The following is a 205,000-nucleotide window of genomic DNA, read 5'->3' on the forward strand; positions in this document are numbered from 1 at the left end:
AACCATTAATATCTTATAATCATCAGTAATAGATCTATAATCGTGTGTAAGGATTAAATGTAGATGTTTGTAATCATCAACTGCTTGCAATGATAACCTGAATGATGTATAACATGTAACCCTTTTTCTTATGCTTAAAAGTCTGTGAATAAGCTGTAACCAGACAACCTGAGGTGAGAAAGAGATTGCCACGGGCGAATAGACTGCAGTTAGCCTGGGAACCAAGGATAGGCGCAGTTACCTTTGTGCTAGAATGTTAGAACATCCGCAGTGAATGAAAACAAAGACCAACAGCAGGGGCCGTATCTCAACCTGTTGTGTATGTACCTTTTAAGAGAATAACTGGTCTCAGACTGCAGTACCGGCAGTGACCACCCATGTATAAAAGGCGCTAGTGAGCCTCGGTTGTTTCAGTTTCACTATTGACTTCCATCAGTAAAGACTTATTTTGTTCCACTCCTGCTGTCCGTGTCTCAATTATTCACGGACGTAATACTGGCGACGAGCAGATACGAACCTACCTACAGTCTGCACCACCTTCTGGGATCCATTCCTACAGCAAAGTTAGCAGAGGTCGAGGCCAGAAAGAAAAGAAAGTAAGCAGTAGAAACGGGCGTCGACCGTGGGCATCCGCCCTGTGTTGCAGAGTTGAAGATTGCTGGAGAAGCTGTCGGAAGCGGGCCTGGTTGCTGTCGACGGTGCTTCAGCTAATCGGGCTGGTGGCAGGTAGTGCACTGATCCTTCCTGGGCTGTGGTGGTCGCGAACTCGAGCGGGTGGTTTGCAACGGGGCCGAGCAGCGTTGTCAGGAAGAAGAGAGAGAGAGGGTGGAGCACACAGGGCCGGTGCTACGAAGCCGGGCTGCGTATAGACCCGCGAAGAGGGAGGCAAGAGTCCCACAGGGTTGTTCCACGACGGGAAAATAATAAAAAAAAATATATATTAAACACAAGAAACCGCGGAAAGCAGCACTAACAACAGCGGGGAAGAAGGCAAAGCGCGGGAGGCGCCATTTTAGATTTGCAAGATGCCGAAGACTGGCTGTATCACTGCTTTTGATAATACAATAGAGGACTGGACCACGTATGTGGAAAGAGTCGAGGTATATTTCGAGGCAAACAAAATAGCGGAGGAGAAAAAGTCATCGATATTGCTAAACTTAATGGGCGCTAGAACGTACGGCCTATTGTGGGACCTGATTACTCCAGCCAAACCGAAGGCGAAGAGTTTTAACGAAATTGTTGCTGTCCTACAGGAACACCTAAACCCTGCACCGCTGTTGATAGCAGAAAGATTTAAATTCCACAGGAGAACTCAGCATAAAGATGAGAGCAATGCTGAGTACCTTACGGAACTACGCAAGCTATCAAACACTGCCAGTTCAGAGCAGGACTGGCAGATACCCTACGGGACAAATTTGTCTGTGGACTCCTGAGTGAAGGAACACAGAAGAAGTTACTCACAGAAAAAGAGCTGACGCTAGATAAGGCTTTCAGCATGGCAGTATCGTATGAAGCAGCAGCCAGGGGAGCTGCAGAAATTCAACAAAAACCACAGGAATACGGCACCCACGAAATGACACGGGGATTTGCTAAATGTTATCGCTGCGGCAGAACTAACCATGACCAGAAGGACTGGTCCAAAGACAAAATATGCAGGCAATGCGGGAAGATGGGACACATTGCATGAGTTTGCAGGTCTGGGAAGAAGACCAGCGACAACAAAAAGGCTACTAAGGAACCGTACAAGAAAGTACAAAAGATGACGGACAGTAGTTCCGAAGACCAGATGAGCGATAGTAAATCCGGGAACAGGAGACTAAGCTGTCTCAAACTTCACAATGTAATCGCAAAAGAGGATCACCGAACCATTTGGGTCACCCTCACGATAGCAGGGTCCCAAGTTAAAATGGAATTGGATACAGGATCAGCGTTAACCGTCATGAATCGACGAGACTACGAGCGGCTATTTTCACACATACCCTTGAGAGAGACATCCATCGTCTTGACGACTTATACGGGGCAAAAAGTATACCCCAGAGGAAAAATAAGGGTGCCTGTCGAATACAACGGCAAGAAAATACGGAAATTGTATCTCTACATACTGCCAAATGGTGGACCACCGTTATTGGGATGGGAATGGATCAGGAAGATAAACTTAGATTGGCACTCCATTCATGCAATGACGGTGGATGGTAAAAAAGATGAAGACGTCACTCCTGGACGATTGTCAACAATCTTAGCTAACGCCAAAGAGGTATTTCAACAAGAACTGGGCACGCTTAAAGGCGTAACCGCCTCGATAAAAATAGAAGAGAATGCAGTTCCCAAGTTTTTCAAAGCAAGACCGGTACCATATGCAATTCGCCCAGCCGTCGAGGCAGAGCTGGAGAATCTGGAGAAGGCAGGCGTGTTGTCTAAGGTCGACTGGAGCGAGTGGGCGACACCCATCGTTCCTGTCATGAAGAAAACGTTAAGCAATGAGTCCGGGGAGCCAAGGAAGATTCGCATCTGTGGGGATTTCAAGGTGACTGTGAACCCAGTCCTTCACACAGTACAATATCCTCTTCCAAGGATAGAAGACATCTTCGCCTCACTGTCTGGAGGGAAGCGTTTTACAAAAATTGACCTGGCACAAGCATATTTGCAGATGGAGGTTGAAGAGTCCTCTAGGAAGTATCTCACGATAAACACTCACAAAGGTCTTTACCAGTATCATCGATTGGTATTCGGAGTAGCATCGGCTCCGGCGATATGGCAAAGAGCGATGGAACAAGTCCTGCAAGGGATTTCAGGGACTCAGTGTTACTTGGACGACATCCTTGTGACCGGTGAAGATGACCGTGAACACCTTAACAACCTAGAACAGGTGCTAACTAGACTACGGGAACATGGGCTGCGAGCCAACCGCCCCAAGTGCGAATTTTTAAAGAAACAGATATCGTATTGTGGCCACGTGATTGATGAAGAGGGGTTACATAAGTCCCCTGACAAAATTGAAGCGGTTGTTAAGGCCCCAGCGCCTGAAAATGTGTCGCAACTGAGGTCATTCCTCGGATTGGTGCATTACTATCCTAAGTTTTTGCCGAATTTGTCGACAATTCTGCACCCACTGAACGCCCTGCTACGAACGTGGGTAGCATGGAAATGGAGCGATGATTGTAAGCGTGCCTTTCAGAAGAGTAAGGACTTAATCACTTCAAGGGAAGTATTGGCTCATTACAACCCAGCACTGCCGATCACACTGGCGTGTGATGCGTCTCCCTACGGCATTGGGGCGGTACTGTCACATAAATTCCTTGATGGTTTAGAGAGGCCGATAGCTTTTGCGTCATGCTCGTTAACTTCTGCCGAGCGTAACTACGCCCAGATTGACAGAGAGGCCCTCGGCCTAGTGTGGGGGGTGAAGAAGTTCAATTACTATCTGCACGGTCAAAAATTTACTCTACTAACCGATCATCAACCTCTTGTCTCCATTTTCAACCCTCAGAAGGGCGTACCGATAATGACAGCACAACGGCTGCAGAGATGGTCCCTTTTCCGAGGGGCACACCAATATGACCGAGTACAAAGGAACTAAACAGCATGGAAATGCTGATGGATTGTCACGCCTACCGTTGCCGACAGTGGAAGAAGACCTTGCAGTGGATCCAATGGCGTTATTCCACTCGACCATAGTCGAATGTCTCCCTGTGACGAATGCAAACATAGAAAAGGAAACACGGAATGACCCGACACTATCACGGGTCTATGATTTAACGGTGAAGGGATGGCCAGCACATGGCGAACCACTGCTGCCAGCATTCTCGCCGAGAAGAGAACAGCTGTCAGTGTGCAGAGGAACCTTGATGTGTGGATCCAGAGTAGTAATTCCACCTAAGTTGACGGATAGAGTGCTCAATGAGCTTCATGAGGGTCATCTGGGTGGGGTAAAAATGAAGAGCTTAGCCAGAGCGTTTGTGTGGTGGCCGGGAATCGATAGAGAAATCGAAGAGATGACCAAGAGCTGTGCAGGATGCCAGAAGGTCCAAAACGCCCCACCACAAGCTCCTCTGCATCCATGGGAGTGGCCCTCATCTCCATGGCAAAGGGTGCACATTGATTTTGCTGGTCCCTTCATGGACTCGATGTTTTTAATTGCGGTGGATGCACATTCAAAGTGGCCAGAGGTAATAAAAATGTCCTCAACCACCACGGAAAAAACTCACAGTTTTACGAACCATATTCGCCAGGAATGGGCTGCCTGAACAGATTTGCTCTGACAATGGACCACAGTTTGTGTCTGAAGAGTTCCGGAGGTTCTTAAAGAACAATGGTGTTAAGCATTACACATCTGCCCCATATCATCCAGCCACTAATGGATTGGCCGAGAGGTTTGTCCAGACATTCAAGAAGGCTATTAAGGCAATGTGTAATGAAGATATACCCCTACAACACAAGGTGGACAACTTCTTGTTTGCCTACCGGAATGCGACATATGCGGTTACCAACCAAACTCCAGCCATGATCTTCAATCGAAGACTACGATGCCCCTTGGATCTGGTTAAGCCAAACGTCCGAAGAGATGTGGAGAACAGGCAGTTTTAGAATATGAATGAAAGGCCGACCAGGAGTTTTAAGATAGGGCAACCAGTTTTGGCCCGGGACTACCGCACTGAGAAATGGCAGCCAGGAACGATTTGTACACGACAAGGACCTCTCATGTATACCGTGGATGTTGGGGAGAGCATTGTAAGACGCCATGCTGACCAGATTCTAGAGTCACTGGAAAACGTCAACTCCACACCATGATCTGATACACCTGGTAATGAAATCGACGTTCCAATTGCAGCTACCGCAGAACCGGTAATATTGGAAGCAGATGAATCAAACAACGACATTGATTCCGACTCAACATTGCCAGAAGAACCTGATACCCCAAAGAGGTGTTATCCAGACAGAATCAGGAAGCCTCCTCAAAGACTGAACTTATAATTGCTTAAACTTAACCAATGTATCTAGTAACTGTAATTGTGATTGTAATTAGTTATCATTTAGTTGTTAAATGAATGTTATGTACTGTTTATCTAAAAGGGGAGGAATTGTTGTGGATGTACCTTTTTAAGAGAATAACTGGTCTCAGACTGCAGTACCGGCAGTGACCACCCCAGTATAAAAGGCGCTAGTGAGCCTCGGTTGTTTCAGTTTCACTATTGACTTCCATCAGTAAAGACTTATTTTGTTCCACTCCTGTTGTCCGTGTCTCAATTATTCACGGACGTAATACAACCTATGGAGACATATTCCTTTCGTGTTGCCATAACTACCCCAGATATGAGTCTTGATGGTCAAAACAGATGATGTAAGAGTGTCATGATGCGCTATCAATAACTCAAAAGACTGAGATTAAGCGAGTAATTAACAGGCTTTTATTAACAAGAGAATGAAGGTGTGCCTCGAGTGGTCGACCGGTCCAGAATACAAAGGGGCTGTGGAGCAGTCACCTTTATACCTGGATTCGTGGGAGGAGTCAGCCGAGGCATGTACACAGTGAAATACAAACAGTCGTTTACCACATTCACCCCTTGTTTAAAATTGAGTCCGGCGGGGTGAAGTGTATTAAAAGTTAGTGTATTGGAGTCTCTCCGGAGGTCTTGTCTGCCGCTGTGATCGACGTGGCGATGGCAGGGGTAGTGAAGCTTCCGGCGTCGAGTCCCGCGTAGGCTGGGGCACTGGTGTGTAGTCCTCGTAGATGTCGAGCGGGTCGCGGGGCCCAGGCCTGCTGTCTGCTGGGGCTGGATATCGGATCGGGGGAGGGGGTGGTAGTGGGTTACTGCGGCCCCCGAGGGTGCGAGGTCTCTTATGGAGACTGTGTCCTCCCGCCTGTCCGGGTACGCAATGTAAGCATACTGGGGGTTGGCGTGGAGGAGGTCGACCCTCTCGACCAGGGGGTCCATTTTATGGGTCCTCGCGTGTCTTCTCAGTAGGACCGGCCCTGGGGACGTCTGCCATGGCGGTAGCGATGTCCCCGATGTGGACTTCCTTGGGAAGACAAACATTTTCTCATGAGGGGTGGCGTTAGTGGCAGTGCAGAGCAGTGACCGAATAGAGTGGAGTGCATCGGGGAGCACATCCTGCTAGCGGGAGGTCGGAAGGCCCCTAGACGTTGGAAGGCCGCCCTGCTAGCCTTAAACTGTCGCATTCTCTCTTTCCACCTGTCCGTTCCCCCGGGGGTTGTAACTGGTGGTCCTGCTTGTGGCAATACCCCTAGCTAGCAGGTACTGACGGAGTTCGTCGCTCATAAAGGATGAGCCCCGGTCGCTATGGATATAGCTGGGGAAACCGAACAGGGTGAAGAGGTCGTTCAGACATTTAATGACTGTGGCACTGGCCGTGTCCGGGCAGGGGATGGCGAACGGGAAACGGGAGTACTCATCAATAATATTGAGGAAGTACACATTGCGGTCGGAGGAGGGGAGAGGCCCTTTAAAATCAACGCTCAGGCGCTCGAAGGGGCGAGTGGCTTTTATCAGGTGAGCCCTGTCTGGTCTATAAAAGTGCGGTTTGCACTCAGCGCAGACTTGGCAGTTCCTGGTCATGGTCCTGACCTCCTCAATGGAGTAAGGCAGGTTGCGGGCCTTGATGAAGTGGAAGAACCTGGTGACCCCCGGGTGGCAGAGGTCATTGTGGAGGGCCCGCAGTCTATCGATCTGCACACTGGCGCAGGTGCCACGCGATAGAGCATCCGGGGGTTCATTGAGCTTCCCGGGCCGGTACAAGATCTCATAATTGTAGGTGGAAAGTTCGATTCTCCACCTCAAGATCTTGTCGTTTTTGATTTTGCCCCTCTGCTTGTTGTTAAACATGGAAGCAACTGAACGCTGGTCAGTGAGCAGGGTAAATCGTTTTCCGGCCAGGTAGTGCCTCCAATGACGCACAGCCTCCACAATAGCCTGGGCCTCCTTCTCAACAGCGGAGTGTCTGGTCTCCGGGCCCTGGAGGGTGCGTGAAAAGAAGGCCATGGGTCTCCCCAGCTATATCCATAGCGACCGGGGCTCATCATATCAGCTATGCGGGGGAGTGGGTAAGCGTCCAGCAGGGTGTAGCGATTTATTGTCTGGCTGTAGTCGATGACCAGGCGCTGCTTCTCGCCGGTCTTAACGACCACAACCTGGGCTCGCCAGGGGCTGGTGCTGCCCTCAATAATCCCTTCCTTCAGGAGCCGCTCCACTTCGGTTTTAATGAAAACCCTGTCCCCGGCACTGTATCGCCTGCTCTTTGTGGCGATGGGCTTACAGTCGGGGGTGAGGTTAGCAAACAGTGGGGGGGGTGACTCTGAGTGTGGAGAGGTTGCACCTGGTGCGCGGCGGGCAATTTGGAAGCTGCTGGCTGCGGACTGTGAGTGGGGGGAGGGGTCCACCGTACGCCATCGTAACACTTTTAAGGTGGCACTGAAAATCTAACCCCAGTAGAGCGGCAGCGCAGAGGTCGGGCAGGACCAGAAGTTTAAAATTATCGTACACAGTCCCGTCTACTACGAGTGTCACCACGCAGTAGCCGCCAATGTCCGCCGACTGGGACTCGGAGGCCATAGAAATCCACTGGTGCGCAGGCAGGACTGGGAGAGAGCAACGCCGCACCGTGTCGGGGTGGATGAAGCTCTCCGTGCTCCCAGAGTCAAAAAGGCAGATTGTTTCGTGACCATTTACCTTAATGTCCATTGTGGAACTGGCCAGCTGGTGCGGTCTCGCTTGGTCCAGTGTAACGGAGGCCAACGTAGGGGTCGGTGTGTTGCTGCAGGTATCAGATGAGGCGGTGTTGGGGGCCTGCTGCGTCCCGGCTCTCGTCCAAGATGGCGGCGTCCATGATCCCCATGTGGCTGGAGGCGTCCAAAATGGCTGCTGTTCCGGTGGTTCGCACATGGCTGGGGAGGCCCAAGATGGCGGCCCGCACGGCCCACACGCGGCGCTGCTGGGGTTCGGGGTGTCTTTGGCCCTGCAGACGCTGGCGTAGTGTCCCTTCTTCCCGCAGCCCGAGCAGATCGCATTTTTCGCAGGGCAGCGCGCTCTGGGGTGTTTGGCCTGGCCACAGAAGTAGCATTTCTGGCCTTGGGGCACTGCTGCCTGGCCTTGGGACACTGCTGCGGTAGTTGGGCCGTTGCTGGGATGTGGCTGGGGTGGCACGGCGCTATGAGACGGTCCTACCGTGTCCCAGGCTGTCGTTCCCCGCGGTGTCCACGGTGCAGAGGAGTAGGCATCCATGCTCCGGTAGGCTGCGTCCAATGATAGTGCGAGTTCAGAGGCCTTGTTGAGGTCGAGGTCACTCTGCTCCAACAGTCGCTGTAAGGCGTAATTGGACCTGTGGCCCGCTACAAAAGCGTCCCGGATAAGTTCCTCTGTGTACACGGCGGCCTTTACATCCTTACAACCACAGGCCCGGCCAAGCACAGACAGTGCCTGAAGGTATTCCTCGGTCGATTCCCCAGGTTGTTGTTTACGACTCCCCAGAAGGTGCCTGGCGTACACTTCGTTCACTGGGCGCGTGTACCGGTCCTTGAGGAGCTTGATAGCATCCGTGTACGAGGTCGCGTCTTGGATGACCGAGTACACTCGGTGGTTCACTTTGGAGGTCAGGACATCCAGTTTGTCCTCGTCCGATTTGATCGTTTCAGCGGAGGCGATCAGGAATTTTTCAAAGCACCTCAGCCAGTGAGTAAACTTGGTGGATGCGTCCGCCTCCCGATGGTCTAAGTCTAGGCATGCTGGTGTGAGGATCTTCTCCATTATAAAATCTTGTTAATAAAATTGATGCGCTATCAATAACTCAAAAGACTGAGATTAAGCGAGTAATTAACAGGCTTTTATTAACAAGAGAATGAAGGTGTGCCTCGAGTGGTCGACCGGTCCAGAATACAAAGGGACTGTGGAGCAGTCACCTTTATACCTGGATTCGTGGGAGGAGTCAGCCGAGGCATGTACAGGCATGTACACAGTGGAATACAAACAATGGTTTACCACATGTCATAAGACTAAAAGCCTGGGTAAGTCAGCGTGTTACGAACGTGGCATCTTTATGATTGGATTTTGGGTTTGGGTGTCAGTCAGTGATTGGTTCAGGAGGACTCCATTGGTTTTCAATGAGAGTAAGGGTATAAGAAGGGGGTCTTAACAGCCACAAAGTGTAGAAGATTTCAGGAGTAGAAGATTTTAGAGAAGAATCAAACAGACACCTGGGAGACAAGGAGAGCTGAGAGACAAGAGACACAGGGGGAAAAATTCAGTTCCTTAGTGCCTCCTGTTAGCGCCAGTAGCTGGCGCTAATGGGGCGCTGATCCAGTAGAGCGGGGCGAGGTGAATTCAATGACGCACGGCAAATCCGCCCCCCCCCCCCGTTGCGCCACCGGTACGAGGTACCGCTGGAGACTACAACGCCAGGCAGATCATAACGTCAGTGTGCGTGCAACGTTCACTGGCCGCCCGATCGGTGAAATTGATTATCGCCACCTACCTTAGTGCCTTGACCAAACAGCAACAGGGAGAGCTGGTGTAAAACAGGCAGAAGCCGGCTCTAGGGATGTTATTTAAAGGGATCATGAGTAATGAGTCGCAGCTGTCAGGTTCGTGGAGTTTCAGTGCTTTCTTGTCAGAAGATATTGTGCAACAGTTTAATTTAGTAATTTAAAGGTTATTTGTATCAGGAGTGTTGTGGTAATTAAAAAGTAGTTACATTTATTCTTTAAAAAACAAACCGCTACATTAATGGGGACTGTACTGGCAGTCGACCTCACCCTCCAGGATCTACAGCGGAGGGAGCGAGAAAGAGTGGAACATGTGGCCAGAGGAAGGAGGAGGGCCATCAGGGCTCTAACAGGAGGCCTTACCCTCCAAGTCTATTCCAGCAGCACTCCTCCTACCTCCAATTAAACAAGGAGCAGTGTATTAGAAGGCTCCACTCCACCAAGGAGGTGGTCACAGAACTCTGTCACCTCCTGCAACCAGATCTCCAGCCTCAGATCAGGGCGACCGTAGCTCTCTCAGTGGCATTCAAGGTCACCATCGCCTTTAATTTCTTTGCCAGCGGATCCTTCCAGTCTGCAACAGGAGCCACAGCTAACATTTTGCAGTTCGCCATCCATCGCTGCATCCGGGAGGTCACAGAAGCTCTCTACAGTAGGACAAGGAACTACATCTCCTTCCCCATCACCAGAGAGAAGCAGGACGAGCGTGCATGTGGCTTTGCCAGGATAGCGGGATTCCCCATGGTGAAGGGCGCCATTGACTGCACCCACATGGCTTTGTGGGCACCGCATAACAACTCTGACATCTTCCGTAACTGCAAAGGCTACCACTCACTTATTGTGCAGTTGCTATGTGACCACAGACAGTGGATCCTCAATGTGAATGCCCGCTATACTGGCAGCAGCCACATGCACGCTTGTCCTACTTCTCTCTGGTGATGGGGAAGGAAATGTGGTCCCTTCTCCTACCCTTCCAGCTACCACGTCAAGCTCATGGCTGGCTGCTCGACTGTCCCCTCTGCAACCCCAACACTCCTGCCCAGCACTCATATAACGAGAGCCATGCTGCGACCAGGAACATCATTGAGCAGATCATCGGGGTGCTCAAGGAATGGTTCCGCTGCCTTGAGCGCTTGGGAGGAGCCCTCCAGTACTCGGCTGAGCGGGTGTCCCATTTCATCGTGGTGTGCTGCATGCTCCACAACTTGGCCATCATGAGGGCCCAGCCCTTACCACCAGAGATTGTGGGACCACCTCAGGAGGAGGAAGAGGGAGAGGAGGAGGAGGAAGAGGAAGAGGAAGATAAAGAGGATGACGATGAAGACGAGGAGGCGGTGGAACAGGAGCAAGGGAGGAGGCAGTCACTCAATCGGCCTTCCGGAAGGGCGGTCTGTGATTCCCTCATCAGACTGTGGTTCCAATAAATTAAACCCCAGATCCCCGCTGCTCACCACATCCTCATCATTGCATCCCTATTACAGGCCATATCACAGCACAAAGCTGAAATGAGACACACCACAAAAGAATCCAAACTAAATTAATACATTTATCAATAATCAGTGAACACATATTTACACCAAAAATATTAACTATTCACCCTTGTGCGATCCCTTAGTGCCTGTCTTTACTGTGCCTTTGCCTAGTGCTCCTATGAAGTGTTGGTTCAGTGGCTGCAGCAGGACTGGTGGAAGGCTGCTGAGTGCCCATGCGGAAGACTTCAGATGGCCTTGCAGGACGTCCTCGACCAGCTCTGGACCTGGAAAGCCCGGCTGTAGACTGCACCACCTCAGCATGGGTGGCAGACTCTAAGCTGGCTGGATGACAGGCAGTAACAAGGGCAATGGCGGAGTGGCAGTGGTGGGAGCAGGAACCTGCTGTCATCCTGAGAGAGGACAGCAGGTTCCTGCTCCACTGACCGGATCCCTGAAAGTCCCTCTCCCTGGGTCCCTGAAAGTCTCTCCCTAGATTACTGAAAGTCCCTCTCCCTGGGTCCCTGAAAGTCTCTCTCCCTAGATTACTGAAAGTCCCTCTCCCTGGGTCCCTGAAAGTCTCTCTCCCTAGATTACTGAAAGTCCCTCTCCCTGGGTCACTGAAAGTCTCTCTCCCCAGATTACTGAAAGTCCCTCTCCCTGGGTCCCTGAAAGTCTCTCCCCCCAGATTACTGAAAGTCCCTCTCCCTGGGTCACTGAAAGTCTCTCTCCCCAGATTACTGAAAGTCCCTCTCCCTGGGTCACTGAAAGTCTCTCTCCCCAGATTACTGAAAGTCTCTCTCCCTGGGTCACTGAAAGTCTCTCTCCCTAGATTACTGAAAGTCTCTCTCCCTGGGTCACTGAAAGTCTCTCTCCCTAGATTACTGAAAGTCTCTCTCCCTGGGTCACTGAAAGTCTCTCTCCCTAGATTACTGAAAGTCCCTCTCCCTGGGTCACTGAAAGTCTCTCTCCCTAGATTACTGAAAGTCTCTCTCCCTGGGTCACTGAAAGTCTCTCTCCCTAGATTACTGAAAGTCTCTCTCCCTGGGTCACTGAAAGTCTCTCTCCCCAGATTACTGAAAGTCTCTCTCCCTGGGTCACTGAAAGTCCCTCTCCCTGGGTCACTGAAAGTCTCTCTCCCTGGGTCACTGAAAGTCTCTCTCCCTAGATTACTGAAAGTCCCTCTCCCTGGGTCACTGAAAGTCTCTCTCCCTAGATTACTGAAAGTCTCTCTCCCTGGGTCCCTGAAAGTCTCTCTCCCTGGATCCCTGAAAGTCTCTCTCCCTGGATCCCTGAAAGTCTCTCTCCCTGGATCCCTGAAAATCCCCTCTCCCTTGGTCCCTGAAAGTCTCTCTTCCCGGATTCCTGAAAGACCCTCTCCCTTAGTCCCTGAAAGTCCTTTTCCCTGGGTCCCTGAAAGCCCTCCCTACCTTTCTCCTTTAGAGTCTTGTTTTCTGACTAATTGAGACCCTTCCTCATCTTCCCCATGCGGCTCCGACCTATTATATGTCAGTGTATCCTAGGCTTTAAAAAATAAAGATTAAATAAGTAAAGTGAGTGTGAGTAAAATGAACATGTAATCATAAAGTCAGCTTATTTATGGTTTTCCTGGAATTCAATCCCCAAAATACCGGTAAGTACCTCATAACACCATGTATTAAAGAAATGATTTGACTTGTTCAGTCACAATAAATAACAGTGCAATACATGATATACTACATAGAATTACATTACATAGAATTTACAGCAAAGGAACAGGCCATCAGCTCAACTGGTCCATGCCATTGTTCGTGCTCCACACAAGCCTCCTCCCACTCTACTTCATCTAACCCTATCAACATATCCTTCTCTTCCTTTCTCCCTCATGTACTTATCTAGCTTCCCCTTGAATGCATCTATGCTATTCGCCTCAACTCTATGTGGTAGCAGGTTCCACATTCTAACCACTCTCTGGGTAAAGAAGCTTCTCCTGAATTCCTTATTGGAGTTATAGTGACTCTCTTATATTTACAACCCCTAGTTTTGGGTTCTGCTACAAGTGGAAGCATCTTCTCTACGTCTACCCAATCAAACCCTGTCATAATTTTACAGACCTCTACTCGGTCGCCCCTCAGCCCTCTCTTTTCTAGAGAAAAGAGCCCCAGCCTGTTCAGCCTTTCCGGATAGTTATAACCACTAAATCTGGCATCATCCTTGTTAATCTTTTATGCACCCTCTCCAGTGCCTCTATATCATTTTTGTAATATGGAGACCAGAATATTTCACAGTACTGTACTCTAAGTGTGGTCTAACCAAGGTTCTATACAAGTTTAGAATAACTTCCCTGCTTTTCAATTCTATCCCTTAGAAATGACCCCCGTGCTTTGTTTGCATTTTTAATGGCCTTGTTAACTTGCATTGCTACTTTTAATGGTTTGTGAATCTCTACCACTAGATCTCTTTGCTTCTCTACTCCATTTAAATTAAAATTTTCCAAGCAGTATGTGGCCTCTTTATTTCTCCTACAAAAATGCACCACATCACACTTATCTATATTGAAGTGCATTTGCCAATTACACACCCATTCTGCAAGTTTATTAACATCTTCTTGCATTTTGTTACATTCTTCCTCAGTATTAACTATAAGCCCCCAATTTGACGTCATCGCAAATTTTGAAATTGTAGTTCTGATTCCCGAGTGCAAATCATTTATATAAATGGTGAACAGCAGTGGTCCCAGTGATTGGGAGGGGTAGCCAAGTGGGAGCCCGCATTAGTATGAAGATGCAGATAGGAGCACTTCTGCTCCTCTCGGAGCCGCATTAAGGTAATTAAAGTATTTTACAGGGCTAAAAATAAACTTACCTTTTAAAAAAATATTTTTAAATGATAAATCAGTGAAATTTTTAAAATTTTTAAATCTTTTTTCTACTCTTATCCTGGTAAAAGCAGGCCTTATGCCTGCTTTTACCAGGCGTAAGAATTGTAAGGGTTTTCTGCGGGCAGAGAGTCTCCAAAAAGTGGAACTAGAGGACTCTTGACAGATCAGAAATGCCGGTTTTCAGCACATGCACTGTGCATGCCTGAAACTGGCATTTCCGATGTCCCTATGGGTGGGTGCACAGTGTGTACCCACCTGTAGGGTTCGGAATATCCAGCCCAATGTTTTTGGAGACTGTTGACAGGGATATAGTTCACATTTTGGATTTGCTATCTTTCAGTTGTCCTTGACAACAGTAGCTATGTGGCACAGCAGTAGACTCTGTTGGGAGAGAATTGGAAAATGTGCTGGCTTTATACTTTTTTTGGATGCGCTTTAATCGATCGTGTTCCCGTTGTTAGCTCTGCATGGGGATTTTTGTGACTTTTCTGTGCACACGTCTAACACAAGCATTTTAATGTTGCAGATTGGTGCTACAGTTACTAATTGGACCTGGTCTTTTATCCTTCTTGTTGGAATTTTTTAATGTCCTTTTAAGTGTATATATCTCTGGGAATTCTGTCTCTATGTGAAGCTGATTTGTGAATGTGAGGGTGTATGAGAAAGGCCCCATTGGATGGCTGTTTCAGATGGTTTGGAAGAGATCCACTAACTTCTTTTCAGAACGCATTGATGCATTGGCATCTTATTTTTAATTAATTTGATGTTTGGTGACCTGGGCTTGTATTTGTGATGTGGAAGCCATGTAGCCTATTGATGTGCACCGCATGTGCATGTTCATTTAGGCTGATGCCTGTTACTACTGTGTTGAACGCCTCACACTCTGCATGCGATATGATGTAGCACAAAAGCCTTTTGGCGAGACTGTCTTTTGAGTAGCAAGACAGACAGTTTCAGTTTGCACAAGATGAGAATGGTCTAAGATAATTCTACTGAAATGTTCTGGCTCTTATAAACTACATCTGAAGGACTAGAAATGTGACTGTATTAACAAGCTTTAATTAGTAATACGCTTAATTCTTTTATGACCTGGATATTGCAGTCGGAGGCTTGCCGGCCTCGTACACCTCCGAAACGAAAGAAAACTATGTACTTACCTTGTGTCTCTGGAGCTTTGGACTCTTGCAGTCCTGGGCCTGCAGGCGTACGCCTGCCTAAAGGCCAACGGATCCCAGGGGTGCACGCGGTTCGCAAGCGCCCCTGCGATCACATGGGCCAGGCCAACCAATGACAAAGGGGGATTCGGAATCCCCATAAGCATAATAGAAATCATAAAATTTCACACCACTTAAATAAAAATAAATGATCACTGGTTCAAAATGAATTAAAATACCCTTTAATTAAACATTTAAAATAAAAATTAAATGTTTTGAAAAATAAATTTAAACATTTTTAAATGGGACAAAATTTACCTAAACTAATTTTAAATGTAAGTGAATGTTTAAATTATTTTAAAAATTATATTTTAACATTTATTTTAACTCTTATATGCTGATAAAAGAAGGCCTTACACCTGCTTTTTACCAGGCATATGGGTTTGGTGGGTATTCGCTGGGCAATAGTCCCTGCACCAGCGGAAGTGGATTTACAGCGGATATGGATGATCTGTCAAGGAGAAACTTGACAGATCGCAAGCTCTGGGTTTTCGCGCATGCGCATCGCGTGTGGAAACCTGGAACTTGCAGGGCCATTCACAGCACTTACGGCGGCGTACACCTTGCGTACACTATCATAGGCCCCATAAATTATGGGCCTATATATTTAAACTGAAGTATAATGTATTGTTCTGGAAAGTGCTGTTTTTCAAAATCATTTTTTGTTAATTTGTTTTTTTAACATGTTGTTCCAGCTTACCCAGCTGATTCGATGAAGTGATCGAAGTGATAATTTCTTTCACCTCTCCATATTCCATGTGCTTCATGGGAAAATGGGTCAGGCTTCAGTTTGGTACTAATGCCCAGCTATAGTTTCCTCAGTTTGCCCACGTTTAAAATGGCAGCCCTAAGTTTGCAAGAGCGAACATAACAGTCAATTAACATGTCTAAATAGATTTTATGCCTATTGATTTAGTTTGTTTAGTCCAGTTGTACTTCTTAACCCACAGCATAAATTGTTTTCTCTCACTGCCTTTACTATTTCCAACATCTTTATCTAAACCTTAACAATTAAATACTCAGAGAATTTTGATCTGGCAAGGCAATGTCATCCATGACTACCAGTGTTAATAAACTCAACATGCCAAATTCGTAGCCAAAGGGCAACCATTACAGCTTAATATTAAATACCCAATTATTTATATTGTTCAATCGACACTTTCAATTCCAAATGTGACTATTCCAGTTAATTCCAATTGTTTTAAGTGTTCCTTATGGTGTTGGACCTAGAATCAGTGTCACCAATCTCTTTCTACAAAATGCCTGTTTCTTGTTCTTCCGTCTCCCTTTCCTAAATCAGGTCCGTATGCTTATTGAAATGGTCAGAAATTGAATAACTGATTCATTGGAAACATGTGGAAAAGTCAAGCTAATTGGCTTCCTCTGCTACACACATTTAGCTCAGACAAGTCAAATAGATTTGAAGTGCTAATGAAGATTAATACCATAATTCCAATTTGTTGTGACTCCATCTATACTTTTTCTACTTAATTTTAACTAACTGCTCGTAACACTCCTGAATTCGCCTTCGGACGATTTACTACATTAAAGGCGCTATATATATGCAAGTGATTTTGTAACCCTCAACACAGGGTCATCATGGTAATGGAACTTTCTTGCCTTTATTACCCAATGGGATGAATTTTCACTTTCACCGACAAGTGGTAAATGTGCAATTTTCGTTTCTATTGAAATTATTGAAGAAATGAAAGTCAGGCGGGGTGTGAATCGGGCAGAGTGTAAATCAGACAATATATAAATTGGTCGCCAATCCGCTACTGCACATTTTCTGCCCAGCAGTAAATATGAAAATTCACCCCAACACTTGGAAATGGCAGCACTCACAATCTGAAGTCAACCTTGAAGTGAGCACTGGAGAAATTAAACAAAGACTAAAAAAGGGGAGCCTGCAGTAGTTCAGCATTAAAAGTGTTAGTCCGATGCTACGCACCAAGTAACCACAGACCAAGTGGATGTTCGTGACTAAGTGTGTGATGGAGATATCTAATCTTGTGGACTTACGGAACTATGATTCAACCAGAGGGTGATTCCTTGGATGGAAAATAAGCTCCATATCCTGTGATGGTGTCATTCCCCTAAAATAAGTTTTGTATTACATGGTGATTAATGGAATGATTATGCAAAAAGTGAATAAATGTTGTTATCTTCAATGACCACAAGACAAAGTCAACAACTGTTCAAACAAAACAGATTTACTGTGTTGTTACCCATCTCTTTCTATTCTATAAGCTCTCTCAGTTACACAAGTTGTGCCTGTTGGTCTGCGGTTCACCTCTGACGTAATAAAACGCATTTGGTTTGAGTATAAAGCAAGGCTTTAATCAACTTGTTTCAGTACATGGAGGTCTAGTTGTACTTCACTAGTTCCTGTCTTACAAAATGTCCCTGGAAAGCTGGGCCCACGCCCGAGTATTTATACTCCTTGGACGGTGCCACCAGCTGGCCGTCCAGTGTTATTTCATGAGTAGTTTCTTGATGATGATGAGATTTATAACAACCTCCATGATAGACAAACAAGTGGCAAGCCTGGAAAAGCTGGGAGAATCGTTTGAAGAAAGTCTGGCCCCACTTATCGCTATTGGCAACTTCTATCAAGTCTTCTTCTGCTCAGTGTTGGCAATTCTGTTTGCCTCTGCTCTGCTGTTGCTGCCTACTACTCTTCTACTTCCTCCTCTTCCTCCACACAGCACAATGCAGCAAGAGCGGCTCTCATAAGCGCTCACTGCTTATTCAGGGTGAGTAAGCAGAAGAAAGTACCACTAACCAAATATTTTCCATCTTACTTTCTCCAGTGCTGGAGGTTTCCATTCCCTTGGAGAGAAATTTTCTAGCTTTTTTCCCCCTAATTGGCCTGGGGTTTTATCTCACCACTCCCAGGAGATTCCAAGGCTCAGGATAGATGAGGAGTGTTTGTATAATGATACATAAGGCATCACAACTGTATGGAACAGGCTGGATGGACCAGTTGGTCTTTTCCTATCTGCATTTTCATATGTTCGTATTATCCCCTGTCATAGGAACATAGGAACAGGAGTAGGCTATTTAGCCCGTCGAGCCTGTTCCACCATTCAATGAGATCATGGCTGATCTGTGACCTAACTCCATATACCTGCCTTTGGCCCATATCCCTTAATACCTTTGGTTAACTAAAATCTATCAATTTCAGCTTTAAAATTAACAATTGACCCAGCATCAATTGCCATTTGTGGAAGAGAGTTCCAAACTTCTACCACCCTTTGCGTGTAGAAGTGTTTCCTAACTTCACTCCTGAAAGGCCTGGCTCTAATTTTTAGACTGTGCCCCCTAGTCCTAGACTCCCCCAACTAGTGGAAATAGTTTCTCTCTATCTACCCTATCAGTTCCTCTTAATATCTTGAAAACTTCGATCAAAGCCCACCTTAACCTTCTAAATTCCAGGGAATACAACCCTAGTTTGTGTAATCTCTCCTCGTAATTTAACCCTAGGAGTCCGGGTATCTTTCTGGTAAACCTACGCTGCATTCCCTCCAAGGCCAGAACTGCTCACAGTACTCCAGGTGTGGTCTAAACAGAGTTTTGTACAGCTGCAGCATAACTTCTACCTCCTTGTATTCTAGTCCTCTAGATAAAAAGGCCAGTATTCCATTAGCCTTTTTGATTATTTTCTGTACCTGTCCATGACATTTTAATGATCTATGTACCTGGACCCCCACTGTTTCTAGCTTTTCACCATTTAGAAAGTACCCTGTTCTATCCTTTTTAGGTTCAAAGTGGATGACTTCACATTTGTTTATATTGAAATCCATTTGCCACAAGATTGCCTATTCACTTAATCTCTTAATGGCCCGTATTTTCCGATTGCAGGCCTCTCCAAACTTGAAGTGTGCAGGGCCCACGTATCCCAGAGGCGCAGGTAGTTCGCAGCGTCCCTGGGATCACTTGTGCCATGGGGAGCCAATCACAGAGGGGATCTCCCTTCATACATTTGACAGGAAGACCTGTCAAATATATGAATGGAGATCACCCCCAAAACATAGTAAAACTTTAAATACATTTTTTTAAAGATCTCATTTTTAAAATGACTTGAAATTACAATAAATTAAGTATTTTAAACAAAAATTTTACGGGGCTAGAAATAAACTTACCTTTTTTTAAAGTATTTTTAAATGATAAATCAATGAAAAACATTAAAAAAAAAACCTTTTTGAACTGTTATCCTGGTAAAAGCAGGCCTTACGCCTGCTTTTACCAGGCGTAAGAATTGTAAGGGTTTTCTGCGGGCGGAGGGTCTCCAAAAAGCGGAACTATCCGCCCGCAGAGGCCCTTCTCCAGGGCAGCCGGAGGGTCTGTCAAGACCATTCTTGACAGATCGGAAATGCCGGTTTTCAGCGCATGCACTGTGCATACCTAAAACCGGCATTTCCGATGTCCCTGCAGGTGGGTACACAGCTCGTACCCACCCGTAGGGATCAGAATATCTGGGCCATTATCTTTTTGTAATTTTATGCTTCCATCTACACTGCTTACAATGCCGCCTATCTTTATGTCATTGGCAAACTTGGATATGTGGTTTTCTATCCCATCATCTAAGTCGTTAATAAATACGGTAAATAGTTGAGGCCCCAGTACATATTCTTGCCATTAGATACCTACCCATTATCCTTGCTCTCTGTTTCCTGCCACTGAGCCAATTTCTTAACCAGGTCAATAATTTGCCCTCAATTCCATGAGCTTCAACTTTAGCTAACAGACTCGTATGAGGGACTTTATCAAATGCCTCCTGGAAGTCCATATAAATAACATCCATAGACATTACCCTGTCTACTACTTTAGTCACATTCTCAAAATATTCTATCAGGTTTGTCAGGCATGTCTTACCCATTCCAAATCCATGCTGGCTCACTCTGATCAACTGAAAATTTTCAAGGTGTTCAGTCACTCTAGCCTTAATTATAGACTCTAGGCCTAAAAATTCAGTTGCTTTGCCCCTCCTGTTAGCGCCCTAATGGGCGCCAAGCAACTAGCGCCCGGGCGTGGCGCCGCCAACCCCTCCTGCGAAATTCAGCGGGAGTTTAGCGGCGACAGATAACCGTTAGGGCCCCACGCCCCGCTCGTGCCCCGGCCACGATCTTCGGTAGCCCCCCCGACTTACCGCCGGACGCTATGTCTGACGGGGACATGGGGGCCTACCTGCGGTCGGGGCGGCGCTAATTAAGGGGAAGGTGCCGGGCGGCCATTTTTGTTGCTGGCCGCCTGCCAGCACCTGCCAGCATCTGCCAGCACCTGCCCCCTCTGCTGTCCCCGGCCTCCTCTGATGCCCTCCCCCTGCGGAGTGCCGGCTGCACTCCGTGAGCCCGGCACTTCTCTTCAGTGCCGGGCTCTTTTGCCGGCACTCTGATCCTTGGTGGCCCAGCTGGGCCCCGGGTTGCGCTGCGTAAGGCCCCTCCCATTTAAGAAGGTGAGGAAGGCCTGCAATACCTTCGTGCGCGCTGCGGCACATTGCGCCGCGATATTCACTCGCAGCACCCCAAGAGGGAGGCGGGGCACTTCCAGTAGCACTCTGCTTCCCTCTTGGGATGCTACCGATGAATTTTGGCCGCGGGGGTTCTAATTTTCTCAGGGCGCTAAAAGTAGCGCCCCAGCGAAGTTAGTGCCCCAAAGGGGTCACGACTCAATTTTTCCCCCTAGTAATTTCCCAACAACAGGCTAACTGGTATATAATTCATTGGTTTCCCTCTCTCACCTTTCTTAAATAGCGGAGTGACATGCACTAATTTCCAATCTAAAGGAACCATTCCCGAATCGAGAGAACTTTGGAAGATTATAATTAGGGCATCTGCAATGTTCTCACCTGCTTCCTTTAAAACCCTGGGATGGAAACCATCTGGTCCTAGGGATTAGTGCCATTATTTTCTTCATTACTGTTATTTTGCTTAACTTAATTTTGGTGAGCCCCTGTCCCTGATTCAATATGAGTTTCCTTGGGATTTCTGGCATGTTATCCTATTCCTCTACTGTAAATACTGACGCAAAGTAATTATTCAACAGATCAGAATATCTGGGCCATTATCTTTTTGTAATTTTATGCTTCCATCTACACTGCTTACAATGCCGCCTATCTTTATGTCATTGGCAAACTTGGATATGTGGTTTTCTATCCCATCATCTAAGTCGTTAATAAATACGGTAAATAGTTGAGGCCCCAGTACATATTCTTGCCATTAGATACCTACCCATTATCCTTGCTCTCTGTTTCCTGCCACTGCCATTTCCTTATATATCACTGTCATCAGTTTTCAAGGGGCCCACATTGCTTCTAACCACTAGTACGATAGCAAAATACTGCAGATGTTGGAAATCCGAAATAACAACAGAAAATGCTGGAAAAACTCAGCAAGTCAGGCAACATCCGTGGAGAGAAATTTGAGTTGACGTTTCGGGCTTGACCCTTCTTCAAAACTGGAGAGAAAAGGAACTAGATCGAAGGCAGGGCTGCGATCGGACAAAAGAATAAAAGAACCAAGAGAAGTAAAAGAGATTAGAAGCTAGACGAGATGGTAATAGGCTGTGATTAGGTGTAAAGTGTGCTGGCAGGGCAAAAGATAGCTGCCAGGTGTGAGAGAGAAACAAAAGGAAAGGGGGGGGGGGGGGGAAAGGAAAGGAGTGGAAAAATATAAGTGAAAATGAAATAGGGGCCGAGGTTATGATCTGAAATTGTTGAACTCGATATTGAGACCGGAAGGCTGCAGACTGCCTAATCGGAAGATGAGGTGCTGTTCCTCGAGTTTACGTTGAGCTTCCGTGGAACAGTACAAGAGGCCAAGGACGGTGAGGTCCGAGTGGGAATGGAGCGGTGAATTGAAATGACAGGCGACCGGAAGCTCGGGGTCACCCTTACGGACTGAACGGAGGTGTTCCGCAAAGCGGTCACCCAATCTGCGTTTGGTCTCCCCAATGTAGAGGAGACCGCATCGTGAGCAGCGAATACAGTATACTAGATTGCGAGAAGTACAAGTAAATCGCTGTTTCACCTGGAAGGGGTGTTTGGGGCCCTGGACAGTGGGGAGGGGGGAGGTATAGGGGCAGGTGTTACATCTCCTCCGCTTGCACGGGAAGGTGCCAGGCGAAGGGGAAGGGCTGTTTGGGGTGATAGAGGAGTGGACTAGGGTGTCTCGGAGAGAGCGGTCCCTGCGGAATGCTGAAAGGGGAGGGGAGGGGAAGATACGTTTGGTGGTGGGATCACTTTGGAGGTAGCGGAAATGCCGGAGGATGATCCGTTGAATGTGGAGGCTGGTGGGGTGAAAGGTGAGGACAAGGGGAACCCTATCGTGGTTCCGGGAGGGAGGGGCAGGGGTGAGGGCAGAGGTGCGGGAGATAGAACTGACACGGTCGAGGGCAGTGTCAACCACGGTAGAGGGGAATCCTCGGTTGCGGAAAAAGGAAGACATGTCTGAAGCACTGGTGTGGAAGGTGGCATCGTCGGAGCAGATACGGCGGAGGCGGAGAAACTGGGAGAATGGAATAGAGTCCTTACAGGAAGCGGGGTGGGAGGAAGTGTAGTCCAGGTAGCTGTGGGAGTCAGTGGGCTTGGTAGTAAATATTGGTCGATAACCTATCCCCAGAGATGGAGACGGAGAAGTCGAGGAAGGGAAGGGAAGAGTCAGAGATGGACCATGTGAAGGTGAGGGAAGGGTGGAAATTGGAGGCAAAGTGAATGAAATTGTCAAGTTCGGGGCGAGAGCAGGAAACGGCACCGATACAGTCATCAATGTATCGGAAAAAGAGGTGAGGGAGGGGACCCGAGTAGGACTGGAACAAAGATTGTTCCACATAGCCCACGAAAAGGCAGGCATAGCTGTCCACAACCACCCTCCTCCGCCTGGCTGAACTTGTTCTCACATTGAACAACTTCTCCTTTGACTCCACTCATTTCCTCCAAATCAAAGGTGTTGCTATGGGTACCCGCATGGGTCCTAGCTATGCCTGCCTTTTCGTGGGCTATGTGGAACAATCTTTGTTCCAGTCCTACTCGGGTCCCCTCCCTCACCTCTTTTTCCGATACATTGATGACTGTATCGGTGCCGTTTCCTGCTCTCGCCCCGAACTTGACAATTTCATTCACTTTGCCTCCAATTTCCACCCTTCCCTCACCTTCACATGGTCCATCTCTGACTCTTCCCTTCCCTTCCTCGACTTCTCCGTCTCCATCTCTGGGGATAGGTTATCGACCAATATTTACTACAAGCCCACTGACTCCCACAGCTACCTGGACTACACTTCCTCCCACCCCGCTTCCTGTAAGGACTCTATTCCATTCTCCCAGTTTCTCCGCCTCCGCCGTATCTGCTCCGACGATGCCACCTTCCACACCAGTGCTTCAGACATGTCTTCCTTTTTCCGCAACCGAGGATTCCCCTCTACCGTGGTTGACACTGCCCTCGACCGTGTCAGTTCTATCTCCCGCACCTCTGCCCTCACCCCTGCCCCTCCCTCCCGGAACCACGATAGGGTTCCCCTTGTCCTCACCTTTCACCCCACCAGCCTCCACATTCAACGGATCATCCTCCGGCATTTCCGCTACCTCCAAAGTGATCCCACCACCAAACGTATCTTCCCCTCCCCTCCCCTTTCAGCATTCCGCAGGGACCGCTCTCTCCGAGACACCCTAGTCCACTCCTCTATCACCCCAAACAGCCCTTCCCCTTCGCCTGGCACCTTCCCGTGCAAGCGGAGGAGATGTAACACCTGCCCCTATACCTCCCCCCTCCCCACTGTCCAGGGCCCCAAACACCCCTTCCAGGTGAAACAGCGATTTACTTGTACTTCTCGCAATCTAGTATACTGTATTCGCTGCTCACGATGCGGTCTCCTCTACATTGGGGAGACCAAACGCAGATTGGGTGACCGCTTTGCGGAACACCTCCGTTCAGTCCGTAAGGGTGACCCCGAGCTTCCGGTCGCCTGTCATTTCAATTCACCGCTCCATTCCCACTCGGACCTCACCGTCCTTGGCCTCTTGTACTGTTCCACGGAAGCTCAACGTAAACTCGAGGAACAGCACCTCATCTTCCGATTAGGCAGTCTGCAGCCTTCCGGTCTCAATATCGAGTTCAACAATTTCAGATCATAACCTCGGCCCCTATTTCATTTTCACTTATATTTTTCCACTCCTTTCCTTTCCCCCCCCCCCCCCCTCTTTCCTTTTGTTTCTCTCTCACACCTGGCAGCTATCTTTTGCCCTGCCAGCACACTTTACACCTAATCACAGCCTATTACCATCTCGTCTAGCTTCTAATCTCTTTTACTTCTCTTGGTTCTTTTATTCTTTTGTCCGATCGCAGCCCTGCCTTCGATCTAGTTCCTTTTCTCTCCAGTTTTGAAGAAGGGTCAAGCCCGAAACGTCAACTCAAATTTCTCTCCACGGATGTTGCCTGACTTGCTGAGTTTTTCCAGCATTTTCTGTTGTTATTTTGCTTCTAACCACCCTCTTTTTCCTAATATAATTGTAAAAAAAATTTGTGTTGATTTTGATATCCCTTGCAAGTTTCATTTCATATTTGCATTTTGTAGCTCTTACTATCTGTTTTGTCACCTTTTGCTGTTCTTTGTATCTCTCCCATTCGCCAGGATCTGTGCTAGTTTTTGCATTTTTGTATGCTTTTACTTTTAGTTTTATGTTGACCCTTACTTCTTTAGTCATCCATGGCTGTTTTTTTTGGCAAGTAGTGCTCTTGCCCCTTAGGGGTATAAACTGGTTGTGTATCACATTAAATTCTTTTTTAAACACCTCCCACTGATCTTCTGTTGTTTTATCCATTAACAGATTTGCCCAGTTTATGGTGGACAGTCTCTGTCTCATCACATTGAAGTCAGCCTTACTTAAATCTAGGGGGGAGAAATTTGTTTCAGCCAGTAAAATTGCCGGTGTCACCAGCAACTGGAGTTAACGACCGCTAAAAATGCCTGCAACGCTAATGGAGCAAAATTCATCTGGGGGGATGGAGATTGCTGGCGCAGCGCTTACCTGCCATGTAACACCGTCCTGGTGGCGTTACTGGAGGCATCCGAGGTGAAGCTCATGTGCAGGAGCAGCCAGTGGAAGGCTGTGGAGCTTGCAAGGAATTGGGGGTAATGAAGAGATCTGAGAATTAAAGGGGCCATGCACGCTAAAGCAACACAAATTAAAATGAAGTGAAACAATGCAGTTTTCAGCCCTTTCTGCCTTTAAAAAAATATTTATCATTAAAAAGAAGCCCCAAATGTGAATATTCAGCTCTGAAAGCTGAATTCCCTTCCTAACCTTAAAAAATGGGAAAAATGCCTCCGCACTAACTCAAATGGCTCAGCAAGCTAGGGAAGGGGCAACCAGGGTCTTGCACGCAGCCCTCCAGCTTTGTGCAGGGGGTCAACACTGCAATGTTCTTATGTTCTTATGACAGGCCCTCTACCCACAGGGGCTAGAAGGCGCTCCAGAAAGAACGATGGACATCACCGATGCTGTCACTGCCAGCAGTGTCGCCCCCCTAGGACCTGGCTCCAGTGCCCAAAGAAGCTTCAGGACCTCAGACCACTGGTCAGGGACAGTGAATGTATCTTCAAAAGCCGTCTCCTAATAACTGCACCACCAGCCTCACACATTGCTCAGTGCATGACCCCCACTCCCATTCACTCACCTACCAATAATCTGCACCAATGACGAGATACATCTCCCATTCCTAGCCTCACCTCACCTCACCTCCTTGGAGGAGATGGTGCAGGCCATTCTTGGCAGGAGCATGGCTGAGCCCTTGGCCAGCGGTGGGGCTGAAAAGATAAAAGATGCTGGTATCTGTTAAGCCTGTGTGTTCCAGTTGTATTAAGATTAATTACTGACACAGACTACAAGAATAAAGTTCAACAGGTCTTTACTAGTTGGAGGTCAGGACTATACTAAATACAATATCACTACACAGTACTTATATACCGGTGGTCACCACCGGTATTACGTATACAGCAGCCAGAGAAAGTAGTACATCTCTTAAGGTGGAACAGGCTTAAGTTCTCTTAAGGTGGAACAGGTTACATACACCACAATCCTCCCTTTTTAGCTTAACAGTCATATCCCCATTTAACATAACATAATAACATATATACATATAAAACTTCAGGTATAAACAGTTCAAAGGTTCAGTCTCTCAGGAGGCCTTCTGATTCGGTTTGGATAACGCCTTTCAGTGGTCTCTGATTCTTGTTGCTGAGGTGACTCTTCTTGTTGGTTTCCTATGTATTGGACGTCATCATCAGGTACAGTCCCTGCCGAGGTAGATGCTTCAGGTTCATTAACGTCTTCCACAGTTGTCTCTGTCGCAACCATGGGTTCGACCCTTGCTCTTGATTCTACCAGTTGATCCGCATGACGCCTTATCACATTGTTACCAATATCTACTGTGTACATCAGAGGTCCTTGTCTGGCCCGAATTGTTCCGGACTGCCATTTTTCGTTTCCATAGCCCCTTGCCAACACTGGTTGTCCTACGTCGAAACTTCGAGTGGACTTGTTATTAATATGCCGGAACTGTTTGTTTTCCACTTTCCTCCGCACATTTGGTTTTAACAAGTCCAACCTGGACCGCAACCTCCTGTTATAAAACATCATGGCAGGACTTTGGTTAGTCACTGCATGAGCGGCGTTTCGATATGCCATTAGGAAATTGTCCACCTTGTGTTGTAACGGAATCTGATCATCGTTCATGGCCTTTATTGCCTTTTTGAATGTTTGGACAAATCTCTCGGCCAACCCGTTTGTCGCCGGATGATATGGGGCAGAGGTATAATGTTTCACCCCATTCTTCTTTAAGAATTTTTGGAATTCTTCCGACACGAACTGTGGTCCGTTGTCCGAACATATCTGTTCTGGCAATCCGTTCCTTGCGAATATTGTTCTTAACACCGCAATTGTCTTTTCTGAAGTAGTGGTATTCATCTTGATCACTTCTGGCCATTTGGAATGTGCGTCCACCGCAATTAGGAACATGGAGTCCATGAATGGACCAGCAAAGTCAATATGTATGCGTTGCCATGGGGCTGAAGGCCATTCCCATGGGTGTAGCGGTGCGATCGAAGGTGCATTTTGCACTTTTTGGCACCCAGCGCAGCTTTTTGTCAACTCCTCTATCTGTTGGTCAATGCCCGGCCACCATACATAAGCCCTAGCAAGACTTTTCATCTTAACTCCCCCCAGATGACCTTCATGCAGTTCCTTTAGAACTCTTTCCTGTAACTTGGGAGGAATAATCACTCTTGTCCCGTACATCAAAGTACCATGGCAGACGGACAGCTGGTCTCGCCTTGCCAAGAATGCCGGTAACAGAGGATCACCATGTGTTGGCCATCCCTTCACTGTCACCTCATAAACTCGGGACAGTGTCGGGTCGTTCCTGGTTTCTCTTTCAATACTTGCATTGGTGACTGGTAAACACTCGATGATGGTCGAATGAAATAACTCAACAGGGTCAACTTTCGTCGTCTCTTCTGCTTCAGGTAGTGGCAGGCGCGACAGCCCATCAGCATTGCCATGCTGCTTTGTACCTTTGAATTCTATTTGATATTGATGTGCCCCTTGGAAAAGGGACCATCTCTGGAGTCGCTGTGCTGTCATCACCGAAACACCCTTCTTATGGTTAAAAATGGATACCAACGGCTGATGGTCTGTCAGAAGTGTGAATTTTTGGCCCTGCAGGTAATGATTAAACTTCTTCACTCCCCATACAAGGCTGAGAGCCTCCCTATCGATCTGCGCATAGTTGCGCTCAGCGGAGGTCAATGATCTGGATGCAAACGCGACTGGCCTTTCCGTGCCATTTGGCAACTTGTGTGAGAGTGCTGCCCCAATACCATATGGAGAAGCATCACAAGCCAACCGAATAGGCAGTGTCGGGTTGAAGTGAGCCAACACTTCCTCTGAGGTGATCAATTCTTTGCTTTTGCGAAATGCCTTCTTACAGTTTTCGCTCCATTCCCATGGTACCCCCTTCTGTAAAAGAGCGTTCAGCGGGTGCAGTACCGTGGATAGATTCGGTAGAAACTTATGGTAATAGTTAATCAATCCCAGAAACGACCTCAACTGAGAGACATTATCCAGAGCGGGAGCCTTTACAACTGCCTCTATCTTGTCAGGAGACTTATGAAGCCCCTCCCGGTCAATGACATGACCACAGTACGAGATCCGCTTCTGAAAGAACTCACATTTCTGCCGATTAACTCTAAGTCCATACTCTTTCAGTCTGTTGAGCACCAGTTCCAAGTTTGCGAGGTGTTCTTCATCACCATCACCTGTAATCAGAATATCGTCCAGGTAACATTGTGTGCCTGGAATTCCCTGTAATACCTGCTCCATGGCCCTCTGCCAAATTGCCGGAGCCGATGCCACTCCAAAAACCAGCCTATTATACCGGTACAAACCTGTATGTGTGTTGATCGTGAGGTACTGGCGTGACTCTTCTTCAACCTCCATCTGCAAGTATGCCTGTGCCAGGTCTATCTTGGTGAAGTGTTTCCCACCAGACAACGAAGCAAAAATATCCTCAATCCGCGGAAGCGGATACTGCACCGTGTGAAGCACCGGATTAACGGTGATCTTGAAATCTCCACAGATGCGAACCTTCCCTGGTTCTCCTGGCTTGTTGCTCGAAGGACGTTTCATAACGGGAACAATGGGCATAGCCCACTCACTCCAATCTACCTTAGACAGTACACCTGAACGTTCTAGCGCTTCCAGTTCTGCTTCTACAGTCGGTCGTATTGCATAGGGTACCGGTCTGGCTTTGAAAAATTTTGGATGTGCATGTTCATCAATCTTGATGTTTGCCGTAATTCCTTTCAGTGTTCCCAGTCCTTGCTGGAACACCTCTTTAGCATCATCCAATATTTTGGACAATCGTTTAGGTTTGACATCTGTTTCCCCGGAATCTACCGTTAGTGCTTTTAAGGAGTGCCAGTCCATATTCATTTTCCTAATCCACTCCCATCCCAGTAGTGGTGGACCTCCTTCAGGTAGCACATATAAGTCCATTACTTGGCTTTCTTTGCCCTTGTGGACCACTTTACCACTATCTTTCCAATGGGGTACACTCTTTGCCCCGTGTATGTTTTCAATATAATCTCCGTATCCCGTAGGGGAATATGTTGGAATAACCTTTTGTAATCTTTCTTATTCATGACCGTCAATGCCGATCCAGTGTCCAATTCCATCTTTACTTGGACTCCTGCCATCTGAAGAGTGACCCAAATTGTCTGGAGATCTGCATCCTTACCAACGTTGTATACTCTTAAGCTACCCAGTTCATTACTGCTAGCGTCTGAATCTGACTTCTGTTCGTTCGAACTGGTCTTTGTCACCTTGTGCACCTTTATGTATTTTCCTTGCGGTGACTTTTTGTTGCTGGTCTTCTTTCCTGACCGGCATACTTTAGCTATGTGGCCAAGCCTGCCACACGTTCTGCATTCTTGGTTTTTAAACCAACACTGGTTCTGATCGTGTGTTGTCTTTCCACAACGATAACATTTTACAGTACTCAAACCCAATTTATTTGTACTGAGTTCCGGTGACCGTAGCTGCATTACTGCCGTGCCTCTCGCTGCGGCTTTGTGTGCTGCTGCCATAGTGACCGCTTTCTCAAGCGTCAGCTCATTCTCCTCGAGCAGTCGCTTTTGTGTATCTTCTTTTAATAATCCACACACAAATTTATCTCTTAGCGCTTCTGTTAGTCCCGTTCCAAACTGACAGTACTTTGCTAGCTTACGCAATTCCATTAAATATTCAGCATTGCTTTCATCCTTCAGCTGCCTTCTGCTGTAAAATTTAAATCGTTCCGCTAGCGTCAGCGGCGTGGGGTTTAGATAATTTTTCAGGACAGTAACAATCTCCTCGAACGTCTTATCCGCCGGTTCATCTGGTGATAAAAGGTGTTTCAATTGCCCGTATGTCTTCGCACCCATTAAGTTTAATAAAGTTAGTGCTTTCTCTGCATCTGGGATTTTATTTGCTTTACAATAATTTTGTATGCGTTCTACATACATGGCCCAATCTTCGATGTTGCTATCAAAGGTATTAATGTTCCCATGTTTAGGCATCGTTGCAATTTATTTTATCCCAAGATGGCGGCTTCCCGCTCTTGTCTTCGTCCTCCGCCTACAAAATGGCGGTTTTCCCGCGCTTGGCGGTCTTCACCCACTGGCTGCAATGGCGTTTGGCGTGCCGCTGCTGCTCCCCTTTCCCAGCGGTTAGTAACTCCCCCGATGCTGTCTCCGCTTCACCGCGGCTCCCTCAGGCATTCGCGCTTCCCCGATGTCGCGCCTCGCAGCCCTTCTTGCAGCCCGGTTATTAGCACCGGCTGTGTTCACCTTCACTGCGGCTCTCGCGCCTTCAGTCGCCCCAGACGCTGCGCCTTTTTGGCCCGAAAGCAGCCCGGCCCTTATCACCAGCCGCGATCGATGTCCCCGCGCTGCGCCTTTCGGCCTGAATGCGGCCCGGCCCTTATCTCCGGTCGCGATCGATCTCACCGCCCTTATTCCTCCGTCTTCCTCCCCCCATCTGTACAGCCAATGCGGCCGACTTTCTGCTCGCGTCGCTGACCGGCTTACCCACCACCGAGGTAGAAAGAAGATAGCTGACTGCCGCTGATGGAGGCTTCAAGTTCAGGATGTCTTCTGCACTCCGGGTTCTCGATGCCTGCCGCGCGACGTGTCTTCCAGCAGGGTGATGAGGGTGGATGCCTCTCTTCGACGCCCGTTCTGTGGACGAAGCCGCCGTGGATATAAACTGCCGCAGGGTAAGAATCGGACTCGTCGCCACTGTTAAGTCTGTGTGTTCCAGTTGTATTAAGATTAATTACTGACACAGACTACAAGAATAAAGTTCAACAGGTCTTTACTAGTTGGAGGTCAGGACTATACTAACTACAATATCACTACACAGTACTTATATACCGGTGGTCACCACCGGTATTACGTATACAGCAGCCAGAGAAAGTAGTACATCTCTTAAGGTGGAACAGGCTTAAGTTCTCTTAAGGTGGAACAGGTTACATACACCACAGTATCCTCATATGTTATCCTCCTTCTGGCATGCATATTATGCTTTCCCACCCTCCCATCACCACAACTCCACCCTAGTGCCTTCCTCATTTCACACACCCAAGAAATGCAGCCTGCGCAGCCCGTGGATGACCAACAAGAGGGAGAGGAGAGTGAAGAAGAACAAGAAGAAGATGATTGATTTGATGCTCCCAGCTTCCAGCTCCTCAAGGTCAATCAGCAAGGCCATCTGCAGTGTCCGCCACTGAAAGTCAGCAGCCTTCCACCAGCCATGCTGCAGCCACTTGTGACATCAGTAGGATAGGCAAAGACACTCACTAGGAGAATGCATACGGGTGATGAGTTGATTTCTTGATGTCATATTGGATGGATAGATGGATATAGGTGGATTGGAAAGTTTATTTTGTGGTGGCTTTTTATTTCAACATCATGGCCAAGAGGATGTTGTGATGGTCAGTAACAGAGGGAGGGTAAGGTGTGGGACTAATGTTGAAAGGGGAATTGGGTTTGTGGTCACTGGGACCAGAGGCGGATGATTCGATCCCGGCCACAAAGGGGCTGTCTGGGATGCATCCTTCTGTCTGATTCCTCCTCTTCTGATTCCTCCTCTTCTGATTCCTCCTCTTTTGATTCCTCCTCTTCTGCGTCTTCCTCTTCCCTCTGCAAGCAGATGCTGTAAATGTGAAATTACCGCATAAAATGCTGGAAATAATCAGTTGCTCAGGCAGCATCATGACCCGAGACATGAACTCTATTTCTCTTTCCAGGGATGTTGCATGACCTACTGAGTATTTGCAGCATGTTCTGTCTTCTCAAAGGCCTTCAGTTACCATTCGAGCCCTTGCAAGCATCCATCAGCACTCCCTACACACTTAAAAAAACTTTTCACATCTATTGCAGAAATCCACCACTTCAATAAAATCAAAATAACAGTCCGTACCCTTAAATTCAAACTTACCTGAATGATGTGTGTGTCCCTTTAAGAGGTCCAGACATCGCCACTGTCAGCCTGCTGGCACGCCAAGTTAACCAGGTTAACCTGGCGTGCTTAGGACTCAGCTAGGGTCGAAGTTCGTGCTTGTGATGTAAAGTCGGCGTTCCATGATGATTTACATCACAATGCCGTCATTTTGTCCAGCATGGTGCTGCCAGTTACCGGTGGTGCAAAGGTAAGGATGGAAATGGCAGCCGCTGTAGGAACCGGCAGCAGCTGGCGAAGGAGCGGCGACCACCGTTTTAGCACGATTTAATGGCTCTATGGAATGGCGCTAAGGCCACGAATTTCTAGCCCCTTCAAATACTTGGTTGAACTCGATCATATTATGAACGCTATTAAATAAATGTTCATGCACCATTAGACTGTTAACTAAATCTGGCTCATTACTCATTACTAAATCTGCTATGGCATGCTCCCTTGTTGGTGCTAGGACATATTGTTGCAGAAAACTATCCTGAACACACTCAAGAAATTCGCTACCTTTCTGACATGAGCTAGTCTGTTTATCCCAATCTATATGAAAGCTAAAATCTCCCATTAAAACATAGAAAACATAGAAAACATAGAAGATAGGAGCAGGAGTAGGCCATTCAGCCCATTGAAACTGCTCCGCCTTTTAATGAGATCATGGCTGATTATCCAAATTCAGTACCCTGTTCCTGCCTTCTCTCCATATCCCTTGATCCCTTTAGCCTTTAGAAATATATCCAACTCCTTCTTGAATATATTTAATGAATTGGCCTCTACTGCCTTCTTTGCTAGAGAATTCCACAGGCTCACCACTCTCTGGGTGAAGAAATTCCTCCTCATCTCTGTCCTAAATGGCTTACCCCTTATCCTTAGACTGTGGCCCCTGGTTCTGGACTCCCCGACCATCGGGAACATCCTTACAGCATCTAGTCTGTCTAGTACTGTTAGAATTTTATAAGTTTCGATGAGATCCCCTCTCATTCTTCTAAACTCCAGTGAGTACAAGCCCAATTGACCCAATCTCTCCTGTAAGGGGTCGTTTTAACGAGCTTGTGGTGTGCGAGATCGGTTTTTGATTTCACACTGCTCATGAGCGGTTCCGAAGCGCTCCCCCCTCACCGGTTCTAGACACTGGGCTTATTGCCAGACCACCTTGATGTGTTGGCCCAACTTGTGGCTCGGAAGACAAATGGATCAGGTGAGACAAGGTAAGTTTTAAATCAAAGGTATCTTTATTTTTAAGGAGAATAAAACATAGAGAATGAAGAAACAATGCAGACAAAAATCATGAACACGCCTCTCAATGGGAACTAAAACTTAACACACAAGAGTTACTTTGACTATCATAATACATCAATTCTAGATCAGCGATATAATAAAACGGGGGTGGAGAAAGCGCACGGCACAACGAAGGATGAATAACACTCCCGAATTATAAAGCCCTTAATATTAAAAACCCTCCCGTCTCTACAGTATACCTCAACTAGATCAGCTAGGTGGAGTTGGGCCTCTATGCTCACCAGGGTTTTTAAAACTGTCCTTGACCTTGGTGCTCCTGTATCGTCCGGGATCTCCAATCTTCCTAATGGGACCGGCTCCTGAACCTGCTCTCCTGCTCGAACTTGTAGGCCCTCCATGCTCCTCGAACCATAATCGAACCTCTCCACTCGCTCTGCCTTTGACCTCGGGTCTGTGTGAAACTGTTTTTTTTTAATCTCTCTTTTCCCCCAACAGTTATACTGTTTTCTTGCCCTTATCTTGGCGCCAAATCAGGGGTTTTCTTTTATTAAAGTAATGGGCAGGCTGCTTTGACAAAAGCAGGTACTTTATTTTAATGTCTTGTAAATTAAACTAATGGGATCTGTCCTGTGTCCCTCTGAGTTTGGTACAGATAATAGGTTTTGTCTGTGCTCTGCGATTTCAGAGATGGGTTTGCGTTTTGCTAGCAATTAACACACCTTGAGGTGTAAATACTTTTGTTTTGACTTCGTTACTACTGTAACCATTTTACCATATCAATTGCAGTCAGTTCTGGAATCTTCTAATCGGTGGTGATTCAGGTTTCTTTAAGATACTGCAGTGGTATGTCCTTCTGAAATGAGTCATGTGATCTGCCAACTCCATCTTGTGTTCATAAAATGTGGCCATTTCAGGGGTTTTACAATGTAGACTGTATTTTCCTGGATTTTTGCAAAACCTACAGTCCTCCCTGTGATACAATGGACATCTCAAATCGTCTTTTGTATCATGAATGTTTTAGGGTGAGCATAAATCCGTTCCCCCCCCCTCAACTGACCTTCCCCGTAGTTTACCTGACTATGGAGTGTACCTCGCACACGCACTTTCCTCATCCCAAAAACGGAGTTGAGTAGATATCCCCTACCGGAGAAACATTTATGCTATGTACAGACTCACCTTAGAGTCATAACCCGACGCAACACAATCTTTGTTATAATACACCAAAAACAGATGGAATAAAAACATTTAGCTACACGGGCGAGTCCCCGTTTATGCTGACATAGTGGCCCCGCCAATTCCGCTGACTAGGGAACTCCCTGTCGTGTCCCTTCCTCTTACACTGGACACAGACCAGGTACAGAATGATCCCTACCTGGCACACCACTAAGACGTGGGAAGCCAGTCTGACCCATGATGGGATCTCTATATTATCAAAAAGGTCCCACCATGGTGGAACCGCTATGTCTTGGATTTTTGCCCCTATGTCGGTGGTTTTCTGCTCTAAAGTAAAGAAGTGCTTCTGAGAGACAGTAACTGCTTTCAGCAGTTCGGTTAAATGTTCTGGGAGAGGGGGAGTTGTGAAACCAAAGTGGTCCACGTACTTCTGGAGATCGATGAAGTTCTCCTTGACAGTGAGGTGAACAGTGGATGGTTCAGGGATCGGGATAATCCACAGCTGTGCCACTTGAACTACTGCCTCGGGTTTGAAACAGAAGCTGCTTTCATTGACCGTGCACCAGCCGTGCTGTCCGTGCCGGTAGTGAGACGCTGCGGTGGCGACACAATATGTCCCACCTCCTATGTATGCCACCTGTGGGGGAACATGGTCCTGTGCCATGGCTTCCATGGTGCAATTGATAGGCTTAGCGTCAGCAGAACTGAACCCGCACTGTGGTGTTGAATAGGCATTCAAGTGCTGGGGACACAGGATTATGTGTGCTCCCCGGCTACGGCACCCCGAGAGGTCAGTCCCCGTCATAGCATGCTCCCACTTAATGACGTAGGGTGGGACCTCTGCGAAACGGACGTGTGCTCCCCCCCGAATGACTCCAATGTTCACCACCCTATACACCGGCGCAGGTCGGGCCGCCCTACTCATTACTGGGATCCGCACGACGACCCCCATGATGGTGTGGTTGGAGCGACCACAGTCCACCGGGACTGGGTAGGCCTCAGAAGCGAGCCGGAGCTGGCACGGACTCAACGCGTTCTCAAAGGGGTGGAGGGCTGCGAGGTGTTTGTTACTGATCCAGGAGGGGACCAAACCCTGTTTTAAGTCCTCCAGTTTGCTGCGGCCCTCGCCCAGCAACCATGCTCCATATAGTACGCACACCTCATTCTGGGCAGCCTGATCTGAGGCGTTCCTGTCCTCCCTAATGAGAGTGTTGACCGTCCGAGCCTGCTTCTCCAGCTCTGCTATGATTTCTTTTAAATGGAGAGTCATAGCCTGGTCCTCATGGAGCTCCGAACCCACCACCCAATTTTCGTCCATGAGGATCCCCCTCAACTGGGTCTTTAACCCGTTAACCTGCCGTTGCAATTCGATGTCGTCCATACTATTTATGATGGACGACCCAGTGTTAAACCCTGTGAACCAATCGTTCACGGCGCCCCTTCTTTGTCTCCCCAATTGCTCCCATTCCTTGTGGCCCTCGGTGTAGAGTTCGGTTCTATTGACCCCCGCGAAGTCAAACTCGTAAAACTTCTGCAGGGTCTCTTTCAGCAGGGCCTGATACAGCCTTGCCGTCTCTACGGGGCACCATTCCGGCAGGTGCACCTCGGTCAGGTTGAGGATGACCGAGGCCACCGCGTAATGGACCCCCTGATAGGCCATTTGGTCAGTGGGAACTAATACTAACCCGTTCCCTGGTCCCTTGGTGGTGGTGGGGCATCCCTCTGCTACCGTCCGTGGTGTCTGGGTCGTGGGCAGGGGCTGTCGGGGGCGGGTCACTAGCTCAGTGGCATTAACTGCGATTGGGGAGTAGGGGACCGCGCATGCGTCCAAGCGCGATTCCCAGTCTATCCCCCTCCCGTTATCTTGCCACTGGCTGTGGAAAATGATGGAAACACCTGTGGGGCAGACTTTCTCTGAACCCCACATACACACATAAATCCCCTGATCGGGTTCCCACCATTTATCCCAGCACACTGTCAACCCTCCCTGGGTCCCTGTGATAGTCCGGTGAGTGTTGTTCCCTAACCTTTCCCACTTTCCTCTGGGGTTCCCCATGTCCCTGCTCAGTTTCCTGAGCCACCACCACCTATCCAGGGGGACGTACCCCCTGCAGGTTAGGCAAATACGTTTCCCCACAGTCACACTGATCCGCGTGGCCTGGATCTTGATCCGAGGACACGACAAAGTGACCTCCCCATATGTGAAGCCAGTTTTGCTTGAATATTTCGTGGCGTTCGAGCCCAGCCATCCGGGCCAGTTGCCCTCGTGGGTGTACCCAGCGACTTCCTCTGCTTCGCGCAGGCCCTGCCCGTCGTGGGCCAGAGGCGCAGTTTCCCCGGAGCATCCAAAGATACGGTGATCCTCCGTTTCTCCTCTCCAGGTGATGTTGAGGCCCACCAGGGCCGCGAGGATGATGCCTCCGACTGCATCATCTTGTTATGATCTGGCGGAGAGATAAAAAAAGGTTTCGAGCCGGGCTCCCTGGGCTCCTCGGCTTGGGTGCGGGGTGAGTGGGTCCCGGGACCCTAGCTCACTTAAAACTTGCCACATTCTACCGCTCCAAAGTGCTACCATACGTCCAGAAGACCACATTACTTATTTTCTAAAATTACAATAAACTAAATCTTATTACCCAAAACTATATAAATATATACATCTGCCGCCCGTCTCCGGGCGGCCAGCTTATAATCTGCGGGGACCGTCACAGGCCTCCCCCTGCTGCGTTCCCACATCGGTCTCAGCTGCTGGTCCCTGGCAGCCCGTGGCTGCTGGCTGTGGACCGTTTAAACTTCTCGCAGCTTTCTTCCGGGGGGTCCCTCTTGTGAAAACCGGCGACCAAACCTTCTTCGGTTGCGGTTTTCTATTTGACCGTCTAAGGGTCACCACATATGAGGCTTCCTCGTAGGTCGGACCCTTGGCTGGAGTTTTGGCCCTGGCTGCAGTCCGTGGCTTCCCCACGACTGCCGGCTGTGGGCTTCCTCCCGTAGGCTCCGCCTCCCTAGGCTCTGGGTCAGCGGCAGGCACCTCCCCGCTACCTGGGACTCCAGGTTGAGAGTCTCCACCCCCAGACGCCACCTCTCTAATGCTGCACTCAGGGGCAAGACCTAAGACCTCCGGCTCCTCCACTTCACCGCAGTCGGGGGCGGGACCTTCGTCCTCCGACTCGGCTTCCTTGTGACCAGGGACAGGACCTAGGACCTCCGGCTCCTCCCCTTCTGGGTGACCAGGGACAGGACCTAGGACCTCCGGCTCCTCCCCTTCTGGGTCCCAGAACAATGGGGGAGTCTCCCGTGTGGACGGGACAACTCCTCCCCTCACGCAGGCTGCTCGTCCAGCCTGTGTGACCTGCGGCTGCAGCTCCCCTGCAGTTTTTAATTCTTTGCTGCCTTTTTCAGCCCCCGCTGCCTGCTTCCCTGCCTCCGGCTTAAACAGCTTACATTGATTGATGTCAAACCATTTTGTGCGCCGGGGCAGTTTCACAGCATACACCATGGGGCTGGCCTGATCTACGATGCTGTAGGAACCCATGTAAAGTGGCTCAAAACTCCCCACACGGGCGAAGTTCCTTACCATCACTAGATCCCCTACCTCCCAGCGATGGGTTTTACTGGGCTCGAGCAGCATCCTATTTCCCTGGTGCTGCCTCCCCATGTTACCTGCGGCCCCCTCATAGATCCTTTGGAGGCGTTCAAGGAGCGTGCGGGCAAATTTGTCCCGATTCACCTCCCTTAGCTGCCCCTCCGTTAGGACTGGGGCCAGGACATGGGTGGGGGTTCTCATGACCCTCCCGGTCATGAGCTCATGCGGAGAGTACCCCGTGCTCTTCGACTGGCTGGAGCGGATCCCCATGAGGACAAGAGGCAGGACTTCTGCCCACCTTTGGGGCGAACCCATTATCTCTTTCCTCATTTTTTCTTTTAAGCTGCGGTTCATCCGCTCCACAATCCCCGATGACTGTGGATTGTAGGCTACGTGCCATTTCCCCTGAATGCCCAGCAGCATCAGGGTGTTCTGCATTACTTGGCCGGTAAACTGGCTTCCCTGATCGCATTCCACGAACTGGGGCAGTCCCCATCTCGAGAACACCTCCCGCACCAAGATTCTCACAGTCCCTAACGCTGTGGCTGTTCGGCAGGGGAAGGCTTCAACCCATTTAGAGAACACATCCACCAGAACGAGGCAGTACTTATAGCCTCCCTGGGTGGCGGGTAAGGGCCCGATATAGTCAATTTGGATTGACTGCCATGGTCCCTCTACCCTCCTAACGTGTCCCATCGGCACCTTCCTCCTGTGAGGATCGGGGTTATTTGCCGTGCACACAAGACAGTTCGCGCAAAACTCCCGGACGTCCTCCCGGAGTCCTGGCCACCATCCTGCTTGTTCCACCCGCTGCCAGGTGACCTCAGGCCCGGGGTGCCCTGCTCCTGGTCCCTCATGGGCCAGTTGAAGGAATTCCCTCCGGTGCTGCTGAGGCACCACCCACTGCTCTTCTTTAAACAGCATTCCCTCTCTTATGGACAGGGATGCTGCACCATACGGGCCTTCCATTTTCTTCCCCTCGCTAACCGCGTTAAATACCCCTCTCAGGGCAGGGTCCTGAGGTTGGACCGATTTGAGGTCCGGGGCTAGCGCTACCCCTACACTCTTCTGGATCCCATCCCTGCCTTTTACAGCTGCCACTGGTCCGGACCCGTAGGGGTCCCAGAAAATGCCGGTCTGGGCACCCTCTCTCGCCAGTGCGTCAGCTCGCTGGTTCCCCTGACCGCGAGGTTCTGTGGAGGAGTGAGCCTTCACCTTGTGGATGAAGACCTCACCCTTCTCCCCCACGGCTGCCAGGATCTTCTCCAGCAGGGGCTTTACCACCAAGGGTCTCCCATCCGCGGAAGTGAATCCGCGACGGGACCAGATGGCCAGGTATTCGGTACACGAATTGCATGTAAACATGCTGTCTGTGCAAATCGTGTACAGGGTAGGGAAAACTTCGGGATGGGTAACCACATACGCCACAGCAGACAGTTCTGCCTGCTGGGCGCTCATGGTACTGGGGAGTTTAATCGCCAACGCAATGTCAGCCGTTGGGTCATACACTCCGAACCCCGTAAGCCGCTTTCCAGCGGATACTGTGCTGGAACCATCCACGTAAATCTCACGGCTGGTGGGATGTATCCCAGCCCGGAGACCAACGTTGACCTCCCATACCCCTTCAACGGAACATTGATGGGCTGTCCCAGGGTAAGCCAGGTTGGCGGCTAATCTGGGCTCGCACAGGCCTCGTACCCGCAGATCCATTTGTGAGAGGAGTAGGGTCCAGTGCGCAATGCGGGCACTGCTTACTGTCCCATCCTTAATCCTCCCATCCAAAAGCATCTTGGTGGGCATGTGGTGTGTGAGGAGGGTGATGGGGGAGGTGCCTGTGAAGATGGCGGATCTTTTCACAGCCCAGTGTGTGGCCAAGAGGTGCCGCTCACAGACCGAGTAGCTCCTCTCCACGTCGGTGAGCACCCTGGAGGAGTAAACCACGGGTCTCAGCTTGCCATGTCGCTCCTGGAGCAACACAGCACTCAGACTGTCCCCGCTGGCCGCCACCTCCAGGAAGAACTCCCTTCCCCCATCTATCGCTCCCAGGGCCGGTGCGGTCTGCAGCTTCCTTTTTAGGAGCTCGAACGCGGCCTGGCATCCTTCATCCCATGACCACTCCACTCCCTTGTGCAGGAGTCGGAGTAGTGGGGCTGCCATGGCCGCATAGTCCTCCGTGAAGTCTCGGCAGTACCCGGTTAGCCCTAGAAACGACCTCACACCCTTTATGGTGACGGGGACCGGTAACTCCTGTACCGCCTCCCTCCTAGCCCTATCGATGGCCCTTTCTCCGGCACGGATGGTCAGCCCCAGGAACTTGACTTCCTTTTGACCGATCTGCGCTTTCTTTGGGTTGACTTTGAACCCCCTTCTGGTCAGTAGTTTCAACAGTTCAGCCAGCAGTTGGCCATGCTCCCCGACCGTGTCGGTAAACAGGAGCAGGTCGTCCACGTACTGTACTAACTGAAGGGGCTGACTGAACTCCTTCAGGCTGTCCGCCATGCATTGGTGGAAAATGCTGGGACTATTGTGGAAGCCTTGTGGCAAGCAATTCCAGGTATACTGTTGCCCTCTGAAAGTAAAGGCAAATTTATACTGGTCCTCCCTCCGCACAGGGATCGACCAGAACCCATTGGAAATATCCAGCACCGTGAACGTAGTCGCGGATGCGGGAATACTCCCAATGAGGTTGGCCACTGCTGCCACTGTGGGGGCACATGCGGGGATGTTGCTGTTCAACACCCGATAGTCCACCGTGGCTCTCCAGGAATTGCCCGGTTTCTTAACCGGCCAAAGCGGAGAGTTCACACGGGTGGCTATAGGCCTCAGCATCCCCTGCTGTACCAGCGCTGATATGGCCACCTCCATATCAGCCTCTGCTTCCTTTGGGAAGTTGTACTGCTTTTGGGGACGGGCCATGGGATCCCCATCTACCCTAACCTCAAAGCCAGCAACCCTCCCACAGTCGTGTTTGTGCGTGGCGAACGCACCTAACTGAGCCTGCACCTCGGCTCTAAATACTTCTGGGATACCCTCCATCATTTCACCGAGGTCGCAACTCCCTTTCGGCTTCATGGTACACAGGGCTCCCTTCCCATCCTTTCCCGGGATTACTACCACTCCACTTTCCTTTCCGGTGTTGGCCCCCCAAAGGCAATGGTTCCTGAGGTCCACGAGGATCCCATGGCCCACGATGAAGTCGTCCCCTAGGATCCCCTTCCCTCCCTCCGCATCCCATCTCGCCAGGACACATGTCCACTTTGTCTGGAGTGTGCCCAGGCGGATCGAGAGCGGCCTGGAGAATGCACCCGTCTGCTCCGCCCCTGTGAACCCCGATAGGACGTATGGAACCCCGTTAGACAGAGGTGAGGTGGTGGGATTTTCCGTATGGATCACAGTGCATGAAGCTCCCGTATCCAACAGATAAGTCCCCGTTTCCTTCTCTACCTCCATCTGCACGAGCGGTCTCTTCCATTCGTCGTACCGGAGCGCACATAGATAGACGGGCTGCGCAGGCTCCAGTCATTGCGGGCCACCTTGAGAAGGGGTTGGGGGAACCACTGGACCGGTGGTGGCTGCTATCTTTCCCTTAGTGAGGACCAATGACCTCACTGAAGCCAGCAGCACGTCCAGCAGCTCTGGAGGGACAGTTGGCTCCGTCTCTCTCTCTGGGGCAGAGGTCGGAGGTGTGGCCGGGGCTTGAGCTGGGGCTGTGGGGACCTTTTCCCTTGTGTCCTTCCAGGGATTCTTACAGTCCCTGCGCCAATGCCCCTCCTTCCCGCAGCCGTAGCACATTTGTCGGCTTTGGTTGGGACGGCTCCCTTCCTGGCGCCACTCTTTACGGGGCTGGTCACCAGGCCTGACCTCACAAACCTTCCCGTTTTGCTGGGGTGTCTCACTATCCCTCCCATTTCTAAAGGTGACGGTGAGTTGGCGGATCACCGTCGCCTCCGTGGTCAGAGGGTTTCGGGGGTCGAACCAGGCCATTGCTTGCATTTGAACGCGGGGCAGGGAGTTATTCATCAGGCACCTGAGCCAGTGGACTAACTGGTCCCCGTCCAGGTTCGCTCGCGCCGGCATTCCCGGGCACGCACCCTGGTAGACTGGCCACAGCCTGTCCGTGAACGCCTGCGGGAATTCCCCGGGGAGCTGGACTGTTTCCTCCACCCGGGTGAACGGACTCCCCTCGTTCATCCCCATGTCCTCCAGGATCTCATCCTTCAGCCTGCCATAATTTTCCTGACCCCTCTTACACCCATCGGGTAGCGTCTGGAGGAGATCGCTACCCAGGGAGAACAACATCATCTTGGCCTTCTCTGCCTCGTCGCAGTCGTTAACACAGGCCGCCTGCTCTATCCCCCTAAAGTGAAGAGAAGGGTCCCCCTTCATGGTGAGCTTGGGGATGTAGCTCACCATGGAGCGCAATTGTTGCGCACCGTGTGGCACCAGGAATTGGTTCTGGAGGTCCCCAGGTACCCCGTCGTCACCGGGTGGTCCGTACCTCCGTTGTGTCACGGGGTACACCGGTCCCGGTCCCTGATTCTCTCTCGGGCTACTCTGGTCTACCTTGGATTCTTCATCCTCCACCCCCTCCTGATCCCAGACCTCTGGAAAACTAGGGGCTAGGGGTGGTGGCTGTGAAATCTAGGGTTCCCTAACCCGTTTTGTTCTGGGGGCTGCCTGCGGGACTTCCCTGCTTGGGTTACCATTGAACTCAGCCTGGCCGACCTTGGGGCTAATGAGGCATATCATCCCCTTTGCCCTGGCCAATGCCAGATTCAGGCTTTCTATTTCCTGCCTACAGGGGCCGTGGTCTGCCTCCTCAAACCCTTGAGCGCAGGCCAGCTTATAGGCTGCTTTTACTTCGCCTACCTTTTCCTCCTGTGCCTTCAGTTCCCCTGTAAGGTGGCTAATCTCTGTTTTTAATCTCCTCTCTTTCTCCCTGGATTCTCTTGCCTGATACTCTACGTGTTCTACCCTGAATCTAGCGCTCCCCTCCAGCTCAGCTATCTTGCCCTCCAGCCTTTCTACCTTCCCCCGATGGTCCCGGACCATCGCTGCCCTCTCTTGGCTTATGGCCTCCAGAGCCACTAGCACCTTCCCTTACGCTGCAACCTTTTCCTGCAGCTCCCGGGACAAATGCTTAATTTTGGTTTCCTTACTGGCCACCGCGTGGTCCAGTACCAGAACCTGCTTTTTATAGCACATAAGCCACACCGCTTTTTCAATGCCCTTGCAGTGCTCTTTACTAGCCGTCCACTGGGTGGTTGCCTTTAGGGGACGCTCGGCTCCTAACAGGTCATATACCCATTTTTTTGCTACATTTACTTTGCCACACACGTAGGAGGATAACCTGTCCTCCATAACATCTGTCTCACCCGAGTCTTTGTCCACCACACAAGGGTTCTGTAGCCAGTGTCCCATCTGGGTCGCCATTCTGTAAGGGGTCGTTTTAACGAGCTTGTGGTGTGCGAGATCGGTTTTTGATTTCACACTGCTCGTGAGCAGTTCCGAAGCGCTCCCCCCTCACCGGTTCTAGACACTGGGCTTATTGCCAGACCACCTTGATGTGTTGGCCCAACTTGTGACTCGGAAGACAAATGGATCAGGTGAGACAAGGTAAGTTTTAAATCAAAGGTATCTTTATTTTTAAGGAGAATAAAACATAGAGAATGAAGAAACAATGCAGACAAAAATCATGAACACGCCTCTCAATGGGAACTAAAATTTAACACACAAGAGTTACTTTGACTATCATAATACATCAATTCTAGATCAGCGATATAATAAAACGGGGGTGGAGAAAGCGCACGGCACAACGAAGGATGAATAACACTCCCGAATTACAAAGCCCTTAATATTAAAAACCCTCCCGTCTCTACGGTATACCTCAACTAGATCAGTTAGGTGGAGTTGGGCCTCTATGCTCACCAGGGTTTTTAAAACTGTCCTTGACCTTGGTGCTCCTGTATCGTTCGGGATCTCCAATCTTCCTTATGGGACCGGCTCCTGAACCTGCTCTCCTGCTCGAACTTGTAGGCCCTCCGTGCTCCTCGAACCGTAATTGAACCTCTCCACTCGCTCTGCCTTTGACCTCGTGTCTGTGTGAAACTGTGTTTTTTTTAATGTCTCTTTTCCCCCAACAGTTATACTGTTTTCTTGCCCTTATCTTGGCGCCAAATCAGGGGTTTTCTTTTGTTAAAGTAATGGGCAGGCTGCTTTGACAAAAGCAGGTACTTTATTTTAATGTCTTGTAAATTAAACTAATGGGATCTGTCCTGTGTCCCTCTCAGTTTGGTACAGATAATAGGTTTTGTCTGTGCTCTGCGATTTCAGAGATGGGTTTGCGTTTTGCTAGCAATTAACACACCTTGAGGTGTAAATACTTTTGTTTTGACTTCGTTACTACTGTAACCATTTTACCATATCAATTGCAGTCAGTTCTGGAATCTTCTAATCAGTGGTGACTCAGGTTTCTTTAAGATACTGCAGTGGTATGTCCTTCTGAAATGAGTCATGTGATCTGCCAACTCCATCTTGTGTTCATAAAATGTGGCCATTTCAGGGGTTTTACAATGTAGACTGTATTTTCCTGGATTTTTGCAAAACCTACAGTCCTCCCTGTGATACAATGGACATCTCAAATCGTCTTTTGTATCATGAATGTTTTAGGGTGAGCATAAATCCGTTCCCCCCCCCTCAACTGACCTTCCCCGTAGTTTACCTGACTATGGAGTGTACCTCGCACACGCACTTTCCTCATCCCAAAAACGGAGTTGAGTAGATATCCCAATCTATATGAAAGCTAAAATCTCCCATTAAAACATAGAAAACATAGAAAACATAGAAGATAGGAGCAGGAGTAGGCCATTCAGCCCATTGAAACTGCTCCGCCTTTTAATGAGATCATGGCTGATTATCCAAATTCAGTACCCTGTTCCTGCCTTCTCCCCATATCCCTTGATCCCTTTAGCCTTAAGAAATATATCCAACTCCTTCTTGAATATATTTAATGAATTGGCCTCCACTGCCTTCTGTGGTAGAGAATTCCACAGGTTCATCACTCTCTGGGTGAAGAAATTCCTCCTCATCTCTGTCCTAAATGGCTTATCCCTTATCCTTAGACTGTGCCCCCTGGTTCTGGACTCCCCGGCCATCGGGAACATCCTTCTTGCATCCAGTCTGTCCAGTCCTGTTAGAATTTTATAAGTTTCAATGAGATCCCCTCTCATTCTTCTAAACTCCAGCGAGTATAAGCCCAATCGACCCAACCTCTCCTCATACGTCATTCCTGCTATCCCAGGTATCAGCCTGGTGATTCTTCGTTGCACTCCTTCCATGGCAAGAACATCCTCCCTCAGATAAGGTGACCAAAACTGCACACAATACTTAAGATGTGGTCTCACCAAGGCCCTGTACAACTGCATCAAGACATCCTTGTTCCTATACTCAAACCATCTCGCTACGAAGGCCAACATACCATTTGCCTTCTTAACCGCCTGCTGCACCTGCATGCTTACTTTCAGTGACTGGTGCACAAGGACACCCAGGTCTCGTTGCACTTCCCCTTCTTCCAATCTATTGCCATTCAGATAATAATCTGCCTTCCTGTTTTTGACACCAAAGTGGATAACCTCGCATTTATCCATGTTATATTGCATCTGCCATGCTTCTGCCCAATCACCCAACCTGTCCAAATCATATTGGAGTTTCTCAGCATCCCCCTCACAGCACACACGCCCACCCAGCTTTGTGTCATCGGCAAACTTGGAGATATTACATCTAGTTCCCTCGTCCAGATCATTAATATATATTGTGAATAGCTGGGGTCCAAGGACCAATCCCTGCGGTACCCCACTAGTCACTGCCTGCCACTCGGAAAAAGAGCCGTTTATTCCAGCTCTTTGCTTTCTGTCTGCCAACCAGTTCTCTATCCAAGTCAATACCTTGCCCCCAATCCCATGTGCCTTAATTTTACACGCTAATCTCTTATGCGGGACCTTATCGAAAGCCTTTTGAAAGTCCAAATACACCACAACCACTGGTTCTCCCTTATCTATTTTACCAGTTACATCCTCAAAAATTCCAGTAGATTAGTCAAGCATGATTTACCTTTTGTAAATCCATGTTGACTTTGTCCGATCCGGTCACTTTTTTCCAAGTGCTCTGCTATTACATCCTTTATAATGGACTCTAGCATTTTCCCCACTACCACTCTGCCTTTACTACATGCTTGTCTAACCTCTGCATTTATACATTCTACCACTTCATAGCTGCTTCCAGGGTGCCTATAGAAGACTCCCACAACAGTTTTAAATCCTTTCCTATTTTTTAATTCTACCCATGAAGTCTCCACTGCCTGCTTACCTCTTCTTACATCAAATAGATATTTAGATTAGCTGCCCCCGCTATGACCTCAAGGCAAGCAAATGCTCTGCTGTGCTCTGCCTCAGTTCTGGAATGTGGTGCGCCATTGAAATTTTATGCCTTCTATTTTTTGGGGAGGTTGGGGGTGTGGTAATAGGCCATAGAGTTCAACACCTAATGAAGTTATTACTGCACTTGTCGATCCCAGGACAACTACCTTCCTTTTAATGGATCTTTTTATTACTGTGTATGCAGCTTGTGTTCACTAACATATAGTACTCTTGCAGCCTAATTGCTGTCACCATTTCCCAGTCTTTCACACCGAGACTGCTGAAAGCTAGGCTCATTTATAAAGGATCACTGGCTGATTTTCAGTTGTTGAGGGATACATTTCAGCACACTTTGGATGACTTTTAATGTACTGCTGTGGGAAATTTAAATGTTGTAAATGAACTCATTTACTGCCGAAAGCATCTTGAGGCCCAATGATCTGAATGAGGCAGGATAGTGCGCAGGGCAGGGTGGTGGAATCATGTCTTGAATTTGGGTGTTTACTTTGCTGTGGCTGAAAACCTTACTGGCTGTTAAAAAGAACGCCTCCACATTATAAAACGCAGAAGTAGAATCATGGTGGAATCATACAGCTCAGCAGGAGACCATTTGGCCCACCGTGTTTGTGCCGGCTCTTGAAAGAGCTATACAATTAGTTACACGCACCCCCCCCATTCTTTCCCTATAGCCCTGCAAATCTTCCCCAAAGTAAATGGAGCGATGGATTTGTGCAGCTAAAAAAAAAAAATCAGGAGCCATTTTTTTCTTTTGGCTCTTTCATCCCAGGGCACCGTACAGCTGGAGTGTGCTCCCCCTGTCCAGGAATCTGTGCGGCTACATTTGGTAGGCCAGATCATTAACATGGCCCAGTCATTCTCCCCATGCAGGCCTGCCCCCTGGCATGATCTTGCTCTTTGAATCGGGGTTGGAAACGGAAGTGGATCTGCAGGACTGAAAGGCCTCTTGCCAGGTGACCATCTGCTGGCCTCGGCGTCAGCAGATGGTCACCTGAACAGCTGTTGATGAACAGCTGCAGCCACCAGGTCCCCAGGCCTGAAGATCCAAGGGGTCCCTGTAACCAAATGCCCCCTTATCTTTTGGGTCTACTTTGCCTTGCTGCCTGACCTTCTGAGACTCTCCAAAACTCAGGGGGAGTTGCAGGCAGAAGGACCAATGCCAGCATATCCAGGTGGCCCTGTATCTGGGTGTGCTTCCAGGGCAATGACAGGAAAGTAAGCCAGGAATGCCCCCTCCTGCCTCATTTCTATGGCAACGGCTATCCTGCACCTATTGCAGGTGTGGGCCCTGCTCCACCTCTTGGGGAAAATGCAAAATTTACCCGCCTCCCCGGACCCTCTCCCACCTGTCTTGGGGGTGGGGGGGGGGGGGGTTGGGGCAGTGGGGCGGTAATATCGACCCTTTGTGTCTGGATTTCCAGATGCACCACCCAAAACTGGATGGATGCCAACTCTAAGCTACAAAGAAACCCTTCTCATCGTCTATGTACCTCATTTAAATATCTTGTATTGCATTTAGAGCTGGTTTAAAATGTAAAAAATTATTGTTAGATGCTTCATTAACAAATTAAACTGATTATTTTCATACTTAATTTAAATTCACCCTTTTTTCAGGAAAATCTGGCCCCCACAAAAATATGCTTGTCATGATTCTATGGAGTGTACGGATGGTAGAGTTTGAATTGTGAGTTCAAATTCACAACTTCCAAAAATAAAATGGCTTTCCATTGGTTTTAATTTAAAGGCCCTTTTCCCCAACTATTTACAAGCCCTAAGTTGCAAGGCTGGTCTGACCAATCACAGTTGTCACCAGGTCAATCTTTTGATGCATGAAAATATTAAAGAGCTCTGGTGAACAAGTCCACTCTTCAGTGTTCCTTGGAGATGAGGAGGGTGCGGAGAGGTACAGTTGTCTATGGGACTCTAAAAGATTGCCTTAATTCTCTTCAACAATAAGGTAAATGATAGTGGGGAAAAAAACACAAAACTGTTCTTGCACATTTGTTACAAACTTTTTATTAAGCCATGCAATGTTACACTATTACATTTTTGAGATAACTAGAAGCAGGTACAGTTAAAAACATCCTTGTAATACCATATAGTGTAATCAGTTTGTCTCCACCCCAAGTAATGTGTACTGTGAAATGACTTAAATGTATTGACGTTGTTAAATGAGAAGACTGTGAATTAAAGTCACAGACCTATCCATCATGCCAACTCAATTCCCTCGGTTGGATATGTGTTTATCGTAAGCCTTTAAAAGTTGAATGCAGCAAGGACCCTAATGAGCGTAGTCGAGTACAGGCGAGTATTAGACCCTTGCGATATAATGCTAGGTGCTCCAGCTGTGGTTAGGAGGAGAACATACGTTAATCTAAGGTGGGAAATAAGGGGAATGCAGCCAAACAAAGCAGACCCAAATGTGACATGGACGTCTGTGGGACTGAACACCACAATTCCAGGAATTTCTATCGGAATGCAAAAAATTTAGAATTCAGCTAGGCCAAGCTGCAATAAATTGCAATCACTTTGATTTCAGCTGGGTGTTCAATGGATGGTACTGGTGCTGAGCAAGAGAAAGACGTGTACTTTGCTGCTTGTTCGAGATGCTAACTTCTAGACACTGGAAAAATTGTATATATGTTTGCTATAAACAGCCCTGATTTTACATGGAACCAATTCAATTATGTTCTTAACTCAATCAGGCTTGGAATTCTTGCGTCCTGTCAAAAGTGACCCATCTGTGGATTTGAACCTCTCGGGCACCCATACCACCTTTCATATGGGCTGGTCACAAATGCAAGCTCAATAATATCTATTTCTAACAAAGTCAACAATGACAGTGCTTTATAAATCAGGGTGGCTTATCCGGTTTTAATCCAATTCCCATTGCTAGTATATTCTACAGTAGAAATATAATGGCCCAGAAATTCGGGTCGGGGGCTTCCCGCGGGTGCAAGTCTCTGACCTGCACTTACCTTGCGCACCGGCCGTTGAGCTGTGGGCCCCCATGGGATTCCGATCCTGGGCCTCCTCCAACTGCCGGCGCGCAGTGCTTGCGTATCCCAGGGGTGCAGTTAGTTCGATGCGTCCCCTGGGATCACGTGGGCCATGGCGAGCCAATGGTAGCAGGGAATGCTTCATTCATATGTTTGACAGGAAGACATCATCAATAAGGAGAGCTGAACTGATTGCAAGTTCAAACTCTGTCACAAGCCATAACACACTGCAACTCGCAACATCCCACACTGCATATAAACCATGCTTGTATTGTGAAGGTGGACCTTTGGCCAACATAATCTGACTTCTTTCAGCTCAATCTCTGGACTGTGCCAAATGTTACTGGGCTTCTACAGAAGTTGCTACAAGGGTCTAATTAAATTATTAATCACGTATTAAAAAAGTGGGACTGTTAGTTATCCCCAAAGTGTTACACTATAAAAGTGCTGAGAAAGAGTAAGTAGCATACTTGCTTGGTATCTGTGCATCACTGGTCTTTCGCTATCGGTGACTTGTTTTGCCTTATTTTTTGCTAATTTAAAAAAAAATTCAGTTTGCTTACCTGCAGTGAACATGAATATATTGCTGTGCACATTCTAGGTATTTAATTGGATTTGTGGGCAATCGGGGTTAGTTAGAATTGATTGCTGGCCTAGCCGTTTCTTGTCCCCATTTAATCCTGTATGGCAGGTGGTTTTAAGTATGATAGAGAGACTGTAAATCTAAATAATAAGCTCAGGTAATATATTTTTAAAAAACCTAGTTATTTTAAGAAAACCTGCTTTTTTTGGTAATTACTAGTAGCTCTCCTCTGGGGCTTCTCACGGTAGGTTTACTTTCCACGGATAGTAAAATCAGGCGAGGTGTAGAACGGGCGGCCGATCCGATCCCGTCAGTTTCCCGTTATGTGGTGCGAATGCAGAACTCGCTACCACAGGGAGTGGTTGAAGCGAGTAGTATAGATGCATTTAAGGGCCGGTTAGACAAGCCTATGAGGGTAAAGGGAATGGAGGGTTATGCTGATCGAGTTAGATGAGGAAAGATGGGAGGAGGCGCGTGTGGAGCATAAACACCAACGTGGACTGGTTGGGCCGAGGGGCCTGTTTCAGTGCCGTATATCCTAATTAATCCTATGTTAAAATTAACCCCAGGTAACACAAAATGTAATATTCTGCTGCTAAAGCACAGATGTGTGCAGCTTAGTGTGTCCCGTTACGGCCTTAAAATGTAATTGCAGTGCCTTCCTGGGTCAATTAGAGGTCAGAGGAAGGATGATTCTCTGTACGTTGGAAATGACTGACTTTCCTTCTCTCTCGTCAAAGAACAGAAATATATGTGTGTGACATGTGAAGTGTGACATACAGGCCTTGAAATACACGAGAGGTTGAAAGAAATTAAATTCTGTCTTGTTTCTTATGACAAGATATACTTACTAATTTTGTGGAAACAAAAATACCCCAGTCTAAATACAATACATTCCTACAATAATGCATATATATATATAATGTGTATGGAACATAATAACGGATTAAAAGGTTTGCAGTATGAAATTCCAGATTAGGCATGCAACACATTTACAATGAAGATGGTGCTATTCTCTTACCCAGGGCAGTGAGGTACTAAAATCAGTACCACGAGTGGCAGAAGAGATCATTTTACATTTGCAAATTATGATTACGTACATATATTTTTTATAACTTGTGCCCTGCTGAATAAACAGGACCTTTATGTGGGCATCATGAAAAATTCCATGATTACAAAGTTTAATTTAAAAGAAAATGTACTTGATTTTGATTTTTTTGTGTGGGTGTAGTTGTTTATAATATCTATGTTGAGCCCATGATTCTCCACAGGACTGAATGGCTTTCTGTATTTGAGAAATAAGCTTTTGTTTGTCATGTTGTTTAATGTATTCCCTTATTTGAATATTTTGGCAACTGTCCAGAAAGTTTACGTTAAAACCGAAATTCTAAAATAAAGAACTGTCATTCTTCTGGATCAGAATGTCTGGTGTTTGATAGTGATATCAAAGGCACAAGCTTGGGGTTCACCGAGGAACACTGGCTGTCAACCATAAACTAAACATACCCCGACATAATGAATGAAATGTTAAGTCTTACAGAAGATGACTAGAATGAAGTTCCAAAGATGCAGTGTGTGATCTTACTTACAATGCGCTTAGAGGAAAGTGGAATGTTTGAATTCCTTGTTTTAATGGGACCATTAACTGATAATTTTAAAATTGTTGATGAATGGATACAAAGGTCTGAGCATTTTGGAGGAGGGAGAAACAAAGAGGCTGGAAGAGACACTCCAGTCTGCAGGTGCACTTATTGCAGAGAACTCTTTTTATACCCTCCCGAGCATGCGTGCAACCCACCAATTGCATGGCATGATAATCCGACATATAACACGGCACCCTTGGTAATAGTAAGGATATGGCATATAGCCACCAAGGGGTTCACAGACTCGCTGGCAGTGCCGGTGTCCACGACGACAGGCGGCACAGCAGAATCCAAGGTCGTCAAGCATAGGATCAAAGTGAATCCCGACCTCCCGCTGTAAAAATATAAAAACATATTCTTCTCAGCTTTTGGGTGAATAAAAGCATTTTTTTGGCTTTAGACATTCCGTACATAGAGAAAGAAAATATCAACATGATATATTAAAAAACATATGGCCGTGTGCAGTTTGTGTCAATTTTTCCCATTATAAATTCTTATGTCCACATTTATAATGGGAACTGCCTATGTAAACATGTCACACTGTAATTACACCCTCCTGTCAGTGGTAGCACTGTAGCACCTCAGTTTTGTGCCTCCCAGTTCCTGAACCTACACCGCAGAGAAACTCCCACCCTGCAACCAAATTTACTTTGTTGCATTCCAAATTGCTGTATGTGCTGTGAAAGTACATAAAAATAAAGACAGAGGCTTAGAATCTCCTCAGAGCTGCTACTGCTCTGTCGCCGGACGTGCAGTGGAGGGGGAGCAGGTCCGAGCAAATATGGGGCCAGAATGACATATGACTTTAAAATGGGGATTGAATTACATCTGTATGCCCTGAGCCCATTATTCCCTGCCCTCTAACTCTGCTGAAGACTATACTTTATCTTCACTCCCCATCTCCTATGCCATGCGAGATATATACACAGGAAACTTTGTGTTATCCGGCACCGACGGGACCGAGCTGTTGCCGTTCCCTCAAAACTGCCGGACACACCAGCGTTAATGTTGAAGCATACGGAGCTTTTCATCTCCGTATCTGACAACAAACACTGTTGCTTAGCAACAGCTTCTAAACAGTCGGCCCGTACCTTGGAAGCATCTCTGTAGCTTAGCAACAGCTTCAGAGAGACTTTCCAGAGCCTGACTGTTGGAAAAAAAAAGCCACGATAAGAAAAAAAACCTAACAAAACGGCTCCTGATTTTTGCCGGTGGCTCGAGCTTGCCGGACACTTAGTCTCCGGATAACACAAAGTTTCCTGTATATATATTATTGGGTAGTACCTAGAGTCTAGAAATTACTGTCATATTAGCATATGAATACTTAACCGGCTTGTTTGGCCTGCCTCTGTCCGCTATTTTATGGAAGTATTAACCTGTTGGATAAGTACCCATGCGTTAATATCGTCAACAGTAATTCCTAGTCTTAGATGATGTATGACTGTCTTTAGGTTTATCTGTGTAAGGCATTAGTCATAGTGGAACTGGGCAATGTGGTGAGAGGCTAGAGCAGAACAATCTCAAAGGGGCAAAGCTTATCTAATCATCCTCATTTTTCCTTCAATTTGTATTGTCCGCACACACAATAACATAGCACAAGCCAATCTAATTTATATCTAATGAGACAGTCCAGTGTCCCTTTATCTATTTTGAAAATGATAGAAAATAGCATTATCTTCTGTAAGAATTCATCCATTACTTCCTACGGGTGATTTTTCTTTTTAAAAATAAGCTTAAATGTTATTTCAGTGATCTTTTGACTGATGCATTACTAAAAAAAGCTGAAGTTGCTGATCGGTTTGATTTGCTCTTGACTTGAAAGTCAAAAATTAATGAAACCTGTGCTGAAAAAAGCCAAATATGATTGAGTCAGGTTTTGCTCTGATGCCAGTGAAATATATTTGTCAAACCACAGTGCTTATCTTTCCCAGCTTACATCAAAATAGCTGTAAATAATGGTTTTATTTAGTGCACAGCATTTGTGAAAGAGAAGTTTTCTTTCAAGAGTGAATTCTGTATCTAGACTCCAATCTCTCTGCTGTAAGTAATCTTGTCATTATTTCATCAATATTACTGTGGTCAGTAGTCTCCTGAATGTTCCTCTCTTATTCCTTCAAATGTACTGTTTGACCGTCTTCCTCCTCCCTACACCATTACTGAGTTGAAATCAAGCTCCCACTCTAGCAACATAGGAACAGGAGAAGGCCATTCACCCCTCCAGCTTGTTCTGCCATTAAATTAGATCATGGCTGATCTGTATCTGTAAACTCCACTTACCCGCCTTAGTTCCAGATCCCTCAATACCCCTATCTATCAAAAATCTATCAATCTCAGTTTTGAAATTTTCAATTGACTTAGCTTCAGCAGCTTATTGGGGTAGAGAGTTCCAGATTTCCACTACCCCTTGTGTTACTCATCAAGGACAGGGAGGCAGTCAGTGCCCGCTGGAAGGAGCACTTCGAAGATCTCCTTAACCGAGTTTCTGTCTTCGACGCGAGTGTCCTCAACTCCATCCCGCAGCATGCTACCTGCCACCACCCGGCATGAGGTTGAAAAGGCCATCCGACAACTGAAGAACAACAAGGCCTCAGGAGCAGATGGAATCCCCGCTGAGGCACTAAAGCATGGCGGAGAATCACTAGGCGTGAATTCATGAACTCATTTCTCTTATCTGGAAGGAGAAGAGCGTACCAGGGGATCTCAGAGATGCCGTAATTGTGACCATTTTCAAGAAAGGTGACAAGTCCGATTGCAGTAATTACAGAGGAGTTTCCCTGCTGTCTGCCACAGGGAAAGTCATCGCAAGAATCCTCCTCAATCGCCTTCTCCCACTGGCTGAAGAGCTCCTCCCAGAGTCACAATGCGGATTCCACCTACTAAGGGGCACAATGGACATGATCTTCGCCGCACGTCAATTACAAGAGAAATGCAGGGAACAGCACCAATCGCTGTACATGGCCTTCTTTAACCTCACAAAGGCCTTCGACACTGTCAACCATGAGGGATTATGGAGTGTCCTCCTCAAATTCGGCTGCCCTCAAAAGTTTGTCACCATCCTCCGCCTGCTTCATGACAACATGCAAGCCATGATCCTGACCAACATTTCCACCACAGACCCAATTCACGTATGGACTGGGGTCAAGCAAGGCTGTGTCATCGCACCAAGACTCTTCTCGATCTTCCTTGCTGCAATGATCCATCTCACCCTCAATAAGCTCCCCACTGGAGTGGAGCTAATTTGCAGAACAAACAGGAAACTGTTCATCCTCCGTCGCCTCCAGTCCAGATCCAAGGTCGTCCCATCCTCTGTCATCGAATTACAGTATGCAGACGACACTTGCGTCTGTGCACACTTGGAGGTCGAACTCCAAACCATCATCAACACCTTCACCGAAGCATACGAGAGCATGGTCCTTAAAATAAACATCCATAAGACAAAGGTCCTCTACCAACCTGCCCCCGCCACATAGTACTACCCCCCAATTATCAAAATCTATGACGAGGCCTTGGACAACGTGGACCACTTTCCATATCTTGGGAGCCTGCTGTCAACAAGGGCAGACGTTGATGACGAAGTCCAACACCGCCTTCAGTGTGTCAATGTAGCCTTCGGTTGCCTGAGGAAGAGAATGTTTGAAGACCAGGACCTCAAACCCGGCAGCAAGGTCATGGTCAACAGAGCAGTAGTGATACCCGCCCACCTGTATGCCTCAGAGACATGGACCATGTACAGCAGGCACCTCAAAGTACTGGAGAGGTACCACCAACGCTGCCTCCACAAGATCCTGCAAATCCATTGGCAGGATAGGCGCACCAACATCCCCAGCATTGAAGCTTTGACCACGTTCGATCAGCTCCGATGGATGGGTCACATCGTCCGCATGCCCGATACGAGATTCCCAAAACAAGCGCTCTACTCAGAGCTCCAACATGGCAAGAGAGCCCCAGGTGGGCAGAGGAAATGCTTCAAGGACACCCTCAAAGCCTCCTTGAAAAAGTGCAACATCTCCACTGACACATGGGAATCCCTGGCCCAAGACTGCACAAAGTGGAGGAGAAGCATCCGGGAAGGCGCCGAACACCTCGAGTCTCTTTGCTGGGAGCAAGCGGAAGCCAAACGCAAGCAGCACAAGGAGCGCACGTCAACCGAAGCACCCCACCCACCCGCCCCTTCAATCACTGTCTGCCCCACCTGTGGCAGAGACTGTAGGTCCCACATTGGACTGATCAGTCACCTGAGAACTCATTTTTAATGTGGAAGCATGTCATCCTCGGTTCCGAGGGACTGTCTATGAAGAAGACCCTTTGTGTGAAGAGGTGCTTGCTGACTTCACCCCTGAACGGCCTAGCTCTAATTTTAAGTTTACGCCCCCTTGTGCTGGACTCCACCACCAGAGGAAATAGTTTCTCTCTATCTACCCAATTAACTCCTTAATCCTCTTAAACACTTCAATTAGATCACCCTTTAATCTTCTATGCTCAAGAGAATACAAGCCTAGTCCTCATAATGTAACCCTTTAGCCTGGTATAATTCTGGTGAATTTGTGCTGCTCGGTGAATTTCGCTCTTTCCAGAACCCGAAATCTGGAGCTCCTTACTTCCCTTGAGATACCCCTACAGGCTACAGGCTCTTAAAACCTAGAGCTTGGCATCACCTAGTCATGACTTCTAGTCACATCTTCTCCCCTACTGTTTACCTTGCAGTATGGACCTTTATCTTTGCTTTCTCAACAAAAAAAGTGCCTTTCCAAATATCAAACCATCACAGAGAATTCAAATTCACATAAATGGATGTTTATTTTTGGCTGTGTATTTTTGTTCAATTTCTTTGAGTACCATTGTTTCAATAATGAGTCTTGATGCCATCATTGGGTGTACTGACTTGGGAGGATTTGCTGATTCTGACAGAATGAGGGAGCTGAATTTGCATTAACTGACATCATTATTAACCCAAGCTACTAAGCAATACATCTGGCTCCTGAGGTTTATCAACATATTGCTGTGTGTGCAAAATAGTCTTGCGCAGTGTAAAAGGTGAACCACAGTTAAAGAAAGTAATGAATAATTGTGACCGTGATAGTATTTCGTTAAATTGAAAACAAATTCTTGTAATATCCCTGCCAGTTATGAGATTGTTAAGCTCTGTAACCATTAGTTTAAGGGAAATGCAACAAAAGTCACATGGACAGTTCATATGAAATGGAGATTTTGATGTTATTGTAATGCAGGGCATAGTCCTCCATTTATAGTCATCCTTTGCCAAAATGGGACCCAGATCCACCAAGGGAAGCACATTTCCAAATTTTGGTGTATATTCATATAGTGGATATGCTTTATCTTTACTGCATTCAACATCTACTCATATTGCATGATTTTTGACATGAATTCAAATCCCACCATGGCAGTTTGAGAATTTGAATTAAGCTCAACAAAAAAATCTGAAAATGATGAGCTGGTATCAGTAAAAGTTACCATAAAGGCGTTGGATTGTCATAAAAACCCAACCGGTTCACTAATATCATTTAAGGAAGGAAACCTGCCGTCCTTACCTGGTCTGGCCTATATGTGACCCCAGTCCTCCATCAAATGTGGTTGACTCTTAACTGCCCTTGAAGTAGCCTAGCAAACCATTCAGTTGTATGAAACCCCTCAGTAGTTCAAGACGAAGGCTCACCACCAGCTTCTTAGGGCAATAAATGCCAGCCTTGCCAGCCATGCCCACGTCCCGAGATTGAAAAAAAAAATTGCTTATGATTCGCCCACTATGTCACTACCGAGGCCTTTCATAAACACCCGGAAATTCTATGGGGGGCCTCTTTGACCAAGCTTTTGGTCACCAGTCCTAATATCTGCTTATGTGGCTTGGTGTTAAATTTAGTTTGATAACGCTCCTGTGAAGCGCCTTGGGATGTTTTACGACGTTAAAGGTGCTATATAAATGCAAGTTGTTGTTGTTTACGCCATTTTATCTGGGGGTTCAGCTGGTCTCATGCAAGAGAACCCTGTGGCATTTCAGGGCTCATTAGTCTAAAAGACTGACTTTTCAATGGAATTGCTGAGACAAACTATATAATGCATAATTAGAACATTATTCTCCTTCCTGCCTCGATGGTTGGCGAGCAGTACATTGGCGTGGCCCTCCTTAAGGATAAAATAAGGTGCTACTTTTTGTGGCAGGGGAAATTATTTTTACTGAAGTGCTTCTGAGTCTTATTTTTAACTGCTATTGCAAAATAGAAATAGGATTGACTCTGAGGTAATTTTAAAAAGATAGTTGTTCAGAAAAAGAATAAAAAACAATAAACAAGAATCAGTTCCTCAGGAGAAGGTTTTAGCAACATTCATCAGTGAGTGTTCTTGCTTCTCAACTGAGTTTATTAATCAAAAATGCAAGTAAACCTCATTCTTATGCTAAATCCAAGGCTTTTTCAAAATAACATCTGATTTGAGGTGTGGAGAGACTTTTGCCTAGAATAGATTCGTACAGATAGGATTGTGATGGAATGAAAATAAGATCACTAGAAGCACACAAGTGTCGTGTAACATCTCACAAGGAAAGTTATATAGGAAGAGCTAATCGCCAGAGATGGGTCTCAGCTCTTCTAAAGCCAGGTGGCTCCATTTTAAATAAAACGTAGCATATCAGAAAAATGGAACATGATGGAAAGTTGCCCTTAAAAATAATCTGAAATCTTAAGTTAAACCAAAGCACCTAGAAATAGAAACTCACTGTGCCATCAGGTGAGCCTATGGGTAACTCCAAAACACATGCGAATAAAAAGGATTGACTGGCCTGGACTGAGCAATGGGAGGAATTAAAAATGAACTCGGAATTCATTTCACACAAAATGATAACCAATAAAGCCTCCAAATAACTATTATAGGAGTGTAGAAGGATTTGATTCCACTTAGATTGATTCCATTTAATTAAAGAGACACTGTCTTCATAAAAAAAGTACTAGACAAACATTCTTTTACATAGAGGGAGAAGAGCTGTTCATTGTCTTTCAAATATTAATATTGAAATGAAAACAATGAAATTATTGTATTGTATGTGGGTACAAATAAATGACAAATAACACGTCACACTTCTCATGAAGGCAGTGCGCCTTTAATCTCCAGCCTAAATACAAGGTAAGGCCTGAATATAGGAGAGTGAATTGGTGTTGTTTTTGGAAGGGGAAGACCATTACTTAGCTATCCAGTAATAAGCAGTCTCTGAATACTATTGCCCACCTGAAAACCATTAGGAAGGTCAAAATTTAAAATTGAAGCTTGCAAGAAAGACTGATAGCTGGCTGATGATGTCACTGGCTTATCATTCCAAAGGCCTTTTAAAAAAATGTTCATTCATGTATATATTTCCATGAACCCTTTATATGTTTAGGTGTACATTCACATTTCATGAAGTTATTGTGCATTTTGATTGCATAGTGTTTGCGGAAAGAGTGCATTACTACATCCAGGCCTCTTGGTATGACTCTGGAGCAATGGAGTCATGGGTTGAGGTAGCTTCTTTGACCTTGGTTTCTAGGGGTTAGTTAGGCCTGGGGATGGGAGGGAGGCGAGGCACGGCACACATATCAGTTGGGGTCGTTGTCCTTCCTGGCTGGTGGCTGCAATTTGTCTTGAGCGAGTCAGCAAGAATGGACCCTGGACTGACTGCTTGGTATTTCTCCAGTTCCAGACCGAGGCTGAACATCACTCATTCGGAGTGGCATGTTCTACATGTTTCTTGTGGGGAGGGCTGCACTTCACCATAAAGTGGGATGCACCTTCTTGCAGCTTAGTAGTGAGAGTTGTGCTGACATGAATGTTGTTTGAACCTTCCTTCTCCAGTGGGCAGGTCTAGCCAGCACTGAGGTGGGTCCTCTGGGATTGCAAGGCTGGTCATGGTCCCAGTGGTCTCTAAATTGCTATACAGAATGGCTGGATGTGGGGGTATAACCTGAACATTATATATAGGAGGGTGCCCCTCTGGCCAAGCCCATCTGGCAGTCATGTGCCATTTGGTATGGAGGGCTGAAGTGTGTGGAACTTATGTGTGATGTGGTATGTGTGATGTATGACGTCAAGTGGACCATTGTGTATTTTGCTACAGATTGTACTGTTCAGACCCTCCATACCTTTGGGCACCCCTCTTCCCTTAATGTATGTCCTAGGCCTTATTTCCCAGGCTTCCCTTTGACTTTTCCATCTCCTTGGCCATGGAGATGAGTGCAGTGCACAGGATGGAGATGTCTCCACAGGAGGCTATTGGGGAGTGGATGAAGAATTTCCAAGGGGTTTGGCTCATGCAAACTATTACAGGGTTATAGAGATAGTGCTATAAGGGGACATTTTCAAAACAGAGGGCAAAGTTCACATTTGCCCAGTGGTTTGTCACCTCAGAGGTACATACTTGTTGCAAGTATCAATAGAAGTAGAGGAAAACACCCAATGAATGTCATTTGATTAAATACCAGTGACTCTCCCATGGCATTGTTCAAGTCGGAGGATAGGCTTTTTTATGCCATGTAACATACAATGCAGTATTTAGTTGTTAAGATGGTGCTGTGTCCCTTTAAGGTCACAAGATATAATTGCTGTAAATAAGCAAATCCTGAAGTCAATTAAAAGTCCTTTTAGGCACATCTGAGGTAAACTTGCATATAATTGTTTCTCTATAGATTGGAGCTGGTTGTAAATTGCAGGTCTCTCCTCAGCTCAGAAAACCAACAGGAAATAACTGGTATTTCTCACTCTGTTCTTTATAAAGATTTTTTTTGCATTTTTAACAATATGATGGGCCTATAATATACATTCCAGATAGAAGCTTACACAAGTTGACTAACTCAATTTAGATGGATAAATCCAAGAAAATCATTTACAATTTCTCTTCTTCCCTTCAAGACAGTCATTTATTCTGGCTTACAGTTCAATGGGCACCAGCAGTCTTCCCGTGTACCTTGTCCTCAATTGGTGTCCACTCTCCCAAGTATGGGCTTTTGGGAAAGGGGTAAAACCTGTCAAGTCTGATCCTTTCTTCATCTCCAGTAGGGGTCACTACATAGAGATTGTGAGTAAGCACTCCACTCCAGTCCAGGAGTGCTCAGGTCAGTTGAACTGCCTCCAATACTACATTAGTTGAGATCCTCAGAATAGAGTATGAGGGCAGGTTACATAAACTAGGCTTGTGTTGCCTTGAGTATTGAAGGATAATCTAACTGAGGTGTTTAAAAATGATAAAAGGATTCAATAGAGTAAAGAACTATTTCTTACAATTAAAGCCAGGCCATTTAGGTGTGAAATCAGAAAGCATTTTTTTTCACAAAAGGAAATCTAGAACTCTCTCCCCAAAAGGCTGTGGATGCTGGGACAATTGCAAATTTTCAAGACTGAGATTGATAGATTTTTGTTAGATAAGGGTATCAAGGGCTATGCAGCAAAGGCTAGGGTTGAGGTACAGATCAGCCATGATCTAATTGAATGGCGGAACAGGCTTGGGGCTGAATGGCCTACTCCTGTTCCTGTGTGTAGGATGTGGGATCTTTCTCGTCTGCATAATTTAATGCCACATTACTCGGTGCATCTACCCAATGGGCCACTGGGGAAATCTGAGATTTACAGTTAAGTTAAATATTTTCTTCCCCAAAGTTGGCAAAAATTTGTAAAATGAAGAATAAATCCTCCCAAGAAAACTAAATTAAAAAAAAAATTAAACGTTGTTATGTCTGTGTATCTTAATGTTGTGTCCTTCAATAATCAGACAACAGACTGCAGGGAACGATTCAACAGGTGTTTACTGAATGAGGGTTACTCTAGAACTAACTGTACAGATCACTACTCAGGGTTTATATACAGGTGTGGTCACTGCCGGTACTACAGTATACAGGAGCTGTAAAAAGTAGTTCTCTCCCTTAAGGTATATATATATTACATACATTACAATTCCTCCCCTTTTAGATTAACAGTACCATAATACTCATTTAACAATTAACATTTTTAATATACAATGTTATATGAAAATAGTCCATTCATATATTCAGTCTCTGGGGAGGCTTCCTGATTCTTTCTGGATAACGCCTTTCCCGAGTGTCTCTCTCTTGGTGCGGGGGCGATTCTAGCACCCTGTCATCAGTTGATTCATCAGCTTCCAATGCTATTCTTTCTGAGGTAGATGCGACCTGTACGTCGGGTTCCTCACCAGGTACGTATGGCCGAGACATGGGGTTGACTCGTTCCTGTGACTCTAGGATCTGGTCAACATGGCGTCTCACAATGTTCTCCCCAACATCCACTGTGTACATTAGTGGCCCCTGCCATGTGCATATCGTTCCGGGTTGCCATTTCTCTGTTCGATAGTCACGGGCCAAGACTGGTTGCCCTAAATTGAAGCTCCTTGTCGGCTTCTCATTGATGTGCTGGAATTGCTTACTCTCAACATCTCTTCGTACATTTGGTCTGAGCAAATCCAGACGAGATCTCAACCTTCGGTTAAAGAACATCATGGCTGGGGCCTGGTTGGTGACTGCATGTGTCGCATTTCTGTAGGCCAACAGGAAATTGTCCACCTTATGCTGCAGTGGAATGTCGTCATCGTACATGGACCTTACTGCTTTTTTAAAGGTTTGTACGAAGCTCTCAGCCAATCCATTTGTGGCTGGATGATACGGGGCGGATGTGTAATGCCTTACCCCATTCCTTTTCATAAATCTTCGAAACTCTTTGGACACAAACTGTGGTCCGTTATCAGAGCAAATCTGCTCTGGCAAGCCGTTCCTGGCAAAAATGGTCCGTAGGACTGCAATAGTTTTCTGCGTGGTGGTGGAGGACATTTTGATCACCTCAGGTCATTTCGAGTGCGCATCCACGGCTATTAAAAACATTGAATCCATGAATGGACCAGCAAAATCAATATGCATCCGTTGCCATGGAGATGAGGGCCACTCCCATGGGTGTAGAGGGGCATGTGGTGGTGCATTTTGGACCTTCTGGCATCCTGAGCAGCTCTTTGTCAGGTCCTCGATTTGCTGATCGATCCCCGGCCACCAGACATAAGCCCTAGCAAGGCTTTTCATTTTCACCCCTCCCAGATGACCTTCGTGAAGCTCATTGAGCACTCTCTCCCTTAACTTGGGTGGAATTACCACTCGGGATCCACACATCAAGGTCCCCTGGCATACGGACAGCTGTTCTCTTCTGGATGAGAATGCTGGCAACAGTGAGTCGCCATGTGCTGGCCATCCCTTCACCGTCAAATCATATACCCGAGACAGTGTCGGGTCATTTCGGGTCTCCTTCTCTATACCAGCGTTAGTTACTGGCAAGCATTCAATTATAGTCGAATGAAATATTTCGACAGGATCCACTGCTGGTGCTTCCTCCGCAGTAGGCAGTGGCAGGCGTGATAGCCCATCAGCGTTTCTATGCTGTTTCGTGCCCTTATACTCGATTTCATATTGGTGCGCCCCTAGAAAAAGGGACCATCTCTGTAGCCGTTGCGCAGTCATCACCGGAACGCCCTTCTTTGGATTAAAGATGGAGACAAGTGGTTGGTGGTCAGTCAGCAAGGTGAACTTCTGCCCGTGCAGATAGTGGTTGAACTTTTTCACTCCCCACACTAGGCTGAGGGCCTCCCTGTCAATCTGGGCGTAGTTACGCTCGGCTGAGGTTAGTGACCGAGACGCAAAGGCTACTGGCCTCTCCGAGCCGTCCGGGAATTTGTGCGACAGCACCGCTCCAATGCCATAGGGTGATGCATCACACGCCAACCGAATTGGTAAACATAAGCACATAAGAAATAGGAGACTTGTTGTGTCGGTACCTTTCTACCGAGACACAATTTAGGACTCAGAACTCAGAGATTCAAACATGAAGTGCTTTATTGGAAGGAAAGGAAGTTCTGGAAAGTTCCGAACAAAGAGAGCTAAAACTTAACAGAGAACACCCAACCATTTATCTCCTGTGACAGCGCCACCACAGGTGGGAGGAGAACACACAATACATAACATTTCCTCCCCTCTTAAATGGAAGGTCCACATTATTCCTCAACAGGTAAGTTACTTTCAATGCACTCAACGAACCTAGGGTAGAGGTAGACTGCCTCAAACCCTAACTTTACCCTGGGGTTTATTCTGCCCCAGTCTTGTGGGTAAGTCACGAAGCCTACAGATCCAAGCGTCTTGGAGGCCGCCGCTCTCTGACAGGATATCGGCGGTCATCGCTGGCTTCCACAGCAGTAGGCATCGACACAGGCCTGGATGGAGAAGGTGCCTGTGTCAGTTGAAAGTCAGGAGTTTGCACAGGTGGAACAGTCTCTTTGACTTCCTGTGTTGGAGAAGAGCACTGTGGCAAAGGATGCTGGTTTGCGGTATCATCCGGAAACAGTTCAGGCCAACCAGCCGTTGGAGCCTCTGTGGCTGTCTCTGCTCCGAGCAACAGTTGATCTGTGTGTCTTCTCCAGATGACATCATCAGCAGTCTCAACCATGTAAGACACAGGGCCCGTCTGCGCGATCACCGTAGCAGGAACCCATTTCGGTCCAGTGCTGTAGTTTCGAGCTAGGGTGTTGTCTCCCGGATGAAACCGCCTCTCCTTGGCTCTTTTCTCTCTCTTTTCAACTTGAGCTTGTTGTTGACGATGGACAACCTGTTCTGCCCTTGGAGGTTTGAGTAAGTCAAAACTTGTCCGCAACTGCCTCTTCATCATGAGCGAAGCGGGGGAAGTTTTGGTTGTGGCATGTGGCTCGTTCTTGTAGGACAACAGGAAGCTGTTCAGACGTTGGTGGATTGAGCCCTGACCTTGCGATGCCTTCAAGGCGTGCTTCAAAGTTTGCACAAACCTTTCTGCCTGGCCATTAGTAGAGGGATGCTAGGGCGCAGACCTGATGTGTTGGACACCATTCACATGCAGGAAGGTTGCAAACTCCTGTGATACAAATTGTGGACCGTTGTCACTTACGAGTTGTTCTGGTGAGCCATAACGGCTGAACATCTCACCAAGTTTCTCAATTGTTTTCTCTGCCGTGGTAGACCTCATCACAGCGACCTCCGGCCACTTGCTACGAGCGTCCACAACCACCATAAACATCTTCCCTTCGAAAGGACCGGCGAAGTCCACATGTACTCGCTGCCACACTTCTGCAGGCCAATCCCAGGGGTGTAGGGTTGCCAGCTGTGGAACATTCCGGACCCTTTGACATGGGGAACATGTTTTGGCTTTCTCCTCAATATTCCCATCGAGACCTGGCCACCAGAAGTAGCTTCTTGCCATTTCCTTCATCCGAACCATCCCACTGTGGCCTGTATGAAGTTGTTGCAGTATAGGTTCCCTCAGAGGTGGCGGAATGATGACACGGCGTCCCCAAAGAAGACAACCTGCCTGGACGGAGAGCTCATTTCTTTTTGAAATGTAAGGTTTCAAACTAGGAGAATCTCCTATTGCTCTCCCTCGAATGACATCGTCCATTATCTCAGACAGGACTGGATCGTTGCGGGTGTACCTTCGCACCTGAACTGCAGTGACAGGTGCTCCCTCCACTTGTCTAAAGTAGAAGATGTCTATCTGACGAGGCTCTGGGGGAGTAACAGGCAAGGGTAGCCTCGAGAGACCGTCTGCGTTGCCGTGCAAGTCTGATTTGCGATATTTGATGTCGTATGTGTGTCCTGACAACAGTAAAGCCCACCTTTGCATCCTGCTTGCAGCGAGAGACGGAATTCCGTTGTGGGGCCTGAAGATTGAAGTCAATGGACGGTGGTCTGTCAGGAGTGTGAACCTTCTCCCAAACAGGTACTGATGAAATTTTCAAATTCCAAAAACGATTCCCAAGGCCTTGCGCTCGATCTGCGCATAGTTACTCTCGGCCTTGTTCAAGGTGCGTGATGCGAAGGCGATAGGTTTCTCTTCACCCGAAGGCATGATGTGGGATATGACTGCTCCCACACCATATGGTGATGCATCACATGCTAGCTGCATGGGTAGCTTTGGGTCGAAGTGTGTCAGGACCTCTGAATTCAGCAATGCTTTCTTTGCTTGGGCGAAAGCTTCATTGCACAGTTCAGTCCATTTCCATGTTTTGCCTTGACATAGCAACTGATGTAACGGCTTCAGCAATGTTGCTAAGTCTGGAATAAACTTCCCATAGTAGTTAAGTAGCCCCAGAAATGAACGTAACTGGCTCACATTCTGGGGTGCTGGGGCCTCCACGATCGCCTTGACCTTTGGCAGCGCCTTATGCAGGCCAGTAGCGTCAATCACATGCCCCAGGTACTCAACTGAAGACTGAAAGAATTCACATTTGTCTTTACGAACTCTGAGTCCGTACTCTTTCAGTCGTTGTAGTGTCGCATCCAAGTTCAGAAGGTGATCCTCCTCCTTTGTCCCAGTGACAAGGATGTCATCCAGGTAGCACTGGACTCCTGGCAGTCCACTCAAAATCTGATCCATTGCCCTTTGGAATAGAGCAGGGGCTGACGTAATTCCAAACGGAAGGCGGCAGTACCTGTATAACCCCTTGTGTGTCACAATTGTCAGCAGCTCCTTTGATTTGTCATCGACATGCATTTGTAGATAAGCCTGGCATAAGTCTATTTTGCTGAACTTTTGCCCTCCGGCCAGGCCCGTAAAAAGATCAATGAGGGGAAGAGGGTACTGTTCCACAGACAGCACTGGGTTAATAGTCACTTTAAAATCCCCGCAGATTCGAACAGATCCATCCTTTTTCAGGACAGGAACAATGGGTGTGGCCCATTTGCTCATGCTCACAGGCTCCAGGACTCCATTCTCGACTAAGGCCTCCAAGTTAGCCTCAACTTTTGGCCTAATTGCATAGGATACAGGTCGGGCTTTGTGAAACTTCGGCTTGCTGTCAGGTTTAATGTCCAGTCTCGCTAATCTTTTTCATGCTCCCAAGTTCCCCATTGAAGAGTTCTGCATGTTTGTTTAACACTGCAGTCAGACCTGACTCCCTTTTTGACATCATGCGGACTGCAGGCCAGTCCAGCGTGATTTTCTCTAGCCACGCACGTCCCAGTAGCGATGGGTAATTTCTCTTTACCACATATAGTGGCAGTTTTGCAGTCTGTCCGTTCAATTTAACTGTCACCTCAATGACGCCTCTCATGGCCACAGGTTCGCCGGTATACGTCTTTAGCACAATGTTTGTTGGCTGAAGGGTAAGATGCTTTAGCATTTTGTTGTAGACAGTGTCTGAAACAAGGGACACAGCCGCGCCTTTGTCCACCTCCATCCGCACTGATTGTCCCTCCGCCAGTGGTGACACCCAGTAGCCATTTGAACCACCTGCAACCGTCAGTATATGCACCTCTTCCTCCTCAGAGGTGTCGCTCCCCTCTGTTTTGCTTGTTCCATCATACTGCACTGAATGAACACTCTTTTTCCTCTCTTGTCCAAATACAGACATTTTGCTTCCATGCTTCCCAGCTCTGTCTGTTCTTTTTTTACCTCTACAGGCGCGTTCAATGTGACCCTTTTTGCCACAATTTCGGCATTCCAGCTCCGTACACCAGCCGTCATTAGCGTGATGGCCCGCTTTCCCACAACGGTAACATGTGCCGTTCCGCGCATCTTTAGGCTCAGACGACACCTTGTGAACTCTCCCTGTTGAACTCAACTGGTGAGCCTCCTTTTCCGCCATCTCCATGGAGACACTAACTTCAATGGCCTTTTCAAGAGTAAGGTTGTCCTCAGTAAGAAGGCGCTTCAGTGTGGCTGCATTTTGCAGACCACACACAAGTCTGTCTCTAATGGTGTCATTCAGCACCTCCTTGAACTGGCAGTGTTCCGACAACCTTTTTAAAGCAGCAATAAACATCATCACTGATTCCCCCTCCTCTTGATTCCGTTTGTGAAATCTAAATCTCTCAGCAATAACCAGAGGTTTTGGTGAAAAATGTGCTCCAAGAATTTCCACTAGTTGCTTATATGTTTTAGTTCCTGGCTTATCTGGCTGCATGAGGCTGTGAAGTAAATTGAAAGTCTTCGGCCCGATTACACTCAAAAAGGTAGGCACGACCTTTTCATTTGCCACCGCATTCGCCAATACAAAATAGTCAAAACGTTCCATATATGCACTCCATTGCTCCACATTTTCATCAAAATCACCAATGTTTCCTAATATAGTAGCCATCTCACGTTTCAAATTAAATTTTCTGTTTACTCACTGCACCCGTAACGTACGCAGATTCATCCCATCCTCGTCGCCACTCGTTGTGTCGGTACCTTTCTACCTAGACACAATTTAGGACTCAGAACTCAGAGATTCAAACATGAAGTGCTTTATTGGAAGGAAAGGAAGTTCTGGAAAGTTCCGAACAAAGAGAGCTAAAACTTAACAGAGAACACCCAACCATTTATCTCCTGTGACAGTGCCACCACAGGTGGGAGGAGAACACACAATACATAACAATAAGAACACAAGAAATAGGAGCAGGAGTAGGCCAATCGGCCCCTCGAGCCTGCTCCGCCATTCAATAAGATCATGGCTGATCTGATCCTAACCGCCAATCTACTATCACAGAACCATCTCCTGAATCTAACCGAATTAGACACACGAAATAGGAGCAGGATCAGGCTACACGGCCCCTGGGCCCGCTCCGCTACCCACAGGGCCATGACTGATCCGAACCTAGACTCATGTCCAAATTCCTGCCCGCTCCCCGTAACCCTTTATTCCCTTTACTTCTAGGAAACTGTCTATTTCTGTTTTAAATTCATGTAATGATATAGCTTCTACAGCTTTTTGGGGCAGCATATTCCATGGACCTACCACCCTCTGAGTGAAGTAGTTCCTCCTCATCTCAGTTTTGAAAGAGCAGCCCCTTATTCTAAGACTATGCCCCCTAGTTCTAGTTTCACCCATCATCGGGAACATCCTCCCCGCATCCACCCAATCCAACCCCTTCACAATCTTATATGTTTCAATAAGATCGCCTCTCATTCTTCTGAACTCCAATGAGTAGAGTCCCAATCTACTCAACCTTTCCTCATATGTCCATCCCCTCATCCCCGGGATTAACCGAGTGAACCTTCTTTGTACTGACTCGAGAGCAAGTATGTCCTTTCTTAAGTATGGACACCAAAACTGTACGCAGTATTCAAGATGCGGTCTCACCAATACCTGTTACAACTGAAGCAATACCTCCCTATTTTTATATTCTATCCCCCTAGCAATGAAAGCCAACATTCCATTGGCCTTCTTAATCACTTGCTGCACCTGCATACTAACCTTTTGAGTTTCGTGCACCAGGACCCCCAGATCCCTTTGTACTTCAGTACTTTCCAGTTTATTGCCATTAAGATAATAACTTGCTCTATGATTTTTCCTGCCAAAGTGCATAACCTCACACTTTCCAGTATTGTATTCCATCTGCCAAATCTCTGCCCACTTACTTAGCCTGTCTATGTCCCCTTGCAGGTTTTTTATGTCCTCCTCACTCACTACTTTCCCTCCCATCTTAGTATCATCTGCAAACTTTGATATGTTACACTCGGTCCCCTCCTCCAAATCGTTAATATAGATTGTAAAGAGTTGGGGACCCAGCACTGACCCCTGCGGAACACCACTTGCTACTGATTGCCAGTCTGAGAATGAACCATTTATCCCAACTCTCTGCCTTCTGTTAGATAGCCAATCCTCTATCCATGCCAGAATATTACCCCCAATCCCGTGATTTTTTATCGTAAGCAATAATCTTTTGGGTGGCACCTTGTCAAATGCCTTTTGGAAGTCTAAATACACTACGTCTACTGGTTCCCCTTTATCCACCCTATATGTTACTTCCTCAAAGAACTCCAGCAAATTTGTCAAACATGACTTCCCCTTCATAAAACCATGCTGACTTTGTCCTATTAAATTATGATTATCCAAATGTCCTGTTACTGTCTCCTTAATAATGGACTCCAAAATTTTACCTACCACAGATGTTAGGCTAACCGGTCTATAGTTTCCAGCCTTCTGTCTACTGCCCTTTTTAAATAAGGGTGTTACATTAGCAGTTTTCCAGTCTGCCGGGACCTTTGCCGAGTCCAGGGAGTTTTGGAAAATTATTACCAATGCATCCACAGTCCCTACCGCCACTTCCCTCAAGACCCTAGGATGTAAGCCATCAGGTCCAGGTGATTTATCCGCCTTGAGTCCCATTATTTTACCGAGTACCACTTCCTTAGTGATTTTGATCGTGTTTAGCTCCTCCCCCCCTTTAGCCCCCTGTTTGTCCAGTGTTGGGATAATCTTAGTGTCTTCTACTGTAAAGACTGATACAAAATATTCAGTGTTTTTGCCATCTCCATATTTCCCACCATTAATTTCCCGGTCTCATCCTCTAAGGGACCAACATTTACTTTAGCCACCCTTTTTCTTTTTATATAACTATAAAAACTCTTACTATCTGTTTTTATATTTTTTGCTAATTTACTTTCATAATCTATCTTCCCTTTCTTAATCAATCGTTTTGTTATTTTTTGCTGTCTTTTAAAGTTTTCCCAATCCTCTATCCTCCCACTAGATTTGGCTACATTATATGCCCTTGTTTTTACTCGAATACTATCCTTAATTTCTTTACTTAGCCATGGATGGCTGTCTTTTCTTTTACACCCTTTTCTTCTCAGTGGAATATATATTTTTTGGAAGTTGTAAAATAACTCCTTAAATGTACACCACTGATCATGTATCGTCTTACCCTTTAATCTATTTTCCCAATCCACTCTACTCAATTCCGCTCTCATACCTTCATAGTCTCCTTTATTCAAACTTAGCATGCTTGTTTGAGATCCAACCTTCTCACCCTCTAATTGAATTTGGAATTCAACCATGTTATGGTCACTCATTCCAAGGGGATCCTTTATTAGGACATTTTAAATTAATCCTGTCTCGTTACACAGGACCAGATCTAAGGTTGCTTGCCCCCTGGTCGGTTCAGTTACATCCTGCTCAAGAAACCCATCCCTAATACACTCAATGAACTCATCCTCAAGGCAGCCCTGCCCAATTTGATTTGTCCAATTAATATGATAGTTAAAATCCCCCATAATTATAGATGTTCCCTTTTTACAAGCCTCAACTATTTCCTGATTGATACTCCGTCCAACAGAGTTGCAACTGTTCGGAGGCCTATAGACTACGCCCACTAGTGTTTTTTTCCCTTATTATTCCTTATCTCCACCCAAACTGTTTCATTATCCTGATCTTTTGACCCAATATCATTTCTCTGTATTACAGTGATTCCTTCCTTTATTAACATAGCCACCCCACCTCCCCTTCCTTCCTGCCTGCCTGTCCTCCCTGATCGTTAAATAACCTGGTATGTTTAATTCCCAGGCATTGTCACACTGCAGCCATGTTTCTGTAATGGCCACAAGATCATACCCATATGTAATTATTTGTGCCATTAACTCATCTATTTTGTTACGAATGCTACGTGCATTCAGATAGAGAACTTTCAAATATGTTTTGTGACACTTAGTTCCTGCTTTTGCCCTTTTTATTACTTTACCTTTTACTCCATACCTTCTGCCCCTTCCTGACACGCTCTGGTTTTTAATTTCCCCACTGCTACCTAAGTCTATGACCTTCTCTGTTGTCATTTTTATTATTTGCTCTCTAGGAACCTCCCCCGCACTAGTTAGTTTAAAGCCCTCTCTACAGCCTTAGATATATGATCCACCAGGACTCTAATCCCAGCATTGGCCAAGTGAAGCCCATCCCAACGGAACAGCTCCCTCCTGCCCCAGTACTGGTGCCAGTGTCCCAGGAAGCAAAACCCATTTCTCCCACACCAGTCTTTGAGTCACGCATTTAACTCTCTAATTTTATTTGTCCTAGCCAAATTCGCTTGTGGCTCAGGTAATAATCCAGAGATTATTACCCTTGTGGTTCTGCTTTTTAATTTGGCCCCTAGCTGCTCAAACTCCCTCAGCAGAACCTCCTTTCTTGTCCTATCTATGTCGTTGGTACCAACATGGACCACGTCAATTGGATCCTCCCCCTCCCACTCCAAGTTTCTCTCCAGTCCAGAGGAGATGTCCTTAACCCTGGCACCGGGCAGGCAACACAGCCTTCGGGACTCTTGCTCTCGGCTGCAAAGAACTCTATCTATCCCCCTAACGATACTATCCCCTACCACTACAACATTTTTTTTAACTCCCCCCACTTGAATGGCCCCCCGCTCCACGGTGCTGTGGCCAGGTTGCTCATCCTCCCCGCAGTCCCTGTTCCTATCCTCACAGGGAGTAAGAGCCTCGAACCTGTTGGACAAGTGCAAGGGCTGCGGCTCCTCCAACACTACCTCCTGGATCCCCGTACCTGCCTCACTTCTAGTCACACCATCCTGACCCTGGCCACGGACTACATCTGAATGAATTAATCTAATTGGTGTGACTACCTCGTGATACACAGAGTCCAGGTAACTCTCCCCCTCCCTGATGTGTCTCAGTGTTTGAAGCTCGGACTCCAGCTCTTGAACACGGAGCCAGAATTCCTCGAGCAGCCAACACTTACTGCAAATGTGATCACCGTGAGCATCAATGGTGTCCACCAGCTCCCACATATTGCAGCAGCAACACATCACCTGATCTCCCATTCACAGAATCACAGAAACCCCACAGTGCAGATAGAGGCCATTTCGGCCCATCGAGCCGGCACCGACACATATCCCACCAAATCCCCGTAACCCCTACACCAGCACATATCCCATCCTATCCCTGTAACCCCACGTATTTAATCCCCCTAACACTAAGGGTCAATTTATCATAGCCAATCAACCTAACCCGCACATCTTTGGACTGTGGGAGGAAACCGGAGCACCCGGAGAAAACCCACGCAAACACGGGGAGAATGTGCAAACTCCACACAGGCAGTCGCCCGAGGCCGGATTCGAACCCGGGTCCCTGGCGCTGTGAGGCACAGTGCTAACCACTATGCCACCGTGCTGCCCATTCTATGTAATTAATTAAATTTGATATTTTTAAATACCCTCTGTCCCGATTCTAGATGATGAATATCGCACCTTAGAAACTATAAACCAAAGAGATTTAAGCTTTGGTTAGTGTTGGGTTGAAATGAGCCAACACCTCTTTTGATGTGATCAATGCTTTGCTCTTCTGGAAAGCTCGTTTACATTCGTCACTCCACTTCCATGGTACCCCAGTTTGCAGTAGGGTGTTCAGTGGGTGTAGTACGGTAGACAAATTCGGCAAGAACTTATGGTAGCAGTTCACCAGCCCGAGGAACGACCTCAGTTGTGACACATTTTCCGGTGCTGGAGCCTTGACTACTGCCTCAATCTTTTCAGGGGACTTATGTAACCCCTCTTTATCAATAACATGGCCACAATACGAGATCTGCTTCTGGAAAAACTCGCATTTGTGGCGATTAGCTAGGAGCCCATATTCCTTCAATCTAGTGAGCACCTTCTCCAGGTTGGCGAGGTGATCACTGTCATTTTCGCCCGTAACCAGGATGTCGTCCAAATAACACTGGGTCCCTGGAATCCCTTGCAGGACTTGTTCCATTGCCCTTTGCCAAATAGCCGGAGCTGATGCTACCCCGAACACCAGCCGGTTGTATTAGTAGAGACCTTTATGAGTGTTGATCGTGAGGTACTGTTTCGAGGCTTCTTCTACCTCCATTTGCAAGTACGCCTGGGCCAGATCAATCTTAGTGAAGTGTTTCCCTCCAGATAGCGAGGCGAAAATATCTTCAATCCGCGGAAGCGGATATTGTACAGTGTGAAGGACTGGGTTCACTGTCACCTTAAAGTCCCCACAGATGCGAACCTTCTTTGGTTCCCCAGGCGTATTACTCAACGACCTCTTCATTACAGGAACGATGGGTGTAGCCCACTCGCTCCAGTCCACTTTGGACAGTACTCCTGAACATTCCAAACCTTCCAGCTCTGCTTCGACGGCTGGGCGGATTGCATAAGGTACCGGTCTGGCCTTAAAAAACTTTGGGCTTGCATTTTCCTCTATTTTGATCGTCGCTGTTATGCCTTTTAGTGTTCAGAGTCCCTGCTGGAACACTTCTTGTGCATCAGTTAGCATTTTTGACAGTCGTCCAGGTGTGACGTCGTCATCCTTTTTGGCATCTACAGTCAGTGCTTGTATGGAATGCCAATCTAGCTGTATCTTCCGGATCCATTCACGTCCTAGTAGTGGTGGTCCTCCATCTGGCAATACATATAGGTCCATTTTTGGTGTTTCCTTGCCGTTATATATAACGTTCACCCTTATTTTTCCTTTGGGGTAGACTTTTTGCCCCGTGTACGTCTTCAAGACAATCTTTGTATCTCTCAAGGGTATATGTGAGAATAGCCACTTATAGTCCCTTCGGTTTATGACTGTTAGGGCTGATCCTGTGTCCAATTCCATTTTCACTTGGACTCCTGCTATCTTGAGCGTGACCCAGATAGTTTGGTGATCCTCCATTTTGATCACATTATGTAGTTTCAGACAACCCAGCTCCTTGCTTCCGGAATCTGTATCACTCTTCTGTTCATCTGAACTACTCTCCGTCACCTTACGTACCTTCTTGTACTTCTCCTGTGGAGATTTCTTGCTGCTGGTTTTCTTTCCCGACCTGCAGACTCTTGCTATGTGTCCTACTTTTCCACACTGTCTGCACACTTTGTCCTTGAACCAGCAATCATTATGGTCGTGTGTTGTTCTGCCGCAGCGATAGCACTTCACTGTTCCGTATGACATTTCATTTGTGCCATATTCTTGCAGTCTCCATTGTATCTCTGAAGCGCCCCGTGCTGCTGCTTCGTGTGATACTGCAATGCTGAAAGCCTTGTCCAGCGTAAGATCCTTTTCTGATAGAAGCCGTTTCTGGGTTCCTTCACTTTGAAGCCCACACACAAACTTGTCCCTTAAAGTATCTGCTAGTCCCGTTCCAAACTGGCAGTGTTTCGATAGCTTGCGCAGTTCCGTTAAATACTCAGCATTACTTTCATCTTTATGCTGGTTCCTTTTGTGAAACTTAAATCTTTCTGCTATCAGCAGCGGTGTGGGGTTTAAGTGGTCCTGTAGGATTGATACTATGTTTTCAAAATCCGTTTCTACTGGCTTCTCTGGGGTTACTAGGTTTCGTAGTAAGCCATACGTTTTTGCACCCATTGAATTCAACAATACCAGCGCTTTCTTGTCGTCTGGCACTTCATTCGCCTTGCAGTATATTGCTATGCGTTCGACATATGTCGTCCAATCTTCGACTTCATTGTCGAACGCTGTGATACTGCCACTCTTCGGCATTTTTGGGTGTGGTTAGACTGGCTTAAAATGGCGTCTCCCTCGCTTTCCTTTCTTCCCCGCTGCAGCTTAAAATGGCGTCTCCCGCGCTGCTGCCAACGCCGCTCTCGGCGGTCCTCATGGCAACGCCCTGTGGGTTTTGCGCGCTGCTCCTGCGCTGCTGCCAACGCTGCTCTCTGCGGTCCTCGTGGCAATGGCAGCGCCTCGCATTTTCCTGTGCGCCTCTCTCCCCCGTTGACGCTGCTCGGCCCTTGAACACCGGCTGCGCTCTGCTCCCTCTCACCCATTGACGCCACTCGGTCCTGAACACCGGCTGCGCCCTGTGCGCTCTGCCCTCTCTCTCTCCCCCGTCGATGCTGCTCGGCCTTTTTCTGTGCCGCTCGGTCGGGCTCTAGCCTGCCGCTGTCCGGGAAGGGTCTGCGCAGTACCTGTTGCCAGCCCGTTTCGCTGGACCACCGTGACTGGAAAGCCAAGCCTGGCTCTCAACAGCCTCCCCTGCGATGCTCAAATCGCCGCTGGATGACTGGGCGGTTGCCCATGGTCGACGCCCGTGCTTCTGGACTCGACCTTCTTCCACTGTTCTCCAGGAACGAATCCCTGGGAGGTGATGCAGAGTTGCAGGTAGGTTCGAATCTGCCTCGTCGCCAATGTTATGTCCGTGTATCTTAATGTTGTGTCCTTCAATAATCAGACAACAGACTGCAGGGAACGATTCAACAGGTGTTTACTGAATGAGGGTTACTCTAGAACTAACTGTACAGATCACTACTCAGGGTTCATATACAGGTGTGGTCATTGCCGGTACTACAGTATACAGGAGCTGTAAAAAGTAGTTCTCTCCCTTAAGGTATATATACATTACATACATTACAAATGTGACCTTGCGATTGTAACCTATTACAGAGGTTATGAGTTGGAGCAATAATTTGTAGAAAATCTAGGCAAAATCGACAGAGGTGTTTTATGAAATGTAGCTCCTGTTGTAACTCAAATTCACTCCAGGCACACCTCTTGTGTCCTGTGCTCTGTTGATGAGCCGCACCCTCCCTATTAACTGAAGCTGGGATAACCTGCCCTGTGCAAACACTAAACGCTTATTACAATCAGGTAGGAGGCCCACTTTGTCTCGCCTTGCTTCAGAAGATGCCTTATATCAGCCATGGCAGATACTTCTGTACTAAGCTGAAATCTTAAAATAAGTTTATGTATGGGTTGTTATATGCAGCAGGAAGCAGTAACAGGAAGGTACTAATATAAATGCCAAAATAAATAACAGCCTGCAACTAGTTTACAAATAATTAAATGAGCAAAGTAGCCCGCTATGATCCTTGGGAAAGCTTATTTGCAGAACTTGGCATAAAAATGAATACTTTTCAGATAGTTGATTTCTGAGTGAATCAGCGGATTTAGTCTACAGGATTTATATATTTGTGTTTATGGTCCGGCTAAGCTGAAGTAACTCCAGTTGGGCGGTGCTGAAGCAAATCTGTCCAAGAAGCCTGTTTGATTTACAGTTGGTCAGTCCTATGAGATTACAAGGTCATTGCACTTATTGCAAACCAATCAAATAAAGTGATTGGACAGCATGGCACAGCGAAGGCAGAAAAATTGGGCAGGCAGCCAGTCTGATTTCCTGTCAAATCAATGGATGGCAAATGGGATGGGCTCCATTAGGAGTATGGGCTCCCCCTGCTTGATTTTCCCATATTCACTGTGCCCAGGCAATCCAATACCTCCGAGGCACAGGAAATAGAAAGTCTACTTCCCAGCTCCCCCTGCCCCCAACCATGAACTCTTAACTTTCCAATTGGTCTGTTAGTATATGATAGATGGGGTGGGTTTAAATTCGACTTGGGTTGTTGTGCAAGCTTGGTGATAGCACATCGGCCACCCGTCTTGCACTCTGCCCGGTTTGCTTTGAAAATCGTGTGGAGTATAAAATGGGATAGTGCTGAACAATCACCTGTTTTGCATTATCATCCAAGGCACATTTCACTCCCTGTGGTGTGGAGATGCCGGTGTTGGACTGGGGTGGACAAATGTAAGAAGTCACGCAACACCAGGTTATAGTCCAACAGTTTCATTTGAAATCACAAGCTTTCGGAGCGCTGCTCCTTCGTCAGGTGAAGTGGAGAGATGCATCTTTCCACTTCACCTGACGAAGGAGCAGCGCTCCGAAAGCTTGTGATTTCAAATGAAACTGTTGGACTATAACCTAGTGTTGTGTGACTTCTTACATTTGTTCACTCCCTGTGTTTTATTAGAGTTTCTGAAGCTGGTTTGATTCTGGAGTTAATATATTGTGTTTTTAATGAAAGTGCAGCTCCATTTTGAATGTGTTTTCAAACTAAGACACATTAAAGATAAAATAATGGACAAAATCATTTTTCACACTTGTATCTTATCTATAAATGTTTAAAATACAGGAAACTTTCTGGTATCTGGCACTGACGGGACCGAGCTGGTGCCGTACCATCAAAACTGCCGTAGAAACCAGCGCTAATGTTAAAACATACGGAGCTTTTGAGCTCCGTGTGAATCAACAAACCCTGTTGCTTAGCAACAGCTTCAAAACAGTCGGCCGCAGCTTAAAAGCGTCTCTGTAGCTAAGCAACAGCTTCAGCTAGACCTTGCAGAGCCTGACTGGAAAAAAAAAAGCAACAAGAAGTAAAAAAACTTATAGGAAACGGCTCCTGAATTTTGCCGGTAGAGAGAGCTTTCCGGACATTTAACCTCTGGTTAAACGAAAGTTTCCTGTAGCAAGAATACAGGCTTTGATAAAGCATCGAATGGACTTGACATTATATTGGTGATTTCTACCTCTCAATTTGGTGGTTCAATCAGAGAACCATTATCAACAGAGCCTCTGATTACCAACTGGAGCCATAGGGATAGTTGAGAGATATCTAATTTTACTTCAACTTTTGATTTGTATAGGCAGGCCAAATGGTCACGCTGAGTGATGCGGGAGATATTTCATTCAATTTATTAGTGGTGTGCGACTTCTGACAAGTTTCAGTCATGGCTATTGTAGTGGCGCTTCTTAGTTTCCAAACAGGCAGGCCACTGAGCTGTGGGGCCTTTAACAACGAGTAGACGCGTGTCGAAATAAAACGTTCCCAAACGTAGCTTTGTCTTTTAAACTGTTTACTATAACACTTAACAAACGGAATTACAAAGCAAACACGTATAAACGAACACGGTCAAAAACTGTACTGCTCCAAACCTCACAGCTTCTGCCTCTTTCACCACGTGCAGTTTAAACTGTAAAATGGCTGCACCCATGTGTGGCTTAGGGACTGTTCCATTGTGGCAAGAATGAAGGGGGTGTCGGACTATACTACTGGAGCAAGAAAATAGGGGGTTTCTTAATACAATAAGTCGGTCAGGTAAATTAACTGTATTATGCCATTTAGCCACTATTTTAAAGTATTTTCTTAAGCTTTTATGGCTCTTACAGCTATTTTAAAGTGCTACCTGCAAATAGTCTGATTTATTTTAAGATTTGGAACCAGATCAAAATCTTGTCCATCCATGGAAGGTATGTGCCTATATTTTTGACTGGCTTCGGTTATGAAGATTTTCTCACTTGGAAGATGAACAAGAAATTACGATCTGGAATGCATTGCAGTTTTGATCTGGAATGCACTACCTGAAAGGGTTGTGGAAACAGATTTAACAGTAACTTTCAAAAGGGAATTGGATATATACCTGAAGGGAGAAAATTACAGGGCAATGGGAAAGAGTGAAGGAGTGGGGCGAATTGGATAGATCCTTCAATTGAATATATTTAAGGTGGAGATGGACAGATTTTTGAATGGTAAGGGAGTCAAGGGTTATTGGGAGCGGGCAGGGAAGTGGAGTTGAGGCCAAGATCAGATCAGCCATGATCTTATTGAATGGCGGAGCAGGCTCGAGGGGCCAAATGACCTACTCTTGCTCCTACATCTTATGTTCAAAGAGGCATGATGGGCCAAGTGGCCTCCTTCTGTGCTGTAAGTGTCGATGATTCTATGTTAGCCATTATATAACTTGAGCACCCACAATGGATACCTAATTTAGAATGATTTCAACTTTATTTTCCAAGTTACAAAATTGGGTTGTGGTTGCTTCTCTTGTAAATGGAGGATGATTTCCAACAAACACAGTCTCAAAAACATAATTCATAGTTCTTGTTTCATGTTTAGCAGCTAATTCAGTAACAGGTCTAGTGACAATAACTAGTCAATAAATTGCATTTCACTGTCCGGCAAACTTTCCAAGAGAGAAACATTGCAGCAGCTCGCATATATAACATCACAATATGTGCTGAAACCACCGTATCTAGTTCCTGGCAGGACGCCAATCCTTATGACCCGGGCCGCTAGACTTGTGTCACTAAGTAGATCGAGGTGAAACCACATGCATACAGTGGTGCGGTTCATTTGTGGAAAGTGGAGCAATGGAAGTCTAAAAAGAGTATACTGGATAGCAATTACCTTCAATCTGCTTCTAAAGTGGTTCTAACCTCGAGCTTTAATTAGAAATATTTACCTTGCTCTCCCTAGTCACCCAGGGCTCAGTTCCAATCAATGAAGATGGAAAAGTATTTTTTTTTTTTAAAACAAAAAAAAATTGCAGACTTCTGTTGGCGATGGTGGGATTGCTAGAAATGCATTACTTATGGGCCATTCATGCTATTATTCCTACTTTTAAAATTCACGCACCATTTGAACCACAGCACAGAGAGCGGTTATTTTTACACTCCCATGGTTCAGCACAACTGAATATTTGATAATGGGCAGCATTTTCTTTTAAGATGGCTGCAGACACTCACATAGTCATTTACGGAACGTGATGGGCGCTTTCCATTGGGTTTGGTTTTCAACTCGGCAGCGAGTGCATCTTCTTCAGCATCTTCTGCATCTCCAAAATCATAAAACTCTGCATCTGAAAAGATACAACGTTGAATTAGAACATTGGGTCTCCGTGCATCCATTGGACATCAATGCATTAATGTACAACAGTAATGTGTTTCCCCAGTACTATTTTCTTATATCTATTGTACATATTTCCGTGCCCTCAGGGCGTTACACAGACAATACAAAACATATGAATGGAAGCTGACTCCACTGGTGCACTGGGGTCAGTATGGGCATTAGAAATGAGAAAATATTGATTTATACTTTGTTGAGCATCATTACTTCTCCCTGGATAAGATATCATGGGTATTTGTTTGCAAATATCTTTGTTGTACTGAAAAAGATGATCGCAATCTCCAAACAAGAACCTGTTTTCATTTTCAAAGATGTTTCTGACATTTTTGTTTTGTATTTCTTGCTTGCAGGGGTAAAAAATGGATTTTGTTATCTGAATTGTTGCCATTCCATTTCCAGTTACAAAAACCAGTCCTTTCATCTAGTGGGAGTCTAAGGAATTGAGCTGCATAAGGGAGCAAGCGAATAGAAGATTGAAATGACGAGTCTTTTTGTTCCAAAAAATACCTCTCCTAAGTACACACCAGAAGTGACTTTTGTCTAGACAAGTAGCAATCTATAAGCAGATGTCCATTAATTTATGATCAATACAGCCTCAAAGCTTGCCTTTGGCACATCCATTACAGGTTTATGAAAATAATTAGCGGTTTTCAATATCTTATGCTTTGTGCTAAGCATCGGTGATTCTTGGATCAATATTCATTCAGTGCTTTGATAAGAACATTTGTGGAGATGCATATCATCAATAACTAGTATACTCTCTGTAAGCGAAATTCTGGTAAATACAGTGAAATGCAATTTATTACTACCCTTTTGTCAATGCTCCAAGATATTAATACACTTGAATGACATACGCTGATAGCTACTTGAAGTGCATGTCACTTAAAAACCCGACTAAACCCACTACTAAACATTCTAGCCGAGGAATTATGGTTGGCGATATTTGCGGACAAACATTTAACATTCTTTTGTCCGCTATTCTAGTGGAATTGTTACCCATTTAAAATGAAGCTAGTTTAAAAATAATGGGCAAAGGATTGTCATATGAACGTATTGCATGCTTGAATACTAATTGCCCACTGTAATCTCCCCATATTTACCTATCATAAAAGGGAGAACAGATTTCCGTGAGTGAGCTCCAAGCTAAGATCTAATCTAGTGATTTCATAAATATAAATGTTATTAAAAAAATGTTGTCTGACTGCCCTGCCTTGATTATTTTATCTTGTTATTCACTGATGGTTATCTTATATTCTTTGTACAAGATGCAATATAATCACTTTGGATGCTAAAATGGAAGTTTTAAATCTAGTTCTGAATTACATATATATTTTTGTCAATAAGTTTCTCTTTATCAAGATTACATAATTCACTAGGGAAAGAGCCAGCCATTCAATTTAAACTGTACAAGATACTGAAGTAATGATATAAAATTATTGATGTAGTACTCAGAGTGTACAGCAGCAACTTAGTCTTATAAACATTGTATGATTGAACAAGAAGACTCAAACATATCAATTTATTAACTACAAAATAATCTCTTTGATATGAACATGAAACCATATGCAAAATCTTTGATACTTTCACTTTTATTGTTTTTACCTTTCAAATATAATGGACGAAGCCAATAAATAGGAAGATTTCCACATACTTCCAGGACTTTTGAATTCATCAGAAAATGTTGGTCCTTAATTGGTTGTTCAGCTGCCACCCAAACAAGAGACTCATCAAACTTCACTGGCATCATTTCATCTGGCTGTTAAAATGAATGGCGTACATTAACCTTTTTTGTCAACTGCCAAAAAAAAGTAGTAATTCATTATTTTTTTTAACTTGGTGGTTTCATTTAAATTTGATTTGTAGAAAACTCTGAATTTATTAGTCGTACAAGAAGCGCAAATGACAAGACATAATTAAATTCAACTTCAGTTTGAACATATGGTGTAGTATAATTGGTTTTTCCACAAGTTCTGATTAGCAGAATTTCATTAGGAAACTTGGTGCACTAACCTATTTTTCATCATTAGGCAATGCAAAAAAGGGCTTCAAATGGCCATATCAGCAGTGATGTACTTTTGTCAGAGTGATTTCAATGAAGACTTTTAGAATGCAGTTGTATTGCAGGTATCAGTCTGAGAGTAGACCTTGATGTTCACTTAGCAGACCTGAGTTATAGGTCTGACTATGCATCGTGCTGACAAAATAGCTCTGTGTAAGCTTGGATGATGGTGCAAAGCCCTTCTCCCTGGGAGGCTGAATAGAAGAGCATGGGTGGCAGCCTGAATGCTTTCCTAACAGTAAAAGCATTAGAGAAGTATATGTTTCATAAATGACTCGGGAGTCCAATGGACTGGCTCAGCATTACTGAAATGTGGCTCAGCACTGGGCTGAGTATTTGCAACATTTTCTCTTTTTACCTTGGAATAAATGTTCTGGTATTAGTGCCATTGACCAAACCACCTTCAAAGAAAAGATATCCAATCACATTTCAGCAATCAAAAGTATTTCATTTAAGTTTATTCCTATGAGATGGTGAATTCTGAAAAATTCTATCATGGCAAGGTGAGGGTGAGGGTGAGGGGAGGGGATGGGGAGGAGAGGAGGCCCTTTCGCCCATTTGATTTTATCTTTCTGAAAACCAACACCACAATCTCGGCATTACAGCAAGTATCTGTTTCTTAAATGTGTTCTGGCTGCAACAATTCTTCCTGGCAACCCACTGAAGTTGTTAATTATCCTCTAAAGAAATACTTCTTGGCATCTGTTTGAAACTTTCCCTTCACAATTCTGAACCTGTGCCCTCTTGTCCTTCTGCATAGATGTATATGAAAGTATTCCTGGTTTAATATCCTTTATATGTTTTATAGACTTCTTTTCAGGCCAATGAGCTTAACTTAATGAATCATTGTTCATGGGTCATTTCTGTAACTCTAGGGATCAGTCTTGTTGCTCTCCTCTGCACCAGTTCTAGGACTTGGATTGCCCCTGATCACATATTGAAATCTTTGTCTAGTAGGTCTAGGAGGGATTTCAGATTCATTTATTTTAAGGTGTTAAGTTAAATTCTGGTCAGAATACGTTACATCCACCGAACACACAAGATTCTGAGAATGCATATTAGATCCAGATTAAATGGCTGCAGAAATGGTGTTTCCTGTATACCACATCAGCTTGAGATAATGGGGTTTATTAAGACATTAGTAACATACACATATAACATACTGGAATGGCTTCATTCAATTGAGCCCAACCCAAGTAGGGGTGGTTGCCAGGGGCCCACACGTGGGCGGGCATAAGTAGATCTAAGTGGCAGTTTAACTGGACAATCCCAGCACTGAGAGCTGGGAGAGGGTCAGAGGTCAAATGTTTGGCTCCCTGTCTAGCAGGGACACAAAAATTGAGTCTGCAAAAACTTGGGGCTGAATTTTAATCGGGAAGTGGTTTGGGAGCAGGGTGGCTCGGAAGCGGTTGGGAAACCTGGGAGAATGGGTTTTCCACAGGCCCTGCTAAATTTAACGGAAGGGTTTAATTTGCATGGGAAACCTCTGCTTCCACCCGCAGCCAGCCAGCCTCTCAATCTGGTCGGGTAGGCCTGTAGCACTAGGCCACAGAGAGGAGGGAGGGAGGGATCACGTCAGGGGCAGTCGGAGGAGCATGGGAGGGGGGTCAGGTGAGGATCGTGGGCCGGGAGCAGCACGGGGGGAGGGGGAGGATTGTGGGCCAGGAGCAGCACGGTGGGGGGGGAGAGGGGGAGAATCGTGGGCTGGGAGCAGCATGGTTGGGGGGGGGGGGTGGGTTCGGGTGAGGATGGTGGGCCGGGAGCAGCACGGTGGGGGGGGAGGGGGAGGATGGTGGGCCGGGAGCAGCACGGTGGGGTGGGCCGGGAGCAACACGGTGGGGAGGGGGTGGGGAGGGGAGGGGGAGGATCGTGGGCCGGGAGCAACATGGTGGGGGGAGGGGGGGGCGGGTGAGGATTGTGGGCCGGGAGCAGCACTGGGGTGGGGGGGGGGGTGAGGGTGAGGATCGTGGGCCGGGAGCAGCACTGGGGGGTGGGAGGGGGAGGATCGTGGGCCGGGAGCAGCACGGTGGGGGGCAGGAGGTGTGAGGATCGTGGGCCGGGAGCAGCACGGTGGGGGGCAGGAGGTGTGAGGATCGTGGGCCGGGAGCAGCACTGGGGGGTGGGAGGGGGGGGGGAGGGTGAGGATCGTGGGCCGGGAGCAGCATGGGGGGCGGGGGGGGAGGATCGTGGGCTGGGAGCAGCATGGGGGGTGGGAGGGTGAGGATCGTGGGCCGGGAGCAGCACGGTGGGGGGCAGGGGGTGTGAGGATTGTGGGCCGGGAGCAGCACGGTGGGTGGTGGGGGGGGGGAGGGGGAGGATCATGGGCTGGGAGCAACACGGTGGGTGGTGGGGGGGGGAGGGGGAGGATCGTGGGCTGGGAGCAACACGGTGGGTGGTGGGGGGGGGAGGGGGAAGATCGTGGGCTGGGAGCAACACGGTGGGGGGCAGGAAGAGTGGTGGGGTGGGGGTGGGGGTGCGGGGCAATCATAGGCCTCCTGGAGGATCTATGATTGTGGGCGGGGTGGGTTAGGCAGAGATGCTGGATCCAGGAGGTGAGTGTAAAGGCACTTACCTCCTGGATCCAGCAGTCCTCATCATGCTTTAGCTGGCAGGTTTCACGAGGTCTCCAAAACCTGATCAGCTAAAGTTAAATTCAAAATGGAGGTTAAAACAGAGGCTTCCAGCCTCATTATAATATTTAAGTGGATAACCTGCCTCCTGGGAGCAGGCTGGCTGCCCCCCCGCGCCGTTCCACCTCCGTTAAAACTGGAAGTGGGCGGGTTGAAGGTGGGTTCTGGTCTGGATTCCGATTTTTAACATGACTCCAACCCACCTGTTTTTTTAAGTTAAAATTCCCCCCAAGGAGTGGAAAACAGTCACAGGAGAGAAATCGCTCCTTAAGGTTAGAGCCAACTAGTTTCAGAGATTTTGCTCATCTGTAAAGCTGAATTTACTCCATTAGTTGGGCAGTGTGCTTTGGTATTTTCTATTTTATGAGGATTGTTGTGAAATAGATTGAAATTCACACAAACTGTTTTCTGTCCATTCTTATGTTACATGTAAAATAAACTCCTTTGTTGACTTACAGTTGGCCTTGTCTCAATAGAATGTTTCAGTCTGCCTTCCAGAAGATAGGAGAAATGTATGTGTGGACATCTGCAGAATTACTGTAGCCAGCATACACAAGGGCAGGTTTTCATTATAGTGATCCCTGGACAAAATTACCATCTAACTAGATATTAGGCAGTAAATATATAATTCCTGATTGTAGGGGATGTGTGAAATGCTTACAGGCGAGACTAGAGACCCTGAACCCAAGAGACTATCTGTTGCAGACCTGCAATTTGTAACACACGTCCTTTGTTGTATTGAGTAAGATTACATAACATAAGAATTAGAAGTAGAAGTAGGAATAGGCCATTTGGCCCCTCAAGCCTGCTCTGCCATTCATCAAGATCACGGCTGATCTTCTACCTCAACTCCACCTTTCCGCACTATCCCCATGTTCCTTAATTCCCTTCGTTCCCAAAACTTTATTGACCTCTGTCTTGAGTATACTCAACGACTGAGTTTCCACAGCTCTCTGGGGTAGAGAATTCTAAAGAATAACAACCCTCAGTGAAAAAATCTCTCCTCATCCACGTCCTAAATGGCTGACCCCTTATTCTGAGACGGTGACCCCGTGTTCTAGATTTCCCAGCCAGGGGAACCATTTTTCCAGCATTAACCCTGTCAAGTCCCTTAAGAATTTTATATGTTTCAATTAGATCACCTTTCATTCTTTTAAACTCTATGGAATATAGGCCTAGTCTACTCACTCTCTCCTCATAGGACAATCCCCTCATCCCAGGAACCAGTCTAGTGAACATGTGTGGTCTGACCAGAGTACATGCAGCTTCAGTATGAATTCAATGAATTTAAACTCAACTTGTTTACTGCAGCCTCTCGCTCTTTGAACATGGTGGCTGATGAGTCAATTAATATCCTTGGTTCTCTCACTTTCCTCTTTGGTAACTTCTATGTACCCATGATGTGCATGTGCCTCCTATTTTGGCTTCCAATATGCGGTGCATTGCATTTATCTGTACTGAAATTCATTTTCCACTGTGCTGCATATCCTGTCGAGCACTCCTGACTACTTTCTCTTGGTCCAAAGTTGCTCCTAGTTCAGTACCACCTGAAAATTCAACTACCTTGCTCTAAGACTGCAAATCTGGACCCTATTTGCATACCAAGAACAGGAGGGATATTGGATCCCTGTGGCACCCACTCAGTGCCTCTCGCTACTGCACCTCCCCCCCACCCCCTTCCCATTTCAACCTAGTTCCCCTCTGCTTCCTTCCCTTTAGGTAGTTCCTAATCCATATTCATGCCTTACTTTTGAGAACTTAATCCATAACAGAGTCACAACTTTTATTAAATATTTTTTTTGGAATTCTGGATACATTATGCTACATGACATTCATATGTCAAGTCTTCAAACTGTAAGTCTATGAATCCATCCATTTCTTTTCTACTTGCTCGTATAGCAAGTAAAACTAAACCAAAATAGAATGAAGAAGACTACAGTTGGCACCTAAGTGGTTCTGTTGCCATAAACTTTTTGATGTCCTCATTAATAACTCAAAAACACAAGTTCTATTTTTATAAAGCCTATGGGCATACTTTTATGTTGATACACAACCAAAAGCTAGCAGAATTCCTGCAGCATTGCTGACAGTAAATCAGATCATACATTTTGTTAATAGTGTAATACCATGGCATACACAATATTATTCTGTTGCATTTGGCCAGGTCTGTCTCTTTAAAGTTAAAGGCCAATTACTGTAGAAAGGTCAATTGCTGGTTAATAGCTGTTGGTGAGGGAAGTTTCCACATTGATAGGTGCCAGTCAGAAGAAACCAGCATGAAATTACTGATTTTCCCTCTTTCTTAAAAGAAAATATAGCTTTGACACTCTGAAGTGTGACATTTATAGTCATAATAAATTAATAGAGCTCCCATGGAATTACTTTGATGTTGCACTGGCTTATAAATATTGAAGTATTATACAGGTACCATGTAATATGCAATATTTAAGCTGACCTGCCCCTTTAAAGCCAGAAATTTTATAAGTAAACCCAGCCTGAAGTCACTATCTTTAATTGTTTGGTATGGGACCTTTGCAGATTGGAAATGCACACTAATGAGAGCACATTGCTAATTACGGCACAGACCTTACAATAAATGTATGGATGAGTAAATCATATTTTCAAACACAATAGCAAATGCTAGTAAAATAGATTGAAATTTGGCTCTTGATTGCATGTGCCAGGAGCATGCAAGAGGACTTGCCCATTAGAAGTGTTCCAGTGGTGAGGGGTACATGGTAATAGCCTCACTAACACTTTGCCTTTGACAAGGTAACACTGAAGAATATCTGTATGAGACATTTGCTATTGATATCAAGGGCAAAGCTGCAACAGAAGTAAGGTTAAATATATATATTTTTTAAAAAGAGCAGAAGATGAGAACTATTGAATGGTAGCCAACCATAAGCTTTTTGAAAGCTCTATAAACTTTGCCAATCTTCTGCATAAAATCTAGCAATCTTATTCAGAAAAGGACCTTGTGATGCAAAGTCAAACTTTAATGCTTTGATCCATCATTCGGAATCTTGCTGTCAGTCACAAGATTTATTTTTTGCACAGACAGGATTGCTTCTATCAAAAAATAAATAAATGAAAGAAAGGGTCAATCAAGATCGAGCACTATTAAAGACAGAAATAGTTAGAGTACAATCATTTAAAAAAAAATTAAGTCTAAAAAGGTGTGTTAAAAACAAAATCTACACAATTTACATAAAGCTCAAAGCCTTTTCAGGAAGCTGAACAGATCTTAATATATGAAGTCACATGAAAACATAGGGCAGACTGTGTTTTTCAATTTAGTAAAAGTGCTTGAATTTCCAACAGAGCCACTTATATAAATATGTAGAGGAATAAAGGACATTAGGAGTCCTATTCTGCAGGAAGAGGTGTGTAGGGTAAATGAGGTAATTTGTGATGCACTACTGCAGGTGAGGTTTAACATTTACTCATGAGTTCTTGGTGAGCAACGTTTCTCTGAATTGTTAATGACTGTTTAAGTAAAGAGAGGTTGCAAATTCCTACCCTAAAACAATCCTAATCATCTCTCTGTAAATCAGAGTCACTCTAAGAATGGATTTTATCAATGTACCCTGTAGGAGATGTGAGGCAGGCAATCTAGCATCAGTCAGAATAGAATGGATTAATTGCAATCCAATCCTCAACACCCAATCCATCTGGATGTCACAGCTAGCAGTCCATATATTAGAATGGGCCAGTTCCTATTTGCATCTCATAGTTCAGTGAAGAAGAACTCGGCAATCGAAACCTTTCACAGGGGAGAGAACCAGTGGGAGCAGGTATCTGTTGCCCTCTGTATACCTTTGACCAACTGTGTCCCATACTAATGGGTGCACAGCTGGCAAGATCTGGTAACCCAGTCTTTCTGCAGTAAGCAAATATTGAATGAATGTGCAGCAGGACTGGAAAGGGAGTGATGCAAACTTGGGAGTTTAAAAAAAAATCTGTTTATGCTTCTGTGAAGTGCCTTGGGATGTTTTTCTACATTAAAGATGCTGTATAAATGCAAGTTGTTCTTTGATGTTGTTGTACCTTGTACCTGCAAGTATATACTTGATTCAGGATATGATGATGTTCAACTTTATAAGTTGCATGTTCAGCTGCACAGAAAGCCAGATGTTTTGAGAGGGCCCTAAAGAACAAGTCCCTCCAAATAACACTAAGCTGATATTCAGAGGAATTTTAATGAGGTAAAATGAGGTCGAACCCCTGAAAAATATTGATTTTTTTCTAGAGCTCACTATTAGGAGGAACTTGTATTCTGTCTTAAAATCTGAATGTAACACTGAGATCATGGATTGCATGAAACGTGAAAGATGGAATATCAAGGGCAGTATCAACAGCTAGATTCAGAAAGAGCAGATGCAATTATTAAGAGACCAAATTGGACAGAGAAGTACAAGAGTCTAAGAGAACAGGCCAAGGAGGAATCGTCTGCGAATCAGGCAAAGTTCATGAGACTTAATCACTGGCAACAGGAAAGATATATGTGTATACACCCACACCCAGCCAGAATTAATGCAGAGCTGATTGTACAAGACTGGAAACCCTTACTCTACTATCTAAAAAATTACAACTAATTGTTAGGCTGAGCAGATCTTAGCTGTAATATTCCAATGAATTTTAGAAGGGTCTTCACATGGGTCCTATTTAAGGTACCAGGATGACAAATGTTTTCTGAAAGCTAATTGAGAGGTCTCCTGGGTTAGCTATCTGGTCTACTTGAACTCTGCTGTAATGTCATTATTGTCTTGCCTGGATTGGGTGAGATTTCCTGGTCATGTCCTGCCTAGTAGGTGCGGGGTGGTATTGTTAGATGGTACCACAGTGGTTGAAATGAGAGGGGAACCAGTCATGTGTGGCAGCCAGTACTAAATAATTTTGAAGGTATCTTCAGGTTAAAGGTAGAATGAAGGAAATTTTCAGGAGTTTGGGATTTAATTCAGAAGTAAAATGCCAAGTTGGAATCCTGAAAGGGTCTTTGGTTTGAGGAGGGTAATTCACTGTCTGCCACACATTCCTGCATACCAGATTCCAGGAAAGCAAACCATATTGGGGGAGAATTACACTCCCTTCTAATGTCCAAACTGCTGGATTAGGCATCAGGACATTAATATACTGCATGCCAAGATCAGAAGGGCAGTATTCTGCAAAAAAAAAGCACAAATATATTGGGCATGCTGTTCCCTTCAATAGTTTCCTAGGTCACGACATCTCTGTTATCTATCTCAACTGACTGAACCTACCAGAAAATGGAATAGACTAGGCTGGATTTTCTCAGCAGTGTCGGGATGGTGGCGGGAGAGCTGATTGCCAGGTTCCAGTCCTGATCCTGGCTGCAGCCGCTCTGTCAAAAGGATTTTCCCTTGATTGGCCTTGTTAATCCCACCCTGCGGGCTTCTTGGCCAATTAACAGGAAGCGGGTCTGATGACATCATTTGATGATGTGTCATCAGCCGGTTTCCTTAAAGGGACCACGGCCACATTGAGTTTGACAGTTGTTCTGGCAGTGTTTGACAGCATTGAGATGCTGCAAACACTGACAAGCACTGCACAATGGTGAACGCTTGCACCCAGGTTCTCCAATGACTCCCTCCGTATGCTTATGGAGGGAGTCACAGCACGCAAGGAGGCTTTCTTCCCTTCCAAGGGCAGAAGAGACCTCCCCAGGACACCAACGCAGCCTGGTTGCACATTGCATAGGAGGGCAAAAGCAGGGTTGTCATCAGGGGTCCCTGGCTGCAGTGGTGCCAACCTTTCAATGATCTCAATGGATCATGAAACATTGTCATACAGTGAAATCTATATTTTCAACACTGCCCTTATTGGACAGATCTGTGTGCACCTTGAGAAGTGTCTTACTGAGTTCCAGTGAATGTTGAGACATAACTTCCCTCCCGCCCTCCCCCCGCTATAGTGATGAGTGTGAATGGAATGGCTTGGACATTAAAGGGATGCTTTATGGTACTGGTGTGGGATGGTGTCAACCTGGCGCATCATGTGGCAGCCAGGGTTTTTCAGCACCAAGTGAAGTATATCTGGCTATGGTGATGCCAACGCTCACCTCCCGGGCAGCAGTGTTGTCAGGGGCTGATGGCCTGTGTCCTGTGCAGCATCAGGTGATGGCAGAGAAGGTTGGTGATGTTGGTGTGCCTGGTGATGTTGGTGTTGGGGCTGATCGTGGAAGGATTCAGAGGACCAAGGCGTGTTTTTTCCAAGGGCACTGATGTTGCTGCAATAGGTGGCAGCTGCAGGTGAGATGACAGAAGTGATCTGTCAGTGGTGAGAGGGGTTGTTCCAAAGAGGTGGCACTGGACATACAGTTGGCTCTAAACACTTGCGAGCTAAAGAAATCTCTATCTGTATTACAAATGCAGTAACCAACAGTTTCTGTGCTCTGAAACTGACCATCTGCAACATGGCATCCTTTACACCACTTCTGGAGCTGTCAGCTTATCAGATACATCAAAGCAGACTCAACTCACGCCAGGGTGAGCTGGTGTGTTCCCCAAGCAGCAGGTCACCCATGGAGGAGAATGTAAAATTGGAAGGAAACCTCAAAATAGCATTAAATTGGCTGTTAACAAGCCATTTAATGAGCCCAATTGTCTCCTCCGCTGCTTGGTGTCGGGTCAGTTCTCCACTGACAGACCCAACAACTGGGAGACTCGCGTGGAGGCGGATTGACCGGGTTTCCTACGCGCTGTCAATCTTTGCTATTTTGACAGTGGACCCGCCTCCAAACACGCCCTCTGAATGCTGGCAAAATTCCATCCACAGACTTAACACCAGTCCCACATCGCAGCCTCAAAGCCACCAACATGCATGTACTGAAGATCATAGAGTCCTAGGGTTATACAGCACAGAAAGAGGCCCTTCGGCCCATCGTGTCCGAGCTGGCCATCAAGCCCTGTCTATTCTAATCCCATTTTCCAGCACTTGGTCCGTAGCCTTGTATGCTATGGCGTTTCAACTGCTCATCTAAATGCTTCTTGAATGTTGTGAGGGTTCCTGCCTCTACCACCCTTTCAGGCAGTGAGTTCTGGATTCCAACCACCCTCTGGGTGAAAAAGTTTTTCCTCAAATCCCCTCTAAACCTCCTACCCTTACCTTGAAACTATGCTCCCTGGTTATTGACCCCTCCACTAAGGGGAAAAGTTCCTTTCTATCTACCCTATCTATGCCCTTCATAATTTTGTACACCTCAATCAGGTCCCCCCTCAGCCTTCTCTGCTCTAAGGAAAACAACCCCAGCCTGTCCAGTCTCTGTTCATAGCTGAAGCGCTCCAGCCCAGGTAACATCCTGGTGAATCTCCTCTGCACCCTCTCCAATGCAATCACATCCTTCCTATAGTGTGGTGACCAGAACTGCACACAGTATTCCAGCTGTGGCCTAACTAGCATTTTGTACAGCTCCATCATAACCTCCCTGCTCTTATATTCTATGCCTCGGCTAATGAAGGCAAGTATCCCATATGCCTTTTTAACCACCTTATCTACCTGTCCTGCTGCCTTCAGGGATCTATGTACATGCACACCAAGGCCCCTCCGATCCTCTGTCCTTCCTAGGATCCTACCATTCATTGTGTATTCCCTTGCTTTGTTAGTCGTCCCAAAATGCACCTCCTCACACTTTTCAGGGTTAAATTCCATTTGTCACTGTTCTGCCCATCTGACCAACACGTCTATATCGTCCTTTATCCTGAGGCTTCAGTCCTCGCTATTTACCACTCCACCAATTTTCGTGTTATTAGCGAACTTACTGATCATACCTCCTACATTCATATCTAAATCATTAATGTACACTACAAACAGCAAAGGACCCAATACCGATCCCTGCAGTACACCACTGGACACAGGCTTCCAGTCACAAAAACAACCTTGGACCATCACTCTCTGCCTCCTGCCACTAAGCCAATTTTGGATCCAATGTGCCAAATTGCCCTGGATCCCATGGCTCTTACCTTCTTGACCAGTTTCCCATGCGGGACTTTGTCAAAAACCTTACTGAAGTCCATGTAGACTTCATCAACTGCACTACCCTCATCCACACACCTAGTCACCCCCTCGAAAAATGCAATCAAATTGGTTAGATATGATCTCCCCCTGACAAAGCCATGCTGACTATTCTTGCCTCTCCAAGTGGAGACTAATTCTGTCCCTCAGAATTTTTTCCAATAATTTCCCTACAACTGATGTTAGGCTCACTGGCCTGTAATCCCCTGGTTTATCCCTACTACCCTTCTTGAATAATGGCACTACGTTAGCTGTCCTCCAGTCCTCTGGCACCTCCCCTGTGGCCAGAGAGGTTATGAAAATTTGTGTCAGAGCCCCTGCATCTCCTCCCTTGCCTCACATAGCAGCCAGGGATACATTTCGTTTGGGCCTGGGGATTTATCCACTTTCAAGCCTGCTAAAACCGCTAGTACCTCCTCCCTCTCAATACTAATTTGTTCAAGTATATCACAATCCCCCTGCCTGATTTCTATGCCTACATCGTCCTTCTCCATAGTGAACACAGATGCAAAGTATTCATTTAAAACCTCACCCACACCTTCCGGCTTTACACACAGATTGCCACTTTGGTCCCTAATGGGCCCTACTCTTTCCCTGGTTATCCTCTTGCCCTTAATATACTTATAAAACACCTTGGGATTTTCCTTTAATTTGCCCACCAGTGTTTTTCATGCCCCCTCTTCACTCTCTTAATTTCTTTTTTAAGTACCCCCTGCATTTTCTATACTCCTCTAGGGCTTCCACTGTTTTTAGTCCTTTGTATCTGCCAAAAGTCTCCCTTTTTTTCCTAATCCATTCTTGTATATCCCTTGACATCCAGGGTTCCCTGGACTTGTTGGTCCCACCCTTGACCTTTACGGGAACACGTTGACGTTGTACTTTCTCTATTTCCTTTCTGAAAGACTCCCATTGCTCTGATGTGGATTTTCCTACAAGTAGCTTATCCCAATCCACTTTGGCCAGATCCTGCCTTAGCATATTGAAATCGGCCTTCCCCCAATTTAGATCCTTTATTTCCGGTCCATCTTTGTCCTTTTCCAAGACTACCTTAAATCTCACTGAATTATGGTCACTGTCACCAAAATGTTCTCCTACTGACACTTCGACCACTTGCCTGGCTACACTCCCTAGAATTAGGTCCAGTACCGCCCCCTCTCTTGTAGGACTTTCTATATGCTGGCTCAGAAAACTCTCCTGGATGCACTAAGAATTCCGCACCCTCTAAGCCTCTCACACTCTGACTATTCCAGTTAATATTGGGGAAATTGAAATCCCCTACTATTATTACCCTATTATTTCTATACTTCTGAGATTTGCCTACATATCTGTTCCTCTATCTCCCCCTGACTGTTTGGGGGCCTATAGTACACTCCCAGCAAATTGTTTGCCCCTTTTTAAAAAAAATTCTACCCATATGGCCTCATTAAAGGAACCTGCTAAGATAACATCCCTCCTTGCAGCAGTAATTGACTCCTTGATTAATATTGCGACACCCCCTCCTCTTTTACACCCCCTCTGTCTTGCCTGGAGTTTCTATACTCCGGAATATTGAGCGGCCAGTCCTGCCCCTCCCTCAACCATGTCTCTGTGATAGCAACAATATCTTACTCCCATGTGTTCATCAACACCTTCAATTCATCTGCCTTACTCGCAAGACTCCTTGCATTAAAATAAATGCCATCCAGCCTTGTCATACTCCCTTGTGCCGTTACATATTTTCTCTGCCTTCCAGGCTGACTTGTTTTTTTCCTCTATATTTGGCTGTGCATCACCCCCTACTATAGCTCCACTCATTATCCCACCCCCTGCCAAGTTAGTTTAAACCCCCCCCCCCCCCCAACAGTACTAGCAAACCTCCCCGCAAGGATGTTGGTCCTGTTCCGGTTCAGGTGCAACCTGTCTGACTTGTACAGGTCCCACCTTCCCCAGAAGCAGACCCAGTGATCCAGGAAACTAAAGCCCTCCCTCCTACACCAACTCTTTAGCCACGCGTTCATCTGCTCTCTCCTCCTAGTCCTATACTCACTAGCACGTGGCACTGGGAGTAATCCAGAGATTACAACCTTTGAGGTCCTGCTTTTTAATCTGCTATCTAGCTCCCTAAATTCTTGTTGCAGGACCTCATCCCTCTTACTACCTATGTCGTTGGTACCAATGTGAACCACGACCTCTGACTGTTCGCCCTCCCGCTTCAGAATGCCCTGCAGCCATTCAGTGACATCCTTGATCCTGGCACCAGGGAGGCAACATACCATCCTGGAGTCACGTCTGCAGCCACAGAAACGTCTATCTGTTCCCCTTATGATAGAATCCCCTATCACGATTGCTCTCCCACTCATTTTCCTCCCCTCCTGTGCAGCTGAGCCACTCATAGTGCCATGGACTTGGCTCTTGCTGCATTCCCCTGAGAAACCAGCAGTATCCAAAACAAAAAATCTGTTGGAGAGAGAGATGGACCCAGGGGACTCCTACACTACCTTCCTAGTTCTTTTACTCTGTCTGGCGGTCACCCATTCCCTGTCTGCCTGTGCACTCTTTACCTGCGGTGTGACCACCTTGTTAAATGTGCTATCCACGAAGATCTCAGCTTCGCGGGTGCTCCACAGTGACTCCAGCCGCAGCTCCAGCTCCAAAACGTGGATTTCGAGTAGCTGCAGCTGGAGACACTTCCTGCACGTGTTTGCCCTGGACACCGAAAGTGTCCCTGACTTCCCACATTGCACAGGAGGAGCACTCCATGCTGCCGAGCTGCCCTGCCATGTCCTAACCTTAACTTACTCCCTTTACTTCATTTAAATTAAAGAATATTAAATACACTAGGGACCTTACTTCACTTGAAACACTACTTACTCTAAACTAGAGACCTTACTTTTACTTCAACAACTGGGCTGTAGAAATACTCACCAGGTCCTACTTACCAATCTGCTCCTTCCCTGGTTGTGACATCACTTTAGCAGTTTTGCAGTTGTTGTTTGACTGCTCCCACTCTCGGACTCTTTCCCAACTCGCAGCACTCCTCTGCAGCGCTCCTTTATGGCCGCTCCGCCTTCTCTTGGGTCCCGCTGCCGCTCCCACACACGTCCGCCTCCTCCGGTGTCGGGCCTCCTCTGCCGCGCTGTTTTATGACCATTCCACCTTCTCTCAGGTCCCGCTGCCGCCCCCACACAGGTCCGCCGCCTCCGGATACACAAATGTAACATCCTGCACGTACTCAGTTCAAATTAAGTTTGATATCAGTGGGGGAAAAAAATAACTAATTTTGTTAAATAAAATAAAGCCATTGTTTACTGTTGAGTGATTTCATATTTGAATTTGATAGTAAATGTTATTCTAAAATACAAAAGCACTCAGCAGTAACTATAATTATTTTTCCTTTGTTGTTTGAAATTGAATGGTTAAATGTACCCAATGTTTTTATTTCCCATAATCTATAAAAGGAACGTTTACATATTTCAATATAAAGGATCTTGCGAAAATCTGTGGTCCAGGCAGCTTTGAACCTCCAACTTATTTTGCGTGCACGCATTCAGCTTTTGCACTCTCTTCAAAAATTTTCTTCACTTATTTTCCGCCCTCCCCCAACCCTTCTGAAAGTCCAACTCCTTGCTGGGGTCCAGTTTCGTGGCTGCAGGTTGGCGAGGTGGCCCTTCATGTGCGGGTCTTGACGGTGAGCAGAGCACAGGAACGTGCAGGCGCAGAAAGGACCACCGCGAGCCATCTGATCAGTCTCAGTCATTCAGAAATATCGGCCTAGAAGCTGGATCGCGCCCAACTCGAGGCACAATAACCAGTGCAAATGCCTAGTGAGCTCATGGCAGGGACCCAGGCAAATTGGTCTGCTGCCCTCATTTGCTTATGGGATGCCAGTGGTTGAAATGAGGGGTGAGCCAATCCTATGTGGCAACCAGTACCAAATAATTTTAAAGGTATCTTCAGGTTAAAGGTGGAATAAAGAAAATCTTCAGGAGTTTGGGATTGAATTTGGAAGTAAAAGACCAAATTGGAATCCCGAAATGGGACTTTAGTTTGAGGAATGCAGGGGCGGGGGGAGGCAATTGGGAATGGGATGAGTGGTGGTCAGCAGTTGGCTGTGGAATTAATGTGGAGCAGGGAGGAGCACTGGTTTGATTTCCAAGCGCCTGAAGGAACTGACCAATGGAGGAGCCTTTACCAGTATGATGGGTGCAGCCCATGGAATAAGGATGTGCTCGCTGCTGGCTTTAGTTGCCTGCTTTATGTGCGATCTAATTTTGAGGCCATCATATCTCATAAATCTCTCGTATCACACTTTTTTTTGCCCGGTACTTATCCAACTCCCTCTTGAATTTACTGATACAAACATCCCCCATTTTTACTCTCGGTCTTCCAAGTTGGAGGCTGTACCCTCTCTGCTGTTGCACTGCAGTGGGACTGTTTGACAAAGGTGACAAACTTGAGCAGTGAGTTGCTTAACAGCCACTCTCAGAGCATCATCAGAAAAAAATCTGTAAGCTTATTTTTTTTTCATTACAAAACTCAGCAGAGACTGAGGATCAAACATGGGAAATAAAACCAGAAAATGCTGGAAATACTCAGCAGGTCAGGCAACATCTGTGGAGAGAGAAACAGAGTTAACGTTTCAGCTCAATGACCCTTCGTCAGAACTGGAAAAAGCTGGAGATCAAACAGGTTTTTAAGCAAGTGGTGTCCTCACGTGTGATGATGTTAAAGAAGCCATCCCCTATGGACAAGCCCTGCGAATACACAGGATCTGCTCAGACAAGGAGGAATGCGACGGACACCTACAGACGCTGAAAGACACCCTCGTAAGAACGGGATATGATGCTCGACTCGTTAATCGACAGTTCCGACGGGCCACAGCGAAAAATCGCATAGACCTCCTCAGAAGATAAACACGGGACACAACCAACAGAGTACCCTTCGTCGTCCAGTACTTCCCCGGAGCAGAGAAACTACGCCATGTTTTTCGCAGCCTTCAACATGTCATCGATGACGATGAACACCTCGCTAAGGCCACCCCCACGCCTCCACTACTCGCCTTCAAACAGCCGCCTAACCTCAAACAGACCATCGTTCGCAGCAAATTACCCAGATTTCAGGAGAACAGCGACCACGACACCACACAACACTGCCACGGCAACCTCTGCAAGACATGCCAGATCATCAACACAGATACCATCATCATACATGAGGACACCACCCACCAGGTACATGGTACATACTCATGTGACTTGGCCAACGTTGTCTACCTCATACGTTGCAGGAAAGGATGCCCTGGAGCATGTACATTGGCGAGACCATGCAGACACTATGACAACGGATGAACGGACACTGCACAACAATCGCCAGGCAGGAGTGTTCCCTCCCAGTCGGGGAACACTTCAGCAGTCAAGGACATTCAGCCTCCAATCTTCGGGTAAGCATTCTCCAAGGCAGCCTTCGAGACACACGACAACACAAGATCGTCGAGCAGAAACTGATAGCCAAGTTCCACACTCATGAGGACGGCCTCAACCCGGATCTTGGGTTCATGTCACGCTACATGTAACCCCACCTGATGTAGAGTCATCCAGACTCGAGTCGTCGTTGGCTTGTTCTCTCTACACAGATGCGGCCGGACCTGCTGTGATTTCCAGCAAAAAATTTTTTTTGTTTTTTGTTTTGTTTTTCATACAGACCCCAGCATCTGCAACATTTGACCCCTTGTGACCCCACCTCATTGTTCATTGATTTAATATTTTCCTGACTGACCTGTTTGGACACCATCCACACCTTTGATTGCTGTGATTATCTCTCTGCCGAGGTGCGTAAAGGGCAGTTAGAAAGATTACCTGTAATCATCTTTCAGTGTTCTCTGACTATATATGTTGTGCCTATATGCATCTCTTCACTTCACCTGATGAAGGAGCAGCGCTCCGAAAGCTTGTGATTTCAAATAAAGCTGTTGGACTATAACCTGGTGTTGTGTGACTTCTCAAGAATGAAAGACAGCTGCCATGTTGAAGGAAAAAAAAATAAATGTAAAAAAAATAGGTGGAGAGGTTATGGCCTGAAATTGTTGAACTCTATGTTGAGTCCAGAAGGCTGTGAAGTGCCTAATCGAAAGATGAGGTGCTCTTTCTCGAGCTTACGTTGAGCTTCAGTGGAACAATGCAAGAGGCTGAGGACAGTGAGGTCTGAGTGGGAGTGGAGCGGAGAATTAAAGTGACAAGCGACTGGAAGCTCGGGGTCACCCTTACGGACTGAATGGAGGTGTTCCGCAAAGCGGTCACACTATCTGCATTTGGTCTCCTCAATGTAGAGGAGATCGCATCACGAGCACCGAATACAGTATACTAAATTGCAAGAAGTACAAGTAAATTGCTGTTTCACCTGGAAGGAGTGTTTGGGGCCCTGGACAATGGGAAGGGTGAAGGTAAAAGGGCATGTGTTGCATCTCTTGCGCTTGCACGGGAAGGTGCCGGGCGAAGAGGAAGGGGTGTTGGGGGTGATAGGGGAGTGGACCAGGGTGTCTCGAAGGGAGCAGTCCCTTTGGAATGCTAAAAGGGGAGGTGAGGGGAAGATGCGTTTGGTGGTGGGATCACTCTGGAGGTGGCGGAAATGGCGGAGGATGATTCGTTGAATGTGGAGGCTGGTGGGGTGAAAGGTGAGGACAAGGGGAACCCTATCATGGTTCCGGGAGGGAGGGGAAGGGGTGAGAGCAGAAGTGCGGGAAATAGAATGGACACGGTCAAGGGCCGTGTCAACCACAGTAGAGGGGAATCCTCAGTTGAGGAAAAAGGAAGACATGTCGGAAGCACTGGTATGGAAGGTGACATCGTCAGAGCAGATGCGGCGGAGACGGAGAAACTGGGAGAATGGACTAGACTCCTTACAGGAAGCGGAGTGGGAGGAAGTGTAGTCCAGGTAGCTGTGGGAGGCAGTGGGCTTGTAGTGACTGTTTGTCAACAGCCTATCCCCAGAGATGGAGACAGAGAGGTCGAGGAGGGGAAGGGAAGAGTCGGAGATGGACCATGTGAAGGTGAGGGAAGGGTGGAAATTGGAAGCAAAGTGAATTACATTTTCTGGTTCAGGCGAGAGCAGGAACCAGCACCAATACAGTCATCAATGTACCGGAAAAAGAGGGGAGGGAGGGGACCTGAGTAGGACTGGAACAAAGAATGTTCCACATATCCCACAAAAAGGCAGGCCTAACTGGGACCCATGCGGGTTCCCATTGCAACACCTTTAATTTGGAGGAAGTGAGTGGAGTCAAAGGAGAAGTTGTTCAATGTGAGAACAAGTTCAGCCAGGCGGAGGAGGGTGGTGGTGGATGGGGACTGGTTGGGCCTCTGTTCAAGGAAGAAGCGGAGCACCCTCAGGCCATCCTGGTGGGGGATGGAGGTGTAGAGGGATTGGATGTCCATAGTGAAAAGGAGACAGTTGGGGCCAGGAAACTGTGACGGAGGGCGTCGGAAGAGTCGTGGATGTAGGTGGGAAGAGACTGGACAAGGGGAGAAAAAAAGAGTCGAGATAGGAAGAGATAAGTTCCGTGGGGCAAGAACAGGCTGAAAGGAGGTAGAAGCAGGTTGTGCAGGGTTGGGGAATTATGAGGTTGGTGGCTGTGGAGGGAAGATCTCCAGAGGAGATGAGGTCAGTGACGGACATGGGACATTTCTGGTCATTATAACTCAGCTATGTTCTTAATAAACCCACTGAGCCTTTGGGTGAGCACTTTCACACTCTTAAATCTCTTCTCTTGTTAAAAGGGCCGTCTCCTTTATATGTTAAATATTGATCTTCTTTCATGGTGCTTCTAAAGATACTTTTTTTTGACAAAGTACTTCTGGCTCAAATTTTGTACCTTATTGATAATAGTGTATATCCTGAAAATGTCTGGGCTATCAATGCACCATCAACCTACAACAAGGAGTTCATCCTTCACTGCACTGCGTGACATTCAAACACTGTGTTTTGAGCCAGAACAGCTGAAATAGCAGAAATATAGCTAGTTGTTTGGAGTAAACTCAGGCCTTTTGGGGCCTTGACTAAAACTGCCAGACCTATATAATTTACGACCCATAACAGCTTAAGGAGCCATTACTTTTTTCTCATGCATCCCTGAACTTCATTTAAGCTTCAGTCTCTAGAGGTTGAGGGTACTGAGTCTTCACCAGTTGTCTCTGAATGATTATAATAGTTAGATTGGGAATATTAAAATTAGTTTTTATGACTAAAAATTGGAAATATGTAAAACAAAAGTGTTCAAGTTGCTGCTTATTATGAATGTACAAAGGATTTATTTTTTAAATGTGATAACATTGAACAGTAATTACCATTGTAAAACTAAGGCTTCAGAAAGTCACAGAAAAAGTACCTAAATAAAGAGTGCATCACATTCATCTAGCTTACTTAAAGTTTAAAAGGGACTTAGACTGGAAAATAAGAGATGTAAAGGAAAAACTTGCAGGGCTATGGGGAAAGAGCAGGTGGGTGCGACTAATTAGATATCTCTTTCAAAGAGCCGGCACAGACGCAATGGGCCGAATGACCTCCTTGGATGCTGTATGATTCTCTGTAATGATGTGATAGTAGCAGAATAAGGTGCACCAGTCAGAAATAGTCATCCATCTAGTTGTCTGTACTGCAAAAGCCTATTACTGTCACCTGAACATCAACCAGCAGAATATATGTTGGGTGTAACTTTCAACGCTGGTGGGGGGTGTAAAACATGCGATATCTGATCGGCTCACCCATTATACGCTGCACCGACGTTGAATGTTCCGCCCATTGTCTCTGGTTACGAGACTTGAGCAAAGACGTTAACAAAAGGAAGCACCTCAGTTGCATAAGAGTGACTACTGATTTTCAATGTATAAAGGGTTTTCTCTTTTGCAGGAGAATATTTGCTTGTAATAATTAAGAATCTAGCACATTAAATAATGCAAACCGTTTATGCCTGATGATAAAATATTGTTTTTCTTGCCCTCAGGAAAGAAAAAGGAACTCCATATGAGAGTTTTTTTTGCCCCTAAATTGACCAAATGTTTCCAGTTTTCTATTTTGTTTGTCTTGGGAGATTATTATTAAATCAGTATAATAAATCTATTGATATAAATTTAGGGATTGGGAGAAGCAGTGAATATTGATACTGATGCTTACATGAAGATGTACAAGAATGTCAAATGCAGTTGTGTACAAGAAAACAGCAGGGGAAATATGTTCTTTGTCTGTGCAGAATCGAAGAATAAATGTACTAAAGCAGACAGCATTAGATAACGGGAACTTGGGCTGTGAATTAAGAAATGTATTGATGTGCCGGTAGCAGAATACGCCAGAGAACTAGTTATCTGGTGTATTCTGGTGGAAAATAAGGATTCTTAGGAAGTTGTTAAAGGGTTGTAGGAGAAAAACAAAAAGGAAAAGAATTAAAGAAGTCATGCCAGAGAACTCTTAATGAATTATTGAAGCAAATAGAAACACTAAATAGATTTATTATAGTGTCAGCTGTGGCTCAGTGGGTAGCACACTCGCTTCTGAGTTAGAAGGTTGTGGGTTCAAGTCCCACTCCATGGACTTGAGCACATAAAGCTAGGCTGACACTCCAGTGCAGTACTGAGGGAGTGCTGCACTGTCAGAGGTGCCATCTTTCAGATGAGACGTTAAACCAAGGCCCCGTCTGCTCTCTCAGGTGGACGTAAAAGATCCCATGGCACTATTTCGAAGAAGAGCAGGGGAGTTATCCCCGGTGTCCTGGCCAATATTTATCCCTCAATCAACATCACTAAAACAGATTATCTGGTCATTATCACATTGCTGTTTGCGGGAGCTTGCTGTGCACAAATTGGCTGCCGCGATTCCCACATTACAACAGTGACTACAGTTCAAAAGTACTTCATTGACTGTAAAGTGCTTTGAGACGTCCGGTGGTCGTGAAAGGCGCTACATAAATGCAAGTCTTTCTTTCTTATTAGAGTACTAGAAAATGTGAGGGGGAAGAAATAGTTGATGTGGCAAAGGAGCAAACAACTTGTAAGGAGGACGTACAGAAGAATGTCTTTAGTAAAGGGGTAACCAGGCTTAAAGCAAGAGAAGCTATTTTTAGGCATAATTAGGCATGTGGAGAAAATGGGGTAAACAGTGATTGAGGAGCCAAGGCATGTCCTGTAAAAGCAGTAGGTCATTTATTAGAATGAGCTCCAGTTGAGCCTTCAATATTTGTCCATTCTAGCAATCTAAACCCTAAGACAAATATATAAGCAAATGGTTAGGAAACTGAAGATAAAAGTATAAAATTAGTGTGGTCCCGTGTTGCTGCACAGCAGATGAGATGAGATTAACTTGTGGTTGTAGAATTGTGGAGAAAACAATGAAGTGTACTGAAAATGGATGGGCCTTGGAGAAGGCATAGCTGTTTAATAAGGCAAGACAATACTTGAGTAAACAGGAATTGAGAAATTTAGGCCTGGATTTGTGTAAACCAAGAGGGATATATTTAAATTGGAAGCAAAGAGGGGGACAGAAAATTATGAAAGAGAACCAAATCGAAGGATAAAGAACTATTTATGATTAAAGACCTTTGGTGTTTACACAGGGAATAAAGATAAACAATTCACTGAAATGAAAACAGAAAATGCTGGAAATACTCAGCAGGTCAGGCAGCATCTGTGGAGAGAGAAACAGAGTTAATGTTTCAGGTCAATGACCCTTCACCAGAGCAGTTCTAACAGGTAGTTAACAGGCAGTTTTTAGCCTAATCCCTATTTTGAGGGGTTTCGTGTGGGTTTCCCGATGGCTCCAAACCACGCCAGGTTAGAGCAGGCGGGCCGTCGGGTTGAAGGAGTTGGAGGGGTCGCGATGTTGGCGCTCAGGTGAGTGATGGGTGCATGAGTGTAAAGGTAAGTGTGTTTGGTGTGTCTAAAGTGTGTAAAGAACTTTTACTTACCTGTACTTACCTTCACAGCCTTTCTTCCTGTAGCCGTCTGGAGCGCATCACACAGCCGGAACTGAAAGCTGAACGGCTGCGATCTGTGAAAAGTGACAGCCTTCAGCTTTGAGTGCCGGTAAGAGTTCTAACTGAGTCTGTGCAGAATGACTCATGTCAGGACTCAGACTGTCAGTGTTTGACAGCTTCAAACAGCTGTCAAACGCTGATATTTCATCTCTCAAGAACTCTTGACAGATGAAATTTCAGTCTGTGACGTCACCGGTTGCCGGGTGGCCCTTAATTGGCCTGCTGAGCCCGCTAGTCGGGCTCAACAAGGTCAATCAAGGGAAAATCACACGGATTGGCCGGACGTCGAAGTAGGCGGGTCAAAAACCCGAAAGGGGAAGTCACGCCTTCTTCCCGACAGGTTCGGGAAAATCTACCCCATTAACTCTGTTTCTCTCTCCACAGATGCTGCCTGACCTGCTGAGTATTTCCAGCATTTTCTGTTTTTATTTCAGATTTCCTGCATCCGCTGTATTTTGCTTTTGTAAACAATTCACTGATAGCAATTTCGAACATGATGAATGAAAGGAAGCACTGAAGTAAGCGAAGGGAGAGGAACTGAAGGGTTGTGTGTAATATGAGAAGTTGGATATAATTAACCTTTATGAAATTGGAGGATGGATATAAATTTTAATTAGCCAGGTTCAAGATCTTTATAATGATAAAAATGAATGGGTAGAAAGACAGGGTAGTGGAAATCTAGAAAACTCTCCCTGAAAAGCTGTTGAAGCTAGGTCAATTGAAAATTAAAAGCTGAGATTGGTAGATTTTTGTTAGGCATAGGTATTAAGGGTTGCAGAACCAAGGTGGGTAGATGGAGTTAAGATACAAATCAGTCATGATCTCATTGAATGGTGGAACAGGCTCGAGGGGCTGAATGGTCTACTCCTGTTTGTGTGTTCTTACAACATTGCTAATAAGGGAATATCTGAGTAACTTTTTTTTTTGATGTTGGGGCGCATATGAATAAACTTGGGTGCAACTGAGTGACACAGTGGAGGGAAATCAATAGCTGAGAGTTAATGTGGACTGCCAGAGAGAAAGAAGCAGATATGGCATTATTTGAACAAATAAAATGTACCAGGAAAAAGAACAGCGATAATTTATTGCAATTCTTTGAGGATGTAACAGAATTGATGGATGATAAAGTGGTGGATGTTCCATATCTTGACTTCCAAAAGGCTTTTCATAAGATGCATCACAAGAAACTTGTGGCTAAAGTGAAAGCTCTTGGGATAAAGTAGGATGTACAAATTGGATAATAAATTGACTAAAAAATAGGAAACGGAGGGGACTGATGAGCGGTGGTAGTTCTAGTTGGACAGCTGCGAGTAGCAGAATACTCCAGAGATCATCCCTGGGCCTCTTCTGTTTACAAAATTTATAAATGATCTTGATGATGGTATTAAAATTACAATGCGTTCGTTTACAAATGACACCAAGTTGTGTGGAGTGAAAATTGATTGGGCTCTATAAAGGGTGGGGCAATCTGCTCCATCACATTACTGACTAGGCAGTGAAGATAAAAATCTGCCCCTATGCGTCCGAGAGAAAGAGAAAATTCAAAGAAATTTGCAGGAACTTGGCTACCAGACAGAGGAATTTATAGAATTTAGCATTGAAAAATGGAAGAGATTGCATATGCTGGTATTAAAATTGCAAATATGATTAGAAAGTAAGGGGCGTAACATTGTGAAGTGAATCTAGAAATCATCTAGGAGTGACATTTGACAATGTAACATCACATTGTAGGATACCAGTTGCAAAGGCAAATTAAATATTGAAATATAGGAGTTTGATGCACAGATGTACAGTACAATGATAGCCACACTCAGCAAAACATTACTGCAATTAAACACAGAGCATCCCATACAGATGTGATCATCACATGAGCTTAGTGCATTGGGGTGAGCGGGGTGGGGGCAAATTCCCCATGGACCCCTTAGTTTGAGGCCCAGGTGATTTAAGTCTTGGGTCTTATTTACATTTCTCTGAACTGTCTCCCACTCAAAGCCGATGGCAGCGATGTTGGTACGCTGGCGAGCGGGAGCTGGAAATCGAGCAGGAGACTGACACCTCTGGGGTCCCAAAGGAAGGGTCCCTGGCAAGGTAAATGAGGGGGTTGCGGTCTAGGCTAAGTCCTGCCAAGGAAGGAGAGGGGGATCCGAGAGAGGAGGCCCAAGTTTTGCTTGTTGAGCCAGAAGGAGCTCTACTGCTCCTCCAGGGCTCTAAGGAACCTTAAGAAAATGTTTTAAGAAAAACTTACCTGGGCCGAAGGTTGATTGCCTACAGCTTTAGCCGTCAGGTTCAGCCTCATGCAGGCCTTACGATTCTGGCAGTTAAAATTGCGTTGTGGCGCCAATTACATCATCAGGCGATGACTTTCCCATTTTAATTAGGCCTGCCTGGGGCGGCCATAAAATGGTTGGTGGTGGGAACGCGGCACAACCCTGTCATTTAAACTACTTGTTCACGCTGGGTTAAAATAGGAATGACAGACAGTAAAGGACAACAAAGGCTATTCCTGATTTGAATTCACTAAGCTATGAAGACGGGCAAAGGAAACTAAATGTACTCCCACTGGAAAAAAGATTAAGAGTATTTCCTCCGGTGGGGAAGGCAATGACTAGGGGTCATTAATTTTAAATTGTCAATAAGGGAGTGCAGAGAGAAGACAGGAGGATATTTTTAATGCAGCGAGTTGTTAGAGCATGGAATGCTTTGCCACGGGGAATATTTGAGGCAGAGACCATTGCATCTTTTAAGGGAAAAGACGATAAATATTTGAAGCAGTAAATGATACACGGCTGTGGGGAGAGAACAGGATTGTAAATCAAGCACAATTCCCTAATCTAGAGAGCTTCGGAAAATTCTGATTAACGCATCTGCAATTTCTGCACCTGTTTCTTTTAAGTTGGAATTCTACCCCTTATTTTTAGTACTTGGGTTACTGATGAAGCAAAATAGTGGTTGAAAGCTTTTCCAGTAAATACTTTGAGTGACCTCATTGGGTTTCCTTCTCGTCCTTACTAGCTATTTTATTAGTTGCTGTTTGCTGAGTGTTGGTTCTTGATCAATAATTTTCATACCTGCTTGCGATGTGTTCATTGGTAACTTTCCTACCTGTTTAGTTGGGATTTGTTGCTGTTTTAATGAATATATCAGGTACAAGTGTGATAGTTGCCCATGTGATACTTTCCAGTGTGATGCTTTTAAGTGCGACACTGTGGGAGGTAGTTTTAAGCTAACTCACCAAATGAAAAATGTTTTAATTAATTCATGGGATGTGGGCGTCGCTGGCAAGGCCAGCATTTATTGTCCATCCCTAATTGCCCTTGAGAAGGTGGTGGTGAGCCGTGGCCTTGAACCACTGCAGTCCGTGTGGTGAAGGTACTCCCACCGTGCTGTTAGGGAGCGAGTTCCAGGATTTTGACCCAGCGACGATGAAGGAATGGCGATATATTTCCAAGTCAGGATGGTGTGTGACTTGGAGGGGAACTTGGAGGAATCCCACGGGATCAGGTGGAATGCGATTTTTAAACCCTGAGGCTTCAATGGAGAGTAAAATTGGGAGGGATATAAAACCAGCGGTGCATCCAATCCCGTTAGTTTCCCGGGTTAAAATTCCCCTCCCACCCCGTGTGCCGTGTGTCATTATAATGGGGTGCGCTAGATGGAAAATGTGTTGTTTGTCCAATATAGAACTAATGACCTTTTATAGATTTTCAGAAAGCTTATGTGCTCTGACAGTGACATTAGAGATTTTAACATCTTCACTTAACAAATGCTTATTTTGTACCACAGTGTTACAGATAACTTGCTCTTGGTTATAAATTTCTTGCTCAACCACTATGATTTGGCAGAATTCAACTTTTTTTCATTTTGGCAAATATATCAAAATGGACGAGTTGGCGGAGCTGTGGGAAATTGAATTGTGCTTTTTTAAAGCCGCATCCTTTGACTGGCGACACCAATACAAACTGGATACTTTTGCCAGCAAGGCCTATGTTTTTCATTTACATGGTGGGGTGGGGTGGGAGTGTATTTATTGTGATGCGCAAGACATCACAATTATATGGGACAGACTGGATGGACCAGTAAGACTTTCCCGGTCGGTCACTTTTTGTATGTTCGTATGTAAGTTTTAAAAAAGACAAATGTATAACATTGGTTTTATTGGTTACAAGTTTTGGGTCTGCTTTAGATATTCTCTCAGCTACAGTGGCATAGTCTCCCTTGTAAGAGGCCCGAGCATCTTGTGTTCAGGTGTGCACCTGTGCTGCACAAAATCAAATGATGCAATAGCATAACACAGGGCTATGACAATAAGACCACCTTGTGATCTGAACTGGGTATTGTGTCCATCACAGGTGCCCTCAGTTGTGCTTCACCAATCTATTTGAAGGTGGACTGAAACACTTGGTGAGATGAGGCTGGATCCGAAATGTTAAATTGCTTTATTTCACAGAGAGCAAGTGAATATGCCAAGTAACAGTCGAAGCAAATTGCCCTTACTTAACAAAATCTAATTTCTGCCCCTGAAAAATGTGTAAAAATAATAAATCAAGTGCCCTATACCTTTCGTGGGCTGTCTGATTTTTTTTTTGGCATTGCATTTCTTTCTAGGCAACTTCTAACCACAACCAAACACTGACCTCCCACATTATTGTTTCCAGTTTCAGATTACATACCTACATCTCAAATCCTCTTGTGTAAAACCTGACTGCCCATGTGTCCATTCATGTGTTCCCAGCAAGGCGGACGGCTGTGGCACTGAATTCCTCTCCATTAGTGATCCACGAGTAGACACGTCAATAAAACTGGCTACTTCTCCTCTCTTGGGGTGTAGGTTTAAGGAAAACATCTGCTGCTGTTCTCAAAATGAATAGCTGCCGCCTTGGCTAATGGACCTGGAATGGGACAATTGGCCCACGTTCTAACAGTTTGAAGCAGACTCTTAGCTGCGACCTTTCACAAACTGACCCGTCTGATTTCAATGCATGTCTTCAATGCCTGCAGCCTGTGGTCCCTTTCTTTTTAAACTTCTGTCAATTTATTTTGTTTAAAACCACAACCCTTAACCAGAACTCACTCTTAAAATCCTTCCCATGAAGGAAAAAATGATTAAAACTCCCAAAATGTAACATGGGCTTACCAGGGTAATCTGGCACCACTTGCACTAGTTTGTACCTCCACAATTCATCCCTTAATGCATATTGCAAGGAAGAAAGAAGTGAAAACTCACGAGTGGAAAAAGTCTCAAAAGACTCATGTTTTCCCCTCTCCGAAATTTTAATAATGTAGTCAGAAGTAAGATGTGGTGATTAGCAAAAAGCACTAATGAACTATTCATCTCTGCTGAACACTGATCTGAGGATTCATATCCCAATAGGAATTAAATAATAGTGAAAATTCCTGAGAAGAATGTTTTTGTCGGTTTAACGGCTGCAGATGGTAAACTCTTGTAACATTCCACAGCTGCAGAGAAATTGAAAAGTGAAGATTTTACTCTGGATCAGGGCTGACATCAGTGAGTTTAAAGAATGGGAAGATTTCAAAGTATCAGCACAGCAGTGAATAGTGGAAGCCTGTAAAGTAATGGGGGGTTCAAATCAAATGCAATAATTTGGCGGGGGGCGGGGTGTGGGGTGCAAAGGGAGAAGACAGTGACACGGTGACTTTTATTAATTAATGCAGAGCAATGTTAAATCTGTGCATGCATGCAGAATCTTGCCAGTGAGTGAGCAACCACAGGGAATACTCTGCAAGGTTGTACTCCAGCACTGAGGTTGGTGCACATTTACTGAGATGTTGTTTGGTGGGAAATAACAGTGTAAAAGTGAGTGTTTAAAGGAGAGCTGAGACTTAAATACAAATCTGTGCTGATTGAAATAAAGGAATAATGATGTACTTTGCATCGATGTTTACCGAGGAAGAGGACTTTGCCAAAACTATGGTAAACAAAGAGGTCGTAAGGATACTGGATGATAAAAATAGAAAAAAAGAGGTACTCGGAAGGCTGGCAGTACTTAAAGTAGATAAATCAGCCGGTCCAGATGGGATGCATCGTAAGTTGCTAAGGGAAGTGAGGGTGCAAATTGAGGAGGTGCTAGCCACAATCTTCAAATCCTCCTTGGATACAAGGGTGGTGTCAAAGGACTGGAGGATTGCAAATGTTACACCCTTGCTCAAAAAAGGGGAAAAGGATAAACCTGGAAATTGCAGGGTAGTCACTTTAACATCAGTGGTGGGGAAGCTTTTAGAAACAATAATCCAGGAGAAAATTAACAGCCACTTGGACAAGCATGGACTAATAAAGGAAAACCAACACGGATTTGCTAAAGGCAAATCGTGTTTGACTAACTTGATTGAGTTTTTTGATGAAGTGGATGAGGACAGTGCAGTTGATGTTGTGCATATGGACTTTCAAAAGGCATTTGATAAAGTACCAATATTTGGCTTGTTAGCAAAATTGAAGCCCATGGGATAAAAGGGGCAGTAGCAACATGGATACAAAATTGGCTAAGGGGTAGAAAACAGAGTTGTGGTGAATGGCTGCTTTTCAGACTGGAGGGAGGTATAGAGTTCAGTTTCCCAAGGTTCAGTACGAGGACCACTGCTGTTTTTGATATACATAAATGACTTGGACTTGGGGGTACAGGGCACAATTTCAAAATTTGCAGATGATACAAAACTTGGAAATGCAGTAAACAGTGAGGAAGACAGTAATAGACTTTAAGAGGACATAGACAGGCTGGTGGAATGGGCAGACACACGGCAGATGAAATTCAAGGCAGAAAAGCGTGAGGTGATACATTTTGGTTGGAAGAATGAGGAGAGATAATACATGCTAAATGGTTATTATCATAGAATCATAGAATAGTACAACATAGAATGAGGCTATTCGGCCCATCGAGAAGGTGGCAGGACAGGTTAATAAAGCATATGGGATCCTGGGTTTTATAAATAGAGGTATATAGTACAAAAGCCAAGAAGTTCTGCTAAACCTGTACATAGACGATAGGAGCAGGAGTAGGCCATTCGGCCCCTCGAGCCTGCTCCGCCATTCAATGAGATCATGGCTGATCATTCAAATTCAGTACCCTGTCCCTGCCTTCTCCCCATATCCCTTGATCCCTTTAGCCTTAAGAAATATATCCAACTCCTTCTTGAATATATTTAATGAATTGGCCTCCACTGCCTTCTGTGGTAGAGAATTCCACAGGTTCATCACTCTCTGGGTGAAGAAATTCCTCCTCATCTCTGTCCTAAATGGCTTATCCCTTATCCTTAGACTGTGCCCCCTGGTTCTGGACTCCCCGGCCATCGGGAACATCCTTCTTGCATCCAGTCTGTCCAGTCCTGTTAGAATTTTATAAGTTTCAATGAGATCCCCTCTCATTCTTCTAAACTCCAGCGAGTATAAGCCCAATCGACCCAACCTCTCCTCATACGTCATTCCTGCCATCCCAGGTATCAGTCTGGTGAATCTTCGCTGCACTCCCTCCATGGCAAGAACATCCTTCCTCAGATAAGGCAACCAAAACTGCACACAATACTCAAGGTGTGGTCTCACCAAAGCCCTGTACAACTGCAGCAAGACATCCTTGTTCTCGTACTCGAACCCTCTCACTACGAAGGCCAAAATACCATTTGCCTTCTTAACCGCCTGCTGCACCTGCATGCTTACCTTCAGCGACTGGTGCACAAGGACACCCAGGTCTCGTTGCACTTCACCTTCTCCCAATCTATTGCTGTTCAGATAATCTGCCTTCCTGTTTTTGCCACCAAAGTGGATAACCTCACATTTATCCACATTATACTGCATCTGCAATGCTTCTGCCCAATCACCCAACCTGTCCAAATCATACTGGAGTTTCTCGGCATCCTCCTCACAGCACACACGCCCACCCAGCTTTGTGTCGTCTGCAAACTTGGAGACATTACATCTAGTTCCCTCGTCTAGATCATTTATATATATTGTGAATAGCTGGGGTCCTAGGACCGATCCCTGCGGTACCCCACTAGTCACTGCCTGCCACTCGGAAAAAGAGCAGTTTATTCCAACTCTTTGCTTCCTATCTGCCAACCAGTTCTTTATCCAAGTCAGTACCTTGCCCCCAATCCCATGTGCCTTAACTTTACATGCTAATCTCTTATGCGGGACCTTATCGAAAGCCTTCTGAAAGTCCAAATACACCACATCCACTGGTTCTCCCTTATCTATTCTACCAGTTACATCCTCAAAAAATTCCAGTAGATTAGTCAAGCATGATTTACCTTTTGTAAATCAATGTTGACTTTGTCCGATCCTGTCACTGTTTTCCAAGTGCTCTGCTATTACATCTTTTATAATGGATTCTAGCAATTTCCCCACTACCGATGTCAGGCTTACCAGTCTATAATTCCCCGTTTTCTCTCTACCACCTTTTTTGAATAATGGGGTAACATTAGCTACCCTCCAATCCATGCGAACTGTTCTATCGAATTTTGGAAGATGACAGCAATGCATCTACTATTTCTAGGGCCACTTCCTTAAGTACCCTAGGATGTAGATTATCAGGCCCTGGGGATTTATCGGCCTTCAATCCCGTCAATTTCCCTAACACCATTTCCCTATAAATACTGATTTCTTTCAGTTCCTCTCTCTCATTAGACCCTATGTTCCCTGACATCTCTGGGAGGTTATTTGTATCCTCCTTTGTGAAGACAGAACCAAAGTATGTATTTAATTGGTCTGCCATTTCTTTGTTCCCCATTATAAATTCCCCTGATTCTGACGGCTAGGGACCTACGCTTGACTTCACCAATCTTTTTCTCTTCACATATCTATAAAAGCTTTTACAGTCAGTTTTTATGTTCACTACAAGCTTACTCTCATACTCTATTTTCCCCCTCTTAATTAATCCCTTTGTCCTCCTTTGCTGAATCCTAAACTGCGCCCAATCCTCAGGTTTACTGCTTTTTCTGGACAATTTATATGTTTTCTCCTTGGATCTTATGCTATCCCTAATTTCCCTTGTTATCCACGGTTGAGTCACCTTTTTTGATTTATTTTTATGCCAAACAGGGATGAACAAATTCTGTAGTTCATCCATGCGATCTCTGAATGTTTGCCATTGCCTATCCACCGTCAACCCTACAAAATATTAGTTCGGCCCCAGCTGGCTTATTTTGTCCAATTCTGTGCACCACACTTTAGGAAGGACATCAAGGCTTTGGAGAGGGTACAGAAAAAATGTACTAGAATGGTTCCAGAGATGAGGCATTACAGTTATGCGGATAGTCTGGAGAATCTGGGGTTGTTCTCCTTTAGAGCAGAGAAGGCTAAGAGGAGATTTGATAGACGTGTTTAAATTCATGAAGGGTTTAGATTGAGTAAATAAAGAGAAACTGTTTCCAATGGCTGAAGGGTTGATAATCAGATGGTAAAGATTTAAGGTGATTGGCAAAAGAAGCAGAGGTGACATGAGGAAAACCTTTTTACGCAAAGAGTCGTTAGGATTTGGAATGGGGAAAGAGCGGGGGAAGTGGGACTAAATGGATTGCTCTTCGGAAGAGTTGCCACAGATTCAGTGGGCCAAATGGCGGCCTTCTGTGCTGTACTATTCTATGATTCTATGATAACTAAGAAAACTGCAGCTGATGCAATAGAGACTTGTTTCTCATGGGTTCAAGTGCAATCACCTAATGCAATGCTAAATGGTCTCTTGCACTTTTATTGATGTTTACCATGGGCTTTCTTTGGAGTCTTTTCATATGTGGTTAAAAGGTTTCATAGCAACATAGGAATAGGAGCAGGCCAATCGGCCCCTCGAGCCTGTTGCATCATTCAAGTAGATCATGGCTGATCAAGTACATTGGCCCGCCTTTGATCCATACCCCTCGATACTCTTACCCAACAAAAATCTATTTATCTTAGTTTTGAAAATATCATTTGACCCAACATCCACGACATTTTAAGGAGACAGTTTGTTTCCTTGCCACCTCCCAACACCTCAGCCCAATTGTGGCAGCTCAGCAGAGGATGTCTGTGTGTGCATGTTGTGAATCATAGCTGCAAATCTTACACATGGAATTTGCCCAACGCTGACAAGTGCTTCAGACAGAGAATGATGTGTGCATGTTTGTATATGTGCATGTGTGTGTCTTTGTCTGTGTCTGTGGGTGGTAGAACATAGAAAAGTAAGATGGTGAATAAGTGGGAAATTGTGCAGTCAAGTAAAAGGTCAAAGCTTACAGTGCAAGGCACCAGCATGAGTAGGATAGAAAATGCAACTATCAAAATAAATCAGGAAATAGTGTCTAGGTAACCTAAAAAGAAAAGAAAGACTCGCATTTATATAGCATCTTTTACGACCACCGGATATCCCAATGCGCATTACAGCCAATGAAGTACTTTTGAAGTGCAGTCACTGTTGTAATGTGGGAAACACGGCAGCCAATTTGCGCACAGCAAGCTCCCACAAACAGCAATATGATAATGAGCAGATAATCTGTTTTAGTGATGTTGATTGAGGGATAAATATTGGCCTGGACACCGGGGATAACTCCCCTACTCTTCTTTGAAATAGTGCCATGGGATCTTCTACGTCCACCTTGTGAAGGAATCAGCCATAAAACCTATTCAGGAAAAGACACCATTCTATGAAAGAATTCTGGCCTTATTAAAACATGACAAACTGGGTCTGGAAATTTAGAAACTTAACTGTGAAATAGCTGTGAAAGTATTCTGGCTATTGAGATAAGACAGTTGTTAACCCTAAATAAATAACCTTACTGAAACAGAAGGTGAAGGGCTCCGACAGGCAGACCTTTAGGAACAAAAACAATGGTTCACCATAGATAAGGTGTTCTAATTTACACTTTGTAAAGAGGCACATAAGATAAGGAACATCTGCCCTCATAAAGATGATATCAAGTAAGGAACACCTGCCGTCACACTGTTTTTATATGGTAAACTTAGAACACCTGGAGAGGAGACATGATTCTGTAATGCTACCAGCTGAAGTGGCAGTAAGAGTTGCAAAGGTCATCAGAAAAATGACTGAGATAATTAACTTGCATCAGCAGAAAAACTTAAAGGAAATACTACTGGAAAAAGGTATAAATATTGAACTCTCAAATGGGATAACAGACTCGCTTTAATCGGGCAAAGTGATTCTCGGCTTCAGAGGCGGCTCTGTAAGTCTCCAACTCTTTATACCTCAGGAATCAAAGGTATTTGATTTTGGTGGATATCCTGTAGAACACTAAGAGCTGTAATACTGTAATGAAGTTAAGATTTAAAAGTAAAATTCTTTGTTGATAAGATTGTAAGTTTTCTCTTTTTGGAACTGTTAATGTTGCGATTGACTCACCAACTGTAAATTACATGTCAATTCTTTAATAAATCTATATAGTTTTAGAATTGTCTCACATAAGACTTCCGTATCAAAAACTCACGAACCTAACCTCTGTACACTGTTTGGTGAGGAGTTGCAGAATTCTGAGGGAGTTTTCCAGACCCTCATAATATCCGGAATATTACAATCTAGCTAAACTTATTAAAAGTGCTATCTGGAGGATGGTAACATTCTCAGGTTGTTCCTTTCCTTTAGGGAGAGATAGTCCGGACCTTTAGACCCAATTAAGTGTCTTTAGGATTTGGCTACCTCAAACTTTACTTGAAATTAAACGTCTTGAGAAATACACCTGATCCGAGGTAGCCCTAAAAGGGCTAGGACTAGTAATTATCCCTTCAACCTCAGAGGGCAGACGGGGCCTGGGTTTAACGTCTCATCCAAAAGACGGCACCTCCGACAGTGCAGCACTCCCTCAGTACTGCAATGGAGGATCAGACTAGATTTTTGTGCTCAAATCCCTGGAGTGGGACTTTGAACCCACAACCTTCTGACTCAGAGGCGAGAGTGCTACCACTGAGCCACGGCTGACCTGTGATTTTCAGATGTTTTAAGGGATTTGGCATGATAACAAACCTTGTTTCCTGGTGAAACTACAGGAAGCAAAATACTGGCAGAACCTTCCTCTCCTGCATGTAGTTTTATAGCACTGATATTCAGGATTTGGTTATTATTTGAAGCCCCAATGAAATGAGACACAAAGACACAAGGAGCAAATACAAAAAATAAAATAAAAAAGGAACAAGAAAGAGCAAGCAAACCTGAATGAAAAACTTAAAAAAAAAAAAAATTAGTAGAGGTAAAAGCAGGTTGAGGTGCGATTCGTATTTCCAGAAACAGAAATTGGTATATTTAAACACACATCTGTATTATTTTCATGGTCAAAGAAAGATTAACTTTTCTCCTGTCTTTTATCAAACAGAGGAAAATATAGCTGCAAGTTCTAAAGTTCCTTCACTTGTGTAAGGAAGACGGAATAGTGATGCACTGCTGTCCAACATCTATTCTGTGTGTGAAATGTGTGGGACAAGAAAAAAATCACTTTTTTAAAAACAATTTCTATGAGAGGTGTCAATGCTGAGCAACAGAACAATTTTCCACTTTGAGTACGCAGATTGACATCAGGTTAGGGATAGCATGGGTATGACCCAGAATATAACAATCTGGCAGTAAAATTCCCTTCACTCTGTCCCAACAATGTGTCTTCACCTTAGTCTTAAACAAAGCCGCTCTATTCCACTTCCCAGATTATTTTCTTTTTGTCTCAAACAGATGGGAGCTGCAAAGATGTCTGCTCCAATGTCCAAAGAGCAGTTTCATATTCTAAACAGGCAAAATCACAGAAGTGTCCAGAAATGCATGACCATTATTAGGCTTCTAAGACCTGCTGGGATCAAAATTAAGGTGGTTGTCTTGGTAACCATTTGCTTTCATTGGTCTACATCTGTGTGGGATTCTGCGACATTCACATAAACAAGTCTTAGCATAGTTACAGAAACGATGATCTGTTCAGCCATTTTTGAACGTCTTTTGCATTATATTGAACACCTGCCGTATTCAGAAGTGCTGCACGACTGCCCCTTCGAGTGCTGAAAGAGCTTGGCACCTTTCAGGTTTTTTTGTTGTTGTCAAAATCCATCTGCAGAAATAATATTCCAGCCATTTTGAAATGATAATAAAGTCAAAATAGAGAAACTCATGATTAAAAGCTATTTTCTTTCCTTATTTTACTCGCGGACATACTGTAGCCCTGAAAGGGTTAAGCAGCTATTGTACCTCATAGGAAATACTTCAGAAACTGGCAGCTCTTTATACATACCAGACTAATCAATTCTTCATCATTCTTGATGGGCGCAGTATTGGGAAGAATAATTTTGTTTTGGCTTTTGATGTAGCATTTTTCTCCTCCAGCGAACCGTATCCCTGTTAGTTCCTAAAAAAAATGTAATTTGTTCTTCATAGTGTACAGACGTGATATGTTAGCAAAACAAAAGAAAAAAATATTAAAGTAACAGTGATGGTAATAGTTTTTTATTAGTCAAACATAAATGTACACTAATGCCTGAAGCTGCCAACGCCACAGAGACCTCCTTCCTCCCCTGTCTGTCGTTACAGATGATGAACTTGACACAATATTTGGCACAATTCAGTGAACGAAAAGAAGAATATGATAATAGTAAAAAAAAAAGTGGCGGTACTCAGCATCCAATTGCATTCTCCCCTCATTCTGTGCTGTTCAGGATAAAGACTTTGACCTAACATTGTTCGGTTTATTAAAAAAAAAGTAACATGTGCTTTCTTTTAATATATAAACTTTTAATGTATGAGCTAACGGTAGCGCTGTAGCGTTCAGCATTCTTGCGTGTCGGCCGAGAGTTCACAATTCGTAAGCGGCAGCTAAGCGTGATGTGCCTGTAGTGATGATGTTTCCATGCTTTTGAAGGCAGCTTACGAGCCCCTCCACCCCGACCACTACAAAGTCTGAGAATCTAGCTGTGGAGTGCGGGGTGGAAAATAGCTCACCGAGAGCAGTGCACAACTGGTTTCAGTTAGGAAGCTCTAAGTGCTGGTGAGCACAGTCATAGAGATGGGAACACATTTCTGGTGGGGAAGGACAGTCACTTGAAGAGCAAAGAAGGGACTAACCATGGTAATATGTCCCCTAACAGTGTCAACGCTGTCCTCTCCATTCATAGAAACATGAGCCTGCTCCACCATTCAATATGATCATGGCTGATCCTCTATCTCAATACCATATTCCCACTCTCTCCCCATACCCCTTGATGCCTTTTGTGTCTAGAATTCTATCTATCTCCTTCTTAAATATATTCAGTGACTTGGCTTCCACAGCCTTCTGTGGTAGAGAATTCCACAGGTTTACCACCCTCTGAGTGAAGAAATTTCTCCTCATCTCAGTCCTAAATGTCCTACCCCATATCCTGAGACTGTGACCTCTCGTTCAGAGGACTTGGCAGCAGTTCAGGAAAAAGATGCATGGTTTGAGGAGATGCATAAGGGTAAGGCACTGTAAAGTAGGAGCACAGACCATACGTTTATAGGAGAGAAAGTTGTAGAAAAAAATATACATACAAAATACAGTGTACTGAGGCAAAGAAATGTTAACATAATTGTAGTAAGGCTTTAGGGATGCAAGTAGCAGGGCTTTGCAAATGACTTAAGTGTCATGATGGGAGAGGGAAGTTATTGCAGGAAGCAATTTCCATGAAGCAAGTCACAGTGTCTCAATCCTCACTATCCTTAGTAAAGGAAAAGCCAATTGTCACATCATTAGAAGAAACAGGGTGGGACAGATAGTGGTGGATCTCTGGACCTTAAATCACTGAGCCCATATTATTAAGGTCTCCAGGAGAGAATGCCATTGCTACAGAGGTAATTTCATGATTATGACTGTCTCCCATCAGGGAAGCTTTGTTTGAAGGGGTTGTGGGACAGCGATGGGACAACAACATTTCAGCCCCAATCCTCTTACTGCTCTTTCTGTTATCATAGCTCTCCGTATGAGATTGCAGAATTACCTCTTATATATTTCAGTCTATCATTCTTTCACCCTGTAGGAAATAAAAAGCCCTATGTTCTATTGAAGTCAATGGAAATAAAAATCGGGAGATTTGTTATCACCCATTTTACACTACTACACAATGTCAAGATCTACCCCAGGCAGTCCACTGTAAAAAAAAAAGGGAAATAGCCATACTATGATTGTAATTATGGCTAAAGGAAAATAATTGTGTCCAATTAAGAACTCCAAAGAACTGGTCAATGTGAGTATCAATTGTAGTAAGGCTTTAGGGATGAAAGTAGCAGGGCTTTGCAAATGACCTAAGTGTCATGATGGGAGAGGGAAGGTACTGCAGGAAGCAATTTCCATTAGTCAAGTCACTGTGTCTCAATCCTCATTACCCTTATTAAAGGAAAGAATGCCTCTATTTGCAGTTCTCTTGGTTTTTGCTGAAATGCTTGTAGCAGTGTATGCAGTGATACAGTTAACTCCTTAATGGAGAGACACACTGCAAAATGACTTGCTGCCTGTGGAAGCTCCCTCAGGTAGTGGTGACTTACTCTGCCATTTGTAGTGCAGTTAGGCGACTGTCTCTGTAGTACTTTGTGGACCAAGTGGCATACCATAATTACAGAATTCTTGGCGAACCTCCACCTCCTTAGAATTTCCTGGGTAGCGGATTCTATTGTGGTGGACTTGCTGCCTATAGTGGTACCTGCTGCAACCCGTGAACTACCCATTTCTTCTGTGCTGAAGACCTCTCTGTGCTCGTGCTCCACCATGACACGCACAGCAATGGCTGTTACGCCCTGTTCAGGGTCAGAGCCTCCAGTACTAATGACTCACTCTCGCTACTCTTCTACTTACAACTCGCCGTGTTTGTAATCCTCTCTAATGTGAGGTAGGAACTGAGAGGAAGATGCTTTTAGATGTGGCTCAAACACCTATTTCTGAGCGATTAAAAAAAAAAATTCTGAGCATGGAGGACAATTGATCTACTGCCGCTTGCTCCTGACATTCCACTATTCTTGATGTGCATCTACTTTTTCACAGCTTCATTAACGGAAGAATGTGGCATTTGATTGGCATTTAATTTACATAGTACCTAGCCCTGAGTTTGATGAATTTTTCTGTTTAACCTGGTGTTCAATTAATAACAATTGCCATTTAAAAGCTTATCATTATAGCTGCAACTTTCTAGGTCTGTTAGCACTTTTTAAATAATCTACTTGAACCACTGTATAAAATCCAAAGTAGATGGATAGCAGATTCCAGTGAAGAATTGGTGATTACTATAAATATTAAACGGGTTGCCTGGCAGCATAACCCACAAGCAACAAAGTCACAATTGGGTTGTCAAGGTCAGGTTGGAAATCTTTGATGGATATTCTATTTGCACCACAGATATATATTTATATATTCTCTAAAATGTGTTACTGCTATTTGAATTTCAGGTTGTAACTCACTTGCATAGACAATGGCGCAGTATGTGACTGCTGGTCTTGATTGCGATTGAGCAGACGCCAAAAGAAAAATAATTTTCACATGAATAAATGGATTATGATTGCTTACAATGAAGTTGTGTTAATTAGCATCTTCTGATTGACGAAGCTAACTTAAATTTCCCTATTCACGCATTAATTACTTGCATTACTTTTACTTGTGGCTGAAGACAATTGGAAGATAAGGGAGAAATAGAAAATACCACTGACTCACAGTTTTAAAGTCATGGATTTCCACAGACTCTTCGCTGCCGTTTCCTGTTGTGAAGGTCTCAATGCTGTTTATAGGATCGATCTTCATTAAACTTTCTTTGATAGCACCATTGATGTTTATTCGGTACAATATGTCATAAACCTGCAATCAAACATCATTTGTTTTACAATTCTAACTCCACAATACAGTTCTAAATACTTGGGCATTTAAAAAAAAATGAAGTTCACGCAAATGAGCTCAAAAGCTATGAAATGAGCAAAATTCAAACCTTTGATTGGCCATGTCTGTGAGACTGGATTGTGTAAGCTGGCTAATGAAACATAAATGCACATAACTAATTTAAAAAAGGAAATGAAAAGAAACAGAAAAATGATATCCTGTATAATTATTTGCCCCATCTAATTAAGCAGTTACCATGTCTCTATCATTATAACCATGGCTAACAATTCCATGGAGGTATCACAATCCCATCACATTTTAATTGCTGGTACTATGGGGGCAATATTCTGACTTGTGGGCGTGTAGGCACTTTAGAGAGTTTTATGGCTCAGGCGGGAATGCTGTGAATTCTGCCAGCAATTCGCTAAGACACCGAAATAGATGTTTGTTGAAATGAATACATTTCTATCTTTTCAGCGATGAGAATGACCTATGTCAGTGGATGTGACTGCAAACCTTGGCGGTAAATACTAAAGTGTAAAGGTGACCGTATTTTGAAGAACCCGATTTGTTTACATTTTTTAGAAACTGTCGATCAAATCCAAAAATGATTTCTTTGCAACTAAACAAATCTACCAGTTGCAGAAGGGTGAAATGAAACATAGACGACAGTTCCTCGGTTCGTATCAAAAACTCCACGGCCTTGCCTTAAATGGACCAATGATGACATGGATTCATATAGTACCTTATTACACTGAAATTTCTCTAAGCACTTCACACAATGATGGGTGTCATTTTGTCATTAAAGAAATTAGTTCAATTGTATCCATTTTGCTCTGCTAGCATAGTTGAGGCCTGGTGTGAGTAATAACATCATAAATTGAAATATGTCGTTTGGCTTAAATTAATTGGATCTACCTTGATAACTGCCTCAATTCGTTTTTATTTTCACTGGCATAAAAGATTTACTGTCATATTAAACCGACACTGGATGGATTTTCATGTGGCGGTAAATGAACATAAAAGTTAAACAGTTGAAATATTACCCCTATCGTTCCTCTGAAAATGTGTTCAAAGGAGATGTTCAAAGCACAAACATTCTAAAACCACACCCTACAGCAATCAGAAGTAGCACTTTCACTGCCTCCAAATCTACAATGAACATCAGCAACGCGCACCTTTAAATTCATAGGGGGAGAAATTGGGTATAGCCCCGTTTGGGGCGCTAGAATTGGCGCTGCGCAAATTTTATCGCCAGGCGCAACTTATCGCCACCTCGAGCGATATTGGGTTGCTGCGCCCCTAAAGGTGATTGCGGCGTTTATTCAGGTGCTGCACGGGAGTTTTAAGGCGCTAACCCGGTGGCGCTACTCAATATGTCGGCGGCCGGGCGCAGCGCAGGTGCTGTCAATTATCGATTACCCCGAGACATGCTGGGGCCGGCCAGCTCTTAAAGGGGCGGGTCAATTAGGATCAGCTGCCACACTCTGCGCCTTGTAGGCCTCAAAATCGGCGCTGTGCTTTCTGTGGCGTTCCAAACTTTGAACATATGGAGAGGGTGCGGCAGAGAGCGGAGCGCTTTACCGATGGGACATTGGATGCTTTGGTTGGCGAAGTGGAGCGCCGACGAGCTGTGCTGTACCCCGACAATGGCAGGAGGCCTCATCAGAGCGAGTACCGCAGGGCTTGGAGGGAAGTTTGTCAAAGAGTCACCTCAACCAGCATGGTGGCCAGGACTCCTGTGAAATGCAGGAAGAAGTTCAACGACCTCACTCGGGTCGTTAGGGCGAGTGCCTTTTTCGCAATCTTCTTCATCCCTCCATCTGCACCTGACATTATGGCCAGAGGGTACGCGAAGCCCCTTCTGGAAACACACAAGCACATTCAGCTCAATGCATAATGTAAGGGCTATTCTACCATGGGGGGCATGTGATGTCAGCTCAATGCATAATGTAAGGGCTATTCTACCATGGGGGGCATGTGATGTCAGCTCAATGCATAATGTAAGGGCTATTCTACCATGGGGGGCATGTGATGTCAACTCAGGCCAGCATGTTTCATCACTTCCCATCCTTTCTCCTGCAGGCCAAGCTGGCCAGGAACCAGAGGGAGCAGCTTCGTACCGGAGGAGGCCCTCCTCAGCTGCAGACACTGACGGACCTGGAGGAACGAGTCCAACAGATTGTTGGAGGCCGGATGATTGGTCCTGTCACCACTGGAGCTGCCGACCCCATTGTGCACAGCGATGGTAAGGTCATCACCTTTTTGAACTCTCTCCTTCCACTTGTTCCCCCCACCAGCATGCTTTTTCACTCTGGATCCATGTCAGAGCATTGCAGCACTCATGCATCCCTTGCTGCCACCCTGTCCTTTCGCTAAAGCCACTCTTCAACCTCCCTGCTTTCAGATGCTGCATCACCAGCTCGGGAGCCGGGCCCTCAAGCTGCCACTGCCACTGACTCCGGAGGAGACGAGCAGGAGGAAGCCGGACCATCCCTGCCACCCTCAGGCGAGCCAGCCCCTCTGCAGACTACTTCCCTGGAGGGGAGCGGGGGAGAATGCTCTGAGGAGGAACCAGTTCCAGGAACCAGCGGGCTGCAGCAACGCAAGGGGGGGTAGGGAAGCTCGGGGGCCATCGCCCCAGAGGGCGAGTCAGGCCGCGAGTACTGCTGCACAGAGCGCAGAAGAGGTGCGTTCCCGCGCAGAAATGAGTGCCCAGGCTCGGCTCAGGCACACTGAGCTCATGGCTGCAGTGGCAAGGATGCCTGAATCCATCAAGACACTGGCAAGGAGTGTCCAAGACTTCGGGGCAGCACAGGCAAGGAGTGCGCAGGACTTTGGGGCAGCACTGGAAAGGACTGTCCAGGGCATCGGGTCATCACTGGAAAGGACTGTCCAGGGCTTCGGGGCAGCACTGGAAAGGACTGTCCAGGGCATCGGGTCATCACTGGAAAGGACTGTCCACGGCTTCGGGGCAGCACTGGAAAAGACTGTCCACAGCTTCGGGGCAGCACTGGAAAGGACTGTCCAGGACTTCGGGGCAGCACTGGAAAGGACTGTCCAGGGCATCGGGACATCACTGGAAAGGACTGTCCACGGCTTCGGGGCAGCACTGGAAAGGACTGTCCAGGGCATCAGGTCATCACTGGAAAGGACTGTCCAGGGCTTCACCGAAGCAGTGGAAAGGACTGTCCCAGCCTTCAGCGAAGCACTGGAAAGGACTGTCCAGGGCTTCACCGAAGCACTGGCACCTGCCACGCAAGTGCTGAGTGCTGCCACGCAGTCACTCGCTGGTCTCATGCAGACGCATATTGAGGCCACACGGCCAATGACTGCTGCCACCCTCGCTGGATCAGGCGGGATTACCCGGGGCCCTTGCAGCACCACAGCAGGGCCTCAATCTGTGGACCAGCCGATTGGTGCGCATGCTGCGGTGCTGCTCCGTCAGAGTGCCAGTGTGTAGGTCGACCAGTGAGCTGCTGTCTGCTCTCAGGATGTCAGCATTCCTGATGCCACCGCTGGCACGTCTCCACTGCAGCTGCCACCACCTGCAGGACAGACTGCTTCCACCCATGCACAGTTGGAGCAGTCAGCATCCGGGCCCTCCAAGGCCAGAGGTCATCCAGGACGTCCCTCAGGGGCATCTGCGCTTTCGGACAGCCAGCAGACCTCCCCCAGCCTTGATGCAGCCACTGGGGTCCCATTACAGAGGAGCTGCAGGGAGGGAAGGGGCCGATCTCGCAAGAGAAGTAGATCACCATCAAGGCGGAAAGAGTAGAAGGTGCTGCTGAGACGTCTTATTTGTAGAAATCAAGGCTGTGGATGCTGGTCTGAATGTTAGTAATGTTTTGGATAGTCTCCCGGGTGTGCGAGTCACTTATGTGTTCGTGTGTTACTTTTGCTTTCTGTAGCCATTGCTTTGTCATGTTGGAAGGAAGCACATTTTGCAAAGTAAACAACTTTTTTTATTTACATTGACCATATCTGATATTTACATTCATACTGCCCTTCATAGGCTTTGGGTTATCCCAACGGTTCCATTCCTGCTCTTCGAATGGCACCAAGCATTCCGTCAGAGGGGCCTAGAAGCGGCTTGTTATAAGCCTCTGACGGACGGCCCTTCCAGTTTGTACCTCCCTCCCGTCTTGGTCCTCCTCCTCCTCCTCCTCCTCCGCTGGTGCTTCAATGTCTGGTGGCATTGGCTGGGTGTGTAGGATGACGAGGTTATGCAGCATGCAACAGACTACAACGAAGTGGGAGACTCGCTCTGGTGAGTACTGCAAGGCGCCTCCGGAATGGTCCAGACAGCGGAACCGCTGCTTCAGCACACCGAATGTGTGCTCCACAATGTTCCTCGTCGCCTGATGACTTGCATTGTAGCGCTCTTCAGCAGGGTTGCTGGGCGAACAGAGCGGGGTCATCAGCCATGGGCACAGAGGATAGCCCTTGTCACCGAGAAGCCAGCCTCCTGGGTGAGCCGGGGACTCGAATAGGTCTGCAACTGAAGTCTGACGCAGAATGAAGGCGTCGTGGCTGCTGCCAGGGAACTGCGCATTGATTGCGAGGATCAGCTGTCGATGGTCACAGACCAGCTGAACATTCAAGGAATGGAACCCCTTGCGGTTGCGGAACTCCTCTGGATTCAAAACAGGCGCCCGCAAAGCCACGTGCGTGCAGTCAATGGCGCCCTGCACCATGGGGAAGTCCGCTATTGCTGCGAAGCCCTCTGCGCGCTCCCGCTGCTTCTCCAGTGTCATAGGGAAGGAGATGTACTGCCACCTCCTTTTAAATAGGGCATCTGTTACTTGACGGATGCAGCAATGCACCGCAAACTGCAATATGTTGGCGATGTCCCCAGTTGCGGCCTGAAAGGAGCCGCTCGCATAGAAATTCAGGGCAACAGTCATCTTGACTGCCACCGACAGAGGTCCTGCACCTTATCTGAGGCTGCAGATGTGGCTGAAGCAGGTGGCACAGCTCAGTCACCACCTCCTTTCTGAAGCGCAGCCTTCTAAGACACTGCTCCTCTGACATGTTCAAGTAAGAGAACTGCTGTCGGAAAACCCTGGCAGCGTAAGGTCTGGTGTGGCGACGTCTGTTGGCCCTCCTCCGTCTGGCCATTCCTGCCCCTCTCTCCCTGCGCCCTTTCCAGATGGTTCAGCAGCAGGACGTTCCCCTCCAATGCAGCCCCCATAATAATAGCGCACAAGAAATTGTTAACGTTGTAAATGCTCACCAGCAGCAAGGTGATGGTCAGAAGGCTGAAGTTCCTCTGGCCAGTGCTGGCTCACTGGTGCAATGGCTCTCAGAGTGCAGCTCAGCAACTCTGTGAAAGTCTCGAGGAAGTTGTGCTCCCAAAATGGCTGCCGCTTTTACACCAGTGCAGTCCCCTTTAAAGAGCGCCCCCCCAGCCCGAGAGTGACTGGGGAACGTTCCAGGTAAGCAGTCCTTATTAGCGCCAGGTGTAACGGGGGGGGGGGCCCCCACTGAATTTCCGGTCTGGGGCGCCAAAAAGGCGTTGCACACTGAAATGACGTCATGATCTGCCTGCGCCCGCGAGCGGGCGCTAAGATTTAGTGCCAGCGCTAATAGCCCACTCAATATGGCAAGAAGCGCAGGGTTCGCTGCGCCCGGGCGCTAGTGGGTTAGCGCCCCACTTCTCGGCCTCTTTAGGCACTAATCGCTGGCGCTACCAACTGAATTTCTCCCCCATAGAATCATACAACACAGAAGGAGGCCATTTGGCCCATCGTGCCTGTGCTGGCTCTTTGAAAGAGCTATCCAATTAGTCACACTCCTCTGCTCTTTTCCCATAGCCCTGCAATTTCCTCCCCTTCAAGAATTTATCCAATTCCCTTTGGAAAGTTGCCATTGAATCAACTTCCACTACCCCTTCAAGCTGTGCATTCCAAATGATAACAACTCGCTGCGTAAAAAAAATTCTCAGAATCTCACCTCTGGCTCTTTTGGCAATAACCTTAAAACTGTGTCCTCTTGTTATCGACTTTCCTGCCAGTGGAAAGAATATGTATTTTTATTTACTCTTATCAATACCCTTCATGATTTTGAATGCCTCTATTAAATCGCCCCTTAACCTTCTCTGCTCTAAGGAGATCAATCCCAGCTTCTCTAGTCTCTCTACAGAACTGAAGTCCGTCATCCCTCGTACCTGTAATGTATGTACCTTTAAGGGGGAGAACTACTTTTTACAGCTCCTGTATCCTGTAGTACCGGCAGTGACCACACCTGTATATAAACCCTGAGTAGTGATCTGTACAGGCAGTTGCAGTTTGAACCATGTTGAGTAAACACCTGTTGTACCATTCTCTGCAGTCCTTTTTTATTATTACACGGACGTAACAGTGGCGACGAGCAGATTCGAACCTACCTGCAACTCTGCATCACCTCCCAGGGATTCGCTCCTGGAGAATAGTGGAAGAAGGTCGAGTCCAGAAGCACGGGCGTCGACCACGGGCAACCGCCCAGTCATCCAGCGGAGATTTGAGCATTGCAGGGGAGGCTGTCGCGAGCCAGGCTTGGCTTTCCAGTCACGGTGGTCCAGCGAAACAGGCTGGCAACAGGTACTGCGCAGACCCTTCCCAGACAGCGACGGGCTAGAGCCCGACCGAGTGGCACAGAAAAAGGCCGAGCAGCGTCAACGGGGGAGAGAGAGAGGGCAGAGCGCACAGGGCGCAGCCGGTGTTCAGGACCGAGTGGCGTCAATGGGGGAGAGAGACGAGAGAGAGCAGAGCGCAGCCGGTGTTCAAGGGCCGAGCAGCGTCAACGGGGGGGAGAGGCACGCAGGAAAATGCGAGGTGCTGCCATTGCCACGAGGACCGCAGAGAGCGGCATTGGCAGCAGCGCAGGAGCAGCGCACGAAACCCACAGGGCGTCGCCATTTGCCACGAGGACCGCCAAGAGTGGCGTTGGCAGCAGCGCGGGAGACGCCATTTTAAGCCGCAGCAGGGAAGAAAGGAAAGCGCGGGAGACGCCATTTTAAGCCAGTCTAACCACACCCAAAAATGCCAAAGAGTGGCAGTATCACAGCGTTCGACAATGAAGTCGAAGATTGGGCGACATATGTCGAACGTATAGCAGTATACTGCAAGGCGAATGACGTGCCAGATGACAAGAAAGCGTTGGTATTGTTGAATTCAATGGGTGCAAAAACGTATGGCTTACTACAAAACCTAGTAACCCCAGAGAAGCCAGTAGAAAAGGATTTTGAAAACAGTGTCAATCCTACAGGACCACTTAAACCCCACACCGCTGCTGATAGCAGAAAGATTTAAGTTTCACAAAAGGAACCATCATAAAGATGAAAGTAATGCTGAGTATTTAACGGAACTGCGCAAGCTATCGAAACAGTGCCAGTTTGGAACGGGACTAGCAGATACGTTAAGGGACAAGTTTGTGTGTGGGCTTCAAAGTGAAGGAACCCAGCAACGGCTTCTATCAGAAAAGGATCTTACGCTGGACAAGGCTTTCAGCATTGCAGTATCACACGAAGCAGCAGCACGGGGCGCTGCAGAGATACAACGGAGACCGCAAGAATATGGCACAAATGAAATGTCATACGGAACAGTGAAGTGCTATCGCTGCGGCAGAACAACACACGACCATAATGATTGCTGGTTCAAGGACAAAGTGTGCAGACAGTGTGGAAAAGTAGGACACATAGCAAGAGTCTGCAGGTCGGGAAAGAAAACCAGCAGCAAGAAATCTCCACAGAAGTACAAGGTGGTATATAAGGTGACGGAGAGTAGTTCAGACAAACAGAAGAGTGATACAGACTCCGAAAGCAAGGAGCTGGGTTGTCTGAAACTACATAATGTGATCAAAACGGAGGATCACCAAACTATCTGGGTTACGCTCAAGATAGCGGGAGTCCAAGTGAAAATGGAATTGGACACAGGATCAGCCCTAACAGTCATAAACTGAAGGGACTACAAGCGGCTATTCTCACATATACCCTTGAGAGATGCAAAGATTGTCTTGAAGACATACACGGGGCAAAAAGTCTACCCCAAAGGAAAAATAAGGGTGAACGTTATATATAACGGCAAGGAAACACCAAAAATGGACCTATATGTATTGCCAGATGGAGGACCACCACTACTAGGACGCGAATGGATCCGGAAGATACAGCTAGATTGGCATTCCATACAAGCACTGACTGTAGATGCCAAAAAGGATGACGACGTCACACCTGGACGACTGTCAAAAATGCTAACTGACGCACAAGAAGTGTTCCAGCAGGGACTCGGAACACTAAAAGGCATAACAGCGACGATCAAAATAGAGGAAAATGCAAGCCCAAAGTTTTTTTTAAGGCCTTATGCGATCCGCCCAGCCGTCGAAGCAGAGCTGGAAGGTTTGGAAAGTTCAGGAGTACTGTCCAAAGTGGACTGGAGCAAGTGGGCTACACCCATCATTCCTGTAATGAAGAGGTCATTGAGTAATACGCCTGGGGAACCAAAGAAGGTCCGCATCTGTGGGGACTTTAAGGTGACAGTGAACCCAGTCCTTCACACTGTACAATATCCGCTTCCGCGGATTGAAGATATTTTTGCCTCGCTAGCTGGAGGGAAACGCTTCACTAAGATTGATCTGGCCCAGGCGTACCTGCAAATGGAGGTAGAAGAAGCCTCGAAACAGTACCTCACGATCAACACTCATAAAGGTCTCTACCAATACAACCGGCTGGTGTTCGGGGTAGCATCAGCTCCAGCTATTTGGCAAAGGGCAATGGCACAAGTCCTGCAAGGGATTCCAGGGACCCGGTGTTATTTGGATGACATCCTGGTCACGGGCGAAAATGACAGTGATCACCTCGCCAACCTGGAGCAGGTGCTCACTAGATTGAAGGAATATGGGCTCCGAGCTAATCGCCACAAATGCGAGTTTTTCCAGAAGCAGATCTCGTATTGTGGCCACGTTATTGATAAAGAGGGGTTACATAAGTCCCCTGAAAAGATTGAGGCAGTGGTCAAAGCTCCAGCACCGGAAAATGTGTCACAACTGAGGTCGTTCCTCGGGCTGGTGAACTACTACCATAAGTTCTTGCCAAATTTTTCTACCGTACTACACCCACTGAACACCCTACTGCAAACGGGGGTACCATGGAAGTGGAGTGACGAATGTAAATGAGCTTTCCAGAAGAGCAAAGCATTGATCACATCAAAAGAGGTGTTGGCTCATTTCAACCCAGCACTACCAATTCGGTTGGCGTGTGATGCATCACCCTATGGCATTGGAGCGGTGCTGTCGCACAAATTCCCGGATGGCTCGGAGAGGCCAGTAACCTTTGCGTCCTGGTCACTAACCTCAGCCGAGCGTAACTACGCCCAGATTGACAGGGAGCCCTCAGCCTAGTGTGGGGAGTGAAAAAGTTCAATCACTATCTGCACGGGCAGAAGTTCACCTTGCTGACTGACCACCAACCACTTGTCTCCATATTTAATCCAAAGAAGGGCGTTCCGGTGATGACTGTGCAACGGCTACAAAGATGTTCCCTTTTTCTAGGGGCGCACCAATATGAAATCGAGTATAAGGGCACGAAACAGCATGGAAACGCTGATGGGCTATCAGGCCTGCCACTGCCTACTGCGGAGGAAGCACCAGCAGTGGATCCTGTCGAAATATTTCATTCGACTATAATTGAATGCTTGCCAGTAACCAACGCTGGTATAGAGAAGGAGACCCGAAATGACCCGACACTGTCTCGGGCATATGATTTGACGGTGAAGGGATGGCCAGCACATGGCGACTCACTGTTGCCAGCATTCTCATCCAGAAGAGAACAGCTGTCAGTATGCCAGGGGACCTTGATGTGTGGATCCCGAGTGGTAATTCCACCCAAGTTAAGGGAGAGAGTGCTCAATGAGCTTCACGAAGGTCATCTGGGAGGGGTGAAAATGAAAAGCCTTGCTAGGGCTTATGTGTGGTGGCCGGGGATCGATCAGCAAATCGAGGACCTGAAAAACAGCTGCTCAGGATGCCAGAAGGTCCAAAATGCACCACCACATGCCCCTCTACACCCATGGGAGTGGCCCTCATCGCCATGGCAACGGGTGCATATTGATTTTGCTGGTCCATTCATGGACTCAATGTTTTTAATAGCCGTGGATGCGCACTTGAAATGGCCTGAGGTGATCAAAATGTCCTCCACCACCACGGAGAAAACTATTGCAGTCCTACGGACCATTTTTGCCAGGAACGGCTTGCCAGAGCAGATTTGCTCTGATAACGGACCACAGTTTGTGTCCGAAGAGTTTCGAAGATTTATGAAAAGGAATGGGGTAAAGCATTACACATCCGCCCCGTATCATCCAGCCACAAATGGATTGGCTGAGAGGTTCGTACAAACCTTTAAAAAAGCAGTAAAGGCCATGTGCGATGACGACATTCCACTGCAGCAGAAGGTGGATAATTTCCTGTTAGCCTACAGAAATGCGACACATGCAGTCACCAACCAGGCCCCGGCCATGATGTTCTTTAACCGAAGGTTGAGATCTCATCTGGATTTGCTCAGACCAAATGTACGAAGAGATGTTGAGAGTAAGCAATTCCAGCACATCAATGAGAAGCCGACAAGGAGCTTCAATGTAGGGCAACCAGTCTTGGCCCACGACTACTGAACAGAGAAATGGCAACCAGGAACGATATGCACACAGCAGGGGCCACTAATGTACACAGTGGATGTTGGGGAGAACATTAGGATCTGGTCAGCATGGCGTCTCACAGAGTCACAGGAACGAGTCAACCCCATGTCTCGGCCATACGTACCTGGTGAGGAACCCGACGTACAGGTCGCATCTACCTCAGAAACAATAGCATTGGAAGCCGATGAATCAACTGACGACAGGGTGCTAGAATCGCCTCGGGACCAAGAGCGAGACACTCGGGAAAGGCGTTATCCAGAAAGAATCAGGAAGCCTCCCCAAAGACTGAATTTATAAATAGACTATTTTCAGTTAATGTTGCATGTTAAAAGTGTTAATTGTAATTAGTTTGATATTTAATTGTTAAATGAGTGTTATGGTACTGTTAATCTAAAAGGGGAGGAATTGTAATGTATGTACCTTTTGTTAGATCCGTGATTCTTTAAATAGGATGTTTCCCCAAGAACTACACGGAGGCTGTAACTTAACAATCAACAGGTATTTACTGGAGTAGAGTAGTCTCAAGACTGAAGTACAGAAGCCTGCTCCGGCTTTATATACAGGTGTGGTCACTGCCGGTACTACAGTGTACAGGAGCTGTAAAACAGTTCTCTCTTAAAGGTACATACACAACAATTCCTCCCCTTTTAGATTGACAGTACCATAACATTCATTTAACAATTAACACTTTAACATGCAACATTAACTGAAAATAGTCCATTTATAGATTCAGTCTTTGGGGCTGCTTCCTGATCATTTCGGGATAGCGCCTTTCCTGAGGTTCTTGTTCTTGGTGCGGAGGCGATTCTGGCCCCTTTTCGTCGGTTAGTTCATCGGTTTCCACTGCTACTGGTTCGGAGGTAGATGCTACCAGTATGTCGGGTTCATCCCCAGGTACTCGAGACATGGGGTCGACTCGTTCCTGTGACGCTAAGATCTGATCGACGTGGTGTCTCACAATGTTCTCCCCGACATCCACTGTGTACATTAATGGCCCCTGCCTTGTGCATATCATTCCGGGTTGCCATTTCTCTGTTCGGTAGTCACGGGCCAAGACTGGTTGTCCTACATTGAAGCTCCTTGTCAGCTCCTCATTGATGTGCTGGAATTGTTTATCCTCAACATTTCTTCGCACATTGGATCTGAGCAAATCCAGATGAGATCTCAACCTTCAGTTAACGAACATCATGGCCGGGGTCTGGTTGGTAACTGCATGTGTTGCATTTCTGTAGGCTAATAGGAAATTGTCCACCTTATGCTGTAGTGGAATTTCATCGTCGCACATGGCATTTATCGCCTTTTTAAAAGGTTTGTACGAACCTTTCAGCCAATCCATTTGTGGCTGGATGATACGGGGTGGATGTGTAATGCCTTACCCCATTCCTTCTCATAAATTTTCGAAACTGTTCGGACACAAACTGTGGTCCATTATCAGAGCAAATCTGCTCTGGCAAGCCGTTCCTGGCAAATATGGTCCGTAGGACTGCAATCATTTTCTCTGTAGTGGTTGAGGACATTTTTATCACCTCAGGCCATTTCGAGTGAGTATCCACTGCTATTAGGAACATTGAGTCCATGAATGGACCAGCAAAATCAATATGCACCCGTTGCCATGGAGAGGAGGGCCACTCCCATGGGTGTAGAGGGGCATGTGGTGGTGCATTTTGGACCTTCTGGCATCCTGAGCAGCTCTTGGTTAGGTCCTCGATTTGTTGATCGATCCCCGGCCACCACACATAAGCCCTAGCAAGGCTTTTCATTTTCACCCCTCCCAGATGACCTTCATGAAGCTCATTTAGCACTCTCTCCCTTAACTTGGGTGGAATCACCACTCGGGATCCACACATCACTGTCCCCTGGCATATTGACAGCTGTTCTCTTCTGGATGAGAATGCTGGCAACAGTGATTCGCCATGTGTTGGCCATCCCCCTCACCGTCAAATCAAATACCCGAGACAGTGTCGGATCATTGCGGGTCTCCTTCTCTATATCCGCGTTCGTTACTGGCAGTCGTTCAATTATTGACGAACAAAATATCTCGATAGGGTCCACTGCTGGTGCTTCCTCCACAGTAGGCAGTGGCAGGCGTGATAGCCCATCAGCGTTTCCATGCTGTTTCGTGCCTTTATATTCTATTTCATATTGATTCGCCCCTAGAAACAGAGACCATCTTTATAACCGTTGTGCAGTCATCACTGGAACGCCCTTCTTAGGATTAAAGATGGAGACAAGTGGTTGGTGGTCAGTCAGCAAGGTGAACTTCTGCCCATGCAGATAGTGGTTGAATTTTTTTTACTCCCCATACTAGGCTGAGGACCTCCCTGTCAATCTGGGCGTAGTTGCACTTGGCTGAGGTTAGTGACCGAGACGCAAAGGCTACTGGCCTCTCCAACCCGTCTGGGAATTTGTGTGACAGTACCGCTCCAATACCATAGGGTGATGCATCACATGCCAAATGAATTGGTAGTGCTGGGTTGAAATGGGCCAACACCTCTTTTGATGTGATCAATTCTTTACACTTCTGGAAAGCTCATCTACGTTCGTCATTCCACTTCCATGGCACCCCTGTTTGCAGTAGGGTGTTCAGTGGGTGTAATACCGTGGACAAATTTGGTAAGAACTTATGGTAGTAGTTTACCAGCCCGAGGAACGACCTCAGTTGTGACACATTTTCCGGTGCTGGAGCCTTGACTACTGCCTCAATCTTTTCAGGGGACTTATGTAACCCCTCTTCATCGATGACGTGGCCACAATACGAGATCTGCTTCTGGAAAAACTCGCACTTGTGGCGATTAGCTCGTAGCCCATATTCCTTTAATCTGGTGAGCACCTTCTCCAAGTTGGCGAGGTGATCACTGTCATTTTCACCCGTGACCAGGATGTCGTCCAAATAACACTGGGTCCCTGGAATCACTTGCAGGACTTGATCCATCGCCCTTTGCCAAATAGCCGGAGCCGATGCTACCCTGAACACCAGCCGATTGTATTGATAGAGACCTTTATGAGTGTTGATCGTGAGGTATTTTTTCGAGGCTTCTTCTACCTCCATTTGCAAGTACGCCTGGGCTAGATCAATTTTGGTGAAGCGTTTACCTCTAGATGGCGAGGCAAAAATATCCTCAATTCGTGGAAGCGGATATTGTACCGTGTGAAGGACTGGGTTCACTGTCACCTTAAAATCCCCACAGATGCGGACCTTCTTTGGTTCCCCAGGTGTATTACTCAACGACCTCTTCATTACAGGAACGATGGGTGTAGCCCACTCGCTCCAGTCTACTTTGGACAGTACTCCTGAACGTTCTAACCCTTCCAGCTCTGCTTCGACAGCTGGTCTGATCACATAAGGCAAACTTTGGGCTTGCATTTTCCTCTATTTTAATCGTTGCTGTTATGCCTTTTAGTGTTCAGAGTCCCTCCTGGAACACTTCTTTTGCGTCAGTTAGCATTTTTGACAGTCGTCCAGGTGTGGCGTCGTCATCCTTTTTGGCCTCAACCTTCAGTGCCTGTATGGAATGCCAATCTAATTGTATCTTCCGGATCCATTCACGTCCTAGCAGTGGTGGTCCTCCATCTGGCAATACATATAAGTCCATTTTAGGTATTTCCTGGCCTTTATATATCACTTTCACCCTTATTTTTCCTTTGGGGTAGACTTTTTGCCCCGTGTACAATCTCTGTAGCTTTCAAGGGTATATGTGAAAATAGCCACTTGTAGTCCCTTTGGTTTATGACTGTTAGGGCTGACCCTGTGTCCAATTCCATTTTCACTTGGACTCCGTCTATCTTGAGTGTAACCCAGATAGTCTGGTGATCCTCCATTTTGGTTACCTTATGTAGTTTCAGACAACCCAGCTCCTTGCTTCCGGAGTCTGTGTCACTTTTCTGTTCGTTTGAACTACTGTCCATCACCTTGAGTACCTTTTTGTACTTCTCCTGTGGAGATTTCTTGCTGTTGGTTTTCTTCCCAGACCTGCAGACTCTTGCTATGTGTCCTGCTTTTCCACACTGTCTGCACACTTGGTCCTTGCACCAACAATCCTTCTGGTTGTGTGTTGTTCTGCCGCAGCGATAACACTTCCCTGTTCCATAGGACATTTCATTGGTGCCATATTCTTGCGGTCTCCGTTGTATCTCTGCAGCGCCCCTTGCGGCTGCTTCGTGTGATACTGCCATACTGAAAGCCTTGTCCAGCGTAAGATCCTGATCTGATAGAAGCCGTTTCTGGGTTCCTTCACTTTGAAGCCCACACACAAACTTTTCCCTTAACGTATCTGCTAGTCCCACTCCAAACTGGCAGTGTTTCGATAGCTTGCGCAGTTCCGTTAAGTACTCAGCATTGCTTTCATCTTTGTGTTGGTTCCTTTTATGGAACTTAAATTGTTCTGCTATCAGCAGTGGTGTGGGGTTTAAGTGGTCCTGTAGGATTTCTACTATGCTTTCGAAATTCTTATTCACAGGTTTCTCTGGGGTTATTAGGTTTCACAGTAACCCATAAGTTTTTGCACCCATGGAATTTAACAAAACCAGTGCTTTCCTAGCATCTGGCTCTTCATTCGCCCTGCAGTACACCTCAATACGTTCCACATATGTCGCCCAATCTTCGACTTCATTGTCGAACGTAGAGATACTGCCACTCTTCGGCATCCCTGGGTGTGATTTAACTGTCAAAAATGGCATCTCCCGCGCTTTCCCTTCTTCTCCGCTGGTACAAAATGGCGTCTCCCGCATGTTGTGTCTGTGTGTTGATAGAGACACTGAAGATAGGAGTTGGTTTCATAGGTGTTTACTAAACAAAGTCTGGAGGGGAACTAACTGATACAACACAATATACTGGCTTATATAGCCCGAGTGGCCATTACCGGCATTACAGTACACATGGGGCTCTTAAAGGCACATACACTACAATTCCTCCCCTTTTAGCCAACCAGTACATAATATTTTAAGTAATTATTAATTACATGTTACAAGAAAAATAATCTACACATTGCTGCAGTTAATTAATTATAAGTCAGTCTCTCTGGAGGCTTCCTGACTCGGTCCGGATAACGCCTCGGTGGTGTAGTAGTTTCTGGTGGTGTAGTAGGTTCTTTTGGCAAGGCTGATTCGGTTTGAATGCCAGAGTCGGGTTCATCGGGTTCCAGTATCACTGGATCGGAGGTAGATATGGGTATCTCTACTTCATCGTTAGGCATATAGAGTTGTGGTGTAGGTTGTCCCTTTTCGGATGACTCTATGATTTGGTCAGCATGGCGCCTTATTATGCTTTCTCCGATGTCCACGGTATACATCACCGGTCCTAGTCGTGTGCAGATAGTTCCAGGCTGCCATTTCTCGGTACGCTAGTCCCGGGCCAAAACTTGTTGACCTATCTGGAAGGTTCTAGTTGGCCTTTCATTCATGCCTTGAAATTGCCGGTTCTCCACGTCCCTTCTGATGTTGGGCTTGATCAAATCCAGCCGGCATCTTAGGCTTCTATTGAAGAACATCATGGCGGGAGTTTGGTTTGTAACCATATGTGTTGCATTCCTGTATGCGAACAAGAAGTTATCCACCTTGTGCTGAAGTTTTATGTCTTCATTACCCATGGCCTTTATGGCCTTCTTGAAGGTCTGGACAAACCTTTCAGCCAATCCATTGGTGGAGGGATGGTATGGGGCGGACGTGTAGTGCTTAACCCCATTGCTTTTTAAGAACTTCCTGAATTCTTCGGACACAAATTGCGGTCCATTATCAGAACAGATCTGTTCCGGCAGCCCATTCCTGGCAAATATGGTCCTTAATACTGTGATGGTTTTTTCTGTGGTCGTGGAGGACATCTTTATTACCTCCGGCCACTTGGAGTGCGCATCAACCGCGATTAAGAACATTGAGTTCATAAATGGACCAGCAAAGTCGATGTGCACCCTTTGCCAGGGAGATGAGGGCCACTCCCATGGATGTAGAGGGGCTTGTGGTGGAGCGTTTTGGACCTTCTGGCATCCTAGGCAGCTCTTGGTCATTTCTTCGATGTCTCCATCGATACCTGGCCACCATATAAACGCCCTGGCTAGGTTCTTCATTTTCACTCCACCCAGATGCCCCTCGTGAAGCTCCTTTAGAACTTTATCCTGGAGTTTGGGTGGAATCACCACTCTGGATCCACACACCAAGGTTTCTCGGCACACTGACGGCTGTTCTCTTCTTTGCAAGAATGCTGGCAACAGTGGTTCGCCATGTGCTGGCCATCCCTTCACTGTTAAATCGTAGACTCGAGAGAGAGTTGGGTCATTTCTAGTTTCCCTTTCAATGGCAGAACGTGTTACTGGTAGACATTCCACTATGGTAGAGTGGAAAATCTCCACTGGGTCTATGGTAGGTGCTTCTTCTACCGTTGGCAACGGTAGGCGCGATAACCTGTCAGCATTCCCATGCTGTTTTGATCCTTTGTATTCTATGTTGTATTGGTGTGCCCCTAGAAAAAGGGACCACCTCTGTAGCCTTTGCGCTGTCATAATGGGAACACCCTTTTTAGGGTTGAATATGGAGATGAGGGGTTGATGGTCAGTCAACAAGGTAAATTTTTGTCCGTGTAGGTAATGGTTGAATTTCTTCACTCCCCATACCAGGCTGAGTGCTTCCCTGTCGATTTGGGCATAGTTACGCTCAGCTGAGTTCAATGAGCGTGATGCAAAAGCTATCGGCCGTTCCGAGCCATCAGGTAATTTATGCGATAATACTGCTCCTACGCCGTAAGGGGATGCATCGCACGCCAGTCTGATTGGCAGTGATGGGTTGTAATGAGCTAAAACTTCTTTGGACGTGATTAAGTCTTTGCATTTATGGAAGGCACGTTTACAGTCTTCGCTCCATTTCCAAATTACTCCTGTTTCTTGCAGTTCATTAAGAGGGTGTAGAAGAGTTGATAAGTTCGGTAAAAATTTATGATAGTAATTTATTAATCCCAGGAACGACCTTAATTGTGAAACATTTTCAGGTGCTGGGGCTTTTATGACCGCTTCAATTTTTTCAGGTGACTTATGCAACCCTTCCTTATTAATTATGTGGCCACAATATGATATTTGATTTTGGAAAAATTCGCACTTGGGGCGATTTGCTCGTAGGCCCCGTTCTCTCAGCCTAGTGAGCACCTGCTCCAAATTGGCAAGGTGCTCGTTGTCATTTTCTCCTGTTACAAGGATGTCGTCTAGGTAGCATTGAGTCCCCGGAATCCCTTGGAGGACTTGCTCCATAGCTCTTTGCCAGATAGCTGGAGCGGATGCTACTCCGAAAACCAGTCGATTGTACTGGTACAGACCTTTGTGTGTATTTATCGTGAGATATTTTTTTTAGAGGCCTCTTCAACCTCCATCTGTAGATATGCCTGTGCCAAGTCAATTTTGGTGAAATGTTTCCCTCCGGATAGTGAGGTGAAAATATCTTCTATCCTCGGAAGAGGATACTGTACCGTGTGAAGGACCGGGTTTACAGTCACCTTGAAGTCTCCACAGATGCGAATTTTTCTCTGTTCTTCAGATTTATCATTATTCAGTGCTTTCTTCATGACTGGAATGATGGGTGTTGCCCACTCGCTCCAATCTATTTTGGATAATACGCCTGCCTTTTCCAAATTCTCCAGCTCTGCCTCGACTGCTGGACGAATTGCGTATGGCACCGGTCTTGCCTTAAAAAACTTGGGAATTGCTGCATCTTCCACTTTTATTGAGGCGGTGATGCCTTTCAAGGTTCCTAGTTTCTCTTGAAACACTTCTTTGGCGTTGGCCAAGATGTCTTTTAATCGTTCAGGTATGACGTCATCATTGTTTTTTTTCTTACTGGTCACCGTCAGTGCCTGAATGGAGTGCCAGTCTAAACGTATTTTCCTGATCCATTCACGTCCCAACAGCGGTGGACCACCATCTTGTAGAATGTATAAATACAACTTTTGTATTTCCTTGCCGTTGTATACAACAGGCACCCTTATTTTTCCTTTGGGGTATACTTTCTGCCCCGTATATGTTTTCAAGATAATGGATGTGTCTTTTAAAGGTATATGCGGAAATAGCCGCTCGTAATCCCGTCGATTTATGATGGTCAGAGCTGATCCTGTATCTAGCTCCATTTTAACTGGGGACCCTGCTATCGTGAGGGTAACCCAAATCTTTGGCAATTACATTATGTAATTTGAGACAGCTTAGTCTCTTGTTTTCGGAGTCGCTATCGCTCTTCTGGTCTTCGGAGCAACTGTCCGTCATCATTTGTACCTTTCTGTACTTTTCTTTATTGATTTTTTTTTTCCTGTCTGTGGATTTTTTTTTGTCCAGATCGGCATACCCGTGCAATGTGTCCAATCTTTCCGCATTGCCTGCATGCTTTGTCCTTGAACCAGCAGTCCCTCTGGTCATGGGTGGATCTGCCGCAGCGATAACATCTCTCAAAACCCTGTGTCATTTCATGGGTGCCGAAGTCCTGTGTCTTTTGTTTTATCTCTGCAGCTCCTCTTGCGGCTGCTTCGTATGATACAGCCATACTGAAAGCCTTGTCCAGTGTTAAATCTTTTTCAGAAAGCAGCCTTTTCTGTGTTCCTTCACTTAAGAGACCGCAGACGAATTTGTCTTGAAGATAATCTGCTAGTCCTGCCCCGAATTGGCAGTGTTTTGATAGCTTTCTTAATTCGGTGAGGTAATCAGCGTTACTTTCATTCTTGTGTTGATTTCTCTTGAAGAATTTGAATCGTTCCGCTATCAGTAGCGGTGTTGGGTTTCATAGGTGTTTACTAAACAAAGTCTGGAGGGGAACTAACTGATACAACACAATATACAGGCTTATATAGCCCGAGTGGCCATTACCGGCATTACAGTACACATGGGGCCCTTAAAGGCACATACACTACACCGCGCTTTCCTTTCTTCCCGCGCTCGCCCTTCTTCTCCGCTGCAGCTTCTAAAAATGGCATCTCCCGCGCTCTTCCTTCTTCTCCGCGGCTCAATGGCGTCTCCCGCGCTCTCCCTTCTTCTCCCCGCGGACACTGTTCAGCCCTTGAGCCCTGGCTGTGCTCTGCGCGTTTTTTTTTCTGTGCGCCTTTCCCGTTTCCGCCGCTCGGTCCTGAACCCGGCTGCTGCTTTACCCTCTCTCTCTCCGTTTTGTTTTTCCTCGACGCCGCTCGATTTTCAACCCCCGGCTGCGCCCTGTGCGCTTCACCCTCTGTCTTACCCTGTCGACGCTGCTCGGCTTTTTCTCTGCCGTCGGTCGGCTCCAGCCGCCGCTGTCCGAGAAGGGTCTGCGCTGTACCTGTCGTCAGTCTGTTGCTGATCGTTGTGGCTGGGGAACCAAGCCCGGCTCTCCACAGCCTCCCCTACGATGTTCACTCTCTGCCGGACGACTGGGCGGTTGCTCATGGTCGACGCCCGTGTTTCTGGCCTCGACTTTCTTCCACCGCCCTCCCGGAGCGAATCCTCGAAGGGAAATGCAGAGTTGCAGGTAGATTCGAATCGACACTCGTCGCCACTGTTAGATCCGTGATTCTTTAAATAGAATGTTTCCCCAAGAACTACACGGAGGCTGTAACTTAACAATCAACAGGTGTATACTGGAGTAGAGTAGTCTCAAGACTGAAGTACAGAAGCCTGCTCCGGCTTTATATACAGGTGTGGTCACTGCCGGTACTACAGTATACAGGAGCTGTAAAACAGTTCTCTCTTAAAGGTACATACACAACACCTTTAAGGGGGAGAACTACTTTTTACAGCTCCTGTATACTGTAGTACCGGCAGTGACCACACCTGTATATAAACCCCGAGTAGTGATCTGTACAGTCAGTTGCAGTTTGAACCACGTTGAGTAAACACCTGTTGTACCGTTCTCTGCAATTCTTTTTTTATTATTACACGGACGTAACAGTACCATTCTAATAAATCTCCTCTGCACCCTCTCCAAGGCCTTGACATCCTTCCTAAAGTGTGGTGCTCAGAATTGGAAACAATACTGCAGCTGAGGCCTAACCAGTGATTTATAAAGGTTTAGCAAAACTTCCTTGCTTTTGTACTCTACCTGGGGATTTATATACAGAAATCTTTGAAGTTGATCAGGCTGTTCTTAAAAAAAAAAAGCAGATGGGATCCTTGGCTTTGTATTTACAGCCAATGTCCCAGACTCATGCATCACCATCCTTGGGTATGTCCTGTCCCACTGGCAGGACAGACCCACCAGAGGTTGCGGCACAGTGGTATACAGTCGGGAGGGAATGGCCCTGGGAGTCCTCAACATTGACACCGGGCCCCATGAAGTCTCATAGTTTCAAGTCAATCATGGGCAAGGAAACCCCTTGCTGATTACCACCTACTACCCTCCATCAGCTGATGAATCAGTACACCTCCATGTTGAACACCACTTGAAAAAATCACTGCGGTTGTAGGGCACAGAATGTACTCTGGGTGGGGGACTTCAATGATCATCACCAAGAGTGGCTCGGTAGCACCACTACTGACCGAGCTCTGAAGGACACAGCTGCCAGACTGGGCCTGCGGCAGGTGGTGAGAGAACCAACACGAGGGAAAAACCTACTTGACCGCGTCCTCACCAATTTACCTGTCGCTGATGCATCTGTCCATGACAGCATTGGTAGCAGTGACCACTGCACAGTCCTTGTGGAGACGAAGTCCCGTCTTCATACTGAGGACAGGACACCCTCCATCATGTTGTGTGGCATTACCACCCTGCTAAATGGGATAGATTCAGAACAGATCTAGCAGCTCAAAACTGGGCATTCATGAGGCGCTGTGGGCCATCAGCAGCAGCAGAATTGTATTCCACCACAATCTGTAGCCTCATGGCCCAGCATATCCTTCACTCTACCGTTGCCATCAAGCCAAGGGGCCAACCCTGGTTCAATGAGGAGTGCAGAAGAGCATGCCAGGAGCAGCACCAGGTGTACTTAAAAATGAGGTGCCAACCTGGGGAAGCTGCAAACCAGGACTACATGCATGCTAAACAGCGGAAGCAGCATGCTAGAGACAGAGCTAAGTGACCCCACAATCAACAGATCAGATCAAAGCTCTGCAGTCCTGCCACATCCAGTCGTGAATGGTGGTGGACAATTAAACAACTAACGGGAGGAGGGGGCGCCGTGAAAATCTCCATCATCAAATGATGGCAGAGCCCAGCACATGAGTGCAAAAGACAAAGCTGACGCGTTTGCAACCATGTTCAGCCAGAAGTGCCGAGTGGATGATCCATATCACAGAAACCAGTCTTCAGCCAATTCGATTCACTCCATGTGATATTGGGAATGGTAGCATAGTGGTTATGTTACTGGACTAGTAATCCAAAGGCCTCGACTAATGATCTTGAGACATGAGTTCAAATCCCATCACGGCAGCTGGGGAATTTAAATTTAGTTAATTAAATAAATATGGAATAAAGAGCTAGTATCAGTAATGGTGACATTGTAACTACCAGATTGTCGTAAAAACACAATTGGTTCACTAGTGTCTTTAGGGAAGGAAATCTGCCGGTCTGGCCTATATATGACTCCAGACCCCCAGCAATGTGGTTGACTCTTAACTGCCCTCTGAAATGGCCTAGCAAGCCACTCAGTTGTAACAAACCACGACGAAACACAATAATAAGAATAAAACCGGATCGACCTCAGCACCAGCTACGGACACGGCAATGGTACACCTAGCCCAGTTGACCCTGCAAAGTCCTCCTCACCAACATCTGGGGACTTGTGCCAAAATTGGGAGGGCTGTCCCACAGACTAGTCAAGCAACAGCCTGATAATCATACCTTTCAGCCAATGTCCCAAACTCCTCCATCACCATCCCTGGGTGTGTCCTATCCCACCGGCAGGACAGACCCACCAGGGGTGTCGGCACAGTGGTATACAGTCGGGAAGGAGTGGCCCTGGGAGTTCTCAACATTGACACCGGGCCCCATGAAGTCTCATGGTTTCAGGTCAAGCATGGACAAGGAAACCTCCTGCTGATTACCACCTACTGCCCTCCCTCAGCTGATGAATCAGTACTCCTCCATGTTGAACACCACTTGGAAGAAGCACTGAGAGCAGCAAGGGCACAGAATGTACTCTGGGTGGAGAACTAATGACTGAGCTGGACAAGTCCTGAAGGACATAGCTGCCAGTCTGGGCCTGCGACAGGTGGTGAGAGAACCAACATGAGGGAAAAACCTACTTGACCTCGTCCTCACCAATCGACCTGTCCCTTCAGGGAAGAAAATCTGCCGTCCTTACCCGGTCTGGCCTATATGTGACTCCAGATGTTGTTGACTCTGAACTGCCTTCTGAATAGGCTTAGCAAGTCACTCAGTTGTACCAAACAAAGAACAGCGGTTCAAGAAGGCAGCTCACCACCACCTTCTCAAGGGCAATTAGGGATGGGCAATAAATGCTGGCCTTGCTGGCGATGCCCACATCCCATGAACGAATAAATAAAAAAAAATATCAAGAAACAGCTGAGCACTGGATACAGCAAAGTCTGTGGGCCCTGACAACATCCCGGCTGAAGACATGTGCTCCAGAACTAGCTGTGCCCCTAGCCAAGCTGTTCCAGTATAGCTGTAACAGTGGCATCTATCCGACAATGTGGAAAACTGCCCATGTAGGTCCTGTCCACGAAAAGCAGGACAAGTCCAATCCAGCCAATTACCGCCCCATCAGTCTACTCTCAATCATCATCAAAATGATGGAAGGTGTCATCGACAGTGCTATCAAGCAGCACTTATTCACCAATAACCTGCTCACTGATGCTCAGTTTGGGTTCTGCCAGGAGCACTTGGCTCCAAAGAGCTGAATTCCAGAGGTGGGGTGAGAGTGACTGATCTTGATACCAAAACATAGAAAGTAAATTGGAAGGACAGAGGAATCAAGGGCTAGACAGTAGTCAACAAGGAGGTTTGCCTGTGCTAAATGATATATACTTCAATGTAAGGAATATAGCGAACAAGGCAGATGAGCTGAGGGCACAGGTAGATACTTGGGACTATGATATAATAGCTATTACAGAGACGTGGCTGAAAGACAGGCAGGTATGGCAGCTCAACATTCCTGCTTACAGGTTTTTCAGACGGGATAGAGAGGGAGGTAAAAAGGGAGGGGGGTTGCGGTATTGATTAAAGAAACTATTACAGCTGTGAGGAGGGATGATATGTTGGAGGGATCAAACGAGGCCATATGGGTTGAATTGAAAAACAAAAAGGGGCGATCACACTGCTGGGAGTGTACTACAGGCCCCCAAACAGTGAGAGGGAGATAGAAGAACAAATATGTAGACACATTTCAGAGAAGTGCAAAAACTATAGGGCAGTAATAGTAGGGGATTTCAACTACCCCAATATTAACTGGGATAAAATTAGTGTGAAAGGTATAGAGGGTTGCGAAATTCCTAAAATGCATCCAGGAGAACTTTTTTAGCCAGCATGTAGCAAGCCCAACAAGGGAGGGGCGGTTCTGGGCTTAGTTTTAGGGAATGAAGCTGGGCAGGTAGAAGGCGTATCAGTGGGGGAGTATTTTGGTGCTAGTGACCATAATTCTGTTAGATTTAAGGTAGTTATGGAAAAGGACAAGGATGGACCTGGAATAAAAATTCTAAATTGGGGAAAAGCAAATTTTGCTAAGCTCAGAGGGGATTTAGCCATAGTGGACTGGAAACAGCTACTTGAAGGTAAATCAGTGTCAGAGCAGTGGGAGGCATTCAAGGAGGAGATCCGGAGGGTTCAGACCAAATATGTGCCCTTAAAGAAAAAAGGTGGGACTAACAAATCTAGAGCCCCCTGGGTGTCTAGGGACATACAGGGTAGCATAAAGAAAAAAAAGGGAGGTGTAAGACAGATACCAAGGGCTAAATACTCCAGAATCTTTAGAGGAGTACAGAAAGTGCAGGGGTGCAATTAAAAAGGATATTAGGAAAGCAAAGAGAAAGCATGAAAAATTCTTGGCAAGTAAAATCAAGGAAAACCCAAAGATGTTTTATAAATATATTAAGAGTAAGAGATAACTAAAGAAATGGTAGGGCCTATTAGAGATCATGAGGGTAATGTGTGTGTGGAGACGAGAGACGTCGGAAGGTTTCATAATGAATACTTTGCGTCTGTTTTCACAAAGGAGAGGGGCGAAGCAGACATTGCTATCGGGGAGGAATGTGAAATATTAGATGAAATAAACATAATGAGAGAGGAAGTATTAAGGGGTTTAGCAGCTTTAAAAGTGGATAAATCCCCAGGCCTGGATGAAATGTATCCCAGGCTGTGTAGCGAAGCAAAAAAGGAAATAGCAGAGGCCCTGACCTTCATTTTTCAATCCTCTCTGGCTTCAGATGTGGTGCTGGAGGACTGCTAATGTGGTACCCTTGTTTAAAAAGGGAGAAAAGGATAGACTGAGTAATTACAGGCCAGTCAGCCTAACCTCGGTGGTGGGAAAATTATTGGCAAGAATTCTAAAGGACAGGATAAATCTTCATTTAGAAAGATATGGATTAATCAAGGATAGTCAGCATGAATTTGTTAAGGGAAGATCGTGTCAGACAAATTTGATTGAATTTTTTGAGGAGGTAACAAGGAGGGTAGATGAGGGTAGTGCATTTGATGTAGTGTATATGGACTTTAGCAAGACTTTTTATAAGGTTCCACATGGCAGACTGGTCACAAAGTTAAAAGCCTATGGGATCCAGGGCAAAGTGTTAAGGTGGATTCCAAACTGACTTGGAGACAGGAAGCAGAGGGTAATGGTTGATGGGTGTTTTTATGACTGGAAGGCTGTTTCCAGTGGGGTTCCGCAGGGCTCAGTACTAGGTCCCTTGCTTTTTGTGGTATATATCAATGATCTAGACTTGAATATAGGGGGTATGATTAAGAAGTTTGCAGATGATACTAAAATCGGCTGTGTGGTTGATACTGAAGAAAGAAGCTGTAGACTGCAGGAAGATATCAATAAATTGGTCAGGTGGGCAGAACAGTGTCAAATGGAATTCAATCCGGAGAAGTGTGAGGTAATGTATTTGGGGAGGGCTAACAAGGAAAGGGAATACACATTAAATGGTAGGACACTGAGTAGTGTAGAGGAACAAAGGGACCTTGGAGTGCATGTCCACAGATCCCTGAAGGTAGCAGGCCAGATAGATAAAGGTGGTTAAGAAGGCATACGGAATGCTTGCCTTTATTAGCCGTGGCATAGAATACAAAAGCAGAGGGGTTATGCTTCAACTATATAAAACACTAGTTAGGCCTCAGCTGGAGTACTGCTTGCAGTTCTGGTCACCACATTACAGGGAAGATGTGATTGCACTGGTGAGGGTACAGAGGAGATTTACAAGGATGTTGCCGGGAGTAGAGAATCTTAGCTATGAGGAAAGACTGGATAGACTGGGTCTATTTTCCTTGGAACAGAGGAGGCTGAGGGGAGACCTTATGGAGGTGTATGAGGGGCATAGATAAAGTGGATAAAAGGACCTATTTCCCTTAGCAGAGGGGTCAAAAACCAGGGGGCACAGATTTAAAGTAACTGGTGGACGGTTTAGAAGGGATTTGAGGGGAAATTTCTTCACCCAGAGGGTTGTGGGGGTCTGGAACTCACTGCCTGAAATGGTGGTAGAGGCAGGAACCCTAACCACATTTAAAAAGTACTTGGATGTGCACTTGGGATGCTCTAACCTGCAGGGCTACAGACCAAGAGCTGGGAAGTGGGATTAGGCTGGATGCCTCTTTGTTGGCTGGCGTGGACACGATGGGCCAAAATGGCCTCCTTCTGTGCTGTAACTTTCTATGATTCTATGATAAGGCTGCATTTGACTGAGTGTGGCATCAAGGAGCCCTAGTAAAATTGAAGTCAATGGGAATCAGGGGGAAAACTCTCCACTGGCTGGAGTCATACCTAGCACGAAGGAAGATGGTTGTGGCTGGTGCAGGTCAATCATCTCTGCCCCAGGACATCACTGCAGGTGTTCCTCAGGGCAGTGTCCTAGGCCCAACAATCTTCAGCTGCTTCATCAATGACCTTCCCTCCATCATAAGGTCAGAAGTGGGGATGTTTGCTGATGATTGCACAGTGTTCAGTGCCACTCACAACTCCTCAGGCAATGAAACAGTCCATGCCCGCATGCAACAAGACCTGAACGACATTCAGGCTTGGGCTTATAAGTGGCAAGTAACATTTGCGCCACACAAGTGCCAGGCAATGACTATCTCCAACAAGTGAAAGTCAAACCATCGCCCCTTGACATTCACCGGCATTACCATCGCCGAATCCCCCACCATCAACACCCTGGGGGTCACCATTGACCAGAAACTTAACGGACCAGCCACATAAATACAGTGGCAACAAGAGCAGGTCAGAGGCTGGGTATTCTGCAGCGAGTGTCTCACCTCCTGACTCTCCAAAGCCTTTCCACCATCTACAAGGCACAGGTCATGCAATACTCTCCACTTGCCTGGATGAGTGCAGCTCCAACAACACTCAAGAAGCTCGACACCATCCAGGACAAAGTAGCCTGCTTGATTGGCACCCCATCCACCACAGTAAATGTTCGGTCCCTCCACCACTGGTGCGCCGTGGCTGCAGTGTGTACCATCTACAAGATGCACTGCAGCAACTCGCCAAGGCTTCTTCAGCAACACCTCCCAAACCCGCAACCTCCAACAGCTAGAAGGACAAGGGCAGCAGGCGCATGGGAACATCATCACCTGCAAGTTCCCCTCCAAGTTACACACCATCCTGATTTGGAAATATATTGCCGTTCCATCATCGTCACTGGGTCAAAATCCTGGAACTCCCTCCCTAACAGCACTGTGGGAGTACCTTCACCACACGGACTGCAGTGGTTCAAGAAGGCGGCTCACCACCACCTTCTCAAAGGCAATTAGTGATAGGCAATAATTACTGGCCTTGCCAGCGACACCCACATCCCGAGAATTAATAAACAAAAAGACTTCAGCGCTCTGCCTATTCTGGCCTATTGAACATCCCCGATATTAAATGCTCCACCATTGGCAGTCGTACCTTTAGCTGCCCAGGCCCTAAGCTCTGGAATTCCCTCCCTAAATCTCTCCGCCTCTCCACTTCTCTTTCCTCCTTAAGATGCTCCTTAAAACCTACCTCTTCGACCAAGGGTCATCTGCCCTAACATCTCCTTGTATGGTTCGGTGTCAAATTTTTTTTTTTTGATAACACTCCTGTGAAGCGCCTTGGGACATTTTATTGCATTAAAGCTGCTATATAAATATATAAGTAGTTGTTGTGTATTGTTTCAGCAGTTGGGTATAAAATGGGACACGATGATCATACCAGACGACATATCTTCGTCTGCGTAGTTTGACTCATCTGTAGCTTTATATTGTCTCCTCGAGTTTTAAAACTGAGTATGCATTATGAAATTTGTTCTGAATTTATGCCCACTGTTAATAAGCAACTCTGATAGGATTTAGAGATGACTTTACTGCAGGTCCTCAAGCAACTGACCATGTTGGACCTTGAGACCCAATCTGGTAAGTTCATTCAAGAGGAAAATATTGGCCCAGAAATTCGGGTCCCAACGCGTGAGTACAGACGGAGTACTCACGCGTGGACCCGATGGAAGTGCCGGTTTCTTGCATGCACTACGCATGCGCAGGAAACTGGCATTTCCGATCCTCTGAACCAAGGGGTTCAGAGGTCGAACACATGCGCGCAGGAGTCTGCGTGTGCGCGTTGAACTTCCTCTTTTTTTACAGGTTTGCCCGTGCGTGAAGGCCTCTACATTTTACACATTAAAAAAAGACGTAAGGACTTCATTTTAAAAGGTAAGTGGTCAATTAATTAAAATTAGAACATTTTTTCTACAGGTTTATTATTTTTAAATACTTTACAGTAAGGTAAGTGTATTTTTAGCCCCGATTTTTTATAAAATTAGTTTTTTCAAAAATTTAAATTATTGTTTAAAATAGTTATTTAATGTTATTTATAGTTGATTTAAATAATGTGATTTTTTTTCAAATTTATTTTAAGGTTAAGTATTGTTTTGGGCGCCCAGAGTTTTCATGAGTTTGACAGTTCTTTCTGTCAAACTCGTGAATGGACTTTTCCCTCCTCCGATTGGTTGCCCAGTGCTCACGTGATCCCAGCCGACGCATCGCACTAAGTAGGCCGCTGGATCACGCAAGCACAGCGCGCCGGGAGCTGGACCGGGCCAGAGAGAAGAAATGCACACAGGCCCAGGCCTCAACTGCCGGCGCGCTAGGTAAGTGTAGGTCGGGGGCTTGCACCCGCGGGAAGCCCCCGACACGAATTTCTGGGCCGTTATTTTTCAGTAGTTACAGGAGCTGGCGATGTTGAACTAAGCTCTCATATTACCCCAGTCCTTCCCATTTCCCCAGGTCTCTGCAGTTTCCTGCTACACCCTGCTTTCCCTCACTTTCCTTAACGTGTCACTGCCATGCCTCACGGAAAAGTATATCCTCGCCCCATTTGTTGTTAAGCTATGGTTTAGCTTTTGATCTCCCATGGCATTGTCTTATGAAATAAATTAGACTCTTGCTTTGGTAATATGGAGTTTTTCCATTTCTCCACAATAGAACACGTTTGATAGAGTGTGAGATATCTGTTTATCATCCCGTGTAGCTGAGATAGAGCAGTCAAATACCATACTGCCATCCTTGCCGTAGCAGCAGCTCCACTCATGTCTGACAACCAGTCATCATTTGATGGAAAACTATGTCCATTGGTGTAACATAAATCCACAGTAAAATCATCTGAGGACAAATTCTTTACAGGCTTGTTTTACCTGAGGACAAATTATTTACGTTTTTGTTGGACATTATCCAAGCCTACACAACATGGACATGTTACAGCCAATAGATCTTTAATACTTGAAGAGGTTAGATAAAAGGCGAAAGCTAGTACAGTGCCCTATATACTTTAGAGCTATGTTAGGTAGAGTCTTATGAGGAACTGTTTCGCTTCTCCCTTTACGTCTGGAACAGTTTGAAGCCTTGTCACTTAAAAACAATCTTTAAGACAGCATTTCAGAAGCTGGCTCTCTCTATCTCTGCTGCTAAAATAATAATAAGCCCTGTTACGATTTTTTTCCCATCTTCGCACATATAACAAGGGTGCTTCAATTACTTAAGTTAGGTTTAGATTTAGCTACCACTTGGGAAATGTGATTTTTGTAGCCTCCCCAGGTTGAAATGGATACTGTTGGTCTTGAAATGGATTGCATTTTGAGTGGCTGTCATTATTAATTCAATTGTGGGATAGGTTAGATTTGGATCTGTCATCACCACAGTGGTTATTTACCATTACACCATTGTATGAGAAACTGAGTTCACAATAAATTTATGTGTGAGTTGATAGTTTACCATTTAAATCGAAAAGCCAATATGCGGATTAATTTTAACCTCTCCCGCCCAGCAGGAAAATGATGGGATCGGATTGCCCACCCATCTTGCACCCCGCCCCATTTTACATTCCATTGAAGTCCATGAAATATAAGATCGGATGGCATGTAAAACTGTCAGCCAATCTAAAGCCGTCAGGTTCCTGCTGGGCAGGTTAAGTTAAAATTCCCCTCTTTTGTCTTTTGTCCTCTAAAATCCTGGTTGCATTAAAGTGATGACAGGTAACAGTAAACTAATTACACCAATAAAAATGTATGAGAAAAGGTACCTTTTATATAAGGTTATTCCATTCGCTATGTCTTATGAATGGACGGATTCTCTAAAATGCAAATGATCAATCAAGGCATTCAAATTTGGGTTTCCCCTGTCATGTGATAAGACTGGGAAAGAGGAGCTGCTGGTCAGAACAGCCACAACATTGGAATAGAATGGGGCTTAGCCCAAAGGAAACTAATATTGACCCAAAGAAACTAATATTGAATTGAGGACAGGGACTCAAAAAAATTAACGTAAGTAAAATAACAGTAATGAAGAAAATAATGACACTAAAGAGTGACAAAGCCCCAGGACCAGATGATTTCCATCCCAGGGTTTTAAAGGAAGTAGGTGAGCACATTGCAGATGCCCTAGTTATATCTTCCAAAGTTCTCTCGATTCAGGAACCGTTCTTTTGATTGGAAAATTCCGCATGTCACTACGCTATTTAAAAATGGTGAGAGAGGGAAACTGGGGAAATATAGACCAGTTAGCCTAACATCTGTTGTTGGGAAATTGCTAGAGTCTATAACTAAGGATAGGGTGACTGAACACCTCGAAAATTTTCATTTGATCAGAGAGAGCCAGCATGGATTTGTGAAAGGTAGGTCGTGCCTCACAAACCTGACTGAATTTTTTGACGAGGTGACTAAAGTAGTGGACAGGGTAATTCTATGGGCTAAAAATTTGGTGGCGCCGTGTTTGGAGCGCCAAGCTCGCCTGGGCGCCGGAATTTGCGCTCCAGCCAGAGCCGCTTGCACCCTCCCGATACTCAATGGGAGCGCCCCAAGAGGGACTCGGGGCGCTGCTTGAGGCTCCCCGCGTCCCGCTTGGGGCGCTCAAACTGAATATCGCCGTGCTACGTGCCACAGCGCCACATGCTGTGGCACGGCACGCTGCTGTACTGCAGGCCTTCCTCCCCTTAATGGGGAGGGGCCTGCACCAGCGCGATCACCGATCGCGAGTGCCAGCAAAAGAGCCCGACACCGAGGAGAAGTGCTGGGCTTTTGGGACACAGCTGGCACTGCCCAGGGGGTGGATCAGGAGGCCGGGGAGGGCGGCGCGAGGAGGTGCTGGCAGGCGGCCACCGGAAAAAATGGCCGCCCCGCACCTCCACCTTAATTTACGCCACTACCGCCACAGGTAGGCCCAGTGAACCGGTCGCGATTTGCGACCGGCGTTACAGAGGCGGGCGCGACCAAATATCGCGGGAGCGGGGCGCTGCGCACACCAATGACGTCATCGGTGGCGGCGCAGCGCTACAAGCTAACGCCGCCATTAGCGCCCCGCTAAATATCGTGGGAGGCGTGGCCAGTGGCGCTAAAGCCACTGAGTGCTCTCTAGTGGCGCAGCCCACTGAATTTCTAGGCCTATGGATTTTATTTATATGGACTTCCAGAGGGGATTTGATAAAGTCCCATGTAAGAGACTGTTATCAAAGGTAGAAGCCCACAGAATTGAGGGCAAATTATTGACCTGGCTAGGGAATTGAGAGTAGGGACTCAAATTGGCAGGATGTGACTAGTGGTGTCACGCAGGGATCTGTGTTGGGGCCTCAACTATTCACAATATTTATTAACAACTTGGATGATGGCATAGAAAGTCATATATCCAAATTTGCCAATGACACAAAGATAGGTGGCATTGTAGGCAGTGTAGATGGAAGCATAAAATTACAAAGGGATATTGATAGATTAAGTGACTGGGCAAAACTGTGGCAAATGAATTTCAGTGTAAGCAAATGTGAGGTCATCCACTTTGGACCTAAAAAAGGATAGAATAGGGTACTTTCTAAATGGTTAAAAGTTAAAAACAGTGGATGTCCAATGAGACTTGGGGGTCCAGCTAAATAGATCATTGAAATGCCATGAACAGGCATAGAAAATAATTTAAAAGGCTAATGGAATGCTGGCCGTTATATCTAGAGGACTAGAATACAAGGGGGTAGAAGTTATGCTGCAGCTGTACAAAGCCCTGGTTGGACCACACCTGGAGTACTGTGAGCAGTTCTGGGCACCACACCCTAGGAAGGATATATTGGCCTTGGAGGGAGTGCAGCGTAGGTTTACCAGAATGATACCCGGACTTCAAGGATTAAGTTACGAGGCGAGATCACACAAATTAAGGTTGTATTCCCTAGAACTTAAAAGGTTAAGGGGTGATCTGATTGAAGTTTCCAAGATATTAAGGGGAACAGATAGGGTAGATAGAGAGAAACTATTTCCTCTGGTTGGGGATTCTAGGACTGGGGGCATAGTCTAAAAATTAGAGCCAGACCTTTCAGGAGTAAAATTAGGAAACACTTCTACACAAAGGGTGGTAGAAGTTTGGAACTCTCTTCTGCAAACGGCAATTGATGCTAGATCAATTGTTAATTTTAAATCGGAGATTGATAGCTTTTTGTTAACCAAAGGTATTAAGGGATATGGGCCAAAGGTGGGTAGATGGAGTTAGTTCGCAGATGAGCCGTGAGCCCATTGAATGGCGGAACAAGCCCAAGGGGCTGAATGGCCGACTCCTGTTCCTATGTTCCCAAGGGCCATTTTGAACTTCATTGCCTGGGTTGGTAACCTGGCGGAGCAGGTCCCTTGCCCGTTCTAGAACCCGTCCAATTACCATTCTATTGATTCCAATGGAGCAAAAAAAAAATTGAACGCCTTCTACAAGGACTGGATGATCGGCTCCGACTGGGTACTACCCAGGCGCTGAAATGGATAATTACCCCCAATGTCTTCCACATGCCTATTTCTGGCCTTGTCTAAAGCACTGGTACCTGGTGATGTTACTTTTATATCCTAGTCTTTTTGTGCAGGTAAAACCCCAATTTGAGTATGTCCTTATTTAAATAATAATTTGTCATTTAAAATTGAAGGGGTGAACGGTTCATTCATAAATGTAGCAAGTGGAATTACAATTTTGCCTAACATTCCCAGAGAGATTGAAAATGCTGGTATCTTGATTGCTAACAAATCATATGCCTTAATTATTTTGTCCACAGCAAGGGAATTTCCCCTTGTTTTATATTGAGGTCAAACCTGATACAGTACAGAAAATTATATACTAGTAATCTAACTATCTGTAATAATATATATTAAATCCTTGAGCATTGTTGTGAGTTTGTTACGGATTATGACAATTGACAATGCTTCAGTAACGCCCCTGTACTGCCCCGTTAGATTCATTTTAATTGCTAATGTTGCAATGGGTAATGCTTGTAATGCACATCTCCTCCATAGGTGGCGCTGCCATGCTTCTATTCTCACCAGCCCAGGCCACTTCAAGACTGTTTCCAAGAACTTCTGTTCGCTTTCTACAAGAACCCAAATCTGAAGGTGTTTGGCTAGTTATAGTTCATTAAATGCAGACCTGGGAGAATTTTGCTGCTTCTTATTCATTACACTTTACTTCTGAAACAAAATAAATCTATTATGTTACTGCTAGTTCCCTCTGTTGTATATGTAAATAAATCCATCGGCTCCTCCTGCTCTGCTAAATAAATAAATGGCCGCTTTCATTATTTAGTGTTCTCACCTCCAAAGCTGAACACATTTTGAGTCTTTTGAATCATTGCATTGTGATTCGCACATAAATAAATAAAGAAACTAACAGATAAATGGTGCGTCTCCCCTCCGTGCTAAACAACTATCTGTGTTCATGATTTCAGAACTCTCAAGTTAGAGATATTCTTCCTCCTCATTTAAAATTTGTTGCATTTTACATTTGAACCAAATCAAACAAACCCCTTTTCTGTTATTTCCCCCCCAGTATGCTGGATTTGTTGGCATTATTCATTTAATTACAATTTCATTTAATTTCTACTTGGTGAGTGAATTCAGTTTTTATTCTCTGCAGATTGTGTGTTCAAAAAAGTATTATAAAGTTCTTTCTTTTCAGCCAAAGTATTAAAATATAGAGGATATTGCAACTATTGAAAAGATACAGAAGCAACCAAAATGATTGCAGGAACGGAGCAATTGGATTATGAGGAGCGATTCTGTAAATTGGCCATGTTCTCACTGGAAAAGAGGTTGAGAGGTGATATGACTGCTGTTTTTACAGTTCTAAATGGACTAGATCATACAGACCAGAACGAGCTGTTCCCACCTTGTCCAGAACAGCAGAACCAGAGGACATGGCCTGCACTAAAAGAGGGGTAAGTTCAAAACCAACCTGTGGAAATAATGGCCGTGATTTTCCGAGTGGAGGCGGGTTGGCGGTGGCTTTGATGTTCAGTGGGTTCCGGTCCCGCTGCCGGTTTCAGCCGCCCTGAACTTACGATTTTTGCTTAAATGGTCTGATTAACCCCGTCGTGCGTGATACCTGGCCCAATCAGTGGGTTCGGTCGAGGCGGCTCAAGCGTGTGGGGCGATCCCGTCTGAGCTTTCCCCCGTTCGGACGGAATTCCTTGTTGGCGCCCAGCCCCGACCCCCCCCCTCGGGAGCCGGCGCCTCACAACTTGAGCCGTCTCGAGGAAATGCCCTCCGTGCCTTTTCATTCCGCACGGAGGGTTTTCCTGTACGGGCTGCTCCTGCACACCTTCCACTTTGCCATCTTCGCCTGCCGTCTGGACACGCCGTGGCGTGCCGTTTTACCTTCCGACGGGGGCGGAGGTCTCCAATGGGGGGCTCTCTATGCGGGAGTCCTCCCTTGTTCTATTGGGGACTTGGCCTGGAGGGTGTTGCACAGGGCAGTCCCGTGCAATAGGTACTTAAGTAGGTTCACGGACTCCCAGACCGCATGTTTGTTCTGCGGTTTGGAGGAGTCCGTTTTTCATATTTATGTCGAATGTGAGAGGTTGCAGCCCCTCTTCCATTATTTGAAGGGGCTGCTCCTCAAGTTTTGGTTGCACTTCAGTCCCACGCTCTTGGTCTACGGTCACCCGGTGTGGAGGGGAGCGGGCAGGCTGGAGGACCTCCTCGTGGGTCTGCTCCTGGGCCTGGCCAAGAAAGCCATTAATTGGTCCAGGCAGCGGGCGGTCGAGGGGGTCGTCCGGCCGGATTGCCTCCCTCTCTTCCGTGGCCATGTTCGCGCCCGGGTGGCCCTGGAGCTGGAGCACGCGGTGTCCGCCGGCACGCTTGATTACTTTCGTGACCGGTGGGCGCCGTGGGGACTGGAGTGCATAATTGGGCTGGAGAGCCAAATTTTAATTTGATTATTAAGGTTTATTTGGAGTTTTATTGGTTTATTTACAGTTTTATAGTTTATTTACAGTTTTTATTGTCTAAATTTATGGGTTCAAAAAAGAGGATCAGTGGGTTCGGGTCTGCTGCTTGCCTTTGCTGACGTCTTTCAGCCAGCTGCATTAAACGGGCCCAGGCAGCCTTGTTTTTGCTCAATCCTAGTCTGTTGCTTCTCGGTGTGGCACTTCTGAAAATGACTGCTGTAAGACCCAAGGCATTTCCCAGATTTGATGATGACTCCCTCCATGTTCTTGTGGAGGGAGTGAGAGGGGCGCCAAGAGGTACTGTTCCCCTCAAATGGACGGAGGAAGCCTCCTCAGCAAACCAAAGCAGCCTGGCTGCAAATTGCTGAGGAGATGAGCACCAGGTCTTCGTGTGGTCGCACCTGGGTTCAGTGCAGGAAAAGGTTCAATGACCTGATACGCTCAGCAAAAGTGAGTATAACATCACACTTACCTTCAATCTGCTCCCCATCTCCTCTCATCACCAGCACCCCGCATTGTCAACCTACTCCTGCACATCCCACTTTACCCTTACATCCCTTGCACCCTTAACTGTCCCTCTCTCTCTATGTACAGAATCACTTCACTATTCTACTATGCACCCCTCACACTCGCTGTCACTGTTATACAATGACAACAACTAACAACGCACAGGGAGGGCCCTTGGTATTGTCACCTCACTCCATCTTTGTCTTCCTCTAAGCATCTATGCTATGGATTCTCTACACTCACTCCAACATTCTCATTCAAACTCCACTTGTGTCCCTCATTGCAGGAAAAGAGAGCCCACAATAAGAGGGAGAGGGGCATGACAGGTGGAGGGCCACCTTCCATTGCCCAGTTGACCACCGCTGACGAGGCTGCTCTCGATATCCCCGGAGGTGCTGAGGATCTGAAGTGGGGATGGTCAGAGAGGCGCAGTAGAGCAAGCTGGTGATAGAATAGATTTGCAGCCCTCTCATTTAGATTGCATGAGTGACTGATATGGCATCTGATGTTCATTCAGATTGAGTTCTGATCATCTGTACAATTCGATGTGCCTGCAACATTAATATCGCATGTCTAACTCATGCCTTTAATCCCCCACAGGACCATTGAGAGCCCCCCTCCCCACTGTCCAGGAGGAAGAGCCGGAAGACTCCTCTGAGGAAGCTGAAATCTCTGAGGGCGCAGTGTCAGCAGAATTGAGCGCAGCGCAGAGACGCACACCTCGGTGGGTCATTCGCGAGATAGGTTAGTGTTGTCACCTGGTGTATCACAGCTCACAAGTGAGCATCAGCAGATGGTGCAGACAGGGACAGCAGTGGAGAATCCTCGTTGGAGGCCACAGGTTGCTCCCTGCTCTGCTCAGCTGCATGTGGACCCTGTGCCTATGGGGCCATCCAGAAAGAGAGTTGTGCTGGAACTTCAGTGCAGGAGTCTCTGACAGGTTTTGCATTCACGGTAACTGAGAGTGTGCATGGAATGGAGGATTCCATCTCAAACATAAGCAATGCCATGGTGGATGCAATGGTGCATGAACGCACCACCATGGATAGGATGGCAATCTCCATGGAAAGGATGGCTATCTCATTGGAAAGGATGACTACAGCCATGGAGGAAGGAAGTCGCCAGAGTTAGGAAAAAATGGTGACTGTTCAGAATAGACTGACATCTCTGGAGGAACAATGGGCAGCTAATGAGCAGAGAGACCAGAGCTTCATGGATGTCATTTTGAGGAGGACAGCCAGTGCAGATATGGGTCCTCATGGCCTCCCTGAAGTGCAGCAAGGTGCTCTCCTGCCACTTGCCAGCACTGAGGTGCAGCTGACCCATGAGAGGGATGTTGGTGGTCGACAACAAGAAAGTGTGGCTCCTCTCCAACGGCTCACACTCCCATGCCACTGCAGAGCCCTCGGTCAGAGCCCCATTTCCTCACCCAACTGAGATGGCCGTCTCAACCCCTGCACAGCCGAAGGGGGAGCAGACTGTTGCCGAGCCCTCCCAGGCTCCCAAACCCAGAGGACACCCGCCAAAGGTGTCAAAGCAGGAGCAGCCTGAAAGTGAGAAAGTGCTGAAGCCACAGGGAAAGCACCATGTAGAAGCACGCATAAGAGAAAGTTAATACATAAGAACATAAGAAACAGGAGCAGGAGTAGGCTAATCAGCCTCTCGAGCCTGCTCCGCCATTCAATAAGATCATGGCTGATCCAATCTTGTCCTCAACACCACTTTCCCGCTCTCTCCCCATACCACTTGTAGTTCAAATGTCTGTCAATCTCTGCCTTGAATATATTCAGTGACTCCGCCTCCACAGCTCTCCGGGGTAGAGAATTCCAAAGATTCACGACCTTCTGAGAGAAGAAATTCCTATTCATCTCCGTCTTCAATGGGCGACCCCTTATTCTGAAACTATGCCCCCTAGTTCTAGATACCCCCACTCGGGGAAACATCCTCTCAGCATCCACCCTGTCAATCCCCCTCAGAATCTTATATGTTTCAATAAGATCACCTCTCATTCTTCGAAACTCCAATGAGTATAGGCCCAACCTGCTTAACCTTTCATCATATATCAACCCCTTCATCCCAGAAATCAACCTAGTGAACCTTCTCTGTACTGCCTCCAATGCAAGTATATCCTTCCCTAAATATGGAGACCACAACTGTATGCAGTACTCCAGGTGCGGTCTCACCAGCGCCCTGTAAAATTGCATCAAAACTTCCCTACTTTTATATTCCATACCCCTTGCAATAAAGGCCAACATTCCATTAGTCTTCCTAATTACTTGCTGTACCTGCATGCTAAGTTTTTGTGTTTCATGTACTAGGATCCCCAGATCCCTTTGTACTGCAGCATTTTGCAGTCTCACTCCATTTAAATAATAATTTGCTTTTTCATTCTTCCTCACATTTTCCCACATTGTACTCCATCTGCCAAATGTTTGCCCACTCACTTAACCTACATATATCCCTTTGCAGACTCTGTGTCCTCCTCACAACTTGCTAACCCACCTATCTTTGTATCATCAGCAAATTTGGCTACAGTACACTCGGTCCCTTCATCCAAGTCATTAATATAGATTGTAAATAGTTGAGGCCCCAGCACTGATCCCTGTGGCACCCCACTAGTTACTGGTTGCCAACCGGAAAATGACCCATTTATCCCGACTCTCTGTTTTACTGTTAGTTAGCCAATTCCCTATCCATGCCAAAATATTACCCTGAACCCCGTGCGCTCTTATCTTGTGCAGTAACCTTTTATGTGGCACCTTATCAAATGCCTTCTGGAAATCCAAATACACCATATCCACTGGTTCCCCTTTATCCACCCTGTTTGTTACATTCTCAAAGAACTCTAGCAAATTTGTCAAACACGATTTCCCTTTCATAAGACAAGCAGAGTCAGCATGGTTTTATGATTTTCTAAATGTTCTGCTATTACCTCCTTTAATAATGACAGATGATAGGCTAACTGGCCTATAGTTTCCTGCTTTCTGTCTCCCTCCTTTCTTGAATAGTGGCTTTACATTTGCGGTTTTCCAATCCACTGGGATCTCTTCAGAATCCAGGGAATTTTGGCAGATTACAACCAACACATCCACTATCTCTGCAGCCACTTCTTTTAAGACCTTAGGATGCAGGCCATCAGGTCCAGGGGACTTGTCGGCCTTTAGCCCCATTAGTTTGCCTAGTACTTTTTCCCTAGTGATAGGGATTGTTTTAAGTTCCTCCCTCTCTGTAGCCCCTTGATTATCTATTATTATTGGGATGTTTTTAGTGTCTTCTACCATGAAGACCGATCCAAAATAATTGTTTAGAGTCTCTGCCATTTCTCTATTTCCCATTATTCCCCAGTCTCATCCTCTAAGGGACCAACGTTTACTTTAGCTACTCTCTTCCTTTTTATATACCTGAAGAAGCTCTTACTGTCTGTTTTTAAATTATTTGCTAGTTTACTCTCATACTCGATCTTTTCCCTCTTTATCATTTTTTTAGTCATCGTTTGCTGGTTTCTAAATTTTTCCCAATCCTCTGGCCTAACACTAATCTTCGCAACATTGTATGCCTTTTCTTTCAATTTGATACCATCCTTAACTTCCTTAGTTAACCATGGATGGTGCATCCTTCTTGCAGAGCCTTTCTTTCTCACTGGAATACACCTTTGCTGAGATTTATGAAATATCTCCTTAAATTTCTGCCACTGCTGATCTACCGTCTTACCCTTTAATCTATTTTCCCAATCCACTTTAGCCAACTCTGTCCTCATACCCTTGTAATTGCCTTTATTTAAGTTTAGGACACTAGTTTCAGACCCAAGTTTCTCACCCTCAAACTGAATTTGAAATTCTACCATGCTATGATCACTCTTTCCTAGGGGATCCTTTACTATGAGATAGTTAATTAATCCTGTCTCATTACACATTACCAGATCTAAAATAGCTTGCTCCCTGGTTGGTTCCTCAATGTATTGCTCTAAGAAACCATCCCAAATACACTCTATGAACTCGTCCTCAAGGCTACCCTTGCCAATTTGATTTGTCCAATCTATATGATGATTAAAATCACCCATGATTATTGCAGTACCCTTCTTACAAGCCCCCATTATTTATTGATTTATATTCTGTCCTACAGTATAGCTACTGACACAAATAGTCACAAGGGTAGTCACTTGGGTGTTTTGATGTAATACAAATTTAAAGATTATCTTCGTCATTTCCATTGTAATAAAGAAGTGCGATGGGAAACATTCAAAGAGTTGGCTTGTGTGTGCCCAGAAATGGAAGTGTCACAGTGAGGTGTCAGGGCGCCTTTCATCTGTAATGATGGTGGTGAGAGTGATAGGAACCCACAGTTTATTGTACAGATGGTGTATGGTGGTGTTAAGAAGGTGGCAGCCACATGTGTTTGCTTCGTAAACTTAAGCGAATCTGGCATGGATTTGTGCATCCCTTGCATCACGGCCAGCAATGTGCTCGCGTGCTGTTGGAACTGGCACATCCGCCTCCGTAAGGTCTTCCTCCTCCTCCTCCTCCTCTGAGGAGGAGGAGGCTGTGTGCTGAGCCACTTGCTTCTTGGGCAGTGGGAAGCCACGCTGCTGTGCGATGTTGTGCAGTGCACAGCAGACCACGATGATTCTGGAGACCCTGGCTGGTGAGTACTGTAGGGCTCCACCTGATCTGTCGAGGCATCTGAATTGCATTTTGAGCAAGCCGATGGTTTGCTCGATGATGGCTCTGGTGGAAATGTGGCTGGCATTGTAGCGCTCCTCAGCTTCATTTGATGGCCTCCTCAATGGCATCATTAGCCACTTCTTCAGGGGATAGCCCTTGTCTCCAAGTAGCCATCTGGAATGTTGTCTTGGCGGATTGAAGAGCTGAGGCACAGTAGACTGCCGCAGGAAGAACGAGTCATGGCAACTGCCAGAGAACTTGGGTCAAACATGCAAAATGTTCTTCCTGTGGTTACACACCAGCTGGACGTTAAGGGAGTGGAAGCCCTTGTGGTTGACGAATACAGCTGGGTTGTGATGGGGTGCCCTAATGGCCACATGTGTGCAGTCTACGATGCCCTGCACCCTTGACAAGCCTGCCATATTGGAAAACCCAACCGGACGCGTGGTTACACTTGCTTCATCCGTGGAGAAGTGGATGTACTTGTGCGCCTTTGCAAAGAGGGCATCGGTAACCTGCGTGATGCAAGTATGTGCGGCCAACTGGGAGATGCCGCTGCTGTCTGCTGATGATCCCTGGAAGGACCCTGAAGCAAAAAAGTTGAGGGCGGTGGTGACTTTGACAGCCACTGATAAGGAGTGTTCACCCGCTCCTCTGGGCTCCAGGTGTTGGTGCTGCAGTGCGCAGATGTCAGCGACTACCTCTTGTGAAAGTCTCAACCTCCTTTGGCACTGCTGCTCAGTCATGTTGAGGAAGCTTATCCTCGGCCTGTAAACCCTGTGTTGCGGGTATCTCCTGCGGCGAGGTGCAGCCGTGCGCTGACGCCCTCTGGAGCATCAGGTGGCTGAGGAGAAGGGTGGCGCTCCTGTTGTTGCTGCTGCTGTTGTGCCTGGTTGAGAGGGTATAAATGGTTCCCATTCAGCTGGTATATATCTCAGTTGAGGACTAGAAATTATAAGTGCTCAGTCAATGTGGGGAGAGGGTTTTCCAAGGAGGTCACAGTGCATATGGATCTCAGCTTAACCACTTATAAGCTCAATAGACCTGCAAAAAGTGTTCCAACAACTCAAAAAACAAAGTTCTGTCATCTGAGAGTCAGCCATGTTACAGGTGCAGCTGTCTAGAATTCACGTAGTTGCTGAACCCGGCACAATCAGCTGGCGAGTTTTGCGAACGGCGTGGAACACGCTGAAAATGTCTAAAAATGGGAAGAGCCTGCTAAAATCGGATTATGTAGGCAGTTAACAAATTAAGTGCCTCTCCCGTTGCTTGGTGGCGTGTCTGATCGGGACTCCCAGACCCGACACTTGGCAAAGTTGCGTGGAGGCGGGTTGACGGTGGGTTCGGGACTTGCCATCAATCAGAGGTTAATCAATTAACCTCTGACCCGCCTCCAAACCCACCCTCTGAGCGCTGGCAAAATCGCGGCCAATATTTCCGTGAGCGAGTGATCAATCTATGGAACAGATTTCCTAGGAAGATGGTGGAAGCTGCTGGTATTGATGAATTCAAATGCAAATTTGATAGATTTCTTTCAGAAACTAACACTTTAGGATACAGTATATGAGTAATTTGAGACATGACATGGTAAGTGTAGCGTGCTTGAGAGGAACAGGTGACTTTGGACCAATGGTTCCCAAAGAGCTCCATCACTGGGGTTTTCCTCGTGTCAGTTCTGGGTCTGTTGTAGACTCATTGATGGAGATTGATTGCTATGATTAGTCAACAATTCCATTATTGTTGTACCATGCGTCTATTAGGGTGGTAGAAGGCGAACTAGGTGAACCTTGGTTTTTTCATCCAGCAATTCCTATGTTCCTAAATGTAATTGACTTTTTTCAGCCACTATGTGTGGAATGATGTGACATTCTTTCGGAAATATCAAAATAATCAACAATGTACATTATTTAAGTCCAATGTGCAATGCCATGGCACATTCACTAGCACTGTGACAAAAATGAATGAAAGTCCTAAGATGCTCTCTAACTGGATGAACTCTTTAGCACGCCTCAAAAAAAGTGTCAGCCTTGGCTCACTGGTAGCACTCTTACCTCTGCATCAGTAGGTTGTATGTTCAAATCCCACTCTCAAGATTTGAGCACATAATTTAGGCTGACACTTCAGTGCACTGCTGCAGGAGTGCTGCACTGTCGGAGGTGCCATATTTCAGATGAGATGTTAAACCGAGGCCCCATCTGCTCTCTCAAGTGGACGTAAAAGATCCCATGACACTATTCAAAAAAGAGGATTTTTCTCCCCTGCCCTGGCCAATATTTATCCATCAACCAACATCACTAGAACAGATTAACTGGTCAATAACACATTGCTCTTTGTGTGTGGACACCTTGCTGTACACACATTGGCTGCCACATTTCCTACATTACAACAGTGAATACACTTCAAAAGTACTTCATTGGCTATAAATTGTTTTGGGACATCCTGAGTTCATGAAAGGCATTCTATAATTGCCGGTCTTTCAAAAGATATCTTAAATTCCTTGTCAGAAATTGTACCGATGGTGTTTTTTTTTCAGTTCCAACAACCAGTCCTCCCTTCAGAAATGGCAGGAAAGTAAACTGGTGCTTGAAAATGAGAATTCTTTCTACATACTTCATTACAGAACGGTTAGACTCAATCTCCTGCAGCTATAATGGACCTTTTCACTGTAGTTAATTATTCTTTCCCTGGGCAGCAAAAAAAGAATCAGTGATTCTCATAAGATAAATGGATTTGCCTAGTTCTCAAAACAATTTCTTAAAAAAATTTATAGCATACCCTTAATTCACAGTAGTGATATTTCCCAATTTATTTTTCCCTCTCTCACTCCTGATCCAAACTACTGTACCCTGGTGCGAATCAGGGGTGATTCAGTAACTGGCACACAATTCTCAGTGAGCTGTGTCGCAATGCATCAGCTATAATGTTATGCAAGTTGATACCCAGTCCCAGACTACTATACTTAAATAGGCAAATCTGGTTAAGATGTTCAAAATATAACAGTTACCTTAGTAAGATTGACACTGCTGAATGATGTTTAAGATTTGCTTTGACGCTGCTGAATAATGCTTAAGACTTATTTCCACCCAAAATGACTTTTTTGTCTTTGCGAATATTTATGAACAATTGTTCCTTTTAAGAACACAGTTGGTGAACCTGACTTCAGCATCCAATCGAAAAACCTACTAATGTATGCCGAGTAACACAAGGTTAAAAAAAAAAGAACCTGAGTCATAGATTTGTGAAATCTTTGCAATTAAATAAAATTAATTTGTGTTTTCTCAGTCCTGTTTATGCTACCATTACTTACAACTGGCGTTCAAATCTTACTTGCCTTCAAGTGAGCCATGCTGCTGGTCTTAGAAGCTGTAAGCGGGCAGTCCAGTAATGTGGCACGTTGGTGTGTGAGCACGCTGTGTTCTGGCGAGGCTGCAAATTCTCCCCCACAATTGCATACATGGTGAGTTTTTGGTCTAAGCTGGACTAGCTGGATGAGATGCTTTCATTAAGGGAGGGAAGAAAAATTGGATCTGGCCCAATTGCGCCGTTGTGCGTACCTTTGAATGGCTGACTTAAGTACAGCATGCGCACAGGCCCCGAGAACGGATCACCTGCCTGCCCTCTCAGCTCAGGGTACATGTCAAGGGAGGGGGCCTAAAGAAGAAAAGATGAGTTATAAATTGCTGAGGAGGCGGGTGGGAGATAAGAACAAGCTAAGCTGGACGTAGTTCATCTGGCTTATCCCATGCTTCCTTCAAAATGTCCACAGGAACAGAAAGTTTCTTTGCATCATTCCTGTTTTGCACACAAGAAGTACAATATTTATTTTCTTTAGCCCTTCACTTTTATTACTCTTTAAATACATATATCATCTAAACTAATGCTTATGAGTAAGAAAAATGAGAAAAAATTGTTGACTGGGCGCTGCCATAGTTACAGAATAAAGTGATACTAAGAGAACTCCCTGAAGAAGAAAGTGGAATCATCCTCGTATTCAAAACGTCACATGAGCTATATACTCTTTCTGATGGCAATAATTTTGTTTATTTTGACACACGCAGAGTCTATGATATTTGGAGATTATTCAAGGCATTTACAATTAAAATTAGGATAAAGGTAAAGAATTTTCTTATTTAGAAGAGACATTTGACCTGGGATTTCACTTTTTCCCTTGCTCTTTGGTCTTTCACTGAAACCGTTAACAATTTATATTCAAGTGTATTCTGTGCTCAGTAGTTTGCATTAGTACCAAGGTTAACAAAATCTCCCTTTACGTCAGTGTAATTTTACTTCTTTTGTCCACCCACCCTGCAGGTAGAACTGTTTGAGAGATTGCCTGGTTATAACGTGAGCTCGGACTAGGCAGTGTAGAGGTAGGTATTCAAAGATGGAATTTTCTTCCTTTCCGGCTATGGGAGAGAAACTAGTGCTCAAAAATATCCTTCCCAGCATGAATTTCATATGGTTCATATAGCAACTAAGCATGTGTTGAGAAATGGGCAGTCCATTCATTCCATAGGGCAGTATACAATCTGAACTGTCAAATACTTTAAGTTATTTAGTTTCTTGAGGGAGCTGAACAACTGCAGTAATATTCCCAAGAAGAGATGAAGGAAATTCTTGCATGACCTTGACGAAAACTTGAGCAGAAGTCTTCAGGATATAAACACAGTATTGCTGAACCCAGACCAGAGATTTATGTTGGTCAAAAATCTATTTTGAAACAATTTCTTTTGTACTCATTCAAGCGCAGGTCATACTTTTAACAGTAACTGGCAGAGTCCCGGAGCCCAGCTCGTGTACTGTATAACTGCACTTGTGTTTCCATTACCCACACCTTATGACTGCTCTGAGTGAGTTTGCCACTATAAGGCCAATCTTGGTGAGATATATTTCTGTTCTGTGGTCTCGTGCCCGATGAGTAAGTGCGTTCAGATTGCCCCTACTCAGTTCACCAAAGGCCATTACAGCCAGTGATACTAGAGACCTCTATGTCACCAATCTGTGCTGTATTTAAACCTAGAGCAAAACTAAGGCTGAATGGGGAACCTCTTCTGAGGCCTTTGCCTATGGCTCTGGCCACTGGGTGGTGTGGGACAGCTGGGAGAGATGACTAGAGGAAGGTATACAGTGGTGTTCCCTAGGGGTCGGTACTAGGATCACTGGTTTTCTTGATATATATTAATGACGTGGACTTGGGTGTAGAGGGCACAATTTCAAAATTTGCCGATGACTCAAAACTTGGAAGTATAGTGAACAGTGAGGAGGATAGTGAGAGACTTCAAGAAGACATTGTAGAGTTCTCTAAATTCCCACATTCCCCAAAGTTATTAATAAAGGGACCCTGAAGGACAAGTTATTAATAAGGGTACCCTAAAGAAAATGGCTTTTGGACCTTGTGGCAGAAACCTGCAAGATTGAAAGCAGGACCCTGCAAAAATGGCAGGCCAAGTTCAAAAGGCTTTGAAAAACCTGACATGCCTGGGCCTGTGAGAGACTTGTTATTTTGAAGCCAGACAACTAGATAATACAGAATACGCATTCTTCATTTTGAAACAAATCAACTCAGGAAAGACTTAATCTTGAACCCATCAAACCTTTGCATAAATAATCGCTTACAGTTTAAACTGGCTACCAAGCCAGGAAGATACCGATTCACATTATGCATAACAAACACCGAGACATTAAAGATCATTTAGCAATGAGGCAACCACCCAAAAAGCAGTTAAGGTGAATGACTATAATCACTTTAATGAGCCCGCCAAAAATCAGACAAAGAACTAACCCTGATTTGGCGCGCAGATAACAACCTCCAAAATAGTATAATTGTAGGCCCACCAGTAACCAAAAGTGTGCAGCAAGCGGGCAAGCGAGGCGAGATGAACGGCAAGACCGATGAGCAAGCAGAGAAGGGCAGCGTGGAGAAGCATTAGGAACGAGCAGGCACACGCTCAGGCCCAGAGTTACTCGAAACTCAAAGAAGCAGACAGGCACGGTGGGGCAGGCTCGACCGAAGACGACTAAGCCGCAACCGCAGCCTTACACGAGGAACGACCATGAGCACTGCGGTGACAAAGGGCCGGGTAAACCATACCTTCAGATCATTACCACTGCACAGGTAATGATCTAGGCCACCATGACTGAGCAGACACCGAAGACCGCCAACCGAACCCCAACCGCAACAAAACTTCGACGACCAGACCACCACCAGAAGAAAACCCCGAAGTTTTCCACTCTACAAGATAAAGTAACCAATAAGGACTTTAGTCCCTATCTCTAACGGAGAAAAGAGGGTACTTTACTCAGACAACTCCACCACCGCGCCCTGGGACCACATGATGATGGCAGGCCCCAAAGGACACAAAGAGCGAACCCTAAAACCGCAACTGGCTTAATCGACAGGATTCGACCTGTCCAGAAACCCTTATTGGTGAGCATAATCCCTGGCCCCATTATAGCACAATTTAGTTAGATATTGGGGGTGGGACAAGGGTAGGGGGATTATTAATGTGATTTTTCCCTCGATGTGCTGTGTGTTTCCCATTCCTAATTAAGTGTATTTTTGTATGCCTGTAACTATTCCAGTAATTTTTCAGTGTTGTAATTTTATTGTGCCTTTTAATAAAAAACAGTTTTCTTGTACCAAACCAGTTGTCTACTCCAATTCTGTATCGCCGCCTGTCCCTAAGTCCGGTGTCTAGAACCCAGGGGTGTGGGAGCGATTTGAACTGCTCAAGATAGTCAGGGGCAAGCTGACGACACACATACCACCCCCTACAGAAATGGCGACCACGGTAGGACTCTGCTAACAGGGGTGCGATACCGTAGACACTGATTCGGAAGAGCAAACTGTAATGGAAGAGAGGATTTCTAATTATGTATTCAGTAAGGTGAATATCACTAAGAAGTGGATCACTAATCTGTTAAAGGCTGGGCGTCCGGTAGATGCTGCAGCTAAATGGACAGTAGGGAAGGATCATAGGAAATCCATAGAAAAGGCAGTCTGGCTGATGTGTTTCAAGAAGCAGATCCAGCTTTTGGACAGGCTCGTTGAAGCACAGGCAGCCGAGATACGGGAGTCAGCCCTGGAAGTCCAAGACAGAACTCTAGCAGGGGAGATGTTACTGGTAGCATTGCAGGCCCTGAACCAGGAAAGGGTACAGTTAATGGGGGAGCATAAGGCCAGGCTGGAATATCTACAGTGTCAGGTCACCGAGGCCAAGAGCAATGAGCTGAGGTTGCGGGAGAAGAATGCCCGCCTAGTGAGGCAAGTAAGAGCAGGAGGAGAATGTAAAAGATATAAAGGCAGCCTATAAGTTAACGAGCGAGCAGGGGTTTGAAGATGTAGATCATGGCCCCTGCAAGGAACAGATAGAGAATCTGAGCTTGGCCCTAAGGAAGGCAAAGGGCATGGTGTGCCTCATAAGCCCGAAGGCAGCCCAGGCGGATTTTACGGGGAACGAGGGGAGAACGGTTCAGACACCACGGGTAGTGCCAAGGGACAAACCGGTTGAGGAACAAGAGGTCCCACGACCACCACCCGTAGCGCCAGATTTTAGCGAGGTTTGGCAGCAAGGGAGGGTGGAGTTAGGGGTAGAAGCGGAGGTGGAACAACCCCCGCAAGAGAGGCTGGAACTGGGGCTGATGTGCCCGGCCTGGCAGCGAAGGTTTGGCCCACCCGCTCATGACGGGGAAGAGGGACCCCTCCAAAAACAGTTTGTAGTGCCCTACGGCACCCAACAGCTTAGGGCTATGGTAAGCCACATACCAAAGCTCGCAGAAAAAGGGAACCCCTCGGTCCATTTAGGGAAGTGGAACAGGCAGCCAGCATCAACGAGTGCGATGATGCCGAACAGGCCAAAATGCTGCTGTTCTCCCTGGGGCGTAAGTTCCTCCAGTCCCTTTCTGACCAGTGTAAGAAGGGACAGTGCGAGTATGGGGAGCTCAAGGAGGAAGTTCTTGAGGCCATGGGGATGAATGAGGGAAGTCCTTTCTCCTGAGTGGAGAAGACAGTGCAGCTCACAGGGGAAACCCTGCAGGCTTTAGCAGACAGGTTGTGGCCGGTGTATAGGAGTGCCTGTACTGGGGCATCTAACTGGGTGTACCTGGGCCAGGATCAGCTGGCCTACTGGCTCCGTTGCTTGGTGGCAAACAGCTTGCCACAGGTCAGGGCCAAGGCGGAAGTCTGGTTTGACCCTAAGAATCCCCTGACTACCGAACTGACGGTGATCAGACAATTGACCCTAGCTTACAGGAATGGTAGGGGAACCGATGCACACCCACCTAAGGGGAAGGTGCATGAAGTAAAACTCGGACAGGGTAGGAAGGAGTGACATCAGGAAGGGAATAACCCTTCCGGCACAAAGCTTAATTGTTACGGGTGTGGGAAGGATGGACGCTGGAGTAAGGAGTGCAAAAACCCTTGGAAGGATAACAAGGGAAAGAATTCCTCAGCCCCAGCCCAAAAGGTAGAGTTAGGAATCCCTCCCACCATGGTCGAGTCATTTTTGGACGCGATGAGGACCCTATTGACTGGCCCAGGGAGGGTAGCAGCCACTACCGGTGCTCTGACCTCATCAGCCCCATCCAACCCACAGCCCTGACTAGAGCCAGCGCATCCTGTTTACCTGTGTTCCCTTTAGTACGACTTATGGAAGAGACCCCTCGTCGAGATGGAGGTAGAAAAGATAAAGGGGACCTATCTGTCGGATACGGGGGCATCGTGCACGGTGATCCATTCAGATAACCCCACCACCACACCTCTATCTAGTGGGGTCCCATACAGTCTGTCGGGATTCACTGGTAAAGAACAGGCTGGCTCATTTTCTATCCCACTGTCCATTCGTTTGGGAACACTCCACTCTAAGTGGACCTGTATCCTAATGAAGTGGGAAGTGGAGGGTGGAAAGGGGATCCTGGGAGCCAACTTCATTGTGGGCCACGGGATCCTTGTGGATTTAAGGAATCACTGCCTATGGGGGGCAAGTACAGGAAAGGAAGGCGAAGTAGTAGTCATCCCAGGAAAAGAAGGGAAGGGGACCCTGTGCACCGTGAAGCCTAAGGAGGGTTATAACCTCGAGCTCATGGTCAGCAATACCCCAAAGGAGTTCCAGGCATTTGTGCGAGCCCACCTAGCCACATTTTCCACACACAAGCACGACTGTGGGAGGGTCAACGGGTTCGAGGTCAGCGTAGACGGGGACCCTATGGCCTGACCACAGAAACAGTATAACTTCCCCAGGGAAGCGGAGCCAGACATGGAAACAGCCATGTCCTCCTTAGTACAACAGGGGGTCCTGAGACCGATAGCCACCCACGTAAACTCTCCACTGTGGCCGGTTAGAAAACCGGACAACTCCTGGAGGGCCACAGTGGACTATCGGGTGCTCAACAGTAACATCCCAGCCTGTGCACCCACGGTAGCAGCAGTTGCCGACCTGATAGGAAGTATCCCAGCATCCGCGACCACTTTCACGGTGCTGGATATTTCCAACGGGTTTTGGTCCATCCCTTTAAGGAGAGAGGACCAGTACAAGTTTGCCTTTACTTTTAAAGGGCAACAGTACACATGGAACTGTTTGCCTCAGGGCTTCCACAATAGCCCTAGCATTTTCCATCAATGCATGGCAAACAGTTTAAAGGGCTTCAGCCAGCCCAGGCAGCTGGTACAGTATGTGGATGACCTGCTGCTATTCACAAATTCGAGAGAGGAGCATGGCCCACTACTGGCCGAACTGCTGGAGCTGCTCAGGCAGGAGGGTTTTAAAGTAAACCCAAAGAAAGCGCAGATCGGCCAGCAGGAGGTGAAATTCCTGGGCCTGACCGTACGCGCTGGGGAAAGGGCCATAGACAAAGCTAGAAGGGAAGCGGTACAGGAGTTACCAGTCCCCAACACAATCACGGGAGTGCGATCTTTTCTAGGGCTAACCGGGTACTGCAGAGACTTTATTGAGGACTATGCAGCCACAGCAGCCCCTCTGCTCCGACTCCTACACAAGGGAGTGAAGTGGCTTTGGGATGAGGGTTGCCAGGCAGCATTTGTCAGGCTCAAGGAAGATCTGCAGACCGCACCAGCTCTAGGGGCCATCGATGGGGGAAAAGAGTTCTTCCTGGAGGTAGCAGCCAGCAGGGACAGCCTGAGTGCTGTGCTGCTCCAAGAGTGGCATGGCAGGCTGAGGCCGGTGGTTTACCCCTCCAGGATACTCACGGATGTGGAGAAGAGCTACTCCAATTGTGAGAGGCACCTCTTGGCCACACATTGGGCTGTGAAAAGATCGCTGATCTTCACAGGCACCTCTCCCATCACCCTCCTCACCCATCACACGCCCACCCAGATGCTCCTGGACAGGAGAATCAAGGATGGGACAGTGAGCAGTGCCCGCATTGCTCGCTGGACCCTGCTTCTCTCACAGATGCACCTGAAAGTGAAAGGGCTCTGCGAGCCAAAGCTCGCAGCTAACTTGGTATATCCTGGAACAGCCCACCGGTGTTCCATAGAAGGGATTTGGGAAGTGGACATAGGTTTGCGGGCTGGGATACACCCCACAGGCCGCGAAATCTATGTGGATGGCTCTAGCATGGTATCTGCTGGTGAGCGACTCACAGGGTGTGGAGTTTATGACCCAGCGGCAAACACTGCCCTGGCAATTAAGCTCCCCAGCACCATGGGCGCCCAGCAGGCTGAACTGTCCGTGGTAGTGTACGTCGTTACACACCCCGAAATCTTCCCCACCCCATACACGATTTGCTCGGACAGCATGTTCACGTGCAATTCATGTACGGAGTACCTGGCCATCTGGTCCCGCCGCGGATACACCTCCGCTGACGGGAGACCCCTCACAGTGAAACCCCTGCTGGAGAAAATCTTAGCAGCAGTGGGGGAGGAAGGGGAGGTTTTCATCCATAAGGTGAAAGCCCATTCCTCCACAGAACCCCGTAGTCAGGGCAACCAGCAGGCCGGCGTGCTAGCTAAGGAGGGTGCCCGCACAGGCACTTTCTGGGACCCATATGGGTCCAGTCCTGTAGCAGCAGTCAGGGGTAGGAATGGGACACAAGGGAGTGCAGGGGTAGCTTTAACCCCGGACCTGAAGACGGTCCAAACCCAAGACACCGTCCTCAAGGCAGTCCTCAGTCCAGTGACTGAGGGGAAAAGGGTAGAGGGCCCTTACGGCACAGCAGCCCTCTCTGTGAAGGAAGGCATGCTGTTTAGGGGAGAACAATGGGTGGTACCACAGCAGCACCGGAGGGAATTCCTTCAACTGGCCCATGAGGGTCCAGGAGCGGGGCATCCCGGGCCGGAGACCACCTGGCAGTGGGTGGAACAGGCGGGATGGTGGCCAGGACTCGGGGACGATGTCCGCGAGTTCTGCGCCAGTTGTCTGGTGTGTGCTGCTAACAACCCTGACCCCCACAAGAGGAAGGTACCTATGGGACACATCAGGAGGGTTGAGGGACCATGGCAGTCGATCCAGGTCGACTACATCGGGCCCCTAACCACCGCCCAGGGAGGCTATAAGTACTGCCTAGTCCTGGTGTATGTGTTCACAAAATGGGTAGAAGCCTTCCCCTGCAGAACAGCCACAGCTCTGGGTACAGCTAGGATCCTGGTCAGGGAGGTGTTCTCGCGATGGGGGCTACCACAGTATGTGGAGTCCGACCAAGGGAGTCACTTTACCGGGCAGGTCATGCAGAATACCCTTATGGTACTCGGCATTGAGGGGAAATGGCACATTGCACACAACCCACAGTCCTCGGGGATTGTGGAGAGGATGAACAGGACCTTGAAAGAAAGGCTGAGGAAAGAGACGTTGGACTCACCTAGAAAATGGGCAGAGGTCCTACCGTTGGTCCTGATGGGGATCCAAGCAAGCCAGTCAAAAAGCACGGGGTACTCCCCGCACGAGCTGATGACTGGCAGAGTTATGCGGACCCCCACCCATGTACTAGCCCCGGTGCTCACGGAAGGTCAGCTCAGGGAGGTAAACCGGGACAGTTTCGCCCGGAACCTATTCGAGCACCTTAAACAGGTCCACGGGCAGGCGGCTGGGAACATGGGAAAGCAGCATCGGAGTAACCGATTGCTGTTAGAACCCCGAAAACACCACAAGTGGGAGATAGGGGATCAGGTTATGGTGAGGAATTTTGCTCGGGTAGGAAGTCTAGAACCGTTATACATGGGACCCTACAGCATTGTAGACAAGGCAAGCCCCATGGTATACGCCATAAAGATGCCTCGGCGCATCAAATGGTTCCATATTAACCAATGCAAATTGTTTAAGCCCGAGAAAAGAGAACAGCCAGTTGGGGCAAGGTCTGAGGATAGAAATCCTCAGCCTGCAGCAGGAGCAAACTCACAGACTGCACAGGCAGGTGCAGTGGCTTGTTTTAGGGGAGGGGCCATCTCACCCACCATTTGGGACACTCCCCCACTCCTCTGGGACTTAGATGACGTGGGATGTTAGGGCGAAGACCCTGCCCCTGACCCAGATTTAGATGAGGTGGGACCTGAGGGCGAGGACCCTCAGCCTGCAGCACCAGGCTGCGAAGAGTTACCTGTCCCTAGCACAGGTTTAGGAGAGGTAAAGCCTGAGGATGAAAATCCCCAGCCAGCGGTAGTGGAAAGCCCATAGACCGCACCGGAGGGGGCAGTGGCTCGGGTTAAAAGAACCACCAGCCAGAAAAACCCCACCAGCCAAAGTCCCTAGAAGGTCCTCACGAACGCCACGGCCAAGGAAACCGTGGTCACCGGCTCCCCAGTTTAAAAGGGCAGCCTCTCAAGTCAGGGATCGATCTGAGGACAGAGGTTTCCAGCCAGCAGCCGCAGGCTGCGAGGGACCAAAGGAACAAGGCAGAGCAGCCACACCGAAGGGAGTAGTGTGCTGCAGCCCGAACAGGGATTAGCCTGGCCGCCCGGAGACGGGCGGCGGATGTACATAGTTTCTATAATGTAATTTTGTTATTATTAAGTTTGGGTGTTTTAGTTTAATTTTAACAAGGTGATTGGTAGTTTAAGTATTATTGTTTTAAAAGTGTTTGTATTGAGTCGAGGTCGCAAGACTTGACTGTGTTTTACCCAAGCCAGAGAATCTTCTCGGGACCTGGCTATATGCTCTTGTGTCTCTTTACAGAAGGGATTTCGAAATGAAGGGGGGCGTACTCCTACTCGCCCTGATAGGAATGAGCACTGGGAAGCGAGGTGACGTGGAGGATTCCCACATTTATAGGTGCTCAGGAGAGGAAGCACCAGTTGTGACTGCTGGGGGCGGCGAACGAGGCGTGAAGGAGCTCGCTATCTATTCCCATGAGGGAAGATGGCCAGGGTGGCTGGGATCCAACTCCACCCGATACTCCAGCCAGACCAGGTTCACCTACGGGGAGACCTCCCTCCCCTGCCCCAGCATACAGGTTGTGGCCTCACGGGTCGGAGTCACTGAGGGGAAACGCGTGTGCCTGACCTGCAGAGGACAGATTCCCCTGGGAAGGTGGTGGTGGCTCAGAAAGCTGAGCAGAGACATGGGGGACCGTGCAGCTGACTGGGAACGACTGGGGAATGACGCCTACCGGACGGTCACAGGGACCCGAGGGGGGACTAGAGTATGCTGGGATAAGTGGTGGGAGTCGGAACAGGGAATTTATGTCTGCATGTGGGGGTCACAAAGGGCCTGTCCCACGGGCATATCTATCATCTTCTCCACATCATGGCAGGATAAGGGGAAGGGGGTGGAATGGGATTCCCACCTACACACTTGCATAGTCCCACGCTCCCCAGCCCCAGTCAAAGCCACTGAACTAGTGGCACACGCCCGAAAGCCCCTGCCCACGACCCAGGCAGCAAGGACACATAGAGAGCGGTGCCCTGCCACCACCAAGGGACCAGGGAATGGGCTGGTGCTAGTGCCGACGGAAAAGGTGCTATACCAGGGGGTACACTACGTGGTAGCTTCTGTGATTTTAAACCTTACCGAGGTACACTTACCTGAGTGGTGCCCCAAAGAGATAGAGCAGCTATACCAGGCCCTGTTAAAAGAAATGTTTAGGAAATTCTACGAGTTTGATTTTGCCAATGTAGACAAGACAGAACTGTACACTACACACACGGAGTATTTTGGTAATGCGGGGAGACAAAGAAGGGGAACCTGGAATGATGTTGTCACAGCATTTAACACAGGATCCTCTGTTATAAACAGCCTGGATGACATAGGATTGCAGACACAGATAAACGGTTTGAAAACACGATTGCGAAAAATCTTAATGGATGAAAATACAGTAGTAGGCTCAGAGTTACATGAGGACCAAGCTATGATGGTCCATTTAAAAGAGATCATTGTTGAGCTGGAGATGCACACAAAAACTGTGAATGACCTCATAAGAGAGGACAGGAATGCTTCAGATTCGAGAATGCATTAAGCCCGTGTCATCTCCGGCTAGCTTCTGAGGCCTACCCTGTCCCAGTAGATTGTGGGCGCTCTAACCACACTATCATGGGGATAATAGTGAGGATGCCGGTCATGGGTGGGACAGCCCGCCCCGCACTGGTATACAGGGTAGAGAACATTGGAGTCATTCAAGGGGGTGCACACATCCGTTTCACAGCGGTCCCACCTTATGTCATAAAGTGGGAGCATGCTATGACAGGTACTGACCTCTCGGGGTGCCGGAGCCGGGGAGCACACATAATACTGTGTCCCCAGCACTTGAACGTTTATTCAAAACCACAGTGCAGGTTTAAAGCTGCTGGCGCAAAACCTATAAACTGTACCATGGAGGTAATGGCCAAAGACCATGTTCCCCCATGGGTAGCATATATAGGAGGTGGGACATATTGTGTCACCACAGGTGCGCCCCACTACCAGCATGGACAGCATAGCTGGTGTCTGGTAAGTGACAGCAGTTTCTGCTTTAAACTCGAGGCAAAAGTTCAAGTGGCCCAGGAACGAATTGTCCCCATTCCTGAACCCTCCACTGTTCACTTCACTGTAAAAGAGAATTTCACCAACCTGCAAAAATATGTAGCGCATTTCAGCTATGAAATCCCCCCTCTCCCAGAACATCTGACCGAGTTACTAAAAGCAGTAATCGTCTCACAAAAACATTTCTACACGTTAGAGCAGAAGACAGTAGAGATAGGGGCCAAGATATTGGACATTGTGGTTCCACCCTGGTGGGACATTTTTGAAAATATAGAGGTCCCTTCATGGATTAGAATGGCTTCCCATATCCTCATGGTTTGCCAGCTGGGAATAGTATTGTACCTAGTGTGTACTCAGTGCAAGGGAAAAGGCCAAGTACTAGAATTCCAAAACCAAAGGACTTGGAAGGAGCATTATGTTAAGGTGGAGGGAGATACACCTGTTTGAATCTTTATTTTATTTCTGAATAAAGATTGTTGTTTTTTTTGTGTTTTTGTTATTTTTAATAAAGACTTTGGTGTGTTATTTTTAATAAAGATGTATGTGTGTCAAGTGGTGCAGGGGTGTTGGACCCCTCCATGCTTGGATGTGTGCAAACAAACTGTATTCTACCTATGTCTGCTTGTGTACACTACATTTTTGAAGAATGGGAAATGCATGTGTCATGGGATTACAGACAGGTAATTACAGGGAAAATTGGCTATGGAGGGTCGGGAATTTTGCTCACCTTTGTAAGTATGATACTTAAAGCGAGTTTTAGTATCAACAGGGGGGAGTGTAGGGTTCTCAAAATTCCCACATTCCCCAAAGTTATTAATAAAGGGACCCTGAAGGACAAGTTATTAATAAGGGTACCCTAAAGAAAGTGGCTTTTGGACCTTGTGCCAGAAACCTGCAAGATTGAAAGCAGGACCCTGCAAGTTCAAAAGGCTTTGAAAAACCTGACATGCCTGGGCCTGTGAGAGACTTGTTATTTTGAAGCCAGACAACTAGATAATACAGAATACGCATTCTTCATTTTGAAACAAATCAACTCAGGAAAGACTTAATCTTGAACCCATCAAACCTTTGCATAAATAATCGCTTACAGTTTAAACTGGCTACCAAGCCAGGAAGATACCGATTCACATTATGCATAACAAACACCGAGACATTAAAGATCATTTAGCAACGGGGCAACCACCCAAAAAGCAGTTCAGGTGAACGACTATAATCACTTTAACGAGCCCACCAAAAATCGGACAAAGAACTAACCCTGATTTGGTGCGCAGATAACAACCTCCAAAATAGTATAATTGTAGGCCCACCGGTAACTAAAAGTGTGCTGCAAGCGAGGCGAGACGAACGGCAAGACCGACGAGCTAGCAGAGAAGGGCAGTGTGGAGAAGCGTTAGGAATGAGCAGGCACACGCACAGGCCCAGGTTTTACTCGAAACGCAAAGAAGTGTTGGTGGGGGGGGGGGGTTGAGCAGGCACACTCTCAGGTCCAGAGTTACTCGAAACTCAAAGAAGCAGACAGGCACGGTGGGACAGGCTCGACCGAAGACGACTAGGCCGCAGCCTTACCTGAGGAATGACCATGAGCACCGCGGTAACAAAGGGCCGGATAAACCATACCTTCAGATCATTACCACTGCACAGGTACTGATCTAGGCCACCGCAACCAAGCCGACACCGAAGACCGCCAACCGAACCCCAACCGCAACAAAACTTCGACGACCAGACCACCACCAGAAGAACAAAACCCGAAATTTTCCACTCTACAAGATAAAGTACCCAACAAAGACTTTAGTCGCTATCTCTAACGGAGAAAAGAGGGTACTTTACTCAGACAACTCCACCACCGCGCCCTGGGACCACATGATGACGGCAGGTCCCAAAGGACTCAAAGAACGAACCCCAAAACTGCAACCGGCTTAATCGACAGGATTCGACCTGTCCAGAAACCCTTATTGGTGAGTATAATCCCTGGCCCCCTTATAGCACAATTTAGTTAGATATTGGGGGTGGGACAAGGGTAGGGGGATTATTAATGTGATTTTCCCTCGATGTGCCGTATGTTCCCTATTCCTAATTAAGTGTATTTTTGTATGCCTGTAACTATTCCAGTAATTTTTCAGTGTTGTAATTTTATTGTGCCTTTTAATAAAATACAGTTTTCTTGTACCAAACCAGTTGTCTACTCCAATTCTGTATCACCGTCTGTACCTAAGTCCAGTGTCTAGAACCCAGGGGTGTGGGAGCGATTCGAACCGCTCAAGACAGTCAGGGGCAAGCTGACGACACACACACCACCCCTACAACATAGACAGGCTGGTGGAATGGGCGGACACGTGGCAGATGGAATTTAACACAGAAAAGTGTGAAGTGATACATTTTGGTAGGAAGAACGAGGAGAGGCAATAAAAATTAAATGGTACAATTCTAAAGATGCATGAACAGAGAGACCTGGGGGGATATATGTGCACAAATTGTTGAAGGTGGCAGGGCAGGTTGAGAAAGTGGTTAAAAAAGTATATGGGATCCTGGGATTCATAAATAGAGGCATAGAGTACAAAAGCAAAGAAGTTATGATGAACCTTTATAAAACACTGGATCGGCCTCAACTGGAGTATTGTGTCCAATTCTGGGCACAGCACTTTTGGAAGGATGTGAAGGCCTTAGAGAGGGTGCAGAAAAGATTTACAAGAATGATTCCAAGGATGAGGGACTTCAGTTACGTGGATAGACTGGAGAAGCTGGGGTTTTTCCCCTTAGAGCAGAGAAGGTTGAGAGGAGATTTGATAGAGGTGTTCAAAATCATGAGGGGGCTAGACAGAGTAGATAGTGAGAAACTGTTCCCATTGGTGGAAGGGTCGAGAACCAGAGGACACAGATTTAAGGTGATTGGCAGAAGAACCAAAGGCAACATGAGGAAACACTTTTTTATGCAGCGAGTGGTTAGGATCTGGAATTCACTGCCTGAAAGGGTGGTGGAGGCAGATTCAATTGTGGCTTTCAAAAGGGAATTGGATATGTACCTGAAGGGAAAAGAAATTGCAGGGCTACAGGGAAAGGGCAGGGGAGTGGGACTAGCTGAAGTGCTCTTGCAGAGAGCCAGCATGGGCTCGACAGGCTGAATAGCCTCCTTCTTTGCTGTAACCATTCTATAATTCTATGATTCTTTTCTGTCTGTTCCTTAGGCCTCTCCTCATAGTGGCATCAGTGATTGGGAAGTCCAGGGCGAGAGTTATTTCCTTGATGATGTGTACTGTGGTTCTCTAAATTGTCCTCTCAAAAACTGTGTTTGACAGTGCATAATATAATCTGGACAATAAACGAAATAATCAATTACTCCTGCCTTTGGAGCCTGGGATGATGATGTAGAACATTTGCCTTTTTAGAATTAAATGGCCATGCAGCAACTCAGGTAGTTGTTAGTTGCTGAGATACATACATCAGATCATGCATTTCCTTTGCATTACTAAAAGACTGCTTCAGGCTGGAATGCAATCAATTTCTGTGATATATATAAATCGGGACACAATTAGGTAGTATGCATTAAAACGAAACATAATTCTAATTGCGAACGGTTTCTGGAAGCCAATGAAACTGGACATGGCTGCGTCTCCAGGTGAGTGATATACTGGGCGAATCAGGATCTGGCAGGGTTAAAGTTGGGCATTGACAAAGGAAATTAAATATACACAGATTGGAGATACATCTGCCCATAACTGAGATATTAAGGACATGAATAGATTTTCTACCCCTCCCCCAATAGGCTGCAGAAGGTAAAGATTGACTCTGTCATTTACCACCTGTTATATGCCCCACCCTGCAGTCAGTTGAACTGCAGTCAATGGAATTGAATATCGGATGGGGCATATAATGGGCGGCTAATCCGATAATGCCCGTTTTGCGCTACCGCCTAAGACAAGTTTCTACCCTGTAGGGTACTGAGGGTGAATATCCTCCAGTAACCAGCCTTGTACACACTACAGTTCTTAATTATGGTTTATGGCCTGGATTGAAAGGTAGGATGATCTTCTGGCTCCCAGCGGTATGGAGATTTATCTGTCATGCAGCCACTAACTACCTAGCACTGGGCTGTAGATGCTGGAAATAACTGCTTTTGTGCAAATCACTGCATGATTGAAGAGTACAGGGAAGAATGCCAAAAAGAGTTGGGAAAAATATTTTAAAATTCTAATATTTGCAGAGTAATTATCACCGCACGCAATCTTGACCTAGAGGAGGGTGTCTGCAGCAGTGGTGAGACTATACCTACAGTATCTGATGAATAGTTTATAAAGAAAGACATAACTTATGAATGGGATGATAAAATATAAAGGTTTAGTGACTGGGTATTGAAGAAAACAAGAAGGATGGACACTCAGTAACGTGTAATGCATACCGTGCCAAAACGCGTATTGCCGACTATATGTGTGTATGTGTGATTATTTATTTATATATAGCCATGTTGTTCTTCAATTAAAAAACTGTTTTCCTAGAACCATTTGCTATAAAGATGTTCACGTTTGCACAGTGGAGTCTTGCTTTATGCCTCTAGATTGCTACCAATTACATAGTTAAATCCCTGGGGAAAGTGCTGAGGTCAGTGGTGTGAGTACATAAACCTCCCATTTCTAAAATTGATCTCCACTGCAAGAACTTGAATATCTTCATTACAGACGGGAAGGGGAAAAACATTTTTTTTGGTGCGGGCTTCTTTATCTGCTGCCTTTACTTTACAAGAACGAATGATTTTATGACAACTCTAAGAGCACTGCAGTAGTTAAAAAAAAACTTTCTCCCCATAAAATATACCATTCTCCGGACCAGAGGGTAGGTCGGCAGCCTGGCCACGTTCCTTTCTGTTAATGTCATTTTTGAACCAGATTAATAGGGTTGTGCAAGAGGTTCCACCAGGTTGAGTTACTCAGTTACCAGTTTTCTTCTGCTTCTGTTAGGAAATGCCTAGTATTCATTAGCTGTCTCTCAAAGGTGTGGCTGAGAAAGAGACTTGCCTTGTGGGAGGTTGAGGGTGAAAGTCTGTCTCCTATCACTCAACAGTGAAGTCCTCCACTGTGTCATCTGGAAGGGCGCTATGCCCACAGTGTCTCTTGCTTCACAAACCTGCCTGCTCCCCAATGCAGCCGTCTACCTGTTCTTGCCTCTCGTTGCCTGTTCTTGCCAATGTTTCAGATCTTCGCTGCCTTTCCTTGTGGCCACCACTCCTCTCCCTGGCCTGCTGCCTTGGGCCTCTGTTGCTGCTTCGTCCTAACCCCCCGCCCGCTCCTTCAGCCTGCTCCCTCAAGCCTTGTCCGATGCACTTCCTGCTCACCCTGTCCCATTCCTTTAGTCTTTGACCAGAATGCTGGGACCCCCCACCCAACGACGGATAGTGGTGAGTCACTGGGGAGAAGGGGGATGAGAAGACACAGGTTGGGGTCAAGAGAGGAAATGGGGTGAAGTGATGGGCATGAGAAAAGATTTGGCACTGGATGGTCAAATGTGAGACAAGGAAGTGGAGCCACATCCCTCCCCCTGACTATTACCCACACCTTCCCCTGACCGGCACCCCATCTCCCACTGACAAAAGCAAAGAGGAAGAGAGGTGGAAGAAGAAAAGGGAGTGAAACAGAACACAAAAAAAGGAAAGAGAGGGCACAGAAAGAACTAGGAAAGAAGTTAGAGAGAAGCAAAAGAGGATGTAGAGACACCCAGAAAACAACAGAACACAGAGATCCAGAATAGATTGAGATAGGAAGACAGAACCAAAATCAACAACATGGATAGATAACTTCTAATCCACTCTAAGCCCACTGACTCCCACAGCTACCTTAACTACACTTCCTCCCACCCCGCTTCCTGTAAGGATTCTATTCCATTCTCCCAGTTTCTCTGTCTCCGTCGCATCTGTTCTGATGAGGCCACCTTCCACACCAGTGCCTCCGACATGTCTTCCTTTTCCCTCAACCAAGGATTCCCCTCCACTGTGGTTGACATGGCCCTCGACCGTGTTTGTTTCATTTCCCACACTTCTGCTCTCGCCCCTTCCCCACCCTCCCAGAACCATGATAGGGTTCCACTTGTCCTCACCTTTCACCCCACCAGCCTCCACATTCAACGGATATTCCTCCGCTATTTCTGCCACACCCAGCGTGATCCCACCACCAAATGCATCTTCCCCTCCCCTTTCAGCATTCTGAAGGGACCGTTCCTTCTGCGACACCCGTGCAAGCACAGGAGATGCAACACCTGCCCTTTTCCCTCCTCCCTTCCCACTGTCCAGGGCTCCAAACACTCCTTCCAGGTGAAATAGCGATTTACTTCTACTTCTTGCAATTTAGTATACTGTATTTGCTGCTCACGATGTGGTCTCCTCTACATTGGGAAGACCAAACGCAGATTGGTGATCGCTTTAGGGAACACCTTCGTTCAGTCCATAAGTATCACCCCGAGCTTCTGGTCGCCTGTCACTTTAATTCTCCGCTCCACTCCCACTCTGTCCTCTCTGCCCTCGGCCTCCTAAGCTGTTCCACTGAAGCTCAGCGTAAACTCAAGGAACAGCACCTCATCTTTCTATTAGGCACTTTACAGCCTTTAGGACTCAACATTGAGTTCACCAATTTCAGACCATAACCTCTGCCCCCATTTTTTTGGACGGCACCTGTTGATGATTCTGCTATTCCCATTTACACCTCCTCTAGGCCCATCTTTTCTTTCTTTACTTGTCCCATTACTATTTCCTTTTGCTTTGTACTATCATACATTTTGTCATTTAATCTCTCCTGCCTTCCACCCTATCACAGACCTTCCCTATTGTTCTTTCCTCCCCTCCCCGCTGTCCCTGCCTCTGCACTCGCTTAAAACCTGTTACATCTCTAACTTTTTCCAGTTCTGATGAAGGGTCATTTACCTGAAATGTTAACTCTGTTTCTCTCTCCACAGATGCTGACTGACCTGCTGAGTATTGCCAGCATTTTCTGTTTTTATTTTAGATATCTTGGTAGCACGATTGGAGATCCACCAGCACATATACATTACACAAGGATTTTCATTATCTAATTTTGAATTGAAATCTAATGCAGAGATTATGGGGCAATTTTAATGTAACTCGCCTGTTGGAAAACTAATGGGATCGGGTGCAACGTTGGTTTTACACAATGCCCGTTATTAATATTGGGCAGGGTGTAAAACCAGCATTCCATCCAATCGGTTAAAACTGCCCCCAACATGTTCGCAGTCTGCTTACATTGAGCAACACCGCTGACACTGGAAACTAATTGTTGTGGGTGTGGCTGCCAAAGTTTTGTTCAGTAAAGGTGATTACAATATTAGCAGTAACACTTAGTCTGTCAAACCATCAATTTGTCATTGCTGTCGGTGCGATGTGCAGCCAATTTCAATTGAGATCAATTGTAATGTGACGTTTAATAATGATCCCATTTTTCCACAAAGAATTATGATAATGGACCTAATCTATTTTTATTTAAAGCATGTGAAAAGTAAACATATGCGGAATTCACTTAAACGACATGTCATTTGGGAAAAGACCGAAGAGCTGGTCCTGCAGGACAGCCTTTAAAAGAAAAAGATTTTGGCAAATGTTTCCCAATCTTTCAGCCTATAGGAAAACCTTTACCCTGGGATTGATTCCAAAAGGTAGCCGAACCCTTGTCTAAATGATGGAGAGCCTGGTGATCCGCACTGCAGTAGTTTACCCTCCTGAATCTGGAATAAATCCAATGAACCAATGGCCATGGAAAGTAAAAGAACAGATACAGATAACAGCACCGTCATTAAGTTAGACGTATGTGGATTCCTAGCTCAGACTATTAAATAAGAACGATGGGTAATCATTTATTTAGCTATAGCACATTTATGAAAGCTTCAGAAAGAATGAACTCTATTTCATTTTGAACATTACTGAGCGCAACTGGGATTTTATTTTGTTGCTGGAAGAAATAAAGCCAGAATTTTTCAAAAGTCTCTTCTGTGCAACAAATTGCCATCCAGCTGTTAATTCAGGAGGTCATTTGTTATTTTACTGCCTATTAGGAGCATACTGTAGGAGTAAGCATCGGTAAGCACAGGCTGCCAAATTCACATAATAAGATCATTAGTTTTTAGCAATTTCATAAACTGAAGATCAATTAATATACGATTACTGGCTACTTACTTCCTGCTGCCAATGCGCACCAATAGACTAAAAACCGTCACGGTTCAAATAAAGTGGTTGTATTGAATTGAGGCTAACCCATAAAGCTGTACGTATGCAGAACAAATAGGCACCCATTTTTCAAAATCCCCTTTGGAGAGCTAATGTGTGTGGGGGGCGGGGGGGGGGGGAATAGTCTGAAAATTCTAACGTTCCTCATCAAACAGCCAGCCGCTAACTTGGATTTAATTTTGTTCTCTTCACATTAATCAAGTAGATAATCTAAATGAGCAAGAAGTCAATAGAGACCATGAAGATATTTCTTTGGCTACAAAAATATAATTTTGCCAATTTGCTTCGATACGAGTTGGTAAAGGTTTTGGCTGTCACATTTAAACCTGACTTCAATTTGAAGTGTTCCTTTATGAACTGTTTTTCTAAAGAAACATCTTAAACATAATTTCCTGAATGCAGCACTGTAACCCATTTATCCAGGGTCCATCGAAAACCAGACACTGGTTTCAAAGGGAATTGGGTCTACTTATAGCAACACCTATAGAATCACCTAGACTGTAAACACTCACCTACATGTTCACAACATAAACAGACTGTGAATGGTAATCACTGAATCTGGAGAATATTCAGCAAGTGACTACTCTCAGCCACCTGTGAGGATCTGATGTCCTTGAAATATTTTTTATACTTAATGGAGATGATGTCACAGTTTAGAACAGACTGCACCACGAAACAAATCATTTCACAGTGACATGACCAGAACCACTGCATGATCACACATCCATTTAGATTTCCATTTTAGAATTAAAATTTACATCTAACTTTATCATTTTAATTACTCACTAATCTGTGGTTTAAACAGAATACATGATGAGGAGTAGAAGGATATGATCTATACCCCCAGTTATATTGTTGACCATAAGGTCAGCCTACTTAAGGACATAAATCTTATCCCGTGCTTTCTTATTGTACACCATCTCTGTCGCACTTTACTCAAAAGCTTCACTGGCCAAGTCATTGTTGCTTGGGGCTTTAACTCATTTAGTTTTTTAAACAAATATTTCTCCTCTCTGTACCAGATGCCATTCCCTATCTGAGAAGACAAGCAGGTTACCTGCTCTTATGCTTCAGTTGCCATGCCACTTGTTAAATACAATTTACTCGTTGACCTCCCCTGGCATTGCTAACCGATTTACAGGGATTTTCTTCCTGCGGCCGTTAATGGGTGTGTCACAATTGGAGGAGGATTCTTTACTCTCTTCCAGATTAGTTCTTCTGCTTCTCAATCTTCTGTGAGCTCATTATCTCCCTCCTTTCTCTCTCTCTCTCATATCACTTCAGTTCATCAATTCTCCTATCCACGCTACAGTTATTTTACAACTTGTACTTCTTCTGGCATCTGTGCGTGCACGTGCAGCTAACTTGAAGGTACCACCCAGGCCGCTCATGAGTTATGTGGCCAGGCAAATTTAAAGGTACTCTGCACTTCAAAAACCCGCTGCTCACAACAACAAAATTTTAGGGGGAACATTGCATGCTATCCCGCTCTGCTTTGCTTTAGTTTCCCTCAACCATACAATTCAAGAAATAAAGTTGGGAATTCAGCAGTTTGCTTCAGCACTGGAGGATTCATGAGACATTTGAATGTTGGGAGTCACCTTGCAACCTCAGTGAAGCCCAAGCTACCCAAATGCTCCTGGGGATTGTAAACACATTGGGAGTTGGCTGGTTTGGGAGACAACAGGAGCCCTCCGGATGATGGGAAATCAGCTAGCTGGTTTGTTCATTCATTAGAACAGTGCAGGAATTTCAGAGGTTCCCCCACCCCAACATTTATGTGTAAGTTTTAGATTTTTTTGTGTTTTTTTTTACGCGATCCATTTTATTTTTAAGGTTGTGCACTGTGGTGAGTGGCTAATTCCCATGGCAGCTACATCTCAGCAAATTCTTTCATTGAATGCGGTTGGGTAGAATTTCCTCCACCCTCTCTCAGCGAATGTGTTTAGTGAAAAAAATTGAAATTGGGGAGCAAGCCTTTGTGTAATTTATCTGGTGAATAACGAAAGTCGAGCGAACGGAGAAAATAATCGGTTAGAATGGAGAAAAGCAAAGAACCGATGAGGACAGAAAATTGACACACGACATAGCTGACAGACTTCAGAGCTCGACAACCACAAAGTACGCGATTTACACAGGAAATGTTATAAAGATTTAATGATTCTGCAAAGCTTCTATTTCCAGCACTATTGATTTATACGCAGTGATTGATAAAGACAAGTGTTAGAAATCACCATCAAATTCTTGAATTGGTCTCAGTTTCTTTTAATTTCTTGCAAATAAAGAGAGCTTTGTACATTAGCAGATCTTTGTAAGGAGTGCGATGGACATTGGTAAAATGCAACTTAGTTGTTCAAATGAAAGTCAATACTTCATATTTATAGATCGACTGACAAAGGTCCAATACTTTTCTTAATGTATTACTTAAACTCATGGGGGCCACAATTTATTGAAAAAATACCACGTGACTTGCTTTTCACAACAAACAGACACCATAGGTTATCGATATTTAAGGTAGCAGTGCTTCCTACCTCGGCCAGTCTCTCTTCCCAACAACTGCCCAGCCCACTCCCACCACCATTGCAGCACTGTGCAGGAGTGGCATTTCTTCATGAGTCAGCCCTGGCAACTGAGTGTTGGTTGGTCTATTCTGTCAAGAGGGCACCACAGTGGAGCCTGAGGCTGATTCTGTTCTCACCTGAAGTTTAGACATGTGCACTTCCTGTCATTAGGCAGCATTCAGCAGCTGGCACAGCTTTTCTCCCTAACATATGGGCATAGAGACCAATTGCATTGCAATTTCATCATCGCCCAAGCTAAGGCCAGCTCGCTCAGCACAGATTGGGTGTCTAACCTGGAACTTTCTCTGTTTGGCTCAGGTACTCACTAGATAAACTCACTGGGCCACTGGGGAGTGACATAGGTAGCAGTATCTTTTGGAGTTAGTAACAGTGGAGCTTAGCATATTAGCCTCTCCAATAGAATCAATTCATTCTGACAATGTTACTTTTGCCGTAATTATTCTGTTACTTATAATTCTGTAAACACTATCCAGCAGCCATCAGTCACAATGTACATTTTGAAAGAGAAAGTACTTGCATTTATATAGCACCCTTCACAACCTCAGTGTTCCAAACCACTTTACAGCCAATTAAGTATTTTTGAAATGTAATCACCATTATAATGGAGGAAATGTGGCAGCCAATTTGCGCACTGCAAGCTCCCACAAACAGCAATGAAATAAATGACCCGCTGTTGCATTTTTGGTGTTGGTTGAGGGATAAATATTGGCCAGGACACTGGGGAAACTCCCCTGCTCTTCTTTGAACAATGCCATGGGATCTTTGATGCCCACCTGAGCAGGCAGATGGGGTCTCCTCTGAAGGACGGCACCTCTGACAGCACCTCCTCAGTACTGCACTGAAGTGTCAGCGTAGACTATGTGCACAAGTCATGGGCCTGAACTCATGACCTTCTGACTCAGAAGTGAGAGCGTTACCACTGAGCCAAGGCTGATGCCTTGACATGATAGTTTGATATGAGAAATCTCAAAACTATGCAAAGCTACAACCTTCCTCAGTTGACCTTTCAGTTTATCAATTCCACAATACAGTATTAGATTGAGATGGAGTGAACTCCTTTTTATTTTAAATTATTTGGTGAATTTCATACTCATTAAATTGAAGGATGACAGTGCTGGGAATGGAAATAATTTCAGTTTTTAAAAAAAAACCTCAAACTCGTGTCAGAATCGTGCAATCCAAGGTCAGAAACAGCATGGAACAGATGAAGTGCTAAAGCCCCTGCGCAATACCTAAATAAATGTGCCTTAAGCCCAATTTATACATATCCTGCCAAAATGTCATGGTTTAGTGCATTGCCTGTTGTGCTGAGCCATACTGACCCGGAAGGTATCTGACTTAACGACCAGTCTCTAATGAGTTAGGTTATCTCAACTGGGATACCCTGCAGAGCTGCTAGAATTGGCCTTGGTGCTCTTGGACTAAGCAGACTAGCTGATATCAGTAAAAAAGTGACCACAAAGCTGTCGTACTGACGTAAAACCGAACTGGTTCTCTAATATCCTTTAGGGAAAGAAACCTGCCATCCTTACCCAGTCTGGCCTATGTGTGATTCCAGTATTACTCATGGTCTGCCCTCTGAAGTGACCTAGCAAACCACTCAGTTGTATCAAACCCTTAGAGAGCTGATGTGGTGATAGTTCTGGGAAGCTTGTTATCTGAAGCCAGAGGGTCCTCGGAGAGAATTGAAAGAATTGTTAGACATTTCAAACAAATGAGCTGCATGTAACTAAGTTCAATGATTTTCTTGTACATTTTATCATTTAAAAAATATCTTATTTACAGTAGTAAGCCCTCAACTTACTCAGATTCTTGCCAAAAGGATTTTCAAATAATATTTAGAGTGACTTGATTGTGTTTTTTTAATTAGTCGTCGATTATTGGTTCATGCTTGACTCATTGTTTTTATAAGTCCTTAGTTATTCCTCACTGGTGGTTCTTCTACCCGCTTCCCTTGTGTTTGATCCGTATGTTCCCTGCCTCTTCAGTTCTGACTTGTCACTGCTTTGTAAATACGAAGGCACGAGATTTCAGCCTGTAATTGTGATGGCAAATTTGCATATAGAAACATTTGACAGCCAAAGTAACACCTGAGGTTTGGAGGACAAGATGTGCATGACATCTCGTGACATTACTCATATTAGTCGGATGATTTCCTGTTTCACAAGGATGTTATACCATGTATTATTCTGCTGCTGAGGCAGCGCTTTGGCCCTTAATAGCTACAAAATCCAATTATTAAATAAACAGAGCCTTGGCTCAGTCTTGAGTTTCACTGTTTGGTAAGGGAACTGCGCAGGGTTGTAGCTTAAGTGCTCTTCACACTCTAAGTCAGAACGAAGGAATAAGCGTCTGTCTTGTTGTTAAAAAGTTATTTTTTTAATTTATGGATTATAGACATTCAAGCTGGTGTTTCCATTTCTGTCCTTGCCAGCCTCCAACATTCCTCCCATTCAGAAAACCTAGGTTAGAGAGCGCGTTCGTGAAAACTTCGTCCCCTCACTCCTGTGAAGAGAAAAAGATTGGTGAAGTCCAGCGTAGGTCCCTTGCAGTCAGAATCAGGGGAATTTATAATGGGGAACAAAGAAAAATGGCTGACCAATTAAATACATACTTTGGTTCTGTCTTCACAAAGGAGGGCACAAATAACCTCCCAGAGATGTCGGGGAACATAGGGTCTAATGAGCAGGAGGAACTGAATGAAATCGGTATTTGTAGGGAAGTGGTGTTAGGGAAATTGATGGGATTGAAGGCCGATAAATCCCCAGGGCCTGATAATCTACATGCTAGGGTACTTAAGGAAGTGGCCCTAGAAATAGTAGATGCATTGCTGGTCATCTTCCAAAATTCTATAGACACTGGCACAGTTCCCATGGACTGGAGGGTAGCTAATGTAACCCCACTATTTAAAAAGGGTGGTAGAGAGAAAATGGGGAATTATAGACCGGTAAGCCTGACATCGGTAGTGGGGAAAATGCTAGAGTCCATTATAAAAGATGTAATAGCAGAGCACTTGGAAAACAGTGACAGGATCGGACAAAGTCAACATGGATTTACAAAAGGTAAATCGTGCTTGACTAATCTACTGGAATTTTTTGAGGATGTAACTGGTATAGATAAGGGAGAACCAGTGGATGTGGTGTATTTGGACTTTCAGAAGTGCTTTCGATAAGGTCCCGCATAAGAGATTAGCGAGTAATGTTAAAGCACATGGGATTGGGGGTAAGGTACTGACTTGGATAGAGAACTGGTTGGCAGACAGGAAGCAAAGAGTTGGAATAAACAGGTCTTTTTCCGAGTGGCAGGCAGTGACTAGTGGGGTACCGCAGGGATCGGTGTTAGGACCCCAGCTATTCACAATATACATTAATGATCTAGACGAGGGAACTATCTCCAAGTTTGCAGATGACACAAAGCTGGTTGAGCGTGTGTGCTGTGAGGAGGATGCCGAGAAACTCCAGTATGATTTGGACAGGTTGGGTGATTGGGCAGATGCATTGGAGATGCAGTATAATGTGGATAAATGCGAGGTTATCCACTTTGGTGGTAAAAACAGGAAGGCAGATTATTATCTGAACGGCAATAGATTGGGAGAAGGGGAAGTGCAACGAGACCTGGGTGTCCTTGTGCACCAGTCGCTGAAGGTACGCATGCAGGTGCAGCGGGCGGTTAAGAAGGCAAATGGTATGTTGGCCTTCATAGCGAGAGGATTCGAGTACAGGAGCAAGGATGTCTTGCTGCAGTTGTACAGGGCCTTGGTGAGACCACACCTTGAGTATTGTGTGCAGTTTTGGTCGCCTTATCTGAGGAAGGATATTCTTGCCATGGAGGGAGTGCAGCGAAGATTCACCAGACTGATACCTGGGATGGCAGGAATGACATATGAGGAGAGATTGGGTCAATTGGGCTTATATTCGCTGGAGTTTAGAAGAATGAGAGGGGATCTCATTGAAACTTATAAAATTCTAACAGGACTAGACAGACTAGATGCAGGAAGGATGTTCCTGATGGCGGGGGAGTCCAGAACCAGTGGTCACAGTCTAAAGATAAGGGGTAAGCCATTTAGGACAGAGATGAGGAGGAATTTCTTCACCCAGAGTGTGGTGAACCTGTGGAATTCTCTACCACATAAGGCAGTTGAGGCCAATTCATTAAATATATTCAAGAAGGAGTTAGATATATTTCTTAAGGCTAAAGGGATCAAGGGATATGAGGAGAAAGCAGGGACAGGGTTTTGGATGATCAACCATGATCTGATTAAATGGCTGAGCAGGCTCGAGGGGCCAAATGGCCTACTCCTGCTCCTATCTTCTATGTTTCTATGTAATGAGGTATATTTTGTCATTGGGGAGTTTCTCTCTATATTCTACAGGAGCTTTTTTTTTATTCAGGAGCTTTTTTTAAGAGAAAGATTGTTGGAAGAAGTCTGCATAAAAGTTAATGAGCTCCAAAATTTGCCTGGAATAAATTAGCCTAAAATTAAGTGTAACACAGGAAGTGTGACATAATGGATAGTAAATGCCTGCATGAGTAAGAATTTTAATATTCTAATTAAGGGATAGATGGAGGTTTTTGCTTTTTATGATTAGCAAGAAAGTGGAAGAATTTTTTGGTTGAAGGGCTAATTATTCTCTGATGAGAGAAGCAGAATATATGATGATCTTACCCTGTTTGAATTCTCTGTCTGTCTGTCTCTCTTTCTCGCTCTTTCTCTATCTAGCTCTCTATCTAGCACTCTCTGTCTCTATTTAGCGCTCTCTCTCTCTATCTAGAGCTTTCTCTCTATCTAGCCCTCTCTATCTAGCCATTTCTCCCTATCTAGTCATTTATCTCTATCGCTCGCTCTCTCTAGTACTCGCTCTAGCACTTTCTCTCTATCTAGCACTCTCTCTATATATATCTAGTGCTTTCTCTCTCTAACTAGTGCTCTCTCTCTAGTGCTCTCTATCTAGCCATCTCTATCTATCCACCTCTCTCTATCTATCGCTTGCTTGCTCTCTCTAGCGCACGCTCTCTCTAGCACTCATTCCAGCGCGCTCTATCTATCTAGCTTTCTCTCTCCATCTAGAAGTGGATACTACAACTGCATCTAGCATGCTTGTGCCTGACTGAGTGAGAGACCAAAGCTTTTAGAACAAAGTTTGTTTTAGGAACATAGGGAAAGGAGTAGGCCATTCAGCCCTTCGAGCCTGTTCCGCCATTCGATCAGATCATGGGTGATCTGCGATCTAACTCCATATACCTGTCTTTGGCCCATATCCCTGAATACCTTTAATTAAAAAAAAAATGTATTCACGTGATGTGGGCATTGCTGGCAAAGCCAGCATTTATTGCCCATCTCTAATTGGCCTGGAGAAGGTGGTGGTGAGCCGCCTTCTTGAACCGCTGCAATCCGTGTGGTGAAGGTACTCCCACAGTACTGTTAGGGAGGGATTTCCAGGATTTTGACCCAGCGATGATGAAGGATCGGCGATATACTTCCAAGTCAGGATGGTGTGTGCCTTGGAGGGGAACTTGGAGGTGGTGGTGTTCCCAAGCGCCTGCTGCCCTTGTCCTTCTAGGTGAAAGAGTTTGCGGGTTTGGGAGGTGCTGCCAAAGAAAACTTGGCGAGTTGCTGCAGTGCATCTTGTAGATAGTACACACTGCAGCCATGGTACGCTGGTGGTGGAGGGAGTGAATGTTTAAGGTGGTGGATGGGGTGCCAATCAAGCGGGCTCCTTTGTCCTGGATGGTGTCGAACTTCTTGAGTGTTGTTGGAGCTGCACTCGTCCAGGGAAGTGGAGAGTATTCCATCACACTCCTTACTTGTGCCTTGTAGATGGTGGAAAGGCTTTGGGGAGTCAGGACGTGAGACACTCACCACAGGATACCTAGCCTCTGACCTGCTCTTGTTGCCACAGTATTTATGTGGCTGGTCCAGTTCAGTTTCTGGTCAATGGTGACCGCCAGGATGATGATAGTGGGGGATTCAGCGATGGTAATGCCGTTGAATGTCAAGGGGTGGTGGTTAGACGTTCGCTTGTTAGAGATAGTCATTGCCTGGCACTTGTGTGGTGTGAATGTCATCTGCCACTTATCAGCCCAAGCCTGAACGTCATCCAGGCCTTGTTGCATGCGGGCATGGACAGTTTCATTATCTGAGGAGTTATCTGTGCAGTCATCAGCAAACATCCCCATTTCTGACCTTATGTTGGAGGGAAGGTCATTGATGAAGCAGCTGAAGATGGTTGGGCCTAGGACACTGCCCTGAGGAACTCCTGCAGCAATGTCCTGGGGCTGTGATGATTGACGTCCAACAATCACCACCATCTTCCTTTGTGCTAGGTATGACTCCAGCCAGTGGAGAGTTCCACCACCACCCCCCCCCCGATTCCCATTGACTTCAGTTTTACTAGGGCTCCTTGATGCCACACTCGGTCAAATGCTGCCTTGATGTCAAGGGCAGTCACTCTCACCTCAATTCAGCTCCTTTGTCCATGTTTGGACCAAGGCTGTAATGAGATCGGGAGCCAAGTGGTCTTGGCGGAAACCAAACTGGGCATCAGTGAGCAGGTTATTGGTGAGTAAGTGCCACTTGATAGCACTGTCGATGACACCTTCCATCACTTTGCTGATGATTGAGAGTAGACTGATGGGGTGGTAATTGGCCGGATTGGATTTGTCCTGCTTTTTGTGGACAGGACATACCTGGGCAATTTTCCACATTGTCAGATAGATGCTAGTGTTGTAGCTGTACTGGAACAACTTGGCTAGAGGCGTGGCTAGTTCTGGAGCACACATCTTCAGCACGATAGCCGGGACCTATAGCCTTTGCTGTATCCAGTGCGTTTCTTGATATCACGTGGAGTGAATCGAATTGGCTGAAGACTGGCTTCTGTGATAGTGGGGACCTCAGGAGGAGGCCGATATAGACTCGGCACTTCTGGCTGAAGATGGTTGCAAACGCTTCAGCCTTGTCTTTTGCACTCAGGTGCTGGGCTCCACCATCATTGAGGATGGGGCTATTCATGGAGCCTCCTCCTCCTGTTAGTTGTTTAATGATCCACCACCATTCACGACTGGATGTGGCAAGACTGCAAGCTTTGATCTGATCTGTTGATTGTGGTATCGCTTAGTCCCATCTATAGCATGCTGCTTCTGCTTTTTAGCATGCATGTTTTCCTGTGTTGCAGCTCCCCAGGTTGGCACCTCATTTTTAGGTATGCCTGGTGCTGCTCCTGGCATGCTCTTCTACACTCCTATTGAACCAGTGTTGGTCCCCTGGCTTGATGGTAATGGTAGAGTGAGGGATATGCCAGGCCATGAGGTTACAGATTGTGGTGGAATACAGTTCTGCTGTTGCTGATGGCCCACAGTGCCTCATAGATGCCCAGTTTTGAGCTGCTTGATCTGTTCTGAATCTGTTCCATTTAGCATGGTGGTAGTGCCACACAACACGATGGAGGGTGTCCTCAGTGTGAAGATGGGACTTCATCTCCGCAATGACTGTGCAGTGGTCACTGCTACCAATACTGTCATGGACAGATGCATCTGTAACAGGTAGATTGGTGAGGACGACGTCAAGTAGGTTTTTCCCCTCGTGTTGGTTGTCTGACCACCTGTCGCAGGCCCAGACTGGCAGCCATGTCCTTCAGGTGCCCACAACTGCTCACAGTACCCCAGGTGTGGTCTAGCCAGGGCTTTGTACAGCTGCAACATAACTTCTGCCCCCTTGTACTCTAGTCCTCTAGATATAAAGGCCAGCGTTCCATTAGCCTTTTTAATTATTTTCTGTACCTGTTCCTGACATTTTAATGATCTATGTACCTGAACCCCCAAGTCTCTTTGGACATCCACTGGTTTTAGCTTTTTACCATTTAGAAAGTACCCTGTTCTATCCATTTTAGGTCCAAAGTGGATAACCTCATATTTGCTTACATTGAAATCAATTTGCCACAGTTTTGCCCATTCACTTAATCTATCGATATCCCTTTGTAATGTTATGCTTTCATCTACACTGTGTTCAATGCCGCCTATCTTTGTGTCATCGGCAAATTTGGATATATGACTTTCTGTGGCATCATCTAAGTCGTTAGTAAATACTGTGAATAGTTGAGGCCCCAACACAGATCCCAGCGGGACACCATTAGTCAGCTCCTGCCAATTTGAGTACCAACCCATTATCCCTACTACCTGTCTCCTGCCACTCAGCTAATTGCCTAACCAGGCCAATAATTTACCCTCAACTCCATGGGCTTCTACCTTAGATAACAGTTTCTTATGTGGGACTTTATCAAATGCCTTCTGGAAGTCCATATAAAAAACATCCATAGATATTCCCCTGTCCACTTCTTTTCTTAGATCATTCCAGTGGCTTAATTTTCAAGATACTTGCCTAGCTAGATTCATATCCGATCCCCATCACTATGCTTTCCTCAGTGTTACAAACCACTTTGTACTACCAATGGGTTTTCCACTGGGAATCTCTCTGATGTTTCAGAGGCTGAAAAGCAGAACAGTGGAAGGATAGTAAGCAATTTAGGCTGCACCGGGGTGCAGCATGGGGCAGCACAGACAGTGATAATAACAGCTCTGTGTGGCCACCTCTCTTCCTCCACCTCCCTCCAAAGCATACTTATGTGGATGGGGCTGTGGAGTGACAAACAGGCCCACCTACCTCACAACCACCTCATGCACCAGTCATCAAGCAAGGGGTTGGCTGCTCCATCACTTGCCTGCAGATTTGTGCTTGCAAATTGGCTTTCCTTTCTCTTCCTTTTTGCATGTCACTTTTTATCCGTCCCTCCTTTCAGCCTTGGAAAAGGCTGCCAATGGGTTGAAATTACTTTTTAGTCTTACCTAAGGCTGCAAAGATAGTTGCATCCCTATTTTGATCACTTCCTTTTAGTTGTCCACATTTCTTTAACTTTCACCTAGATAATACTACTATTATACTTCCTGGCACCTGTCCAAATCTGCACGTGAAGCTGTGAACATTTATGCAAACAGACTGATCCTATAAAATTGAGTGCTATTAGCACATTACCATTCTGGTGAGATTTCAACAATGGTGGCAAATGCTGCTTTAAGCCATTAAAATGGCTTGATCTATGCTAAGTTGACCATATGGTGTTGCTCTGAGATGTATTATATAAACAAAACCCGAATGATCATTTAGACCATATGTGATGATCTCATTAGCATTAAATATTTTTTTATATTTCATAATGATTAATGTCATTATGGAAAACAGATGGCACAATGAGGGCAAAAGCCATTCAGTGACACTGCTGCAACCGCTCAGCGATCAACTCCTCAGTATACATTTTAAATTAATACTTGCATCAAACTTGTTAATTCGAATACTTACCTGACTTGTGGTCTAAATCGAACACACAACGAGAATCCATGGGATATAAGATATTTAGACGAGCGTAGAGAATTAGTTTACTCTGTTTAGAATCATAGAGTCATAGAATGGTTACAGCACAGCTTGTGAGATATTATACTGTTTCCCATAGATCCTTCTTAAATACCATAGATATCCAGCACTGCAAGCCGTCCGTTTGTATTAGTATGCAGTGTTGTGTTGAAATGCACAAGAACATTTAATCGTTTAGTTCATAATCACTGCTAATTGAGCCTGATCATCTTTAAACTACTCAAGATCCATAGTAGCAACGTAACTGGAGATAATACAAAGGCTCAATGGTAAACGTGGAAACAGAATACTGCAATCAATCACAACAATGAATTATCAACGCTTTTGGGATTTTTTTTCCTCTCTCATAAAATAAAGGCATGTTAATCACACATTCTGAGGGCTTCATCTCAACATTGTTGGCAACAACCACAATTGGCACATGCTTGCTACTAATTTTGTGCCTTGGCTACATTTATATTATGATCCTGAAAGCATTTATTGTTTCTTTTTCTTCTATAGTTGTCCCTCCAATTTTCCCCATCTCTCCTGAAGGGACTGACTCGTGCCGGACTATGGTTGTATGGGTACCGTCTGCCCGCCAATGCCCGAGTGGCCATTCTATATGTGCCAGCCTGGACAATGTGTTGGCAAGCTACTCGACTGTGGGGACATCACAGCTGAGGCTCATCCAATCACACGCAATAAAATGCCAGCACATGTGGTGAGTGTAGAGTCACTGCAAGCTGGACGAGTTTCTGCGAGGGGAAATCATCTCGAGTTATGGAAAGTTGATGGTACCAGTCACTGTGGTCTCACAGAGCTTGCTTGATTGTGTATGGGGATCAGAGAGGAATTTTCCAGAGGGTTTTTCCTGAATTGGCTTGAGGTTTCTTTCTCTGAGTTTTTTTTGCTGTGTCTCCCAGGAGATTGCGTGGCTGTGGAGTGGAATGGGTTTAATGGTGTGAGCAATTGCACCATTCTGCATAGGACAGGTGTGATGGAGCAGATGGTCTTTTCCTGTACTTCTTCGTACCTTCTTACACACAAACACAGCACACACGCCACACACACTCACAGCACACGTCACACACACACACACACACAGCACACGTCACACACAGCACACACGTCACACACACAGCACACGTCACACACAGCACACACCCCACACATACACACACACTCACACACACAGCACACGTCACACACAGCACACACCCCACACACACACACACACTCACACACACAGCACACACGCCACACACACACACAGCACACGTCACACACAGCACACACCCCACACACACATGCCACACACACACACATGCCACACACACACACGCCACACACACACACACACAGCACACATCACACACAGCACACACCCCCCACACACACACACACACACACAGCACACACCGCACACACACACACACACAGCACACACCCCACACACACACACAGCACACGTCACACACAGCACACACCCCACACACACACACACACACACACACACGCCACACACACACGCCACACACACACACACACACAGCACACGTCACACACAGCACACACCCCACACACACACACACACACACAGCACACACACACACACACACACACACACAGCACACACCGCACACACACACACAGCACACACCACACACACACACACACACGGCACACACACACACAGCACACACACACACACAGCACACACACACACACACACACACACCCCACACACACACACAGCACACACCACACACACACACACACACACACACACACACACACACACACACACACAGCACACGTCACACACAGCACACACCCCACACACACACACACACACAGCACACGTCACACACAGCACACACCCCACACACACACACACACACACACACACACACACACACACACAGCACACATGCCACACACACACAGCACACACGCCACACACACACACAGCACACACGCCACACACACACACACACACACACACACAGCACACACACACACGCCACACACACACACAGCACACACCGCACACACACACAGCACACATGCCACACACACACACAGCACACATGCCACACACACACACACACACACACGCCACACACACACAGCACACACACACATGCCACACACACACAAACCCTCACGCCACACACACACACAGCACAAGCCCCACACACACCCCACACACACACCCCCCACACACCCCCCACACACACCCCCCACACACCCCACACACACCCCACACACACACACCCCACACACCCCACACACACCCCACACACACCCCCCCCACACACCCCACACACACCCAACACACACAAACGCACACGCCACGCACACCCCACACACACAGCACACACCACACACATACACACTGCACACACACACACGCATTGCACCGCACACACACAGCACACATGACACACACACAGCACACACACACAAACACACACACACAAACACACACACACCACACACACACAAACACACACACAGCACACACACCACACGCACACACACTGCACACACACAAATACACACACACCGCACACACACACAGCACACACACATCACACATACACACCGCACACACCTCAAACACAGCACACATACAAACACACACACACACACCGCACACATGCCACACAAACACACACCGCACACACACAAACACACACACATGCACACCACACACACATCACACACACCACACACACACGTCACACACACCACACACACACAAACACACATGCACACCACACACACGTCACACACACACACACCACACACACAGACACAGCACACACACACACGCCACACACATACACACCACACACACATCACACACATACACACCGCACACACATACACCGCACACACATCACACACACTGCACACATGTCACACACATACACACCGCACACACAAACAAACACACACACACCGCACGCACACACACCGCACACACACCGCACACACACACACATCACATACACGTCACACACACCACACACACACACCACACACACAACCCACACACACCGCACACACACAAACAAACACACACGCGCACCACACACGTCACACACACACCACACACACACACACACACACAGCACACACATGCCATACACATATACACTGCACACACAAACACACACACACCGCACACATGCCACACACACACACCGCACACACACAAACAAACACACACACACCACACACATATCACACATACACACCGCACACACATCACACACACTGCACACACGTCACACACATACACACCGCACACACAAACAAACACACACACACCGCACGCACACACACAAACACACACACACATCACATACACGTCACACACACCACACACACACACACACACCGCACACACAACACACACACACCGCACACACACAAACAAACACACACCACACACATCACACACACACACACACACACACACACACACACAGCACATGCATGCCATACACATATACACCGCACACACAAACACACACACACCGCACACATGCCACACACACACACCGCACACACAAACAAACACACACAGACACTGCACACATATCACACATACACACCGCGCACACACACCACACATGCCACACACATACACACTGCACACACACTGCACACACACACACATACTGCACACACACATACATACACAGTGCACACACACAAACAAACACATACACACACAGCACACATGCCACACACACACCGCACTCACAAACCGCACACACACACACACAGCACACACAGTGATGCACGAGAGGCATGCTCTGTTCTTTGCTAATAAAATTGATGCGCTATCAATTACTCATAAAAGACTGAGAGTTAAGAGAGTAACTAAAGGCTTTTATTAGCAAAGAACAGAGCATGCCTCTCGTGGTTGACTGGGTTCCAAGAAGGCAGGGGGCTGCAGGTCAATCACCTTTATACCTGGGCCTGTGGGTGGAGCCAGCCGAGGCATGTTGAGGCATGCATAGGTACAACAGTGTGTAACAACAACAACAACAACAGTGGTTTACCACACACAGCACACACACATACACACCGCACACACACATACACACACACACACATACACAACGCACACACACAAACAAACACACACACACATACCACATATACGCACCGCACACACACAAACAACCACACACACACACACATGCCACACACATACACACCGCACACACAAACAATCACACGCACACACGCCACACACATACACACCTTGTTATGAATCTTATGATCCATGAAGAAAGACTCATGAAATATCACTGGACGGCCAGCTGGTGACGCCGTCCAGGGGGTATAAATACTAGGGCGTGGGCCCAGCTTGCCCAGGGCATTTTGTAAACAGGAACTAGTGAAAGATAACTAGACCTCCATGTTTTGAAACAAGTTGATTAAAGCCTTGGTTTATACTCAAACCAAGTGCGTAGTGAGTTTTATTACGTCAATTTAATCAACTTGATATCGACCCCATGCTCTGAGTGATTTCGGGAACAGCCAGCTACGACTTCAGCTGCAGAAGGGAACTCCAGCGTAGTAATCAATCCATTATGGACAAACTACTCAGACCCGTCCGTCTTGACCTGGACCCAAATTCAACTACAACTGCTAAGGTATGGAAACACTGGTACCGTACCATCAGCAACTTCCTCAGGGTGTGTGGTGAGAATGTTCCTGATAAATTAGAGATACTTGCCAATTATGTATCTCCTCATGTGTTTGACTATATCGAAGACTGTGTAGACTATGACTCGCTATCCTAATATTACAGCGACTATATGTTAAGGCCCCAAACAAAATTTTTGCTTGGCATCTATTGGCCACAACTTGACAACAACCCGGGGAATCACTTGACGAATTCCTTCAAAAGCTTCGCAGGCTCAGCAAGGATTGTAACCTTAAAGCTGTCACAGCTGAGCAGGACCAGAAGGAGCTAATTCGCGATTCCTTTATTAATGGAATTACGTCTCTCTTCATACGCCAACATCTGCTGGAGAATAAAACCCTCAAGTTACAGGCTGCCTATGACCAGGCGTGTTCCCTGGACTTAGCAAAGAGGAATGCAGATACCTATCTTTTACCTCGTGCACAGGCTGCTGCTATCACTTTTAATGACTCCTTCAATAGGTCTCAGGCGGAAGCCCTCACTGATGATGACTCTAACCTAGCGGATGACAACCCTACCCTAGAAGCCTTCATTGATGATGACCCTGCCCTAGCGGCATCTTGGCAATCTGGAAGGAAGTGTTTCTTCTGTGGAGGTGCGTTCCATTATAGGAAATGTTGTCCCGCTCGTAACGCAACCTGCAATCATTGCAGCAAGAAAGGTCACTTTTCTAAGGTATGCCAGTCAAGAGCCTCTGTTAGTAAGAAAGGCCCCTTTTCTAAGGTATACCGGTTGAGAGCTCCTGTTAGTTTTGCAGCTACTATCTATAAAACTGCTCCTCCCCCAAGAGCCACTACTAAGGTTACAGCTGTCAAGGGTAAAATTGCCCCTCCTCCCATCACTGCTGTTTTTCCCCAATATCTGTCCCATGCAGCCACGAAGGTTTCGGTAAATGGACACATTCAGAGCGCACTAATCGACTCATGCAGCACTGACAGCTTCATTAGTGAGTGGGCTGTCAGTAAGTTAAAACTGCGTATTTACCCCTCGGACAGGGAAATTGCAATGCCTCTGACGACACTGACCACCAACTCTTCCATCTTTTGTCTTGTCGACCTTATTCTCAGTGGCCGCACTTATTTCTCCACCCGGCTCGGGGTGCTCAAAAACCTATGCAGTGATGTGCTCCTGGGACAGGATTTCCAGAAACAACACAAAAGACTCATTTTCGAGTTTGGAGGGTCAAAGCCGGAGCTTACTATTTCCAAAGTACCGTTTTGTGTGCTTTCGGCGGCTTCGCTCAGTGAGCCCTCCTTGTTTGCTAATCTTTCCCCCCGATGTAAGCCCATAGCCACTAAATCACGACGTTTCAGCCAAGATGATCGATCCTTTATCGAGGAAGAAATCGCTCGCCTTCTAGCTGACGGTATCATTGAACCATGTTCATCTCCCTGGCGGGTTCAAGTCGTCATTGTTAAAAATCCTCTGAAGCAACACAAGAAATGTCTTTGCATCGATTACTCGCAAACTATTAACCAGTATACCGACCTGGATGCCTACCCACTACCACACATCGATGACATGGTCAATAACCTTGCCAACTACAAGGTATTTTCAACTTTTGATTTAAAGAGCGCATACCATCAAGTACCGTTAAAGGACTCTGACAAAAAGTATACAGCCTTTGAGTACAATGGTCGGCTTTACCAGTGTTGTCGCCTTCCATTTGGGGTCACCAATGGGGTGGCCGTCTTTCAACGGGCAATGGATAGCCTAGTCAAACAGGAGAACTTAACGGATACTTTTCCATATCTAGATAATATTACCATTGCTGGTCATAACCAAAAGCAGCATGATGCCAACCTCCAGAAATTTTTTGACGTTCTCCGTCGTCGCAACTTAACCTTAAATGAGTCCAAATCTGTGAAATCAGTACCATCAGTCAACATCCTTGGCTACTGGGTGGGCAATGGTGTCATCAAACCAGACCTGGAGCGACTTTGTCCGCATCAGGAGCTCCCTCCCCCTACGAATTTCGGCTCTCTTCGTCGGGCACTCGGCATGTTCGCCTATTATGCGAAGTGGATACCCCACTTCTCCGACAAGATCCAGCCTCTGCTTCACACGAAGTCATTTCCATTGGAGGCAACGGCTATTTCTGCTTTCAACCTCCTCAAGCGACAACTGGAAAAAGCCACGCTTCACTCCATTGATGAAAATTTCCCTTTCGTGGTCGAGTGCGATGTATCGGAGGTGGCGATCTCGGCTACCTTGAATCAAGGTGGTCGACCCGTTGCATTTCTGTCCAGAACTTTGCAGGGTAGCGAGTTCCATTATCCTCCTGTCGAGAAGGAGGCTACGGCCATCATCGAAGCTGTACTTCAATGGAGTCATTTTCTCGCTCGTCGCCATTTCGCACTTTTAACCGATCAGCGCTCCGTGGCCTTTATGCTGGATAACCGAAAACGCACTAAGATCAAGAATAACAAAATACAACACTGGAGGATGGAATTGGCTGCCTTTGGATACACCATACATCATCGACACAGCAAAGAGAATGTGGCCCCGGATACCCTCACATGGGCATTCTGCTCTTCTATGTCAACTTCGACTCTTGCGGATCTTCACACTGACTTATGCTATCCTGGCGTTACCCGTATGCTGCACTTTGTGCGATCTAAAAATCTCCCATTTTCTACAGAAGATGTGAAAAGAACATGCTCCTCCTGTAGAATTTGTGCGGAATTAAAACCGCAATTCTTCCGTCCATCAGATGGCTCGCTCATACACGCTATGCAGCCTATGCAGCGACTCAGCATTGACTTTAAAGGGCCATTGCCTTCCTCAATGTGAAACACCTACTTAATTACTATGATGGACGAATATTCACGCTTTCCCTTTGCTTTCCCCTGTCCCAATATGCTTACTTCCACAGTGATCAAATGCCTCGATCAAGTCTTTTCCCTTTGCGGTACGGCCAATTTCATCCACGCTGATCGGGGTCCCTACTTCATGTCAAGCGAACTCAAAAGTTATCTTTCCCAACGGGGAATCACCACAAGTAAAACAACACCGTATCATCCCCTCGGTAACGGACAGGTTGAGAGATACAACGCTATCATTTGGAACGCTGTTCATCTTGAACTGAGGTCACACAACCTACCAGACCAGCAGTGGGAAACTGTGCTCCCTGACGTGTTGCATTCCATCAGGTCTCTTCTTTCTACGTCCACCAATGTCACGCCTCACGAGCGATTCTTCAGGTTCCAACGTCGTTCCACACATGGAACGTCCCTACCATCATGGTTGGCAGCTCTCGGCCCCGTGCTGCTCCGAAGATTCGTCTGATCTGCCAAAAACGATCCCCTCACCGACGAGGTGGAGCTAACGGATGTTAATCCCACTTATGCACACGTGCGGTACCCTGATGGCTGGGAGTCCACCGTTTCACTCCGAGATCTGGCTCCCTGTCCAACCGGTCCCACAGACCCAAATGATAGATGGTCCCACGGTAATGATGCCGACACTCTGCGCTCCTTTGAAGATGACGCCCTACCTGGGACATCAAGAGATCTGCCGGCTACTCCACCAGATCAACTCAGGGAGTCGAGCGCTCCCCATGGGATGGCCACCCGAAGCCAGGATGCCAGTCAATCCCCGGCTACCAAACAAAATGAAGCCAGCTCTGCGCCTGTGGGGACCCGCACCCGGAGTCACGATCTCCCCAGTCTCCCTCAGGTCGATCAAGACGACACGGGCCCTGTCGACCTACCAGTATGGATCAAACGACCCAGGGACCCAGACACGATCCGGGGAGACGTGCCTTTCAGCCACAAGCGAAGAGCTAAAAGACTGCGGCTATTCGTCATCCGGCTAATCCGTTGAAAGGAAGTCATCGGACTTCCAAATCTTTAGGGAGGAAGAATGTTATGAATCTTATGATCCATGAAGAAAGACTCATGAAATAACACTGGACGGCCAGCTGGTGGCGCCATCCAGGGAGTATAAATACTCGGGCGTGGGCCCAACTTTCCCAGGACATTTTGTAAACAGAAGTAGTGAAAGATAACTAGACTTCCATGTTTTGAAACAAGTTGATTAAAGCCTTGCTTTATACTCAAACCAACTGCGTAGTGAGTTTTATTACATCACACCGCACACACACAAACAA

The 205,000-nt window shown here is 46.3% G+C and overlaps 1 protein-coding gene across 1 annotated transcript; it reads right to left on the reverse strand.

Moving 5' to 3' along the window:
• Positions 1 to 48,518: 48,518 nt before the first annotated feature.
• Positions 48,519 to 154,961, reverse strand: tnmd (tenomodulin). Its single transcript, XM_085995960.1, has 6 exons — positions 154,890 to 154,961; positions 120,283 to 120,423; positions 116,866 to 116,979; positions 81,552 to 81,705; positions 79,790 to 79,902; positions 48,519 to 52,060 (listed from the first exon to the last, which is right to left on the reverse strand). The coding sequence occupies exons 2-6, from the start codon at positions 120,367 to 120,369 to the stop codon at positions 51,851 to 51,853; spliced, it is 678 nt and encodes a 225-aa protein (XP_085852086.1). The 5' UTR covers positions 120,370 to 120,423; positions 154,890 to 154,961; the 3' UTR covers positions 48,519 to 51,850.
• Positions 154,962 to 205,000: the final 50,039 nt, after the last annotated feature.

This window comes from Somniosus microcephalus, chromosome 1 (genome assembly GCF_052327205.1).
Source record: "Somniosus microcephalus isolate GS21.2 chromosome 1, FLI_Smic_1.0, whole genome shotgun sequence".
NCBI classification, from domain to species: domain Eukaryota; kingdom Metazoa; phylum Chordata; class Chondrichthyes; order Squaliformes; family Somniosidae; genus Somniosus; species Somniosus microcephalus.

Coding starts and splice junctions, on each gene's coding strand:
- tnmd (XM_085995960.1), bottom strand. CDS start 120,369: ATGAAGATCGATCCTATAAACAGCATTGAGACCTTCACAACAGGAAAC. Junction 79,903..81,551: donor TCGTCCATTATATTTGAAAG/GTAAAAACAATA, acceptor GTATCTTTTCAG/ATGCAGAGTTTTATGATTTT. Junction 52,061..79,789: donor CACGTTCCGTAAATGACTAT/GTGAGTGTCTGC, acceptor ATATTTTTACAG/CGGGAGGTCGGGATTCACTT.